At 46.9% G+C, this 210,444-nt stretch overlaps 3 protein-coding genes across 5 annotated transcripts; 2 read left to right on the forward strand and 1 right to left on the reverse strand.

Annotated features, from left to right (window-relative positions):
- Positions 1-15,989: 15,989 nt before the first annotated feature.
- Positions 15,990-70,862, forward strand: ITK (IL2 inducible T cell kinase). The gene is made up of 17 exons (XM_066273128.1): positions 15,990-16,253; positions 32,659-32,763; positions 34,823-34,904; positions 36,991-37,119; positions 41,278-41,318; positions 44,346-44,497; positions 47,485-47,550; positions 49,275-49,329; positions 58,085-58,167; positions 59,018-59,151; positions 59,540-59,614; positions 61,839-62,010; positions 62,382-62,598; positions 63,570-63,634; positions 63,726-63,844; positions 66,137-66,294; positions 68,511-70,862. The coding sequence occupies exons 1-17, from the start codon at positions 16,116-16,118 to the stop codon at positions 68,580-68,582; spliced, it is 1,863 nt and encodes a 620-aa protein (XP_066129225.1). The 5' UTR covers positions 15,990-16,115; the 3' UTR covers positions 68,583-70,862.
- Positions 70,863-79,596: 8,734 nt separating this feature from the next.
- On the forward strand, positions 79,597-196,894 carry CYFIP2 (cytoplasmic FMR1 interacting protein 2). Of its 3 annotated transcripts, XM_066273126.1 has the most exons (32): positions 79,597-79,707; positions 96,893-97,032; positions 99,086-99,175; positions 104,288-104,365; positions 105,903-106,004; positions 109,243-109,424; positions 111,128-111,224; positions 112,424-112,552; positions 114,964-115,068; positions 117,153-117,244; positions 119,004-119,121; positions 122,245-122,364; positions 122,872-122,997; positions 126,310-126,476; positions 127,190-127,337; positions 129,568-129,642; positions 130,587-130,740; positions 131,893-132,049; positions 132,536-132,632; positions 134,864-134,940; positions 138,067-138,175; positions 139,945-140,064; positions 145,848-146,047; positions 147,678-147,765; positions 162,839-162,982; positions 164,402-164,492; positions 165,373-165,503; positions 185,686-185,758; positions 186,212-186,306; positions 191,490-191,728; positions 192,847-192,994; positions 194,563-196,894. In XM_066273126.1, exons 2-32 carry the CDS (start codon positions 96,916-96,918, stop codon positions 194,728-194,730), a joined length of 3,837 nt encoding a protein of 1,278 aa, XP_066129223.1. In that variant the 5' UTR covers positions 79,597-79,707; positions 96,893-96,915; the 3' UTR covers positions 194,731-196,894. The 3 variants fall into 3 exon arrangements, with proteins under 3 accessions (XP_066129223.1, XP_066129221.1, XP_066129222.1); XM_066273124.1 differs by lacking the exon at positions 129,568-129,642; XM_066273125.1 differs by lacking the exons at positions 79,597-79,707; positions 129,568-129,642 and adding an exon at positions 79,883-80,090.
- On the reverse strand, positions 147,882-153,271 carry FNDC9 (fibronectin type III domain containing 9). The gene is made up of 3 exons (XM_066273123.1): positions 153,178-153,271; positions 152,421-152,673; positions 147,882-150,518 (listed from the first exon to the last, which is right to left on the reverse strand). Exon 3 carries the CDS (start codon positions 150,509-150,511, stop codon positions 149,831-149,833), a length of 681 nt encoding a protein of 226 aa, XP_066129220.1. The 5' UTR covers positions 150,512-150,518; positions 152,421-152,673; positions 153,178-153,271; the 3' UTR covers positions 147,882-149,830.
- Positions 196,895-210,444: the final 13,550 nt, after the last annotated feature.

A 210,444-nucleotide genomic window follows, 5' to 3' on the forward strand; every position in this document is an offset into this window, starting at 1 on the left:
TCAGAATGCCGGATTCTATCCCAGGTCTTGGGATGCAGGTTACGGTTTTTCTCTGTCTCAAGCTACAACATGGCTCATCATTAGATTCTCACTTTGCTCCAAATATAGAGTTGTTTGCAGTCAGACGTCTGCGTGGGCCCTTCCTGGGAATCGCAGGAATTCGTGGAGGTCTTGAATCACCATAGGATTTCCCACACCGGTAGTGCCTGTGCCTCACTCTTGATGTCTACATGAAAAACCACTGATGTTTGTTTCTTTGAAAAGCTCTTCAGAGAAATTATGGCAAAGACATCTTTCTGGAGTTTTTTCTTTCTTTTTTTACTTTGCACAAGGTGATAAATCCAAATTTCCCCTCCCTCAGTTAGAAAACTACTTCTGAGATAAAAGACACCACCACCACCCCAAACTCAGTGATTACTCTGTAAAGGTCTTAAAATAAACTCCAATCTCCTAATGTTCTTTTTTTATATCTCTAGGGTCTACTGTAGTACAGGGCATATTGCAACTTTTCAATAAATATGAATTGGCTTGTGACCATTGAGATTAATTTTTTTGTTTATTCAACAAATGGACCGTTTTCAGGACCAGTCAAAAAATGGAAATGCGGCCCTGGCCGGTTGGCTCAGTGGTAGAGCATCAGCCTGACGTGCAGAAGTCCCGGGTTCGATTCCCTGCCAGGGCACACAGGAGAAGCGCCCATCTGCTTCTCCGCCCCTCCCCTCTCCTTCCTCTCTGTCTCTCTCTTCCCCTCCCGCAGCCAAGGCTCCATTGGAGCAATGATGGCCCGGGAGCTGGGGATGGCTCCATGGCCTCTGCCTCAGGCGCTAGAGAGGCTCTGGTCACAACAGAACGATGCCCCGGATGGGCAGAGCATCGCCCCCTGGTGGACGTACCGGGTGGATCCCGGTCAGGCGCATGCGGGAGTCTGCCTGACTGCCTCCCCGTTTCCAGGTTCAGAAAAATAAAAAAAAATTTTTTTCAATGGAAATGCAAAGGTAGTTTCTACCTCTGGAGTGCTAAAATGCTTTTCTAAAGATGTTAAATGTGGTTACCAGTGGGAGGGGGTGGAAAAGGGTGGGAGGGAGGGGAGTAAAAAGGGACAAATATATGGTGACGGAAAATGATTTGACTTTAGGTGACTGGCACACAACACAATCGACAGTTCAAATTCTACAGAGATGTTCACCTGAAACCTATGTACTCTTATTGATCAATGTCACCCCATTAAATTTAATTTCTAAATAAATAAATAAATAAAAATAAAGATGTTAAGTGACTTCTTCAAAAAAGAAGAAAGTGGCTTTTAGTCTATTGTAAGTAGATAATCACTCAAAGTTAACTCTTTTAAGTTTAAAAATAAGAAGTGTGGGTTTTCTGTATTATACATGATCATGTATTCTTCTCCTAAGTCCATTTCTGACGAATGATGAGAGAAATCAATTATATTATTGAGAACTTAGTATAAGTCAGACATGGTGCTGCCTACTTTACATTCTTTAATTTTTTTTAATATCACAATAGGCCGGTAAAATGTAGGTACAACACTATCTCTGTTTCATTGAGAAGAAAACCAAGGCTCAGAGAAGTTAAGCAACTTCATCAAGGTCACAAGACAGCAAAAGCATTTGGAAGTCCCCAAATGTGGAAATGGTCAAACTACACTGGACTAGGTCACACAGATGGAATACAAACGTACAAGTACTGTGCAGCATAAATTTATCCATTCGTTTAATTAATAGCAAGTGCCTACTTTGTGCCAGGCCCTGTTCTTGGTGCTGGGAATATAGCAATGGACAAAAACAGACAAATACCCTTGTTTCCATGGAGCTTGCATCTAGACAATAAATAAGATATGTAGCATGTCCCAAGCTGATAAGCACTATACAGAAAGATAAAGTAAGCAACTGAGATAGGGGTAGATGCAGGGGACAAGGAGCTAGAGGTGGTGATCAAGGAAGGCTCAATAAGAAGTGACCTTTGAGCAAGGACCTAAAGGAGTTTGGGGAAGAAACCATGCAGATGTCTGGGGGAATACCCTCTCAGGCAGAGGAACAGCCAGGGCCCAGATGCTGAGGTGGGCTCATGCCTGGTGTCTGAGAGGAATACCAAGAGGGCTGCAGTGATGAGAGTGAACTAAGAGAAAGTGGTTGGGGAGGAGGGCAAGAGGCAACTCGGGTGATGACAGGGGAGCGGGTCGTGCGGGATGGACCTTGTAACAAGGTCTTTGGCTTTGCTCTAAATGGGATATTATCTGACCTATATCTATAAGAGATCATTTGGCCACCATCATGAAAAGAGATTATAGAAAAACAAGTGGGACAGAAGTGAAGACCGAGAGATTCCTACAAGAGATGATGATGGTAAGACGTGTAATATCAGTCAAAGGAATGAGAAGTGATCAGCCACTAAACCTGTTTGATTGAGACAAATATTAAGGATAATGATATTGAACAATTTGTAATAAACATTAGTAAGTAAAAAAAAAGTCACAAAAAAGCATATATGGTATGCAATTTTTTTTTGTGGCAGAGACAGAGAGAGTCAGAGAGAGGGACAGATAGGTACAGACAGACAGGAAGAGAGAGAGATGAGAAACATCAATTCTTCGTTGCAGCCCCTTAGTTGTTCATTGATTGATTTCTCATATGTGCCTTGACCGTGGGGCTACAGCAGACCAAGTGACCCCTTGCTCAAGCCAGTGACCTTGGGCTCAAGCTGGTGAGCTTTGCTCAAACCAGATGAGCCCGCATTCAAGCTGGCGACCTCGGGATCTCGATCCTGGGTCCTCCGCATCCCAGTCCAATGCTCTATCCACTGCGCCACCGCCTGGTCAGGTGGTATGCCATATAAATTTAAAAATATTTGTTTATTGGTTTTAGAGAGAGAGGAAAGGAGAGAAAGAGAGAGAGAGAGAGAGAGAGAGACAGGAAAACCAACCTGTTCCTGTATGTGCCCTGACTGGAGGTTGAACTGGCAACCTCTGTGCCTCAGGAAGATGCTCCAACCAACCAAGCAATCCAGCCAGGGAGGTATGCCATAGATTTTTAATAAAATTAACTTTCTGATTTTTTTTTCTTTGAGACCTTTCAAAACTTGATTCTCTTCTCTCCAAAAAAAAAAAAAAAAAAATCAGAAAATTAATTAATTTTGAATAACATTTTGTATTTTGGTTCTCAAATTCAAATATTTGGTGCCAGAGAGAGTTCAATTTGAATGAAGCTATTTTATTTATTTTTTATCTCAAGATTTAAATCAATGAATATCCTGAGAATATAATTTTACTGCAATACCATTTTTATAAATCTATAAACTTAAAGTATTATTTATTTTTGTGTAACCAGTACACGCAGTGGAACAATCTCTGAAAGGTATGAAAGGGAAGGCCCTGGGAAGCTAAGTCTTCATTCAACCATTTCCTGAAGCCAACAAGTTTTCCAAGATTGCTCCTATTACCAGTTTCTCATGCATCTTTTTTACACACAAAAAAAACACACACAATTAATATCCCTTATAAAAAAATAGAGAGAGAGATCAATTCATTAAGATGTATTTATTGATTTCCCACTCTGTGGCCATTGTTGTACTGAGTGTATTCAGGTTGTCAAAATATCTTTCAAATATTTATAAACATGACTCTCATACAAATATAAAATGAAAACAGGTCAAAGACTTATTTAATTCATCAATGAGGGAAACAGCAAATTAGTAAAACTAGTTCAAAAGGGAGTGAGGACTATGCATTGGCATTGGAGAAAGAGTGTTGGACTAATGTTGCCAGGTTAGATCTAAAAATAAAAAACTGGATAAATGTCTACAAGGCAATAAAAGCATAACCTTTGGGGTTATCTTTTCTACCAAACAAAAATCCATAAGTTATTACAGAACTTTACAGGATCTGAGACTTTAATCAATATTAGTTTTCTTGGGGTGCTGAAAATGTCCTAAAATTACATCATAATAGGTGCACAAGTCTGAACATACTAAAAAACACTTACCTGTACACATAAGAATTTTATGATATGAAAAACGTGGCTCAATAAAGCTGATAAAAATAACAGCAATACTTCCATCTTGATGGGTTGATCCAATCTCATTGTCTACTTTATTCTCCTAAATAATCCTTGGGCAGGCATGTTAAACAGGCTTCAATATGACATTGAAATGACATGTCTGTTTTACAATTTTTTGATTTACAAGTTTGGAGTAATTTTTTTTGCTAACAAACATGTGTAAAGGGTGACCCTAAATCTAGAAAGCTTATGACCAAATAGGAGAACACTGTAAAGAAACAACAAAACACGAGAGCAAATTAAACCCTTGCTGGAGGAATACTGAATAAATTGAATGAATGGTGGACCTGTTAACATTTATCATCATATTTAAAACCGGCAACAATTGTTCTGTAAGAAGAAAAACTGCCAACTCCATAATTCGGAGGATAGCTCTCTGTACATCTTAAATTGGCCTAAGATGGAAGAGACGTGAAGAGTGAAAACACAAAAAATCATTGAATAGGATGTACGGAGTTCCATGTAGACGTGTGAGCTTATAGATGGTTGAAGTCTACATATTTATCATGGGAAGAGGTTTCAAGTCCATCATTTTCGTTCCCCCATCTATTATTTTGAAAAGCAAGGCCAGCAGTTAGCTATAAATAACCTTTTCAATGAATGTGCTGCCTGAGAGGGCCCTATGAGCCAGGCAGGATGTGAGGGTGGGGAGATTTCCATACTATACACAGTGTGTCTATGCTGGGTAAATCCCCTGGGCCTAAAATACAATCCACGGTACTTTATGTTGATGCTGCTGAGCCGATGGCGTGGGAAGAGCTGCGGTTAGCCCTTGGCACCTAGGACTTCAGGAAGCCAGCCTGAATCTGCCTTACCTCTGGCTGTCAGAGAAAGACTACAGTCACCTAGACTCTTCCCCTGAGGTCTATTATGCAAATCAGATTGCTTCTGTCTCATTTAAAAAAATGAGCTGAAAAAAAAAAAAGAAGAAAGAAAGAAAATGGGCTGGTATACATAAAAGAAGCCAAGACAAGTGATCTAAATAATTGTATTTCTCAACTTGCTGATCCAGCCTCTCCTCACCTCCTACACGCTTTCTGCAGCCGGCCGTCTTGTCTCTGTCCTGTTTAGCCACAGTGAGCCCGACTCAGAGCCAAAACTCTGCCCTGCTCACCCATCTCAACGACTATTTCCCTCTCTCAGCTTCCAGCTGTGCTATGTTTATAAGCCATGTGGCGTCCCACCTCCATTTACATATTTCTTTCTTTGATGTTATACTGAAGAAGCTTGCAATTTAACATGCACACAAATAATAAAACAGTTAATGTTAACATTAAAAATAAAGTTGAAAACCCCCACAGAGGTAGAGGAAAGTAAATGCTCTTCACAAGTTGAGATGAGATAATAATTGCGATTAAATATTAAATTTAATGCTGAAAAAAATATTGGCAGAATGTAAAATCAGTGTTAACATGGATTATCTCTGAGGGGTGAGACTAGAAGTGCTTATTATTTTTGTATATTTGCTGGCCTGCTTTTTCCAGCAAGAACATATTTCACTTTTATAATCATAAATATTTAGAGATATTTTAAAAAATTAGCTCTACGCTTTCTGGACACCTCAGTTATCACTGTCTATTACTAATCAAACCAATGATTTTTGACAAAGGACATATTTTTATGTTAAATTGAAAAGTAAAAAATTCTCCCACCATATCACCTTATATAAATTCAAAAGTGAAACATCTCTCTACCTCTCCAGTACCATTTGCTGGAAGTTTGATGTACACTTTTGGACAATGCCCTAGGCATGTACACACACATTAATATAAACACAAAATGTTTTTATGTAAAAACAAATCATACTGTACTTACTGGTCTAAACCTTTTCTGTTTTAACAATATATATATTTTGCTTTTTGAGTGTGATACATTATGCATCTCCATTGTTCATTTTTATGATCTTGTAGATGCACCAAATGGATGCACCAAAGATTGTCTAACTAACTTCTCACTGATGCATCTATTTCATTTCCATTACAAACAACACTGCATTGAACATTTTGTGGATGTACTGCTAGGTACATATGCTCTTTTTTTATTATAGATTTTAATTTATTGTGTTTACATAGATTCTAGTGTCTCCCCGAATGCATCCTTCCTCCCCTGTATTCCCCTCAACATCCTTCTTGCCCCCTCCCCACAGTACCCTCCCCCCTTCCCTCCAGGATTATCCCATCCTATCATTCCTTTCCCTCGGTCCGCTTTCCCTCTGGTCCCTTTGATCCCGCCTCTGTCTCTATTCTGCTCCTCAGTTTACATTGTTCATTGGATTCCTCAAATGAGTAAGGTCTTATGATATTTTTCTTTCTCTGCCTAGCTTATTTCACTTAACATAATAGTTTCCAGGTCCATCTATGCTGTCGCAAAATGTAAGATTTCCTTCTTTTTCATGTCCCCATAGTATTCCATTGTGTATATGTACCAAAGCTTTTTCAATCCACTCATCCACTGACGGACACTTGGGCTGTTTCCAGATCTTGGCTGTTGTGAACAATGCTGCCACAAACAGGGAGGTGCATTTCTTCTTTTGAATCAATGATGTGGTGTTCTTGGGATATATTTCTAAAAGTGGGATGGCTGGGTCAAAACGCAGTTCAATTTTTAATTTTTTGAGGAATCTCCACACTGTTTTCCACAGTGGCTGCACCAGTCTGCATTCCCACCAGCAGTGCAGGAGGGTTCCCTTTTCTCCACATCCTCACCAGCACTTATTATGTGTTGTTTTGTTAGTGAGCGCCATTCTGACTGGTGTGAGGTGATATCTCATTGTGGTTTTAATTTGCATTTCTCTAATGATTAGTGATGTTGAACAGTTTTTCATCTGCCTGTTGGCCATCTGTATGTCCTCTTTGGAGAAGTATCTATTCATTTCTTTTGACATTTTTTGATTGGATTGTTTATCTGTCTGGGGTTGAGTTTTACCAGTTCTTTATAAATTTTGTTTATTAACCCCTTATCAGACGTATTGTCGAATATGTTCTCCCACTGTGTAGTTTGTCTTTTTTTTTTTTTGGTTTGTCTTTTTATTCTGTTCATATTGTCTTTAGCTGTGCAAAACCTTTTTAGTTTGATATAGTCTCATTTGTTCATCCTGTCCTTTATTTCACTTGCCCATGGAGTTAAATCAGCAAATATATTGCTGCGAGAGATGTCGGAGAGCTTACTGCCTATGTTTTCTTCTAAGATGCTTATGGTTTCATGACTTACATTTAAGTCTTTTATCCATTTTGAGTTTATTTTTGTGATTGGTTTAAGTTCATGATCTAGTTTCATTTTTTTTCAGGTAGCTGTCCAATTTTTCAAACACCATTTGTTAAAGAGACTGTCTTTACTCCATTGTATGCTCTTACCTCCTTTGTCAAATATCAGCTGTCCATAAAGTTGTGGGTTTATTTCTGGGTTCTCTGTTCTGTTCCATTGATCTATATGCCTGTTCTTATGCCAGTGCCAAGCTGTTTTGAATACAATGGTCGTGTAATATAACTTGATATCAGGAAGTGTGATACCATCCATTTTATTCTTCTTTTTCAAGATTGCTGAGGCTATTTGTGTTCTTTTTTGATTCCATAAAAAGTTTTGGAATATTTGTTCTATATCTTTGAAGTATGTCATTGGTATTTGAATAGGAATTGCATTGAATTTACAAATTGCTTTGGGTAATATAGACCTTTTTAATGATGTTTATTTTTCCTATCCATGAACACGGTATATGTTTTCACTTATTTGTATCTTCCTTGATTTCTTTTATCAATGTTTTATAATTTTTCGAGTACAAGTCTTTAACCTCCTTGATTAAATTTACTCCTAGGTACTTTTTTTTGTTGTTGCAATAGTGAAGGAAATTGTTTTCTTAATTTTTCTTTCAGACAGTTTGTTTTTGGTGTATAAAAATGCCTCTGGTTTCTGAATATTAATTTTATATCCTGCCACCTTGCTGAATTTTTATCAGGTCCCATAGTTTTTTGACTGAGATTTTACGGTTTTCTATGTACAGTATCATATCATCAGCAAATAATGATAGTTTTATTTCTTCTTTTCCAATTTGAATGCCTTTTATTTCTTCTGCTTGTTTGATTGCTGTGGCTAGGATTTCCAGAACTATATTGAATAAAAGTGGTGAAAGGGGGCACCCCTGCCTTGTTCCTGATCTTAAGGGGATTGCTTTTAATTTTTGCCCATTGAGTATGATGTTGACTGTGATTTTATCAAAGATGGCCTTTATCATGTTGAGGTATGTCCCCTGTATTCCCACTTTGCTGAGAGTTTTGATCATAAGTGAGTGCTGGATTTTATCAAATGTTTTTCTGCATCTATTGATATTATCATGTCATTTTTTCCCCTTCTTTTTGTTTATGTGATGAATCACATTGATTGATTTGCGAATATTGTACCAGCCTTGCCTCCCCAGAATAAATTCCACTTGATCAGGATGTATGATTTTTTTTCATGTGTTGCTGGATCCAATTTGCTAATATTTTGTTGAGAATTTTAGCATCTAAATTCATCAGGGATATTGGCTGACAGTTTTCTTTCTTTGTGTTTTCTTTGCCTGGTTTTGGAATCAAAATTATGCTCGTCTTATAAAAGGATCTTGGAAGTCTTCCTTCCTTTTGAATTTTTTGAAATAGCTTGAGAAGGATAGGAGTTAGTTTTTCTTTGAATATTTGGTAGAATTCGCCTGTGAAGCCATCTGTCCCAGGGCATTTGTTTGTTGGGAGTTTTTTGATAACTGTTTTGATCTCATTTGTTATAATCAGTTTGTTTAGGTTTTCTGATTCTTCCAGATTGCTCTTCTTTTTCTCTTGGATTGGTAGTTCTAGAAGGAATCAGGATATTTTTTAAAAATTTTTTTAGAATAAAGAAGCTTTGTAATTATCAAATATTCTGGGTATCATTCTCAAACAGATACAAATAAATCTGATCAAGCTCAAATGAGAACCATAAGGGCTTTTATAATAAAGGGCTTCAAAGCCTCATCCTAAGAGCACAGTTGAAGGATCATTTTGGCTGGGACACAGAGGGCTCTAGAGCTATATGAGATACGTCTTTAATTGTCTAAATAGTTGTTCCCTGGACCAGAGTAGAGGACTGGAACTGTAGGGTTGCAAGTGATAAAGCAAAGAAGAAGCTTCAAGTCAGTGTAAGGCGAGATCATTTAGAGACGAGCCAGCAGCCATTCCTCTTTCTCTAGTGGAAACACTCCAGTGTTCCTTTGTTTGTTTGTTTTTTGTTTGTTTGTTTGTTTTTTACAGAGACAGAGAGAGTTAGAGAGAGGGATAGACAGGGACAGACAGACAGGAATGGAGAGATGAGAAGCATCAATTATTAGTTTTTCGTTGCGCGTTGCGACACCTTAGTTGTTCATTGATTGCTTTCTCCTATGTGCCTTGACTGTGGACCTTCAGCAGACCGAGTAACCCCTTGCTCGAGCCAGTGACTTTGGGCTCAAGCTGGTGAGCTTTTGCTCAAACCAGATAAGCCCGTGCTCAAGCTGGCGACCTCAGGGTTTCGAACCTGGGTCTTCCGCATCCCAGTCCAACACTCTATCCACTGCGCCACCACCTGGTCAGGCCCAGCGTTCCTTTGGAGAACAAATCCCCCTCTCCTCTCATGCTGGGTAGGGCTGGCTGTATCCCACCCCCAAGTCCAGGAAAGGTTCAGACCTAGTGATAGACAACACAATTCTCCATTGCCTTGGCTGTAATAATTGAGGTACATCTTTGCACATCACCCAAACCAGGGCAATGATTCACTGTCCTGAGCCTTTTTTTTTTTTTTAACTCTTGGAAAAAAAGAATCCAGTTTTACTGGTAAAATGTCAGCCTATTTTGCTGCCATGGAGGAAAGGCTGCCTAAGCAGGAAGACAGCACAGAGCTAAGAAGTGAAAACCAATATTTCTGATGTCATTGTATAAGTATCTGCATCTAGTAGTGCTGTGTTGAAGTTTTTTTTATTTGAAAATTATAAAATGTTATAGAATACTAAATGACACTTCACCAACTCAGTTAAGCAAAGCCTAAAATAATACAATGAAAGTAATCTAGTACCTCCCTACCCTGAGAGAGAGCACTGTGTTATCCATGCGAGACACAATAAAAAGCAAAACAGGTTCTGCCAGTGGTAATGTTCACCCACTTGCAGCCTTTAGAACACAAGCATTTGAAAAATCAAGACAGATTTTGGCTTGACCTGTGGAGAGGCGCAGTGGATAAAACATCAACCTACCTGGAGTGCAGGGGACCCGGGTTCGATTCTCAGCCAGGACACATAGGAGAAGTGCCCATTTGCTTCTCCACCCTCCCCTCCTTCCTCTCTGTCTCTCTCTTCCCCTCCCGCAGCCAAGGCTCCATTGGAGCAAAGATGGCCGGGCGCTGGGGATGGCTCCTTGGCCTCTGCCCCAGGCGCTAGAGTGGCTCTGGTCGAGGCAGAGCTACGCCCTGGAGGGGCAGAGCATCGCCCCCTGGTGGGCAGAGCGTTGCCCTTGGTGGGCGTGCCGGTGGATCCTGGTCGGGCGCATGCGGGAGTCTGTCTGACTGTCTCTCCCCGTTTCCAGCTTCAGAAAAACATAAATAAATAAATAAATAACAAAAAAACATCAACCTAGAATGCTGAGCTCACAGGTTTGAAACCCTGGACTTGCCTGGTCAAGGCACATATGACAAGCAACTACTTCAAATTGATGATTCCTGTCCCTCGCCTCCCCCCTTTCTCTTTCTTCTCTCTAAAATCAATAAATAAAATCTTTAAAAAAAGAGAGAGAGAGAGGTTTTAATGCAACATACATTTCCTCACATAACCCGCTCAAGGTGAAGGAGAAGGTCACTTACATCCACCAGAAGCCAAGTGACACACAGATGTTTTATTATTTTATCAATAGTTATTTCAGTGTGTTTTTGTGCAAAATAAAGACTCCTTTATCATAACAACAGTGCGATTAGCACACCTTTAAAATGAATAACAATTAAATTTTTATTAATAAATAATGATCATTAATCATTAAAAATGCGATGTTCTGATTTCCTAATTACCTCATGTCTTTACAATTAATTTGTTTGACTCTACATCCAAACAAAATCATCACACACTTGGAATGCCTCTTAAAAACTCTTTCAAATCTATAGGTTCTCCCTCTGATTTATTTGTTACAGATATGTGTCACATGTCCTTAATGTTTTGTGCATTTTATTTTATTTTAGAGAGAGGAGAGAGAGAGAGAGAAGGCAAGAGTTAAAGAGGGGGAAGAAACAGGAAGCATCAACTGTTAGTAGTTGCTTCCTGTATGTGCCTTGACTGGGCAAGCCCAGGGTTTCGAACCAGTGACCTCAGCATTTCAGTTCGACACTTTATCCACTGCGCCACCACAGGTCATTTTTTAAGACTTTATTCATTTTAGAGAGGAGAGAGAGAGAGAGAGAGAAGCAGGAAGGAGCAGGAAGCATCAACTCCTATATGTATCTTGACCAGGCAAGCCCAAGGATTTGAACCATTGACCTCAGCGTTCCAGATCAATGCTTTATCCACTGCGCCACCACAGGTCAGGCTGTTTTGTGCATTTTAGACTTATCCAATTGCATCTCCAAGCATTTGTTATGTTCCTTTATCTCTTATATTTCCTGCAAACTTGGATATAGATCTGGAGGTTTGATGAGATTCATGTTTGATTTTTTTTTTTTTTTGTAAGACCTCTGCACAGGTGGTTTTTTGTACTTCCTGTCACATCACATCAGGGAACAGAATGCCTAGCTGTCTTTCTTATTGTGATGTTAAGATTGATCAGTGTGTTTCAGTGTTATGAGTCTCCTACGTAAGTGATACATTTTCCTAGTATCACTTTTTACATAATCATTTTAGCGATCACTGATGACAGTGGCTCAGCTCCGTTATTGTCATTAGGATTGCAAAGTGGTGCTATTCTACCACTTCTTCACTTAGCAGCTGGAATTCTTCTCCAAAGGACTTTCTCTTATTAAATATTTGATTACTAAACAGAGATAGAGTTCCTCGGGGAAAACAGAAATGTAGTTTATTCTTTTCCTTTGTTTCCCAGTTTTCATAATAATAAGTTGGTTTTCCAACATCTTCCAAAAGTGATCTATGGGTTGGCTCCAGCATCTTCCAAAAGTGATCTATGGGTTGAGATTTTTCTTCAAATATCTTACAAAATCATGATGTTGACACTTGGGCTGTTCTTCAGTTCATTACTGTTGTTTTTTTTTTTTTCTAAAGTGAGAAGCGGGGAGGCAGAGAGACAGACTCCCACATGTGCCCGACCAGGATCCACCTGGCAAGCCCACTAGTGGGCGATGCTCTGCCCCTCTGCGGTGTTGCTCTGTTGTAACTGGAGCCATTCTAGCAACTGAGACAGAGGCCATGGAGCCATCCTCAGCATCCGGGCCAACTTTACTCCAATGGAGCCTTGGCTGTGGGAGGGGAAGAGAGAGACAGAAAGAAAGGAGAGGAGGAAGGGTGGAGAAGCAGATGGACGCTTCTCCTGTGTGCCCTGGCTGGGAATCAAACCTGGGTCTTCCACACTCCAGGCCGATGCTCTACCACTGAGCCAATTGGCCAGGGCTGTTATTGTTCTTTTTGATGCAAATTCTTTCATCTTTGATAAGTGGGAGCTTCTTAAATTTGGCTCCTGCAACTTGAACATTTTAAACCAAAGCAAAGGAATTATTTTCTCTTGTGTGTGTTTTCCTGAAAGTAAAAAGGGAAATATTGAGACCTTAAGGCTCCATTTGGGTGAGGACAAAGAGAAATCCCATTGAGTGGGTTTGAAGGTGCTATGAGAGAGAGAAGAAAATTACTTGTGACTACACTCCATGGAGACTGGGCAAGTAATAGTGTCTATCCCAATACCTACTGATGATATTTTGCTTTCTCACATAAGACACTTTGTGAAGTCTGTAAAACTTTTTTTTCTTAATTTTTTTCATTAATTTGAGAGAGAAAGGATGGAAGAGAGAGGGAAGCATCAACTCATTGTTCCACTTAGTTGTGCACTCATTGGTTGCTTCTCATATGTGCCCTAATCCAGGATGGAACCCATGAACTTGACACACTGGGATGATGCCCTATCCACTGAGCAACCTGGCCAGAGCCAAGTCTGTAATCTTTCAATCAGAGCCAAACAGGTACAAATCTACCCTTTTCCAAGGAGTTCACAGCCTAGTTTAGAATTCAGCACTGTATTAGTTAGAATTAGGTTTGTTGTTTATGACAGAACTTCAAAATAGCAGAGGCTTTGAAAATAGAACTTTAGGCCCCGGGTCAGTGGATAAGAGCATCACCCTGCATGCCAAGGGGGCAGGTTCAATCCCCGGTCAGGGCACATATGAGAAGCAACCAACGAGCACACAACTAAGTGGAACAACAAATTGATGCTTCTCTCTCTGAGACTTTCTTCCTTCTCTCTCACTCTCTTGTAAAATCAATGGAAAAATTTTATAAAAAAGAGAGAATTTTATTTCTCTTTATGTTTAAAAAAAAATAGTGCTCCCAGACTGGCGTGGGAGATCTAAGGTCGTTAGAACACAGGCTCCTTCTTCTATCTTATGTCATAATCCTCAACATATATATAATTTCTACCTCATGATGGAATAGAGCTGCTTCGTCTCCAACCGTCACGTTCACATTCTAGTCGGGAAGAGGAAGGAAAAAAAATGAAAATGGGATGGTGATTTCCTATAAAGACTTTTCTTGGAAGTCATGCCCATCACTTCTGCTATGTTCCATTAACTAGAAAAACAGATACATGACTGAAAAATGTAATCTTGATTCTGGCTGGCCAGATGTGCAGGTAACCTTTAGGGAGTCAGTTACTTGGGAAGAAGAAAGGAGTATATATTTGGGAAAAAATAGCAATCACTGTCTTAAGCTCATTTTCAGAAAGAAAAATGAAACCTACATATTTTGGAAATATGTCTTAAAGCCTCAGAATCAGGGAGGAGGGATCATTTAAAGTATTCCCTTCTCCACCATCTTGAGTGCCTTGATTATGCTGGGCTGGGGCATCCAACCTATGGAACAAAATTAAGCTGTAATCTAATCATTTACATCATAAAATAAATTGTCGATAACCGCAGCAATAATGATTGTTTTGTTTCATTATTTATCTCTGCCCAGTATATGTCATCTCTTCTTACACTGAGATTTCTTGGCTATTTATACTAGAATTAGGACTCACTACACTTCAAATACATACTTAATTCTAAGGAAAGATACACTGCATCCACCACTCACAGAATTTGTGGAATTCAGTCCTCAAAAGGACCCTCACAGGGAAACTAAGGATCAGAAAAGGTAAGTAGCTCACTCAGACATAAAACAGCTTAGTAAGTCACAGAATTGGGATTTCAACATACTTATGTCAGTCTTCAGAGCTCATGCATGCTTTATTATGCCATTCTGAAGGATTTACTTAGTTTTTGCTCTTCCACTAAGTTTTGGGACAGAAAACAGTTATCTATCTGTGGCATAAAGAGATTTCTACAGGCTGTTATTTAAATTTTTAAAAATAATAAACTTCACCTTGAGCTGTGGATGGGGCACTCAGTGGGTAAAGCATTGACCTGGAACACTGAGGTTGCCTATTCGAGTACCTGGGCTTGCCCAGTCAAGGCACATAGGACAAGCAACCAATGAACAGCTAAAGTGAGGCAACTATGAATTGGTGCTTCTTGCTCACCACCTCATCTGTAAAATCAATAAATAAAATCTTAAAAAATAATAATAATAAACTTCAATATATTTATCTTTAGTGTTTTGTGCTCCTTCTTTTCTGATTGTCCCACCCAGTTTGGTGATTATTTACTCAATACATTCTTCTTAAACATCCTTTATATGTGCTAGGCACTGTGCTGGCTGCTGAGTATATAACGGTGATCAAAACCACATATAATCCTGACTGACATGGACATTCTAGACTAGTCAGAGAGACAGACATTAATCCAAAAATTATGCTCCAAAATGTACATTGCAATCAGCATAAATGGTATAAAGAGAAATGTATAAGGTGCCATCTTGGCATAATTGTTGGATTTGACTTAAGAAAGCCAGGAAGACTGGCCTAAGTCTCACAGCTAGATAGGTGGTAGAGTCAGAATTAGAGCTGTGGCAGGTAGAATAATGGCTCCCCTATGGATACCCATGTCCCAATCCAAAACCTGTGAATATGTTAGGATACCTGGCAAGGGGACTCAGGATATAAAATGTAATTGATGTTGATAATAACTGATCTTAAAATGGGGGGGTATTTTAGGTCATGTGGGCTGTTCCACGGTAATCTCAAGGGCTCTTAAATATGGAAGAGGGAGGCAGAAGAAGGGCTTACAGTTGTTTGAGATGAGAAGACTTCACCTGCTGTTTGTTGTTGGCTTTGAAGACCAAGAAAGAGGGCCACGAGCCAAGAAATGTGGGTGGTCCTAGAAGCGGGGAAAGGGAAAGAAAACAGATTCTACTCTAGAGAGCCTCCAGAAAGGCCCCCAACCCTGCTGACATTTTGAGTTTAGCCCATTGAGATCTGTTTTGGACTTCTGAACTACAGAATGGTAAATAATAAATTTGTAAACCACAGAGTTTGTGATAATTTGTTACAGCAGCAACAGGAAACTAATACACAAACTATGTCCATTGTCTTCAGAACCCACATTTCAACCCCTTATGCTACATGCCTTATCTGTTGAATGGGCTAAATCAGGAACTCTGAAGATTAAACTCTAATCCTTCATATCATTTTGTGTCTAAGGTTTTTCAAATATCATTTTCAAACCATACAGCAAAGAATATGTGTATTTTTTTTTAACATATGCCTCTTAGTTTTGTGAATTTCGAAAGGATGTGGTTATGGCTTTTGACATCAGAGGAGAAGCTCAGCAGTGTTGACTGAACATTGATAGAAAGATAATGTTGGAGGCAAGTTGCCTTTGAACAACTCTCTCAACATCAACTGCCTCCCCATCGCATTCCTTGCCCTGAAGCTCTTTCCTTGGGTTGTGCTGAGGGGTGATGCCCAAGGTGCATCACTTTTCAAGAATTGGATCATGAACAACTTTATCCTCCTAGAAGAACAGCTCATCAAGAAATCCCAGCAAAAGAGAAGAACATCTCCCTCAAACTTTAAAGTCCGCTTCTTTGTTTTAACCAAAACTAGCCTGGCGTACTTTGAGGACCGTCATGGGGTATGTGAGAACTTTGTATTTGGGGTCTTTTAAAAATAGTATTTTCTCTTTAGACTGGGCTGAATCATGAAAATATACATGGAATAGAAAAAGGGCACTGGGAGCATAGACATGCTTGTTATAAACAACCTAAAAGGTACAGTAAGACTAAATCAGAAGAGAATGTGTAGAAAAGTCAAGAGATTGGGTGGCTTTATCAAGTGGCTTCAGTTCTAAAAACTACACAAGAGTAAATTGAATATCCATTAGCTTTTCTCCCCTTCAAGTTGGAGTTTAATGTTTAAATAATAATATTTCATGTGGCAAATGTTATGGTTGGATGGAATTTAAACTTAATTAGAAATATATTACATTTTATGAGACATAGATTAATAAAATATTAGCATTCATTGGGACCTGAGCAATGATCTTGCACAAGTTTCCTTAATGTCTACTGGGTGAAACTAGGACTTGGAATGGTGAAGTGGTTGGTTCAGTGTCAACATTTTTATGAATTGAATTTTATTTGTGTCAATGTTCATCACTCACCTGATATCGTGGAAAAATATTCTCAGGGCATTTAATTGTCTAAAATTTGCAAGGCACAGCGGTAAACCTTTTTATCCCTGAAAAAATTTTTCAGGAGACTAGAATTGTCATGCACAAAGTGTTACACAGTACAGACCAGTGGTTCTTATCCGGAAGCTTACAGCTACTTAACTAAGCCAGTCTTCTTAGAATATACCCAAAGACATTCTTGTATTCCATAACATTAATAATAATAAGAGCAACAGGAATTATCAAAACTATGTAGTTTGCTACAAAAAGCACTGGACAGGGGACCAGGAGACCAAACATGCCTTTCCTCTAGGTGAGTGAGTGTGGGCAAATGTCTCTCCCTACTGTGTCAGGTCCTTCCTTTGTAAAATGAAAGGACCAGAAAACCCACCAACAAATACTGCTTTCTTCTTTAAAAAAATTTTTGTTTCTGTGAAATAGCACTTGTTTAGCCCTTCTAGCAATTTTTTTAAAGCACTTTTGATTTGTTACTATTATCATTGTATTACTTTTCTGTCATGAAGAAAAGAGGGCAGGGGTTTTCACCTCTATTTTAACTGAAAGGGAAATAGCGTTAGGTGGTCACTGAGAGACAGAGAGGCTTCAAGGTCAGACTCAGTAGCTTTAGGCATGCGTTTGGGTTGTTTGACGTGTTCAATGAAATGGAGTCTTGAGCGAGGCCGGGCTGTTACAGAGTCTGTGGGTGCTGGCATTTTAAAGTTTCAGGTGAAACAGTACTGCTTCGTCCTTAGCAGTGAAAACATGTGCTCGTTTTCAGCAGATTCTTACGGATAACAACCAGCAATCAGAAAGCATATGGTGTTACTTCTGTGCAGGGCCCCTCGGGTAGATATACTCAGTAAGTATTTATTGACTAAATTAGGAGAGGGCCAGTAGGCAAGTTATGAACTTGGAAGAGTCATCATATCAAGCTGGGAAATCACTTGGCATTGGTCAATTTTTTTTCTTACTGTGAATGGGATATTAGAAGTTCTGGTTTCAGTATTGAAAGAGCAGTCATTTGTCTTTAAATATTTTTTTAAAGCTCATTTTACAGCTTTTAGCAATTTGTTGTTCTGACTCAACACAGCATCATCTCATTGAGTTAGTGCTCTTTATTTATGAGCAGCGCTGCTGCGTGTGAACTGGTTAGTTGCGAATTCAGGACAATATTATTTGCAAATAATCACACAATCAGATCGTCTTGATTCAAGATTGTCTTGATTGTAATTTTCATGAGGACACTGTTGTAAAATCACTCTGGAGAGAGAGAGACACTGATTTATTGTTCCACCCATCTATGCATTCATTGGTTGACTCCTGTATGTGCCCTGACTGGGATCAAACCCGCAACCGTGGCACATTGGAACAATGCTCCAACCGAGAACTTGGCCAGGGCATTACTTTCTTGATGTGGGCAAAATATTTCATCTCTTTAAGCCTCTGCTTCTTATTCGTAAAGAGTTCCAATACTATCTACCTCAAGGGATAGTGAGTATTTTATGAGAAAAATCTGTTATAAGCTTGGCACTGCAGTAGTACCATATCAATCTTCTGAAAGGCTGTCAGGAGAACTGGAAAGGTTTTCTTACTTTCATGACTCTGCACTTAGGAATCAAGCTTACTGTGCTCACCAGGGATGGAAGCCATCACCATTTACGTAGGACAAGATGAATCATCAAGGTCACCACTCCAGTTGCTGTCTAGATAAGAGTCACTACTCATGGACTCTTTCCTTTACCCTTCTAGCAACAGAAACAGCTCTTGTACCATGCAACCATCCTAAATTAAAAAGGGCAGGTAGGGAGTTGTCCCCTTTCCTTGTTTTTATGACATCCTATGACAACAGCTTCTGGTGTTAGATCTGTGTCAAAGACCAGCTCCACGATTTAAGAGCTGTGTGTCTTCATGTAAGTTGTTTAATGCTGTATGACCCTCTAGAAAGCTATTTACATTTTAAAAAATGATTAAACAGTTCTTCTTGATCATGTTTTCTTTGAATGAGATTCTGGAGGTCATCGTCATTTTAATAATAATAGTAATTAATATTTACTGAGCACATTTCAATCACTGTGCTAAATGTAGATTCTTTAATCTACTCTTTAAGGTCACCTTGTGAATTAGGCACTATTATTAGTCTAGTTTACAAATCAGGAAACTGAGACAAAGAGAGTATACATAACTTGCCTGACATTCCATATGTCTCCAGAGCCTAGATAACCTCCCTGATTAATGGAGTTTATTACTATTTGTAGTTGTTACTTGCAGGTAATTGGGGACGCTACTGGGTTATTACAGAGTGAGCTGTGCATTCTTGCTCTGAAGTTCTCAAAGTAAGAGCAGTCCTGGAAATCTGTAACCCATGCTGTCTGGTTCTTCTGCAATGAAGTATGTTATGAGCACTATCATTTCCACATAGACTGCAGAACAAATCTTTGCCTTCCGTCACTTCAGGGAGCCCTACTATGTGTTCACAAAGAAATGAAAGCCTTGCTAAGCTTTGCCTCCAAAGTTCCTCTAGAGTCTGTCCACTTCTCTCCATTTCCTACAGCCACCTTCCTCGTGACGACTGCCAACATGTCTCACCTGGGAGTGCTGCCACCTCCTCACGGTCTCCTTGTACCCGCTGTACCCCATGCCCCACTCCATTCTCCACACCATAGCCAGTGTGAGCATTTAACATGGTGACAGTGATCATGTCGTGACGCCCCTTATCAGCAGCTGACTTGTCTCTCTTTTGCCCTGAAAGTGGACACCAGAAACTGTAACATGATTTCCTCTGTCTCAGCTCATGTCTCTCTCTCACATCTTCCCAGGCTCCAACCACACAAGATATTTTCTATTTTAAAGCCTCCCCTTTAAATGTCACTTACCTGGAGACATCTTTCTTATTTTCCCTGAACTAGTCATCTCACTTTGTTAGGCTCTGCCATACAACACATACTCTTTCTTCGAAGCACATCCCAAAGTTGTAGTTACTCACTTATTAATATAACTCCTGTACTAATGTCACTCTCCCACCCCACCCTCAGTTAGATAATAAGTTTTATGAAGACTGGCACCCAATTTGCTAAAGATGGCACCACCAATGTTTAGGACAGTGGCTGACACATATCATCTATTCATTAATTACTTGTGGAAGGAATAAAAGGAGGGAAGAAAAGATGGAGAAGGAGCATGAGGTATAGATACAGTTGGAGAGGTTAGAGTTACACAAATGAACCCTAACAGAACCAGGCTCAATCAAAAAAGAGTAGAGAACAAAGCAAGTGATATAGGACTTTAAACAGGAAATTCCTGAGTGTAGGAATAAGTAAATAAGTCAACCTAGAGATAGCTGTTTATGGCTTAGCCTTGAACTGAGGGAGAGGAGAATCAGGAAGTTGGGATTTTAAGAGCTGGATCAGAGAGACCCATGTAGGAGCCAGGAGGTGGACCAATCCCCCCCATTTCAACTCTTTTTAAGAGAACCAAGCAACTGTATTATCTTTTTATCTTCCCACTTTGTCTTCCCCTTCCTTCCTTGCCTTTTACAGCTACATCCTTTGTATAGAATATTCTTAAAGCTACCTGAGCATTTTTGCTTGAGATGTTCATCAGTCACGGTCTCTCTCCATCTGGTTCCTACCTACACGATCGAGTTGCCTTCTAGCCGGGCTCTCGCTGACACCTGATGCTCTGTGCAGTCTATTATCCACACAAAACCTGGAATGAACACTTAAACTGATAAAGTAGATATTCTTTCCTACTTTAAAGCGTTCCACGGCTGTTTGGAGCATTTAAATAAACTTCATCATCTGTTAAGACCCTTCATCTTGTGGTCTCTAACTGCCTTTCTGATCTCATTTCATACCACACTTTGCCATATCCATCATGCTCCTATCCCATCTGACTCATTTCTGAGCCTTGGACACCCCAAGGTAATGCTCCCACCTGGGGCCCTATGCCAGCTCAGTACTAGGGTGAGCAAGGGAGAAGCACAGTTAACAGGGCGCTCACTCTCATTCACAGGGTCTTGACAGTTCAGGGTCTTTGCATTAGCTGTTCTCACTGTCAGGAACACCCCAGATTTTCACAGGGATGGTTCTTTATTGTTTCCCATCTCTTTAAATATTTCCCCAGGATCCTCTTTTTTTTTTTTTCTTTTAAAGCAATAGATAGGTCAATATATCAATATCTGCACTGAATTGTTGGGTCTGTTGATGCGCCTCCTTGTTTATCTTCTGTCTGTACATCCACTGGAAGGTGCTGCAAGGCTAGGGATCTTGGTGGTCTTGCTCATCACTGTATCATCAACACGACATGCGGGGGGGGGGGTGTCAGTAAATACTCAGTGGGTGAATGAAAGTCACACAACTCAAACTGGATTCAGAAGAACATCTGGGAGCTGAAGCTATGGGCCTGGTCTAGCCACACAAAGAAGAGTAAGAATCCAAAGCACAGTGCTTTTCAATTCAAGGCTGAACAGGTGCAGTTTTGGCCTTGAGTGCCTTAATGAAATTTCTTTGTTAATGGATCTTTGCCTGTGTGATGTGATGTAGATATTTTATGGAGATAGCCAGCTAGAGCATTTTTGTTTTGGAAGCAAATTCTCCTAAGTTAAAATTAGATTTGATTTTTACGGCTCAGGGACCAGTGTACCCATGAATGAGTTTCTTCAGGGAACAGAGGCCACAGAGCAATACTATAAATGTGAGGGCTTAGTTTCTGGCTCAGTCTGGGAGAAAGGTTTATGTAGAAAACACACGAGTCTCTTGAAGGGTGAGGTCCATAGACTATAAGGCACCCTCATATCTAACTTAGAAATGAACCCCACAGAAAACCATTTTAAAGTGCTTCTTAAATTTTCATTGGCCAAATAGAAAATTCTCATTCTCTTGTTTCCTTAACTAACCAGTAATAAATTCTTCTGCTCACCCATGAGTTATTAGACCTACTGAAGAAAGATCTACCAGGACCTAATTTTAATTCAGGTGTCAGTCTGGGTTTGCCTTCCTGACATTGGAGACCTCACTTAAAGTGACCCAGAGGAGGAAACAGAAGCTCTGAAATGGTGTTCCATGCATGTAAAATTTCCTTTTTGATCAAATGTCCACTTGGTTCTTTGAAGTTCACTAAAAATTGTCAGTATGTTAATAGAAATAAGGATCTAATCCCAAATCTTATGTTGCCATATAATCCCCTATTTACCTAAAGTTGTGTATAAGCAGGCTTCTCGCGATATTTAATATTTGTAAATTTCTAAATATAAGTTTATTTTTATTTTTAATTTTAAAAAGTCACAGGAATTACACCTATTTGTTATTTAAAAATTCAAATAGTATAGTATGCTCCCCCCCCAATTACATATATGGTGTCAAAGATTTTTATTTACTTATTTATGTTTCTTTAACACTATATCAAGGAAATATTTATGTTTTGATATATTTAGATTTATACATTTTCTTAGCAAACATTTCTTTCATACCTACGACGTGCCGGGCTCTGTGTTAGATGCTAGGATGGCAGAGGTTAATAATTGAGACAAGGTTACTAGCTGAGCCCTCAGAAGCTCACAGGCTTGTGGAGGAGACAGGCAACACACAATGCATGGGGCAGGCTGTGGTAGGCTCTGTGGAAGAACTAAGCTCTGGCTGGGGCTGGTTGAGAAGAAGGGTGGTCAGAGAAGGGACTTATATTTGACATTTGTGGGGACAGCAAATTATACAAGGGGCAAGAGTAGAAGCCAGGAAGCAGATTGAGGCTACCGCAGTGATCTAGATTGATGAATTCTTCTGATCTGTCAGGTAGTATTCAATGGGCAATTTTCTTTTTCTTTTTTTTTTCTTTTTTTTGGTTTTTTCTGATTTACTTATTTCACTCTGTATAATGTTATCAAGATCCCACCATTTTGTTATAAATGATCTGATGTCATCATTTCTTATGGCTGAGTAGTATACCATAGTATATATGTGCCACATCTTCTTTATCCAGTCTTCTATTTTTTTTTTTACAGTGATTAAGGCCTTTAAGCAAACTCTTGGCCAATACAGCAAGAATCCACGAAAGAGTAGTGTCCTTAACATGTTCACCAAGTCCAAGTTGGCACCAACACCATTCCAAATCCCTACAAATGCAACCCAACCCCAGTTCAGTCCATTAGGAGCTGTCACAAGGAACAGGAGTCCAGGAAAAGTCCACATCCAGGAAAAGTCCACATGGCACTGGAATTGTCAATGGGCAACTTTCTTACAGCATCCCTTTCCCTGGGGGCACTAGGTCCAGAATCATTCTACTCCACCTTTGAGTAGAAAAGTGCGTGGTAGCTAACTTGCCTCAGGACCATTATTGAGCTCAGACAGTCTATAGAAGCAAGGACTAAAAACAGGTTAGAATCAGGTTAAATCCACCTTGATTAAACTCAAAAGACAGAGCAGTGAACCGTCATATATTGTTTTTAAAGAAATAAATATAACAATTACAAAATGTTCTCCATAACTCCTTTGTCTAAAGACATCAATTTTAATAATTAAGTTAGTTCATTTCAGAGATACACCTATCTGTTTCATTTGTTTGAACAAATTGATGATTGTATCTATCATCTATTATTTGACATTTCAGGTTGTTCCTAGTTATAGGGAAAACACTGTAAAATAATAGTATGTCTAAAACAGTACTGTCCTTTTGTTAAATAAGCCCCTGAAGATAGAATACCGCACATGAGATGGTAGTGTCATAGTATAAGAACATGTATGGCTGCTATATCCTCTTCCAGAGAGACTGAAGCCATGCATGGGGCCACCCAAAGTTACCAGAACCACTAAGAAAAAACTGACAAACAAAAGAATCCATTGTTGTGGTAGTTTCCAAGCACACTATTTTTATAGGTTTTTTAATGTTATGGTAAAAGAGAGGGGAAATATACAATATTTTGTACATGGACAAGATGATTTGATTTAAAGTCACATATATGTAGATGAACCCACCACCTATAGTAGGATTTAAGGGGTGCTGAAAAGCCTCTTACTCTGCAAAACATCAGTCTCTCTACTTGACCATCTTTAGGGGTTCTGCAAGGTTCACATGAATGAGTTCTTTGGGTCAGATCATCAAGTGTCTTTATTAAGAAGCAAATGAAGTGCAGGAAGTTATCACACAAGCCATTTTTGACTGCTTTGTAGAAGTTCTAATTTTAGATAGGGCCAAAAGGACTGGAGGTATCAGACACACTGTCATTCTATAATTCTAGAAGAGTACAACGAGGTGGAGAGGCAACAACATGGCAGTTTACTAAGCTGAAGACCTGGCACTAATTAACTTGGGTGACCTTGGCCAATTCCTTATTCTATCTGAGATTTAGATTTCTTGTCCATAATATCAAGAGATTGGATTAGATCAGAGGTTTTCAAACTTCTTAAAGCACGAAAAACCTCTCTCAGTACAAAATATACATACATGTCCCTCCCATTCCCACATATGAAACAGGCACAAGTGGAAAGGCTCTGCTTGGAATGGGAACACCAGGACCCGATCCTCCTGGCCTGCTCCTTGAGCTTCCCCTTGATCTGCAGTAATCACCAAGGTGGCCTCCAATTCTACGACCTCAGCCTCCTCAGAGTGTAAACTGAATACGAGAAATGAAAAGATAAGAGCCACTTTAGAAAGTCGTTTCACCTTGAGGTGAAATATTTCACCTAAGAAGTTAGAAATTAATGGAATGATTTCTAAAGACACCTTCAGCTCAAAAAAGTGGAAACTGTGTGATTATAGCTCTCTCCAATGATACCATGAATTCACAAATGGACATGGAGATCAGCTAAACATAGAAGCCTTCCCATTTATATTAAGAGTGTTGCCTTAGCCCTACACATGTCTTCTGCTGCATACGTGGTCTTACCTGCTGTTCCCTCAATCAACCAACTAACAAATATGAACTGAGCATCCCTTCTGTGCAAGGAGTTATCTCCTGCAATACAATGAAATTGTTACTCATTTACATTCTTTGGCTACCAACTCTCCAGTGTTTCAGAAATACATACAAAAATACACCCTTTCAAACTCATTAAAAATCTCATATCACTATTGTGGAGAGAAAGAGAGCGTGGAAAGAGCACTCACAAGCCAGAGACACCAGAGGACAAAACGCACAGGCCACCTTGATGACCTGCTTTGCAGTGACACATAGCACTCAGTTCTCGCTCTGAGTTTCTGCAGAAGTCCTCTTTTCCCTGCCCACTTTTATAAGCAAATTTAAACAAACATGCTTTTTAAAGGCTAGCTCACTAATATCTTTATCAAATATGAACAAGGCTTGGAACTTATTTCTGAATTATTGCTTCGCTTCTAAGATAAATATACCCACAAAAGCACACAGAGTTATTTCATTCGAATCTATGAAAAAAAAAATGGCTATCACTCAGGGGCGATGTGAGAGGGCCTGTCGTGAACTTGAATCTCCACAGACACAGAAGAGCAGTGACAGCTACTGTCTGGCTGCTGCTTACTGCTAATGGGGACACGGGGTTACAAGGGCAGAGCTGCCTTACTCTGCACATCCGGCATTGGATGTGCACCCCTGACCCTTCTCCCCGAGACATTCGTTAAATTTGCATTGTGGTATGGTGTTTTAAAATTTTCTGACTGCTTTAAAATATTATTTTATTATTTCTGCTTTGTAAACGTATATGCTCACTATAAAAACTTCAGATATTATAGAAATCTATCACTTACGTTGCAAGAATCTGCCATGCTGCCACCCAGAAGGGAGAGCCCGGGTTAGCACCGTTCCTCCTTGTGCTGTTTCTTTGAGTTTTGCATAAACTAATATTTGATCATTTTTTTCTAACAGTGATATGATGCTTCATCTATTGCTCTAAACCTGCTTTTGACACTTAATGTATATATTATATTTCTGTCTCTCCATATACATCAATGTCCTGGCCATAGAGCCGGTGCAGAATGAATGGATCGTAACTAATCTAACCACTGGTCTTGATGGATATTCAAATTTCCTTAGTTTATTTTTTAAATAAATAATTTCACTGTGAACATCCTTTTTTTCTACATCTTTATATATTTTAAACAAACGCTTTTATAAGATCAATCCTAGAACAGAAGCATATTTATATATTTCACTTAGCTGTTTTTAAATACAATAAGAGAAACACAAGTTCTTGGTAAAATAGTGAATGGTACAAAAAGGTGTGAGGTGAGAAGAAAAGCTCTCCCTTCTACTTTCTACACCCAAAGCTCAGGGCCACTCCCATGAGTACCTGCTCCTGCTGGTTTCTTGTGAGAAAACACACTCATTCTTGTAACAGAGGATCACATATTACTCTCTAGACTGTATGAGAGTACAGATCTTTCTCTTTTCTTTCTTTCTTTCCTTCCTTCCCTCCCCTCCCTTTCCCTTTCCTTCCATTCCATTCCCTCCCTCCCTTCTTCCTTTTTTCTTCCTTCCTTCCTTCCTTTTTTCTTTCTCTTTATTAAATCCTTGCTTTTCCTTTGGGGTAGTCAGGGCACTACCACTGCCAAGATGGCAGACTTTAAGGGGAGCTAGAGTGTTTTCCCCACAGCACAACCACAGTGTAAAAAGCTGAGGTAAGGCAAGATGTTGACTCTAGTTTCTCTCTGACTGAAAGGTCTTGAGGAAAAAGAGGAAAGAAAAGAAGGCAAGTGTGGGATGGATGGTAGTTTCCTGGCTTTAAGTCAATCCAGGAGCCTCCAGATCTTTCCAGAAATCCAAAGTATAGTGGCGGTAGCTTCAGGTGAAGATGGGTGGCAAGGAAGGGCCCAGCAACAGCTAATTACAAATTATACTTGTGTTTTAGAAGATGCTGCTTTGTCTACGGAGACAGTAATAATCACATCTTATTGGTTATCACATAATGAGTTTGGGGCCCTCCTGCAGTGTGGGTCATAACCCTGAGCTGCAGCCATCCGCATCTCCTACTCCTGAAAAACGGAAAGAGCAGAGAAGAGCTAAGAGAGCTTAGCACAGGGAGCTGAAACAACTTGCTCAGTGTTATTTGTCCCAGGGATTCAAACCATGGCTTTTCTTCCGAGTCTCTGCTTTCCTTCCCTGCAGTATTGGGGTTCCCTTTATCATACAGACCGAAGGCTGAGGGAGCTAGGAGCCTGGGAAGGAACTTGTGGATTTCTTCCAGCATGTTTTGCAGAAGGGATGAGAACCAGAATCCAGGAAGACTCCTAAGAGCAATTTTAGAACTGATATTCTGCATTCTGCTACAAGTGCATCAACAATCCCCAAATCAGTCACTTAAGTTTCATCTCACACAACATCGGTTTTCATTTCAATTGTGTCATTGTGGGATTTCAGATTGGCACAATGGCTATGCTGCACCCCAGAAGAGGCCATGAGCAAAATGCTCAAAATGCCTTGTTCAAATCATCATCAGAAAGAGTTCCTAATCTTTTTTTTGTTTGTTTGTTTACAGAGACAGAGAGTCAGAGCAAGGGATAGACAGGGACAGACAGGAAAGAAGAGAGATGAAAAGCATCAATCATCAGTTTTTCATTGCGACACCTTAGTTGTTCATTGATTGCTTTCTCATATGTGCCTTGACTGGGGGGCCTTCAGCACAGACCGAGTAACCCCTTGCTCAAGCCAGTGACCTTGGGTCCAAGCTGGTGAGCTTTGCTCAAACCAGATGAGCCCACGCTCAAGCTGGCGACCTCGGAGTCTCGAATCTGGTCCTCCACATCCCAGTCCGACGCTCTATCCTCTGCACCACCGCCTGGTCAGGCAAGAGAGAGTTCCTAATCTTAAAGAAACTCTAACAAAGGCAGCATGTGGCTACATTTACAGTGTGATCCCGCAAAGTCTTAAATGCATAACTCCCTTTGAAAAATATTCTCTCTGCTGATGCCTGAAGTTCCACTATCAAAGTTTCCTCTGGGCTTAAGTCTTCTAATACCTGTTCTAATCCAAACTCCTCTGCAACAGCTAAGCATTAAGCTATCAGTACGTTAAGCCTTTGGTGAATGATAATTTGAGGAAAGCCTGGACAGGAGAGAGGGAAAGAAGGCAGAAAGCTAAAGTCCTCACATTGTACCAACATTGGAAAGACCATGAAATAGGCCTCCTTCATTGTTTTGCTGTGGTTTTACAAATAATTGGCAAAGTAAACAAATGATTCAGAAATGTTAAAATCACCAGTATCATCAGTTAAAAATTAATGCTGTCTTCCCAAATGGTGGTTCCTGGTTACATATTTGCCAGGAAAAAATAATCCCCAAAGAAAACGGCATAAAAAGACAAGAGAACAAGGTCTTGTTTTATGGGCAGCATTTGGAGAAGGAAAAGAAAGAAGAGAAAGTAACACCTGAATGATTGGTTTATCATATGAATGATTTTATTTTGTTAGTAAGTTTATGTCCTTTTAAGTCCTCTAAATTAACTGATGATTCAAAGATTGTCATTATTCCCACTTAAAAAAAAAACAAAACCACAAAGCAACTGAGAAGTTAAGACACTTGTCTCGGGTTGCACAGCTGGCCAGGCAGATGTGGGTCTTCTTGACTTAAAAGGTCTGTTTCTGTCCCCCTCTGCCTCACCAAAGCAGAAAGCTCAAATTCTGCTGTTTTTAAGAAGGGTAGAGATGCCCTCTTTCACGGTATCAGACATAAAACTCTTAGCCAAGGAGCCAGTGTTACGGAGCAAAAGGGAGCTATTATTCTGAGGAACAAGGTAAAAACACTCCCCCTTTGAAGCCCACTTGCATGACCAAATGGGGCAGAAACAAACCCCTATCAGGGCACAGTTTGCAGAAATCAGTCACTCTTTTGATTGTTCAGTGTTGGGTTGGGGAATGAAAGTCTCCTGTGGAAAGTTGGGGCATGTGCAAAGCCATGAAGCATACCCGTTAAGGCTCTGGATCAGAGTTGAGCTTGTGTGCTGCTCTTCCACATACGCCCCTCTGAACCTCAACTTCCTCACCTGTGAAGTGGGGATCATGATGAAATACGATAGCGCACTGAAAAACTGAAGCATAGGAGGCGCTCAAAAACATTACCGTCTTTTATTTATTTTTTCCTGCCTCTCTCTTTGAAAGTCACAATCTAAAATTCTATTTTATACAAAAGTTAACATGAAGAGAAAGGAGATTTAAAGCCACTTGCACACGCTTGCCTTTGTACAACTCTATGAGCATCAGCTTCTTGTTGGATTGAATTGGACGCACATCCGAAGTCCCAGGTAGGGCTTTGGAATGTGAGGACAGCTTTGAGCATGGGCAAGAAAGGAGACAAAGCCAAGTGAAATTCTGTGACTTTCCTCCTGAGTGATGCAGACAGAATAACAAGGAAGAATGAAGGCATGTTTAACTTAGTGTCTCTCTTTCTCTGGTGGCTTTTGTGTGGTTTCCTTGGAAGGTCTTACCCTGGCATTTTTCAGAAATAGCACAGTTGTTTGGGATGATTGCAGGCAATCACTGTTTCCCAGAGAAGGAACTATGTTTATCTCGCTGACCAGCTGTTCCCCTGAGCTCTGGGCAGGGGAAAGATACACTGGCCTGCTGTTTACCATGTATCAGACTTTATAAGATCCAAGGAGAATGACCTGAGGGCCTTTGGAGAGACTGGCCAAGAAGAATGGATGGGGGTGGGGGAGACCCGAGCATTCATTTGAGAATCAAGAATGAGTTTTGGCAGTGGAACATAAAATCCATCCAACAGAAGAGCAAATCAGAAAGCAAGCTCACCTGACAGGTAGTGAAGGCACAAACTTCTTTTAAAATCCATGTTTTAAGTCAGCGAGCATTAAACTATCAAAGAAGATCGTCCAAGTTCAGAGTAGAAGTCTTTCTTGGGAACCCTGAAGCCACACTGTCCAATCTTGAAGCTCTGTGTGGCTACTGAGTGCTTGAAATTCGTCAAATCCAAGTTGAGATGTGTTATAAAACACAGGATTGCAAAGACTTAGTGTAAAAAAAGTAATGTATCTCATTAATTTTTATGGTGATTACATGTGAATTTAGATATGTATTAGATTAAACAAAATATATTCTTAAAATTAATTCTACTTGTTTCTTTTTGCTTTTTCTAGTGTGGCTACTAGAAAATTTAGAATACCTATTTGGCTCACATTATGTTCCTATCAAACAGTGCTGCTTTAGAATTTCATATAGAATTTTCATCCCTATTCATGACTCCAGTGACTATGGACCTCTACCCCCAGCCTGGTTATGATGATCTCAGGTTACTGACAACCAACACTGACCCAGAACTTTCCTTCTCCAGCTCTTGCTGTTCACTCTACCAAGGACACGCCCCAGCCCCAGCCAGGCCTTCTCCTGTCCGGCTCCTTTTTCAACTTTCTGATCTTTTCTCAAATGCCAGCTCTGACCACAAGTTGATCATATCAACCTCTCCTATTGTCTGTATAGCACCTGTTGCCTTCCCAACCAGACTCAGAGCTCCATGAGAAAAATCTACTGGGTTTATCTCTCTATTTCCTGCCCTCAGAACAGTGCCCAGCTCCTAGCTGGCCAGCGATTAATATTTCCTCAATGGCTAGATGTGTTAGCCTTAAATCTGATTGAGACTCTTGGAAAGCACAGAACTTAGTGGGATCCAAGGACAAAAATGTCTGCAAATGGAGTCATCATATTACTGCCCTGAGCCTTTTGTTGTATTTCACTGGGTATGCTTCTAAGAAAATAACCCAACAGAGGTCAAAAAACAAGATAACCTCAAAGCTTAGCCTCCCTGTTTACCCATAGCGGCAGATGGTTGTTGAAAAGCCTGCCCCCTTGTCCCCTTCTGTTTTTGAAAAAACAGATTAAACATTCCAAAGACTGTGATTATGGGCAGGCTCAGGGCATGTATTTCTAGCTGCGGAAGACCCTAAGTGAAAAGATAGTCTGAATCCAAAGGGCATATGTTTTCAGAGGCTTTTATGGGGAGACTAAACTCTTCATACATCGCTAGATTACAAAGTGGTTGTAGACCACTGTGTGGAGCAGATGCTGGGTTTTCTTTGTATATATCCTATAAATGTGTGTGGGAAAGACAAATGCATTCCAAATGGCTAACCTTGACTACCTCAGGGTTGTGGAGAGAGGAGGATAATAAGACACTAGAAATATTTTCTTCATAGACTTCCATATTGTTTTATTTCTTGCAATGACCATGGATAGATTTTGTACTTTCAAAAATGAATCAAGTAGATTTTAGAAAGACTATTAAAAAGAAATACCAGAAATCTCTGTATTTGATAGGAGGTACTTCTCACTTCTTGACTTTTTTCATCTCAGTTCTGTGCCTCGGCTACTAAAGCACAAGCCTGCGACCCGTCTGGTTATCAGAAAACAGGAGGTAAAGACTGACTTTACTCCTGGAGAATTTATGATGTCATGGCTCCTTGAATACCAACCAAGTGCACTCATATATCACAACTCTCTTGCCATATACTGACTTCCTTAACCTTTTGTGTGTGTGTGTGTGTGTGTGTGTGTGTGGCAGAGAGACAGAGTCAGAGAGAGGGATAGATAGGGACAGATAGGGACAGACAGACAGGAAGGGAGAGAGATGAGAAACATCAATTTTTTATTGCGGCTCCTTAGTTGTTCATTGATTGATTTCTCATATGTGCCTTGACTGGGGGGCTACTGCAGACCAAGTGACCCCTTGCTTTAGCCAGCAACCTTGGGCTCAAGCTGGTGAGCCTTGCTCAAACCAGATGAGCCCACACTCAGGTTGGCGACCTCCGGGTCTCGAACCTGGGTCCTCCGCATTCCAGTCCGACGCTCTATTCACTGTGCCACCGCTTGGCCAGGCCCTTAACCTTTTTATTTGAAAGGGTACCCTTTGTTGAGGACACATGTTATAAACTACATCATTACATTTCCCATTTTGTCTAGTCAATCCTTAAAGGTAGGTGTTATTATCCTCACTTATCAGATATGGAAGTTGACGTGCAGGAAGGTAAGGTGAATCACCCAAGGTCACAGAGCTAGTTAGAGGCAGAGCCCAACTTTGAACTGAGCCCTTTACAACCTTTTGCCCAGTTCACCACCATTAGTTATTTTTTTTCTAAGAGATAAGAAGTATTGAAGTGGTTTGCAACTGGTTCCATGGATGGATTAAAGTTTATGCTCAATGGAAGCTTAATTCTAGATGCCTGTGAAAGGCTTCTGATCTGTAAAAGCTTTTCCCCACCTGGCCTTCTATGGAGCCTGATGGTGCACAATAGAATCATCCTCTCAGATCCACTCTTCAAGTACAAGGGTAACATGTAACATCATTATTAATCCTGAAGACCATTGTGTGAATTAGTTATCAAGGAAATACATCTAACAAGCTTCCAAATGAGTGAGGCATGGGGTCAAGTAAGATTTGATGGAGGTGTGGTAAAGGGATAGTTATGGAGCAGAGTCAGGAATGTGCTATGGGACTGACATTGTGGGACTGTGGATAACTAGGGAACACAGAGAAGCCAGATGTAGAAAAGAAAGGTGCCATTAAAGGTATACATCACCATCCAGAGCTCAGTTACTGAGTTAATAAGGCTGTGGATAGACGCAAAGCAAAGAAAACTAGCACAGGTGTGGCTGGTTTCCCACAGACTGCACTGCCCACTTCAGGTGCAAGTTCTACAAATGCTGCTCTTTGTCACAAGGTGCCTGGAATTTAAGATGTCATGGCGCAATGAGTAGAAACAGTCACTCCATCAAGAAGAAGATTCAAAGAACATGTCAGATCAGAGTGTCCTTCTAGGCCACTGAGGGCCAAGAAGTAGCTTCTGGATATCTGGGGGGTTGGTTTACAAAACTAATGGGTCTTATCTAGTAATGGATTTCTGGAAGCAACCTGGGAAAAACTATTGTCTTCTCTCTTTTTAAATGGGATGTGCATTTTCTTCCCACAGAAAAAGCGCACGTTGAAGGGCTCCATTGAACTCTCCAGAATCAAATGTGTCGAGATTGTGAAAAGTGATATTAGCATCCCTTGCCACTATAAATATCCTTTTCAGGTAAGTCCCTCAGGCCTTATATGATGGTTGAAATCCTCAGTCATTGTAAGAAAAGATGAGACAGGGTTCAGGGTTAAAACTTAGACAAAGACCAGAAGAAAGCCACTGTATTCTTTGAATTACACATTCATTTATTCATCAATTCAACAAAGATTAAGTACAGAATCATGAAAATGTTGTCATTCCTCATTCCCTTTTCCCTTATATCTTTCCTACCTCAAGGAAAGTCCTAATCGCTCTGCTCCTGGGGGGAGGAAAGAACAACCAATGACCCCAAGTTTAGTGTTCTTTAAGTGCAGTTTACTCACGATTTGGAGTGGCCAATTGCAATTCCTGGTTAGAAATTGCTTGAGGCTTCTGAGGTTAAAAAGAATCAGACTTGGCCTGATCTGTGGTGGCGCAGTGGATAAAAGCATCAACCTGGAAGTGCTGAGGTCGCTGGTTCGAAACCCTGGGCTTGCCTGGTCAAGGCACATGTGGGAGTTGATGCTTCCAGCTCCTCCCCCCTGTCTCTCTCTCCTCTCTCTCTGTCTCTCTCTCTCCCCCCCCCTCCTCTCTAAAATGAATAAATAAAATAAAAAATAAAAAATAAAGAATATAATATCTAAAAAAAAAAAAAAGAATCAGACTTGGCCCTGGCTGGTTGGCTCAGTGGTAGAGCATCGGCCTGGTGTGCAGGAATCCCGGGTTCAATTCCCAGCCAGGGGACACAGGAGAAGCGCCCATCTGCTTCTCCACCCCTCCCCCTCTCCTTCCTCTCTGTCTCTCTCTTCCCCTCCTGCAGCCAAGGCTCCATTGGAGCAAAGTTGGCCCGGGCGCTGAGGATGGCTCTGTGGCCTCTGCCTCAGGTGCTAGAATGGCTCTAGTTGCAACAGAGCGATGCCCCAGATGGGCAGAGCATCACCCCCTGGTGGGCGTGCTGGGTGGATCCCGGTTGGGCGCATGCGGGAGTCTGTCTGACTGCCTCCCCGTTTCCAACTTCAGAAAAAAAAAAAAAGAATCAGACTTTACCGTTTGAGAACCATCTGGAGTTATGTTGTCCAATACAGTAGCCACTAGCCACATGTGGATGCTTAAATTTAAATGTGAGTTCATTAAACTTAAACAATATTAAAAATTCAACTGAGTCACATGAAGACATTTCACATGTTCAATAGCCATACATGGTTAGTAGCCACTGTGTTGGACAGCAAAGATGACAGAGCACTGCCATCACTGCAGGAAGTTCTGTTGGGCAAAGCAGGTGTCTTTAGTCTTTAGGTCTTGACATTGTCTAAATCTCATCACCACTCGGCATTTGTGGCTCTTGAGTGGATAATGGCTTGCACATCCTAGGGTATCATTCTTGTTTGACAACCTCAGTGGCATAGAAAAGAACCTTTTTCCTATTAAAAAGGTGACTTGCATGGGTTAGAATTTTTAGGACTGAAAGTAAAAGGAATAACATGTCTTTTCCTGTCCTGAAAATTTTAATGACAAATGAGTGCGTGAACAAAAAGCTGGTGAAATTCAAAGATCTGTAGCCTAGTTAACAGTATGGGACCGGGTCAGTTGCCTGGCATTGAAAATGTACCGTGGTTAGGTAAAAGGTTATTACAGGGAAAGGTGGGTGAAAAGTACACAGAAACTCAGTACTATTTGAAACTTCTTGAGTGTCTCACATTATTTCAATATTAGAAGTTCTTTAGATCCCAATTATACATTTGTCGTCTAGTATCTTACTCTTTTATGTGCCAGAAAGATTTTCTTTACTGAAAAATTAATATGAGGTATAATGATACTGTCAAGAGAACTCTTTCTTCAGCTGTTTTAATTTAGTGACTGCTTAAGGGTGACATTGAACCTGAGACAAGGAGCCTAAGCTGTGGAGGTTGAAGCCTGCACAACTCCCAAACATCCGGGTGAAAAGGACCCTGGTCCCTGGTCCCTGGTCATCCAGAGTTGCCTTTTGGACCACAAACACTGAGACACGCTCATGGCCAGGGAAGCCAGATGGGCCCGCTCTCAATCATCCATCTCTGGGCGCACTGCTCACCTTGACCTCTGTGTATATTTCCAGGTTGTGCATGACAATTACCTCCTATATGTGTTTGCTCCTGACCGCGAGAGCCGGCAGCGCTGGGTGTTGGCCCTTAAAGAAGGTAATGAATCTCTTCGGTGATTGAGTCCGTGAGGCCCCTTGATCCTCTAGTAGGCTTGGGTTGCTCTGTAGAATAACAGGCAGCTGATGGTCAAACATTTCTCCCTCTTGGTGCTGGTGGAAAGTCCAAACTTTTCACTCTGGGCCCAAGAGGTAACAACCAATACAGTGCAGGGTCAGCGAAGCCCAGCCCACCACCTGGTTTTGTAAGACTCCAAGCTAAGAATGGTTTATGTATTTTTAACAGTTCCGTTTTAAAGGGCTATAGCAGTACCTACACAATATATCAATTTCACCTGCTGATTGAGCAACCTACAGTATTTATGATCTGGCCCTTTAAGAACAAGTTTTCTGACCCCTGGTATGAGGTGCAGAGTAATAGTCTGAACCCTCCAGTTAGGTGACTTGGGTTTGAATCCCGACCCTGCTACTTACTAGCCACATGTGCTCGGGCAGCTTCCTCAGCTGCTCTGTGCTTCAGTTTCCCCATCTGTGTTTAGCAGAGCAGGTGGAGGGAGTACTAACAGCGCCTGCCTCCAGCAGTGCTGTGAGTAAAGCCCTCAGAAGGAGCCTGGCCCCTAGGCAGCACCCAATGCATGTTAGCTAGCTCCAAACACTTTCAGGTCAGCAGTGAGGGTATTTCTTTTTTTTTTTTTTTTTTTTTTTTTTTTGTATTTTTCTGAAGCTAGAAACAGGGAGAGACAGTCAGACAGACTCCCGCATGCGCCCGACCGGGATCCACCTGGCACGCCCACCAGGGGGCGACGCTCTGCCCACCAGGGGGCGATGCTCTGCCCCTCCGGGCATCGCTCTGTTGCGACCAGAGCCACTCTAGCACCTGGGGCAGAGGCCAAGGAGCCATCCCCAGCGCCCGGGCCATCCTTGCTCCAATGGAACCTCGGCTGCGGGAGGGGAAGAGAGAGACAGAGAGGAAGGAGAGGGGGAGGGGTGGAGAAGCAGATGGGCACTTCTCCTGTGTGCCCTGGCCAGGAATCGAACCCGGGACTTCTGAACGCCAGGCCGACGCTTTACCACTGAGCCAACCGGCCAGGGCCAGTGAGGGTATTTCTTAAAGCTTACCTTTCTGAAAGCATCATTAGAACCATCACAGAGGCATTTAGGTCCATAGGGGGGAGGGGGTAACCAGGTGGCTAAGGTGTAAGTCCCAGCTCTGCCAATTATGATTAGTTTGTGACTTTGAGCAAGTTCCTGGACCTTTGGTGTCTCCGTTTCCTCAGCTGTGAATTCTGATTTGTAACACTCACAGGGTTATGGTGAGAATTAAATGGGTTACATGTCAGACACACAGGACAATATCAAAAGAAAGCTCTCAGTTGGTGTCCCTATTGTTATTATTTAGCCTGAATAGTAATATGGTGAGTCCCAAATGGTATATGATCAGTCAAGCACTGAGTGAACTGGAAAGTGCTCTCAAGTGTAAGCGTCACTGGGCACAGAAAAACACTAAGGTGAAGGTGGGGCAAAGGACTCCAGCTATGATCCTTGGTCATTCTCCCTTCCAGAGGGGTTTTACTCATCGGTTCTTAAAACCGGAAGGATCATTAAAGATAATCTGTGTAGTTCTTCAACTTTTATGCCTTTTTTTTTTTTTGGCAGTAGAGTCTTCTTTTTTTTTTTTATTTTCCTACCACAACCTTACTTTAAAGCCACAAATTAAAAGGGGTAAAGGCAAAGTTGCTGTGGTTAGAGATAGGAGAGATGGAAAGAGGGAATCCTACCTGTTCAGTCTTCCCTTTACCCTAAAGCACTTCTGTGGGGCCCACTGACCCAGTCTAACAACCTTATTGCATGGTGGGGAAACTGAGGCTCAGATGAGGGTTTTGTCCAACCTAAGGACACACAACTAGGCCAAGGCAGAGCCAGACGAGAAGCCAGGTCTGCTGATGCCTAAATCCAACAGGTATTCCTGCCTCCATGCATATGCCTGGGGCAGGGAACATCTTTCTCACTGCTCCGAGTACTCTTCACTCAAGCTGGACCCAGTCCTAAGGAGGTATCAGGTTGGTGGCCCTCAACAGACTGATCTATCTGGAAATAACGCTTCTGCTGGTGCCAACCCCTTTCAGAAACGAGGAATAACAACAGCTTGGTGCCCAAGTATCATCCTAATTTCTGGATGGACGGGAGGTGGAGGTGCTGTGCTCAGCTGGAGAAGCTTGCGGTGGGCTGTGCCCAGTACGATCCAACCAAGAACGGTAAGACGCTGAGAATCATCCCCTTTCTTCTCTGTGAAAGGAATGACCTCTCTACCAGTAGGAAGTGAAAGCTCTCAACTTCCCATTATCGGGGGTGTCAGAGACTGACTGCAAAATTCCAGTCTCAGAATTTTCAGAGGCGAATCATCTGTCTCTACTGCCAGCCTGTTGATACCTTCCCCTTCCATCCCTAGACCTCCTTGCTACTCCAAGTGTGGTCCTTGGACCCGCAGTGTCGACATCCCCTGAGAGCTAGTTAGAAAGTCAAATACTCTGGCCCCATCCCAGGTCTCCTGGGTCAGAATTTGTATTTTAACAAGATCCCTGGGAGCTTTGTATGCACAGTTATGTTTGAAAAGCACTTCTATAGGCTTCAAGATGGGGAATAAATGACATGGTCTACTTCAATCCTAAGTGGTAGAGACAGCCTTAAGAAGCATATAATATTTATTCTTTACCATGTCATCACATCGTATAGTGTTTCATCACACAATTCAACTCTGTACACTTGGAGGAGGAAGAAAGTAAAAACAAAACAACTGCTTATTCTGCTCTGTGGCTTCTCCCCACCTCCCCTTCAAACTTGCCCTTGACCTCCACAGCCTCAGAGAGAAGGAGGCCACAGCCTACATGCAAAGTGAAAACAAAAGGAGTTGTTTCATCACCTTTGAGGTCAAAGGCCTGGGTCCCGGGGAGGGGAGTGCCACTCAATTTTACTTGACGTGATGACTTTGGGACCTGAACCCCAAATGCAGTGTGGCTCCACTCAGACGCACTTTTAGATGCGATATGCTCCCATTTCTCTCAACCGTCTGACGCTGAGATGTGTTAACATGATGTGATGTTAAAGAAAGACTTGAGCAGTTCAGTCCGCTCAAGGTCACACCGCGAGGAGGTGTCCTGCCCAGCCGTTGTTGAACAGGGATAATGTAGCGATCACGGGAATTGTTTCGTCCCCATTCCCTTCTCCTCTCAACTTCTCTTACCCTAGATACCTTTTCTCATCCGTCAGTTTCTTTTCTTTGCACTAAAATCTAATACCTCAGATTGACAACCCAAGGCGGATGTGCTAAATGTGACACATGGCTGGGTTTTCCGTGACTTCCTGAGTCATAACCACTTTTAGTACCACTTTAAAAACCACTGCTTCTCACCCTCCACCTTGGAAGAGAAAGTCCAATCTTGCCAGCTTCTTGGCCCAGAAGAATACTATTGATCTAATTTTAGAAGTCAGTGATCCTCTGCATTAGCCCTGGTGACCACATTCCTGAAGACAAGTGTTTAATGAAAAGGAAATGAAAGGTTTTATACGGGTGTACTCCACCACAATGACAGGGAGGCGTGGGCTGGCCTCCTTTCCAAAGCCAGAAGTCTGGTCTCCAAATTCCTGCCAGTACCTTGCTCAGGGCCCTCGGGTGAGTCACTTGGCCATTAAGGACCCCAACACCATCATCTCTGAAATGGTAAGGAAAGTTTTAGGAGACCTGAAATGAAATATCCACTAAGTCCCCTTTCAGCTTTGAACTTCATTGGATCTGTGTTTCCATCTGCTGCTTTCTCCACACGAGTCATAGCGGTTCCTCTTCAGGGCGCACAGTGTTGCCCCCCACTGAGAGGTGACATGTGACTGAGGTGTGAGGACCATCTGAATGACTCACCAGGATGACACTGGGAGAGGCTGGTCATGCCGAGCTTCTCCCCACGTGACCCCAGGGCCTAACCATTGGACAGGCACTTTGTCCTACGTTTGTATTGCCCCCTACAACCAGGTCCCCATCACAGCATGTTCTCATTCTCCTCTTTCTGACTTGTTTTATTTATTTATTTAGTTTATTGATTTGTTTTTCTTAAAGAAAGGAAGAGAGAGGCAGAGAGGAACACAGAGCTGTTCCTGTATGTGCCCTAACTGGGGATCAAACCGGCAACGCCTGTGCTTTGGGACCATGCTCTAACCAACCGAGCTAGCCAGCCAGGGCCTGACTTGTTTTTTTGTGTGTGTGTTTTTTTTTTTTTTTTTTTTTGCATTTTTCTGAAGCTGGAAACAGGGAGAGACAGTCAGACAGACTCCCGCATGCGCCCAATCGGGATCCACCCGGCACGCCCACCATGGGGCAACGCTCTGCCCACCAGGGGGCGATGCTCTGCCCATCCTGGGCATCGCCATGTTGCGACCAGAGCCACTCTAGCGCCTGGAGCAGAGGCCACAGAGCCATCTCCAGTGCCCGGGCCATCTTTGCTCCAATGGAGCCTTGGCTGCGGGAGGGGAAGAGAGAGACAGAGAGGAAGGAGAGGGGGAGGGGTGGAGAAGCAAATGGGCGCTTCTCCTGTGTGCCCTGGCCGGGAATCGAACCCGGGTTCTCCGCACGCTAGGCCGACGCTCTACCGCTGACTTGTTTTAACTAACCTCATGCACCACAGCTTTGATGGAGTTGAGGGCAGAGTATCTGAGAAGCACACCATGCTGTGTACCCAGCACACGATCATTGTCTCAGGGCAAAGGTTCTTAGGATTCCGGTGTTGGGCGCATGTACAGGGCAGGGTCCCAAACCACAGTTCTTTGGGGTGAAAAACACTTGGGGGTGAGTCCCAGCCCCATCACTTCCTTGCTGTGTGACTTCATATACGAAGCTTAACCTAGCTAAGTCTCTGAGCCAGTTTTCTCGTCTGTAAAATGGGGACAATTATGATAACGAGTGGCCACATTGTTGAGTTGTTGGGAGACTTGGCCTGAGCAAAGCTCTCAGAACTGCTGCTGACACTTACTGAGCTCTCAATAATGGCAGTGGTGTCTACTAGTCTTTCTCATTTGTGGACAGAGAATGTGAAGCTGAGCTATAGCAGTGTGTGTCTGTGTGCATGTGTGTGTGTGTGTGTGTTTGGGAAGCCGCAGGGGAGATTAAGTAAAAATGGACCCTGCCAACCCCAACCCACAGCAACACTTATTTCTGCAACCAGAACCGGCCCTGGCCTCACCACACAGCAACGTCACACAGTGAGTGAGGAAGGAAGGGAAGAGCAAGGCCAGAGAAAGAACAAAACCACTCACAGAATGTTCAGGGCCGCAAGGGGCCCAAAGCCACACAGCTGGTATGTGGTGGAGACGGTGTCAGAATGCCAGTCTCCTGGCTCCAGGTTCAGTGCTGAATAAGAATCCTGCTTCCCATTACGTTTGTTTTCCTTCTTCTCTGTGAACTGTATACCCACTACCCCACCCTGCCCTTGTTCCAGGTCTTAGCACAAGGGCTGGCCTCCAGGGTCTCCGTGTGAACCTCCTCTGACCACATCCCTTACGTGGGCCGTCCAACTTCAAGTCAGCCTCATGCAGAGATGAGGAACTCGCCACCTGCTTACGCGCCCCAGTCCCTTCTCTTCTCCTGTCACTCGGGAAACCTTTGAATTGAGCAGCAGCCTGAGACTGCCTCCCTTGTGACACCCGGTCGTGGTCCATTCATTCCAGGCCCGACCTTTCAGTGTCTCAAAGGAGAAATACTGAGAGACAGAGGTAAAGAGATGAAAGGAAAGAGAGAGTGGAAAAAGGGAGAGGAGGAAGGAGGAAAGGATCAATAGAGAGAAGAGAGATAAAGAGTGGGAGACATGGCAACACGGAGACACAAAGAGACGAACAGAGAAGGGACGCTGGCGTGTGCTGTTTGGCGGGGGCAGCGGGAACACACGTTCCGAGGCCGTAATGTAACTACAAGCGGATTTCAGCTTCTCTGAGATCAGCTGAACACCTCCCCCTCAGCCACCCCCTCCTCCGGCCCACAACAGCGTCAGGAAGCCAGTGAGTCACTGTCCCCCTGAGTCACCCATTCCCACTCCCGGGCTCAGCAGGTGTCAGGAGCCGCTGTGGAAGTCTCGGGGCCTACAGGGAAGGACACAAGCCTATCCCCTCTGTCACAACCTTTGGATCGGGCTGCGTTTGGGAATACAGAAAAAGAGGCCCAGAATATTGGCATCTGGAAGCCCCTGGTGTGTCCTGGAAAATGAATCGGGACCAGCAGGCTGAAAGAGCTACAGCAGAGGTTCCGACAGGGCCGGTTTCTGTTTTCCTTGTGCCTCGCCCACCCCTGGGGGCCCCTTCCTTCTGCTGCTCACCTCCGGTTGGGGACAGCTCAGTTTCAGGCTCATTTTCTTTTTCTGTTTTTCTCATTTCAGCTTCAAAGAAGCCTCTTCCTCCCACTCCTGAAGACAACAGGGTGAGTGGGAGATCAAGGGCTAGGCGCGAGTGGGCCCAGCACGCTGCGGGCTGCTCGGTTCTCCCTGCCTGCCCGGACTCCTCAAACCTTCCGCAGATACGATGGACTGAACTCAGTACACTGGGTTTCTTGCTCTCAAACTGTCTCACGGCTCGGTCCACGTAAAAGGACCACTCAACAAACACTTACCGGTATCAAAGTGTGCGTCCAGCCGCCTGACCACTTTGCAGTGTAACAGCTCACACATGTAAAACTGCATAGTACTCGATGTAAAATATTGACTCTATGGAAAACTGTATATTTCCTCTACCTAAAGGCACGTTGGAGGTGTACATTTGATAAGGCTTGATATTTTTCAAAGCAGTTCCACATTTTTACTATTTCAAAACTCACTATCAGTTCTAGCTGCTTAAGAGAGTTGGAGTGTGATTCTCCTTTTAAAGCTTGGGAAATCGAGTCCCCCAAATAAGTTCTGGGACTCTCCTCAGGCCTTTCAGCCACTGAGGAGTCAAACCAGTAGGCCATAGATTTGCTGGGGGAAGAGCCTCTAATCCAAGTGGTGGTTCTCGGAGTCTGGTCCATGGGCCAGCGACATCGGTATCCCCTGGGAGCCTGTGAGAAACTCAGTGTGGATGCTCAGACCCCACCCCAGGGTTACTACATCCAAACTCTGGGACAGGGCCCAGAGATCTGCATTTTAATAAAGCCTCAGGTGGTTCTGAGGCACACTGAAGTGGGAGAAACACTGGCCTAGCCCACTAACTTGTCAGACTGAAGTGATATCGAGACAAGTCTGGGGAAGCTATTTACTCAAGGGGAAAAAACAAATAGGAGAAAGATCAGCCCTCCCCTTATGGACATATCAACACCAAATGCCCCGTTTGAGTAACTGCCCGTTAATTCCAGAACGTACTGACTCTGCAAGCTCGTTGCTTCTTCCTGAAGAGTGAACCCTGCTGGTTTCCCTCCAGCCAATATGATGACATTTCAAAACCTGGCAGCTTCCCCACGAGAGAAGTTCTAAATTGCTCAAAACCTCAAGCCGGTTTTTAAATCTGTCATCAGCCTAATCCCTCGCAAGAGGAAAGAAATATACTTAAGTTGTAGCAGAAAACAAGCTCTTTCCCTTTCTTTTCACTAATATCCTCACCACATTTCTGGAACACGTGGTTTGGGACCTCACCCCCCTGGCAGGCAGATTTACCCCCCACCCCCACCCCACAGTCTCACCTACACCTTAAGCCAGTTAGCCCTTGCCTTATTTTTATTATCAATAAAAGTGAAGGCTAGAAAACACTGCCCACCTGTCTCTCTTTGGGTTCTGCTGTTCAGCTCTTAAAGACTTCTCAGAGGAGCAGCATTCGTACTGTTTTAGCACTCTGGCCACAGGGCCTTTGCACTCATCATTCTACACCTCTCCATCCATTGCAACATTTCCCACCGTGAGCCACTTGAATTGGTTTCTTCCTTCATGCTTCATGTTCTGTCCCCTGATGGGTGATGGCATCTTGAATGGGTATCTTGGCCCTGGCCGGTTGGCTCAGCAGTAGAGCGTCGGCCTGGCGTGCGGGGGACCCGGGTTCGATTCCCGGCCAGGGCACATAGGAGAAGCGCCCATTTGCTTCTCCACCCCCCCCCTTCCTCTCTGTCTCTCTCTTTCCCTCCCACAGCCAAGGCTCCATTGGAGCAAAGATGGCCCGGGCACTGGGGATGGCTCCTTGGCCTCTGCCCCAGGCACTAGAGTGGTTCTTGTCTCGGCAGAGCGACGCCCCGGAGGGACAGAGCATCGCCCCCTGGTGGGCAGAGCGTCGCCCCTGGTGGGTGTGCCGGGTGGATCCCGGTCGGGCGCATGCAGGAGTCTGTCTGACTGTCTCTCCCCGTTTCCAGCTTCAGAAAAAAAAAAACAAAAAAAAAAAAGTTGAATGGGTATCTAGAGATGCAATACTTTTAATCTAGTCTGAGGTCATAGGCCTGATGCACTGTGTGGGAGAGACTGTGGGACAGTCATTTCTCTCCTTTGTCTTCAGGAGTCCTTGAACAGTACTCCTCTTTCCACTAACGTTTAGGATGAAAGCCTCAGGTCCATCACCTCTTGTTTGTAGAATGCAATACACCGCCTCACAAGGTCCACAAATATCTAGGCTTCAAACCCCAGTCTGGGCTCGGCTGGGATGACGTACTACATCAGTACAGCAGGTCTTTTCTTTTCGGGTTTTTTTTTTTTTATTATCACATGCCTCAAGTATTTAGAGAGCGTTTGACTTTTATATAACAACAACTCTCATTCTAGCCAGTAATCACAATCTCTTCCCTTATTTACTCTCATGAAATCTGCCATCCTGTAGCAGGTGTGCCCATCCCTGACCTTGTTTGCCTTACACTCTCTTCTTCACATCCTCGATACTTCATCCTAAGAAAGGTACCGGGGAGCAAAGACATAGGCAGCAGAAAGCATTACGACTAATTCAAACGCTAAACTGGGCCACGTCCATTTCCCTATCCGGGCCTCAGTTTTCCCATTCTAAACAAAAGAGTGAATTAAACGATCTCTCAGAGAAATTCCAACTTATGATGCTATGGGTCTGGATAAACCCACTAACCAAATCAGAAAAGCCTGGACTAAATGATTTAGTGTTGACTGTATCATCTTTGCCAAGAATGTGATGCTTCCAGCAGAGAGGCTGCGCCATGTGACAGGGTACACATAGGGAAATGAGCAGGTTTTTGTGAAACACAGGTGGCTGCTTGGAATTCACTTTGGCAAGACGTTACCTCATAGAATAGGAGGGGTGACAAGTTCCAGGTATTAAACTTCTGTGTGTCAGATTCAGCACCATACTCTTAACACATAAAGAAAACCAACTAGAAGAAGGCAGTTGTCTCAGAGAATGCCCCCGTGGACTGTAGGAACTGGTGTTTGACCTGCCACCCATCCAGAAGCAAATTACAGCTGGGGGAATGGCTGAACTCGCCCTGCAGTTTACCTCTTTGTGCTACATCTTTGATTTTGTTGTCTCTCTCCTCCAGCGATCACTTCAGGAACATGAAGAAACCCTGGTCATTGCCTTGTATGACTACCAGGCGAACGATCCTCAGGAGCTGACGCTGCAGTGCAATGATGAGTACTACCTGCTGGACAGCTCGGAGATTCACTGGTGGAGAGTTCAAGACAAGAACGGGTGAGGCATCCTTGTGGTTGCTGTCCCATGTGTGAGGTGCGGTGGGAACAGAGATAATTCCGGTGGTGACTGGTCCTGCCCCTGTCAGCATGACCCCCGTACTGAGGCAGGAGAGGGGAGCAGAGGCAGAAGGAAGAGGAAGGAAGATGTGGTTGAGGGGTGTTTTTCCACTTCTCAGAAGTGGCTGGGAGGCAGTCAGTTGCTATGCTTGCTCCCTACACCCCATTAATCACTCCTGGCCCCCAAATTCATCATCTGCTGACATCTACCATTTGAGAGACTAGCAATTTGTTCCACAAAGAAGCCCTATTGTGTCCATATGAGGAGGCCATATCGGAAACAGGCTCGAGACGGCCTGGCTCTCCAAACACTAGATGAACTTACTCAGACACCCATCCCTTCCGTCGCCTGGCTTTTATTCAGCGCACCTGAGGTGCCGGGAAATTTCCTCTCCTGGATCTCACTTCCCCAAATGTCAGTTTACCCTTTGTTCAGGGGCCTGGGGAAAAGCTCAGCTTGGCACTTCAAAGGGCTTTGGAGAGGTCACTCCAGAGGCCAATCGGGGTACGGGAATTTCCCGTTTGCTTGGTAATAGTGCGGTCTAGTGGAAAGTACACAAGATGGCAAGACAGAAGGGTCGGACGTTAGCTGCTCTTGCTGCATATGACTTTGGAAAAGTCCCTTGACCTCTGTGAATGCACTTGCTTATCTATAAAATGCAGATGATAATATCAACTTTGACTCTCTCAGGATGTTGAGAAAATTACCGAGATGACCAAAGGGAAAGGGCTTTGTGAATTCTATATCCACATACAAGTGAGAGAATTCTCATCCCTTGTGTAGACAACACAGCTTTGGTGGATATATTGTATTAAAACACGGTTATTCTATTTGAAGGCAAAAATAGTATTTGATTTACTAACATAATTGTAAACATATAGTGTGGCAAAAAAAAACAGATATAATTAAGGGGAATTCCTTAAGAGAAATATAAAGAAAATAGCAAACGTTAGAACAAGTTGACTCCCACCAGTTGGCACTAACTGTCTCGAGCTCTGTGTTACAGAGGATTCTGAAGCTGGGTGTCCGATTCTCCAAAGAGAGCATGCTGCGACTGACTAGCGACGTCAGCCGTCGGCACCAGAAATGGGACAGTCATCCCATATTTGCAAATCCCCGTTCTTGCTTTCTGCAAACCTCAAAACAAGTCTGTGAAGTAGATTATGCATTCCCCATAAACATAGCCGATGAAGTGAAGAGCCAGAAACTGTCATTTTTTGATAGACTGGCAGAGTCTGGAGGGAGTTGATGGGTTGCTCTAACCCTCATTATACAGGTCCAGTGTGAGACATTGAGGACACTGCTCTCACCTTGTGGTAGTAAATACCATAGTGAACGTGAAAGTGGTTTTGTTTTGTTTTTATTTTTTCACAGAGTCAGAGAGAGGGATAGATAGGGACAGACAGACAGGAACGGAGAGAGATGAGAAGTATCAATCATCAGTTTTTCGTTGCGACACCTTTAGTTGTTCATTGATTGTTTTCTCATATGTTTGCTTTCTCATATGTGCCTTGACCTGGGGGCTACAGCAGACCGAGTAACCCCTTGCTCGAGCCAGTGACCTTGGGTCCAAGCTAGTGAGCTTTTGCTCAAGCCAGATGAGCCCGCGCTCAAGCTGGCGACCTCGGGGTCTCAAACCTGGGTCCTTCCACATCCCAGTCCAACGCTCTATCCACTGCGCTACCGCCTAGTCAGGCGTGACAGTGGTTTTAAGATCACAAAGCTCCACACAAATGTGAAGTATTTTGATGCACTTAGTCTCTTACTCTATATGCCTTTGTTTATGCACAATTATTTATTCCTACTCAAAAGAGACTCCCATCCCCTTTATCCCCTTTTCTTCTCTTTTACCAGTTATGTCTGAAGGAGCTCAATTAACAACAACAACAACATATTAGGGAGGCCTGGAATTAAAAACTTACCATGCTGACAGGCAGTATCTTTTGGCCCCTGGGGTTGGAAAGTAACTTTTATATTTTAATTATTTTGGTTTCCTGACTATAAAATAATAGCATTAAAGTGGAAAATATACTGATCATCACACACAGAAAAATGTTTCCTTATAGAAAATAAACACTGCACGCTGATCTTTTTTTTCTTTCCAGTAGAGGAACTTTCACAATGAAAAGAACAGCAAGCAGTGCTTTTAAAGTCGAATAGCCATGCCTTATTTATTATGGCTCATATTTCAGTAGGCAGTCTATTGCCTCTAACGGAGAGCAGGTTGTTGTTATTTTTACCAATGCTTTTATTCTAAAACTTTAAAATGTCTTACTAGGAATGTCAAATAATGTGGGACTGTCCCATCTCTAAGTGAATTCTAGTGAATTAAACTTATAAGATGGAGGCATAAAAATTAGTGCTGGGTTCATTGTTCACAATAGCAAAGATCTGGAAACAGCCCAAGTGTCTATCAGAGGACGAGTGGATTAAAAAGCTTTGGTACATATATACTATGGAATACTACTCAGCCATAAGAAATAATGACATCGGATCATTTACAATAACATGGATGGACCTTGATAACATTATACGGAGTGAAATAAGTGAATCAGAAAAAAAACTAAGAACTATATGAATCCATACATAGAAGGGACATAAAAATGAGACTCAGAGACATGAACAAGAATGTGATGGCAACAGGGGTGGGGGTTGGGGGGAGGGGGGATGGGGCGAGGAAGGAGAGAGGGGTTGGGGGAGGAGAAGGGCACAAAGAAAACCAGATAGAAGATGACAGAAGACAATTTAACTTTGGGGGAGGAGTATACAGCACAATCAAATGTCAAAATAATCTGGAGATGTTTTCTCTCAACATATGTACCCTGATTTATCAATGTTACTGCATTAAATTTAATAAATAAATTTTTTAAAAAAAGAAAAAAAAATTAGTGCTGGGTTCATCTAAACACTGGTTTTTCCTTTAACAGGCATGAAGGATATGTACCAAGCAGTTATCTCGTGGAAAAGTCTGCAAATAATCTGGAAACCTACGAGTAAGATATTTTATTTATTTTACAAAAAAAATATGGTTCTAAGGAGTCCATTTTAGATTAGAAATAAATTATTGGTTGTTTATAACATTACCAGGGGTTTTTTTTTTCCTTCTTGACTTGCTTTCTGCTCCCCATACAGAACCCTGACCCTTAAATAACGGTAGAGGAACACCGGAAGTAGGAAAAGGGGGAGGGGGCACGTGCACTCACCTGCCTTTTTCTCAAGAGGATGCTTCTCGGGTGCCTGTGCAGATTGTAACAAAGGAAAATGTTCTTCTGAGAAGGCCAGGAATATTGAACTTAATTGAGAGAGGAAAAAAAAAATACCATGAGCACTGAATTGAATACGAACTGATCTAAATACATGGTGTAATATGTCCAATACCAAAAGAGCAGACACATAGGTATTAAATATCTGCTTAGCTTGTATTGTTTCTTTCAAGTTGTCATTTAGAAGAGTTCACATGGATATAAGTTTAATGGAACTACTTAAAATTTAATGAAATCAAATTGTAGCATACAGAGCACTCACCATGTACATAGATTTCCTAGCTTAGCTGCTGAGAAGCCCAGAAGCAATAACATCACGGTAGCAGTGTGCACGCCCAGACCTTGATCTCTAAACAATACTTTCCATGATCAAGACCAGGAGTTCTTGGGGATTCAGGGGCGGGGCAGGAAAAGAACAAGATGAACTTGGAACATCTTACTGCACCAGAAAGTAAGATGTAGCCACCAAGTTTTTTGGTTTGTTTTTGTTTTTTTGTATTTTTCTGAAGTTGGAAACAGGGAAGCAGTCAGACAAACTCCCACATGCGCCCGACTGGGGTCCACCCGGCATGCCCACCAGGGGGCAATGCTCTGCCCATCTGGGGTATTGCTCTGCTGCAACCAGAGCCATTTTAGCGCCTGAGGCAGAGGCCATAGAGCCATCCTCAGCGCCCGGGCCAACTTTGCTCCAATGGAGCCTTGGCTGCAGGAGGGGGAAGAGAGAGACAGAGAGGAAGGAGAGGGGGAGGGGTGGAGAAGCAGATGGGCGCTTCTCCTGTGTGCCCTGGCCGGGAATCGAACCCGGGACTCCTGCACGCCAGGCCAACACTCTACCACTGAGCCAACTGGCCAGGGCCAAGTTTTTAAAAATAATGTGGACATCTTAAACAAGATGATGATACTAGTGTTGAAGAATACTAGCTACAAGGACTTCTATTAACTTGTGTGGGGTTTTATTAGTTCATATGTGGTCATTTGTTGTTGAAATGAGAATGCATTCTATAGGGGAGATCTATCATTTGTTTTCTGAAGAATCTCTCAACCTGAGATTCATTTCAGTGAAGGACAAGAGTCCCCACCCCTCAGCTAAGAGTCATCAACTCCAAGAACCCTTGAGCTGCAATAAAACATGCATAAATACATGCTTCAATGGAATTCTTTTTCATTTTTTATAGTTAATGCTTTCAGGGGGGAAAAGTTACTTATTTCACATGCTCACCAGGCTGGGAAGTTTTGTTTGTTTTTTTGTTTTTAATTACTAGAATCTCTTCACTTAGGACACAGGATACACACCCAAAATTCCAACTGACTATAAAGCAATAGGGAATGGTGGGGACTGGGGCAAATAAAAAATGTATTCCCCCTTTTAAAGGTATTTCTGGCAATCTCTTTCATAAATAAATCATAAAAAAAAGTTTAGATGTCAGTGACATAAAACTCTTTTCTGCTTTCAGGTGGTACAATAAGAGCATCAGCCGAGACAAAGCTGAAAAACTTCTTTTGGACACAGTAAGTCCCCTTAATCTACATTTTGACTTAAAAAAAAATTAGGCTGCTTTTTTTTTTCATACATGCTGTGGTTAATGTCAATGCAGTGATTCGATATATTGGATTAACAGTGGCTTTCATGTCTGGTTGGTAAAAATATTCTAGGGATTTATAGGATAAGCATACAACAGAGTAAGGAACGTGGGAAGGGTCAAAGGCCTTGGTATTGACTGGCATCCGTTGCCGCAGGTGTGGTGGTCTTTCTGGCTGTGATGCTTGATACCAGGGAGCCTAGGGACTGTCTTCCTCACTTATCTCTCTGGCTAGGTCAGGGGACTGTGACTCAGATTGTGCCTGGGTGAGCCACGCGCACAGAAGCAATGCAACACGGTTTTAACTTGTTGCTCGTGCAACAGTCCGCGAGACCCTTGCAGTGTGAGTGGTGGCCCTGACCTTACCCAGGGACCTCAGGGTTAAGGGATGGAGGGATGAGAAGAGAGTAATCATGGTGCGGTAGGAAAATACTAGGTCCTGGTGCCAGCTCTGCCACTAACTCAGTGTGTGACTTTGGGGACGTCTCATTTTCCTTCTGGGCCTCAGTTTCTCATTAAGTGGAAGGTGAGCATTGGACTAAATCAGGGTGGCAGTCACCCAGCTCGCATACTGCTACTCTTTGCTCCTCTCCTAGGACCAACACTGTGTTGGTCACGGTCCACAGTTTTGAGATCCTTTCCTTTCTTTCCTTTAAAGATTTTATTTATTGATTTTACAGAGAGAGGAAAGAGAGGGATGGGGAACGAGAATTATCATCTCATAGCTTCTTCACTTAAGTTGTTCGTTGAATGATTGCTTGTTGTACTTGCCTTGACTGGACAAGCCCAGGGTTTTGAATTGGCGACCCCAGCATTTCAGGTCAACGGTCTATCCACTGTGCCACCACAGGTCAGGCATTGAGATCCTTTTCAACACATGTGTTCCAATAGCTGCCATTGATTAACTGGCACCCAAGGTGAACACTCTCTCCCTGGACCAGAAGCTGGTTTGTTATTCTAGGGTACTGCCTCTCAAAATATCTGTGATGGATCACTTTTTTTTTGTTTTTTTGTATTTTTGTATCTTTCTGAAGCTGGAAACAGGGAGAGACAGTCAGACAGACTCCCGCATGCGCCTGACCGGGATCCACCCGGCACGCCCACCAGGGGGCGACGCTCTGCCCACCAGGGGGTGATGCTCTGCCCCTCCGGGGTGTTGCTCTGTTGCGACCAGAGCCACTCCAGCGCCTGGGGCAGAGGCCAAGGAGCCATCCCCAGCGCCGGGGCCATCTTTGCTCCAATGGAGCCTTGCTGCGGGAGGGGAAGAGAGAGACAGAGAGGAAGGAGAGGGGGAGGGGTGGAGAAGCAGATGGGCGCTTCTCCTGTGTGCCCTGGCCGGGAATCGAACCCGGGACTTCTGCACGCCAGGCCGACGCTCTACCACTGAGCCAACCGGCCAGGGCCTGTGATGAATCACTTTTTGTGGTTTGTTTTTAATTTCCAAGTTGTCACAAGTTTATATTTTACAAAATACAATAAAAATGAGTTACTAGGGGAAAAAAAAGAAGCAAAGACAAAAACGCAAGTCCAAATTTTAAAAAATTATTATTAGATTCATTGAACAAAAAAAATTAATCTATCAAATTGTTATAAAGGTGTCTAAAGGCTGACTCTCAATCTTTCCTTCTGTCTGGGAGTGGGCCAGTAACAGTTTGCCAGCTGACACCCATCTGCAGACCACACGCCGGGGAGCACTGAGACGGCACATCCATGGCGCCTGCAGAGAAATCAAAAGCAGGGAGGTGTGGGGAGAAAGCCTCACAGAGCCACCAATGAACTTATCAGCATATATGCCTAGCGGAGTGGTTCTCAGGCCTGTTGGCACATTAGACTCACCCAGGAAACACTTTAAAAGCCAGTGCCCAGGCCAAACCCCAGACTCATTAAATCAGCCTCTCCAGGATTGGAAAGACCCAGGCATTAGTAATTTAAAAGAAATATTGCTCCAGCCTCATCAAATATGTAGTCAATGTGAAAGAACAGAGCCCAAGCCCTAGCCTTACCAGCGAGACCAGGAAAGAGTCAGTATGAGTTAAAAGAAGGCATTAGTCTCTGGGGGCCAAATGTCAACACCATCTCTGCCTTTCACCATATGCCATTTTCCAGTTATGGTTTGAAAGTATTTCTTATCTTTAAGAATCTTAAAGTGTAACTCTCATCTGAAGGCAATGAAACTAGAGTGGCCAACACATCCTAGTTTGCCTGGAACTGTTTCACTTTGAAACTGAGGTTCCTGTGTGGCAGGAGCACCCGCTACCCCACACCAGTCCCAGGCAAACCGGACAGTGGTCACCCAAACCATCCGTGACTCTGGACAGTGGTTAGGAGTGAGCCTTAGAGAAGAAAACCCGGGAGGATGCCAAGCCGGGCGTGAAAGGCTGTGATGGGAAGGTGGAGAAGATGATGAATATTGTCAAAGGATAATTTAAAGACATAGAGTCCATTATTAATGTCTATTCACTTTTGCATAAGAAAACCTGGTAATAGATTGATTCACTCTATTAGAGGGGGAAAAATATAATATCTGTAAGAGGAGAGGAGAAGGAAAATCCAGTCGTATTTGGAAGCAGTGAACTTGGTTTTCCTCCTTTGGGTAAGATGCCTTGAACAGGCAGCTTCCGAAGAGGACAGGGTGCAATGTTCTGCCCTCGGGAAACTTGTCCTCATCAAAGAGGGTGAGTTCAGTTGTTTGTGGCTTCTCCGAAAGACTGCGTGTTTACAGTGATGACTGCGATACAGGCAGTCTATTCTGTCGGTCGTCTCAATTGTTACCCATTTCAGTTATGGTATATTTGCACCACTTCCTTTATTAGGACTTCTTAATATTCACTCGGGGACCTGACCATCTTGGTGAGCACAGGACTAAGCACTTAGGGGTGCTTGAGCCAGGACTTTGACCACTGTCAGGACAGTGACTCTATTGGGAAACATACAAATGCTGAAGAAAGACTTAGAGGATCATCTAAAATAAGCTATGAGCACAGGAGGCTGGCTTTCAGGGGTGTCTGAGTTTGGAGAAGACGCTAGCGGAGTTAGAAAGATTTCATTGACAAAGAGGAATTGAGCTGAGTCATTACTGGACTCTGGTTTCTGCCAGATCCCACAATGAACCCCTAGGAAACCTTAAAAATTCAGATTCCCAGGGCCTGCCCCGACCTACAGATCAGAACTTCCAAAACTGAATTCCTGGGAATCTGTATCTTTTTCAGCTCAAACTTGGGATACATATGGAGCCAGCTCAGCATCCGGTTCCCCCAACCTACTTAATTGGGTAACACAGTAAAACTTGACTAATTGAGAGGAAGTGCAAAATTATTTTAAAACCTGCAGTTTTATTACTTTCAGTCACTCACCGGTGCATAAAGCGTTGCCCGTGGGCACACATGCCCTCATTAATGACTAGCTAAAGGTCATTAAAACTCCTATTTTACAGAAGTTCTCTGGAGGGACTTAAATACATTCTGCTCGCCCTGGCTGCTGAAACATCCCTCCTCACTAATACTCTGAACTCTCTGAACTGTAATACTTGACCTAATCCTCTTTGCCTCTGTAGGTAATACAAAGGAAAGCTTCGGTGGCTCCCTGTCTCACACTGCTGTTTGAAACAACAGCTGAATTGTTTCGTGGGTATGTTTAGTGTCTCCCTATCTAACAGGTATAGGACCAGTGAGACATGGATTGACTCATTATGCTTAACCCAGAATGGATTTATTTCAGTTTTGTTAACTAAATCTCCCGACATACGGCCTCATACCTATTTCTCCACTAGAATAGAGACACTTTATCATGTACCTGCTCTACTTAGGAACCCACAACTGTACCTATGACAAAGTTGCTCAATAAATGTTTGTTGAATGAATGCATGTATCAAATGCTTAATAAGTGTTTTTACATGAACGACTGTGCTTAAGGAGAACCTGGCTGATCGTGAGCATTATTGGAGGAGCTTTTAAAAAAACAAATTCTGCCTGACCTGTGGTGGCGCAGTGGATAAAGTGTCAACCTGGAAACGCTGAGGTTGCCAGTTCAAAACCCTGGGCTTGCCTGGTCAAGGCACATATGGGAGTTGATGCTTCCTGCTCCTCCCCCCTTCTCTCTCTCTCTCTCTCTCTCTATCTATCTATCTCTATCTCTATCTCTGTCTTTCTTCTTTAAAATGAATAAGTAAATAAATAATTTTTAAAAAATAAAAATTCTAAGACTCCAGCCCTTACCAATCAAAGCCTCTGGAGGTGGCCCCAGGGGATCCTGCAACCTACCCAAGTTTGGGGACCACAAACTAGCATCTCTTACAGTGTCCTATCTATTCTTCAGATAACACCTCTTCTATGAAGCTTCCCATGCTTACCTTCTCCCTGGCCAGGAGATGTGCTCTTCCTCTCTTTTGAACCCTTATGGTGCAGTGTCACTGCTTCTCCAGTGGCACTGTGCCCACGTTGCCTGGATCGCTTCTGTCTGAACCCCTTCAGGTAGAGAGTAAATTCTTGTAAGCAGTCACCCCGTACCTTATAACATCACACACGTCAGGAGACCTGAATCTCAGGCAGGAGCCTCCCCTAACACATGGTTTATCTTATTTCTGTGATTCTAAGTTGTCATTTAAAGATGCAGTATTGACTTAATAATGGCTTTGTTTCAAGAGAAGAAAGGAACCAGAGTAAAGAGTGGCTATGTGTCAGACCTTCCTAGAGTACAATGTGGTATGACAAGGCTATGACTTATCAGTCTTTCTTTCGTAATAACTGAAACTGTGTGTCAAGATTACCTTCTGTAAGATCACCCTCAGATCATATGGGCAGAAAGAGAGAAAGATACTCCCAGCCCAGTCAGCATGTCTCAGACGACAGCAGACAGCAGAATAAATACTCCCAGCAGATGGTATACCTTAACACGGGATGATGCCCCTCACCCTTGTTCTGGCATCATGGTCCAGGATGCACCTCACATGAACTCTCCCAGCAAGCTTACAAAGATCACTATACAGCCAAGAAAAATGAAGCTCATGCATCTAATGAGGAAACTTCTACAATTCATAGACTTGTAGGCCGTTAGAATGAGAATTCCTTCTGAAAACCTCTGGATCATCCCTTGGGTGTTTTAGGCGAGTAAACTGGAGCCAAGGTCAGAGTGTGAATCAGTGGTATAATCTGGACGAGAGCAGGGGTACTTCTTACATGCACACGCATAACTGTACACACACAGTTAATAAAGGGATACAAGATTTAAGTTCTATTCTCCCATCCCTATATTTCTAATCCATGCATTTCACCTTCTTGGCATGATTTTTTCTCTTGTTTCCTGTTTACTTATTTTTTCCTAGATAAAGTATGAAAGGTAAATTGAGACCTTGAAAATGTCCCATGGGAGCGAGGTTCCCCCACCTCAGCCTATATTGCCCAAGGTCAGTGCCTGCTTGCGTGGCGGTGATATGAGCAAAGACCTTTCGGGCTCCAGTGCCCTGGGTGGTTGTGACTTCCGCTGAGCCCTTTTCAGGAAGTCAGTGGTAAGGCATATGCTGGATACCTCATTTTCCTCAGAAATCTAGGCCACCTCGCTTCAAACCAGTTTCCTGTCACCATCACTGAGTGTTGCCTAGCAACAGCAATGGAGGAAGAGCTCTGAATCTCCTGCGCTAGGCAGAGCTGACTGCAAACCTCACCTCTCCTTTTTCTCACGTCGGCGGGTTCCTCTTGCTACCAGCTAGGCCCTGCTCTGATGACAAATTTTTGTCCAAGTAATAATAATGACTTCCTTGAAAGAATAACAACAAAATGCTCTTAATTGAATATTTGTTCACACGCCCCTCTTCACAAAACAGTTGGTAAACTTCTGGTCATTTTGGTGTACATTTCTTCTCTTTTAGAATAAATTATACATGCTGACAGAGTTGACCTCTATTGAGGTTTTGTTTCTTCCTGCCTTGAGTTTAACCCCTCACATCTCAACCAGCCAAGACTAAAAGTTTCACTGTTTGGCAAAAGGAGAGACATGTTATTTATTTATTTTTATTTATTCATTTATTTATTTTTTGAGACAGAGAGGGAGTCAGAGAGAGGTATAGACAGGGAAAGACAGGAACAGAGAGATGAGAAGCATCAATCATTAGTTTTTTGTTGCACATTACAACACCTTAGTTGTTCATTGATTGCTTCCTCATATGCTCCTTGACTGCGGGCCTTCAGCAGGTCGAGTAACCCCTTGCTCAAGCCAGCGACCTTGGTCCAAGCTGGTGAGCTTTTGCTCAAACCAGATAAGCCTGCGCTCAAGCTGGCGACCTCGGGGTCTCGAACCTGGGTCCTCCACATCCCAGTCTGACGCTCTATCCACTGTGCCACTGCCTGGTCAGGCAAAAGGAGAGACATTTTAAAGACAGTCTATGCTTCATGTAATGCATGGGTGAATATCACAAACATGATGTTGAGAAAATTGATGTTCCACATTGTGTAAGTTAACAACGTAATGATTTGATATATGTATATATTGCAAACTGATGACCACAATTAGTTAACACCCATCACCACACATAGTTGCAAGTTTTTTTTCTTACAATAACTTTTAGAATCTACTCCCAGCAACTTTCAAATATACAGTAGTAGCTATCAAATATACAGCACAGTATCGTTCACTGTAGTCACCATGCTGTATATCACATCCCCATGACTTATTTATCTTAAAACTGGAAATTTGTGCCTTCTGACCACCTTCATCCAATTTCCCCACTTCCTACTCCCAAATTTCAAAATAGACTCTTGAAACTCCACTCCACTTCCCAAGTTTCAAAATAGACTCTTGAAATTCCCAGCAGAGATAAGAAGAGTTTGGGGGGTTCACACAGTTTATGTGGTAAACTATATGGTTGGCAAGAATGAACAATATTGTAAGAGCCAGTTAATTGTCCCCGGCCTCCCCACCCCAACCCTTCTACACATGCGCGTGCGTGTACACACACACACACACACACACACACACACACACACACTGCAGGTTAGGGCCTCCCCACCCCAACCCTTCTACACATGCGTGCGCGTGTACACACACACACACACACACACACACACACACACACACACACTGCAGGTTAGGGCCAAGTTAGAGGAGGCAGATTATGTTTCTGTGCAAGGATAAGCTTTCTACAGAGACTGTTCATCAAGACTGTTATAAATAAGTGCTGTGTGCTTAGCTGAGTCAGTGGAGATCAGACCTGAATGTCTGTAAGAATCACATGGCAAGCTTTTGAGACGGTCAGGTGCCAGGGCCCCAGTCTTGGAGATTCTAGTGTGTGGATATGGAGTGGAGCATGGTCAGTGGTTTGCTGTTGCTATTTTGTTTTGTTTTTTTTTGGGGGGGGTGCAATTGTGATCATCAACAACGTTTGTCGCACAGGGGTTTCAGTAGTTAGGCCAGATCAGAGGTTCGTAACCAGAGCTGATTTTGTCCACCCAGGAACACTTGCTAAAGCTTGTTATCTAGTTAGTAAAACAGGAAAGCCACCCCCCACGTAGAAGAAATACAGGGCCCAGAATGTCAAGGGTGCCGAGGTTGGGATAACCCTGAACTAGGTAACCTTCATATGGTCCTTTCTCACCCTGAAATTCTAGGATTCAAACAATTACACAGCCACCTATGGTTATTATTTTTATGTATAGACAACTCACCTTTGGGGTTGGGGGATGTAGGGGCCTGTGTTTTTCTAAATCGTATATACTTGGTTCCACATTCTACAAGAGTATGCCCAGCACTCAAAGCTCCTGACTCAGGCCTTCGCTTAATGACCGCACTCTGTCTGAGTTCAGTAAATCATGATAATAGCCTTTGCAAATATTACCAGCAGAGATCTACAGCTGGGTAGCAATAGCACATTAGACATGAAGTCCTAACTCTAACAGTGCTAAGATTTTAAGGTTCCCAGCAGTAATGAAGAAACTAGCATAACCATCTGCTTTTACTCATTTCATCAGCGCTAACAGAATCACCGGGGGAGTAAAGGGTGCAAATTTGGGTGTTCCTCTTCTCTCCACTTCCCTCATGCAGCCAGCAGCTTCGTGTTTTTTTCTCCCTTTGCCCTACAGCGAAATCAGCGCTTTGAAAAGGGACCAAAAAATGTTATTTCACTGAAGAACTGATGAAGCTTCCAGGACAGAGAGCATTTGCCCTCATGGGGGAATGGAGAAGTGGCTTCTAGTGTTTGTTGAAAGGAGACATCGAGGAGGAGTAGAATGAGCGTGGGCTTTTGCTCACAGGCCACGTTAAGGTTCAAATTCCAGGTCTGCCACTTACTGGTTGCGGATCATGAGGAAGTCACTTCGGCTCTCTGGCACTGAGTGTCCTCACCAGGGTATTGCAGATAGTGACATCAGTGACATCTAGATTGCAGTGTGGTGCTGAGGGTTGGACGGTATTCGTAATGAGGCTGGTAACGTGGTGAGCCCCAAGAGGGCAGAGCTTGTGTCTGCTGGTCCCCATTACCACTTATACCACCACTAGAATAGTCTCTGGCCCATGCTAAGAGCTCAACAGGTATCTGTTAAAAGAATATATAAACTGGTAGCCATTATTGCTGAAAGTCTGCTCTATACCATGCTGGCCTACGGAATTTCCCCCGTTCATGAGCAAGAAAGTGAAGCTGGGTACCCGAGACTGGTTTCCTGGGACCGCTAACTGGCCGTTCTTTCTAACCATCCCAGGGCAAAGAAGGGGCCTTCATGGTACGAGACTCCAGGACTCCGGGGACGTACACCGTGTCTGTTTTCACCAAGGCCGTTGTCAGGTACGGTGCTAACTCGCTCGGCGGAGCGGGGGAGATGGTCCCGAAGTGGGCGAGGAAGTCGGCACACCCAGGACCGTCTGCAGCCCCAGAGGTTGAGGGGTCCTGGGAACAGTGTGTTTTCCCTGTTCCCCCTGGGAAAACTGGGGGGATTGTGGCAGACGTAAGTGCATCACTGAGCTGGAAAGTGACCGAGCTGGGACGGAATACCAGGCTCTTTTCCCGAAGAGCATCCCTGAGTGCAGAGCTCTAAAGAGATAAAAGGCCTGGCCCTGGACTTGATGAGTTTATAATTAATTACATGGAATAATAAAAAAAAAAGATACTGCTGGCTGGTAGTATAAAGATATGAATTCTAGTTCCGGCTTGTGAATAAAGCTTCCTACCATTTCCTGAGTCCTTACTATGTGCCGGAAGTTGACCGACGGTTTCCAATCCAAGTTCTCAGATGTCAGCCAAGGGCCAACGTTGGACGCAGGCCTTTCTAAGGATAACAGGGCTGCTGTGTTCACCCTGCTGTATGCACCCATTGGTGGGAAGGGGCCCGAGATGCTGCCTTAACATGGGCTGATAATTAGTTAAAACCATGGAGCAGGGAAGGTAAACATGTAGCTCGGATGAGACCACTCCCCATTTTGTGGCTGTGAAGCAACATCACAGCACTGATTCTAGCTGAGTCCACATGCACACTCAGAGTCCTTCGGACAGCACGCAGGACCAGCCTGTCAGGACTGACGTCCACCGTCCTTGTGAGAGGGTGGAAAACAGAGCCGGCAGGAATCTGACACCACTTGACATTTTTGTACATAAACATTGCTTCCTAATCACTGCATCTGTGTTTCATTTGTTTAAGTGAGAACAACCCCTGCATAAAGCACTATCACATCAAGGAGACAAATGACAACCCCAAGCGATACTATGTGGCTGAAAAGTATGTGTTTGATTCCATCCCTCTCCTCATCAATTATCACCAGCACAATGGAGGAGGTGAGTCCTACAGGACAAAGGGGGACCCTCACATAGGGACGCAGAGGAAGAAAAGTGACAGACGCCTAGCCTGGGTTCTTCATGTCAAACAAGCTGAGCTTAAATAATAATTAAATATACAAATAGAAAAGGGTGCCGAATATGGGATTCTACCACATATTTTCCATGAGCAAATTCTGCTGTTGAAATTGTGGGATTTTACCACCTTCTCACCTGCGTTTCTGACTCTTCTCAGAGAGGGTGTGATATCAGTGGTTGGGCTTCGGGGTTGGTTTCCCAAAATAAGAGCAGCTTTTGCACTGGGTTATATTTCTCCCTGGTGATTTGATTTGGATGGTTGGTCCAGCAACACTCTAACCACAGCCTTCTGCCTTTTAATTCAACCCAGGCCTGGTCACTCGACTTCGCTATCCGGTTTGTTCCTGGAGGCAGAAGGCCCCCGTCACGGCAGGACTGAGATATGGTGAGCAGGACATTCAGGAATGTTATACATTTGCACTAAAACTCGTGTCCCTGAAGGTCTGGGACAAAGCTGAATGAACTTTCCATGAACCAACTCTTCCCCAGACTTAAAATGACCATGAGAACAGGTGCACTGTGTATCTGGAGATGTGTGTAAGACAGTTATATATAGAAGAGCATATATCGTGGCCAAATCAATGTCCATTATTTTTAGTTAAGAGTTCATCAGAGAGCATCGGCCTAGCGTGCGGAGGACCCGGGTTTGATTCCCGGCCAGGGCACACAGGAGAAGCTCCCATTTGCTTCTCCACCCCTCCGCCGCGCTTTCCTCTCTGTCTCTCTCTTCCCCTCCCGCAGCCAAGACTCCATTGGAGCAAAGATGGCCCGGGCGCTGGGGATGGCTCTGTGGCCTCTGCCTCAGGCGCTAGAGTGGCTCTGGTCGCAACATGGCGACGCCCAGGATGGGCAGAGCATCGCCCCCTGGTGGGCAGAGCATCGCCCCTGGTGGGCGTGCCGGGTGGATCCTGGTCGGGCGCATGCAGGAGTCTGTCTGACTGTCTCTCCCTGTTTCCAGCTTCAGAAAAAAATGGAAAAAAAAAAAAAAAAAAGAGTTCATCAGTGAAATGCGTCTTGAGCACCCACTTCATATGGAGCACTCTACTAAATGTTATTAGAAAAAATATTAGGAAACAATGCCTTAATTCTGTGTTCCCACTATTGCAAGGGGTATACAGCATCTAGAAGTGTTTGTTTGCAAGGCACAGTGTTAAAAGTTGTTTAAATGCCATTAGGCAGGGCATACACCTCCGGTGCCACAGGCCCTACTACTCCTTCTTGCCCTACGGAACTGCTTCACCCACTTGTGGTTATCTGCCGGGAGCCTGAAGGCAATGAGCTTGCATCCCTTTGTCCAAACTATTCTGATGGAGAAGGCTGTGGAATTTCCATTGGATATCTACCAGATTGGTGATTCTCAAACCTCACTGAGTATCAAAGTCACATGGGATGCTTATTAAAAATGTTGACTCAGCCTGACCTGTGGTGGCGCAGTGGATAAAGCGTCAACCTGGAAATGCTGAGGTCGCCGGTTCAAAACCCTGGGCTTGCCTGGTCAAGGCACATATGGGAGTTGATGCTCCCAGCTCCTCCCCCCTTCTCTCTCTGTCTCTCCTCTCTCTCTCTCTCTCTCTCTCTCTCTCTCTCTCTCTCTCTCTCTCTCTGTCTCTCCCTCTCCTCTCTAAAATGAATAAATAAATAAAAATTTTTTTTTTTAATGTTGACTCCCGGCCCCTCCCCAACACTGACCCAAACAAACCCTAATACAGGGCTCCTGGAGTCTACATTTTAAACAAGTGCCCTCGGTGATCTTGACACAGGTGGTTAGATGGTCATACTTTACTTGCTAGGGGCTGCCATTCCTAATAGGCACCGTATCTGATACACGGTCGGTGCTCAGTACTGTTTTCCGTGGAGTCTCTGCCTCAGAGGTAGAAACCAAGCTGTCTGCAGTACTAGACCAAGTGTCAGGGAAGGAAAACACCTCTCAAATCCTGTGAAAAGAGAGTTCTTCTAATAACGGTAGACTCCTGATGTCACCATGCTGGATGGGATCTCAGAGATTATCTTACGGACCCATTCACTTTGTCAGTGTGAAAATTGAGACCCAGACCCTTGATATTTGTCTTTTGAACATTTATTAAGATCCTATCATGTGCCGGACACTGTACTGGCTGGGCCCTCTTTCCCAGTTCTCTTAAATTGGATTCCTTGGCCCCTACCTCGGCTAAGGCCCACCGGAGTGCTGTGTGCATCGTGGGTGCTGTTGGTGGGTAAATGAATGAATGATCAGCTTAAATAAAATTTGCTCTGTGTGAAAAATGACAATAATCAATGTTTAGACAGGTATAGAAAATGATTGGGACTTTACAAGAAGCCTTTCATTTTCTTTCTTTGATATCTTGATTAATGTCAGTCTCTTTTTCTTTATGAATCCTCCCACACATGTGTTTCTCATGGTTTTAAAAGCATATCCTATGTTGTTGTTTGGGAAAAGATAATTTTATCTATCTGTGATGGTTCTAAATCTAAGGCTTATCACATTTGCCATCTTTGGGTTCTGTTAACAATAAACTAACACTATACATAGGGCTGTACTACCTCCTGGCAGCCGTATGGCTCAGAGCTACTGCTTGCCAACCCTGGAAAACCATCTCTGTTTCCTCCAGGGAAATGGGTGATCCAGCCCTCGGAGCTCACTTTTGTGCAGGAGATTGGCAGCGGGCAGTTCGGACTGGTGCATCTTGGCTACTGGCTCAACAAGGACAAGGTGGCCATCAAAACCATTCAGGAAGGAGCTATGTCAGAAGAGGACCTCATAGAGGAGGCCGAAGTCATGATGTGAGTGGTCCAAACAAGGGTGCGCAAAGATGCCTTGGGGAGGGTGTTCTGGGCTGTGTTCTTTAAATACCACTGATACTGCATTGTGCCAGCACCCTGCTCAGATCCGGCGATGGCTCCCTCTGGCACAGAGAATAAAATCACGCTCTCACCATGGTCTACGAGGCCTGTCATGGTCTGGCCCCTGTCCGCTCGTGAATCTCATCTCCTACCCATCTCTCCTCTGGTTCACCACATACTGGCCACACTGGCCTCCGTTCATCCACATACACACACCAGCCGACTCTCTGCCACCCTTCATTTTTTTTTTATGGGGTACATTTTTGGGAGACTGAGTTTGGACCATCTCACCCCTTGCCTTTTTCCTCCAGGAAACTCTCTCACCCCAAACTGGTCCAGCTGTATGGGGTATGCCTGGAGCAGGCCCCCATCTGCCTCGTGTTTGAATTCATGGAGCACGGCTGCCTGTCGGATTACCTGCGCAACCAGCGGGGGCTCTTTGCTGCAGAGACCCTGCTGGGCATGTGCCTGGACGTGTGTGAGGGCATGACCTACCTGGAAGAAGCGTGTGTCATCCACCGGGACCTGGTAAGAGGGCGCACGGCCACCGCCTGCAGGTCCAGGATGAAGGGCCACTGAGATGCAGGGCTCCCGGTCTGGGGATGCAGTCATCCATACAAGTCACAGACCATCTCTCTCCTCCTCCCAACTTCTTTCTTCCTCTACCCACGTTGCGAGTCCCAGGGGGGAAGTGTTCCATGAAGACTTAGATCTGGGTTCTCGTTGCAGCCCCACCTCTAACTCTAACCCTCTGAGATTCATTTACATTTTTCCAAAATGAAACTAGTGGCCTCCTCTTCTTCACTTTCCTGTGGCCTCTGTGTCTTGCTGGAAAATGAGGGAAGTGGACAAGCATTTTTTTTCCTCAAAGTGCTATCCCAGGATCCACAAGAATCACATTGGGGTGATCCTAAAAACATCCTCAGAATCTCTGGGTGTTGGGGCTCAGGAATATTTATTTTAACATGTCCCACCATGAGACTGTAGGCACATTAAATTCTGAGACTCAAAGGAGTCCTTTACTGCTAAGGGCTCGTCTGATGCAACATTCTGCGATACTAATTGGGGGCCAGATACTCTCCCCCTTGAGAAATAGTTTTAAGAGGATTAGCAACCTCAAAACATTCTTATTTTAGTCAAATGGAAGACAGAAGTCTCTCCCTAGCAGCCCTAATGTTAACATTTTTTTTATCGCCTCATGTTGCATTAGAGCGTATCATTGGCTAGACAACTCCATTGACTTCTCTTCTAATTAGGATCCCAGCAATGAAGATAAAAGACCAAACTTACTCATTCTGATAAAGGATCTTACACATTCAACTTTCTAGCGAACTTCCATCAGGCACTTGTAAAGTTTAATTAACATTTGTAAAGCTCCTCAATGCCCTTGTATAACAGCACACAGAAAAGCAAAGGGCCGTGATTATAGGAGCCTCCTTAATTACTGAATATCCACCAACAATTTCTCTTTCCCTTTTGTCTGCCTGTCTCCTCTCCAGGCTGCCCGAAATTGCTTAGTGGGAGAAAACCAAGTCATCAAGGTGTCGGACTTTGGGATGACAAGGTAATTACGGGAATGGGGTGCCAGCACAGCCTCAGGAATGGGACTCATGTCCCCAGAAGATGTGGACATTCTCTCTCCATTCTCTTCCCAGGTTTGTCCTTGATGATCAATACACCAGCTCCACAGGCACCAAATTCCCGGTGAAGTGGGCATCCCCAGAGGTCTTCTCCTTCAGTCGCTACAGCAGCAAGTCAGATGTGTGGTCGTTTGGTGAGTGAGTGTGATCTTGGCTCCATACCAATACCCCATAGATCTGGGTCTACTTGCCCTTGAACTCTGGGTGGTGAGGGAGCCCCATTGGGTAGCCTGTGTGTAATAACAGCTCTAAAATGTATGAAGGGGCCCTCAATATTGTATTTATTCTTTAGAGATCTTTGAAATAGGGGGATGGTAAAAATGAAAGCAGGCATTTAGGATTCTGGTGGCAAGCTGCTGTGGGATCCAATGCTGGAGGAGTCAGGAGATCAGACCATGAGTTAGTTTCTTGAAGACCAGGGCCGTGTTTTGTCCAATGTTCTATTCCCACACTTACCATAATCCCCAGTAACGGTTTACTCATTCATTCAACAAGAATTTACAGAGCATCTCCTGTATGCCAGGGCCTAACGTTGGTGCTCACAAAACAGCCGTGGTTAGGACAGGAAACACACCTCTTGGAGCTAAATTTTAGGAGGAGGCAGATAACAATTATGTAAACAAGCTAATCAACATGTCTGTAAGGTTAAGTAAGTGCTATGAATAAAACAAAGTCATGGGATAGAGAGTGACTGGGGGCGTGAGAGAGGATGTGCTTTAACTACACAATCTGGGAAGCCCTCTCTGATATCTGGGGAACAGTGTCCCTGACAGAGGAACCAGCAAGTACAAAAGCTCGATGTGTCCAAAGAGAAGGGGGGACGAACAGGAGTGCAATGAAGCTGGAGGTCATGATAAGGAATTAGAATTTCTAATATGTCATGAAGGAGAGGCAGAATGAAGGATAGTGGTGTGGCAGGAAGTACTAAACATTCCTGCTGGATATGTCACAACACCCTGAGCCACAGTTGGTGCGTACTAAAGTCTGCACAAAGATATACCAAACAGCTCTTTGATTTGCATCACAAGAAGGATCCCACTTTAGACAGAACAGGCTGGGGTCTGATATTGCCCTCCTCTATGAAGGGAAGGTTTGTCAGGAGAATTGACTAGTAGTAAAAACCAAGAAGGAGCTGACTAATAAAATCTCTAGAAGAATAACTAGTTTTTGTTTGTTTGTTTTTACAGAGACAGAGAGAGAGTCAGAGAGAGGGATAGATAGGGACAGACAGACAGGAACGAAGAGAGATGAGAAGCATCAATCATTAGTTTTTCGTTGTGACACTTTAGTTGTTCATTGATTGCTTTCTCATATGTGCCTTGACCGTGGGGCTACAGAAGACCGAGTAACCCCTTGCTCGAGCCAGCGACCTTGGGTCCAAACTGGTGAGCCTTGCTCAAACCAGATGAGCTCACGCTCAAGCTGGCAACCTCGGGGTCTTGAACCTGGGTCCTCGGCATCCCAGTCTGACGCTCTATCCATTGCGCCACTGCTTGGTCAGGCAAGAATAACTAGTTTTTAAGTCTTCTCCAGCATCTTAGAATATCCATTTCCAACAACCAAGTGCTTCGTTAATTTTGAGTCCTTCTGAACTGTTCCTTAAGGATGACTCCCCTATTCAACAAACCCCGCTATGACTTTGTTAGCCAAATTTGTTACAGAATGAACTTGGAAGAACAAACTTCTGAGGGGATATTTATTCAAACATTTTAAAGGCCATACTTTGAAAAATTCTGCCCTAAAGTTTTCCAGAATATGCATTGAAAACAACTGGGTTAGATGACCTGCAAGTTGTCTTTCTACTCTTGATATCTATGAATGTATTCGCACCTAAGAAAGCTGGGTGTGACATTTACACTTGGGCACCAGAGGAAAATGGATTAAATCAGCTTGTCAAAAATGGATAACCTGAAGGTGTGTTTTGCTTGGTCTACACAGTATTTTTAAAAATCAAATTGGATTTATATTTTAAAACTCTCCGTATATGACTTCTCTTGAAAAATCAAAAAATGTGGTAATCCTAAGCCCTCATTCCCACATGTCCTACCTTGCTGGAGCTAAATCACAGCTGTCCCATGAAGACAGAACTTTTGCTCTCCAGTTTTCCACAGTCCTCACTAGTCCCTATTACATACCTCACCCAGTTCACTCATTTACATCATGTGTAGATATTCAAGTTTATGTCCCCTGCAAGTTCTAGTAGTAACATTTGACTTAAGTATAACAAAGGGCTGATATTGTTTTTCACCACTAAGAAGGTTGGGAAATCTCTGTTTTCTAGAAATAATAAGCCTTAGGTGGCTTGATGTTGTACTTCTTAAAAGTAGGGACTTGAACCTTCATGTCAAAGAGCCTGTGAGTTCTTGATGTACATGCGTTTGTTTGCTACTTTATCATTAGCCCTGCTGCACTCCCATTTCTTGTAGGTGTGCTGATGTGGGAAGTCTTCAGCGAAGGCAAAATCCCGTATGAAAACCGAAGTAATTCAGAGGTGGTGGAAGATATCACTACTGGATTTCGGTTATACAAGCCCCGGCTGGCCTCCTCGCATATCTACCAGATCATGAATCATTGCTGGAAAGAGGTCAGTAAAAGAAGTGGTTTCCCCCTGCATTATAACCTACAGCTTCAGGATCTGCCCCCTCCCCTAGGGAAAGGCCCCCTTTTAGAGGATGAGTCAGCAGGGACGAATACAATAAATTAACAGGAAAGTGACTGTGAGTGTCTTTCAACTAGAGAGTTTTCCCACTCCTAAAAGATCTAGCCATGACCTTAAATATGATTTTATTTGCTACATAATGTCACAAGGCTTCAACATACTGTCAGAGAGAAAGAGAAGGTGAAACCTATGTCAATATTCCAGTTTTTTTAAGAAAATATTTTTGTGTAACATTACAAAACCATTGAACCTACATAAAGTTAGTTCTATAAGTTGGGGGTCAGAAGTTGATTTGTGCTGTGAAAAGATTAAAATGACTTAAGAGTTCATTTTATTCGTTCAACAATTCAGAAAGGGAATCCAATCATTCTGCACCCTCCCGGATACCTCAGTTAGCTCGTGCTTGGGTGGTAGACTGTGCCTTGAACCACATCAGCATGAGTTTTAGACATCCTTTTTTGGTGAGTTAGGATATTTTAAATTTTATTCCAAGTTGCAAGTTGCTGAAATAGGGAGCTCATACAAACTGAGATCATTGGAGGGTGTCAAGACTGAAATGAAAAACTATAGAATACTTGAGTTTTGTCTCAGCTTCACCCTGTCTGAGTCATTAATTCTCTAAACCTTTTCTTTCTTACTGGAGGAGAATTAAATAATACTTGATTTGTAAGCTCAAAATCTAAGCTGATAGATATTTTTATAATCAGAAACAAACAAACAAGGGTGCAAAACAAATCTAGCCCACCTAACAAGGGTTAAATATAGTATAGTAATTATGATAGCTGACATTTATTTAACATTTTTTCTTTTTTTAACTTAATAAAACTTATTGGTTAGAATTTCTAGATTTGTAGAAAAATTGAGCAAATAGTACAGAGTTCCCACATACCCTCCTCCCCTACTAATAAACCTTTTGCCTTAGTGTAGTATAGTTATTGCAATTAATCAACCACTATTGATACATTATTATTAACTGAAGTTCATAGTTTACATTAAGGGTCACTCTTTGTGTTGTACAGTTCTGTGAGTTTTGACAAATGTATTTCTACCATTTTAGTATCCTACAGGGTGGTTTCGCTGCCCAAAAATCCACCAGGCTTCACGTTTATGTATTTATCCCTCCCTCCTTCTCCCCCCAAACCCATGGCAACTAGTGATCTTTTTCTTATCCAAGTTTTGCCTTTTCGAGAATATCATATATAATAGTTGGAATCTTAGAGTGTGTAGCTTTTCCAGATTGAATTCTTTCACCTAACGATATGCATTTAAGATTCTTCCATGTTGTTTTGTGGCTTGACAGTTCATTTCTTTTTATCACTGAATACTATTCCATTAGTGTGGCTATACCACAGTTTGTTTACCCAGGCACCAACTGAAGGACATCCTGATTGCTTTCGGTTTTGGCAAGCACGAATAAAGCTGCTCTAAACGTTGGTGTGCAGGTTTTTGTATGGACATAAGTTTCCGCTCATTTGGGTAGATATCTGGAAGTGGGATTACTAGGTGGTACTATAACACTATGTGTGGCTTTGTCAGAAACTAGCTGCTCCATTTTGCATTCTCACCAGCAGAGAGAGCTCCTATTGGTCCACCTCCTCATTAGCATTTGGTATTGTCAGTGTTTTGGATTTTAGCCATTCTAATAGGTGAACAGTGGTGTGTATCTCTTCAACAAGTGGTATGTTGTTTTAATTGGGAATTCCCTAATGAGATATGATGTTGAGCATCTTTTCATATACTTATTTGCTATTTGTCTGGCTTCTTTAAGAGATGCCTGTTTAAATCTCTTGCCCATTTAAAAGTCAGGTTATTTGTTTTCTTGCTTTTAAGTTTTAAGAGGCCTTTGTATATTTCATCTGTAGGTCCTTTACCTGGATTTTCTCCTATGCTGTTATCATCTAGAATTTTGATAAGTTTCACATTTTACATTTAGAGCCTTTTGAGTTCATTTTTGTGAAGGGTGTAGGGTCTATGTCTAAAATCATTTCATTTCGTGTGGATGTTCGATTGGTCCAGCACCATTTTAAAGGCACATTTAAAAATCAGCAGAGGGCACTGCTATTGAATTCTAGTTTGTTGTTGGAATTAACGATGACATGCAAGTACAAGGAACTCACAGAGACCTCTCCTTCCCTCTCTAGAAACCAGAAGACCGGCCACCTTTCTCCAGACTCTTGACTCAACTGGGTGAAATTGCAGAAGCGGGGCTTTAGCCGAGACTCTGCAGCGGATTCTGAGTAGGAGGAGAAGTCCTCCCTCCACAGAGCATTAAAAGCTGCCGCCAGCCCAGGACTCCCCAGGGGCGGCTGGCCTGTGGCACCCGCTCTGAGCTGCCACGAGGCAGCATCCTGACACAGGCTGGCACTCGGCCACGGGCAGGAGCTCAGCCAACGAAAGGGACCGAGGCCGGAGCAGCGGCCACGTGTCTGCCCTCTCTCCAGCCTCTCAGCCCTGGCCATGCGCAAACCTCAGTCAGCCAGCTTTCGGGCAACATTTCTTGCACTTCTTCTTGAGAAAGAGGGAGACGAAGTAGGACACTGGATGTTTATTTTTATTATTATTTTCAACATGGATCTAAGGTGAATGGTCAGGGACTTTTTATTCAACCCGACAACACAAAATCCCAGGGGACAGGGCAAGAGGAACGAGGAATACGGCTTCTTACCAAGGAGAACCGTGAGCCGATTAAGCTCAGAAAGAGCAAGGCCCTCGCTGCGGTGCCGTCAGCCACAGCTTCCTGCCGTGGAGGGTGGAGGAGCAGCAGCTCCCATCGGGGGCCGGATATGCTGAGAGGCAGCTTCAGCAGCACGCTGCCACCGTTCTCACTGAAGAGAGCATTGTGAACGTGGGTGAACAACTTCAACTCCGTGGTTGAAGTGTTGAGTATCGTGTGCCAGGGCAGAAGGAGGGCATCTGATAGTAAAGACCTTAGATTGTTACCACGCCAGTGCTCACCTTCAGTACCAAGCCAGGCAGGTGGCTACGCCCCCCACCTTCTGCACAGAACACTTCCGCAGGCACCCTAGGAGGAAATGGCTCCTTCTGAACACAGACTGACTGAGGCCTCTGTCATCATGTCCCCTGCCACCCAGCACCTCCAGGAATCAGCCCCCTCTCTGCACCCTTCTGTCAACAACAGAGGGCAGCATTGTGTTGGGGAGTGTGGTCTTGCAGAGAGAATTTGAAGCTTGTTTTAAGCCCTAGAGATTTGCAGCTTTCAGGTTGAGGCTTTTAAGTCTCCCACAATTCGGGAGGAGGAACAAGGGCTCTATTCTTGCTCAAACCCTCTGGATGGAAACTAAGTCAGACACAAAGTGGGGTGCTCCTAAGAGGCATAGCAATGGCTCTTGTTGATTGAGCACCCTAAATATGCAAAATGAATATATACTGAGCTACAAGCCTTCTCTGTAGTTCACCCCGAGTTCACACCAACCTCATGAGATCATATTATCATTCCTATTTTACAGATAATAAAACTGAGGCTTTAAAAAGCCAAAACCACCTGCAGGAAGTGAGAACTAGGAAGTATAAGGCCCAGGATTCTAGCCCACATCTGCCTGACTCCAGTGCACAGTGTTTTATTCCTATTCAACACTGTCATTTACGGAGGATGAGAGGGATTGCAGACAAGATAAACACAGCAGAGGGCAAAGGCAGGGAAAGCCAATAAAGACACCAACAAAGCACCACCGGGCAGTGATGCTTCTCCTGCATAGACCATTGTGCTTGGCGCGGTGGCCCTCCAGCTTGGAATAGGATCTTCTCTTTCTTCATCTGTAACCTCCCCTTTGTCAGATTTAATGAGTTTGGACTTAATTAACCCTTTGATTCACCCAACCCACCAGTCACGTCACGTGAAGCCATTTATAGGTGAGCTTCAAAGCAGCGTGAAGGACTCTCCTGCAGAAGTATAAATATAAAGGCTTTCTTTAATTATTCCAACCCTGAGTTGGCTGCACTTCTTGGGCACTTGTGGGGGGAAGGGTATTCCCCACTGTGAAAGGGAGTTAATTTTCATACAGTGTTCAGATAAAACTCTTGGAGTGATTGTTGGATGGTGGTGCAATCACCTCTCTCTGAACAGTACGGTATTTTGATGAGCTGGAGATTCAGATGCATAACAACCTCCCTCTCACGTGGTGTTATCTTGTTCAAGCTCCGAGTCATCGGGGCTTTAATGGAACGTGTGTAGACAGTTCACCTCCCACTGTCCTATCCTGCAGAATGGGCTTCTGGCCTGTTTTTAATTTTTTTTCTATCCTAACATTTTGAAAATGGTGCCATGTGTTCACAGGGAATTCCCTTATACAAAGTTCTGGTTCTGGATGCATTTCATAGTTTTATACCTTTTGAGACTGTGTATTTATATATGCATAGATTAGGTATTTATTCATGTACAATCATTGTTAGTGTTCACAGTAAAAATGTCACAAATATTTTTACCCTTCATAAAGCACACCAAGTTAAATGTGGGGTTCAGCAATAAAGCTGTACGTTTTAATAACTGCAGTGTGTATGGCCTGAGTTTCACATTTGTCCAAATGTCAAACAGCCACACATTTTCTTTAAGTAAAATGGTTACATGGTTTCACGTTCCACAGTCCACTAAAAACGGTATGTCATTCAACATTTGTTCAACAGGTAAATATCAAATGTTTCCTACGTTCCTAAGACACGCTATGCTGAGTGCAGTAACAAAGATGAAAAAGACACAGTCCTTACCATTCAGGAACTGCAGGTATATATGGAAAGGCAGACAAACATGTAAAATTATTTCTGATACAGCAATTAGAGCAACAACAGAAACATGGTCAAAGAAGAGAAGAGTTCAGGAAAACGGATGGGATCTATCACTGTTAATAGGAGAAGGTCACTTGCAACTCAAAGTTTGGTGCCTGGACTAGTTTTTTTTTTGTTTGTTTGTTTGTTTGTTTGTGGCAGAGACAGAGAGAATCAGACAGGAAGGGAGAGAGATGAGAAACATCAATTCTTCGTTGCGGCTCCTTAGTTGTTCATTGACTGCTTTCTAATATGTGTCTTGACCGGGGGCTACAGCAGACCGAGTGACCCCTCGCTCAAGCCAGTGACCTTGGGCTCAAGCTGGTGAGCCTTGCTCAAACCCGATGAGCCCGTGCTCAAGCTGGAAATCTCGAGGTCTCGAACCTGGGTCCTCCTCATCCCAGGCCGATGCTCTATCCACTGCGCCACCGCCTGATCAGGCTGGACTAGTTTTTGAGAAATGCAAATTCTCTGGCTTCACCCTGAGACCCACCAAATGAGAATCTACATTTTAACCAGATCCACAGGTGATCCTATGCACATTAAAGTTTGGGAAGCAGTTTCATAGAGGATATAATCATGTCTGACTCAGTTTTGAAGTTGGATTATGGGGGGTTTTTTCCCTTAAGGCAAGCAAGTGGGCAGAAATAAGAGAAATACTTTCCAGGTAAAAGGATAGAAGAAACAGAATATATTGAGAAGCAATTATCAGTTTATCATTGGTGGAGCATAAAGTGTGTGTGTGTGTGTGTGTGTGTGTGTGTGTGTAAGAGAGAGAGAGAGAGAGAGAGAGCAAGCAAGGGTGAGGATGACAGAAGGGGTAAGCAGATTGAAGCTGAGGCTATAAATCTAGGCAAGGACCGTGTTATCAAAGACAAAAAAAATTGGAATTCTCCTAACAGATAGAAGGTGTCATTGAGCAAGGAGAGAAGGCCAACTTTGCATTTAAAATAAAGAGTGTATACATTAAATATATTAAAATATAGAGTGTCTATTCTGGCAGCAGCATGCTGAGTGCATTTGAGAAAGGGAAACTGGTGGCAGAGACACCAGTTTGGAGTGGCTTTCTGCCTTGCTCCTGGCACCAGATTATTGTTCAGATGCGTTCCCTGTCATCTGCTGTGTGGGCAACACGTGGGAACCCTGATTCAGTCTTCCGCCGCAGTTGGACAGAAATGAACAGATGTTCCTTCCCTCTTAGAATGTCAGGGAAATAGAAGCTGGGTTATTATGTTTTGGGTGTGTTGAGCTCCCCCTTTACCTTTCAGTTCACCAAACACCCACATCCTCTACAGGAGCCAGTTCCGGTGGTTCCGGCACCAGACAAAGGAGAGGCAGCCTGGGGCTTCCCTGCCGCCCTTCCACTTTGTGGGACTCACCTCGGTGCGGGGCCTGACTCCCACTGGCAAATGGTCCAGATGGGAAAATTCTCTATGGGGTCAGAGGGACAGTTCTGCTTCTCAGAGCACTTAGCCTGCAGACCTACTTTTTTCTCTGGAATCTTCCAACATTCTGAGGTCCACCACTGGGAAGAGACAGAAGACACTCAATTCAACAAGACGGTGGTGTGTGTGCGTGTATGTGTGTGCGCGCGCGCTCACACGCCTGTGCAGAGGGAGCTGTGCATTCCCTAGAAAGAGGGGCTCGAGAAGCTGTCTGATGATGAGGAAGACAGGCTTGGAGTGGAAGCTGCATTTGCACAGAAAGCACGTATTTTGTACTAGAGTATATGTTTATTTGCTGTGGCTTTGAGGGAAGTGCTGGAAATTTGGTGCATGGAAGCCTGCTCCCCAGAGCCACACTTGAGTGTCAGCAGTGTGTGTGTGTGTGTGTGTGTGTGTGTGTGAGAGAGAGAGAGAGAGAGAGAGAGAGAGTGTGTGTGTGTGTGTGTGTGTGTGTGTATGTGTGTGTGTTTTCAATGACTCTGAGGTTCTCCCTAAGTCACAGTGTGAACTATACCGATACTGTTAGGAGTTATAGAGTGCCTTCATTTATTTCATAAGTAGTTACCACTCACCTGCTAATGCTTGGCACTGTGTTAGGTGCATAAGATAAATGAGCTGTCTTATCAGCTAGGGACCAAACATGTCACACTCGCTTTAAGATAATTGAAGTAGAGCTTATTTACAAAAGGATTATTTAAGAGTAGTGTGGGTCAGGGTTAGGAGAACCAGAGCCAAGGACCAGTTACCACCGTAGGCTTGAAGAGACAGCAGGACAAGTGGTCGTGTGAGTGTGGAAGCAGAGGGTCCTCTGGAGAAGACTGCCCTTAGAGAAGAGGCCCAGGGGTCCTCTTCCTGGGACGGGCCAGGGGAAGCTCAAGGCAGCATCCCAAAGAGGAAGCCAGGAGAACCAATATGCTGACTCCACTCTGCTCCCTTCTCCCCATCAACCGCTGAGGCTTCTTGTTAATGGAACCAACTGGAAGCCAAAGGACAAGGGGACCCTTGCAAGGTGGTCCACAGAGGTCAGTCTCCAGGGGAAGCAGCAGCATGGGCGGAGTGCAGGGGTCTGGAGGGGTAAGATGTGGGGTACCGACAAAACTCTGTTGCCAAACACCATGCTTCTTACAATGGGGTTGATTATAGGGCCAGCTATGCTGGCTTGAGAATACAGCGGCACTAACCCAATTCTATCTCAGCTGTGTTTTTGCATTCCAAGTCCATTTGGAATATGCTCAGATCCTCCTTATCAGTTCTTATCCACAAATATTATAAACAGTATTTGTTTAAATAAAGATGGAACGTCCTTTGCTATCAAGTTATGTGTGAAAGAGCTATCCCTCAAGAGAGGCCAGTTCTCTAGAAATTGTGGAAGATGAGCAAAGCGAGGGGAAGACAGCAGAGAAGGGAGGGAATGCATTTCCAAATGTTCCAGGACAGACCTGCAATGTTTCAACAGCAAAACCCCTCAATGTTTCATCTGTAAAGAAACAGACTCAGATGCAAAGAACGGATTGATGATTGGTTGCCAGAGAAGAGGGAGGTGGGGGCTGGGTGAAAAAGATGAAGGGATTAAGAAGTACAAATTGACAGTGACAAAATAGTCACAGGGACTTAAAAGCACAGCAGAGGGAATATAGTCAATAACATAATAATAACTACAGATGGTGCCAGGGGCATCCCTTTGTAAAGTTTATGATTGTCTAACCACAATGCCATACACTTGAAATTGATACAAAATAATATTGAATGTTAAACTATAACTGAAAAATAAAATCTTAAAAATAAAGCTAACTGAAAAATAAAATCTTAAAAATAAAGTTAATGCGTGAGAGCGATACCTTAAAAAATTTCATCTGTAAAATAATAGGGCAACTTCTAAGGATTTTATGAGGGTGAAATGAGCCTATTTCATCACAGTACTTAGCTTAGAGGCTGGCCTCCCAAATACATAGACAATAAATTTTCATTGTAAATATATTCTTTTTTTTTTTTTTTTGCACCCTTCTGAAGCTGGAAATAGGGAGAGACAGTCAGACAGACTCCCGCATGCGCCCGACCGGGATCCACCCGGCACGCCCACCAGGGGCGAAGCTCTGCCCACCAGGGGGCAATGCTCTGCCCCTCTGGGGCGTTGCTCTGCCGCGACCAGAGCCACTCTAGCGCCTGGGGCAGAGGCCAAGGAGCCATCTTTGCTCCAATGGAGCCTTGTCTGCGGGAGGGGAAGAGAGAGACAGAGAAGGAGGGGGATGGAGAAGCAAATGGGCGCTTCTCCCATTAGAACCCGGGTCCCCTGCACGCCAGGCAGACGCTCTACCGCTGAGCCAACCGGCCAGGGCTGTAAATATGTTCTTTAACAAATTATTTCAGATTCTATGAAGAAAATGGCAATCTAGTTTCCTGTGAAAGACCAGGGCCTGGATCCAACCCTTTCCCTTCCTCCATCCGTGTTCTTTCATTTGTGACATGAGGCAATTTTGAACAAGCAGTCAGGTTTGACCTAATGGACAATGTCAATCGTGTAACTGACCATTACGTTTCTTTTCTCCTGATAACTGCACGAATGTTAACTACATGGACCAGATGCATGAATCTTCTGTAGCAATAGAGAGGGGTTTTTTTTGCATTATTCACATTTTCTTTCCATCTCAAACCCCTTTCCTCCTCTTTTTAAAATTTATTACTTATTAAAAACATTTTAAAATAGTGTGTCTCTCCTACAGATGGCCAATAGGCACATGAAAAAATGCTCAACATCACTAATTACTAAAGAAATGCAAATTAAAACCACAATGAGATATCACCTTACACCAGTCAGAATGGCGCTCATCAACAAAACAACACAGAATAAGTGCTGGAGAGGATGTGGAGAAAAGGGAACCCTCCTGCACTGCTGGTGGGAATGCAGATTGGTGCAGCCTCTGTGAAAAACAGTATGGAGATTCCTCAAAAAATTAAAAATCGAACTGCCTTTTGACCCAGCTATCCCACTTTTAGGAATATACCCTAAGAACACCATAGAACTGTTCCAAAGGGAGAAATGCACCCCCATGTTTGTGGCAGCATTGTTCACAATAGCAAAGATCTGGAAACAGCCAAGTCCGTCAGTGGACGAGTGGATTAAAAAGCTTTGGTACATATATATTATGGAATACTACTCAGCCATAAGAAATTATGAATCAGATCATTTACAATAACATGGATGGACCTTGAAAACATTATATAGAGTGAAATAAGTAAATCAAAAAAACTAAGAACTATATGATTCTATACATAGATGGGACATAAAAATGAGACTCAAGAGACATGGACAAGAATGTGATGGTAATGGGGGGGCGAGGAAGGAGAGAGAGGTGGTGGGGGAGGGGAGGGGCATAAAGAAAACCAGATAGAAGGTGATGGAAGACAATTTGACTATGGGTGAGGGGTATGCAACATAATCAAATGTCAAAATAATCTGGAGATGTTTTCTCTGAACATATGTACCCTGATTTAGCAATGTCACTGCATTAAAATTAATAATAAAAAAGAAAAAAATAGTGCATTTCTGTAATTTGCATTAAATATGTTTTTACAATAAGACGGGATATTAATAAATACATGGATTTAGTTGGGTAGGGAGAAATGAAGCTTTTGAAAATTCTGATTAGAGGCATGAGTTTTGGTTTCACTACCTGGGCAAGTTATTTACCTGCCTTAGTTTCTTCAATTATAAAAACTGGGGCTAATAATTATATTTTCTGCATAGGATAATTGTGAATATTAAATAAGGCAATGCACTTGATAAATGTTAGCCATTATTATTAATATCACTATTTTGGATTTCTCATTCCAGAACCAATTCTTATGCCCATTACAAATACTCCATTGTCGGTTTCTATGAAGCAGGGTCTGCCAGTAGATTTTAAATGGAGACCTAGATGTCCTAAGGTACTTGAGGCTTTTCTAAAAATAAGGTAATGTTGTCACACATGGAAACATAATGCGTGGGACACATCTTTGCAAGTGGCGAAGCAATTCTCACCTGATAGCTGCAATCCTCTCATTGCCGATGGTACTGGGGGGCTGGACATGAAGGAAATCTGAAGGCAGTGGACAGACGGCTACAAACTTCACTGGAAACATGTAAAGTAAGATTTCACTTTTAATTCTTCATTCAACGCACTTTTACCAAATTCCTGTTATGTACTAGTCTCTGAGGATGCCATGGGAGCGAGGTGGCCATACCCCTTCTCTTAGGTCTTCTGTTCTCCCGGTGGGATGCAGGCAAGTGGGTCAACAATTACAACTCAGCATCACAAGAGGTATGGTAGGGGAATCCCAAGGAGCTACAGACAGCTAACCTGAACCTACCCCAGACATGGAGGGATCCTGGAGGAAGTGACATCTAAGTGGAAACCAGCAGGGCAGCAAACTGGGGGAAAGGGTAGAAGGGGAGAGGAAAAGGAGGATGGATCAGTCTAAGCAAAAAAAGCCCAGCTTGTGCAAAGGTCACAAGAGGGAACACAGCAAGTTGGGGAACTAAAAGGTTCCTTTCAGCTGAAGCATAGCAAGCTTGTTCACAGGAGAGGTACACGGCAGGATCTGAAGACCCTCGTAGGCCACGGAAAGTAGGTAGGCTCCATCCTGTGCGCGTGGGGAGCTAGGGAAGTACGGCCAAGGTATGTCCTTTGTTTTAAGTCAAGTGATTTTCCACGTTCACAGAGACTTTGGAGTATATCCAACCTACTTCACTCAGGGAGGTGGAGAGATTTGTCTAAGAATACTCAATTGCAAAACTAGGACCAAAAGGCAAGCCTCCGAATTCCTAACACGATAGTTACAAGACCTGTTTGCTTATAAATGAATAGAATTCAGAGGTCAGAAAATCATTTCTGTCTGACGGCTAACCAAATATATATGTTACTGCAGGGGTCCCCAAACTTTTTACACAGGGGGCCAGTTCACTGTCCCTCAGACCGTTGGAGGGCCGGACTATAAAAAAAACTATGAATAAATCCCTATGCAGACTGCACATATTTTATTTTAAAGTAAAAAAACAAAACAAAACGGGAACAAATACAATATTTAAAATAAAGACCAAGTAAATTTAAATCAACAAACTGACCAGTATTTCAATAGGAACTAGGCTCCTCTCACTGACCACCAATGAAAGAGGTGCCCCTTCTGAAGTGCGGCAGGGGCCGGATAGATGGCCTCAGGGGGCTGCATGTGGCCCGTGGGCTGTAGTTTGGGGACCCCTGTGTGACTGTCTCTTCTATTTTTAAGCAACTTGTTCCTAAAAGGTGAAAAAGCAGCGAAGGAACCACAGGGAGAAATATATCTTCCAGAAATCTACACCATCCACAGCAACATTCCCTTTAGGATGAAAACCCATTCTTCCATTGTTCTATATTTGTAATCACTGACACTCAAAATCCCAAGGATCACAGGGGAAAGGGAAAAAAAAATTTTTAAGAAAGAAACATCAGTTCCGTTTTTAAAGCTATCCTTCACAAACACCTCCACAGTTTTCTCACATGGCATTGGAGACAGAAATGTGTGTGTGTGTGCGTGTGCGTGTGTGTGCGTGTGTGTGTGTGTGTGTGTGTGTATGTATGTATATATATATATATACCATCCCTTCTAAAAATAGCAATTTAAATTAGAGTGATGTAACATCAAACCACAGAGGATCATGATTTCTGAGTGCTTGGGAAATGATGTGAGATCAGGAAGGACACAGACTGCCACAGCCTTTGCTGAGACTTGAGTAATATGCTCTCTTTATAAATAGCCCCTGCTAGGAAGAGCTGAGTGATTATGTATACATTTGTGGGCCCTAGGCAAACATTTCTGAATGGTGTTCTTATAACAAGACTTTATCCTTTAAATCTGGATACACCTTAAATTGTCTCAAAAGTCCTGGCTGGGTGGCTCAGTTGGTTGGAACATTGACCTGATCAGCAAAGGTTGTGAATTTGATCCCCGGTCAAGGCACATACAGGAACAGATTGATCTCTCTCTCTAAATCAAATTTTTAAAATATAAAATGCTTTATAATTATTAAGCTTGTGAGCAGGTATGGCTCCTTATAGCTATGGGGTCATCTCAGGAACAGAGTGGTGAAGTGACTTACTTCAAGGTTGTGATTTGGTGTGTTCTGCCTTCAGCCTGGTCTGACAGGCCCCAGGCTGCACGCATGTCAGTGAGAACCATGCCTTAACCAATGACAGATTAAGCCTTGAAGGGAAAGGTGCCTGTCCTCACAGTTCCTTCCTGGGTTTTGGCAGGAATTACTTCATGTCACATAGCTTTTCCTTTTTGTCCATTAAGCAATTCTTCCTGAATGAAGTTGAGGCAGGTTCTGCGTAACAGATGTCAGCTTCAGGGATTCCGCTTTAAGAAACTAGAAAGAAATGCCAGAAGTTTCTCTTGACAGGGGCGTGGCATTAGGGACCAAACTCAAAAGGCCCCTTTTACCAATCCCCAAGTGATTTTTCTATCCCTTCACCCTGTTCCCTTCCTTCACAGAAGTCTCCCAGCTATAGCTGGACATGTGCTAGATTAATTAATGGATGCCCTGTTTCTCCTGGGAGATGATCAGCTCAAAAAGGGCAGCGACCCCATCTTTTGCAGACGAGTGCATATCCAGCTCCTGGAACGGTGCTTGGAACAAAATAGGTGCTCAATAAATATTAGCAGATAAACAAGCACTTGGAAATACAAATGTGATCCGAATGGAGCCCAAAGCTTCTGTTCTTGCACTGCTGCAGGTGTGGTTCTAGGAATGAGGGGCCTGGGACAGGTCCTCCCTCTCTTCTCCAACCGCAGAGCGGGGCAGCTGGCTGTCCTGGGGCTGGAGCCCGAGGTGCAGGTCCGGGATGCGCCGGCCGCGTAGAGGGGCGCACCCGGAGCCCCTCACCGCAGCCATTTCCTGCTCTTTGTGTGACACCCGAGCGGGCGATGGGGCCTGGCACCGGGGGCGGAGGAGGAGCCACGGCGGGCGGAGGGGCGGGGACAAGGGCGGGGCCGAGAGCGGCGGCTGGCGGAGCGGAGCGGGGGAGAGCATCCTGCGCCCCGGCGCGGGGCCCGGCGGTATCCACGGGCCGCTCCCCTGAACCTGCCGCAGATCCAGGTAAGCGGCATTCGCAGGCCTTGGGGCGGGCGCGGGGACCGGGATGCTGCTGGAGACGGCGATGTGGCCGTGAAGATGCGCGAGGGGCCGGCGCCCCTTCCAGCCTGCGGGGGGTGCCCGGCGCTGCGCCCGGCAAGGGCGGCCTGGGGGCTCCCGGAAGCCCTGGAGGCTGGGCCCCAGGCCCCGCGCAGTCCCCTTTCCCCTCCGGCCCATCCTGGGCCCCGCGGCGCAGACACGCGGAGAGGCTCGGGCGCGGTGGCGGCAGCAGCAGGTGCGCGGCCTGGGCCAGAGCTGCGGGCCGGAGAGAAAGCGGCGCGGGTCCCGCACCCCCGAGACACCTGCAGCGGCCGCGAGCCCGGCGGGGGCGGCATCCCCGCGCCCAGGTACTGCAGAGCGCCAGCCTCCGCCTCGGCTGCCGCGGCCACCATCACCTCCCCCAGGCTAGCGAGAGCCGCCTGGGCCCGTCTGGCAGCCGCCTCGGGCACCCAGCGCCCTGCGGTGAACCTGAGATGGGTGGGGTGACGGGGCTTAGAGGCGCTGTTTGGGGGTGGGGGGTTTAATGAGCGGGGAAGCTCGTCTGACCCGCTTTGAAGCCTCCAGGCCTACACTCGCAGCGCTCTTCCCCGGCTGGCTGGAGGCGGGGGCGGAGGAAGGGAATGAGTGGCCTGGCTCCTGGGCAAAAGGTAGGGCTTTCTTGAGCTCTGAAGAATCAGGAAGATGCCTACCTGTCTGTGGTGGCTTCAGTTTTTTAGGACAGTCTTCCCCGTAGATGGGTACGCATCGCCTTTGTGAAAAGCAAGAGAAGGGGGTGCTCTCTGTTTGACGGTGGCGCAGGAAGCGTAGTCTGCTAAGAGTGTGGTTGTCTGTCCAGATAAGCCGGCAAGGAAGGACATGGTGCCCTCCCCAGCCCAGGGATTCTGACTTTGAATTAAGAGTGTCTCCGGGGCATTGGAAACACCAAGAGCTGATGGCCATCAGCTCCCATTCCAGCCAGGCCAGGAAGGGGGCAAGGATATTTTGCTGCTGGCTCCTGGGCGCTTCTGCCACCTGGAATGAGCAGGGGGTGGGGCAGTCCTGTGGGCATGAGGATCAAATCAGGAGAGTGCTGGTTCCCACACTCCCCTTTTCCACCTCCTGCCCACGTCCACCTTAGGGCAGAAGGTCTTACCTTTCTCTTGGGCACAGGCCCTGTTGGAAGAGTCTGGCAACCCTGAAGATCACAGATGTTGGAGGGCAAAAATCGAGGTCCACATCCCTGGGCGGGATTATTAAGGCTTTGTGATTGTTTTCTCCAGCATTGCCCACCCCCAGCAGCCCTCGGAGAGGCCTTCCACCTCCACTTCCACACAGTGCCCTGTGCTTCCCATTCAACTTGTTTTCAAGCAAAGAGCCTTATTTTTATCCTCAAAAGCTACATACAAAAGAATTTCCCATTCCACACAGAGCAGGTGCTTTGATGCCATTTGACCAGAAAGGAAACTAGATAGGAGGCATCTGAATGGGAAGCAAAGCTTTAGGTCAAATTCTTGATATCTCTCACGGTGGAATTCGAGGCAGTGGGCTGGAAGTCAGAATGAGGAGCTGGGTAGCAATTTTGGCGAACAGCTTCCTGAGATGATGACAATACCTAGCAGCTGTCAGCTCTGTTTGCTGCAAGGGCAGCTTTGGCCCTGAGGGCAAAAATATCGTAGGAGTATGTATGTGCAACTGGTCCAGGGTTACTGTCACTAGATAGAATTTGTCAAGCACCCTATGTCCAGTGGGGGGGGGGGGGTTTGAAACTTTCCTCTGGAGAGTTACTCGATGACACTGGGTGCCATCTGCGGGGACAGCTACTAGGCCACGGGAAGAGTGTGTTGTGCCTTACAAAGCCAGCGTCTCTGGCTAGCTGTGCGTGCCAAGTCTCCGGTTGGGGGCTATAGCTCTCTGCTCACTAAGCTTCTTTAGTATATTTCTTGGCCACTTCTGACCCATTCTGTAGGCACCCACACCTGCCTTGTTCAGTCCTTCCTGGAAGTGGAAAAGGAAAAACTTGCTTTGGGCATTAGGCTGAGAGTCGGGTATAAAATCCAGGAGGATTGAAGAAGTTTTCTCAAATCAAATCAGGCTGGTCCAGAGAAGCAAGTTGACATGATTTTAAAAATGGGAAAAGATGGCTGACCTGTGGTGGTGCAGTGGATAAAGCATCAACCTGGGACACTGAGGTTGTTGATTTGAAACCCTGGGCTTGCCAAGTCAAGACACATAGGGGAATTGATGCCTCCTGCTCCTCCCCCCTTCTCTCTCTTTCTTTCTCTCCCCTCTCTAAAAATGAAGAAATAAAATCTTTTTAAAAATATAGGGAAAGAGCCCTGGGAGAACATGACAGGTCCCCTCTAATAAATCGCTCTGTCTCAGGGTGTTCAGCGGCCTCCGCTGCTGTCATTCACCAGCAAGCTGAATTAGGTGATGAATAGGCAACAAGCTAATTAGCATTGGGAACAGCGCTCCTGGAAACAGGGCCCAGCTCTAGTCTCATGTTGAGGATCTGCCTACACTCTCACAGGGCTTTCTTTGGGCCACTGTTGGCCCTAGGGTGCCACCAAGAGCTTCACAGAATGGCCTTTTGTAGCCTCCTTGTGGCCACCATAACAATGAGTCTATTTCTTTCCTGGCAAGCATTAATTATTCACTTGTAGTTGACGAAAGCAGACATCAGTCACCTCATTGGAGCCTTAGTAGAAAGGCCTTTGGTCTTGTTGTTCTAAGGAGCAAAGCCATGTCGAGGGCCCAGAGGATGGGCCCTGTGTTAGTGGTGGAGGCCGGACAGGGGGGTGGAGCAAGCTACTGCCTACTGACGGGTAAAGTGGCCGCCCAGCAGGCGGGGTAGGAGCTGGTACACCACTGGCTGTTCTTATTAAATGAGGGATGCATGAAAGTGCTCAGTAGAGCATGGAGCACAGAGTCCTATTATATATTTATTGTTAAATGTATTGATTACATAATCATTAAGAATGTGGCTCGTATGTAGTTAATCCACAGCTCTTACCAACCCCCTGTACCTTCAGAGCCTTCCTGGATTTTGCTTTTCCCGGGGAAGTTGGTCTCTGTGATCAGGAAACCCAGCCCCAGGTTAACCTGCAAAAGGCAGGCAAGGGAGCATGTGATACGATGTGGTATCAGTGAGGGCTTCAGGTAAGAAGCGCTCTTGAGTAGCACGCTGGAGGTGGGTATAACGTGAGTAGGCAGAGAGAAGGGAGGGACTGGGCTGAGCGGAAGCCCAGAGGTAGTTCTCACATTTCAACACACAGAGGTTAGCAAGGACCTCTTCCACTGTGTGCATTCAGCATTTTGCAACAAACGAAGCATGTTAAAGGCACACTTGACTTCCCAGGCCGTCGGAGCAGTGCAGTGGGCTTAAGACACAGGAGGGATCCCTGACTTGCTGTGTTCCTTTCAATCAGCCACTACCCTCTCTGACTTTAAAAATTAAGCACTGGAAAACAACCTGCCCAGCCTGTAGCCTACCTGTTGCCATAGGAACTCATGTATGAGATAATGTCTGTAAGTCCCAGTCTAAGAAGAAAAGGCCATAGGAAGAGAGAAGAGAAGGAGGTTCCAGAATGTGTGGCTCTTTTGGATGGCTGCCCTCCATTCCTAAAGGGACAATTTATTAATTCTATATTGTGTGTCAATTTATGAGGACAAATCTTTGGCCTCTCTGTACCATCGCGCCAAAGGGAAACTGAAAGGCATTTTGTGATTCACAGATTTGGTCAGGGCCCCTGGATGGCCTTGTCTGTACAAAGACAGTTCAGATCGCAGTCAGTGGGTGTGGGACGCCTCCCAGGATGCAAAGAATTTGGATATCGGCTTTCTAGCCATGGCCATTATGCTGAGGGCTGTGTGTGATGTTTCTCAAAGGATGACCATTCAGGCCATACTTCTTGGGTACTGGTGACAGAGGAGAAAACAAATTGAATGCACATTCTTAAGAGAAATTGTTTTGAGAAGGGTTCAGGCAGAATTTCTTGCAGGGATCTTTCTGGCTGAGTGGCATCTGTGGCCTTCCAGAGAGATGCCTGAGAAGGACCCAGTAATGACTTTATCAGCAGACCTTCGGATTTTGTGTTTGCGTCATCACGCTGTCACCTGAGAGCAGCAGAGCTCAGACTCCAGTCTCTTCCCGGAACAGAGAGATGATTAGTATGTTTCTGTGGTGTGGTCCCTGTCTTCTAAACTAGGCAGGAGATGAGGTCTTCTGCAGACAGTGAAGGTGGTGGAGTGGTTAGCAAAGTTCAAGAAACTTCCGGAGCTCTGGAGCAGCTGCCTCTGGGGGTGGAATAGGAAATCAACTGGGAATGAATGAGAGGATTGTCTCACTTCACTGAAGGCCTGGCCAAAATCAGAGAGCGTCGGCAGGCTGACCCTCACTGCGGACACTCGATAACTCAGTATTAAGTGAAGGGATACCTGAGAACGGGTTTGATTTGTGCTATTAAGATGTGGTGCTTTAAGATCGATTTTGGCAAGGTCTATATAACTGGTGAGACAGGAATTCAAAACCGAGGGTCAGCCACCAACCTCCAATGATGCTCTTTTCCCATGGGGAAGGACAGTGAGGTTCTGCTTTGTATGGTTTGAGGTGGAAACTGTATGGCAGAAGAATTTTCTAAAGGTCTCTTCAGATTCTTACAGACTTACTTAGATATGGTACCTAGAGGACCATGATGTTTTAACCCTTCGAGTAGTGAGTATTCTTCATGCTCACTGACCCCTGGGAGTGAGTTGTTTTTTTTTGTTTTGTTTTGTTTTTCAAAAAATGATATTAATTCCAGCTACAGTTTTGTTTTGTTTTTTCTGAAGTTGGAAATGGGGAGGCAGTCAGACTCCCACATGCGCCTGACCCAGATCCACCCGGCATGCCCACCAGGGGGGCAATGCTCTGCCCATCTGGGGCGTTGCTCTGTTGCAACCAGAGCCATTCTAGCACCTGAGGCAGAGGCCATGGAGCCATCCTCAGCGCCCAGGCCAACTTTGCTCCAATGGAGCCTCGGCTGCGGGAGGTGAAGAGAGAGACAGAGAAGAAGGAGAGGGGGAGGGGTGGAGAAGTAGATGGACGCTTCTCCTGTGTGCCCTGGCCGGGAATTGAACCCGGGACTCCTACACACCAGGCCAACGCTCTACCACTGAGCCAACCGGCCAGGGCCCAGTTACAGTTTTATTAACTTAAAATCATATGTTTGATAACCAATTAATGGAAACAAGAAGAACATGCATTTGCCTTTGTTTAATGTTGCCTTATACATTTTTAAAATAAAAATTTTTGTACGATCGTACCCTGGATGGTCAGGAGGCATGAGGACGTACATGAACGTTTGTATGACTCAAAACATTAAATTTTGTATTTTTTTTTTCTTTCATTTTTCTGAAGCTGGAAACAGGGAGAGACAGTCAGACAGACTCCCGCATGCGCCCGACCGGGATCCACCCGGCACGCCCACCAGGGGCGATGCTCTGCCCACCAGGGGGCGATGCTCTGCCCATCCTGGGCGTCGCCATATTGCGACCAGAGCCACTCTAGCGCCTGAGGCAGAGGCCACAGAGCCATACCCAGCGCCCGGGCCATCTTTGCTCCAATGGAGCCTTGGCTGCGGGAGGGGAAGAGAGAGACAGAGAGGAAAGCGCAGCGGAGGGGTGGAGAAGCAAATGGGCGCTTCTCCTATGTGCCCTGGCCGGGAATCGAACCCGGATCCTCCGCACGCTAGGCCGACGCTCTACCGCTGAGCCAACCGGCCAGGGCGTAATTTTGTATTTTTTTTAACTAGAAGACATAATTTTGGCCATTGGCCCATGCATTCAACAAACCGTTCATGAAAAATCAATTAAACAAGGAAAGCCCAACTCTGTGCTAGTTGATATAGGGGTCAAACTCTCCAAAAAGATAACTTTGGGTGATCCAATTAAATAGTAAAATATAAAGCAGTTTATAATGCAGTAGGAAGTGATGACTCTAGGCTGTGAGTGCTGTAGGAAACCAGAGAAATGCAGGTTGTGGTGGAGTTCGTCTGGATATTCCTTCATGGAGGCGATCTATCTTGAATTAGGTCTTGACAATAGTCAAGGGTAAGATCGAGAAAGCGAGAAAACAGCCCAGTAGGGAGTGGAGAGACTTGGAGAAGAGGCACAAAGCAAGAATGCCCATGGGCAGGTTTGTGGCACCCTAAACACCCTGGCCACAGTGGATATTCCTCCTCGGGAAATGTGATCCTTAGGGAGGCCCTTGGGATGGAGTGTGCTATCCATAGGCGGAGTCATTTGCTTTTGAATTGAAGAGAGAGGTTCAATCCAGTGATTCCTCACTGGTTGCTTTTGGTTTTGCCTTTTTTTTTTAGTGCATTTAACGGGCAATATTGACATACCGATAGCCTGTCCCCTTCCCAACTCTAGCCTATTTTCTCCCCCTTAAGTAAAGAGATGAACATACAAGCAATGATGTCATGGGAAGACTTTGAGCCCTCCTTCATACACAATAAAGAGCTCCTTCTTTGCAAACCTCACTCCTTGAACCATTATTAAGACAAGTCGCCACAACCTTCACCACAGAGCTTTTGACGTCATGGCTGAGAACCACTACCAGGCCACCCTCCATATTTTACAGTCACAGAGACGTTTCCCTCTTGGAGTGAGTGACAATGTGACTTCAGGGCCTAAGTCAGCCTTCAGGCGAGCCACCTTGGAGTTGCAGTTCCGCATCGAGGGAGCTGAGGTCCCTGTGCTCCGATCTGGTGGCCACACCTGAAGTTTCGTTCTTTGTTTCCCCAGTGGGTGCAGTGGCTTCCCTTTCCGAGTTGTAGCAGGTGCCTCTGAGGGACGGCTCCTCTCTGCAGATAAAAATCACATGGGTGCCCCTCCTGTAGTGGTTTGTCACAGGCCCCAGTGCGAGCAAATCAGCAAGCCGCCTTTGGTGGCATGACCTCCCCACCCAGGAGGATGGGGTCTGCCTGGCTGGGTGATCAACAGAAAGGCCTTCTCAGCCCTGACAGCACAGGAAGCATCAGAGGAAAGCAGCACATGCAGCTGCAAGTCCTCTAGCCCCACCAGGACCTTCTTTTTCGCTGTTAACAAGGAAGAAGGTAGGCCTTCGCGAGGGGCCCCAGTCCAGGCTGATGGTCTTGGCCTTCTCTGCTCTGACCTCAGATCCCCTGTGTGGAGAGAAGCTGCATGTGACAGGGCCTCTGGTCCCAGAAGACCCAAAGAGAGGCCCTTGCGTAGCGAAGACTGTCTGGAGGCTGTGCTGGGGACCAGCCAGATGTCTGGACTGCTACAAAGGAGGCCTTGGGTTGTTGTCTTTTAAAGTAAATTTTAAGGCCCTGGCCGGTTGGCTCAGCGGTAGAGCATCGGCCTAGCGTGCGGAGGACCCGGGTTCGATTCCCGGCCAGGGCACACAGGAGAAGCGCCCATTTGCTTCTCCACCCCTCCGCCGCACTTTCCTCTCTGTCTCTCTCTTCCCCTCCCGCAGCCAAGGCTCCATTGGAGCAAAGATGGCCCGGGCGCTGGGGATGGCTCTGTGGCCTCTGCCTCAGGCGCTAGAGTGGCTCTGGTCCCAACATGGCGACCCCCCGGAGGGGCAGAGCATCGCCCCCTGGTGGGCAGAGCATCGCCCCTGGTGGGCGTTCCGGGTGGATCCCGGTCGGGCGCATGCGGGAGTCTGTCTGACTGTCTCTCCCTGTTTCCAGCTTCAGAAAAATGAAAAAAAAATTAAAAAAAAAATAAAAAAAATAAAAAAAAAATATAAATAAATAATAAAGTAAATTTTAAAACTTTAATCAAAGCAATACATGCACATGCTTTAAGAAAATCAAATACTATTGAAAGACTCACAATGCAAAACAACCGTTCAGTGCCCACCTCCCCCCAGAGGCTGCCGCTTTTAACTCACCATTTTTTCCCCCAGTAGTTACCTCCAGATCTCTAAATGATATGCCTATGCCGCTGTTTTCTTGATTTATCTGTTCTGTGCATTGTCTGATTACTTCCTGCTGTGATGGATGAAGATTTCCCTTTCCTACACCATCCCCCGCCCGCCCCTGCCCCCATCTCCCAATACAGAAAGAGCTCTATTTTAACCTAAGTCCTGTTTGAAGTGTCCACATTATTAAGACATGGAAATGATGATCATGGGAGAGCCAAGTAATGTCCTTGGGTTATGTCTCCCTTCCTACTTTGCTTTTTAGTTTTATTGCAGAATTAGAATTCATCCCCCCAGGCCCTACTCACTCTCCTAGTCCCCTTTTTCTCTTACAGTCTGTCGTATCTATTACTGTGTCAGGCCCCCGTGTCTCCCCGGGAAGTTGCAGTATTAGCCCCAGTGTGGTCTTTAACTAGCCAGGTGGTCATGCACACAAGTCCTTAGCATCGCTCAGCCTCAGAAAGAGAGCTCCGGTCGGAGGAGGAGAGCGTGAGACCCGTCTTCTCATCAAGCCCGTCACTCTACCTCAGAGGTGTTCATTGCCTGAGAAGTCCCCCTCCTGACTGGGGCTGCCCAGGACCTGACAGGTGGCAGTGCCACAAACACAGGGGGGGGGGAGGGGCCTAGCTCGGGCCCTGCCTGGAGGTGGTCCAGCTCACCGTACAGCCTAGGAGTCTGCCCCTTGCGGTTAGGGTGGGTGTGTCCACTTTTTATTCAACATAGTCTCTGTTTGAGAGGCGGTGTCCAACTCCCCAAGCTCCCGCTCTGTCACTCTGCACCACTCCTGCTCGTGGACCCCAAATTTCCCAAAGTAGTCATACAAATACTAACTTTTAGTAACGACTTTGTTGAGATATCGTTCACACACTATACAATTTACCCACTTTAAAACGTACAGCTCAGTAATTTTTCGTATATTCATGGAGTTACGCAATCATCATCATGATCAGTTTGTAACATTTTCGTCACCCCAGAAAGAAACCTCGTGCCCTTCAGCAGTACACCTGTTACCCCCTGACCCCCACACCCAGCCTAGGCCACTGCTGATCTACTTTATGTCACTATAGATTTGCCTGTTCTGGACATTTCCTTTTAAAAAGCATTGTGCTTTTTTTTTACTTAGTCACAGATATTTTCAGAATTCATCTGTGTTATAACATAAATCCATACTCCATTCCTTTTCATCACTGACTAATATTCCATTGTATAGCTATGCCATATTTTATGTGTCCACTCATCAGTTGATGGGCATTTGAGTTGTCTCCACTTTTTGGGCTCTTACAAATAATGCTGCTATGAACATTTACGTACAGGTTTTAGTGTGGATGTCTATTTTCATTCCTCTTGGGGATACAGCTAGGAGTGGAATTGCTGGATTATCTGGGAATGCTATGTTTTAAAATTTGAGGAACTGCCAAGCTGTTTTTCAGAGTGGCTGTATTATTTCACGTTCCTTCCAGCAATGTGCGGGGGTTCCCACTTTGCATCCCCACCAACACTGCTGGTGAGCCCAGGGAGTTCCAAGGAGGGAGCAGTCACATCAGGGAGGGGCGGGGCCTTGAAGGAGTGGAATCAGCACACGCAATGATGAAGAGATCTTCTTTCGTAGATAACTGTTTACGAAAGTATGGAAACTTTTTACTTGGAGTGCTTGAATGTGAGCCCCTGTGATAGCATTCTTTCTCAAGTATAAACAGCGTTCTTGCTATTTACATTCCTTCTCCTCCTCCCCCACTTTGAAAAACCTGGTGTCTTAGACATAGCAATGCCTTTGTTGAGGTTTTGGGTTCATTGGTCATCCACTCATTAAACATAGAGTTAAATCAAGGTATAAATGTGTAGTTAGCACTGCGCTGGGAGCTGGGTCTGAGTTAGACACAGTGCCTGCCCTCAAGGAGTTTCTTGTTTAGGTCAGGGGAGAGAATATGGTAAACTGTGTAATAAAATACAATAGAAGCCATGAAAGAAGGAGGAGCATAGTGGGTTCAGGGAGAATGAGGGAAGAAAGTGGACTCAGATGGGGAGGCCAGAAAGGCTACATTAGGAGGAAACCATGTTCTCAGGTCCCTCCAGCTCTGGAGTCATCCTGGCAACATATGAAATATGTTGAGTTCTGTTGTGAAGCGTGGTATCGGTGATACTTCTGTAGGCTGTGGAAATGTGGAGAGCTGTCACTCTCACACCCCATGGCTGAGACTCCCACACCTGTGCGGTTCCTGTGCACCTTGTATGGCTCTGTCCCCTCTGCACACGCCACCGGGAGGTGTGCTGCCCTTAGTGGCCGGGCTGCTTCTAACCTGGGGCTGTGTTTACAGCTTGGGTCCAGGTAATACTCGGCAGGTGGCTTCAGGTTGCTCCGGTGGGGTTTGGAGCCACAAGGTCTGACGACTGGGTAAGAAGAGTGTTCCTGTAGAACTCTTCACTGCCAGTCTGCTCAGAATAAGCTACATGGTCCTTTTTTTTTTTTTTTTTTTTTTTTTTTTTTTCATTTTTCTGAAGCTGGAAACAGGGAGAGACAGTCAGACAGACTCCCACATGCGCCCGACCGGGATCCACCCGGCACGCCCACCAGGGGCGGTGCTCTGCCCCCCAGGGGGCGATGCTCTGCCCATCCTGGGCGTAGCCATATTGCGACCAGAGCCACTCTAGTGCCTGAGGCAGAGGCCACAGAGCCATGCCCAGCGCCCGGGCCATCCTTGCTCCAATGGAGCCTTGGCTGCGGGAGGGGAAGAGAGAGACAGAGAGGAAAGCGCGGCGGAGGGGTGGAGAAGCAAATGGGCGCTTCTCCTATGTGCCCTGGCCGGGAATCGAACCCGGGTCCTCCGCACGCTAGGCCGACGCTCTACTGCTGAGCCAACCAGCCAGGGCCCCTACATGGTCCTTTTGATGCACTCTGTGTAAGTCTTATGAGAGGTACACAAGTGACTGTCCCTGCTTGGCCCGCCACATCCAGGAAGAAGCTCTGATGTGTATAACAGCTCAGCTAAAGGGCAACACCATGGCCCATGGAGCTGTAACCTGTCATGGCAAACCCGAGTCCCCACACAAGCTCCAGACACACCCAGCTCACACCCGTGATGGAAAAGCTGGCTAAATTCCAAAGTTCTTCTTGGCATTTTTTTCCTTTTTCAGTCAAATGCTGCTTTAAAAAATTATTTTGGCCCTGGCCGGTTGGCTCAGCGGTAGAGCATCGGACCAGCCTGTGGAAGTCTTGGGTTCGATTCCCAGCCAGGGCACACAGTAGAAGCGCCCATCTGCTTCTCTACCCTTCCCCCTCTCCTTCCTCTCTATCTCTCTCTTCCTTTCCTACAGCCAAGGCTCCATTGGAGCAAAGGTGGCCTGGGCACTGAGGATGGCTCTGTGGCCTCCACCTCAGGTGCTAGAATGGCTCCTGCAGAAACGGAGCAAGGCCTCAGAGGGGCTGAGCATTGCCCCCCTGGTGGGCATGCCGGGTAGATCCCGGTCGGGCGCGTGTGAGAGTCTGTCTGACTGCCTCCCTGCTTCAAACTTCTGAAAAGTAAAAATTAAAAAATTATTTTAAAAGGGGACCATCTAAGCCTCCTTTTAACATTTTTATATTTATTTACTTATATAATATTATATTGTATATGTAAGTATATATTTTTAAAATTTATTTTTACTCATTTATTTTAGTTGCTTTCTAGCTGGAGAGATTTTCAGGGACAGGGACAATATTTCCTGGCCTCTTGGGTCCGTGAAACCCAGAGGTGACAGTTACCAAATCTTTCTAGCTTGTCGAAGCCTTGTTCGTCTTGAGGAAGGAAAAGGCAGCCAAACTGGAGGAGAAAGGAAAGGAAAGTGCTTGGTACCTTTCATAAAAGTACAAAAGTAGGTGTGGTCTAGAAGAAAGGGCGCAGAACTGGGAGTCAAGCTATCACCTTTCTGCCCTCGCTCGGCCACTAGCTAACCGGTGACCTGGAATGGACATTTTCACTTCTCAGTGACACCATGCCCTCCTTAGAAAAAACAGCCAAAATAACACCTGCCTTTCTCAAACCTGGGGGTGGCTGTGATTGAGGAAGTCAATAAGAAAGCTCTAGAGAACTGAGACAGCAGTGTGGTAATAACGCCTTCCCTTTTTGTAGAAGAGTCGTTGCAGGGTTTCATTCATTCATTCACTCTATTAAAAAGAGGCCTCCTGACTAGTTACATTTCCCAGGTACTTACTCTCTTCCTGCTACTGGGCAAAGCATTCCACATGCCATAGTGTCATGTAACTCTCTGAATAAGTCGCTGAGGGCAGGGACTGGTATTAATTAGTGCCCTTTGGCAGATAAAGAAGCTGCAGCTCAGAGGTGTTGCATATATGCTTATGGTTATATAGCCAGTAAGTGGCAGGTGGCAATGGATTTGAGCCCACAGCTCAAGCTTAAACCACTGTACTTAACCTAGTATTCTAGTTCAGTAAAAACACCTTACTTTTTCCACTTTCCCTGTGGACAGACAGTGCCACGCAAGTCGTTTGCTTACATAGCGGCAAGGTTTGGGGTGTGGGTAATCAGCTTGTATTCCCAAAGCCAGGTTCTCCGAGCCACTGTCCTGCATGTGTGGGGTCTCCTCCTCGTGCTCAGGCTTGTCAGTCATCTCAGCCTTGGGCGGGGTGGGGCCTGAAACCCTTCTCACAAGCAAATTGCCAATAAGTCCAATGTTGTTACTTGTCTCGGTGACTCCAGGCCACTGCGTGCGAAGCTTGTTATGAAGATGTGGAATTTAAATATGCCGTGAATACCTCACCCTAAGAGGTGGCGGCTATAGCTGGCAAACGATGTTCCCAGAACACTGTTCATTTTTAAATATTTTATTAATTTCTTTTCTAAAATGACAAAATGGCCATGTGCTCATAGCCTGAATAGAAAGAATGCTTTTCATTTGGAAAAGCATTGCATAACAGGCAGGACACGCGGGCCAGAAAAGGACTTACTTCCATGTATACCTCTGTTAAAATTTCCAGTGCGGTTTTTCTTCCTGGTTGATGTGGAGTTGGCAGCAACTTTCAGCACTTGAGTTAATAACATCTGACTTCCAGTGAGTGATCTGCAAACACGCAGAGAAATCCATCAGAGAAGCTGTATTTACACGGAGAAAAGAAAAGTTGCGTTAACAAAATAAAGACTCCTAACTTGCTGGCTTTGTGGACTGTTCACTCAGGAGTCCCTTCGAAGGAAGTGCAGGGTTATTATTGTGTTCAAGCAGGAAACCTGAAGGATTATTCTGGTGAATGAGTATTTTGATGTCTGCAAAGCCCAGAGGAAACTCAGTTTATAGGAGAAAGGAGAGGGGAGAGGTCACAGCAGGTGGCAGTCAGGGAAGATAGATTAGAACTGGAACTGAACTGGGGTGGCTTTAATGGGAAATTTCAACACTACTTCCCACCCTTCCCTCATCTAGCATCATTTGGAAACGAACACCTGTAACCTTTTATCCACATTTTAGTAGGTATTTCTAGAAGATAAGAACTCCTTTAAAACATAACTGCAATAATATTATCACATCTAAAAAAAATAACCCTATTTTTAATATAGTCTCAAGTATCTAAAATCTGCGTTAATTCTGCAGTTTTCTTATAAATGTGATCATTTTACTTTTATGGTGGTGTGTTTGGAATAGGATCCAGGTAAGGTCTTATATTATAATTTATAGCTTCCTCCTCCATCTTTTTTTTTTTCTTGTAATTTATTTACTGAAAGCATTGAGTCATTTATCTAACAGTTTCCCACAGGTTATATTTTACGGATTACATCACTGTGGCATATTTTAATGTGTCCTTCCATCTTCTGTATTTCCTGTAAGTTGGTATCGAAGGCTTGATTTGATTCAAGTTTTTTTGTTTCCAGTCCAGCATTCTTCATAAAGTGATGGCTTGTTTTACGTGAGGAGACACATACTGTCTGATTCTTTCATTTAGTAATAGTTGATGGTCAGCACCTACATTCATTTGTTTATTAGGGGTTGGAAAACTGGAATATTTTAATTCTGTTACTATTTCTGGGAGAAACAGAGAAAGAACTTTATAGAGCGAAGCACCCCTCTCTTCTGCAATTTGACTTTCCGGTGGTATAGTTTGTGCTTCTTTCCTTTTATTCATTGATTTTCAACATAAATGTTGGTTCACAGTCATCCTCCAACAGTAAGAAAGTAATAAAACCCAAGTTTTTATTTAATGTCTTTATGATCTCATAGCTGAACACACTTGGTGTTGTTTCAGGTCCCCTGAGTTATGCTGGGTGGTGCTCACGTTATGCCATCTTTGTCCAGCGGAAGCTGCCTCCTGGGTCCTTTGCCACAACCCCGGTAGTTATAGATGAATAGCTGTATCTAGGTCTTTTTATTTTTATTTTTTATTATTATTATTTTTTTTTACAGAGACAGAGCGAGAGTCAGAAAGAGGGATAGACAGGGACAGACAGACAGGAACGGAGAGATGAGAAGCATCAATCATCAGTTTTTCTTTGCAACACCTTAGTTCATTAATTGCTTTCTCATATCTGCCTTGACCATGGGCCTTCAGCAGACCGAGTGACCCCTTGCTCGAGCCAGCAAACTTGGGTCCAAGCTGGTAAGCTTTGCTCAAACCAGATGAGCCCGCGCTGAAGCTGGTGACCTCGGGGTCTTGAACCTGGGTCCTCCACATCCCAGACTGATGCTCTATCCACTTTGCCACCACCTGGCCAGGCTGTATCTAGGTCTTTTTTATAGGACAGACCTAGGTTCTAACCACAGCTCCGCCGACTGCCAACACTTGACCTTGTGCAACTGCTTACATTCTGAGTTTCTGTTTGATCATCTGTAAAATGGGAATAATCACAATACCTACTTGTATAGGGCTGATACAAGATTGAAATAGTCAAGTGTTTGGCAGAGTGTCTGATACAGAGTGAGGGCTAAAAAGATGTTTCATTTTATTGTTGTTATCATTATTACTTGAATTCATAAAGAGCGTGCTCAGGGCTTTTGGGCTGGTAGATCGTCATGCCCCATAAAATCATTAGCCCGCTTCTGCAAAATGGACTTAATGTAAGAAAAAAGGCCATCTTGTTTTGTGGACTGGAAATGGGTTTGCTGTGAAACTGAATGCCACGCAATGCAGGAGAGAGAAGAGGAAGAAGCATAGGTGTGGGGAGGGCCTGAAACCACTTGGTGAGGGCAAGGGCCTGCAAAGGGCAGAGGGAGAAGTCCCTTCTGAGCTTCCCTGCGCCCTCATTGGATGTGGTCTCGACTGTTGCCATAGTGCGTGACAGGGAGGCGTGTTGCAAACTCAGCGAAGTGTGAATCGTAGTTAGCTGCTCGCAGCCCCATCTGTCCTCCCTCCCAGCTGTAGGCCTAACGCAGACACTAGTTCAGGGGCAGGAAGTTGAGTACACGACACTCCGACTGTTTCAGCCCCTAGACCTGATTCTCATGTCCCTGGTCCCCTTCTCCCCTGGAATCTGACACTGCATTTCCTAGTGAGGAGGCCAAGTCTGGCCTCTGGACACTCATAGTACTCCTGCCCTAAGCATGTCCCACACCTCCTTGTGGTTGGGGGTCAAAGGGGGGGCTGCTCTGATAGCACAGTGGGCCTCTCTTTGTTTCCTTACTGTCAAATGTGCTAAAGGGTTAGCTTATCTTTAATCTTATAAAACTCAGTCTGTAGATTTGTGTCTGCTGTTTGTTTTGGTTTGCTTCGTTCCTTGTTTCATATATGTCTGCTTTTGTGTTACCAATCCCAGCATTCTCATTGCTTTGGGTTGATTTTTATTCTTTTTTTAGATTTGGAATAGAAAATTCAGTTCACTTAGTTCCATTTTTCTATTTTCTACCAAATGTATTTAAGACATTTATTCGTGCTCTCTTTGTAATTTCTATTCAAATTCCTCTTTAGCTACCTTGAAGCGTGTTTTTTTGTTTTTTTTTTTTTCATTTTTCTGAAGCTGGAAACAGGGAGAGACAGTCAGACAGACTCCCGTATGCGCCCGACCGGGATCCACCCGGCACTCCCACCATGGGGCGACACTCTGCCCACCAGGGGGCGATGCTCTGCCCATCCTGGGTGTCGCCATGTTGCGACCAGAGCCACTCGAGCGCCTGAGGCAGAGGCCACAGAGCCATCCCCAGCGCCCGGGCCATCTTTGCTCCAATGGAGCCTTGGCTGCGGGAGGGGAAGAGAGAGACAGAGAGGAAAGCGCGGCGGAGGGGTGGGGAAGCAAATGGGCGCTTCTCCTGTGTGCCCTGGCCGGGAATCGAACCTGGGTCCTCTGCACGCTAGGCCGACGCTCTACCGCTGAGCCAACCGGCCAGGGCCTGAAGCGTGTTTTTATACACTTCTATAGGTATGGGGTGTTTTGGGCTATCATTATTGACTTCTGATTTATATTGCACTGAAATCAGTGAATGTGACTTAGGAGATCATGTTTGGGAGAACTTGATGGCTTAAATTATGATCGGTTTTTATCAATATTTCACTTTTGCTTGAAAGAGAAATGAGTATTCGGTTTGCTGAGTTGAGTAACTAGGCTGTTGAGATCATCTTTGGCTTTACTGCTTGCTAGTTCTCATCGAAGCCACTGTACTCTGCCAGCACCCCAGACACTAAAAAATGTTCATTCAGGGCTGATTTGCTTGGTGCAGGCTCACAAAACACACCCAGGCCAAGGAAGATGATGGCTCTTCCATTTTTGCAAGTCAGTGAATATTGCTGGAGTCTGATTTTTTTCAGTCCCAGTTGAATTAACTTGTAAGACCTAAGCTCTGGTTTCAAGTGGACAATCTTGGCTGTTGAAATCGTGGATATTTGTGCTATGCAATAGTTTAAGCATGGAACTGATGCCTATTCTCGTAGAGAACAAAAAAGGGGTGCGGACCATGGCCTGTGTCCAAGCATCAGGCATTATTTGAAGCCCTTTGCCCTTGCTCACTGTGGTTGTGTGGGTGTCACATAACTCCTGAGCCTTGTTTCTTCATCAGCTATGTGGAGATGGTACCAGCTACTGTGCTGATCACAGAGGGTTGTGGTTCAACTCAGCCGAGATAATAGACATAAAGGAACTTGGTAAAGTACGAAGAGATCCTCAAAATCAGCTGAGGCTGAGGGCACCTTGTGAAGAAATAGCAAGTGCGGTCTCAGTGCATATTAACTCCCTTCATTCTCCGGGAGGAGCCTGGACAGGGTGAGGCGGACAGAAATCTGTTGAGGTCCCTGAAGTTGTTCACGGTGCTGCTCTTCCTTACCCTCAGTGCGGCTTACGGACACTGCAGCCATGACCACCCACGTCACCCTGGAAGATGCCCTGTCCAACGTGGACCTGCTGGAGGAGCTGCCCCTCCCTGACCAGCAGCCATGCATCGAGCCCCCACCCTCCTCCATCATGTACCAGGTAAATTCTCCCAGTGCTCCGGGACCTAGGGAACTCGGGGCCTAGGGAATTCGGGGGCTAGGGAACTCAGGGCCTAGGGAATTCGGGGGCTAGGGAACTCAGGGCCTAGGGAATTCGGGGGCTAGGGAACTCGGGCCTAGGGAATTCGGGGCTAGGGAACTCAGGGGCTGGAGAACTCAGAGGGTTTGTCCTGAAGGCAGAGGGAAGGGGGCGGTCTGCCTCTAGCAGGTGAAAGGCCCTGCTGATGGGCTCCCTGATGCCCTGGTGAAGCAGAGTATAAGGACTCGATTAGCTAGTAAATGTACACCAGAGCTATTCCTCCTCCCCAGGGAAGGCTTGTTGATCTGCTCTGACCCCGGATACCTTCCCGGCTGTTCTTGCTGCAGCACCAACCAAAGGCTTTGGCAGCTCTGACCTCATGAATTAAATATTGCAATTTAGAAACCCCTAGAGCCGGCCTGGGTAATTACTTTTCCTTCATGTATGTGAGAAGAGCTCTTCAACTCCCCACAGCAGCTCATGGCTCAGGGAAGCCCGTCACAGTTGTTTGCTTTTGCCCGAGATGGGTAAGCTTATGCTAAACCATGATCAGATGACTCAAAACTGTGGTCAGCAGGGCACAGAGGGAAGGGCGTCGTGCAGCTGGATTCTTCCCTGCAAATAGCCCCTGGTCTGGGTGTGCCAGGCCAGTATGCCATGCTAAGAAGGAAAAAGTTCATTTGAAATTCTTAGCTGTGTTTGACCTTTTGAATGTTCTTGGGCTGCTAAATGAGACTAAGTATAAATACATATTTTTAATTTTATTCAAAGGTTAGATTTATGAATGTCTTTTTTTTAGTCTATGCCTGAAGGTTTAACTCACAAACTTTGTTTATTCACATTTTCTAACCCAGATTAAAATTTTAGTTATATAAGTATCTTTTTAAATTACACCCAATACAGAAAAGTATAACAAATAAAAATTTCCCTGTAATTTTGTCTATATATACACACATACCCTTTTTTTTACCATATATCTGTGTATATATTTTATTTTATTTATTTTTTGTTTGTTTGTTTGTTTTTGAAGCTGGAAACGGGGAGAGACAGTCAGACAGACTCCCGCATGCGCCCGACCGGGATCCACCCGGCACGCCCACCATGGGGCGACGCCCTGCCCACCAGGGGGCGATGCTCTGCCCCTCCGGGGCGTTGCTCTGCTGCGACCAGAGCCACTCTAGCGCCTGGGGCAGAGGCCAAGGAGCCATCCCCAGCGCCCGGGCCATCTTTGCTCCAATGGATCCTTGGCTGTGGGAGGGGAAGAGAGAGACAGAGAGGAAGGAGGGGGGTGGGGGGTGGAGAAGCAAATGGGCGCTTCTCCTGTGTGCCCTGGCCGGGAATCAAACCCGGGTCCCCCGCACGCCAGGCCGACACTCTACCGCTGAGCCAACTGGCCAGGGCCTGTGTATATATTTTAATATAACAAGAGTACCATATTATATATTGCTCTATGATTTGGCTCTTTTTAACTTAAAATTTTATTATGGATATTTTCCCCTGACAATACAACAGTGGTACCACATTATTTTTAACCATCATGTCGTATGTATAAGTCCACTGTATGGATATACTATTATTTATTTAGCCTTTTTCTGTTTATGGACATTTGAATGATTTCCAGCTTTTTCTATCACAAAAAATACTGCAGTTACTATCCTTGTCCATATGTATCTGCACCCTCAGGTGAGTATTTTTGCAACTGCTGGACAGAGCAGTGCATATCTTAACTCTCAACAGCTGTTAGGTGTGTAAAGCGTACGTACGTACGTACGCATTTCCTTCCGGGGCATGTGGGGTGAACCTGATAGGAAGTGGCGGTGGGCCCTGTCTGTGGGCGACCCCTGCCCAGTGTGGTCCAGAGTGGGATTCTTGGGGGGAAATGAGAGGGTGATGTGGACACAGCTTTCCACAGAGAACTGGTGGCCTTTGTTGGCAGCAGTTTATTCCCTGGGCACCCAGCCACCTTGGACCTGTTTTCCAATAACCAAATGTTCCTGTCCTCCACTTCCCACAGGCTAACTTTGACACAAACTTCGAGGACAGGAGTGCGTTTGTCACGGGCATTGCACGGTACATTGAACAGGCTACGGTGCACTCCAGCATGGTAAGTCTCTGTGGCCCCGCCAAGGCGGGGGGCTGTGGGCAGCTTCTCACCCCAGGCCGTGTGCCCTGCTATTCCAAGAACGCCCTGCCTTGGTCAGCCCCATCTCTTTAAGCCCACCTCGTGTCTTGGGCCAGACTGGTTCCTGTACCATCCAGCTTCGCGAATCCTACTCACCTTTAGTACCCAACTTTATCCCCACTCTTCCCTCCCCTGAGCTTCTGTGGCTTTGGGGTTAACATATGATTAGATCCTGCCTTGTTTTATACTTTATAGATTACTGGCTGTGTGCAATTTTGTCTCTTGGGCAAAACAAAAGATTTCTCATCAAAGGGACGGTGGCTTTGGAATAACATGTTGTTGACTCGAGGATGCTGGTGACCTAAATCGTTCACCAGCTGTCTTATGGGTCAGGTGTCTGACCCATTCGTGAGGGACACCCCCCCCCTTCCCTCTTGGGCTTGCGTGGATTTTATTCTCCTGCAGCAATGAAATTTGAAGAATTCCAGACTCCTCGTTCACAGGCTGTGCCCGTGGCTCTGTGGACCTTTCTCACCGTATCAGCTATATTCTTAAACCTTGTCTTGCCATACCCTTCCCATTCAGTATAAAGAGTGTGCACCCGGTACCTGCAGAGACTGGGCTAAATGCTGGGGAGGGGGCCGTGCAAGGCTAAACAGGGGCCTGTCTTGATTCTCAATGCCTCAAGTGGGAAATAGACAAGCTTCCCATTTATCAGACACTTTCTATGCAGGTGTGTGAAATGCGTTGTCTCAGTCCTCGCCTCCACCCTGTGAGGTCCTATGACAATACGCATTTTAAAGAGTGCATAAACTAAAGTCCACAAACGTTAAGTAAATACATGGGGTCCTGCCACTGACACGTGACAGCTAAACCCAGGTCCATCTGTGCAAAGCCTGTGCTGTAGACTCCTCTTTACAGACAAAGAAAAATGCACACAATTAAAGGTCAATGACATGGGAAGAGTACAGGGCTCTTTGTTTTTGAAGGGGCCTTGTGCTTGGCGGAGACCTCTTGATGTAGGAAGTGGCTTTTGAGTAGGGCCTTGTATTATATATGCGTGCATATAAAATACGTAAATACACATTGCTTTATAACCGTACATATGGTACTTTAAGGTATATAAGGTGTGCTCACACGTGATATCATTCGGCCCTTATAATAGCCCAGCGACTTGCAAAGACATCATTATCCCCATTTTAGGGATAAGAAAACTGAGGCCTAGAGCAGGTAATAGCAAGTTGCTTATGGTCCCACAATTAGTAAATCACAAGGTTGCTCCTGGAGTCCAGGACGTGGCTTCCCAGTCTCCTGACCTCATTCCACTGAACGACAGAGTTAGGATTGTATCTGTCCGAGATGAGAGGGGGCGCGCACCCCAGCGGGTAGAACCAGCATGAGCAAAGGCGCAGAGGCAAAAACATTCAGACTGCCTGGGTTTGGACTGTAAGATACACGTGAAGAAATTCTCTGTGGCATTTATGGAAAGTTAGCTAAGGGTCAGTGGCAGGGGTCGTCAAACTTTTTATAAAAACCTCCCACTTTTGCAGTGCTGGTCAACCTGCTCCCTACCGCCCACTAGTGGGCGGTCCAGCTTTTACGGTGGGCCAATCGCAGCGCTGTTTGGTTGGGGGGGGGGTAGGGACCAGGTTGACCAGCACTGCAGAAGTGGGCGGTTTTTATAAAAAGTTTGAAGACCCCTGGTAGAGGGTATAACTCGTTTGATAGCGCAGCCATAACAAAAGACCACAGGCTGAGTGGCTTAAATAACAGAAATGTATTTCGTCATATCCTGGAGACTAGAAGTCCAAGGTTGAAGTGTCAGCAAGGTGGGTTTCTCTGAGGCCTCTCTCCTCGGCTTGCAGATGGCCACCTTCTCGCTGTGTCCCCACATGGCCCTTCCTCTGTGTGCACACACATGCACGGTGTCTCCCTGCATGTCCAGATTTCCCTTATTAAAAGGACACCAGTCAGATTGGATTAGATTAGGGCCCACTCCAAGGGCCTCGTTTTAACTTAATCACCTCTTAAAAGGCCCTGTCACCAAATACAGTCCTATTCTGAGGTCCTGGGGGATAGGACTTCAACATAGGAATGTCAGAGGGACAGAATTCAGCCCACCATAGAGGGCTTTACTTCATTTAATAATAATAATGAAAAAAATCAAAAGCAACGGGGAATTTTTACCCATGGGAGAAATGTGAACAGACCTCTGCTTGGGGAATAAGCTTCCTCTGTCAGTTACGTGTAGAATGAGTCGTGAGGCGAGTGTGTCGGTGGAGATGAGGTGACCCTCATTGGAGGTTTAAAGGCTGAATGAGGGCAGTGGGGCGAGGGCGGGCCGAGGATGTGGATGTGAGACACGGGAGGCTCATACCACCTCGCTCACCAGTCAGCCCGAGGGAGCCCAATGACACTGACTGTGGTTTCCTAAAAGTATCAGGTCAGGGGCACCCATCGCCAGAAGGAGCAGCCGGTTTGGAGGGGATTGTATTTTCTATTTCCACTGTAACAGACTTAGAATCCTAAAACAACACAAGGTCATTTGCTTACAGTTCTTTTGGTCCAAAGTCCAACGTGGATCTTACAAGGATAAAGTCAAGGTGTTGGCAGGGCTGTGGGGGGGACTCTTTCCTGGCTTTTTCCAGCCCCTAGAGGCAGCCCACCTTCCTCAGCCCATCCCCCTTCCAGCCAGCGACCACATCGCTCCAGTCTCTGCTTCCGCCCTCACATCCCTTCTCTGACTCTTCTGCCTCCTTCCTTCACTTGTTAGAACCCTTGTCGCTACCTTGGGTCCACTAGGTAATCCAGGATAACCTCTCCCCATCTCAAGGGTTCTAACTTAATTACATCTGCAAAGTCCCTTTGGCCATGTTGAGTATTGTGTACACAGGTTCTGGGGTTGGGATGCCAGCATCTTTGTGGGCCATTATTCTGTCCACATAAGGATAGTGTTGATACGGTTGTAGGTGAGTCAAGAATACAGTGTAGCATTGACATTCACGAATAATGTGAAAACCTCACTTTACTCAACAATTTCTGCCTGTACCTTGCTACATCTTTCTCTAGAGTCCCTTGCCAGCAAATCAAAGATTTACAAAAGAGATGGTCTACTTATACTCTTTATCGCTGAATTTTTTTTTTTTTTTTTTTTTTTTTTTTTTTTTTTTTTTGCATTTTTTCTGAAGCTGGAAACAGGGAGGAGAGACAGTCAGACAGACTCCCGCATGCGCCCGACCGGGATTCACCCGGCACGCCCACCAGGGGCGACGCTCTGCCCACCAGGGGGCGATGCTCTGCCCATCCTGGGCGTCGCCATGTTGTGACCAGAGCCACTCTAGCGCCTGGGGCAGAGGCCACAGTGCCATCCCCAGCGCCCGGGCCATCTTTGCTCCAATGGAGCCTTGGCTGCGGGAGGGGAAGAGAGAGACAGAGAGGAAGGCGCGGCGGAGGGGTGGAGAAGCAAATGTGCGCTTCTCCTGTGTGCCCTGGCCGGGAATCGAACCCGGGTCCTCCGCACGCTAGGCCGACGCTCTACCGCTGAGCCAACCGGCCAGGGCCATCGCTGAATTTTTTGACATAGCATTCATGTAATGTAAAATTCACCCTTTAAATTGTATAGTTCAATTTTTTTAATATATTCGCAGTGTTAGACAACCATCACCATTATCTGATTTCCATCACCACGGAAAGAAACCCCAAACCCATTAGTAGTAGTCACTTCCAATTCCTCTGTCTTCCCATTCCCTGTCAAACACTCATCTACTTTCTGTTTCTAGGGTTTTCTCGATTCTGAACATTTCATCTAAATGGATCCTACAAATATGTGGGCTTTGGGTCTGGCTTCTCTCACTTAGCATCATGTTTTCAAAGTTCACTTTCTGTAATGTATCAGCACTTTATTCCTTTTATAGGCAAAGACTGTTCCATTCTGTGACTACGCCGCATTTTGCTTCTCCATTCATCGGTTGGGGGACATTTGCGTTGATGCTACTGTTGGCTATTGGAGTAATACTACTATGAAAAGGGAATCCAGTGTCTGTGTGGACCCATGTTGTCATTTCTCCATTTCTCTTGGGCATTTCCCTAGAAGTGGAATGGTTGGGTCACATGGGAACTCTGGGTTTAACTTTTTGAGAAACTGCCTGACTTTTTTTCTGGTGATACTGTTCACTCCTTTTCCAGATTGTGTAGCATGCGTGTGCTTGTATGTGCATGTATGTGTGTGTTTGTATTCCATTTAACTCTCATAAACTTCTCTGAGGTTGTTTTGTCATTGTCACTAAATGGAGAGTCTTCGGTTCAGTGGTTTCCTGAAGGCCAGAAGGCCGAAGAGTAATGAGCTGAGCTATCTGGACCCTGAGTTCAGAGCTCTTTCCATTGTAGCATTTCCTAAGTGACACGAGTCATACTGTATTTTTTTCAGGGTTATTTTTCATGCTGTGGTTGGTTTTTCTGTCTTCTCTATATTATTTTAAAACATTGATCTTAATCATTTTCATGCTTATGAAATAGTAACATAGGTTCCTATAGAAAGTGCAAACACTGTGGTGCTTTGTGATAGGAAAAGTGGGCGCTCCTGTGGAGCCAGCCCCGCGGAGAGCTTGCTGGTCACAGCTTGGTGCATATTCCACCAAAATGTCTTTCAGCATGCAATAATCTACTTTCATAATTGTTACTCTTTGTGGGGCCGTTTTAGCCTAGGTACTGTGCATTCTGTTTTGCTACTTGCTTCTTTTCTTGCTAACAGTATATCTGGGACAGCTTTCGCTGTTGGAACAAATAGGTCTGCTTCCTGCTGTATAAGACAGCCATCCGTTTTGGAAAATGTGGCCTGCCTGCCCCGCCCTTCATGCCCGATGAGAACAACTTAGGCCTGTGCTGCTCATCTGGGAATGTTGTTGAAGTGCAGATTCTGACTCCCTTCGCCTAGGCAGTGGCCCGAGACTCTGCATTTCTAACAACCCCTTCCACCGAGGTGATGGCGGGCTGTTGGCCCGCAGACCACACTGAGCAGTGAGGGTCCGGGGGGCCGTCGGGAAGCCTGGTGGCACCAACGCCGTTTCTCCCTGGTGAGCGTGTTTTGCTTTTCAGAATGAAATGCTGGAGGAAGGGCACGAGTATGCAGTCATGCTGTACACCTGGCGCAGCTGTTCCCGGGCCATCCCCCAGGTGAGACTGGCTCTCCTGCCTCCAGGGGCCGCGACCACCCTCCACCTCAGCCCTGACCAGAGAGCCAAGCTTCTCTAGGAGGCAGGAAGCAAAGCAGGGCTTCTTATCCGAGGGGACACACTGAAAACACTCGGAGGGTTTCCCATAAAACTGATGCCAACGGGAAGAAATATTTGTTCACTGTGTTTCATTTGGAAAACCGTATATGCTAACTGTATGACACTCACACCATTGCAGAAAGGTGTGAAGTAAAAAGCGAGCTATCCACACCTCCTCACCCCACCACCCAACCCCCCTCCCAGTGGAACGTGAGCACTGTGGACACACCGCTGCCTGTTCGTCTGGCTCTTTCTCATTGATCATCATGAGTATTTCTATGATTATTATTTTGTAAACAATTATTTATAAAAGTGGTTTGCTTCTTGTATTTTTCTGCCACTTGATTTTTTGCACTTTATTCTTTATTACTTCATGTATTAATGTATTATCTGTATATGTATTGACACATGTACAGATCATATGTTACTATCACTATAATCATCATATAATTCATGAGTCCCATTTTACCAACATCAGTGAGGCACAGATGTGTAAAGAGAAACCGTTTCTCTGCCTTCCTCTGATCCTAGCCCCCAGGGGTAACTACGCATTAACAGTTTGGTTTGCACCCTTGCGGATTTTCCATGCTTGTAATATGTATAGACACACACACACATACACACACTGTTTCGTTTTGCGTTTTAACCAAAAGGGGTTAAATTACACTTCCTGTTCTGTAACGGTTTTCACCTGTCAATTTGTGGTAGCGATCTCTCCATGTCAGTTGACATAGGTCTGTCTCAATCCTTGTAACAGTTATGTAATGATATTGACTTGAGTCCATCCTGTTTTATCAATTCAATCATCAACTCCTTGTTATTGAGGCTTGTGGCTCCTATTTTAAGACTTTCTGAACAACAGTATGAAGAGTGACCTTGCACTTGCCCTTCACTCACACGGCAGTTTTGGTAACCCTGTTAGCAGTCGTGGGTGTGCATGCTGTGAAAACATCTGCCCTGTGATTCTGACGTGTTGGAAACCACTGGGGAGAGAGAGTAGGTTTCTTGGTGGCCCGAGTATGGCCAGGGAGCTTGGCTCCAGGTACACCCAGAGCTGTGGACAGAACATTTTTCTTTGCTGAGAATCTGGAAGGCCCACTCTGAGGTCAGAGCGAGGAAAAGGCAGAAGGAGGGAAACCTTCCAGATAAACAGATGTGTGGTGGCTCCTGGTCACAGCACAGGACAGATAGAAGGCGGGGAGGGTTCTGTTCTTGGGACCAACTGGTTTCTTTCCTACAGCCATGGGCTGGGGGCAGTTTTGACCCCAGTCAGACCCATCCAACATGGCTACCCCAGCCTCCTCTCACCAGGATGACCTTACATTTGTCAGCCTAGATAAGGTGCATTTGAGAGTGAAAAGGAGCCCCTTATTAAGACAGCAGGTGTGAACCAGGACTGCCTGGGCCGATCAGGATGTCTGAAGCCCCTCTCCCCACAGGTGAAATGCAACGAGCAGCCCAACCGAGTGGAGATTTATGAGAAGACAGTGGAGGTGCTGGAGCCGGAGGTCACCAAGCTCATGAAGTTCATGTACTTTCAGGTGAGGAGGTCAGGTGGATTTGGATCGGGAGACTTGAGAAGGCCCCACTCTTCTAGATGTGTGGGTCTGGTTGTGTGCTGTGCTGCTGACTGATTCAACAAACACTTCTTGAGTGCCCCTGACACGCCCCTGGGTGAGCAAGATGGGCAGGCCACCTCTGTCCGTGACATTTGCATCTAGTGAGCTAACGAGTGTGTCTGGGCAGAAAGAGAGACTGGCAATCCACAATACACAATGACGTTCAGGGCATAAGACATGCTGTGCATAAAATAACATTTTAAATATCTCTGGGCTCGAGGGTGTCTGTGACATGGGTGCAGCTTTAGGGACAGTCTCAGGATGTGGCCTTTCAGCTGAGAGAACTGTGTATTGAGAAGGGCTGGTGTGGGATGACTTGAGGAAGAGGGTTTCAGGGAGAAGGAGCAGTAAAGTTCAAGGCCCCGAGGCCTAGAGGAGCCTTGCCTTGCAGGGGGAGATGACAGAGGATAAATGGGGAGGCCCCAGACGGAGCCAGGGATCCCAGCACCTAGAGCACTGCGGGCCAGGAAGTGGGCCAGGAAGGAGCGGGCGGAGTTTATTCAGGCACCACAGAAGGCCCTGGAGGTTTCTAGGGACACGGTCTGGTCTGATTGGAGGTTTGACAACATCTGTCCACTGTGTGGGAAAAGAATGGGAGGTGGGGGCAGTACAGATGTGCAGGGTGGGAGGGGACGGGCCTGCCAGCAGGGAGACCAGCTGGGAAGCCAGGAAGAGTGATCATTTAGAGGAGGAAAGGAGAAAAGACAGCCAAGGGCTTTCCAGAGGGCAAGCTAGTTTTAAAAAAGGTGGGGGAGGGTAAGGGGACAAGCTGGTCAAACAGAAATAACAGGAAAAATAAGGCTAACAGGTTGATTATTAAACTTATATCAGAAGCTGTGCAGGAATGCAGGCCGGGCACACTGAGACCAGTCTGTACCCCAGGGCGGGAGCCAGTGCCTCACATGCTGCCCTCCACGTGCTCCACGGGAGAGCTGAGCTTCATAAACAGACTTCCAGCCCTGGCCGGACGTCCACCTGCGCTCCGCTCTGCGCTGGCCTCCTGGGGTGGGAGCTGGGTGTCCGGGAAGGCGCAGAGGCCTGCGGCCCAGGCCAGAGTCTCCGAAGGGACTCTGGCTTCGGAGGCAGGAGACCTAGGGTCCCACCACATTGTGACCGTGGGCCTGTGAGTTAGTGAGCATCTCTGACAACTTTTGCTTTCTCACCTTGGAAATAATACCTATTGCACAGGTTTGTGGCGAGGATCAAGGAGGTCTGTCTGTCCAGGGCCAGGTAGGGCCCCAGTCACAGAGCAGGTTTAACACCTCGAAGCTGCTGCTCTTAGCATCATGGACCTGCCTCCAAGGAGCCCAAAGTCTCTTTAGGAAGGCAGGTCCAAGAGAGAAAAACTACCTGGAAACCTATTAAGTGTGAAGCTGAGGGTCTCCTGGCAAGAGGAGGCTGGATCTGGGCTCATCTAGAACTACCTGTCCAGTGCAGGAACCCCATGTGGCTACTTACGTTAATTAAAATTAAATAAAATTTAAAACTCAGTTCCTCCACTGTCCCAGCCCTCGGGGGCTCAGTAGCCACAGGTGACGAGTGGCTCTTGTAGTAGGTGTTGTAGGTGCAGGACTTTTCCATCATCAAGGAAGTGCCACTGGCCTTGGACTCTGGGAGGAGAAAGCGTGGCCTGGTCTGGCCTCAGAAGAGGAGGAATTACCAGCTTGTGGGGTATCCCAGCTCGAGGAGTGGGGGGCACATAGGGGGAGTGCACAGATTTCTCTCCCCTCCTCTCCTCCTCCTCCTCCCCCTCTCTTCCTCCTCCCTCTCCTCCTCCTCCCCCTCTTCCTCCTCCCCCTCCTCCTCCCCCCTCCTCCTCCCCCCTCTTCCTCTCCTCCTCCTCCTCCTCCCCTCCTCCTCCTCCTCCCCTCCTCCTCCTCCTCCCCCTCTTCCTCCTCCCCCTCCTCCTCCCCCCTCCTCCTCCCCCCTCTTCCTCTCCTCCTCCTCCTCCTCCCCTCCTCCTCCTCCTCCCCTCCTCCTCCTCCTCCCCCCTCTTCCTCTCCTCCTCCTCCTCCCCCCTCTTCCTCTCCTCCTCCTCCTCCTCCCCTCCTCCTCCTCCCCCCTCCTCCTCTCCTCCCCCTCCCCCCTCCTCCTCTCCTCCCCCTCCCCCTCCTCCTCCCTCTCCTCCTCCCTTCCTCTCCTCCTCCTCCCCCTCCTTCTCCTCCTCCTCCTCCTCCCCCCTCCTCCTCTCCTCCCCCTCCCCCCTCCTCCTCTCCTCCCCCTCCCCCTCCTCCTCCCTCTCCTCCTCCCTTCCTCTCCTCCTCCTCCCCTTCCTCCTCCTCCCCCCTCCCCCTTCCCCTCCTCCTCCCTCTCCTCCTCCCCTCCCTCCTCCTCCTCTTCTTCCTCCTCCCTCTGTCTCTTCCTCGGGATTATTGCTTTAGCCTCCTTTGTGTATGTTATTCAACTGCTTTTTTTGATAACAGATTTATTAAGATATAATCCACATACCATATATATCGTCCATTTAAAGTGAACAATTCAGTGGTTTTTAGTACATTCACCGGGTTGTGTATCCATTACCAGGGTCACTTCATAACACCTTCATCACCCCACGAAGAAACCCCGTACCCTTCCGCTCGCCCCATGATACCCCCGTCCACCCAGCTCCAGGCCGCCGCCCTCCCCGTCCCCTTTCCCTGCTGTATTTTTCTGCACAGCACACATTAGTTTATTTTGTTTTCTGTCTTCCCTCACTAAAATATAAGCCCCTTGGGATAGAGGCTTTTCCCCCCAGTTTTGTTCCTTTCTTTACCGCAGTGCCTAGAATGGTGCCCGATATATCGTAGGTACTCAGTAAACACTGTTTCCTGGGTGAATGAACCTGTTTCTCTGACCATCTCTCTTCTTCTTGGTCTCTGCCCCCTTCTTGCGTGGTGCCTGACACTGTCCTGGGTGCTGGGATACAGAAACGAATAACACCTAATGCTTCTCTGAAAAGGCGCGACTAGTGAATTTATTCGTTCAGCTCACTTGGGTCGGGGTGGGGCTGGGGGGAGGGTTCAAGCTTCCCTTGAGAAATCAGCTTTGGATTTCGGGACTCCTCTCGCGGATTTGCCTTTCTCTAGATGTCCAGGCTCTGTGACCAGGGCCCCAGGGAGCCTTGACCTTGCTCCCCACCTGAGGGCTGCCCCGTCCTCACTGACGCCCCCCCTTCCCACAGCGCAAGGCCATCGAGCGGTTCTGCAGCGAGGTCAAGCGGCTGTGCCACGCCGAGCGGAGGAAGGACTTTGTGTCCGAGGCCTACCTCCTGACCCTGGGCAAGTTCATCAACATGTTCGCCGTGCTGGACGAGCTGAAGAATATGAAGTGCAGCGTCAAGAACGACCACTCTGCCTATAAGAGGTCAGTCTTCCCCCGCTCCACCCCACCTCCTGGGTAGCCGGCCAAGGGAAGGAAGAGAATAGAGCCCTTCTGACCCGGTCCTTCTCCAGAGCCAAGCTAGCCGCTCCCCGGGCGTGCAGGGGTGGGCCCGGCCTGTTCTTGTGGTTGGAGGAATGGGTGCAGAGCTGGGTCCGGGGAGGACTGGGCCTTTGCGGGGTTGTCTGTCTCCAGGAACCACGCCCTCATCTCCCCACCTGTGGAGCAGCAGTGTTTCCTCTTGTCCCTTGTAGTTCAGGGCCAGGAAGATCAGCATCATAAAATGGTCACATTAGTTACTCTTGCAAGAATCAGAACGCCGATTCAAAGTGCTTCTGTGAAAGGAGGGGCGGGTTGGCTCCCGGAACTGAAGAGTCCCTGTGTCCCTGGATCTGGGCAATAGGACGACATTGGTGGGGTTCCCTCTGCCTCTCAGCTTGACGTCCCTCGATATCGGCTCATTCTCGGGCAGGCTTTGCCCGGTGGTGGCCTCCGGCAGCTTTCGGCCTCCCTCGGGCCAGCGGAGCTGCCCAGCTTCAAAGCTCCTTGCAAATACTTTTGCAAAAGTCCCGGGGACGGTTGTCATGGCTCCAGCATGGTCATGCGCTAGGTCCTTCATCCGTCCCTGCGGTGTGTGGAGGCTCTGATTAGACAGATGCTTGCAGATTAGTGTCAGCTGACAGGAGAGAAGGACTGAGTGGAGAAGAGGTGGTTCCCCTCTAAAAATTAGGGTGCCACCACCCAAAAGTGAGGTGGGGAGTCACAAGCCACAGCCTTCCTCTGTTGTCTGGACACACTTCTCGGGAAGGATTTTCTGCGTCCCTGCTGAGAGGGCCCCTCCTCCTTGAACCCTGTCACCCTGGGGCTCCAAGGCAACTAACTGGACAAAGAGACAACAGACTGATTCTCAAACATTTTATTTTCTGGATGAGCTGAGAAAGCCGGGGGTGCCCAGCGGGCAGAGCCCCACCTGAAGCCTGACTCAGAAATGGCATCTTTCACGAAGGTTTCATAGAAGGCTCCTAGTATAACCTCTTCCCTCAATTTCTCCTCAAATCGCTCCGTCGTGGTCAAAGCCGACGTGCTCTGCAGACCAGCTAGGGCCGTGAGAAGGGAAGGTGTTTTGTCTGGTGAGGTTGGAAAAGCCGGGGCCACCATGACAGCTTTCTCCCTTCACGTCCTGCGGGAGCTCCCCACACCCAGCATCCCTTCCCCTGTAAACCCCGTAGGTTAAAGAGACTGGTTTTCGGTGTGATGCTTTGCTTTAGAAACATTGAGGTTTTCCAATAAAGAACATAACACACAACAAAAAGAACGCATTCTGCCTGGGGTTCGGCCCCGTGACTGACTATGCAGTTTCACAGGAGGTCACTGGGAGGCCCAAGGATGCTCGTGGCCCTGACTCACCACCTCTGGCCGCTTGATGGGATGCAGCTGCCTTTAAACTTAGACTTGGGGCTTCAGTGCCTTCTTGCCTCTTAGTTTCAGCCGCCCTAATCACAAGGGTGTAAACAACTCCAAATGAAATGACTCCAGAACACACTCACCTTTGACGTTTGTCACCAGTGGTGTCAGAGCTCGTGGGCCTCGGGGGCAGCGTCCCTCCGGGCCAGGTGGGCGCGGGAGCCGTGAGGCCCGTTGAGGCGGGCTGTGCTTGAGCGTTCCTCTCTGTGACACTCACCTCTCAGGGCGGCGCAGTTCCTGAGGAAGATGGCGGACCCCCAGTCTATCCAGGAGTCGCAGAACCTTTCCATGTTCCTGGCCAACCACAACAGGATCACCCAGGTGATGGGAAACCCCAGGGTAGTCCTGGCCTGACGTCCTGGGACACCGGCAGGGTTGGGGGCAGGGGGAGTGGACCATGCGCAGAGGAGCTCAGTCCAGATCCAGCACCCCCACTGCCCTACGTAAGAATGAGGCTGCTGATGAAGTCTGTCCTCCTAACCACAGACAGCCTTTCACCTGCTCCAAACTTTGTTCCCTGGACACCTTCTCAGCCAGTGTCCTGCTCTCACATTAGTGTGTATTGAGAACATGGGTTCTGGGGTTAAACAGCCTTGTTTTCCAACCCCAGCCCCTTCACCGATCCATTGTGAGACCGTGGGCATGGTGTAAGCCTAAGTTTGCTCACCTGTAAAATGGGGCTGTTATTTTGAGCATATTATGCGAATCCATGTCCTAGGACTGTTGTGAGAAATAAAGGGGATTTCCTTTGTATGCAAAGCCTGACAAATGGCGAGGGATAAGTTGTCTATTATTACTGCCACCGCTTGGCCGGGGCAACCCCACTCAGCTGTGGCCCTCGTGCGCTGTCTGACTTACTGTATAACCTGTCTTGTTCATCTGTCCATTTAGCCTAAACGGGCACCAGCAAGAATGTCAGCGGGGCCCCCATCTTTGAAGGTTTTTCAGGCTCAAACCTCTCAGCAATGCTGCTGGCTTCACTGGGCCTCCTACTCCCTGTTAAAGGCAAAAGGCCATCAGCTTTGAGGCTCTGGGTGTCTTTCCTGGAGACACAGAGCCGAGTCATCAGACCTTCCCATGAGAAATGTTTCTGTACTGCTGTGTCCTGCCAGGAGGGAGACTCTTGCTAGCCCCGCTCTCCTCCCCTGCGCTGGGTCCTCCCCCCATTATGTGTAGAGACCTCAGTCCACACCCTCAGAACTAAATGGAGATTACAACAGGCCTCTGGCTATAAAGCTGCTTTTCAGCTCAGCCCAAGAAAGCACTTTCTAACCATCAAAACTGCCAGGAAACAACATGGAGGGACCCCAAGGGGAGCCTTTTCCCTGCCATGGGAGATGGGCAGGAGCTCAGACCAGCCGCTGTGGGGACAGTGAGAGGATGCAGGCTCCCTGCCCCCTGCTGGTCAGCCGGGGAGGTGGGAGCACGCACTGTCTCGCTGCCCAGCCGTGGGCCTTCTGTGGTGGTGTGAGCGAGGAGGGTGCGGGGCAGGAATGACCAGAGGGGGCGCTGCTGTTTAGTGTCTCCATCAGCAACTGGAAGTGATCCCAGGCTATGAGGAGCTGCTGGCGGACATTGTCAACATCTGTGTGGATTACTACGAGAACAAGATGTATCTGACCCCCAGCGAGAAGCACATGCTCCTCAAGGTACAAGTCCTGTGGTCACGTGCCCCGGGCCTGGGTCAGTCCTCTCACCGCCATCTTACTTAAAATCATTAAAAAAAAAACAAAAACGATATTTATTTTTTCTTACTTAAATATTGATATAGATCTTACTGCACAGAATGTTTTGTTACCTGGTGGGTTTTTTTTTCCTTTAATATGTCATGCATACCTTTCCAGACATTGTTAAGGCTATTTCTGCCATGTAAGTTTTAGTGGCTGCCAAGTATTCCGTTATAAGGGGCCATTGTTAATTAACGCATCCTGTTGGATCCTGTTACGGCACAGCCTCGGCGTACGTACCCTTGTCACGTCAAAATTCCTGGAGGAGAAATGACCGACTCGAAGGGAAGGCAAAGTCTTCAAGCATAGGCTCTTGTTTGCCTGAATCATCATATTTCATCCATCAGTTTACAGTTTTTAAATTATCAAGCAATATTTATTATTGAAGAAAGTCTGAACTATACGGAGAAACACACACACACAAAGTGTTTTTTTAATCTCTCACCAGAGAGCTTAAATCTTTTCACCAGAGAAAACACTTTTAGTATTTGGATGTCATTGCCTTCTCGTTTTTCTGTGCTTATACATTTTCAACATATGTAGTATGCATATGTTATGTGTGTGTTTTACCCCTTTGCATTAGCTGGATCGGAATAGTGTGCAGCTGTTGATACTATGTCACGTGGATGAGATCTCCTTTTTCTTAGCCCTTATGCTACTGTTGGCTGCCGAGGGTGTTCTGATTTCTCTCTGACAGGTGTAGCACTGACCTGAACAACTTCCACATTCTTTGCACACGCCGGCATAGCTCCTTTGACCTTTTTCTTCCCCAGAACATCACCTTTCAGAGCTCTCCTGGTGGCTTTACGTTTTCCTCCTCTCCTCCGCATCACCCTTGCTATTCTAAGCATCCCAGGCCTGTTGGTGTTCCCTTCTTTCCATTCCCGGAGCGCCTGGATGGAGTTTGCAGGGCCCTGACTTGTTCGCTCTGGCTTCTCCTGCATACTCCGAAGCCCAGCGATGTCACGTGGCCTCTGTTGGTCCCAGTGCCAGCCCTGGGCGATGAGCATAGCTCTTCCCAGAATTGCCGATTCCACAAACGAGGGTAACCAATTTCTTGTCCCCAAGCACTCTTAGATGTTGTCATCAAATTCTTAGGCCTTTTTTTCTCCTTCACTTGCCTTTAATCCTGAGATACCACAGCTTCTCAGCCCTTTTTCTTCTCAATTTTCTGCATCTTTAATCCGGGCCCCCGCATGGTTCCAGGGTTTCAGGTTTCTTTAGTTTGTTAGTGAACGCAGCTGCCATTCTTTAGTTTGTTAGTGAACGCAGCACCGTTCACCCTTAGCGGAAGAGCCGTCACTCACCCCGCAGCACCACAAAATGCAAGTAAGGGAGAAGCAACCTTAAAGATTCTCCAGTTCTCTCCCTTATGTGTCAGATGTGACTCACCTATGGTCCCATAGCAACTGTGAGCCGAGAGAGGCCCCCTGTATGTTTGACTAAAAGAGCAAAACAAGCCAGCATTCAGAAAACTATTAAATGGACTGAAATAGCAAGAATTTGCCAACCTGTTTATTAGACATTGTCAGGCAAAAGAGGGAAAAAAGGAATTCTTTTTATTCTATTATTTAGAATTGGATTTATTGGGGTGACACTGGTTAACAAAATTATACAAGTTTCAGGTGCACAATTCTACAACACATCTTCTGTACATTGTACTGTATTCTTTAAAAAATAAAGTCTCCAAAGGCTCCTTGGAGATCTTTATATTTATTGTTTCTATGGGGAAAGTGGTGAGTAGTTTTGCATTCATTCAACATGTAGCAAGTATTTCCGAAGCACCTGAGATGCACCGGACCCCAGGGATGCAACTGTAGCACCATTCAGCCCTTCCTCTCAGGAGGGATCCATGTGCCCACACGTTATTGTCAGACAGGGCTAGGTTCGCATCCTCTCTCTCTGGCTCATTTGCTGTGTGACCTTGGCAAGCTGTCTGACCTCTCTGTATCTTCGGCTCCTCACCTACAGAACAAGGTTATTGTGTTGAACTGAACTCATCAGACTGCTGTAAGAATTAAGGAGATGGCCTTTGAAAGTCCTAAACATGGCCTCTGGCCTGTAGTAAGGACCCAAGAAGTGGCGCCATAATAATATACTAAGGAGTTATCTGCCTTTCTTCACAGAAATCACATTTCGAGTTGAAAGTAGACCTCTGTCTGTGTTCTTTCTTTATTTGAAGGCACATGGGTCTTTGTAACAGTATGTGTAGCTAGAGGGTGTGGGGGGTGGTGGGGAAGGGGGTAGATGTGCACAGACCTACTTTTTTTGGTTTTTTGAAACTTTTCCATCTGCTGTGACCGGCTTATGCGCTCTGTCCCTTCTCACTCCAGGTAATGGGTTTTGGTCTCTACCTGATGGACGGAAATGTCAGTAACATTTACAAGCTGGATGCCAAGAAGAGAATCAACCTCAGCAAAATCGATAAATTCTTTAAGGTCAGCACCTGGGGCTGGGGCTGGGCAGGGGTCAAGGGGTGGTCTCTCAGCAGAAAGAAAGGACATTAGCCAGCCAGCCATGGAGTTTGTTGGTCGGGCTGTGGCTCTAAAGAGCCCAGGAGGAGGAAGAGAATAGAACAGCCCGGCCTCCTGTCGCCCGTGGTAAAGGAATCTATACGAGGCACGACCCCGTGGAAGTCTAACAGGCTCAAGTCTTAGGATTCAGCTGGGCTTTGGGCAGACTTACGATCTTGTATGCATAGTGCTTTTTCCCTTTCCTGAAATCCTTTGCCACATAAAGAAAGTGGCACGGCCCAAAACAGGCGTCTGCTGTTTTTCAATATGAATCAGAGCTTACAGGAACAGGAGGATTAGGCTGGATTTTAAACTGATTGACATCTGCAACATCACAGGCTCTCACCTGACCTACCGGAGGCCACCTGGGCCAGCCCCCTGCCCTGGGCAGAATGCTTCAGATCATCCATCAGATGCTTAGTCTGTTCCAGTGCCCAGAGATTTCATCTCCCCCTAAATCTTTGAAAGTAAAACACTGTGGTTAAGCTAAGCCTTTGAGGTTTTCTCTGAGGGATTTCCTGCTTTGGAATTGAATTCCACGTCGTCGGTTGATTCCAGCACTGGGCACTGCAGGCATGGGGCGGAGCCTCAGAGGTCAGACACGGGGAAGCCAGGCTTTTTAACATTCAAAGCGGAACCCCCTTGCAGATGTGATATGGGGGACACCTGGCTGGGCCTGGGTCCCACCAACCCTTCCAGGTTAAGGGGAGATAAGTCACCAAAAGCCATTCTGTGCTTTTGAGAATTTGAACTTTTCTCCAGAGCTGCCCCAAATGACAACAGGGCTCATCTCGGGAGACCCTAGTGAAGTCTGCCTCTGCCTTCACCAGTAGGAGGAGCCCGGGGTACAGCGCGAGGACACGGCAGCGCCTCAGACGGGCCCGGGTTTAGTCTGACTCCACCACTTAGTGGCCGGATGACTTTGGGAAAGTCACCAGACCTCTCTGAGACTCGTTCCCTAGCCTCATGGGAGTGCTAAAGGTATCCACTTTGCAGGGTTGTGAGTCAGAGCCCTGGGTCATAATCCTGGCTCCCCTGGCTTCTAGCTGGTCTGACTTTGTGCAGAAAGTCACTTGTGTTCTCCACCTTCAGTTTCTTCATCCCCGAAATGGGGACGGTAAGAGCGCTGACCTCACGGGGGTTAGTGTAGAGATTGAGATACTATGTTTCGTTTCCTTTAGAAGACTTTATTTTTAGAGTAGGTTAGGCTCACAGCAACATTGAGCAGAAGTACAAAGATTCCCCATAGGCCCCCTGCTTGCCCCGACTCACGCGAACCTCCCCGTTATCAACATCCTCCTCCGGAGTGGTGCGTTTGTCATAACTGATGGACCCACGTTGGCCCATCATTGTCACCCGAAGTCCATAGTTTACGTTAGGGATCACCCCTGATGTTGTACATTTTATGGGCTTTGACAAATATAGAATTATGTGTACCCACCATCGTGGTGTCAGACAGGGTAGTGTCACTGACCTACAAATCCTCTGGTTTTGAAGAGGCTGGCGAAGAACCTCGGGCCTCGGAAGCAGACAGGAAACACCTGTTTGTCCTGGTCTTGTTACGAGACTTGTGTGCCCCCTGGTGTTCGGTGTTGTGGTTTCAGTTACTCCGCGGAGCACAGTTTCTCCGGAACAATGCAGGCGGCCAGTGGCAGCCAGGTGCTCCCTCCCAGTCCAGAGTTCCAAACGGCGAGCATCATCTAATCAGGAAAATTAGAGCTGAAGGGACCCTGCACTGGGAGGCAGGCCATCTGGTCCTTATTCTTCACTCGTTCTGCCTACTGGGTGACCTTGGACAAGTCACTTGGCCTCTCTGGCTAAGTTGTTGGAACATACAGTTGGTTGTATGCTGGCCGGAGCTTTTTTTTGGCTCCAGGGTCACACGGAAGCATCGACGGAAGCAGGAACCGGGGGTCAGCCCAGAGGCATGCGGAGGCCGCCTTCCCTGCTGGGGGGCAGCCATCTAGTCCCCGCCTGGCTCTCACGCGCTGTGTTTGCTTCCTTTGCAGCAGCTGCAGGTGGTGCCCCTTTTCGGCGACATGCAGATAGAGCTGGCCAGATACATTAAGACCAGTGCTCACTATGAAGAGAACAAGTCCAAGTGAGTGCCTGCCGTAATGTCTCTCGGCTCCCGTGAGGACGCCCAGCCCGGGCAGGGGGCCGAGGGGCCACTTCAGCCCCTCCTCCCTCCCCAGAGCCCTGGGCAGGTGGACTCCAGAGGGGAGCAGCGGACGGTGCTCTGAGCCCTTTTGTGTCTGCCCTTTGCTGCTGGGGTTCAAAAGCTCTCAGAGCACAGCCACACCCCTTCTCTGTCCCCTCCGCAGTGGGACAGCAGGAGTCCTCCTTCCTTGAGAAGGGGAGGAATATCCGGCCCGGCCCTCAGTGGCCGGCCGGGTGGAGGAAGATGACGTCATTCTTCATCACCCAATTCTCTCTTCAGGTTTTCAGTCCGTGCAGTAAGTATACCATGGCGTGTACGGTTTGGACAGTTCCAACCATGAAGTGGCCGGTGGCCTCACCTCAGGTCATTGTATAAACCACCATCCTAGGGAATCTGCACTAAGATCTGGAGTGTTGGTGCCTCACAGGCATGAGGGGACATCCAGACACAGCCTTTATCTCTGGGGCTTGGTTGTTAAGAGGTCTCTTCTGCATCTCATTCCGAAGCTGAGTGATTTGAACCTTTCCACATGGAAGTGGGGCTGCTATTCTTTAGTCAGGGTTGAGGCTTTACAAATATGTAAACAGAGTGTCATGGAAGTCCAGGAGCCCCGAGCCCCAGGGACTGAGTCTCACCCGGGAAGTCTGGGTTAGTCCGTTCAGAACCCGCTGGGTGCTAGTATGTGGGGAGGTTTTCTAGGACAAGCTCAGAGCCGAGAATGCCAGACTCCCGCCCTCGTGTTTTCTGCATGAATTCTCTGCCACCTGAAGCTGGTTGGGAATGGTGATGTGGCCAGGGTGGGGTGTCAGTGGTCTGAGTGATCGTGTCCCCATTTCTACACTGGTGACTCAGAATGAAACTAAAGCCAAAGTATAAGCCTGAGAAGTGTCTCACCATCCTGAGTGGCCTATGAGGGCTACTGCAGGGCTCCTTTTGAACGATTAAATTCTTGCCAGAATGTTGATCTGCATTGGGTAGCTGTTTTTAATCTGTCCACTGGGTCATCCAACACTGGACAACAGAAGACAGTAAAGGGGGTTGTTTGGCTTTTTTTTTTTTCTCTTAGGGAAGGAGAGTCAAGATTTTCACTCATTCATTTCCTCTCCAATTTAGGATGGTTTTTCCAATGATATCTTTCCAAAAAAGAACTGAGGAGAAATAGGATTGAGAAGATGAGGGGTGAGCAGAAAGCGAGAGAGAGAATGACCGTGACACTCCTCACCATGGAGTGCTGGCTTGCATGTGAACAGGTCTCTGTTGGAAAAAGACACAGTTCCTTTAAGTTTCTTTAGTCCCCTCCAAAGGCCACACAGAAGCCAGCTTCAGCCACAGGATGTCAGAGTCAGTAGATAGGTTTGGGGAGGTCACCCACCTCGCTTTTTCTTTGCGTGGATTCTAGCCCTAGGAGGGCTGCAGGTCCCTTCTCGCTCGTGTGACTGGTAAGTACATGGACACCAGGTATCCGGAAAAGCCTGTGATTGGGCCTTAGAGGAGGAGGAAGGGCTGGCCCACTCGGCCTGTGATCCCCACGGCGTGGGGTGAACAGGCTGTCTTGCTCATGTCTGGGTTACCTCTTGGTTCCACCCAGTAGAGTCGGCCACCTTGGCTGGGCACCAGGAGCAACATGTAACTAGAAGGAGCCTGTCCCACCAGGCACCTGAGACCAGGACTTGCTCCAACGCTGTGACTTTCCGCCCAGGTGGACGTGTACCCAGAGCAGCATCAGCCCCCAGTACAACATCTGCGAGCAGATGGTTCAGATCCGAGATGACCATATCCGCTTCATCTCTGAACTCGCTCGCTACAGCAACAGCGAGGTGAGCTCGTGCTTGCTGCTGGGATGGAGGCCCACCTGGGGCCGGGGTGCGACGGGGTCAGGAGCAGGCAGGACAGAAATGACCATGGAGATAGTGGAGGCAGGAGCGAGGGAATGCACGTCAGAAGCAAAGGGGCAGAATGGCCACGAGCTTGGATTTTAGAGCCACACAGGACTGGGTTTGATTCTGGTTCTGCTCTTGGCTGTCACAAGGTATGTAGTATCTCTGTGCCTCAGTTTCTTCCTCTATAAAATGTGGGTAATCATATCCTGAAAGGTTCACTGAGAAGATTAAACTCTACGATGCATGGAAAATGCACTGTGCCTAGCATAGAGCAATCTGTGATTGGTAGTAATTGTTAGTTCATACCTGTTCCAAAGCATCTCCACCCTAGACAGCAAGAGAAACAGAGTTCTGAACACTCGTGCTTATTACACCGTCTAAATACTTCACCTGCACAGTGACAAATGATCATTAAACAAGTCAGAAAATATAATTCCCTCAGAAAAAATAGAGATAGGTAAAAGGAAGGAAAATCAAATCACGTAAGATCCTACCACCCACAACCAACTATGACTAATATGATATTTGGAAGTATAGATCCTTCTGGATCTGTTCCCGTATAAACCCTTCCAGTAAGTGCATATATTGGTTTATAGCACAGGTGCTGTGATTTGAATTCCTTTATTATCTGGAGCGCCTGGATGACAGCACTGTCCCCTGTTTGCTCACTGGTCCCACCATGTGGCTGGCAGCCATAGTGCACATGCTTTCTTTTTTTTTTTTTTTTTTTTACAGAGACAGAGAGAGGGATAGATAGGGACAGACAGGAACAGAGAGAGATGAGAAGCATCAATCATCAGTTTTTTGTTGCGACACCTTAGTTGTTCATTGATTGCTTTCTCATATGTGCCTTGACCGTGGGCCTTCAGCAGACCGAGTAACCCCTTGCTCAAGCCAGCAACCTTGGGTCCAAGCTGGTGAGCTTTTTGCTCAAACCAGATCAGCCTGCACTCAAACTGGCGACCTCGGGGTCTTGAACCTGGGTCCTCCGCATCCCAGTCTGACATTTTCTCCACTGCGCCACTGCCTGGTCAGGCAGTATGCATGCTTTCTGAACCCAAACTCTGGAACCATCTTCTATCAAAAAGGCAGTGGATTTGACACGAGGTCAGACAGATGCAGATGGTGTGGTCTTCAAGACAATGGATGCAAACCAGGGTCAAGTGCAAACCTTTGGCTTTCTTAACTGTACGAACCAATCCAGTGGAAGTAAAACTATGGGAATAATTTAAGTTAAAGGCCTCTTTTTATTCCTTGTTAAATTTCGGAGTGGCCTAAGAATGAGTCTGGCTCAAAGTTATTTTTAAAATTGTACCCTTTAAACGTGTGTATATGTAGATAGTCCTCCTCATTCACAGTGTTATGTTCTGTAAAGTCTCCATGAACACTGAAATAACCCATACCTAATCCTTTATTACTCCTGGGGGAAACATAGGGTTAGGTTCCCATGAGTCTCTGTGCCCAACATGCTCATCATCCGATCAATGCATGACCTTGTTTTATGTGCATTGTTTGTATAAAGACGCCTAAGGCAGTAGATATTGCTGATTCAGGAACATTAACTCACAGCCAACAACACTGTAATTCATGCCCGAAACAAGCTCATTTAAAGCATGTGTTCTCCGAAAGGCACCTCTCAGCCTTCCAGACAGAACTTCAGCATCAGGCCTGGGGCCATTTTCTTTTCTTTTTTTTTCTTTTTTTTTCTTTTTTTTATCAAGGAGCAGGAGGCATCAACTCCCATATGTGCCTTGACTGGGCAAGCCTGGGGTTTCGAACCGGCGACCTCAGCGTTCCCGGTCAATGCTTTTACTCACTGTGCCACCACAGGTTAGGCAGCCTGGGGCCATTTTCAATGACAAAAGCACCAGTAATAAAAAGTACAGCAATGTGATAAACGTGGCACCACGTAAACCAGGGGTCCCCAAACTATGGCCCGTGGGCCACATGCGGCCCCCTGAGGCCATTTATCCGGCCCCCGCCGCACTTCCAGAAGGAGCACCTCTTTCATTGGTGGTCAGTGAGAGGAGCATAGTTCCCATTGAAATACTGGTCAGGTTGTTGATTTAAATTTACTTGTTCTTTATTTTAAATATTGTATTTGTTCCCGTTTTGTTTTTTACTTTAAAATAAGATATGTGCAGTGTGCATAGGGATTTGTTCATAGTTTTTTTTTTATAGTCCGGCCCTCCAACTGTCTGAGGGACAGTGAACTGGCCCTCTGTGTAAAAAGTTTGGGGACCCCTGATGTAAACCATGGAGAGGACGCGTGTTCACGGTGTGGGAGCTGAAACAAGAAGGCAGAGCCTCACCTGGTTTAGTCACAGCTGGGGGGTGTGACCTCAGTATTTTGTCACTTGGTGCTTGTCTGTGAATGACATGAAGGAGCTGCATGTATTGGGGTTCCAAATCTATTTTAGTGAGTAGGAGAATCCACAGATAGTGAGGACTGGCTCTCTATGTATATGTGTGCATGTGCACACATATGTATATGTACACAGACATATATACACAGGCGTCTATGCACATGCATACCTCCACATCACATTTCACTGCGGAGTGCTACCCATTCAAACAGACGTTTGTCCTGACCATCGCTTTTCAGTCCTTCAGTCAGGCCTCGTTAATGAGCTGCGAAATCAAATTAGTGGTACGTGATGAGCATTTTTGTGTGCACATCAGGAAATCCCATGTGCTAAGAGTAGTCACATTGTGACAGATGTTTCATGTATATATTTAATTTCTCTAGGTAGGGATATGTTCCTGAGTCCCTCGTTTTCGTTTCCTGCTGTGTATTGTGGGACAGTGTGAAGGCCACTGCTCTGAGATATGCCAGGGTGGTTGTGGGGGGACATTGGCATCACTCCACCTGGGTTTGAACCCTCGGCCATTGCCAAGCCGCATGGCTTCCAGAAAGGACTGTTCTAGCCTCAGTGTATCTGTCAGGGGGATATAGTGATAGCACCCACCTCCTTCTAGCATTCTTGGAGGAAATCAATGAAATAATATATAAAAGTGCCAGGCACGTGGGTGGTAAGGGTGACGGCTGGTGTCCCCCAGGTGGTGACGGGCTCCGGGCTGGACAGCCAGAAGTCAGACGAGGAGTACCGTGAGCTCTTCGACCTGGCCCTGCGGGGCCTGCAGCTTTTATCCAAGTGGAGCGCCCACGTCATGGAGGTGGTAGGTGTCCCGAGGCAGGGGCTGCCCCCTCCGCCCCTGCAGCCTGAGCCCTGTCCACTTGGAACCTGTCTGCCCCTGCCTCTCCTGAGCACTCTTTTCATAGCAGCCTTATTGAGATACAACTCACATGCCATACCATTCACCCATTGAAAATGTAGATCCTTGGGTTTTCAGTGTTTTTACGGAGTTGCACAACCACGTGTTTAGAACATTTTCATGTCCTCAAAAGTCGGATCACCCTCCTCCGTTCCCGGTCTCCCAGCCCTAAGCAGTCTTTCTGTCTCTCTACATTTTCCGATTCTGGGTGTTGCCTATCAGTAGAATCCTCTACTCTGTGGTCTTTTGTGGCTGGCTTCTTTGTGTGTTTCCAAGGTCCATCCAGGTTGTGGGACGACTCAGTAGTGTATTCCCTTCTGTGGCTGGATAGTCTCCCGTGGCGTGGCCACACCTTGTTTTGTCTGTCCATTCCTCCGCCGATGGACACTTGGGTTGTTCCCATCTCCCCAGTACTCCTGGAAGCTGGTTCACCCCACGGACAAGTTCTGTAACAAGGACTGCCCCGGCACGGCGGAAGAGTACGAGAGAGCCACGCGCTACAACTACACCAGCGAGGAGAAGTTCGCCTTCGTGGAGGTGGGTGCTGACCTTCCGCGCCTCCTCCGGCCCCCGAGGCTGCCGCTCAGGGTGGGTGGCGGTGGGAGGGAGTGGTTCTGAGCCAGAGGGCAGCTTTGGTCCCCTCCTGTGCGTGCACTTCCCCGCCCCACCTGCTCCCACCTGAATTCGTCTCCGTCAGGTGTCCACAAACGGTTAGAAGCTCATTCTGTTCTTAAAAATCCAAAGGGAATAAGTGTTCACTCCACTAGAAAAACCAGCAAAAGGAAAACAGTAGAAGAAACAAACAGAAAAAATGGCTGAAAGAGATTTTAAAAATGCCCAAACTGATGAGTGTGCAGAGAGAACCACAGATGCAAACTGAGCTAGAGTGTAGCTGACCAGCCAGCGTGGTGAGGACTTTGAAGGCTGGTGATGCCTGTTGCTGGGAGAAGTGTGGGAAATAGACCTCAGAGATTTGGGGTAGCCCGTCTACGTGTTTTAGTCTGTCTATGGGAGCAGACTGATCGGATGTACGCAGATGTTTAATGTGCACAGCCTTTGGCCCAGAGGTCTGGAGCTATATCCCAGGGAGTTAAGCCAACTGTGCAGAGATGAACGCACACAGACATTTATCGCCACCGTATCATTTATAATACCAAAATATGTGAAACAACTGGAATGTCCTTCAGTATGGGACCAGGTGAAATGGATGAGGGTACAGCTATGTCACTCAATACTCTGCAGCCACTGAAATGGATGTACTGCCATGGAAAGCTATCCACAGTGTATTGTTTCTTTTTTTTTTTCTTTTTTTTTTACAGGGACAGAGAGAGAGTCAGATAGAGGGATAGATAGGGACAGAAAGACAGGAATGGAGAGAGATGAGAAGCATCAATCATCAGCCTTTCATTGCGACACCTTAGTTGTTCATTGATTGCTTTCTCATATGTGCCATGACCGCAGGCCTTCAGCAGACTGAGTAACCTCCTGCTCGAGCCAGTAACCTTGGGTCCATGCTAGTGAGCTTTTTGCTCAAGCCAGTTGAGCCCGCACTCAAGCTGGCGACCCTGGGGTCTCAAACCTGGGTCCTTCCGCATCCCAGTCTGACGTTCTACCCACTGCGCCACCGCCTGGTCAGGCCACAGTGTATTATTAAAAAGATAAAACAGGTTAAAGAACAGCAGATAAAGAATGATCCACTTATAGTGAAATGAATATAGTTTTTACATATTTACTCAAAACTGAAAGATATAAGTATTTATGTTTATGTATACCAAACCATTAATATTGGTAATTTCTGGAGGGCAGACTCTTATTTCTTGGTTATAATCTTCTAATTTATTTTTTGTTTGTTTTATTGCAAAAAAATATTTCTAGTTTGAGTGGAAAACTCATTCATACTAAGTTGTGAGTGACAGCCACCTGTTTCATGACCATCTGAAGCCTAGTAGGCAGAGACCTGTATACTAGCCCTGGGCCCAGTTGTCAAAGGAGATGATGATGTCGAGCAATAAAGGCTGTAGAGAATCAGACACATATCAGGGGTCCAGGTTGTTCTTTAGCACATCTGCAGGCTACACTTTAAAGGACTAGGCTCAGGTGTAATTTCAGGCAAGACACTGATTGTAATCACACTTGACATTGAGCTGAGTGCTCTCCGCACATCCTGGCACTTCCATTGCTCACAGTCAGCCTGGAAGACACCTCCCGATCATCAAGTGCAGCGCTTGAGAAAGTATTGCACAAGCCTGTTCAAAATGGGACGCACAGTCAGAGAGGACAGGCAACTTTGTACAACCGTACACGCCTTTCTTTCCCTTTTTTTTTTAATGGTGGGCAATTTTGTTTATTTATTTAATTATTTTTATTTATTTATTCATTTTAGAGAAGAGAGAGAGAGAGAGAAAGAAAAGGGGGGGAGGAGCAGGAAGCATCAACTCCCATTTGTGCCTAGACCAGGCAAGCCCAGGGTTTTGAACCAGCGACCTCAGTGTTCCAGGCTGATGCTTGATCCACTGCGCCACCACAGGTCAAGTGCCTTTCTTTCCTTATAAGAAGGGCCACGTATGCACGGTACATGCCCTCACCTTCCCACAGCCTTGTAAAATCATCCAGAGACAACCACCAATAACTTTTTGCTATAATTCCTTCTAGTCCTTACTTTGACTTTCATGGAGAAGTTTTCTTTTATTAGTAAGATGTAAAAAAAAAATTATTTTTAAGAAAAAAATAGTTCTATGTGGCATTTAACAATAATAAAACAAAGCAAAAATTAGTAACTCCTGAATCCCAAAGTAGATAAATAGTCACCTTGTTAAGCTATTCTTCTGGTAGTTATCTCTAGATGTCTAAATAACAGACTTATAGGGCTATTTCTTGATTTTATGGCATTTTCGATTGATTTCTTACTTTGGAAAATACCAATTTAGTTATTTTCTCTCTACCTCCCCAACCCTCAATACACCCAATTCCCTCCCCTCATTTCCCAAAGTGGTAATTTCACACTTTTTGGTTACATTTGTAATTACTCTATTTATTACAAACAAGTAACTATTGTTCATTGCTGTCACATGGTCCAATGAGAACACATTTATCTTGTACAACTTTTGTTTTTTCTAGAGTTAATTGGTAAGGATTCTTTATATCATCTAGACACAGGTCCTTAGTCATATACATGTCATAAATATTTTTTCTAACCAGTGACTTTGCCATTTCATTTTCTTATGGATACCTTTTGAAGAGCAACTGTCTTCTAATTTTGATCAAGTTCAACTTACCGCTTATTTTGTGATTTGAGATTTTTGTGCTCTAGCTAAGAAATCTCTGCCTTGCCCAAAGTTACAAAGATTTTTTTCCCCTAGGTCTACAGGAATCTTACTATATGGACTCAAGTTAGCAAGTGGCCCAATTATTTTAAAAGCAAAGATTGTATATATTTTTTTAATACTTGTAAAAAAAAAGTTCTACATATTTGATATGGTCTGTGGGTACATGCCATGTGGAAAGGCCTGAGGAAGTCAGAGTGGAACTCAAAATGTGGTCCATGGGCCAACTGCCACTTGTCACCAGTCAGCAGCAAGATAGGGAGCTGGTGCCAGTAGGAAACTCAGCTGTTGGGTTCAGCTGACGTCTCTGCTTCGCAGCAAGACCTTCTTAGGAAGGAGGAAGAGCGCTGGGCTCTGTTCTGACACATGGTTCTGACCCAGCCACGAACTGGCACTTGAAGTAGCACTGGCCGGCCTTGTGCTTCTGCACATCTCCCTCGGCGCCCTCCCTGTGGTGGGCGAAGGGTGCCAGGCAGACAGGTGTGCCGAGGCACGCTGAGCCTGACCCTGATCTCTGCCTGGCCAGGTGATCGCCATGATCAAAGGCCTGCAGGTGCTCATGGGCAGGATGGAGAGCGTCTTCAACCAGGCCATCAGGAACACCATCTACGCGGCCCTGCAGGACTTTGCCCAGGTGACGCTGCGTGAGCCCCTGAGGCAGGCGGTGCGGAAGAAGAAGAACGTTCTTATCAGGTGGGTCTTCGGGGGGCCCTGCACAGGTGCACGTCAAAAATCAGGGGAGTGAGGTGCAGGCCGCAGAGGAAGTGCCCTGCTTATCAGTCAGCTTCCCGGGCAGCCCTGAACACACACACGGTGGATCTTTCCAGCAGGCTTTAGGAAGCCGCCTTAGGAGATGGGTCCTTCGTCTCCGGGTTTGAAGCTCATATCCACGCTGTCTGGTGACGGGAGCTTGAACCTCACTTTCCCTCACTTGTAAAATGGGGGAGATGATGGAACCTACCGCATCGTCCGTGGGGATGATAAAACGAGATATCCATGTGTAGACCTAAGCACACGGCAACATGGAGTAAACATGCAGCAAATACAAGCTATTGTTAAAACTTCAAATAGAGTGCTGTAATTGGGCTAGTGAGACCTCCTGTAACCCAGAACAGAATCAGTCGACCTGCCTCCCTCAAGTTCTTGGCCACAGCACTGGCTCAGGACTGCGTCCTCAGGTAGCCAGTGGGCGTTAGAATGCCCGGGACACTGTACAGTGCAGACATCGGGGCTGCCCCTCAGGTCTGGGAACCAGCCCCTCTGGGGTGGGCCCAGGACGAGCGCCTTTGACGAGCACCCCAGCAAGTCCAGGAAAGCGGTCCTGGGCCACCACAGCTCCTAGAAACAGGCTTGCAGGGCTTACCTCCTTCTCACGGTAAAACTTGACCTCGCTCCCTCCTTCCCAGCGTGCTGCAGGCAATTCGGAAAACCATCTGTGACTGGGAGGGGGGCCGAGAGCCCCCCAATGACCCGTGCTTGAGAGGGGAGAAGGACCCCAAAGGTGGCTTTGACATCAAGGTGCCCCGGCGTGCCGTGGGCCCCTCCAGCACACAGGTAAGTGGCCCCGGGCACAGGCCAGCTCTGCTGACTCAGAGGCCAGCCGGGCCGTGGTGGGTCACCCTGGCTGGACCGTGGGGCACAGGCTCAGGGACCGCAGGCAGCAGAGGCAGGGTCAAGCAGCTGCTCTAGTCTTACTGTACCGTCTCGTTTGGATAGAGGAGGGAGGACCGCTGGTTTAAGATTCAGGAGACCTGGATTCTCATCCTAGATACCTGTGTGACCTTGGGCACGTTATGTAATCTCTTTGTGCCTCAGTTGTCTAATCTGGCAAATGGGGGTAAGACCAGGACTGGTTCCAGAGTGTGGGAGTTTATATATGCATCTGTCCTGTCCCTCTTTAATGAACTCTGCCCCTTCTGCAGAGACTGACATTTGAGCTTGGGAATACACAAGTTCTGCCTCTGACTTGCTGTGTGATCTTGGGAAAGTGCTTTGACCTCTCCGAGCTTTGATTATCTTCTCTGTTAAATAAAACTCGGGATGAGATCATGTAACTGATCAAATACCCCTTTTAATTTCCCCTAAGACCCCAAAAGCGCAAGTGACGAAAACCCTTGGCCCCTCAGGGAAAATCTGATGATCAGAGATATTCAAAGTTTCCAAGTGGAGCTTCTAAACAACAGGTTGCCTGTGGTTTATCCAGAGCAGTTGTCAAATTACAGAAAAGAACTGAAAGAACCTGGGCATTTTAGTTAAGTCTTTGCCACCTATGCGAAGGACGGTCTCGGGCAGGTTTTTTGAGGTATTGGGGAAAAGCATATGGTTCCATGGCAGCTTTTAAAGGTCCTACTGGCTGAGAAGTCCCAGGCTGGGAACTCCCACTTCATGTGACCTTTCAGCTTCTCTCTGCTCTGAAATCCTGAGTCCTTGAGTCATCTGAGATGAGCCATCTGAGGCGGAGCCCTGACCCTTCTCACTGTGTGTGTGTCTGTCTGTGAGGGGTACGGGACGGGGTGTGTGGGGGGGGAGACAGGGGCGAGATGGATTCTCAGCACCGTCATTGTTACCGTCCCCTGGCTTCACACTGCGTGGGCCATTTGCGCTAATCTTGCCTGCTGGTTGTGGAAGGTCCTGAGGAAGTTTCTACAAACAGTTAGTTCTGTGTCGTGTTAGGGCAGAGACCTTTCTTTCCAGCCCTGAGTGTCCGGCTGGGCGGAGCAGGGCTTTGGGTGTTTCTCTAAGTCCTAAGACATGAGTGAGGGTGAGACAGACAAGGCTAAAGAGAAACTGGCAAGTAGGAGGGTGAGAGACAGAGGCCAGCGGGGGGGGGGGGGGGGGGGGGAGGGAAAAGAGAGGGGAAAGGGAGAGAGAAAAGGACTATCTGTTTAGACAAGTAGAAGGTGAATGTCACCGACAATCAGCCCCCTCAGTACCATCAAGTCCTGTTAGGTGACACAGGTGCATTTCACAGGGTCCCAGATGGTCAGAGCCACAAGTACCCTTAAGTGACAGACTAGTCCCAGTGTCCACCCGCTATTTTACAGATGGGGAAACTGAGGTCCAGAGAGGGGAAATGACTTGTCCAAGCCACAAGGTGAGTCACAGGTTGAGGCAGGACAAGAACCAGGTCTCCTGACTCCCACCCCAGGGCTCCGCTAGAGCCCTTGGGGTGCAGTGGACATGGGCGTCTAGCACAGCTGGGGCGGCGACTGCACTGGTGAGTTAAGTGCTCTGTTCTGTAAAACTGGTGGGAAAAGCATTCCCCCTCTTAAGGACAAAACAGGTTTTCAAATAGTTAGAATTTGATGCAAATCAGTCAATACCCTCACGGATGGACTTCAGGAATCCTTTCTCTGAGGCCTCCAAGGGCCATCATTAGAACTGTGCTTCTCGATTCTTAGGGATGGTTGATAGATACTCCCACTGACAGGGTTGCAGAGGGTGGACGGGACGTCTGATAAACCGGCCACCACGGTAGATCCTTTACCTTACGATAGGGATGGCGTGCCACTCCTTATTGTGGCCAGCTGCCCTGCCCAGTGCCAGGCGCATGGTGGGTGAGGTCCTAGAGAAGGTCCAGAGGCGGCAAGGACGGACCTGGTGGCAGAGGGAGGTTGGAGCATCTCAGAGGTGGTCGGCAAGTGGCCCCTAGCTGTCGTGATGCCTTTCCCACCGTATACAATACCTCTTGCTTTTCTCTCTCTCTCTCTCTTTTCTCTCTCTCCCTCTTCCCTGTCTCTCCTGCCCTCCCATCCCCTCCTCCTCTCTCCCATCTATGTCTTAGGCCTGCCAGTGGTCCCCGCGGGCTTTGTTTCACCCCACTGGTGGCACACAGGGCCGAAGAGGCTGCCGATCCCTGGTATTACACCGCCTGGCGGGGTTGGTTTGGGTACACTTCTCCAGGAGGCAGCAGGAACGGACTAGCCTGGCTCCTCAAGGCCCCTTCCAGCCCTAAGAGTCAGAGACAGACGATGTGCAGAGATCTAGATTAGCACTTGTGCTCTTTGCACTCGCGGCCCTCTGTGAGAGGGGGCCGCTGTCTAGTAGGCTCCCGTGTAAGTACCGCTCTCCACCCACCCTCTGCCCAGGATTCCGGCGGGCTGTGCCATGCGGCTGGTGCGACCAGCTGGCGAAACTCCTGAGTCGTGGACTCAGCGCTGAGACTCAGAACCTTGAGATGGTGGGGGGCTTGTTCTGATCGTGTCCCATTTCCCGGTTCTGTAGAATGTTAGAGCTGAAAGGGACTGGTTTGAGAAAGCATCTGGTACAGCCCCCTCGTGTTAGCAGATAAGACAACCGCGCTCCGGAGTGGGGCTTGCTGCCCAAGGTCACACAGCAGGTCAGCAGCAGAGCCTGGCCTTGGCACCGCCGTCCTGTGACTCTCGGCCCAGTGCTCCACCCAGGGTGCCGCTGTGGCTGTCCAGGAAAGCAGGGCGTGTCTCCAGGGTGACGTGGAAGGAGAGTCTCCCTGGATGCCCACGGCCGTGGCCGAGCAGAGCAGGCAGGAACCTGGGCCTTGAGCTACCTGGTTTTACCAGGTCCCCCCACCTAGGGATGCCACAGGCCCTGGACAGAACTGCCTCCCCAGGCTGGCTAGTCTCCCTCCTGAAAGTTTACACGCTGCGAATTCACTTCTCCAGCCCTAAAATTGATGATTGTTAAGACAAAGTTTTTTATGGGCAGACATCTATAGGTAAAAAAAATTGTGTATATATGTGCGTGTGTGTGTATAAATGCCGCACAAATCAGTCTTTCCCCCAGACGGAAGGCCGGCCCCTGACCTGCCTGTGTTTCTTTTTCAAGCTGTACATGGTACGGACCATGCTCGAGTCGCTCATCGCAGACAAGAGCGGCTCCAAGAAGACCCTGCGGAGCAGCCTGGACGGCCCCATTGTCCTCGCCATAGAGGACTTCCACAAACAGTCCTTCTTCTTCACACACCTGCTCAACATCAGTGGTGAGCCGCAGTGTCCGGGGAGAGGATGGGGGCTCCCTGGTCCCAGAGCCGCCAAGCTGTCAGGGCCGAGGTTGCAGAGACGTGGGTTCCTGACTCCAATGGGGACATTTTGCCACCAAAGAAAAAACGCACACTTTGTGGTTGGTGGGCTCTGGGAGCTAGGAAAGGCCAAACTCAAACTTGTTACAGCTATTCCAACGTAACTTGGAAATACGTGGCTGGTAGACATCTGTGACTCATTTGTCATGGGGTCCTTAGTCGAGGGGGCTTAGAAACAGCAGTACAGGTGCAGGCACACCTAGGACGAGGTCAGCGTTTTGTGTCTAAGCAGCAGCTCTGGGCCGATTTGTGCTTGTTGCTCCTGGCAAAGGAAGTTCCCAGGCTGCACCCCAATCCTGTGTCCCCCACTCCTCCTGTTAGTAGGATGTGTGTGCAGGTGCGACAGGGCAGCATAGAGGAGAGGGTCCTGGGAGTGGGTCATGCATCTGTTGGTATTGACGAGAGCTCTGAACCATTAGTCCAGAGCTCTTCTTCATTGAGAACAGCCTAGGAAGGTCGCTCAAGGCCTCTGAGCGCTGATTTCAGAATTTTCACATACAGCGGATCACTGAGTTGCAGTAAAAGTGGACACCTGGCCCTGGCCCTGGCCGAATAGTCAGTCAGAGCATCATCCTGATAAGCAAAGATTGCGGGTTCAGTGCCTGGTCAGGGCACATACAGGAACAGATTGATGTTTCTGTCTGTCTCTCTTTCTCTCTCTTCCTCTCTCTGTAGAATCAATTTTTAAAAAATTAAAAAAAAAAATAAAGGACACCTGGAGACCTGGCTTGACACTTGATATAGCAAGTATTTTCAGATGGCTTTGTGGGGTGGTGATGGAAATTGTGAGGGCAACAAAAGCTCTCAGATACCACCCCCTCTCCCCCATGCACTGCACTGTCTCTGAAGCTTAACAAACCTTGTCTTCAAAATAGATGTTAGCATGTCATTCAAGTTCAGGAGAGCAGGGTCTCCCGGTCAAGTCCGATTCATGAGGACCTGCTGTGGACCCAGCACAGTCCTTAGACTAACAATACAAATTCCTGAAGACCGTAAGCTCTCAGACCCATGGGTGCTTCCTCTGTGACCCCTGTCCCTCCCTCGGCTTTCCAGAAGCCCTGCAGCAGTGCTGTGACCTCTCCCAGCTCTGGTTCCGAGAGTTCTTCCTGGAGTTGACCATGGGCCGGCGAATCCAGTTTCCTATTGAGATGTCCATGCCCTGGATCCTGACAGACCATATCCTGGAAACCAAAGAGCCTTCCATGATGGAGTAAGATGCAGAACTGGGCCAGCACGGAGGTGCCTGGGCTGCAGGGGGGGCTACTTTGCCAGCGAGCTCTGTCTTATCCCCCAGAACTTTCCGAAGGAGGCATTGTGCCCGGCCAGGGAGCGGGTCACATAAGATTTGACTCGGCCTCGCACATAGGTTCAGAAGTCTCCCAGCCCATCTGCCCTTCCTGTGCTATATCAATCTCCTCACATGCCTGGAAAATTATCATCTCTGGGCATCAGGAAGCTAACTTTTTCCCGGCTTTGGGTTTATCAGCATCATAGACTTTTGATTTCTATGGGTGGCTTATAAAGTAAGTCATTCCTAAGTGGAAACTGGAAACAGAGGATTGAAAGGTCCGCTTTTTCTATCTCTGAATTTGGTTGTCTTTCCACCCAAATCTTAGTACTTCCCGAGCGGGTGCAGATGTGCCTGCCGCGAGAGAGATGTTTAGTAAGCCACTGGCTGTTGTGTTTCCGTCCTCAGGTACGTCCTCTACCCATTGGACCTGTATAACGACAGCGCCTACTACGCTCTGACCAAGTTCAAGAAGCAGTTCCTGTACGACGAGATCGAAGCCGAGGCAAGTGACGGGCTCTCCTCTTGTTCCTGTGATCTTGTTCCAGGAGTCCATACTTTTCAAGTCTTCAGCTGTTGGCACAAAGTGGGGCGTCTTAGTTCTTTCAGGTTGTAACAAAATATCCCAGACTGGGTAGCTTATAAACAACAGACATTTTCTTCTCATAGCTCTGGTGGCTGGCAATCCGAGACTGGGGTGCCAGGAGGGCTGGGTGAGGCGTTCTTCTGGGTCACAGACTTCTCACTGTGTCCTCTCACAGAGCAAGGGGCGAGGGAGCCCTTGAGGTCTCTTTTATAAAAGCATTAATCTCATTCATGAGGGCTCCACCTTCACGTCCCAATCCCCTGGAAAGGCCCTACCTCCTAACACCATCACCTTTGGGGGTTAGGATCGCAATACCTGGATTGGGGGGAGACCATCGCGTAGGGGATCAATGACTTATTCTAGAGAGTGCTCTTTGTAAACATCTCGTCCAAAAGGACCTAGACCAGGATGATGGTCTTTATTTTTCAAATGTTTAAGGGATGGCAAATGATAGAACTGCTTGGGAATAAAATTAACTTTCTAATGTGTCTTTTATGGTTCCATTACTTGGCTAATGATAACAACAGTAATACACCTACCAATTGTTATGTTTCTATCATTTGCCAGGCACAGTGCTAAACACTATATAAACGTTTTAAATAAATAATTTTTACAACAATTTAAAGAAGTATATGCTACTATCTATCTGACAGATAATAAATATTAGACTCCAAGTGGTCAAGTGTCATTACTCCAAGGTCACGGAGTCTCTGTCTAGTACTGATAGGACTGAAATAGCCATCGGCTCAACTATTAAGCTGATTTCAAAAGAGAGATACTCAGTGGCTTTCTTTCTGTCATGGTCCAGGTAAGCTAGATTGTGATACAGTAACAACCAACTTCAAATTCTTAGTTAGCTTGAGACCAAAGGCTTATTTCTACTTTATGGGTTGTCTGGGGGTTCTGTTCCATGTGGTCTTTTTGTTTGTTTGTTTGTTTGTTTGTTTGTTTGTTTTTAGGAATATTGACTAGTAGCCAGGGCAGAGGCGAAGGGTTAGGGTGAATCACGCTCTGATTCTTAAAGCTCTTACCTGAAAATGACACGTCATTGATCAAAACAAGTCACGTAGCTGTACCTCCTTTCAAAGAAGAATAAGAAAGTGTAGTCCTACTTGGGCCAGCGAGAAATAAAAACAGGAGAGCAAAGGCGCTAATGACTTAGTTTTGCCTTCTGGATATTGATTGGAATGATAGTCTCTGTTCTAACCATGTGGTGTTATATAAACACAGAATGAAGCCAGTTAGGTAAAATCCCCCAAACCCTGTCCCCCACCATGAAGGACCTCATGTCCTTCATGTGTATGTGTGTTTATACCAAAACTGTTTCTACCACCTTGCCTGCAAGAAATGGCCCCTTGGCCAGCCCTGGGGGTTCACATACCTTCAGTCTAGTTCACCCTCAGTTCCCAGGATAAACCCAGGGAAAAGAGCACCCAGGGCCTAGAAGGGGCTTGGGCCATTTGGACCAGGATGCTTAAAGCTGGTTCTAGAAGAAGATCGTAGAGTATGAGTAGGCACCACCACCTGGACCCTGCAGGCTCTTTGCCTAGAGGAGGCCCAACGCCCTTGAAGTTCAAAGTCCAGGGAAGAGGCCTTGGCTACCTGCACATGAGATCAGCACTGTATAGGCCATTGTGTTTTTGTGTTTTCAGAATACCCTGGGGCGTAAAACAACAGACATGGAAGCTCGTTGAATAAAGAGTTAACCTTATAGAGCTGAGAATTTGATAAGAAAAGAATCAGAGATTAATCACTGAAATTGAATGTTTCCTTTCACATTACACTGCCACCCCTGGCTTGTACCACAGCCAGTCTTCTTAAAGTTTCATCCTGGGCCATTTCCTGGTCTTTCCATGTTGGATGAGAGATTTGATCCTCTGTGTCTGACGTGCACTTTCTTCCCACCTGGGCATCCCCAATGTGATGAAACACTGAAATGGGAAAAAACAGTCCCTTGTAACATCAAAGAAGGGACTGGTGAGGAGGCAGTTCCTCAATAGCTGTTTGGTCTGTGCCTTCTCTGTGCTTCACGAGGACCCTGAGAACAAGGATCCATGCTTTAGGCGTCCTACCCACCTGCCCTCTTTGAATGGCTAAGTGTCTGTGACAAAACTGGACAGAACCCCTGACAGTTGCTGCTTCCTCTTCAGGTGAACCTGTGTTTCGATCAGTTTGTCTACAAGCTGGCGGACCAGATCTTCGCTTACTACAAAGCCATGGCTGGCAGGTATGAGAGCCTGGGTTTGCTGTCGCCACCCTCCCTTCCTCAGCCCCTAAGGAAATCGAAATGACCCCATGGGCCTGGACCATGTGCTAGAATGTAGGAGAGGGAAAGTACCTGTGGTGCTGGGCCTTCTGGGGAAAACAGACAATAAAAACTAATGAGGCCCTGGCCGGTTGGCTCAGCGGTAGAGCGTCGGCCTGGCGTGAGGGGGACCCGGGTTCGATTCCTGGCCAGGACACATAGGAGAGGCGCCCATTTGCTTCTCCACCCACCCCCTCCTTCCTCTCTGTCTCTCTCTTCCCCTCCCGCAGCCGAGGCTCCATTGGAGCAAAGATGGCCCAGGCGCTGGGGATGGCTCCTTGGCCTCTGCCCTAGGCGCTAGAGTGGCTCTGGTCGCGGCAGAGCGACGCCCCGGGGGGGGGCAGAGCATCGCTCCCTGGTGGGCAGAGCATCGCCCCTGGTGGGCGTGCCGGGTGGATCCCGGTCGGGTGCATGCGAAAGTCTGTCTGACTGTCTCCCCGTTTCCAGCTTCAGAAGAAAAAAAACAAAACAAAACTAATGAATGCATAGTGACAAGGCACATTATGTGCCCCCATGAATGAAAAGTTCATGGGACAGTGGGGATATATGACAATTAAACCTGACCTAGTCTTTGGGGTGAGGAACTGGAAAGGCTATCCTGAGAAAGGAACATTAGAGTTCATTTCTGAAAGTGAGGGGAATTAATAAGTAAAACTAGGTAAAGGAGGGGACAGGACAATGTAGGGAAAAGGAACTACTTGTGCAAAGCCCCTGCGGCAGAAGCATAGTAATAATAGCTTGCCAGATACCATGTGACATTACTTATAAGCAGAATCTGAAAAACAAAACACAAATTAAAAATAGAATCTAATCTATAGACAGAGAGAACAAAGTAATGGTTACTGGACGGGAGGGATGGCTGGATGGATGGGTGGAAAACATGAAGTTTAATAAAGGTACAAACTTCCAGTTATAAACTAAATAAGCCACAGAAATGTAGTGTACAGGATAGGGAATACAGCCAATAATATCGCAATAACTTTGTATGGTGACAGATAATTTTTACATTTACCGTGATAATCATTTTTTAAGGGCTATAAATGTCAAATCAGTATGTTGTACACCTGAAACAAACATACTGTATGTATTAATTGAAAAGTTCAAAAGGTAATGATCGCCTGACCAGGCGGTGGCACAGTGGATAGAGCCTCGGACTGGGATGCCGAGGACCCAGGTTCGAGACCCCAAGGTCGCCAGCTCGAGCATGGGCTCATCTGGTTTGAGCAAAAAAGCTCACCAGTTTGGATCCAAGGTCGCTGGCTCAAGCAAGGGGTTACTCAGTCTGCTGAAGGCCCGCGGTCAAGGCACATATGAGAAAGCAATCAGTGAACAACTAAGGTGTCTCAATGAAAAACTGATGATTGATGCTTCTCATCTCTCTCCATTCCTGTCTGTCTGTCCCTGTCTATCCATCTCTCTGATTCTCTCTCTGTCCCTGTAAAGAAAAAAAAAAAAAAAAAAAAGGTAATGATCACATGCCTGCCTCTTAGGGCTGCTGAGAGAATTAACTTGAATTCGTACATTTGAAGTTCTCCTTCCTTCACAGACCACAAGAGGGGGCAGGCTTCATGACAGAACAGGAGAGAGATTGGAAGCATTAGAAAGCACAGGACAGAGAATGTTCCAGATCAGGGCCATCCATTAGAAATATAATGCAGTTATACATCTGAACCACAAATGTAATTTTTAAAAATTTCAGTAGCCGTATTTTAAAAAGGAAAAATAAATGGGAAAATAATTTTAACAATATAATTTTTGTAACATGTAATCCAATATATCTAGGATACTATAATTTCAACCTGTAACATTTAAAAATGATTAAAGAGATAGTTTCTTTTTTTCCCCTAAGTCTTCACAATCTAGTACTATATGTTTTATACTCAGATTACATCTCTGCTTGGACCCATCGCATTTTAGGGGCTCAGTAGGCTCATGAGGTGGGTGGCTGCTCTCTATATAGGTTATGTCACTTTCCTGCTTTTTCCTTTCTTTTTCCTTCTTATTGAATTGATTGAGGTGACACTGGTTAACAAAATTATATAGGTTTCAGGTGCACAATTCTCGAACGTATCATCTGTACAGCGTATTGTGTGTTTACACCCCAAATCAAGCATCCATCCATCACCATTTATCCCCCTGTGCACCTCCTCCGCCCCCTTTCTCCCACCCGCTCACTTCCCTGCTTAATTGCTTTCTTTTCATGACTTCCAGTTACATGTAGAGAACATCTAATGTCTTCACTATGACTTACATAGTCAGTCCCACATGGTCTGGCCCCTAGACCAGGTATATAAATTCATTTTCACACCCCAATCTCCACCATGCCCTGCGTTCTCCGCACGGGCCATCTTCCCTTTTCTCAAACATTGCAAACTTCCTGTGCCCGAGAGATGCTACCCCCAGACCTTGCCCTTTGTAGCAGTGAGGTCTCCCTCCAACAAAACCTTTCCAGAGAGGCGTTCTGACCTCCTAACACCCAGTGGTCCTGTTTTTACTATTTTCAGAGCACTTGTTACTCAGTAGTCATGGCTCAGTATGAAAGGTCTGGTGGTACGTCTAACTCATAGAGTTGTCATGAGATTAAAAGTGACTGTGTGAATGTGTGTGGTAAATACGAAATACTATGCAGATGTATACTTTTTGAACTTATTTTATTCCTCTGCTTATTTTTTTTAGTATCAGTCTCTCTTCACTAGAACGTAGGCTTCACGAGGACGGGATCTTTGTATTCCTAGTCCTCAGAGTGTTTCCTACAGGGAACATTCTGTCCTGAGAAAGGGTATGGGATATGCCAACCATGCACTCTTTTTTGTTTGTTTATTTGTTTCCTTTAGCTTAGAAATTCTGTTTCACGTATTGAGTTCCTGTGGTTGAAAAGGAACTTGAAGAACTTTGCTCTCCCTCAGAAAAAAAAAGTTATATTTAAATATTTTATATATAAGATAGTGCTTTGTGAGTAGATCTTATGGTCTAAAATCAAAGTGGCTAGGCAATTGAAAACTATTCACTGTCGTGTTGACTGGCCTTCTTTAACCTGATCCCTTCCAGTGTCCTGTTGGATAAACGTTTTAGAGCCGAATGCAAGAACTACGGAGTCATCATCCCGTACCCGCCGTCCAACCGCTACGAGACGCTTCTGAAACAGAGACACGTCCAGGTAACGATGGACCGCGGCGGTGATGGCGCGGGCAGGGGAGAGTAGCTGTGAACTTGGCGTGGAGATCGGAAATCGGGACTCCATGCTGTCGGCCCTGCATGTTGCCCTGTGTGGACCTCTAAACATAGGTGTGGCGCAGCCTCAGAGTCTGCGAACAATGGAAAGACACTGGGTGTCCTCCGGGTCAAGGTCCGGGCTTCTCAGCTTGTCTGCAGCTCCCCTCCGGGGCGCAGGGGCCACCGGAGCCTTTGCCATCATAAGGGGCAGCCCGCTTCCTTCGGTCGGGACTGCTGCTCCTCCTACGTGGGTCAGCCTCTCCCCGGACAGGCTCAGATGCTGGCCAAAGTGAAGGAGAGCTGTGGGCCTTTGAAACAAAGCCCGCAGGCTGAGCCCAGGGTGGAGATTACGGCTTGTTTTGTGGAGTTGGTTTCTGTTCATATTTGACCCCAGATGCTGTTGGGAATTTAGAAACATAAACATGTCTCTCCTTAATGTCAGTGGAACCAGGCAGACAAAGTAAGAGATGCCCCAGCAAACTGCGCCCTACTCCTACTCCTGCACCCTGCCGGCAGCCATGCGGCGGGGAAATGGTCTTTACGCCATGACCTCTGCATGCTTATGGGGGGGGGGAGCAGAGCCTCCCCTGAGAAGATGCTCTAAATGAAGAGGAAAGGGGTTGCCTAGGAAACAGTGGACATGCCTGTTGCTATGAGCAGTCCAAGGGAACTGGAGACTCGTAAGGGGAAAAGAACATTTCACCCTGCTGAAACGGGCTCCGTGCTTTTCCACCAGCCTCTCAGAAAATGACGACTGTCACTCCCTGATGCAGCCAGAATTAGCCACAGGATATTCAGTACTGAAGACTCTGTGTGTGTACAAGGTGGCTTCAAGGGGTCCCTTGTCAGTTAGAAAATTCAACCCAGAAGACAAGTAGGAACAAATGAAATGGTTAAGAGTAATCCTTGGTCACCTAGCAAAGTCCGGTGCACACAGCAGGCAGTCAGTAAACGTTGATTGCTCTCTGTATAGCATCTGCACTAATGCCCACGTGTTCCCCAGGGGAAGTTATTGTAAGCTCGATTTCCGGTCTTTGACCAGCCCGTCATCCTAGTGCTTTTACCTTCATCCCACAAAGGTGCACAGTAGCCCTTGCTGGGGGAGCAGCTCTGCCTGGGTCCCAGTGAGTTGGGGCACAGGGCGGACTCAGCAACAACCTCAGGACTGAATTCAGGTCGGCAGCCCTGGAGGCGGTGCCTGAGCCTGTCCTAAGCCTCCTCCTGCAGCCTGAATGAATGGTATTTTCCGTCAATGTTTTAGAATTCAAAACTATAGAAAACTTGAATAATATAATGAGCACATATATACTCTTTAGACAGATTCTTGATTATTAATGTTTTAGCACATTTTCTTCTCTTTCTTTGTCTCATGTATCTGCTTTTCCTTTCTCACAAATACAGTAAATATGTAAAATACATTTATGTATCAATATAAGGAATATATTGAAACAGATATTTTCAAAGAATGTACTTTTTTCGTAGATTATTCCACTTCTCCTCTTCATACCTCCAAAAACAAGGATAGTTTCTCTTAATCAAAATAAAATTGTCATACACAGGAAATTTAACAATACTGATTTCTATAGAGAGTCCCCATTTGTCCCAGTAATGTCCTTTATGCTTTTAATCTAAGTTCCTATCAGTGCAGTGCATTTAGTTGTCAGATGTCTGTGCAGACCGTGAGTAACTGTTCTCTCTCTGTCTTCCATGCAGCTGTTGGGTAGATCAATTGACCTGAACAGGCTCATTACTCAGCGCATCTCTGCCGCCATGTATAAATCCTTGGACCAGGCCATCAGCCGCTTTGAGAGTGAGGACCTGACCTCTATTGTGGTAAATGACGGGGCACTCTGGGATTGTAGCTGCATGTGTTGTGAGCCTAGAGCTGGGCCAGTTAAAGAGAAGCAGCAGGTCTCCTTCCTATCTGAATGGAGCAGGAAAAATAGATTTAAGAATGGGACTAATCTTAACCTTCCTGGTTGCCTGGGGAGTGGGAGTGGAGAGGGGTCTTGAAATCTCTTGAGAGGGCTATCCTGGGGGCACAGCAGCTTATCCTTTATGATCCTACATATCTGAGCAAGCAGGTGAGTGAACCCAGGAAAGTGTCAGCCTCATGGGTGTGCCATAGTACAGGCCCCAGAGGGCTCTGTGCTGGGTTTAATGCTCTGCTATCTCCATCTTGAAATTCATAATCATTTCGAACAGGGGTCCCACATTATCATTTCGCAAAGGGACCTGCAGATTATAGAGTCGGTCCAGATGTGCAGGCGTGGACCTACGCGCTCCTCATATTAAACAGCATTTGAACTTCTCTGTTCATGTTCTCTCTCCAAGAATTCGAATAAACTTGATTGGTCAGTCTTTAAGTGAATCAAAGGAAGACTTTAATGCTTTCAAAAGCAGATGAATAGAAGGAATGAGGGAAATAGAAAGTCACCATTAGATCAGATCAGCACAGTGATCATCGTTGCTGGCAAGACCCAGCCATGGATGCTAACATTAGCGGGCAGAACTTGAAGAAGAATAGATTATGATTCCTCTTACTAGATTTTTAGAATAGCTAAATTCATGGAGACAGAAAGTGGAATGGTGGTGGCAGGGAGAGAGAGTCCATGTTGAATGGGCATGGAGTTTCCGTTGAGGACAATTCAGAAGTTCTGGAGGTGGATGGTGGTGATGTTGCCCAACAGTGGGATTGTTCTGAATGCCACAGAACTGTACATTTAAAAGTGATTCAAATGATAAATTTTATGTTATCTATATTTTCCCACCAAAAAAAAAATTTTTTTTGAGAGGAAACAAGATTCTTACATCATAACATCAAGTGGTCTCCTTCAAGACCTTTATTAACTCCAAACAGAAGACTAGTAACTTTGCAATGAGGAAACATGGAAGACACCATTTTAACCAGGCCTCAAGTGTTAATATCACCAGTAGTAGTAAGATGTATTCATGTATCCCCTGTTAGGAATTTTTCTGTGGTATTCTTGCCAAAATGCATAATCTCAATCTAATCGTAAGAAAAAAACACATAAACTTAAATCAAATAACATTCCAAAAAAAAAAAAAAAGTGAACGATACTTTTCAAAAACATCCAGATCATAAAAGACAAAGACTGAACACTATTAGAGGTTGGAAAAATCTGGAAGGCAGGACACCTAAATGCAACGTGGGATCCTAGATTGACTTCTAGAGCAGAAAGAAAGACCTTTTGGTGACAGACTGGTGAAATTCAAATAAGGCCTGTCTTGTAGTTAATAGGATTATACCAATATTAATACCCTAGTTTTGATCATTATAGTTATGTAAGAGGTGAACATTGGTTAAAAGGGTCAAGGATATGCAGGAACTCGCTATTTTCACTTTTGTGTAAGTCTAAAATTATTTCAAAATGAAAAGGTGTTTTTGTTTTGTTTTGTTTTTTTAAGTGGGCAAAGTAGTTAAAAAAGAAAGTGACTAAGAAGCAGAGCTCTAGAGTCAGAAAGACCTGCAGGCCCAGTTCTGACCCTGCCACTCACCAGCTGGGTGATCTCGGCAAGTTACCTTCCGTAAGCCTGTTTTCCCAGCTGCGCAACGGAGAAAGTATCAGCATTCACCTCACAGCGTTGGTATAGTATGGGATGAGATGCTGTCTGGAAAGAGCTTTGCATGGTTCATTGCACTTAATAAATAATAGCCTGTCAAAAAACAGAGGGGATGAACACAGAAATGTGCTGCAATGAAATGTTTTCAGGGGCAATTTTCAGCAACATTTCATGAGGCAACTTGACCTGACCACCCATCTAAGTCCTGGGTCACTTACTTTAAGAGACTATAATATAGCACACCCTCTTCTGGGAAATCTATTTTATTTATGTATTTATTTTAGATTTTATTTATTCATTTTTTTAGAGAGGAAACAGAGAGAGAGAAGGGGGGAGAGCAGAAAGCATCAACTCCCTTATGTGCCTTGACCAGGCAAGCCCGGGGATTTGAACTGGTGACCTCAGTGTTCCAGGTTGACGCTTTTACCCACTGCGCCACCACAGGTCAGGCTAGGGAAATCTATTTTAAGAAATAGATTTGTCTTTGTTTATGCCAAAACGTTAGCAGTGATTATCTCCAAGGGATGAGATTTTTGTTTTCATCTTTTTTGTTTATTTTAATCTGTATCTTCCAGTTTTCTAATAATGAATGAGCATATTATGGAAAAACTGGTTTTGGGGTGTGTGTGGGTGTCCATGGCCTCTCCCCACCCCTTGAAAGGCACTAAATGTTCTTTGAGCTGAGAACACCATCAAAACAAGCAGTGAAAGCCCCTGTTTATCAGGTGAAGACAATGGCCCCAAGAGAGTAGCCACTTCCCCACAAAGCCCTTGAAGAGGTCACTCTCCCCTTTGGGGTCAAGAGGCCCCCCCTCACCTCTGCTGAGAAGCTTCTGCCTTTACTGAGAAACAAGCCAAGGAACATACTCCCCCCCCCCCCCCCCCCGCCTCCACTCCCAGCCCTTCCTTGCCCCTTAGAGACTCCATTCTGAGCTGGGGAGGCAGCCTGATGCTGAGCTGGGGAGGCTGCAGAGATCTGTCCGTCTCCGTCCTCCTGTGCGGCTGGGTCAGTCGAGTCCCCAGGAGATCTGATGCTGAAGTTGAGAGCCACCAGTCTGTGCTGTTGAGGCTGCAGAGCATATTTGAAATATTGAGTCAACATTTCACGTTTGGAAGAATTTGAGTAGAACTGCAGAAACTCTGGCAGCACCAGACCAGCCTCCCCAGACGGTAACAATTGCCTACCAGACATCCCCAAACTACTGCCCGCAGGCCGCATATGGCCCCCTGAGGCCATTTATCCGGCCCCCACCGCACTTCCGGAAGGGGCACCTCTTTCATTGGTGGTCAGTGAGAGGAGCACTGTATGTGGCGGCCCTCCAACAGTCTGAGGGACAGTGAACTGGCCCCCTGTAAAAAGTTTGGGGACCCCTGGTAGACGTTCCTGTCAGCTGGGCTGCGCTGTCTGTGGTTTGCCGCAAGCCTTACGGGGACACTTCATGCATGTATCTGACCTAGCAGGGCTGCCTGTCCCTAAGTTCCAGAGCCCCCCCTCCTCACACCTGCCTAGGGCCCACAGCTGGTTAACAATCACATGTGGCTGGCCCTCAGGTTTTCTCTTTGTCCCTGAAGAGCTCATTCCAGTATCTCACCAAAATTGCTCACCGGGGTATTGTATTTCCTCCGTAACCCGACCTGACGGTGGAATGCGGGCATCCTCCCGAAGGGACCTGCACCACGCACCCGGCCTTCGAAACCCTCTGCACCTCGCTGCACTGCACCCTGCATCCCCCAGACAGGGGCCCTTCTGATTGGAAGGCCGGAAGAACACAGCCGGTGCACGGCCACCTTTGGGATTGGGTCCCAAAGAAGCACCCCTGCGCTGCCGCAGGGCGGGGAAGCAGACCTCCACTTCCGGCAGCCCCCCTCCCATCAGCAGGCGCAGAGCAGTCTCCTGCGCTCTCCCTTGTCCGCACTGACACGTGCTCGTGAGACTATAAAAAGCACAGAACATCAGAACAGAAATTCTTCCCCGCTTTCTTACCTGCCGATTTTCCCCCCATACCAGGACAACTCATTGATCTTAGAAATCAACTCACTAGCATTTACTCCTTTTATTATTTTATTATTATTTTATTTCTTTACCCTTCCTAAGTAAATAGGAACAAAGAGGACGGTCCAGCTAGCTGGGCCCCACGGGACCGAAGCAGAACACTGATCCTGCACTCCCGCCCTCATCTACTTCCTGGAAGCACAGTGACTCAGCCTTCTTCTTTCAGCAGCCATCCCAGAATTGAAATCCAGATTTTGACCTTCTTTTGAGAAATGGCAGGATCTGCTATGACTAAGCCCCGTCCCTGTGACAGTGAGCAGATGGATGGAGTTAATTAGCAGCTCAGCCTACCTCGGGGGCATGGGCGCTCCCGTTTGCTGCAGGCAACGCAGCCCGGGCCTCCCCCAGCCCGGCATGTCTCACTTACGTGAAACATCCGCCCGTTTAAGCTTGCAAGCTTTGACCCAGTTCTCTACCTGCAATTTAGAGCCACAGAATCTGAGTTTCAGAGTGGCAAAGCTCCAAGATTGGAAGCAGGGCCTGGGTTCCCCACCTGACCACACTCTGGACCCCAGCCAGGGTACGGGGGGCCTTGTGGTTGATGAGAATGAAACTCAGTCCCTGAAGTGGGGCTGCCTCCCGTGACCACAGATAACTGAGCTCCTTGTCCCCGCCGTGAAGCTGGCCTTTGGCCGTCAGACGTCCCGCTGCACTCTGGAGAACGGCCCTTCTGATGTTTGTTTGGCTTTTATGTTGTAACGCCATGTTTACTTTTCCACCGGCTTTCTTAGCAGTTGTCTCTTTATTCCATTAAGCTAGCAGTGCCACCAGGGCCAAACACACGTGATTCGGAACCAAAATACCGGGCTTCACATCCTAAGCCCTGTTATATATGTCCTGTCTGACCTTGGGCATGTTACCTAACCTGCCCGAGCCTCACGTTTCCCCTCCATGAAACAGGAAGTCGTACCCATCTCAAAAGATGGCTTAACCGCAACAGTATAAGACTATCCTAATGCATCACAGAGGCGGCTGCCTTCTCTCTCTGCAAGAGGCTGCACTCTGTTCTTTCCAATAGCGATGTGCTGAGGGACTGCAGGGAGCAAAGGGGTTCGCTGTCTGACTTCTCAGCAAGTGCAGTGTCCTGTTGTGTCTGGATAACATCCCCTCTGCGCCATTCTCTGCCCACAGGTTGGACTCCAACAATCAGGGCCCACGGCTCTCTCAGGTCCTTGGTCATTGTGGGCCAACAGCAGATTGCTTGTCCATAGCTGGCAGCCACACCTCTGCCAGTGTGACCAACCCCTGTGTGACCAAGGGACCTGCAGTCCAAAGGAGAGGGCTCTCTGCTCCCAGCTATTTTCAGAATTTCTATACAGTGTTAGGAATATGGACTTGGGAGCCTAGCTTCCTGGATTCGAAGCCAAGTTAACTTCTCAAAGCTCTGGTTTCTCTAGTTGTGCAAAGTAAGGATAGCAATAATATTGACTTTATAGGGTTTTGTTTGTTTTAGGATTAAATAAAGTGCTTAAAATAGTGCTTGGCACATATTAGGTGGAACCGTATGAAATTACTGATACTTGATGGTGTTTGGCCTAAGATATCAGTAGTTTCATGTGACCTGACCTAAGGCACCTAGTGTGATTGTTTAATGCCGGATATACAGTCACAACTTTCTTTTACTGTACTTGTGACACTGAGGGACGGGCTTTCCCTCATAATAGGGAATCTGGAAAGCCAGTCGGCATGGTTTGTACCCAGAGGGGAACAGACAGAGGATTTGCGTGTCGTTTGTGGTCCCCTTCCTGGGACAGGCATGCAATCACCCTCAGCAATGTCTGCTGATTCCTTCAACTGCTCAGAAGAAGGGAACGCTGTCACATGCCACTGCTGGGGTCCTGGTCCCCACATCGGGAGCAGGAAGTGGTGTGAGGGGCTCCCGCCTGCGTGACAGGCATCAGTCAGTAAGATGGAGTGGTGCACACCTGTACGGCATGTGTGGAGGTCCTCAGCGGCTGCGGGTTCTCTCTCTGGCCAGGAGCTGGAGTGGCTGCTGGAGATCAACCGGCTCACGCACCGGCTCCTGTGCAAGCACATGACCTTGGACAGCTTCGACGCCATGTTCCGGGAGGCCAACCACAACGTGTCCGCGCCCTACGGCCGCATCACCCTGCACGTCTTCTGGGAGCTGAACTTCGACTTCCTCCCCAACTACTGCTACAATGGGTCCACCAACCGGTGAGGGAGGCCCCACGCAGGGGTGGGGTGGGGGCAGGGTGGGGCCCGGGGTGCAGCCAGCCGTGGCCTCCAAACAAAGCTCAGCACAGGTGTCAGTGACTTCCCAACGCACCTCCCGGAGCCCCTCCTGCGGGCAGGCTCTGTGCAGGGGACAGGCAGACACCTTTCTGCCCCTTGGAGCCCTTAGGCTAGAGCAAACAATTACATGACTGATCAAAAGATTGATCGCATGATATACGTGCTGTGATAAGCAGTGAACGTGGAGATGGAAGAGAGCCCGCAGAGCCCTGAGAGAGAGCAGCAGCACCTGACACAGCCCAGGAAGCAGTGCAGACCTCGGGAGAGGCTTCCTCCTCTGAGGAAGTGGGCCTGACTTGCAGTGCGGAGGAGGAGGAGAAATAAATAAAGCAGGAAGGAGAAAAGTATTCCAGGCCAAGTTTCTAGGGAGCGGGCAGCTGGGGAGGGGGGAGCGGGTGGGATAGGGAATGGAGCCGTCAGACGCAGGACGCAGGGGTGGGATAGGGAATGGAGCCGTCAGAGAGATGCAGGACGCAGGGGGGACCAGGACCAGGCTGCACACTGCTTCCCAGGCCACATAGGACCAAGCATTTACGAATCTTGGGAGAGTTTAAGGAAGGGGAGGGACATGACCAGATGGTACTGTTGTGAGGACATCCATACATGAGAACACGTGTGCAAACCAACAGGCATACACGTGCAGAGCACACACAAGCAAACGAGCTAATCCCTTCCACCCACAGAGGTTCAAGACCTGGTGGTGCAAGAAGTGAGAGGTATTCATGTACAAAATAAGTACATAAGAATTGAGCAAAACTGGTTCCAGGTCCTCCCCGTATCCTCAGGGCTGGCATTAAGTAAGTTTGTGTTGAATGAATGAAAGGTCTGGTAGGCATCCACAGATGCTCCTGATCCCATGTACTTAGCGAGATGCACTTCCTGTTCTCTGAAGATTTGGGACTTTCAGCCTACTTGAGCAGAAGTCTGCAGACCCTGGCCCACCAGCCAGCCACATCTAGTTCCCAACTATTTCTGTACAGCCCAGGAGCTAAGAATGGTACTGATGTTTTTAAATGCTTGAAGAAAAATAACCCAAAGAAGAATGATAATTCGGTGACAAGTGGACATTATTTGAAATTCACAAGAACTCAGCCATGCTCATTCATTTACTATTGTTTACGGGTGCTTTCACACTCACTACCAGCAGAGCTGAGTATTTGGGGCAGAGACCATCTGGCTGGCAAAGCTAAAAATGTTTGCTGTCTGGGCCTTTACAGAAACAGTTTGCAAAATGCTGCTCCTGAGAAGCCCAGCTGAGGGTGGAGAGGTGGGGGTGGGGTGGGGACAGAGAAGACCATGTCAGACCCCGCCCACTATTCTGAGCAGCCCCAAGCCCCAAATCAAGCCTGGGAATCTGGACTATAGTTTTCCCATCTGTGGAGAGGAGGCAGTAGTTAAACTGGGAGCATGTCAGAGAGTGTCAGTACCTTTATAGGCAGCCCCCTAAGAAATGGCGTGGTTGAACCTCGTCAAGAAGGGCTCCCACTATCCCATGTCCCCTGAGGAATATCAGGACTGGTTAACTCCTGCCCCATCTCTTTTCTACTCCTAGTTTTGTCCGAACTGCCATTCCTTTCACCCAAGAACCGCAAAGAGATAAACCTGCCAATGTCCAGCCTTATTACCTCTATGGGTCCAAGGTGAGTAGTCTTGCCCGTGTCCTACTTCTCAGAGGGCTAGGGAGCAGAAGCACTGAATCGGAAAAGCAAGGTGTGGAGGTAGCGAGGCGGCAGTGAGGTCCAGGCGGAGACGACTGTGAGCTTATTCATCTTTATTGGTTCACAACTAGCAAGGAAGGGGGTGAACTCAGACCAGGGGCTGGATCCTGCACAGGAAATCTCTGGGGAGGGGAGTGGGATAGTGCATGCAGGGGGTTTCTCATCCTGGCCTTTCCTGACGCCTCCAGTTTCTCAGTCGATTCACTGTGGTATCGTCCTGCGAGTCTGGGATGTGTGCTTTGTAAGTATAAGGATCTACAGAAAGGGAGTGGTTGGAAAGGTGGAGCTTTGAAGGAAATCCAGTTGACTGGAGCTAGAACTAAGAAACCCATTTCCTGTGTCTGCGACTTTGTCACACGTACACGTCCTGACGCTAACTAACTAAACATCCTCAATAGTGCTGGCTCTGGACCTTTGGTCCGTTGCCATTCCTTAAACAGACATTTATTAAGCACCCACTATAGGCCAGACACTGGGATAGATTTTACATGCTAGGGATATAGTAGAGATTAAAACAGACATCACCTCTGCCCTTCTCAAGTTCCATTTCCACACCCATAGTGGCGACAGGGGATCAACGTCCACAGAGGCTCACCGTCACCACGGCATCTGTAGGAGGGTCACCTCTTACCCTGGGGCGGGGGGAGGGGAGGGTGGTTATAGGAGGACTAAAGAATGCCGCTGAAAAGGTGAATTGTATCAACAACAAAAAAGCCAACATTTCTCCTTGCGATGGGCTAAAAATGGCCACCTTTGACCCCGGTTTCAGATGAACTTAGGAGAGGAACTGACTGGATGAATATAACATTGTCAGGAAAGGTTGTCCTCTGGGTCAGGGAGCCCTGGATTAGGAAGCATGATGAACCAGGATGCGTTCCCACTACTCGGGCCGAGAGGTCGTGGGAGGATGCTGGAAGGGGCAGGCATCCTCCAGAGCAGCCCCTCTGGTCAAGGCAACTGTCCCAAACCAGGGGACGCCGACAGAGACAGGACTTTCGATAGTTCACAGGCCTGGCATCAAATACGAGTGGCTCGCAAAGTAAAAACATCTCCCTTTTCAATTCTCTTTCGAACCTTGTGGATTATATCAAGGAGAAAGACTTCCGTTGGTGCTAATAGGTCTTTAATACTTTTCCAGTGCTTGCTAATCTCCCTTTTTATCAAAGATTAGGAAGCAGGCCTTAAACCTTTAGGAATCATTAGGAGGTGGTATATGGAAGTCAAATTTATTATTTTGTTTTCATTCTATTTATTCTTATGTCTCTTCTGTTTATAGTGGGAGGGTGCTGGTATTCATTTTTGGAGTATTATAAGGCTACCTTTTAAAATAAGTTTGAGTTGTAAAATAGATGAGTCAATTTAAAAATAGTAAGGATAGTATATGGCTTTAGGAAAAATGAAAATGATGTACCAGGTGGTATGTGATTGCCTGAAAGTTGGAAAACACTCGAGAGCAAGCCTCTCACACCTTTCTAAACAATGCCCGCAACAGCACAGGAGACGGCCCTTCTGCGTGCCAGCTGAGACACAGCTCCGAGAGCCCGTCTTCAACTCCAGAATTTCCTAGAACCCTTGTGTTTTATTTAAGTCGTGCAAATTTCCCTTTCTACCTCATAATAGACTGCTCACAAAAAATTAGGGGATATTTTATCGCTTCATATTCATTTTGAAATATCCCTTAATTTTTGTGAGCAGTAGATATTCATATTCGCTTTAGTATTGAAATAATCTTTAAAATTTTGAACGGCCCCACCCCCAATGGACCCCCCTCAAGAGATGCCATGTTTCTCCTTTAGCACACCATTGGGGGGGGGGTCTGTGTCCTCCCGAGTGAGAAGCTTTGTCCCAGGGCATTCATTGAACCCAGGGGGTCCACAAGAACACTGACAGCAGAGGGGAGACACAGGCAGTCTACAGACACATTTTTACGAAGGAACTACTGCGCAGAGGGTCTTATGCTACATGCTGAGGCTGCCTCCTCCCCCCCTCACTTCTCAAAATGAGGCTGAATGATGGGTTGATCACCACCACCCCTCTGGGGGACACCCACATTGGGGGCATCCTGGTCTGCTTCCACTTCAGCTTCCGGTTCCGCTCCGGCTTCGGAATCCTCGCGTGGCATTTCTGCCAGTGGGAGCCCCTGCTGGTCTTCCTCCCTCTGACCAGCAGCCGGGGCATCCTCTGGCCATCTCACCAACCCATTGGCTACCGCCATGTGACCGGCTCTGTAAGCCCAGCGAGGCTCGTGGCAACGGATGCACCAGAACTGGACGCAGATGAAAGCCATGACGGCTGTGAAGCAGGCCAGCAGAATGGCCATCAGGACCCACAGGGAGATGCGGGGATCCACCACGAGGCTTCCAGAAGTCAGGGGATTCCTATCCAGGGTGTGGAACATGGTGCAGTAGTGCCTGTACGGGAAGACGGTCTTCTTGCAGCTGATGCACAAGAAGTAGTAAGTGGAAGGGGCGAGGTGCTCCAGCGCCACGGAGCTGATTGTTCGCGGCACCTTCTCCTCGCGGTGGAAGCCGTGGCGCAGATAGCCGGAGAAGATGCTGTTCCAGTTGGGCCTGTACATGATATGGTAGTTGTCCTCCAGGCAGGGCTCCGAGGACGACCAGGAAATGATGGCTCCCGTGTAAGAAACGTTCCCGACCTCGATGTTCATCCTGATTCTGCAACCAGAACCAAAGTGAAGAGTGACTTCCCCTTATTTAACTATTTATTTGTAATCATCATAGCCGCTGTTTATTGAGCATTCGAGATGGAGACTAATATTGCCCCCATTTTACAGACAGCAATGGAGGCCGAGAGGCGATGTTACTCATCTAGGCTTGGCTAACCAGTGGCAGGACACACCTTCAAATCAGGGCTCTTTCATACCAAAGCTGGTCGCCTTCAGACCTAAGAAAGATGAGCCCACATCCCTCAGCCTCATCCTGCTCTGGCTGAGAGTCTTTAAATACAACATGTTCCCAACCCTTTAAAAAAATGCCATTAAAGGAGGAATTAGGACAAGCTCAGAGTTCCTGCATTAGTCACTACAGCTCTGTGACCTCCGAGTCAGGCAAGTGTTTCACCTAAATTTCCCTTCTGGACCTGTTGCATCTGCTCTAAGTGCTGGTAGCTGAGCCATCTAGAACATTCTGTGGCCCGTGTGAAGAGGACATTTGCATTGTTACTCATTAGCAGCTGATTTCTCCCCACAGTCTCTGCTCTTGTTTCGTTTGTGTTTCCAAAGCCAAAGGTACCCATGAAATTAGTTTTCATAGGTCAATACAGTCAGCTCCTAACACCGGCATAACTGGGTCTAGGTACTGCTGCTGGTAACTAGGAGCGGTAGTAATGGTAATCGCCACCGACAGTTAGCAAGTCGGTGCCCTGTCACGGGTCATGCTCTGAGCTAGGTCCCTGCTTTCACAGGGGAGCTATCTGAGGACTCAGCTATTAAGAACCAGACTCCAAGCTCTGTAACCACTGGATTTTCCTAACACAAGACTGCTGGGTTTTAGTAAAAGAAGGTTGGTGCAGAACGAGGTGCCCGTCCTGAGAGCCGTTGCCGTTTTTCCAGACAAATCAAACCCTTCAGATGGCCAGCCCTCTCACTTCGGCCTTCATTTCTTTTTAATTCTGTGTGTTTCCCCCGTCACTGAGTTCCCCCAATCTAAAACTCCAGGACTGGCCGTGTTCAACCTGTGTGTGCGGACGGTCAGGTCTCCCCCCGCTCTGTTCTTTGTTTCTCCTGGCACGCGAAACACAGAAGGTTTTGTGTTCGGTTGCCACATTGTAGTGTAAAAAAAAAAGTCAGATTTTAACCAGAATTGGGTATTAAGCCAAACTGCTCTCCGTCAGGAGCCACTCTGTCCCCGCTCCTCCCTGCCTCCCTCCGACCGCCCGGTTCCGTGCCCGTGTTCCCAGAGCTGCAGGAAAGTGCGCAGCGTGGACGGGTTATTTTTCAGTTATTGTTTCTCTTCTCTGAGGAGGACAGTGAACTAAAATGCTCAGGAAGGGGAGCAGTTGTTTCTATTTGCCTGGAAATTTCAGAAAAATAGGGACTGAAGGAGATGACGAGACAGGTGTGCTCAGATCCCTCCAGGGGAGGTCATTGTGAAGGAGAGTGAATATTTGCACTCCCTGCATTGGTCTCCATCTCGTACACAGCCATCCACAGTACCCCACACATCCCTGTAAATACGCTTCTGACCCCCGTGAAAGAGCTTAATTCATTACTAAAGACATAGGGGCAACGGCCCTTGCAAAACCCTCCCATCAGGGCTGATCAGGAGTCTGTTTCTTGTCATGACTCTGTTCCCCACCTGCCCTCTGCTGCTGGTTGTCTCAGCAGACTGAGCTCCTGACAGCAGACATTTTTAAGAGCTTTGTGTTAGGACGCTATCAGCATCCTCTGTTTTTAGGACCAAAACAGTTTTCCTTATTTATTTTTCTTCCTCTGCTGCTGTTTGGAAATTCCCCCCTCTTTGTAGCTATTCCTATTACCCTTGCCTGGCCCTCGTCCAAGCAGAATGTGAAAGCAAAAGCCACTTCCATTCCCAAGAAGAGCCATTTATGTCCCTTACCTGATGCTTGCGGACGACTGGGGACCTGGGTGAGAGCGTAGCCTTCGGAGGCAGGGTGGACCCACGTTAGGGCAATGGCTCCTTTCCCCTCCTCTGCTCTGGGCTCTCCTTGATGTCTCTCTCGCCACCGTCTGAGTAATCCCACTGTCGCCCCCAACGCTCACATTATTCCTTTCTTCGGATCAGCATCACTCACCATGGCAACCAGCAGGCATATGTACACATGATGTTTTCCAGGACCAGTCTGGAAAGGCTTTCACCAGTGAGAGGAGCTCTCGTTTATTTGGGGGAAAACAAACAAAGAAAAGGCAGACAATCTGCTATAAACGGATCCTCGCTACGGTACTACCGTCCATAAGACGCATCTGACCATAAGACACACCTGGGGTTTTAAGGAAGAAAATAAGAAAAAAAAATTCTGAACCAAATGGTGTGTTAAAATATTTAATAAAATACTGTATCTTTCACTCCATAAGCATGGGCATTTCCCCCTCCTCTTTTGGGGGGGGGGTGTATATTATGGAGCGAAAAATACGTTAATTCTTCCAAGGCTACTAAATTTTCTAATTGGCTCATTATCATTTGTTTGGTATTTTTGTTTGTTTTGCCCCATCTAGCTCCTCTTTGGACAATGGTTTCAAATGCAAAATGCCCTTCTCTGTTACCCCACAACTAAAACAGTAATGTCATCTCTACCTCACCCCACCCACTCCCACCCCCCTCCCCACCTCTGTATTCTGGTCTCCTGTGGCATTACCTCGGTATATGACACTGGTCCACAGTCTGTTAATCTCTGGGCCTCAGTTCCGTCCTGTGTAAAGCTGAGAGCATGGGCTGTATCGGGTGGCAGATTGAAGACAGGAGCACTGCCCCTGTCCAGTCCTGAATCCATGTCATTGCTAAACCGTGATGGTTTGGCAAGCCTGACATGGACCAAATTGTACTGGGTTGGTCTGAGTGCCTCCCCTCCAAATTCAGGTCCATGCAGAAGCTCAGAATGTGACCTTATTTGGAAATAAGGTCTTTGTAGAACTAATTGGTTTAAGGATCTCAAAATGAGCTTATACTACTAGATTTAGAGAGAGTCCTAAACCCAGTGACCGGTGTCTTTATAAGAAAAAGGAGAGGGAGATATCCACACAGAGAGACACCAAGGGAAGAAGCCGAGTGGAGAAGACAGAGGCAGAGATTAGAGTGATGAGGCCCTGAACCTAGGCACGCCAGGGGTCACCAGGAGCTGGAGGCACAAGGATTCTCTCCTAAAGCCTTCGGAGGGAGCCTGGCCCTGCTGAACCCTTGATTTCAGCCTTCTGGACTTTGAAACTGTGAGATTTCTATTTTAAGCCACCACATATGTTGTAATTTGTTACAGTGGCCCCAGGGAACTAATACAGCACTCCTTCCATCAGGGCTCAGAAACACAGCCTCGGAGTCCTTCTTAACGCAAGCATCCCAAGAAACTGCTTTCCAGTCAATCCTTTGGAGTTGACACCAGAAATAGATCCCTGGGTTGGATGGTCCCCAAAGTTCCTTTGCTTTCAGGAGTCCTGGCTCTGCTTCCTGGCCCTGTTCCGTTTCCCACAAAGGCCCGTCCACCTCTGAGCTCCCAGCCCTCCCGTTCCCCTCTGCAAGAACACATTGTCACCACTCCATGGGGGGAGATCACAGGGCATGCCTGAAATAGAGAATAAAGCTCTGTGGTGATAAAGCCACCACGTTTGAGGTCACCTGTTACAGCAACCTTGGCGCAGGTTGAAACCTGAATTATTTCAACACAAATTACGTGCTGTTAAAAGTCAGCTTCTGTCCTCTTGGTTGTTAGCCAAAGGAGCCAAGTGGACCCCTGAAGGTCTCCCTGTGATTCGCATCAGTGATAATGAAAAAGTCAAAAAGGGTTGCCTGGTGAGTCACAGATGCTCCCCTCCCTGGCCGAGGGTCTCTGTGGGATGTGGGGTCAGGTGCCCGGTGTCTCTTGATTAGATGTGCTCTGTGGCTGAACCATAGCACTCAGTCTTGCCGGGGGCCTGTCAGGATCTGCTGTAATCCGTGCTAATGGTGACGCCCCACGGAGCCTGAAAGTGTCCTCTCCACAGAAAGGCCAGTGCGGTAGTTTGCAGGTGCCCTTTGAAAAGGATATTTTAAGGGAATAAAAATACCAGTTAGGGAGCCTGTGGTGTGACAAGACAGAACTGAAGCTTTCGCCACAAGAAAGGGGGATTTTATTTTTAATGCTCCTGGAGGCCATGTTCGACACCGGGGGTTTTATCTGAGAAACTGAGACGCTCTGAATAGGAGGCCTCCAAATTCCTCTGGCTTCAGGGACCCCGAGAGAAGGGAGGGCATGCCTCAGGCCGTGGCACTGATGTGTGGCAGGACCAGGAGTGGAGGCCAAGTCCCAACCCAGGGCTTGTCCTATGCCTTTGGGCCGTCACCTTTCCCCAGCACCCTTGGTGAGTGGGAGAAATCTCTGGGGACACTGTCCTCAGGAGGTCATGCCCAGCCAGGCTCACTCTTCCTCACTCTCAGGGAGGCCCTGCTGCAAAGTGTCCAAATCGTAGCCTCTGCTGCTGTCTGGACGGGCTGTATGCCCCAGGAATGATTACAGCCAGAGGGAATCAGCCAGGAGTGCAGTCCCTGTGCCCTGCCTGAAGGTGGCAGTAAAGGGACCATGTGAGGGCTTAGCTGGGTCCCAAAGCCCATTGGTACCCAGAGTTCAGAGTGCAGGCCCTGAATCTCCCAGGCTGGGTTCACAGCCACCTGTGTGACCTTGGACAAATCTCCTCACTTTTTAGACCTAGGTGAACTCTTGTGTAAAATGCAACTATCAGTAATACCTGCCTGACAGTGTTGTTGTAGCCGCAAGATGAACCCTCTCTACAAAGTGCTGGCTTAGCAAGAGTAGCGATGATTACTAAGAGGTCTGTGGGTCAGTCATTTCCTGGGTTCGATGTAGCTTCATTCAGAGAGGCTGTAATGGGCAAGGTTTATAACCTGCATGAGGCTTCCGTTCCTTTTATTTTTTTAAAAAAATAGCTTTAAAAATATGTATATGTTTGTTGTACATAAACTAAAGAATATAGAGAAGTTCAAAGATGCCAGTGAAACTCTTACAACTCGAAATAATCATCAAGAGTATTTTGATGTGTTTTGCATGTGTTTTCTTGTTTTATCCATGCAACAACTCTTCGAGGTAGGCTCTCTTATCACTACCGTGCAAAGGGGAAAGCTGAGGCTCAGAGGGGCTAATTAACTTGCCCATTATCACACAGCGAGTTGGGGCTGAGCAGTGCTTTAAGCCTAGGTCTGTTGTTCCCCAGGGCCCGAGTCCTAGCTGGCCTCCTTGGTGTACGTACTGCCATTCGACATGCCCCATTCTCTACTCAACAACACTGAACAGTTGCTGTTTGCCTTGTGGTTTGCTTCTCCTGAGAGGTGGAGACAGGACTTTACAGCATAGTGGGTTCTAGAATAATGGGAACAGGCAAGAAACTAAAAGACCTCAGAGAGAACCCAACCATGTTTATGAATGTAGTCGACTGAGAAGCAGGAAAACACCAGACGCATTTGGAGAAATTCGGTTAGCAAGTGTTTCCTCTTCTGGCGGCAGGCGTCTGGGGACCGAGTCCACCTGCCAGAGACCCCTGTCACTTCAGGGTAGGGCTGAGGTTAAATGAAAGACCGTTAACAACTGGTTCAGTAATCAAGATTAGCACATGAATCAAAACTTTAAAAATATATTCTCTTGCCTGACCAGGCAGTGGCACAGTGGATAGAGCATCGGACTGGGATGCAGAAGACCCAGGTTCGAGACCCCGAGGTCGCCAACTTGAGTGAGGGCTCATCTGGTTTGAGCAAAAGCTCACCAGCTTGAGCCCAAGGTCGCTGGCTCGAGCAAGGGGTTATTCGGTCTGCTGAAGGCCCGTGGTCAAGGCACGTATGAGAAAGCAATCAATGAACAACTAAGGTGTTGCAATGCACAACGAAAAACTAATGATTGATGCTTCTCATCTCTCTCCGTTCCTGTCTGTCTGTCCCTGTCTATCCCTCTCTCTGACTCTCTCTCTGTCTCTTTTAAAAAAAAAAATCTATCCTCTAAGTCAAGTAAATGATACAGAGCCGACCATTCAGCTAGCTGCCTTGCAAGAGATGCCGTTCTTTCCGCTAGACCAGCGATTCCCCGGTAATGTTTGTCTTTAGAAAGTGTTGGTGTGGTCGTCACTAGCTACGTGCTACCCCGGAGACATAATTTGACCTCTGGGAAACTCATCATACTTCTGCGATGCCTTCCCCGATAAGTCATCATCCCTAGGAGTTTTGCTGCAGCAACCTGGGTACATCCCAGATGGATCCATACACATTATTTATCTACCATCCAGAGCATTCTGTGATTTTTGGCAGTTGGTACACGTGGTAGAAAATCATCTAGTATTTCACTCAGACAAATCACTTCACTTAGATTCCTTCTCTGCTAAGTGGGGATGATTGCACCTGCCTTACCTGGTGTGGTAGGTTGAACCATGGAACCAAATCTGTCAGCTCCTAATCTTGGAACCTGGGAATGTTACTTGATTTGGAAAAAGGACTTTGCAGAGGTGATTAAGTAAAGGGTCTTCTGATAGGAAGATTATCCTGGATTACCAAGATGGATCCTAAATGTCATCATAAATGTCTTCATAAGAGGGAAGCAGAAGAAGGCTACACACATATAGAGAAGACCCAATCTCAGCAGAGACATTTGAAGATTGAAGGGTTGCGGCCACAACCCAAGGAATGCTGGCTGCCACCAGAAGCTGGAAGATGCAAGGAACAGATTCTTCTCTAGAGTCTCTGGAAGAGGTGGAGTCCTGCCAACCTGATTTCAACCCAGTGATACTGATTTTGGATTAGAGAGTCTAGAACTATGAGGGAATAAATGTCTGTCGTTGTAAGCCACCAGGTTTGTGAAAATTTGCTCCGGCAACCACAGATAATGAATACGCCTGGGCAGTTATGAAGGCATTATTAGGGGAAAACATTCATAAACAGGAAGCATTATCATCATCATTATTATATTAGGTTATAAAAAAGTGATGACATTGGATTCCTCCAAAAATTTAGTCAGTGTTGGTATGGTATCTCTGAACAGGAAGGCTTGGTTCCTGTTCTCCATCTTGCCTTCTCCAAATAGCTTAATTCATTGGACAAGAAAGGGGGAGCATCATTGTTTTGAGGTCTCTACAGCAGTTGCCTTGACTCTTTCAGCCTCTTAGCTGAGAAGACCAGCAAAGACACCAGATGTTGGAGACCCAGCCCAACAGCTCACTAGACATCCAGAAGGAACGGATGGACAGATCAGCAGTTTTCCCTATCCCCTGAGTGAGAGAGCTGTGTTTGTGTTGGTGGGCTGATGGTATTTGCCTGGCTCAAGGAACATTAGGGAAATTGTAACCGAAACAGGAAATTAGAAGCAGTTTTAATTCCTCTTGGGGATCTCTGAAAACAGCAAGTGTGATTCCAGAAAGCAAGAGAGACAAATTGCTTGCAAATTCAGTTTGCCAAATAAATAGGTCTCATTGTTTGGGGTGGCTGGCCCTGTTTACCATCCGGTGAAAGAGAGGCCTTATGTCTAAAAGCCCATATACCGCTCTTAAAAAAAACAGCTTAAAGGGTAGCTGTTATGTTGTGTATGCTTCATCACAACTTTTAAAAGGTCCATACAGATAATATAGTGCCTGGGAGCTGCCAAATCAAACTTACCATGTTTATTTCTCTCTTTAAAATACTATTTTGCCTTTTTTTAATTTTATTTATTCATTTTAGAGAGGTAGGGGAAAGAGGTGGAGAGAAGGAAAGAAAGGGAGAGAGAGGGAGAAAAGGGGAGGAGGAGGAGCAGGAAGCATCAACTCGCATATGTGCCTTGACCAGGCAAGCCCAGGATTTCGGATCAGCGACCTCAGTGTTCCAGGTCGATGCTTTATCCACTGCGCCACCACAAGTCAGGCTATTTTGCCTTTTTTTAAAATGCATATTTATGTCACATTAATAAGATGGCTCTAATTCCTGAATCAGGATTGTTTATGTCTTAAGATCTCATAAAATTATTTTGTGCAGTGTGGATGGCACAAGGCCTGTTTAGCTTGACGTTAAAAGTGAGCCATCCTAAACGTAATTCGTTTCTAAGATAGGCCTCTGGGTCGTAACTGGAGTCAGTTAGCCGAGTTGGTTCAATAGAAAAGATTGATAGCGAGTTTCCAGTGTCTCAAGTCTTGTTGCATTCCTGTTTTTCTTTGCCCGACCTCAGAAAATGCCCAGGCTCCCATATTCCCACATTTTCTCAATAGGCCCCAGCCTCCTGTTGAGCCAGCAGGTCAGATGGGTGCCCTCCGGGGCTGTGTGTGTGCATGCCCTTTTCAGCATGCGTGTGTGTTTCTTCCTGCATGGGAGTGCTGTGTTTTGGAGGGTGGGAAGGGAGGAGCGTTGTTCACTTAGAAGGATTTGAATTCTGCTCCGTTCACACTGGTCCTTCCTGAGATGGGGTCATCAGCTGAGGCTTGAACCTCTGGTCTAGACCAGAACCCAAGCCTGATGTAGGCATGTCAACAAGAGGCTGCCTGTGTGCATTGAGCAGATATTTTTAAACCCTTGTGTGTGGTGGTAAAACCATTTTAAAATTACTTTTCTCCTCTGTCTTGAACCGGGGAGGACTATATTTTCATGTGTGCTTGTCAGGAAGTGCTAAGGGAAACTTGGGACCAGAGAGCCCTTGGGTGGTTACGAAGACTGGGAGGCAGGGCGAGCATCCAGAAGGTGTCTGGGGCTTGCGCCTCTGACAGCGTGCTGGTCACATCTCTTCCCACCCTGACCCCCTGCGGGTCCCCTCCCAACAGCCCTAGACCGTGTTACTCTGACTCCTCTGCTCAAACGCTTGCTGCTGGGTCAGCCCCCATCCAGCGCGGTGTGTTGGTGGACAGCTCTCATTTTCTATAATGTAAATATTGAGCAAACTCTGCATTTTGGCTGCATTTCATCAGCTGGTCCCTGCTCTGTCCTCTGTCACATCCCCAGGGGGGACATCGTGGTGTTTTGTAGAATTCTACTTCGTGTATCCACACCCCTCTTCACATTCAGGGCGTCACGACTGTTGGGGGGAGTTTGACCAGGAAGCTGAATCTCCCTGGTCTTTGCTTAGCAAGTTACCCAGCAGAGCAATGTGAACGCTGTCGTTGCAGTCACTGCTCCCGGTGTGCCGGGCACCGAGCGCTGTGCTTTGTCTCGGCTGTCTCGTTTCAGCCTCCAGCAGCCCTGTTGGAGCTGGTGTCGTCTTTTCCGAAAACCAAAGCAGAGAGATGAAGTCATTTGCTCAAGATCATCTAGTCTAGCCAATCTATGGACCTGGAATTTGAACTCAGATGTGCCCACCACGGTTTATAACTATAGATTCAGACAAAGCAAAAAAAAAAAAAGTCATAGAATCACAGAAAAAATTAAGTAGCTGATTGGGTTTTTGTCTGCCCCCAGGGATGTCCATTGGGAAGCTCCCTGCTGCTCAGAAATGCCTCTTATTGGCTATTTGAAAGGGAGGAAGGAACAGGGCCTAGAGCTGTACTGAGTTCCTAGGAGAGGCCCAGCGGCCGTGGTGTGGGTCGGGGTAGGGAAAGGGGTCGTGGCAGCCCACGTGCACTGCTGAGCGCTTCTCGCGACCGTGAACTGAGCCAGGTCACCATTTCTTTGTGCCTGTGCAGGTTCGAGCTGCAGTCGACTTCAGGAGAAAAATTAAGGTTTTTGTTTTTTAATCCTTGAAAACAAATGCTGGGAAGAAACTTAGGCTGTGATAGAGCCCAGTGGGGTTTTTAAAATTTCCTTTATATTGACACATAATCATATATAGTAAAATGCAGTTAGTTCAGGCTGCTATAACAAGAGAACTGTCAACGAGGGGACTTGAACAACATTTATTTATTACCTAGTCCTAGAGGCTTGGAAGTCCAAGATCAAGGCACTGGTAGATCTTGTGTCTGGTGAAAGCCCACTTCCTGGTTTGCAGATGGCCTTGTTCTCATTGTATCCCACATGACGAGGTGGGGAAGCTCTTCTTACAAGGGCAGTAATCCCATTCATGAGGGCTCTACCCTCATGACTTAATGACCTCCCAAAGGTTCCACATATAGGGGTTAGGACTTCCACATATGAAGTTGGGGAGATACCACCACTTAGTCCATAAATACACAAATCATAAGGGTACATATATTTTCATGAGATTTGACAAAGGTGTATACATCTGTGTAGTCAGTCAGCAATCCAAGCAACATGTAGGGCATTTCCCTCACCTAGAAAGTTCTCTTGGGCCCCTTTCTAGTCAGTCTTTGTCCCCCATGGTTTGTTTATTGGCTGTTATATACTCTTCACCCCTAGCCATGGGCACGGGTGAACGCGGAATGGGTCTTTGATAACAGGGCAGGAGTGAGACGCACTCACCGAGGACAGTGAGCCCCTCCGAACATCCTGAGATCTAGGGGCCTCACTCAGCTCACCCTACACCCGGCCCTGTTTGACACTAAAATGGTTTGCGCCGCACAGAAAATTATATGGCCTGGCCCCCATGGCTGGCTAAATCAAACTCAACAGTTCGTATACTTCCAGGATCTGCTGAACACCGATGTTAGTGAGCATTGTGCTTCTAAGTCAGTTACATTTCCCTCCCCACATAAACCATTCCTGCCCCATAACATTTAGAAATCCTTAGGGACCACGTCAAAGATACCCGCCTGCCAAGTTCAGACAGGGTTTACTGTGACAGCACATTAGTGCTGAGTGCAGAGCCTGTTTGTCGCGTTCTGATCCTCCCCCGACACGTGGGCATGGGCCCACCAAAGGAACCATCATTCAGCCTGCCCGATGAGTGGGTGTCTCAGTTCCTCACGAATCCTTGCCGTGAGTGGGTTTCCCCATGGTGTTCGTCGTGCACAGTTGTCATGCTTCTTTTGTCAAGTTTAGAATAATTCATCTATCCTAAAGCATACTTTAATGCAAAGCCTAAACTGAGCGTAAACCTTCTCTCGATGACTCCAGAGGGAGATGAGAATCTTGCAGTCTTCAAAACATCATCCCAGTTCCTATTTAATTCATGTAGGTTCCTCACTAGCCAACTACGAGAGAATTTCAGCTCATAGGGTATCAGATGTGGTCTTCCCATATTTGCATGGTTATGTTCTGGATTTTTATTATTCCAGGCCGGAAAACTACACTCAGAACTAAGCTTTGACATGAAACCTTATCTAAAAAAACAGTGGGCATGTTTTAGAATAGAATTCAGTTCCAAAGTTATTGTAAGTAGAGGTTAAGAACATGGGCTTTGGAATCTGACCTACCTGCGTGTATCAGGGCTCAGTTACTTGTGAACTGTGTGACCTTGAGCCAGCTACTCACCCCCCCCCCGTGCCTCACTTCCCCCATCTGTGAAATGGGGCTAAGAATGGTCCATATCCATACATTTGTTGTGTCGATTAAATGAGCATGCTCACAGAGGGCTTCAGGAAACCGGGCATGAGGTGCTCTGTAAGTGGCAGCATTTCAAAACAGTCAGTGATAACTTTGATAACTAAATGAGAGCAATTTTGGGACCTGTATTATGGTCATATATCCTCAGACAGAGATTATTATAATCCCTCTACTTCATTGAAGATGTCTTATTAGAGTTCCGAGGACAATGGAGGTGGCCAGTCAGGGGCCAGGGCCCAGGCCCCCAGCCAGCACCCAAACAGAGCATCTCTGCTTCTGCCTGTTTTATCACATTAGTTCCAGTGACATCTTTCCTTTGGACTGCTGCGTGAAAAATTAGGAAACCCCTGATTTAATCCAGCCCCTTATTTCATAGACGAAGACACCTGTCGTTCCCAAGACCCCACCCCGTTATAGATGGAGACAACTAAGAGTCGGAGAATCAGCTATCGAGTTTTTACATGATTCTTCCAGCCGGTTTCTAGTACCAAAAATATCTCTAGCTAGAGAAAATCATCAGTATACCCCACCCCCACCCCATAGCTCAACTTGTAGAAGTCCTGGTTTGTATGTGGACAGTTATGGGTAGCCAGAGTCTGTAAAAAAGAGATACTCAACTGGAAGTTCTTTCTCCTCTTCCACTGGGAACCCACTGCTCCATCTAGTGACCTTTGTTGGCTCTCTCCTGTGGCCACTGGCCACACCTCTCTCCATGGCCAGCATCTTGCTTGCAAGCATTCACAGGAGTCCCCAGTGAGAGTGCGCATATGACATCAAGTTTCCATCCTTTTTTTTTTATTAATTTTAAATTATTGTGTTTACATGCATCCAAGTGTCCCACTGAATACCATCCTTTTTATCACCAAAACACCTCCCACCAGCACACAGCCGGCGTCCATTCAGGACTCAGTCGCTGATTTCACACATCCTCTGTTTTCCAGCCTCTCAACATCGCCTACAGCCACATCTACAGCTCCTACAGGAACTTCGTGGGGCCCCCTCACTTCAAGACCATCTGCAGACTCCTGGGTTACCAGGGCATTGCTGTGGTCATGGAGGAACTGCTGAAGATCGTCAAGAGCTTGGTAAGGAGGGGCCATAGGGCGGCCTGGAACATGCCCAGGTGGGGTTGACAGGAACATGATCTGCTCTCACTTTTGACCTGGCCTGTGAAATCAGACACACTTCCGTTGTGTCTGTAGAAATCGCCCAGGGAGTCCTTTGCCCTCATCCCTTGGTTCCTCTTGATGACTGAACTCAGCAATCCTGACATTGACCTTTAGGGCCTAGTAATGACTGCTCATAGTCCCCTCCTGTGCCGTGTTATCTACTTTCAGCATGGCAAACCCATGATGCGTGTGCTACCATTTTCACCTCCCATGCCCCTGGCAGACATCTCTAATCAATCACCACACTCCTACCCCTTGGGATTTCTTGCTAAATGCTGCTACCTATACTGCACTGGCCTCAAGCGAATTCTGTATCCCTTTATTACCATTCTGTCTCTGCCCCAAGTGTGGTCATCTGAACGTCCATTTAATTCCCCACAATACTGTCAAAGCAAGGAAAGTTTCCTGAAAATTTGAGATGACAAAAGAGAAATAAAAGAGTGACATATAACCATGTCAGGAAGGGCAAACAGGATTCACTGGCTAACTCCAGTTCTCTGGTAGCAGCTGTGTGGAGCCATGGATTACAAACTGTGAAGCTAAATCCAGAGTTACACAGGGAAATGCGGTAATTGATTAGAGATGTCTGCCATGGACACAGGAGGGATAAATGTGCTCTGGATTTTCCATGTGTAAATAAGAGAATGTGTCTCAGCCTGCACAGCCGCCTGGCCCCGTTTCACTTCAGCCCTTAATCTGGATCTCATGTAAGCACCCCAACCGTAGGAAGGACATCATGGCTAGAAACAGCCTTCCTTAAAGTCTGTAAGCCCAAAGGAGTAACGAGAAAGCTCCCATTTCTGTTTTATAAAGGCCCATTTTCCCTTATACAGGACACCAGGGCCGTCCCCCCTCTTTAGGGGAGAACCAATCAGGGAACAGAGCCTACTGTCTTAGCCCGCCTGGACTGCTATAACAAATACACCATAGACTGGGTGGCTTAAGCCACATGCCTGTCTCACAGTTCTGGAAGCTGGATGTCAAGGTCAGGGCAAGCATAGTCAGGTTCTGGTGAGGGCCCTCCTCCTGGCTGTCTCCTCACACGGGAGAGAGACGTCATCTCTCTCCTGTCTCCTCATACAAGGGCACTAATCCCATTGTGAGGGCTCCACCCTCATGACTAATCACCCCTTCTAAAGACCCCATCTCCAAATACCATCACATTGGGGATCCAGGTTTCAACATAAGAATAGACAGGGGACATGTTCAGTTCATCGCGCTCCACCACGGGTTCCAGCAGAGCCCCCGTCCACCCCCAGTAGCCCAGCGCCCAGCCCGGACATGTACCTGTGCGACCACGGCAGACTGTTCCATCACGTACTCTTGTTTTCTCAGCTCCAGGGTACCATCCTCCAGTATGTGAAAACACTGATCGAAGTCATGCCCAAGATATGCCGCTTGCCCCGGCACGAGTATGGCTCCCCAGGTTGGTGATGGCGAGACAGGGGCAGGGGTGGTGATAGGAAAACAACCCAGACCCCTCTGGTGGGATGAGGGCTCCGGCCTTCTGCCCTGGGACGTTTGCTTCTCTAACGTGCCAGCGAGCTGCGTTTTGCACCCTCCCTCTGCCACTAGTGGGATAGTAGCCTTGGGCCATATTTAATCCCTCTGAGCAGTTACATCATCTAACGCCAGGGAGGGCGAAGGATGCCTGCCCGGCCTGCCGCGCAGGACTGCTGAAACCGCAGGTGTGAGAGCGGGCCTGGAAATACAGAACGGTGGAGACCGAGAGTGGGGCGCAGGGTGTTTTTTTCTGAAAACCAAGATGCCAGGTGCTGGGTCAGCATGACTCAGAACAGGAAAGGGCTAGGACCGAAAGCTACTGGTTTTCTGTCTCAGCTGCCCCATGCACTAAGCTGTGTGACTCTGGACCTGCCGCTTACCCTCTCTGAGCCTCATCTGAAAACGAGAGTAATAGTGCCTAGTTTATGGTGGTGTTATGAGTACCAAATGAGGTATTGCAGATAAAGGCCTTAGCGCAGTATCTAACACCAATAAGTAAGTGTTTATTCCTGTCGTTATTAGGAATTAAGGCAACTTTTTGGTGGGACTGGGAAAGGCCCAGGCCTACTCATTTTTTTGTATGTGTGTAGTATTTTGTTGTTGTTGTTCCAAAAACTGATTGGAACCAGCCTCCTGATCTTTCTCTAGTACTGAGCCTGAGAGAAATCTTAGCCCCGGGCCCGAGGTTGGGCTTTTCGCTGGTCCACAGTCAGGTCTGGGGCTGCCTGCCGCTCGGTGGGCTCTTCCATAAACCTGGCTGAGCTGTGTCAGCTTCTCGCTGACTGCCCCTCCCTGTCCGCCAGGGATCCTGGAGTTCTTCCACCACCAGCTGAAGGACATCATTGAGTATGCAGAGCTCAAAACAGACGTGTTCCAGAGCCTGCGGGAGGTGGGCAACGCCATCCTGTTCTGCCTGCTGATAGAGCAAGCCCTGGTGAGTCTGATAGAGCAAGCCCTGGTGAGTCTGATAGAGCAAGCCCTGGTGAGTCCTGAGCGCAGAGGGGAGCGTCCTCGGCCGGGAGGCACGCCCACCCCAACCAGATTCCCGAGGCCCCTGCCAGCTCGCACCCCTCCCTGCCACGTCAGACAGCTCTGAGCATCCAAGCGCTGGGAGGAGTGTAGCTCCCGCGCCTGCCCACCTTGATGAGTGGTAGGACCGTGACCATCTGTTGCCTTCTTAATTTTCCCTTCTCTCATTGAACAAATAAGGACTCCTGGGTTGCCATAGGAACGGCACTGCTCTCACGGACAGAGCAGTAGCCAGTCCCTGCCTTGTGTCCTGGACAGTAGCGGGGAGTATTTACAGAGATGATGTGTTCTCAAGTCCAGCAGAGTCGCGCAGTGACAGCGGTTCTTCCCTACAGGGTAATTAGAGGCTGAAAGCAGGTAATGCGTGTCAAGTGCGAACAATAAGGACTCGATAATTGGTCTGAGTTATCATAATGAGCAAAAGCTCCAGATACTGCCCCTCCCAGGACCATATGGAACAAGCCACTCTTTCCCATGACTGTTCGTCCACACTCGGCAGCCCTCGTGGCTTGTCACAGAGGCTGCATCCTCCCCATTCTTCCCGGCACACCCCTGTGTGTGTCTGCTCTTCTCCATGACTGGTGCCCACAGGTGGGCCTGGCCCTACCTGCAGCCCCGGGGTAGCTGGTGCAGCCGAGCAGTGGAAGGAAATGGGAAGAGATGTGGCTCTGGGGAGGTGTGACCCTCAGGACGCAGTGGGAATGTTCCCACATTCCTCTCTCTGTACACGCGTTCGGTGGAACTCATTGGCAGGTGCAGTTGCTAGGCGGTGGATAAATGTCCAGGAACAAGAGAGACAGGTTACCACTGTTTTTCTTCTGGAGAGGGAGGCGATGGGAAAGGGAAATCATGAGAGATTGTGGGTGCAGATGCTGGTACATGCGGCGAAGCAATCAGCAGGGAGATGGGACTGGCGGGGGGTGATGGGTGTCAGGCATGCATGAAGCTCGACGTCTCTAAGAAAAAGAAAGTACCCAGAGTGAGCTGGAATGAAGAGGGTAAGGGGACAAGGTAGGAGCTGAGTGGGGGAAGCAGGGAGCCACAGTCCCCAGGCCCTCGGAGCATTGTGAGAGGGAGAGGGAGCGGGAGGGGCTCTGACTTCCTTTCAGCTGTTGGGAGAAGAACTGACTGGAAAGGGAGTGAAGGAGGATGCTATTTGCAGCTGTCCAGCTCAGGGGTCATCTTGTAGGCAGGAGGCTCATAGAGAGCAGAGACAAAAGGAAGGAATTAGGAAGGAGGCTGAACGAAAAGAGAGAGAGCTGAGGAGGAAGCCATGATTGCAAGAGCTCAGAATAAGAGCCCAGGAAAGGTCTTGCTTCAAGTTATCTGTAAGCCGGCTCACTCCCCAGCTCAGGGTCCCCTTCTTCACAGGAGGGATGCATGCTCACTGGAAAATCTGAAATGCGCATAATTGCCTCTCTGTTCCCCCATGGACTCCCAAGGCAGCTAAGTGTTCCTCTTTATAGTGACAGGTTTTTTTTAACATGGTTCAGTAGGCCTTGGTTGCCATGGCAACTTAACCTCCAGCAGTCACGGGGATGAGATAAGTAGGAAACGGTGCTCTGTTGAGGCCTCAGGAAGATGAGGAGATGCACCAGGAGTGGAGGTGGAGGAGGGTGGGTGGGTCCCCAAAGCCTTGGATCCTCATGTCTGCTCTTAGCACCTCCTGAGCATCAAACTTCCCCTGTTTATACCCTGAGAGGCGAACTATGGATAGGACTACAAGGAAAGGGAAAAGTTTTCTCAGGCATCCCTGCCTGGGTGGTCACTTGCACATATCCCTGAGGACAATGGGACACTCAGGATCACAGACGGTCAGAGCTGAGAGAGACCCCAGCAGTGTGTAATTCCAACCTCCTCTGTTCATAAGGGAGGAAATGGCAAACCAGAAGGGGGAGCCACTCACCCAAGATCACACAGCACATCAGCAGCAGAAGTGGGAAAACAAAGGCTTAGGTTTTCAGTACCATTCCCGGCCCTGGGGAGATGGGGGCCAGGCACATGGCAAAGATCGGGGCTCCCCAAAGCTGTGCAGTCTGCTTTCTGCTTAGACAGCTGAGGAGATCCCTGCTTTCTGGGGCTTTTTACTTTATGAAGCTGAAATTACATGAGTATTTACACGATGTATCAATTGTTCTCATTCAAGAGGGGGAACCAATGGCAAAAAATAAAAAAGGAAGCAAGGAAGAGAAGAACGGGTGTGACTCAATGGCCACCCATAGGGCAGGCCATGTAAACTGCAACAGCATCCTTGTGGACGACTCTGAATAAGGCATCAAAGTAGCTTTGTACAGACCAGCCTAAGAAATGCTGAAAGTCATACTACTGAGTGGGAAAAAAAGCTATTTTACCTGCTTTACATGTAAAATAAACAAAAAATATTAAAACCCACAAAAGACTGCTGCATTAAAAAAAAAAAACTGGAAAAAAAGCAGAATGCTTTAGTTATTTTCTCCATGTCTCAGGGAGGGAATTGGGATTAAAGGTCAGTAGGGACTTTACCTCTATCTAGAATGTCTGATATTTTAGAAGAGAAATATATTCATGTGGCGGTATTGAACTAAAGGTCAATATAAAACATAGAAGTGGTATATAGTAGCTTTAGAAAACCTGGCAGGGCCTGACCTGTGGTGGCGCAGTGTATAAAGCATCGACCTGGAAATGCTGAGGTTGCCGGTTCGAAACCCTGGGTTTGCCTGGTCAAGGCACATATGGGAGTTGATGCTTCCTGCTCCTCCCCTTGTCTCTGTCTCTTCTCTCTCTCTCTCTCTCTCTCTCTCTCTCTCTCTCTCTCTCTCTCCCTCTCCTCTCTAAAATGAATAAAAAATAAAAAAATTTAAAAAAAAAGAAAACCTGGCAGGCCACTGAAAAATATGAAGTAAGACATTCCTCTTTTGTGTCATCTTTTTCTAATAGATTTGCAGAGTTCTTTCTGGATCTATATGGGTGTATATTCTGCAAACACCTATCATTCTGTGACTTGCCTATTTGTTTTTCACAGATTATTCATATATTATTAATTTGTAGGTGGAAGGACTACAAATGTAAAAGGTGATTACTTAGACAAAGGTATATTTTCTTCTTTCAGTTAGGTGCGTATAAATTTTCTTAGAATTCAGGGTACAATATTAGTACAGGACCCCCAAACCTATGGAGTGTTGTGTTTGCTTGGTGCTTGTAATTCAGTTGTAAGGCCCATACAGTACTAGACAGAATATGCAGTATTATGTTGGATAAGTTGTGTCTAGTATTATGTCGGATAAACAGAATTGTTCGTTTTCCTTTGGATGGACATTTGAATTCTTTACAGTTGGATGCTATTGTGAATGAGGATGTCACGACTACCCTTGTACGTTTGTCTTGGTGACCCTGTGTTCTCATTTTGATCAGCCAAGTACACAGCAGTACGATGGCTGAGTCGATGTGCAGACCGCTGTTCAGCTTCAGGAGATATTACCAACAGTTTTACAAAGCAGTCGTACCAGCTGATTTTCCCATTCGGTGAGGTATCCGAGTTTTCATTCTTCGCATCCTCATGAACTCTTGATTTGTCTGTCTTTTCAACAGTCATGGCCATTCTGGTGGATGTGTCATGGTATATCTCATTACGGTTTTTTATTTCCCTGCTGACTAATGATGCTGAACCTCTTTCCACATGGCATTGCCCTTTGGACAGCCTCTTAGTGCAATGTTGTTTGATATTTTCACTTTTTTTTTTTTTTTCCCCGAAGCTGGAAATGGGGAGAGACAGTCTGACAGACTCCCACATGCGCCCGACCAGGGGCAACCGCTCTGCCCACCAGGGGGCGATGCTCTGCCCCTCCGGGGCATCGCTCTGTGGCGACCAGAGCCACTCTAGCGCCTGGGGCAGAGGCCAAGGAGCCATCCCCAGCGCCCGGGCCATCTTTGCTCCAATGGAGCCTTTGGCTGCGGGAAGGGAAGAGAGAGACAGAGAGGAAGGAGAGGGGGAGGGGTGGAGAAGCAGATGGGCGCTTCTCCTGTGTGCCCTGGCCGGGAATCGAACCCGGGACCCCTGCACGCCAGGCCGACGCTCTACCACTGAGCCAACCGGCCAGGGCCTGTGGCTGTTCTTTATATATTGTGGATACATGTGTGGCAGATCTACTCCTGCAGCTTGTCTTTCGATGAAGGTTTAGTATACTTATCTTTTTTTCTCCCTGTAGGGCTGGTGCTGTTGTGACTTATTTAAAAACATCTTCCTTACTCTAAAGTCATGGATATATGTTTAATTCTGAAGTTTTAGAGTTTAGCCTTTCAAGGAGTAATAGGCCTCTGAGTGCATTATGTCTCTGGAATTAATGTTTGTATTTAGTGGGAGAAATCCAATTTCATTTCTTGCCGAGTTCTCCAGCACCACTGATTGAAAAGACCTTCTCCTCCCTGCTCCGCAGTGGTCAGCCTGTGTCATTTATCAAGTGTCCACACAGGCGCTGATTGTGGCAGGCTTGTCAATATTTACATCTAATCTGAAATGAGTTAGCATTTCTCAAGTATCTGTTTATAAGTCTGTTGTGTTTTTAAAGGAAGCTCTGTTATTAATGACTAGCATTCCTCCTAGTATTTTTTACCCCGAGAAGTCATAAGGTGGTCATTAGGGTTGTATTCCATGGTCACTGTGTTTTTACTCAAATTCTGTGTGGTTTTTGACCCATCGGCCCATTGCTTGTTATGCCAACATGCACCAGGAGAGGGCCCTGTTCACTCACGGGAGGGAGGGAGGAAGGAGGGGAGGAAGGAGGGGAGGGAGGGCAGGACCGAGGCCTGGGGAGGAGACAGCCCTGCTGCACCTGCCTCTTACTGCCGGCGCCTGTTTCTTGCCATTGACCCTGTTGCCCTGTTGATTTCTTCTCTCCTCCTCACAGTGGAGTGGGCCACAGCCACGCTCCCGTCAGTCATGAGAGCACCTGACAGGAGGTGAGGCGAGTCTGGGCCCAAACTCAGAATCGCATGTTGGTCAGATCTGGGAAAATCATCAGAGACCATCCAGGGCAGGCGTCTCGGCCTCAGCACCACTGGCGTGTGGGGCCAGATAACCCTTTGTTGTAGGGCCCCGTCCTGTGCACCGCAGGACCTTGGGCAGCATCTCTGGGGTCTCCCCACTAGATGCCAGTAGATGTCACTTTCGGTTGGGACAACTGAAAAGGTCTCCAGATACTGCCTACTATGCCTTTGAAGGACTGAACCTCCCCTTGTTGAGAACCACCTCTGTGGTGCATTCCCCCATCCGCAGAATGGAGAGTGAGGCCCCGGGAAAGAGACGACCTTCCCAGGGTTACAGCGAGTGCGGGAGTTGGCCGGGGACCAGGATCCTCACAGGTGGCATACTCAGGGACAGAGTGCCACTCCGCTGAGCTGTGCCGATGGCTGTGTTGGTTTTTCGGTTCTGGTTTTGGTTTTAGATTTTTTGTTTTAATTACAGCTTCACATCTGGCCCCGTTATCTCTTGCTTCCCCTGTATAGTCCTTTTTAAAATTTTGTTTTGTTTTTCTTATTACATAACTGTAATAAAGTCGCAGCTGGAAAACCCAGAGCAGCAGAAAGAGGGAGAAGAGAGGCACGCTGCCCTCCACAGTGTGACCACTGCTCACATTCCAGAGGGTTCCTTGCAGAGGTTTTTATTTCAGCATATTATTTTCTCCTACATCTGTTTTTATTTTGTTTAGTTATAAGAGTAAGATTCACCGAGTTTGCAAAGAGCAGGCAGGATGAAGAGCCCCTGATCGGGAAGGAGTCTCCCTGAACTGCCGTTTCCAAAGCTTGGTCACTGAGGTGTGCTTGTCACGGTTCTTGCTGCGTCTGCAGACCCACTGGTCCTGTTCCTTACGGAATATTTATATTTCAGTTAACAAATTACTTTTTTTTTTTTTCATTTTTCTGAAGCTGGAAACAGGGAGAGATAGTCAGACAGACTCCCGCATGCGCCCAACCGGGATCCACCCGGCACGCCCACCAGGGGCGACGCTCTGCCCACCAGGGGTCGATGCTCTGCCCACCAGGGGGCAATGCTCTGCCCATCCTGGGCGTCGCCATGTTGCGACCAGAGCCACTCTAGCGCCTGAGGCAGAGGCCACAGAGCCATCCCCAGCGCCTGGGCTATCTTTGCTCCAATGGAGCCTTGGCTGCGGGAGGGGAAGAGAGAGACAGAGAGGAAAGCGCGGCGGAGGGGTGAAGAAGCAAATGGGCGCTTCTCCTGTGTGCCCTGGCCGGGAATCGAACTCGGGTCCTCCGCACGCTAGGCCGACGCTCTACCGCTGAGCCAACCGGCCAGGGCAACAAATTACTTTTTAACTTAAACTTCTTTTAAAGGAAACCTTTCTATCACTCCCATTGAAAATTCATTATTTCTTTTCACCCTTAGAGAGCAACCAGAATAATCAGTTCCACCGAAACAAAGCAAGGTGGTGGCATTCCAGCCACTGCCTGCCTGGGCCTCTGCACCCGAGGCCTGCCCCTGCTGTTAAAAATAGAGGTTGGCACGTGGTGAAGAGGGATTAGGATGTGCGCTTAGGAAAGGTTGCACGTGGAGACTTTCTCACTGAAGTTGTCAAAAAGACTGATAGGAAACTGGAAAGGCGTCACTTGCTCACCACCTGACTCACTAGTATGGAATACCATTTCCCTGTATCCCCAAATTCATACTCTTTGGGAATTGCCAACCTTGGAGGACACTGACATGCACTTGGGGTGGGGGCTACCTTCTAGGCCAGCTCCTCGGCTGTAGATCTTTCCCAGTTGACCAAACATGATTCTAAATCAGAACAATAATTGTTTTTCCACCTTGACAATTCAGGGGTTGGGGGAGGTGTGGAGGTGAGACATAACCATACATAGCATTACACAGGTGAGGCACAGATTGCTGGGGAAGCCCACACACAGGGACGGGTACACAGAGCAGGAGCACCTGGAATAGACCTCACCTGAGCTCCCCCACCCTCCCTCCCCATAACTGGAGCTTCAGGTGAGGGCTTGGGAGCTACAGCTCATACATTCTATACAAAGAAGGGTTGTGGTGGGTGTGGGAAGCCTAAATTCTTAACATCAGTATGCAGGAAACACGGACACTCACCATCCATGTGCATCCATATAAGGGAATGTTTAAAACAACCCACTGAACTCTCTGGTTAGGCCCCGCCCCCCATGCCTTTCCTGCCAGAATACCAGAGGGGATTCCTGTGGGGTCTTGACCTCCAGTTTGCCAGCTCATTTCTCTGCACTTACTTGACAGAAAAAAACATGTGACGTTCATATCACTGTTATTTGTCTTTTTTGTTGCCTCAAAACTCAGAGCAAAATGCTGTTTAAGGAAATATTAAATTTTGTTAAATTTAGATTGCTTTGATGATGATCATTAGGAAAAGCAGCTGCAAATGGCACATTGTTTTCACCCAGAAACAGAGCCTGAAGGTGGAGTCTATTGTTCTCCATGAACTTGACCTGCTTAGGATCATATTGATCCTTCCTTTTTTTTTTTTTTTTTTTATAAATATGCATTGTAAATTTTTATGACATCCTCTAACCAAGAGAAATCAGTCTGCAGTGAAACCTCATGGACTAAGTCGGGAACATGAGGATTTGTGGTATTGGATGGTCTATCAGTTTTAAGTGAAGAGAAACAGAAAAGGAAACTTTTAAGACTAAAAGAATCACCAAAATAAAATTCAAGGAAGGAGTATCTGGAAGTGGGTTCCTGACCCTTTGCCTTCTGACCAAAAACCTTTTCACTTTTAGCGGCTCTGTTGGCAAAGAGCTGTTTGCATTAGGGCTTGGTCCTTATCAATCCTGTCGTGATTACTTCTCTCACAGCCCCAGTGTGCTAGTGGTTGTCCTACCTAAGCAATAGAGTAATTAGCATTACTGTGGTGCATGGCGGGTGTGGACGCATTAGAAAACCCACCCTGGTTGGATCCCAGTTCAAAAAGAAAAAGAAAAAAGAACCATAGAAGAGAAGTTTTATGAACTGAACAAATGCTGGTATTGCCTGCATATGATACGATATCAAGAATGTCTTTTAACATTGGAACCACAACACTGAGGACGTCCTTGTTTTCAGGAGCTGCGCGATGAAGCGGATAAGGCTAAGAAATGCAATAGCTTTAACTTACTTTCAAGGGAGTCCAGAAACCGTTTTGGGTCAAAGCAGATATGGCTGTATGGTCACTGAGACTCTACCCCAAGGGTATCAGGATGTTCATTATTCTTTTCTTTTTTTTTTTTTTTTTTTGTATTTTTCTGAAGCTGGAAACGGGGAGAGACAGTCAGACAGACTCCCGCATGCGCCTGACCGGGATCCACCCGGCACGCCCACCAGGGGCAACACTCTGCCCCTCCGGGGCGTCGCTCTGCGGGGACCAGAGCCACTCTAGCACCTGGGGCAGAGGCCAAGGAGCCATCCCCAGCACCCGGGCCATCTTTGCTCCAATGGAGCCAAGGCTGCGGGAGGGGAAGAGAGAGATAGAGAGGAAGGAGGGGGGAGGGGTAGAGAAGCAAATGGGTGCTTCTCCTATGTGCCCTGGCCGGGAATCGAACCCGGGTCCCCCGCACGCCAGGCCGACGCTCTACCGCTGAGCCAACCGGCCAGGGCCTCATTATTCTTTCAGGAGTTTTATTTCTTTATTTTTCATAACACAAACTTGAGGGAGAAGAAGGGAGAAACCACATGATGGGATCTGAAAAGTTAAGAGAAAAGGCCATGTGCAGACAAGATCATGATATGTAAGAAGGAAAGTTAGGAGGGTTTGTTTTTTCCTGCTTGGCGGGGCCCCAGACCTTCTGTCTAATTGCCTTTTAGACATCTTCTCCTGAATGTCCAGACATGAGGAATTTACGTTGCTCAGATCTAATGTCAGCTCCCCCCTGCCTGCCCACCAGCGTGTCCTCTGACCCCGTGAATGGCACAGCATAGGTGTCATTTCCTGTCTGCCCACATCCAGTCTGTCACTGGGTCTTGGACACCTGCCCCCTCCTCTCCTCCTTCTGCTGGTGGGTGAGATTTATTCTTGGTAACATATGCCCTTAGGTACTTCTGCCCTCATTTTTTAAACTTATAGAGTCATCTGCTAGAGCCCACTCTGCCACCACTCGTACCGCCCATCTATTTGAGTTACCAGCAGGAAGCGTCAGTTCAGATCAGGGAAAGGCACATGAAGCCCCGGAAGCCGGTCCAAATTAGAAAGAGGCCACGTGGGACCTGTGCCTGGCCCTCAAAGATCACCCAGAATACCGCTGTTGGCCACCCTCCTCCCATGGATCATGATGGGAGACTTTACTGCTGCTTCCACGACTCTAAGATAATAATAGTAATAATTAATAATAATGCCTTCTCCCTGGGCTCAATTTAAGAGGAATGTTTTCCAAACCAGACTCTCTGAGGGTTTCTATCTTTGCATTCTTGCTACGGTGGGGTTTACAAGCCGGTAAAGCATTAGGGGATAAATAAAATTGCAGGGCTGGTTTTCTGTGTAGCAGCTATAAATAGAGCTATAATCCGGTCGTGTCACTCTCCTGCTTAGAACTGACAGGTGTGTTGTTGCTGGACTTAAAATTCTTTTTTTCAAGCTCACCCAGCTTCCTGCCATCAAACCTTAAACCTGTCTGATCTTACACCTGTACTTTCTTCCTACTTTCCTGTTACCATGGAAGCCAAGGCCCCAGAGCAGCGATTTTCAACCTTTCTTACCTTATAGCACACAAAATCCTGCGGCACACCAAAAAAAAAAAAAAAAAAAAAAATACATGTTTTGCTAACTTGACAAAAAAAAATTGGTATAGTTTTGATTTATTCACACCAGGCAGCTATTGTTGTGTTGGCTATTGTCATTTTTAAAATTCTAACTCCCAGCTTTAACCCACGAGGCCCGGAGAATTCAGCTATGCCTACCCCTCCCACCCTGGGTGACGTAATTTTGTCATCCCTGCTGGAAACCATCGCCCTCCCCCCAAATATACACAAACCCTGACAAGATAGCATCCTGATCGCCAGTGAGAGCGGAGGGGCTGAGCCTCCTGGAAACTGCCCAGCCGTCCTGACACTCTAGCACTGGGCTTCGTCCTGCTCTGGTATCTGGGAGGCCGTTGAGATGCCCACGTGCTTCCTGGGGACTGTGCGGAGAGCGAGGCGGAGAGCGAGGCGGTAGGACAAGGCCAGGGGCGAACTGGGTGGTGCTAACCAGTCTAACTGGATGGTGCTAACCAGTCAGCTGTTTCGGTTTCCAGGCAGCAGGATAGAAGGGAAGACTAGGGGGCCGGGGGGCAGGGAAGCGGGTGAGGGGTGTCTTTGTTCCAATTACAACTTAGACTTGATTCCACTTTTCCCCCAGTCCGTGAACTTGCTGATTGCACATTCCATTGATCTGCAATGCACACAGTCCCCTGGGGCCTTTGCTGTTGCCCTGGCCGGCGTCTCCCTCCCCGCACCCTGCATTTGGGGTGCAGCTGGTGATTCTGAAGGAGGTGCGTTCTGGGGACAGGGTCCACCAGGCCTAATAATGACAAGTAGGGGAAACAGCTGGTGAGGACAGTTACCACGCGGCAGGTTCTAATTGGCCACTTAGAGGTTTAAAATCAGCATTCCCAACTTGAGACTTGCTATGAGCACAGAGGACTCCTCGTGCTTTTGTGCTTCTCAAGGAAGACCTATGTCCCATCCGGGGCTGTCAAACTCAGCAAGCGCTGCAGAGTGGAAGAGCAAAGGCAGGCTGGTTTTAGGAGGGAGGACTGTCCAGGCCTGCAGCCCTGCCAGCCGCCCCCTGCCCCACAAACCCCAGCCAAGGATTTCCTGCTATTTGACATCAGCAATCCTATCTGTGATCTTATCTGCCCTCTGATTGCGGTGCACCTTTCCTGCCCAACCTCCCGGCCCCTCTCAGAGCCATCCCTGCGTCACTCTCAGCCCTGTATTCAGTTCACACTTGACCAAATGCCTGTTCTCCGTAAGCAACTTGATGTGATCTCTCCCAACTCCCAATCTCCAGAGCCCCTGGCAAAGTTGTGTGCAACTTCTGTTGTACCTAAAACCCACTGTTTTGTTTCCCAGTCACAGATGCCCTTGCCTGTCTGCCCCACGACATGGTGGGCTTCATTGAAATCTAGTTTTTCCACTCTTACCCATCACCATGTTTCCTGCAGCGTCCGGGCCCCTCTCGTGCCCGGGAACCCACTCCCCAGGCTTGGCGGGGCCCCAGATCTTCTATCTAATTGCCTTTTAGACATCTTCTCCTGAATGTCCAGACATGAGGAATTCACGTTGCTCAGATCTGATGTCAGCTCCCCTCTGCCTGCCCACCAGTGTGTCCTCTGACCCCGTGAATGGCACAGCATAGGTGTCATTTTCCGTCTGCTCACATCCAGTCTGTCACTGTGTCTCGGACGCCTGCCCCCTCCTCTCCGTTTCCTTTGCCACTACCCCAGGCGCAGCGGTCTCTTGCTTGGACTGTTCCAACACCCCTTTTACTCTTCCCTAATCCTGTCTCTCTCGCAGCCAGAAGGTGAAATTGCCGATCTGATTAGGCCATTTCCTTCATGAAGACCATCAAGTTATTGTCCAAACACTGAAACGAGGCTTACAAGACCCTTTCCGGCCTGCTGCCTGCCGCCTGCTCACCCCTTCTTCCTTGTCTCCTGTCACCGCCCCCCAGCCCCGAAAGCTGCTGTCGGCCCCTCACCCACCCACCTTCGTCCCTCTCACTTTGGGGCCTTTGCAGGTGCTGCTCCCCCCACCTGTCCAACACACGCTCCTGGCTCAGGTCTCAGCTTAGCATTTCTTTCTCCAGAAAGCCTTCCCTAGCCTCTTCCCGCAAGTCTGGACCGGTTGTCCCTTGTGTGTTCCCAAAGCCCCCATGCGCACCCCAATTGTAGCACTCACGAGAACTGCCCAGCTGTACTCGTTGCCTCCTCATCTTGGTAAGGAGCGTGCCTCAGGCCCGCCTCACTTCCTGCTGTAGCTCCAGCATTTTGCAGAGAGACATGTGCAATGGACGGATGCCTACTATTTGTTGAATGATTGAGTGACTGAATGAAGGAAAGAAGGAATGACTGAGTTCATTTCTGCTCAGGCTATATCCTCGTCAGAATTTGCACCTCCCTGTTTGACCTCTAGGTAGTATTGTACCCATGTTCTCTATAGTCCTCTTGTTGACCTCTCATGTCAGATAAAATGTGAGTCCTGAGTATGGCTGGGCCTTCCGAGAAGACGCGCTCTCAGTCAGAAGCCCTGCTCTGATTCTCTGTGGAAGCACAGACTTCAGAACCCCGGGCTTGGGCTAGATTAGACAGCTCAGCCTGCAGATTGCTTGGTGGAAGACCTGAACGAATGAGGGCTCTGATCAGCTTTCAAAAAGAAAAAGGCGTAGGAGGCTCCCAGGGTGGAATTTGAATAAGTCTTTGTGGAATGGATAAAAGTGAGGGGAGAATTTTTGGTTTGAGGGTAACATATAGGTATAAATTTGACCACATAAATGGTCTAGTCATAATCATACCCACAGATCTTCAAAACTTTGCTGCCTGCAAATAAATTGTCTACACAGGCCCTGGCCGGTTTGCTCAGTAGTAGAGCGTCGGCCTGGTGTGCAGGAGTCCCAGGTTCGATTCCCGGCCGGGGCACACAGGAGAAGCACCCATCTGCTTCTCCACCCCTCCCCCTCTCCTTCCTCTCTGTCTCTCTCTTCCCCTCCCACAGCCAAGGCTCCACTGGAGCAAAGTTTGCCCGCTCACTGAGGATGGCTCCATGGCCTCTGCCTCAGGTACTAGAATGGCTCTGATTGCGGCAGAGCGACGCCCCAGGATGGGCAGAGCATCGCCCCCTGGTGGGCGTGCCAGGTGGATCCTGGTCGGGTGCATGCGGGAGTCTGTCTGACTGCCTCCCAGTTTCCAGCTTCGGAAAAATACAAAAAAAAAAAAATTGTTTACACAAATTTGAGGTAGAGGTTACCTGTGGGAGTTGGGGAACAGAGGTGTCAGTAACTTCCCGTTTCTTTGGCTAGAAGATGACTCAAGACTCTTCATTCTTCAGACAGCGTAGATATGTTACACATTTTTAAGAATGTAGCTGTTAGGACCAAACACCCAGCCAGTGAAGGAAGAGGGGATATACTCCTGTCAGATATGCATAAGGTAAAAAAAGTTTTTCGGGTGATGATTTTTAAAGTAATTTTCTCCTGGTTCTGTTTTTGATACTTTTACTCTTTTTCATCACGTGTATGTAGAATGGGGGAGGGCGATACTTCAAGCATCCCGAGGCCTCAGCTGCACGGACTGCCCTGCTAAAGCGATGGGGCTGCAGGGAGGTGGCCCCGGTCTCAGTGGCGGCCCCTCTGCTTCCTCATTGCTGTGTGGAGCTGGCGGGGAATGCCAGGAATTTCACCTTCCCGAGAACCTCCCTGTCCTTGCCCGTAGGATGGGGACCATAAGAGCTACCTCACAGGATGTTCTGGGGTATAAAGCAGACAATGGGTACAACGTGGCATGTCTTGCTCAGTAAATACTCATTTCCTCTCCTTCCCTGGGGAATGAGGCGATCATGTTGTTATAGATTCTCAGCTCCAGGGAGACTCTATAAACCCTGAGAGACTGTTTAATCCAACCTCTTCATTCTGTTCCCTTGAAATTGTTCTTAATTGCACCTGAAAGCAAATCAAATCATATAGATGAGCTGATGATGGACAACATTCTTCTTGGCTCACTGCATTTCTACCCACCTGCCTCCCAGGCTCCAGGCTCCTGTTATAGGTTCCTCTGAATATTTCCATAATACTTCAGATGAGGCTGATCCCTGTGTCCCTTTTTTTTTTTTTTTAGTGAGCTAAGGGGAAGCAGAGACAGACTACCCCATGCACCCTAACCAGGATCCACGTGGCAAGCCTACTAGGGGGCTCTGCTCTGCCCATCTGAGGCCATTGCTCTGTTGCAACCAGAGCCCTTTTTTTAGCGCCTGAAGTGGAGGTCATGGAGCCATCCTCAGCGCCCGGGGCCAACTCACTCTAATCAAGCTATGGCTACAGGAGGGGAGGGGAAGAGAGAGAGAGAAGTGAAAAGGGGAGAGGGGGAGAAGCAATGGGCATTTCTCCTATGTGCCCTGACTGGGAATCAAACCCAGGACTTCCACACAAACCGGGCCAATGCTCTACCACTGAGCCAACTGGCTAGGGCCTATCCCTGTGTCTTAATTAGCCACTTCAGGTGACACTTATTGACTCCCTAGTTGAAAGATGAGATTTTTAGTTCATTTGCATCTCTCTCCTCTCTTCCTCTCAATATTTTATTATAATATTTATTGCTTGTGTTGTTTTCCCTTGTAATCAGAGATAACACACTTATATTGTGTGTTTGAATAACGTTATTTACTGTCCGGACTCCTTTCCATGGAAGGTGGGAAACGAACACTCCTGATATTTCGTCTCTTACATTTACTTTTTATATCATCCCAGCTGTACTTTTTGTAACGTTTGTATTTTGTCCCGTACTTGTCATTTGTCAATTATAGCCTAAACAAAAGAAGAACAAAACAAAAACATAACTATTTACAGTATTAAACCTGTGTAAATATTGCTACAAATATTCCTTGCTGGATCACATGGCACGCTAGGATTCCTTCCCTCTGATTCCAGCGTCAGGACCCCAAAAGCTCCTTATTTTAGAGTTGAGAATTAGTTATTTCGCCAGAGGTTGCCTTTTTTTTAAGTAACATAGGTTTAATGTAGAAAATCGAGTAAATACATACAAGTAGGAAAAAAACGAGGAAGAAGGATGAGAAGGATAGAAAACTTAAAATACTTGGAAATCTCATTACATGGAGCGTTCCTTAGCAATGCCTCACATAGGTCATACGGAGTAACCAGTAACATCAAAGAGGAAATACATCTGGGCCTGTGTAAAAAATAGGAGAGATGCTCCATTCCTTTACCTACTGCAGACATTCAACTTTGATCCCACGCACTGATTGAGCATTTACCAGTTATTAGGCACTGTGCTCACTATTGGGAATAAAATATGGTCAGAAATGGGCATGGTCCCTACCTTCATGAAGGTTACATTCCAGTAGGGGGAGGTAGACATTAATCAAATAGCGACCCATGGGCACATAGCATACAGATTGAGCTCAAATGCCGAACAGGAAAAGTGGGTTCCTTAGGACACAAAGCAAAGGACCTGCATAGTCAGGGAGGTATTGAGGGGGTCAAGGAAGTCTTCCTGGAAGGAAGGATGCTTGAATTAAGAGTTGAAAGGATGGGAATTAACTAAGCAAGAGCGGGTGAGGGAAAGAGGTAGATTAGAGAGCCTTCCAGAGAGAGGGTGTAAATTCAGTGATGGGCACACAGAGGTGCATTCAAATAACAAAGGCTGCCCTGTCTGGAGCAGGAAGCGCCCGGGCCGAGTGGGGAAGGAACGCCCTCGGAACGCCCTCGCTGTGGACTTCACAGGCCAGCGGCTGGACGGGTTCCTGGGCAAAGTCGAAGGCCAAGTGTGGATCCTTTAAGACTGAGATTGGACAAGAGGGAGGTCAGCCATTAGCATGGGCATCCACAATGGAAGCTTGTTCAGATCCCTGACTTAGGCCTTAGTGTGTTCTGAACCGAACTGGACATTTCTGTCAGTCGCAATGGCCTCAGCAAACAAATGCCAAACAAATACCTTCCACAAAAGGTGTTGCCGAGTACGCAGCCACCTCATCATGCAAACGGCCACGTAGCTCATCCTCTGGGAGCTCCCAGGCAAATGCCTTCCCACCTTCCCTAGGAAGCCATGGCCTTCTCTCTTTCCTCACCTTCATCCACAAATGGCATTACAAGGTAGAGACACACAGGAAGCCAGCATGAAGCACCCCCCACCAAGAACCTTTGGAGTCCTGCAGGCAAGCTCAGGGTGGTGGTGGGTGCACATGGGGGGGGGGTAAGTGGGACACTCCTGTCTCCCCAAAGAAATCTGAGCTGGAAGCTTGCTGTATAAAGTGAATAAATCAGCAACACTGCTCTTATTGTGGATGCCCGGAGCCTCCTTCCCCTTTCTCCATCCCCTAACTCTCTCCCAAGATCAGTTTTACTCACCAAACAAAAAGTTGATAGTTTGTGCAATAGGCAACTTAATCTGCTAACAAGACGTTTCCTGGATCAAATGAAATTCTGAAAGAAAATAAGAAAGATAAGAAAATTTTGAAGTGGGGTTATGTGTACCAATCCTCTGCTTGAAATATTTCAGTAGTTCCTCATTGCCCTTCACATAAAATCCAGGCTTCATATCATGCCTATGAAGCCCCACATGAACTAGTGCCTCCCTACCGTTAGGGCCTCAAACTGTACTATGATTCTTTGTATCACTGTACTTTCTGCCCCAGGCCCTTTGCACTGGAACGTTCTTACTTCATATCTATGTGATTGACTCCTTCACTTCATTCTATTCTTTATTTAATGACTTTCCTTGAAAGACTTTTCCTAACCCTTCTCTCAAGTGGTTCCTTCCCCTTTCCCAGTCATTCTAGCTTTTTACCCAATTGTGTTTTTATCACTATCTGAAATTTCCTGATTTATGTACTTGTTTTTATCTGCCTCTATGAACTAGACTGTAAATTCCATGAGTGCAAAGATCTTGTCTAACTTGTTCGACATCATATCTGCAAAGCCTAGAACAGTGCCTGGTGTTCAATGTGTACTCGTTGGATGAATGGCTATAATAGTATTTTTGTACTTGGAAGATAGTCATATGGATAAGTACATTCATTCATCTAAGAAACATAAGGGATAACAAATATTCATTTAATAAATACTTAGTGAGAAACTAATCTGTCCTAGGCACCAGGAATAGGAATCAAACATAGAGACAACATTCCGTCTACGGCCATACCACCCTGAACGCGCCCGATCTTGTCTGATCTCGGAAGCTAAGCAGGGTCGGGCCTGGTTAGTACTTGGATGGGAGACAACACTCCTTCCCTTAAGGAGATCAGAAAGATGTGGAATCAGGAGACATGAGGACCGGTTGGTGATGGGAAGGGAAGAAAAGACTGAAAATGAGCCCCAGGTTTTAGGCTCCGGCAGATAAGGAGATGATGGTGCCGTCCTTTGAGCAAGGGAACCCAGGTGACAGGGGAGGAGGAAGTCTGCTTTAGACATGCTGAGCGGTGGCATATCCAGGTGGCCCAGCAAAGACTTGGCTTTCTAAGCCTGGAGCCTGAGAGAGAAGTCTGGCTGGAAACAGGGCTGATGACTCCAAGGTGATGCTTGTCGTCATGGGAGCAGGTGAGACAAACCAGGTAGAATAAACTAGGCAGAAAAGTAAAGCAAAAAAATAAAGCAAGACCTTGGAGGAAACCAACATTTAAGGGGTGGTTAGAAGTCAGACCTGCCAAGAAGTCTAAAAAGGAGAAGCCAAAGTGATGGAAAGCTGCGGAACTCATTGTCGTGGTGCTGAGGGAGGACAGTGCCTAACTCCTTAGATGCCGTGAGACGAGGACTGAACTTGGTGGCGGAGCAGTCCTCAGTAACCTTGGCCATGGTGTGATACAGCTGAGCGTGATATTTCCGTTTGTCGTGGGGGGAGTAAAGACTGGGGAATGGAGAGAGGGGTGCAGAGCTCTTGTGAGATGTTTGATCCTGGAAGGAGAAGAGAGAGGAAGGTGGCTACAGAGATTGGCTACAGAAGCACGTTTAGGGATACTCCAAAGAGCAGAGGCAAGAGCGTGCTTTGCACACGCCTGGGAGGCAGCCTCGGCTTAATACAGAGTCAGATTTTCTCACCATTAGTGTGGTTCACAAATGAATTGGGCTCCCTCCCAATGTCCTGGGCTCTTGATGACTGGAGGTTTTGAAGAGTAGCCTGAATGTCATATTAAAAAGGAAGTTAAGTCAGTATCTAGGCTTCTGTCATAAGAAACTAGAGAAAGAAGAGCAAATGAACCCCAAAGCAAGCAGAAGGAAGGACATAAGACAAGAAATGAAATCAGTATCATTGAAAACAAAAACTATAAAGAAATGTGAAGGAAACTACAAGGTGATTCTTTGGGGGGGGGGGGGATCCATGAAATTGATAAACTTTGCCTGACCAGGCAGTGGCGCAGTGGATAGAGCGTTGGACTGGGATGCCAAGGACCCAGGTTCGAGACTCCGAGGTTGCCAGCTTGAGCACGGGCTCATCTGGTTTGAGCAAGGCTCACCAGCTTGAGCTCAAAGTCGCTGGCTCCAGCAAGGGGTCACTTGGTCTGCTGTAGCCCCCCAGCCCCAGTCAAGGCACATATGAGAAATCAATCGATGAACAACTAAGGAACCGCAACGAAGAATTGATGTTTCTCATCTCCCTCCCTTCCTGTCTATCTGTTCCTATCTGTCCATCTCTCTGACTTTCTCTCTGTCTCTGCCAAAAATAAAAATAAAAAAAATTGATAAACTTCTAGCTAGACTGGCTGAAGGAAAAAAGAGAATATGCAAATTTCCATTGTCAGGAATAGTTATATTACTGCAGATCCCACAGACATCAAAAAGATAATAAAGGTGTACTGCAAACAAATCTTTGTCCATAAATTAAACTTAGATAAAAGGAGTAAGTCCTTGAGACACACTCCCCCAAAAACTCAGAAAAGTCGATTACCTGAATAGTCCTATAACTAAAAAATTCTATACCTAGTCTAAAAAGAAAAAAGCTTCCAACAAAGAAAACATCAGATGCAGATGTTTTTACTTGTGAATTCTACCAAACACTTAGGGAAGAAATAGTATCAATTCTGCACAGTCTCCAGAAAATAGAAAGGGGGGATCACTTCCCAACTTACCATACGAGGTCAGCAGCACCCTAACATCCAAACCAAAGACATTTGAAAAGAAATATGCAAATAATGTCCCTAATAAATATACAGATTCTCAGCAGAACATTCGCAAATAAAACTCAGCAGTGCTCTGGCCCTGGCCGGTTGGCTAGTGGTAGAGCGTCGGCCTGGAGTGCAGGGGACCCGGGTTCGATTCCTGGCCAGGGCACATAGGAGAAGCGCCCATTTGCTTCTCCACCCCCCCTCCTTCCTCTCTGTCTTTCTCTTCCCCTCCCGCAGCCAAGGCTCCATTGGAGCAAAGATGGCCCGGGCGCTGGGGATGGCTCCTTGGCCTCTGCCCCAGGCGCTACAGTGGCTCTGGTCGCGGCAGAGCGACGCCCCGGAGGGGCAGAGCATCGCCCCCTGGTGGGCAGAGCGTCGCCCCTGGGGAGCGTGCCCGGTGGATCCCAGTCGGGCGCATGCGGGAGTCTGTCTGACTGTCTCTCCCCATTTCCAGCTTCAGAAAAATACAAAAAAAAACAAAAAACAAAAAAACCCAGCAGTGCTTGAAAAGGCGAATGCATCACAACCAAGTGAAGTTTATCCCAAGAATACAAGGCTGGTTCATCATTCGAAAATCAATCAGTATGACTCACCTGAATGATCAGTTAGCCAAGTTTTCAGATTAGACGATAAATCAAAGGATCTAAGCTTAGATATAATGATGAAAACCAGGTTATTTGATTCACTGGTTAGGGGGAGAAACAGCTTAAGAAAGGGGGGAGGTTTCTCCTCTGGCTCAGGACCTGGGTTCCGGTCCTTCTCTCACTGGTTGGTGTCTGGTATGGAGAAAACCAGCCAGACGTGAGCCTTTACACAGAAGCATCCTGGATAAAGGAATTGGAGGGGTGGCCCAACTAGCTACTTCTATCCCACAGGCCTCGCAACTAAGCAGGCAAACATAGCCTGGGGCCGTCATCTCTGCTCGATCCCGCTGTCACTCATTCGAATTCTTCAACTAATTCCTTACAAGACTATAATGAATATGTGCTGCACACTCATTATGTGCCAGAAAGTTTGCTGTGAGGTTGTGCATTCTCTCACTCGGTCCTCACAGCAGCCCAGTAAAATAGGTACTGTTCTCATCTCCATTTTGCAGATAGATAATTAGGCTCAGAGAGGTTAAGCAACTTGTCAAGATTCCACAGCTAGCAAGTTGAAATGGCAGGATTTGAACCCAGGTCTGGCTGACTCCGGTGCTCAAATTTTTAGGAATGAAAATTCTTCCTGGTTTAAAATGAAAATTCTTTTTTTCTTTCTTTTTCTCCATCTCTGCTTGCAGTCTCAGGAGGAAGTCTGTGATTTGCTCCATGCTGCACCCTTCCAAAATATCTTACCAAGAGTCTTCATCAAAGGTAAGAAACCACTAACAGCAGCTAAATAGCCGGTCTGATTTTGAACTTCATGGTCACTTAATCCCAATAAACCCAGATCTCCAGTCCAGAAGGGATAAGGTTAAGGCTTTGGGCAGCTAGGGAATAGTTACAGAATGATATAATTGAACATGATATTCCAGGCTTTGTTTCTTCATCCTTCTAGAACACACCTAGTCTCTTGCCATCAGCCTTGGTTTAAGTCCTTTGAGTGATGGGGAACTCATCACCCATGAGGTAGATGATTCTATTGTTGGACAGAAAGACTAGAATATTTTTCCTTGTAGTGAGTCCTGACCACACTTGCCAGATCCAAAGAGAATAGTTCTACACACTCCATTCACGTTTTGGAGCGCAAATCCTTCACCGGGTCCTCTGAGAGCGGTCCCTTCCCCAGTGCCTGAATCTCATCTCTGCCGACTGCTCCTTTGACAGAGGGGGAGCGCCTGGAGGTCCGGATGAAACGCCTGGAAGCCAAGTACGCCCCGCTGCACCTGGTCCCGCTGATAGAGCGGCTGGGGACCCCTCAGGTACGGCCCTTCTATCGCGGCCTGAGAACCGGAAGGAGCTTCAGAGGGAGAGGGTTCGGTGGGGAAACTGAGGCCCGGAGAGAGGAAGAGAGTGTCTAGCCACGAAGCCTGTCAGTGGCAGGGCAGGTCTAGAATGAGATCTGCTGGCCCTCAGGCCTGAGCTCTCCCTTCCGCACCGTGTCCTCTCTCCTGCCAAGAAAGAAGGAAGTCAGGCAAGTATCTGCGCTGCCCCGGTTAGGTGTCAAGAATTCTGCTGCATTGTCTCTCGGAATTAAAGTTCCACACACCCTGTGAGCCAGCAGTTCACATCTGGATACCTTTGCTAGACACACGCTTCTAAGAACACCAGGTGTTTACTGTCACATTGTTTGTTAAAGCAAAAGCTGGAAACAACTTAAATGTCAATCAGTACAGAGTTGACTAAATCAAAGGTAGTAAAGTCATCTAAGTGCTGAGTCCTTGTTCTATAATAATGGAAAGGAATAGTCAGATCTAGGTGCATCAAGAGTACAATGGTCATAAGCACACGGAGGGGAATAAAGCAGCTTACACTATAGTTCACATAGTCTGAGGCCATTTGTATTTTTTTCAAAACACACACCGCAAAAACCATGTAAGTGAAACTTTTCCTAGAAAACGATACCCAGTTAGTTCAAAGTGGTGGCAACCCCTGAAGATGAGAGACAGAGATGGGGGGGGGGGGACAGATCAAAGAAGACTTCAGCTTCATGTGTGATGTTCTAATATTAGCAAAGATGAGTGAGCCCATGTGTGAATTCTGTAACTAAAACTAATTTTACAGAGCAGTCCTCCTGTGAACATGGAGATGAGTAAGACAGGACCCCTGGCCTTCAGAGAACTCACGGGCTATGCAGGGGGTCAGGAAAGAAGAAAACTGGAGAGAAACACAACAAAACCCATGTGCTGTCTCCTCTCAAGCTGATTTAAGCAATCTGCATCTTTTTTGTGTGTGGGGAGGGGGGGACGGGAAATTCAGGAGGAAGAGAAACAGGGCACCCTGGGGAGACAAGCCAAGGTGGTTTATTCTATTAGCCAAGGCTTACTGTTAAAGGTTAGGGATTCACATCCCTCTCGGACTCGCATTCCTATGGTCCTCTGTCCTGTTGTCACAAAAGCTCGAGTCTGAAGACTCACATCCTTGGCAGAGGGCAGAAGGCGGCCTCTTCTCTCGAAGAAACATGGCAAGTATTCGAAGCACACGGCAGGGTGTGATCTGCCCAGATGTCACCCTGACGAGTCAGACCCCCTGCATGCCACCCCCTCCCACTGAAGACATGACTAGACGTTCAGCGGGTAGGGCCCTCTCAGTCACCCCGGAGAGAATTCACAGGCTGTGGAGGGCACACGCTTCCTTCTCCGGCCTTCAGGGGCTAAACAGAGGCGATCCTCCGAAGATTTCCTTTTAGGGAGAAGTCCCCCAAGCCAGCAGCATCTCAGTGTGTCTGCCCCCCTGCTGGTGTCATCCTACAAGAATCTGGCTCCTCGCACCCAGGCTTTGGCATGTGTTTCCACTTAGAAGGCTGGATTCCTTCCCTCTTCTGGTCAACACCGTTTCCTTGCAACCGATAGAAATCTCAATTTGTCCAACGCTGAGGATTGGATAAACAAAAGCCTAGACGGTTTGCGGGAGAGGAAATGCCAGTTTCATAAATCTGCCTGCCCTCAAGGAATAGTCCAAAACGTTCGTCGTCCCGTGGACCAAAGAAAAGTTAACCAAGTAGGAACTTCCAAGCTAGCTGGGGTTCAGGAGACTCACAGAATCCAGGGTGGGGCAAAAGTAGGTTTACAGTTGTGAGTAGGCGAAACAAAATTTATTCTTGTACTAATTATTAGTCATTGTTGATTAATTATAATTAATCGTTATAATTATTTGCAATACGAACAATTGTAAACCTACTTTTGCCCCACCCTGTATCTAGCTCAGTGACAGTGATTCTGCTACATATTTAAAGTCGAGAGGTTTTGATACTCTTGTATTATTTGCGTTTGTTTCTGGGACAAATTGAGGTGACCTGATTTGTCGGCCGGTGCTCTCAAGAACACTCTGGCATGTGGTCAAAAGACAGTTGCCCTTGTCCTAGCCTCCCCCTTGAATTGTCATATAACCTAATGCTATACATTAGTTAATGTAAAGTATTAACTGACATTAATTTCTCAGTCTTTGTTTTCCTGTCTATGAAATGAACCAATAGCTGTCTTGTCTTCCTTGGCTGAGCTGCCTTTACGTGATCGTTACAATGAACAAATAAGCAAAAGACTCCTAAAAATACACAGAATTCTAGTTTTGAAAGGAATATTGAGATGCTGTTCTCCAAAAGTCACTAGATGTCATCAAAGGACTCCATGTAGAACTGGACCTCCATGTGGTTTCACGGATGCTTTTTCTGTTCCCTTGTTAACTCAGAAAAGAACAGCAGAGAGAGAGATCCCCCACTGAGTGGGGAAAAGAAGTGGGTAGCATTTATGTTAAACACAATACATACATGTCACCCAGCCACAGATTGGGGGATATCCACAGCACATAGTCTATAATATACTTTCCAGAGCCAAGAGGAAATGGCAGGTGTGCCAAAACAAACAAAGCACATGAAAGAAAACTAACAACATAAAAACATATATAAATGCCAGTCAACATCAGAAAAAGTGTTCAGCCTTCCCAGTAATCAGTGAGATGTAAATGAAGAGAACAGGGTGCTACAACTTTTCATCTCCTGAGTCAGCAAAGAACTTCGCTTAATGGCAATAGAGTGCCAGCGAGGGTACAAGGCAAAGACTTCACACAGGTAGGGATACCGTGGTCCGGCTGGTTGGAGACTCGGTGCCACTGTGCAACAAAAGCCTTTTAAATAGTTATAGTCTACGGGTGAGTAGCTCTACTTCTAGGACTTTATCCTGATAACAAGCAGTAAGCTCAACCAGTGTTCTGTGTAAGGGTGATTGTTTAGGAATTATCTGTAACCATGAACACTTGTAAACAATTTAAAATAATCAGCAAGAATAGAAGACTAAATAAATGATGATCAGTCGGTGGCCATTAAAAAAATCATGTTACAAAAAAAGAAACTAATTTTACTGAAAATATTGAAGGACACTTCTTTTTTAGAGAAAAAAAAGCAATACAGATAATATCATCCAAATTTTGTTAAACATAGATATGTGATATATATAGATATATATATATACACACACACAAACAGTACATCAATATCTTAAGAAAACTCATTTCTGGGTAATAGGGTTTATGGGAAAATTTTATTTTCTTACATTTTAATTTTTTCCAGATTTTACCCAGTGACCAGGCATTACTCTCATAGATCACAGGAAAAACTGTAAGAGTAAACACTTTTTCAAGGACAGGAACAAAGCCCCTAACCATTTCAAGTCAAGGCCCCTTTGGGTGACTGGAGTGGGTGGGGAGGTGAGGGTCACCACAATTCCATCTGCAGATTTATAAACCCCTTTGCTAATTTGTAAATCCCCCCACAATCATCATGCCCTGAGGATTGATTTGGACTAACCAAATGCACCGGAGATTAGTTAGTAATTCAGAACCTCTGTATTAACTTATGAAAGAGAATTTCACAATTCCAGAACAAACATAGGTCCTTTATTTATTTACTGAGCATCTTCCTTGTTCTGGGCACCCTCTTTCTGAAGTGAAGAACCGAATACCAGCCAGGTACAGAGTCTCTAGGTCAGAACAGAATCGGGCACCAGAATTTTGTCAGAGATCTTTCCCGTTCACTGTGGCAACTCGAGTGGTCCCTTCTCTGCTCGCGAGCTGCTTCTGCCCATGGAGTCAGGATGAGCCGCCTTGAGTCAGGGCTCCCTCTCCTTCCTGTTGAAAGCGCACGTGCCGAAACTCCTCTTACCGATTCCCGCTTTTTCTCCTGGGTATCACTCAGCTCACAGTTGTCATGACAACTGCACTCCTGGCCCAGATTCCTAACAGGCTCCAGCAGTGGTGTTTCCTGATTGAGTTCCCTCCACAGATGGAGGGGCTGTCCTCTTTCTGGGGGCTCCCAGCTGAGAGCTTGCATCAAGAAAACAGGCAGGGTCCCTGTAAAATGACCAACCCCGTGGGTGCCCTGTGGACCTTTTGGTCCTAGAAGCCACTCTCTTTAGCTTTGTCCCTAGATTTGGAAACCTTCCTTTGACCATAGATTTTACTGTCTGTCGATCTCACTTGGCACGTGGCTTTTGAGACCTCTACCCCAGATGTTCTAACTCACTACGCAGACAGTAATGCGTTTTCACGTGCCTGTCTAGCCGGCTGACGCTTAGAGGTGCAGTAACCAGACGCCAGATGAGAAGCCAATTTAAACTATTAATAGAGATCATTTACAATGGTCAGAGAACGTCTAATTGGAGGAAATAATTCTATAAATTCGGTGGTGAATTTTTAAGAGGAACATATGCTCATTGTAACACATTCAACTGCACAGAAGTATTGAAAGTAAAGAGTGCAAAGCTCACCCATGTCTCCAAGCCCATCTGCTTCCACAACTGATGTTAATCCTTCTAAAATGTTTTACACATGCCCCACGTGTAGCTGTGTGCGTCTGTCTGTGGGATTGTGTGTGACAGATGTCTTGTACTGCAGTGTGCTCTGTTTACTTAACTATTTAACCCACAGATCTACCAGGATGCAGATCCTTGCTTTCCCACTCACTGGCTGTCTCCCTGAACCTTGGTTTCTTCATCTGTAAAATGGGGATAATAATACGTAGTACCTCTACTTCCCAGGATTAGTGTAAGGAATAAATGGAGTCAGTGCTTACCAAGTGCTTCGAACAGGGCCTGGTGTGGTATACACAGTCAGTGAGTATGAGCTAGTAGTTGTAATAGCACAGTCGTAGCAACAATACTCAGTAGGATCACCTCAGTATTTTCAATGTCTTCCTAGCAGTTCATTCGCTACAGGGGAATGGCAAAATTCTTTAAAACTGATTCTCTATCGATGGCTCCTAGACTTTGGTTACCCCAAGACTGCCCTGCTACTGCCCTCAGGGTTATAAAATGAGTGCCCTGCCCTGGGTAAGACATCAGTCCCGGTGAACGAAGTCCAGGTGCAGCCAGCTCCGGGGTGTGGGGGTCTCTGGTGAGGGGCGGAAGACAGCGTGAGACGTGGATGGAAGGTTCGCATACCCTTCTCTTCCCAGCAAATCGCCATCGCTCGGGAGGGTGACCTGCTGACCAAGGAGCGGCTGTGCTGTGGCCTGTCCATGTTCGAGGTCATTCTCACCCGCATTCGGAGCTACCTGCAGGACCCCATCTGGCGGGGCCCGCCGCCCACCAACGGCGTCATGCACGTCGACGAGTGCGTGGAGTTCCACCGGCTGTGGAGTGCCATGCAGTTCGTCTACTGCATCCCTGTGGGGACCAACGAGTTCACAGCTGAGTGAGTACCCCCAGGGGAGGCAGGGCCACCGCCCGCCTGCTGTCCTCCCAAGAGGCGTCGGCAGCCAGGGACGGGGTTGAACACATGCTGCGTGTTGGCTGCTGTGTTAGGGGCTATACACCAGGGCTGAGCAAAATCCGACGGTTCCCGGCCTTGTGGGGATGACAGGGTCTGTGGAGAAACAGAAGGCACGTGGAATAAGACAGCCCCACAGCAAGGGCAGGAAGGGCGACAGCTGCCCGAGGGGAGAGAGAAGTGGGTTATCAGAATGTAATACAGTCTAGAACTGAGCCTTGAACATTGCTGGGATTGCAGTCTTAAAGGGGACATTCCAGGAAAGGCAGTGCGTAGCTGGAGGCAGAGGTGAAACCTGAAGAGTGTGCACATAGGGGACTTTGGATTTCATGGGTCCCTATTCTGGGAATGGGCGGAGGGAGCCCTGGTAGAGATCTGGCATTAAGAACCTCACTGCCCACCCCACCCCCTCCAAAACTGCAGGGTTCATGGAACGGAGACAGGCTTCCCTGGCAGAGGTCAAGCCCCAGCTTGCTCGTGGGGCCCTGGCTCTTGCGGCCTGCAGCCCCGAGAAAGGCGGGGGGGCCCTTTAAGAGTAACCCAGCCAGTCCTGTCCTCAGAGAAGACAGGAGCGGAGCCCAGTTCTCTGTTCACTCCCCGGCTGCCCAGAGGGGCGAGGAGAGCGGCAAAGGCCTGCCCTCCCGGCCCACGCTGGCCCTTCACCTCCTGGTTTGAAGTGGGCCTTCCCCGCACAGGTGCTTCCCTGCTCCTTTCAGGGGCCACGACAGTCTTCTTGCTTGAAATAATGAGCCACGTGAATCTCAAGGACTGGTTGGATTTTTTTTTTTTTGCAAATTTGTCTTCAGAGGTGATTATTTTTTACATCAGTGGGACGACAGGCTACACCTCGTTATGGCTGGAAGCGCTTGTTATACAACCACAGTCCCTGGGACAATCGAGTCTCCGTCTCCCCTTGTACCCACTTCACAGATTGAGAGGCTGGTCCCAGAACCCGACTGCCCACTAGCAGGCCCCCTGGTCCGGGCTGCGGCCCGCCCCCGCCCCCCCCCCTCACGCCAGCTGCCTCCTCTCCCCGCTTCCAGGCAGTGTTTCGGTGACGGCTTGAACTGGGCCGGCTGCTCCATCATCGTGCTGCTGGGCCAGCAGCGTCGCTTCGACCTGTTCGACTTCTGTTACCACCTGCTGAAAGTGCAGAGGCAGGACGGGAAGGATGAAATCATTAAGAATGTGGTAAGCAGCTGGGGCCCGGGCGGTGGGCCAGGCCTGACGAGCAGGCTTGCGTCTGATCAGGAGGGTGAGCTGCTCACGGGGCCAACTCCCCACACTGCAGGAAGGTACAGAGAGGCTCCGCGGAGGGGACCTCCTGGTAGAAAGCCATGAATCACTTGCTCATAACCAGCTGGGATGAATCAGGTCACCCCACAGGGCTGGGCCGGGCCAGGCTGCAGACCTGAAATACACCTTCCTGGTGCCAGCCAGACCCTGCTGATGCGGGCTGCTCGTCGGCACAGACTGTCACTGAGCGTGAGAGTTGTGCAGGCGCCGGGCTGGGGCGGCGCTGTCCTGGGGTAAGCGGGCACATCCCCAGAGGGCTGTCTAAACCAGGCTGCGGGTGGGGAGGGGGCGGCCAGGGGAGACTTCCCGTGGAGGCCACCCAGAATGATCAGCAGCAAGCAGCCAGGCAGAAAATGGATGATCCAGACAGGGACGGCTAGAGTGAAGAACCCAGGGGCGTGAAGATGTGTGGCTGAACCGAGGGTGTGGGCTTCCAGGACCAGCTGGGAGGAGAAAGAAGCAGAAGCCACCTCACAAAGGGTTGGGTTTCTGTTCCCACTGGGGGAGAATATATACAACATGACATGTATCGTTTTAGCCATTTCAAGTGTACAGTTGAACCATTCTGAAGTCCCCCTGCGTTAAGTACACCACATTGTCATGCACCCATCACCCCCATCTCCAGACCCGCTTCATCTTTCGCAGCTGAAACTCTGCCCGTAACACACTAACTCCCATTCCCGAAACCTGTGTAATTTTGTTAACCGGTGTCACCACAATACATCCCATCAAAAATGAAAACACCACCACCTAATTCCTCATTCCCCTCAGCCCGCAGCCCCTGGTACCCACCCTTCCACTTTCTATCTCTATGAATCTAGCTACTCCTGGGAGTTCGTAGAGGTGGAGTCCTCCCTGAGCACAGGGTGTTCAAGTTTCAACATGTTGTGGCCTGTTTCAGAATGTCCTTCCTTTTTAAGGTTGAAGGTACCACATTCTGTTTACTTGTTCCTCTGTTACATCCAAGAAATCATTGCCAAATTTGATGTGTCATGGAGTTCTTTCTCAATGTTGTCTTCTAAAAATTTTCTCGTTTTATTTTTTTTATTTTTATTTTTTAAATTTTTTTTTTTTAATTTTCTCGTTTTAACTCTTAACATTTCGCCTTCAAATTATCAGTCTATAGTGTAAGGTAAGGATCCAAATTCATTCTTTCATGTGTAGCTATCGAATTTTCCCAGCAACATCTGTCGAAAAGACAGCCCTTTCTCCATGGACTGTCCTCGGCACTGTTGATGGGAATCATGCGACCATCTACAGAAGTTCACAAAGGTTTTTATGGCCAAGTTAACATTTGATTACCAAGCTCTGGAAACCCATAGAAGGCCTTGAAGCAAGAAAGTGACGTGATCACAGAGGCATCAGGACCCTGGATCCCAACCTCACTGAATTTTTCTCTCGCTCACCCTTTATGTCTCAATCCCCTCCTGCACCCCTAACCTGAACGGTCCTGTCCTTTGCAGCCCCTGAAGAAAATGGCAGACAGGATCAGGAAGTACCAGATCTTGAACAATGAGGTTTTTGCCATCCTGAACAAGTACATGAAGTCCGTGGAGACAGACAATTCCACCGTGGAGCACGTGCGCTGCTTCCAGCCACCCATCCACCAGTCCCTGGCCACCACCTGCTAGACGAAGGTCCTGCCAACCCGCAACCTGGAGCAGATGAAGCAGCGGGAGAGAGAAAGCCATGGCCAGCCCTGCAGCGGGGTCTGACTGGACAGCGTGTGCAGTGGATCTGGAAGCCAATAAGAACCTCCCCAAACACATCTTCACCTCCCAAGGGCTGAGCCTATGCATGCTCTCCCACGACATCTCCATGGTGATTTTGCCCTACTGTAAATGAAAAACAAAAAAACAAAACGAAAAGACAGAGCAGTATGTGCTGTATTTGTTCCTTTTATCCCTCAGCTGTGTTAAGAGCCCTAGTTTCACCTCTTCTCCATCTCCTGGCCCCACCCCACATCTGTGGTTGCTTCCCAAGACCTCCCTCCAAGATGGCGGCCTCCTACCCAGTGCCCACACGTGACCTCAGAGATGGAGGAAAGTGTGTGGCCAGGGCCTGAGATATCAGCCTAACCTGATGGTCATGCTGTCACTTACTGGCTTCTCCACCTCCTCTGGCTCTCTCCCCACCTCCATTTTTCTAGGTGGCATTTCCTGCTCTGAACACCAGGAAGTCTACCGCGAAGAGTACGGGACCAGGCGCTGAGAGCTGTGCCGAACAGAGGAGAGTTTCCTGGTCTTGGCACCATGGTAGATGGTGTTGGCCTGGGCCTTCCATTGACTTCAAACCACATCCTAACTCCCCTCTCGGGGCTCTCCCAGACAGAACTCAGACATGCGTTCACAACGGTATCCTGATGTGTGGAAGAGGCATTTGGGAACACAGCCAGGAATCCCGTAGCCTGAAACAGAGAGCTATTAGACCATGTCATCAGTTTGATGGCGAGATGGTTCCTTTATTCATTAAGCAAATACTTAATGATCACCAAGCTACACAGTCAAGTGTGCCCTGCCCAAGACATTAGCCAGCGAGCAAATTAGGGACCACGTCTTTGCACAGACTCTCACCAAGGAAAACTCCCATGGGACAGAAAATATAAAGGGGTTATTTTAAAGGAAGCCAGAGACAGATTGGGGTCAGGGAGGTGAGAAGTTCAAATACAACTTGTCAACGAGCTTTTAATACCAAGATACACCCACAGAAAGGAGTTGCTTTAGTGAATCAGGGTTTTCATAGTCCTAGAAATGGGTTCTTGAGACATTTTATCTTTGGCTCTCAATTTCTTTAATGTTCCTTAACTTAGATTTTGAGGTATCGGGCAAATCCCACAGGGACATAACTACTTCCATTTCCCAGAATGAACCAATATTCCCAGCAGAATCGCTCCCACCCCAAGCATGGGCAGACTGTTTAGAAAGATGGAAACCTTTGGAAGTAAATGTCTCATTACAGAGCAGGTCATCTTCAAAGGGGACCTGTGTTCCTGAGCTTGTAAGAAAACATGAAGTGAGACATTTGATATCCTTCCCCTGGCACATAGTTGTGTCCCAACAGCAAGAGGGAAAGGTCACACTCCGTGGTTGAACACGTGTCCAAAACCTGCATCAAGTTCCAGAGCCTTCCGAACCTTCAGTCCTGTCTGGGGTCAGTAGCTCTTTGAGACAGATGACTAGCTCTTAAGTCCTAGAGGTCGTTCCAGATCGTTGACCGTGCTTTGGTGGAGATGTTGACCATCCATTTGATGAGATTGCTATTTCAAACCACCCCCTCTTCCAGCCTTGCATTTATAAGCGTGAATTTTACCCTCTGGGTAGCCTCCCGTTCTCCCCAAGAGATTTCATCCCGGTCAAGTGAGGTCTTCACCTTCGGGAGAGACGTCTCACTTCCGCCGCTTGCCAGCAGCTTTATTTCTGAGCCCTGGACAGGTTCAATGTTCTTTCCTCCCAGATACTCTTTCCCCCACCCCTTTTTGATTTGTGTGTGTGTGTCTAAGAACCATGAAAAAAAAATCTTAGGTTTTAAAACGTTTTAAAAAAAAAAAATCTGTTTCAGAAATTGTCCAGTGTACCATATTTGTATTCAGAGTTGTTGGGGATTTTTGTACAATGAATCTACATTTATTTATGGTGACTTCTATTTACGCTTGTGATCAAATACTGATGTGCGATTCTTAAATCATATTTGCGATGCAGCTGAAGATGATATTTTGCTTTGTATTTTGGGGGGGGGTACCTGTTGTTGAGTTGAGAAACATTTCCATCTTCATTAAAACCGCTTCCGAACTGGTGACTCCAGCGTCGTGGTCGTGATTCCGGGTCGTCTTCTCATCCTCGTCACCCCGTGGGAGGCCACGGTAACACTGATGACTAAGAAAAGAACCTGAAACGGAATGGAAGACGATGAAGAGCCAGCAGGTCAGGGTGCCCTAAACTAATGGCTCGTGTTGCTTTCTCACTGAGGGAATTGCCTCTTGACGAGCTGACTTGTACTGGGCAAGATCCAGGAGGTGGCTCCCGCCCTTAGGGATTTCAGAGTCTCTCGGAGTGTAACTGATACCCCAGGTCCCTAGTTTTGAGAGGAAGAATGGGAACTGATCTTCAACGAGGCCTGAGGTGTGCGGGCACTCTGCTCAAGTCTATGCACCCCATTCCTGTGGGTCAGGCACAGTCACTTTCTGTGTTCCGTCTCACTTTGACATGGAGACAGTATGGTGTGTTTATTTTCATATGGTTACTAGGTGACAGCTGGGATCTGAACCCAGTTCCAAAGCCTGGGCCTTTGCTGTTATACTACTGTGGACTGATCAACCACACCAGACCCCAGAACTAGACGTAGGGATGTGGGTAAGATCGAGTGGAGCCTGGTGTCCGGGGAGGGCCCAGCGTGGTGGTAGGCGAGTTCCCAGGCTGAGCATACCTGCAAAGCTGTCATACTCATCAGAAAGATGACTCGAGAAGAACACTAGTAGGATGTGTTTAAGTCCACCCACCCGTATTCGTCCCAGGGCAGTGGCGACGCCCCACACTGCATGGCCTTGGGCAGCCCTCTGATCTCTCAGGGCCTCGGCTGCCTCAATGTCAAATTGGAGAGAATGATCTAACGTCCCTTCCAGCTCTGATATCCTGATTTTAGGTCATTTTCCACCAGTGCGCTCTGAAGGGCCCGACTTCCTCACCAACAAAATCCTTCTCAGCCACGTGTCGCCTCCTCCAAGGATTCTCCGAGGGGGTGTGGCGGTGAGCTGGTGTAGTTGGACTGTCGGTCCTAAGAGGTGCTCAGTGAAAAGAAGATCCAAGTCAGATTGATTTGGGGAACCCCGTCTCTTCCCCTTTGAAGCTCGTCTCTGCACCAGGTCCTGCTGAACGGGAACGAGCTCAGCCTGGACTCGCGCCACCCCTCTGGTGGCCATGACCTCAGAAACCCATTTCTCCGCAACAGGGATGATCCTCTCTTGGAACACACTTTGAAAAATGTTGTTCAAAAACAAAAACTCCCACAGGAAAAGGGCCACTGACACGCAAGCAGTGACGTGGGGGAGCAGGGACCGGCAAAGGGCACAGGGTTCTGAGGGACCGAGGAAGCATATTCACGGTGGCAGAGGAGCGGGTGGCAGGGTCCTCTCCGGCGCTGGGGCAGCCATAGCAGAACAGCAGCCCGGGGGGCTCAAACGACAGAAACCTATTTTCTCACAGTTCTGGAGGGGGCAAGTCCGAGATCAAGGTGTTAGCAGGATTGGTTTCTCCTGCAGGGGTCCCCAAACTTTTTATACAGGGGGCCAGTTCACTGTCCCTCAGACCGTTGGAGGGCCGCCACATACAGTGCTCCTTTCACTGACCACCAAAGAAAGAGGTGCCCCTTCCGGAAGTGCGGCTGGGGGCCGGATAAATGGCCTCGGGGCCGCATGTGGCCCGCGGGCTGTAGTTTGGGGACACTTGTTCTAAGGCCTCCTTAGCTTGTAGATGTCCATCTTCTCCCTCAATCTCATATGGTTTTTCCTCTTTTTATAAGGACACTGGTCATATTGGATTAGGACCCATTCATATGACCTCATTTTACCTTAATTACCTTATTAAAGTCTCTGTCTCCAAATAAAGGACCCATTCTGAGGTACAGGGGGTTAGGACTTCAACACATGAACTCAGGAGCTCACAATTCAGTCCATAATGCTGGGGAAGAGGAAAGGTAGATCTGGGAAAGGTGCTGGCTCTGGGTTTCCTGGACTGTTTGGATACTGCAGTGTCCTGGCTTTGAGAAACACTTCTTGAACATTCACGATTTGCCAGACTCTAGATTAAAAACCGATCCCAGCCATGACGCAAAGGAACTCATGGGGCTATGAGTGGGTGGGTGAGGGGATAAAACATGCAATGAACTGTGTAGAGCAGAATTTGGTGAGTCTGATAACCACAAGCATTGATTGAGGTTTCTCCATCCTAAATATCAGAAAGAAGTGCTTTAAATGCTTTATTCATTTAAACCTCACAACAACGTGTAGGAGGGAGGTACTATTATTTACCCCCGTTTTACAGATGAAGACATACTGAGGCACTGGTCTCAGAAGGTAAGGAATGGAGCAAGGAGTCCAATAAGTCTGGGTGCATGTCCATGCTCTTTACCAGGAAGCCTGTAACAGTACACTGTGCGGGCACCTCTATACGGGATCCCAAGAGACGGCCATACCGAGGGTTTTTCAAGATCATCATAAGGAGAGTGGTCTTCCAGCCAGGGTAGGATGGAGAAGATGAGGGCAACCTCAGAAGGACTTTCTGGAAGAGGTTATTACAATTTAAGGAATACTTATATATAGTTTATATAATAAATATGTTATAATATATAAATTAATTTATATGATATAATGAACATGTTTTATAATGATGTTCTGTAATACCAGTAAATTATATGTGACCCCATTAGAGGAGTTGAACGTAATATGTAAAACGTATAGTTCCTGCCTGGGCCTGACCTGTGGTGGCGCAGTGGATAAAGCGTCAGCCTGGAACGCTGAGGTCACTGGTTCAAAAGCCTGCACTTGTCTGGTCAAGCCACATGTGGGAATTGAAGCTTCCTGCTCCTCCCCCCTTCTCTCTCTCTCTCTCTCTCTCTCTCTCTCTCTCTCTTGCTCTCTTTCCTCTCTAAAATGAATTAAAAATAAAAAAGCAAGCAGCCAAGAAATGTGGAAAAAACACAGCTTAAAAGTCTGACCAGGCGGTGGTGCAGCGGATAGAGCGTCGGACTGGGATGCAGAGGACCCAGGTTCGAGATCCCAAGGTCGCCAGCTTGAGCGCGAGCTCATCTGGTTTGAGCAAAAGCTCACCAGATTGGACCCAAGGTCGCTTGCTCGAGCAAGGGGTTACTCGGTCTGCTGATGGCCCACGGTCAAGGCACATATGAGAAAGCAATCAATGAACAACTAAGGTGTCACAACGCACAACAAAAAACTAATGATTGATGCTTCTTTCTCATTTCCGTTCCTGTCTGTCTGTCCCTGTCTATCCCTCTCTGTCTCTGAAAAAACAACAACAACAACAACAAAAAATACACAGCTTAAAAAACAAACAAAAAAAAGTATAGTTTATTCCTGAATCTAAGTGTCGCTTTTAAAGTCTTACTGACAATTTCAAGTGCTACCTCTTTTTTTTTATAAATAAATTTTTATTTTAATGGGGTAATATCAATAAATCAGGGTACATATATTCAAAGAAAACATTTCCAGGTTATCTTGTCATTTAGTTCTGTTGCATACCCATCACTCGAAGAGAGATCGTCCTCCGTCACCCTCTATCCAGTTTTCTTTGTAACCCTCCCCCTCCCCCTCTCCCTCCTCCCCTCCCCCCCACCCCCCGTAACCACCCCACTCCTGTCCATGTCTCTTAGTCTAGTTTTTATGTCCCACCAATGTATGGAATCCTGCAGTTCTTGTTTTTTTCTGATTCACTTATTTCACTCCCCATAATGTTATCAAGATCCCACCATTCTGCTGTAAGTGATCCGATGTCATCATTTCTTCTAGCTGAATAGTAAGTGCTACCTCTTATAGGAGCAAAATTTCTTCAACTTAATTTAAAAAGAAACATACTAAGAGTTACAATGACTCTTGTCTAATTATAAGAAAGCTTGTCTAATTTGGCATTACTGACAATAGAACACAAATTATACAAAAATCTTAATTTACAGAATGTAGATCATAAGTGTCCTACACCAAAAAAATAAATAAATAAAAGAAGAAATGGTCACTATGTGAAGTGACAAATGAGTTAATTAACTTGATTGTGGTGACCATTTCACAACATATATGTATATCAAAATTTTACATTGAACACTTTTTTTTTGTCAATTACACCTCTAAAGCGGGGAGGGTGGGTGGAATCTTGAGTATAAGGACAAAATAATGTTGCTAAAACAAAGGCAAGAAAAATTAAATTTATAGGTTAAATACATATTAACTTATGAATTACAGATGTCTTTGTTTTATCCATTCAAACATCACTGGCTCAACAACAGAACACCCAGAAATATGCAATGGCAATTAAATTCAGTCATCTTTGGTATTTCTGCCAACTTGCCATCATATAAAACCCACGACTTTACACATACTTTATTTTGTGCTATAAATGTATATTTTGTCATCAGGAAGACAGAGCATATTTTGTAACAGTTTAACAGCATGATTTAGAACTCTTGATTATTTAGAGACATATGGTATGTGGTACGTTTGCCCCAGCCCCTGCCAATGGTGGGAAGTGGCGGTTCTGATCCTGCCCTCGGTTCCCTTAAGGAGGACAGAGCCGGAGGTGGGAGAGAAACAAACACATTTGCTTCCCTCTGGGTGAGGAGGAGAGTAACTAGCCCCCAGAGCTAGTCCCCCCTGCCCCATCTGGTTTGATTTACTCTGCTTTCCTCTGCCTGCGCCCCCTTCTCGGCCTGTTCCCAGCCGTTCCCAGATGCGGCCCTGTCTGGCTGGCCCGGAGCTTCCGGCAGAATGGGGAGAGCAGCGGTTTCCCTGGGAAAATATGCCGTGAGATGCTATCAGAGCTAAAAATATGTGGCCCCTAAGCTCCACCCTCATTAGTCAGAAGAAAGCCCAAGGATTTCTGCCTTCTGCAGTTTCAGACCAGCAGGAAAAGGGGAAATCAAAGAACCCCTGGTTGGGGCTTAAACACTCTGGCAAGGAGCCCAGCCCAGAGCTGGAGAAGCTCGTTCGGGCTCATTGGTGGCTGCAGCGGGCAAGGGGACTGACTCGTCCCCTGGGGGCAGTCCATCTATGGCTACCACATAGTCCCATCTGATTTACTTCTATGTTGTCAGTATCCACATTTTATATTTGAGGACTCAGACACAGAAAACAAAATGGGTTACAACCACACTACTGGCTCTTTGCAGTTCATCCCGGAGACCCGGGGGCCCTGTTGACCCCCAACACTTACACCTGCCCCTGCCTGCGAGGAGTGCCCCCCACCTCTCCTCTCTGTCTGCACAGACTAAGCTTTCCGTCATCCTTCAAGTCTCACTTAAACACCCTCCACCCCGAAGCCTCATCTCAGTTGCGCCGTCACATAGCCTCCACTCACTCTGTACTTGACCTTCCTAACATTTATCATTATATTCCCATGTTGTGCGACCACATAATGGACACGGGCCATGAGTATAGGGATTGATCCTGAGTATCCCTCCCACTCACTGTCATCGTGCCTGTGCCTGTCACAGGAGGTGACATGTCCACAGTGTTCCAACTACGCGTGCTGAATGAATCAGTCCCCCGACCCCCTCAGAAAAGCTTGCCATGTAATTGGTGTTAACAAGTTAGCCTGCCTTAAAACAGCAGCTGTCATAAGAGAGGGGAATAAAGACCTTATTGTCTGGTGTCGGCCGTAAGTGCTGTGGTTGCAGTATGTGGGGTGGCAGGGAGGACTGGAGGTGGGGTCGTGCAGACGGGGCAGGGGCAAATACAAGGACTTGACAGAGGAGAGGATGGCATGAGGTTTGGGGAATAGCGTGGGGGCAGAACCTGCTGGGAGAGTTCATGGTGGTGGTCACTTTCTCTCCCATGGGACCCTCCTCAGCCAAGAATGGGGGCAAAAGCGAGAAACCGGTTGTTGAAAACCCAGCTCTGCCCAGAACTAGCAAGTTCTCAATCTCTCTGAACGTCAGGGCCCTTACTGATAAGAATAGTTAACAGTGGTTACACCTATTTCTCAGCTTGCTGCATGGATCAGCTCACTGTCCATGCTCAGGAGCTGGGACAGGTTAGGAAAAGAGCACTCAACCAGCAGGAGGCACTCAGGAGCTGGGACAGGTTAGGAAAAGAGCACTCAACCAGCTGGAGGCACTCAGGAGCTGGGACAGGTTAGAAAAAGAGCGCTCAACCAGCAGGAGGCACTCAGGAGCTGGGACAGGTTAGGAAAAGAGCGCTCAACCAGCAGGAGGGGCTCAGGAGCTGGGACAGGTTAGGAAAAGAGCGCTCAACCAGCAGGAGGCGCTCAGGAGCTGGGACAGGTTAGAAAAAGAGCGCTCAACCAGCAGGAGGCGCTCAGGGGCTGGGACAGGTTAGGAAAAGAGTGCTCAACCAGCAGGAGGGGCTCAGGGGCTGGGACAGGTTAGGAAAAGAGCGGTCAACCAGCAGGAGGTGCTCAGGGGCTGGGACAGGTTAGGAAAAGAGCGCTCAACCAGCAGGAGGGGCTCAGGGGCTGGGACAGGTTAGGAAAAGAGTGCTCAACCAGCAGGAGGCGCTCAGGAGCTGGGACAGGTTAGGTAAAGAACGCTCAACCAGCAGGAGGCGCTCAGGAGCTGGGACAGGTTAGGAAAAGAGCGCTCAACCAGCAGGAGGTGCTCAGGAGCTGGGACGGGTTAGGAAAAGAGCACTCAACCAGCAGGAGGCGCTCAGGAGCTGGGACAGGTTAGGAAAAGAGTGCTCAACCAGCAGGAGGCACTCAGGAGCTGGGACAGGTTAGGAAAAGAGCACTCAACCAGCAGGAGGGGCTCAGTTTCCTCTGCAGCGGGTGCCCCGTTTCCTTTTGTCTGACCTGGGCTTCCACTCAGGGCTTCCCAGGGAAGGTCAATGCATATCTCAGAATATGTCACTCAACTCCACTTCACATTCAGTCTATGACTATTTCCCAAAGATTCAAGAACCAAAAAAGCCTAGATGAAGAAGAAGGACCCAGGCAACCAGGGAGTCGGATTGGGTCATTCTGGGCCAGGCTCCCAAGAAGAACCCAGAATTAATTCACAGGACCCGAGGAAGGCCAAGGGAAGAACAATGGTGGGCTAGTTAAGAACGCTGGCCTCCTCTCTAACTTGAGGTGTTTCCAAACACCCAGCCAGGTCCAGGAATGCTTCCGAGGGATCAAGCACCCTCCCGCTCTTGGTGGGAATGAGAGTATGTTTGTCTCCTATCGCTGCTTTTACAAATGACCAGCAATTCAGTGCCTTAAAGCAACACAAACTTCTTATCTCACAGTTATGGACATGAGAAGACTAATGTCTCGCAACTTAATCCCCAGGTTAAAATTAAGTGTCACCGGGCTGGTTCCTTCTGGAGACTCTAGGGGACAATCTGGTCCTGGCCTCTTGCAAGGGCCCTTGCAGGTACATCGAGCCACCCAGACAACCCAGAATAATCTCCCCATTTCAAGATTCTTAATCGCATCTACAAAGTCCCCCCCCCCCCCCAAGGTAACATATTCACAGGTTTTAGGGATTAGAATGTGTTTTTTGTTTTTTTGGGGGGTGAGAGGTTGGCTAATATTCAGCCTACCATAACCTTTTGGGAGGAATCAATATTTTAAATAATGATACCCTTTAACCTAACAATTTCACTTCCAGAATCACTCCCACAGGTATAACTAGACACATGTATAAAGGTGCATGTTCAGAAATGTCCATTATAGCGGAGTTTATAACACTGAACCCCAAAAAACAACCCATCCTATTGGTAATCAGTAGAAATACAGTTAAATAAATTGTGGAATGGTCATACATTAGAATATTCTGAAAAGTGCAGTACTCTAAATGTAATGAAATACATTTATATGTATTAATATGACAAAGCCTGCAAAAGACATTGTAAAGTGAAAAGAGCGGAGTGAAATACAATCTGTATAATGTGATCCCATTTTTTAAGAATGTATGCTTCCGTGGGTGGACATGTGTGTGTAACTTCTGGAGGGATGCCAAGGACTCTGTTGGTGGCGGTGGCTGCCTCTGGGAGGTAGCCAGGGGACTTCTATCCCTCATTTTATGCCCTTCTGAAATGCCATTTATTGTTTTGGGGTTTTTTACTAAAAGTATGTATGACTTATAATTTAAAAACCATCTGTTCCAACTGAAATTCAGCACTTTGACTAATAAATGAGTGGGAGTGGGTTCCTAACTCCGAAGCCATCCTTGGGAAGCTAGGACCAGGATGCTTGAGGACCAGTCTCCTCTTCCTGTAGCTTCAGTCCCCTGCCCCCTCCTGCTCCCCGCCCCCCTCCAGCTGAAGGAGCTAAGAAAAGAGTGGTTAGTATGCAATTGGGGAGCTTTGCTATCACACAGATCTGGGTTTGCACCCAGATGCTACCACTGACCAGATTTGTGGGCTTGGGCAAGACTCTTAACCTCAGTAAAACCTCAGGGTGAAAGGGTGATAACAGCACTTACCTCATAGGGTTGATGCGAGGACTGAAGCTAGACATATTAACTCTGGCACAAGGCGTAGCACTCAGTGATTTGGAGGTGTCTGAATAAGACCAACCCGGAGGGGCGCTAAGGTCCAGAGAAGGAACTTTGGTTTCAGTCAGTGGACACATCTGAGTGTCTTGGCACCTCCTGTCCTCAGCATCGGGGCTACCAGGGTTAATATGGCAAGATTGGGCTTCCAAGGTCTCCTCGTGTGGTGGGAGCGATAGTCACCTAAATAAATAGCTCCACACAAGCAGTGAGTATAACAGTCTCGGGTACACAGCATGAGGGTACTACTGAGGGCAATTATCCCTGACTGGTCTGAGGTAGGTGTTGTGAAGTCCTCAAAGATGTCAAAATTTCCTTGTGAGGCCAGAGAGTTTCCATATATCATCAGGACGGCGGTTCCAAGGGTGTATGCACATATAATACTACATTGATTTTCACACATCATTTAACATTTATGCACTCTTCGTGTGAAGGGCTGCCCCAATAAAAACGTACACTCAAAAACTTAGAGTTCTTTTCCTTTGACCAAAAGCCAAGAGGTCCTGACTTCCCCTCAGAGTCAGTGCAAAGTGGTGTGTGTGGTAGGGGAGTGTATCTTTCTGGAACAAGCGTCAACAGTTAGCCATTTGGGTCAGATTCTCAAAGGGATAGGGGACCTCTACAAAGCTAAGAATTAGCAGTGAGACCCTTCCCTAAACTGAGGACCGCTCATCATGGTTCTGCTGGGCTTTGACTAAATGGCAGACCATTCTGAGCAGACCAGGTTTCTGGGAATACAAGACATGAAATGAAGAGGCACAAACATATTTATTGGACCAGTTGCAAAACAAACGACAACATTTTTCTTTGGGGAGCAAAATGCTGATAATTATCACTACTAGTTGATCTTTGGCTCAACTTTAAAAAAGGGCATGGCTTTCCATTGGCCCAGTGCCTTGGGCTGCAGCCAATCCTGAGGCACGCCTCTGCCCACGCCCCCTTCCCCCTGCATCCCCATCTCTGTCCTGCCTGAGGTCCGCCATGATGGAGAGGTAGCTTCGCCCCCTGCCCTACCTGAAAAACCAGGGAGAAACCTTAACTGTGTTCTGGATTCCTTTGGGGCCCTTCATCCAGGCCTGGCTTGCAAACCAGAATTTCCAGTGTGACTGCGTTGGCAGGAAGTTAATGAGCAGCCCAGGAGAGCTGGGCACCCTCTGCACCAGATTTGCCCAAGTGGGCAGAGCGAGGTGCCCCCCATGGAACGAGGCAGAGGGGAAGGATGCACCTTGGGGGAGGGCCCTAGCCCCCTCACACACAGAGTGGGTAACTGGCCCAGGGGCACAGAGCTGCAAAGTGACTAAGTTGGGACTCACACCTGGGCTGTCTGGTTCAGAGCCCATTCTTTTATGTGAAGCTTTTCTATAGCACAGAGCCTAGCACACATCTCACAAGCACTCAATATGCGCAAGTGACGAATATATGATACTTTGGGGCTGGCATTTCAGCTTCCTGATTCCCACCCCGCTGGGCTCTCACTCTCACTGTGTCCTGGCATGCCACTCAGGACTGTGCGAGAATTTCCCCCTGGGACTCAGGCCATAAATGTTGCCCACACAGGAGGACTCAGGCCCACTTGCTACCACAAGTCGTGTCTCAGGGCCTCAACAAATGCGCCTGGAGATCCCGAGAGCGTGGCATCCCCGCTAGGTCCTCCGCACGCAGTGGAGTCTCTGGCCACTCTTCTGAAGCCTGAACCAGCTCTGTGGGAGCGGCCACTGTGAGGGATGGGCCCAGGGGCCACACAGGCCCCCACGGGGTCCTTTCAACTCTCAGCACAAGTGGGGGATGTCACAGCACTCCTACAAGGGAGGGAGCAACAGGGAGGGATAAGACATGGGGGCCGCGGGGACAAGGTTCAGGCTCCTGCCCGCAGAAGCTCTCTTTAAGGAGATGTATATGTTATTCCGCCATGTTACTTTCTGCTTAGAATAAAAAAAGGTTTTGCTGTCTACCCTCATTACACACGCACACCCCACTTTAAGACCACTGATCTAGTCCGTCATTTCATTACACGTATTGGGGAAACTGAGATCCAGACAGGAAGGACTGGCCTCAGGTCCCGGTGTGTTAGTGGCAGAACTCACACCCCCTGACTTTATAATACCAAAGTTCACAGCCACAAAGTTCGCTGTGCCTCTGTCCTCCCTGTTCCCCCGGACCAGATGCTCCAGGTCCAAAGAGACGCAGGGGGAAGCGTCACTACAGCCCCCCAATCCGCCACCCTGAGGTTGCTGCCTGAGCAGTGATTCAGACAAGCGGGAGGCAAGGAACAAGGAAGAGACCACAGGAAGAGCGTTGAAGACTCACTCAGATCCCAGCTTAGCCACATTACTGTCTGCCGAACCTGAAACAAGTCACCAGACCCCCCAGAGACTCACCGTCCTTGGCTGTGAAACTAGGGTCTTGTGAAACTGCTCTAGGGACTAGGTTAAAACATGTAGAGAACCTGCAACACAGAAGTTGTCCAGCAAGTCATAGTTCATCTCAGTATTGTCATTTTAACTGTGGCTGGGTTTTGATAAGATCTAGAGTTCTTTTCCACATACTAAGAACATGAGGCCCTCTGCACTCCCACGCCAAGGCCACGCAATGCTGCGCTTCCACACACATTCCCCGCCGTGAGCTCTGCCCTCCGTAGGAATTTGAAACTCCTGCCACCTGTAAGCAGATAATCTGATGATGCAATCCCACAAATGCAGTGTGGTCAGTCAGCTGGGTTTCATCTTGGCCTCCCTGTTTAATTGCAGATGAGTTACTTAACCTCCCTGAGCCTCAGTTTTCTCATCTCTGAAATGGGAATCATAGCCGTACCTAACTCAAAGGCTTATTGTGAGGAATAAATGAGACAATGGGAGTAAAATCCTCAGGGCACTGGCTCATCCTCAAAAAGGTCAGCCCCTTCTGCCCAGGACAAGAGCATAGTGGGAGAACAAAAGGACTGGACTGGCACGCAGGTGCCACTGGTTAGCAGGGTGGGTGATGTGGGCCTGACCTTGCCTCCTCTGTGCCTCCGTTTCCCCATCTGCAAACCTAAGGGGTGGAATTAGTTCAGCCCTCCCCACGCTAACTCTGAAGGACAGCTGGTGAGAAGGTTGGATGGCTGCCCGTGGGGTTTCCAGATGGCCCCCATGTTCCCAGCCACCCTCTATGGGGCAGAATCGAGAGGAGGTCTGGGAAGATGGCTCTGGCTTCCTCAGCCGTGACCTTGGTTAGGAGAGCTGCTCTGGGAACTCAGAAGCCCAGCTTGAAGTTCTGTCTCTACTATTGCGTGTGACCTCCGGAGAGGTACTCTGCCTCTCCGAGCCTCAGTTCCTTCATCTGTAAAATGGGACTGAAAATGGCACCCAGAGTTAGGGATTGTTTTGACCACATAAACCAATGCCTTCAGAGTGCTGAGCACACAGAGGAAGAAGTCAGTACTCGTGTGTCATTTTCATTGTCACTAAGGCCATTTGGTGTGGACCCCGTTGCAAGGCAAGGTGCTCTTCTTAGAACCAGTCTGAGCGCGCCTGTGTCCATCCTAAACATTATTCCTAATAACAGTAAAGCTCTTTATGAGGACAGCGGCCATCCTGGGGACCCACCAGGAGAAGGCTGGCCTCTGCGAGTCGACCTTCCAGATTCCCGTGATTCCAGGTCAGCCTGGAATGGTGACAGTCATCTGCTCTTCCCAACCTGCCCAGAAGACCAGCTCTGCAGGGCTGGATGGGCTGCAAGCTACATCCTGCCCAGCCCTTTTACCTGGGGGAGGAGTGCTGGGAAGAGAGGTGACCTATCTGAATCTCCTGGCGTGTTACTAGACCCAGGACACGAGGCAGTCTGGTAGCATTGAAAGAGTGTCTGCGTGGGATTCTTGGCTTCTGTGTTGGATTACAGGCTGAGTGTCCTCACTGGGCTTCAGTTTCCTCATTTGAAAACGGGACACTAGGAGATACTTCTCCTCAGGGGTGTTGCAAAGACTGCAGGAGCATGCGTTTAACATAGAGCAAGCCCTCTGTAAATAGCATTGCTGTTACGCATGTCTCTGTTCTCTGCTCCCCCTCCAGCTCTCTTTGGCCATACCATGCTGGAAACACACCGTGCACTGACGTGTGGGTTTCCTTTCAGCCGTGAAGCTGTCTGGAATAGTAGAGTTGATCTGGGATTCCAGTCTGGAAAGCTGATTGAAGCCCGATTCTGCCTCTCTGTTGCTCTGGAGTTTCTGCTGGCCGATTCCTTCTCTGACCCTCAGTTTCTTCCTCTACGACAACACTGTCCAACAGAAATATAATGTGAGCCACATATGTCATTTTAAATCATTTAGTAGAAATAGAGAAAATTTATTTTAATAATATAATTTACTTAGCTCATGTATCCAAGATATTATTATCATATCAACAAGTCATTGATACTGAAAAATCGAGTTATTTTGCTCTTTTTTTTTTCTTTTCTTCTTACTAAGTTTGAAATCTGAATGGTTTCCAACCTGAGGCAACTTTGGTGATGGGATGTCTGGGATGTTTCTGGCTGTCTCAGGGGGTGGCGAGGGGCGGGGAGTGCAGGTGTGAGTGCTCTGGCTTAGAGTGTAGAGACTGGGGTGCTGTTACACACCCTACAATGCACAGGGCAGCCTCCTACACAGAGAATTATCCACCCCAAACATAAACAGTGGCTACAGTAGATGCACACTGCAGCATAGTTCAGATTAGCCAAGTTCTCAACAGCCACCTGGACCTGCTTCCTACCATATTGGACACTATGGCTCTATAATATAAAACATTTAGACATGCACTTAGAGAAGCCCTGTTCTTAGGAATCGGAGTTTTGATAAATTTGTTTTTCTGCTCATCTCCAAATAATTGGCCAAATGAGTTGTAACTGGTTCATCAGTGCCTGGCTGGCTGAGGACAGAGCCCATCTGTCCCAGGCTGGTCAGACTCTCTCAAAGCCACCCGCCCTCCCTGGGAGACTGAGCCTGGGACAGACAGTGAAGCCTGTTGTTCTTTTCTGGGAGACAATGCTGCAGGCCCTGCTACCTGCCTGACAGGGCTATTGTGGCTCAGGGAGAAAGGGGCTTTGTCAGAACAGCGGTGAGGGGCCTGCAGTTCAATGGGGCCCTTTATGTCCGCACTCCCAGGATGCACTGGCTGGCG

Source organism: Saccopteryx bilineata, chromosome 4 (assembly GCF_036850765.1).
Source record: "Saccopteryx bilineata isolate mSacBil1 chromosome 4, mSacBil1_pri_phased_curated, whole genome shotgun sequence".
Lineage (NCBI taxonomy): Eukaryota > Metazoa > Chordata > Mammalia > Chiroptera > Emballonuridae > Saccopteryx > Saccopteryx bilineata.

Bases quoted from the DNA above. Each gene is read 5' to 3' on its own strand.
- ITK (XM_066273128.1), top strand. From the start codon at position 16,116: ATGAACAACTTTATCCTCCTAGAAGAACAGCTCATCAAGAAATCCCAG. The intron at 47,551-49,274 runs GTAAGATATTTT...TTCTGCTTTCAG, and splicing joins AATAATCTGGAAACCTACGA to GTGGTACAATAAGAGCATCA. The intron at 59,615-61,838 runs GTGAGCAGGACA...TGTTTCCTCCAG, and splicing joins CACGGCAGGACTGAGATATG to GGAAATGGGTGATCCAGCCC.
- CYFIP2 (XM_066273126.1), top strand. From the start codon at position 96,916: ATGACCACCCACGTCACCCTGGAAGATGCCCTGTCCAACGTGGACCTG. The intron at 134,941-138,066 runs GTATGAGAGCCT...GATCCCTTCCAG, and splicing joins TACAAAGCCATGGCTGGCAG to TGTCCTGTTGGATAAACGTT. The intron at 186,307-191,489 runs GTACGGCCCTTC...TTCTCTTCCCAG, and splicing joins AGCGGCTGGGGACCCCTCAG to CAAATCGCCATCGCTCGGGA.
- FNDC9 (XM_066273123.1), bottom strand. From the start codon at position 150,511: ATGAACATCGAGGTCGGGAACGTTTCTTACACGGGAGCCATCATTTCC.